Source organism: Botryllus schlosseri, chromosome 13, assembly GCF_051294905.1.
Source record: "Botryllus schlosseri isolate E-star chromosome 13, Bs_hap1, whole genome shotgun sequence".
Lineage (NCBI taxonomy): Eukaryota > Metazoa > Chordata > Ascidiacea > Stolidobranchia > Styelidae > Botryllus > Botryllus schlosseri.
Window position 1 is genome coordinate 23,727,736 of NC_137248.1, and position 288,358 is coordinate 24,016,093.

General features: G+C 39.6%; 3 protein-coding genes and 6 long non-coding RNA genes across 18 annotated transcripts; 5 read left to right on the top strand and 4 right to left on the bottom strand.

Moving 5' to 3' along the window:
* Positions 1 to 18,693: 18,693 nt before the first annotated feature.
* On the bottom strand, positions 18,694 to 20,242 carry LOC145454396 (uncharacterized). Its single transcript, XR_013920116.1, has 2 exons — positions 18,975 to 20,242; positions 18,694 to 18,918 (listed from the first exon to the last, which is right to left on the bottom strand). It is a non-coding gene; the product is annotated as an uncharacterized LOC145454396 (long non-coding RNA).
* A 17,395-nt stretch (positions 20,243 to 37,637) lies between these two features.
* LOC145453785 (uncharacterized) lies at positions 37,638 to 41,270 on the top strand. Its single transcript, XR_013919909.1, has 3 exons — positions 37,638 to 38,047; positions 38,288 to 38,438; positions 39,996 to 41,270. It is a non-coding gene; the product is annotated as an uncharacterized LOC145453785 (long non-coding RNA).
* Positions 41,271 to 77,720: 36,450 nt separating this feature from the next.
* Positions 77,721 to 78,317, top strand: LOC145453604 (uncharacterized). Its single transcript, XR_013919842.1, has 2 exons — positions 77,721 to 77,872; positions 77,937 to 78,317. It is a non-coding gene; the product is annotated as an uncharacterized LOC145453604 (long non-coding RNA).
* LOC145453601 (uncharacterized) lies at positions 78,312 to 204,064 on the bottom strand. 2 transcript variants are annotated; one of them, XM_080331567.1, is made up of 3 exons: positions 203,017 to 204,064; positions 79,806 to 80,157; positions 78,312 to 79,747 (listed from the first exon to the last, which is right to left on the bottom strand). In XM_080331567.1, the coding sequence occupies exon 1, from the start codon at positions 203,994 to 203,996 to the stop codon at positions 203,277 to 203,279; it is 720 nt and encodes a 239-aa protein (XP_080187693.1). In that variant the 5' UTR covers positions 203,997 to 204,064; the 3' UTR covers positions 78,312 to 79,747; positions 79,806 to 80,157; positions 203,017 to 203,276. The 2 variants fall into 2 exon arrangements, with proteins under 2 accessions (XP_080187693.1, XP_080187692.1); XM_080331566.1 differs by having other exon boundaries at positions 78,312 to 80,157.
* Positions 80,973 to 84,406, top strand: LOC145454672 (uncharacterized). The gene is made up of 3 exons (XR_013920201.1): positions 80,973 to 82,749; positions 83,084 to 83,163; positions 84,130 to 84,406. It is a non-coding gene; the product is annotated as an uncharacterized LOC145454672 (long non-coding RNA).
* On the bottom strand, positions 86,357 to 88,768 carry LOC145454204 (uncharacterized). Its single transcript, XM_080332216.1, has 4 exons — positions 87,954 to 88,768; positions 87,739 to 87,895; positions 87,255 to 87,420; positions 86,357 to 86,437 (listed from the first exon to the last, which is right to left on the bottom strand). Exons 1-4 carry the CDS (start codon positions 88,132 to 88,134, stop codon positions 86,357 to 86,359), a joined length of 585 nt encoding a protein of 194 aa, XP_080188342.1. The 5' UTR covers positions 88,135 to 88,768.
* On the top strand, positions 120,677 to 129,544 carry LOC145454114 (uncharacterized). Of its 3 annotated transcripts, none has more exons than XR_013920048.1 (7): positions 120,677 to 120,822; positions 122,870 to 122,925; positions 123,259 to 123,448; positions 123,510 to 123,957; positions 124,488 to 124,677; positions 125,240 to 125,335; positions 128,382 to 129,544. It is a non-coding gene; the product is annotated as an uncharacterized LOC145454114 (long non-coding RNA). The 3 variants fall into 3 exon arrangements; XR_013920046.1 differs by having other exon boundaries at positions 120,678 to 120,822; positions 123,837 to 123,957; XR_013920047.1 differs by having other exon boundaries at positions 120,689 to 120,822; positions 122,544 to 122,925; positions 123,837 to 123,957.
* Positions 182,031 to 190,214, bottom strand: LOC145453602 (uncharacterized). Of its 7 annotated transcripts, none has more exons than XM_080331571.1 (6): positions 187,840 to 188,377; positions 186,426 to 186,535; positions 185,905 to 186,084; positions 185,484 to 185,696; positions 184,156 to 184,243; positions 182,031 to 183,211 (listed from the first exon to the last, which is right to left on the bottom strand). In XM_080331571.1, the coding sequence occupies exons 4-6, from the start codon at positions 185,587 to 185,589 to the stop codon at positions 183,163 to 183,165; spliced, it is 243 nt and encodes an 80-aa protein (XP_080187697.1). In that variant the 5' UTR covers positions 185,590 to 185,696; positions 185,905 to 186,084; positions 186,426 to 186,535; positions 187,840 to 188,377; the 3' UTR covers positions 182,031 to 183,162. The 7 variants fall into 7 exon arrangements, 5 of the variants coding, with proteins under 5 accessions (XP_080187697.1, XP_080187698.1, XP_080187696.1 ...); XR_013919840.1 differs by having other exon boundaries at positions 183,160 to 183,211; positions 186,317 to 186,535; positions 187,840 to 190,214; XM_080331572.1 differs by lacking the exon at positions 187,840 to 188,377 and having other exon boundaries at positions 186,317 to 186,637.
* Positions 204,065 to 272,303: 68,239 nt separating the features above from the next.
* Positions 272,304 to 275,004, top strand: LOC145454393 (uncharacterized). Its single transcript, XR_013920112.1, has 3 exons — positions 272,304 to 272,447; positions 273,751 to 273,936; positions 274,830 to 275,004. It is a non-coding gene; the product is annotated as an uncharacterized LOC145454393 (long non-coding RNA).
* The last annotated feature ends 13,354 nt before the right edge of the window (positions 275,005 to 288,358 follow it).

Consider the following 288,358-nt stretch of genomic DNA (forward strand, 5'->3'; position numbering starts at 1 on the left):
TATTCGCACAAATCGGATTATCCAACAGATGTTTGCCGATGGCAGAATTAATGGCCTTTGATCGATCAGCATCAATCTTAAGTGGATGAGTTAAGGGTGAGCTTTTCACATCGCGTGACGCACGTGTTCTAATAAATCTGGGGACATGTTGGTTTATGCGGTCCTGCAGACGTGGGTGGGTGGGTATTTGTGATGAGTGGTGCTTAGCTGCTAAGGCTTTGTGCACCAGAACCGCGTGTCCTGCAGACGTCTTGACGTTCTTCCCACGTAGCCACAATCACAGTGACACCTAGTGAATATACTATTTAATCATACATTTCAGGATATTAGAGAGTCCATGTTATAAAAACTTGAAAAAGGAAGGATATTTAGCAAATCTTTCTTTCATGTTAATTGCATAGTGGATAATTCGAGCTGTGCCATAATTAAACAATTTAGCATGCCACCGTTAATCATATGTTTGCATATTTTTAATGGTTGTATGATAGTCATTCAACCGACAATGTGGCATATATTTTCGTATTAAATTGGTAATAATGCTGGAGTCGGAGTCGGTACGTTTAAAGACCCAGGAGTCGGAGTCGGTACGCTTTAAAGACTCTAAGTCGGAGTCGGTATATTGAAAATGTGTGGAGTTGGAGCCGGAGCCGGTGGTAAAATTTACCGACTCCACAGCCCTGAAGCATTGGGTGAGTTGCCTGAAAACTTTAGGACTTCAACATTGATTTGATAGGTGTTCTTAACCCTTGCCAAATTTGTTACATCAAAGGCAAGTTTCTAACTACGGATATGTTGTACGTAGGTTAGTCACCGTCATATATGCCACCTGAAAAGGGGATTTGGTAGCATCTGATGCTTTGATCGTGGCTGCACAGCAGACAATGATTTCCTTAGCTCTAAATCACCAACCAAAATTGAAATCGTACCAGCGGGCTGGTAAACCATCGTACATCATCCACGCCATAATTTGGTTTTCACCTAATATGCCTTCATTTTCTTGTTACAACCAAGTCATTCCATTCCTTTGTTATGCAATGTTAGGCAAGTGTAACTTAATCTGATCTTTTCGCAGGTCTAGGTGGAGGATACTGATGGAAAAGGTGGAACTGTACAAGTGTGCATTGAGTTTAGTTTCTCTCTTGAATAAAATGAAACAGCACACAAACACATCTGGTTAAGCAAGAGCATTGTTTATTGAGAAAGTCACACGGGGCATTTCCGACGTCTGGGCCAGCGATACTTGGATCACCACAAGGTCTTTTCTTCATTGCGCACACCATCCTCTGTATCGTTCTGGCCTTAGCGGATTGCAGTTTCTGAGCAAAGCCAAACACCGCGCCTTCAGTCGACCAAAATCTTTCAACCTTCATGTGTGCTTTGCTAAGTTTCTGAAAAAGCAATTGTGAATTTTAAGGGCAGCAGAAAGGAAATTTCGATTACATATTGGAAATTAGCTTAAGCCCATGCTCTGTTTGTTTCAGGGAGGGAAAAGGCTCCATGAGCCGGGGCTGAAAGGGATAGGCTGCGTCATCAGTTCTGTAGGCTAGTACGGAACGCTCTGTCTCCCGATCATGAAGTCACCCTGTAAAACTTTAATGCAGTAAATGCATGTTTGGTACAAATGTTGCTGTGGTAATTGTTTATCCACCCACTACACCAGACTTATACAAAGTACTGAAATTTCAAAATGCGGAAGTTCAACTAGAACTAGCTTTTCAAAATCTGCAATTAGAACTAGAACTACTCACTTTCAAATATCCAGAACTAGAAACTATTCACTTTTTCGAATCCACAACTAGAACTACTTAGTACTAAAACTAACTAAATGAGTAGGTTGGTGTACATGTCTGGCTACACTACAAAAAATATACAAATTTGGTCTCATTATCAGCAATTTCAGTCTTGATAAGTGAGCAGGGTTGTAAACAAGTCACAAGGCGATCCCGCACTTTAATAGTTTTGACTATGGTCAAGTCAAGTCATTTTCAATTCACCAACGAGTCCAAGTCATCGAGCAGAGCGTCAAGTTCTAGTCATGGTGTGCTATGCAATAACTGGCTTACTGACATTCCGCCATGACAAATATAGAAATATTACTAGGGCTGGGAAGAATCGAGTAACTGAGTAATTCGATTCCTAATCACTTATTACGTTTCGAGTCAAGTATCATCATGATGACGTCAAAACACAATGCACTATATGCCAAAATTCAAATATGTAGGCTACCTTTTATGCCACCACAAAGAACATAACGCCTATTGTCCGTCACATTAAAGTAACTTTGGTGTTTTTTCAACCATACCGTTTGTATTGCACTTCTTGACAGTGTTGTGGGATGATCATGACTTTGGAAATGTATTATTTCCAGCAACGTTCGTAGATTTGTATACTATGTCTCGTATGTCGCTACACGGCCAATCAAGGTTTCAAGGCTTACTCATTGGAAAATACTATCAAAACTATAATTCTCGATAGTAAATCAACTTACAGTATAATTTCAGTACTCGAAAAATAATATTTTACTACTCGAATCGAATCATTAAAATTGATATTCGATTCAGATTCGAGTAATCGAATCATCGTGCCCAATCAAGAGAAATTGAGTTCGTATAATTTGCTGGCTGCTTTTCGTTATGGTCTCGAAGCTCGTCGCAGAGTATACCAAATGTTTCTCTCACGGATTTCTAGAAATCCCTGGATTCTCTGTACAGTGTACATAGATTAGATTTACCCAAACCATTACACAATATTCACAAAGATAAACTTAAATAGCTGGTTCGTGGTACAGAACTTGAATATAGCTTTCAATACAACATCCATTGTAGCAGGATATTTATTAAACTCGAAGACTTTTCGGGTGCCTCTTTTCAAGAGTTATCGGCACACTGAAGGGATTTAAACATATTGTCTATGTGTGGATCGGCACAACATAATTTAGCCAAATGGCTTAACACCGTCATTGAGCCAGTTCGATCCTTGTATACCCACCACTGCGTTCGCGACTCGTTCACGTTTGTAGACGAATTAAAACGCGCCAAATTAAATCTGTCCAATGTATTTCTTAGCTCATTTGATGTGAAAAGTCTTTTTACTAACGTACCATTGTCGGAAACTTTCGAAAATCTGCGCAGACGCGCTTTATGATGGCACGCTTGAACCTCCGAAACTACCGCGTGAAATATTTCTTGAATTGTTGCAAACTGCTACTAGTAGCGTTGAATTCAGCTTCAATGACACGATGTTGCGTAAATGCAATGGTATTGCAATGGGTTCACCGTTGGGACCTAGTCTGGCCGATATATTCGTGGGATACCATGAAAAGAAATTGTTTGAAAACGTCGCAAAACCTCTCCTTTATTTTAGATATGTCGATGACACTTTTGTTGCCTTTAAAAATGAGCGAGAGTGTAATAATTTCTTCGAAAAATTGAATTGTCTCCATCCAGCTCTACAATTTACCGTGGAAAAGGAAGCTGATGCTGCCCTGTCCTTTTTAGACGTCTTAGTAGAGAGATCAGGACAAACGTTTTTAACGTAGGTGTACAGAAAACCTACTTTCACTGGTCATTATATTCGTTGGGATTCATTTTGCCCGAAGCGGCGTAAATTAAACCTCATTTCATCGCTCGTTAATCGCGCCTTGCGCCTCTGCTCACCAGAAAAACTGTCACACGAACTGGATGATATCCACTTGATTCTCTCCAAAAATGGCTATCCGGACCACATATTAAAATGCTCCATCTCTAGGGTGTTGAAAAAATCGGATACAGCTCTAAAATATGGCCCAGAAAAATGCCCGGCATTTTTGCACCTACCTTGGCTAGGTAACGTGTCTAGCCGTTTTGAAAAGCTTATTAAATCGGCTGTTCACCGTTGCTATTACAGCGTTAACACGCATGCATTGTACACGACGAAACCCTTGTTACCCAACTCTCGAAAAGATGTACTTCCTGCCCTTGATGCAAGTAATGTTGTTTACCAATACAAGTGCCACTGTGATAGTAGGTATGTAGGACGTACATCTCAAAGATTGTTTGAGCGTATTAAGCAGCATATCCCAAAATTGATTCGGTCAAAAACTTGCGCAAATGATCGCACGGAGCTCGCACGTCAGTGCAAATTGGCTGCAAAAACAGACTGCTATGATGATTACCAAGCATATGCTTCGTCAATTGGTCAGCATCTGAGTGAAAACCTTGCCTGTGCACAGCACTATGATGACAATATGTTCACTGTCATTGCGCGTGTCAGGTCTGTGTTTCATTTAAAAGTGTTGGAGTCTACTATTATTCAGTTGAGCAAACCTATTTTATGCAGACAAAAAGATTTCCTCTATAACCTACAAATTTCTCATTAGTGCGTGTTGTTCCGTGCGTGTAATTGTTTATTTACAAATTGTGCTGCTACTATAGTACCGTATGTCCGTATACTTCATAGTTTGTTATTGTTGCCATTGGTACAATGCGAATTTCATGGTTTGTGATTTTGATTGTTGCGTCATACTTTGCCTTTTTGGTTTTGCTTTTAAATCTGTTTAAATCCCTTTAGTGTGCCGATAACTCTTGAAAAGAGGCACACGAAAAGTCTTCGAGTTAATAAATATTATTCTACAATGGATATTGTATTGAAAGCCACTGTGATAGTAGGTATGTAGGACGTACATCTCAAAGATTGTTTGAGCGTATTAAGCAGCATATCCCAAAATTGATTCGGTCAAAAACATGCGCAAATGATCGCACGGAGCTCGCACGTCAGTGCAAATTGGCTGCAAAAACAGACTGCTATGATGATTACCAAGCATATGCTTCGTCAATCGGTCTGCATCTGAGCGAAAACCTTGCCTGTGCACAGCACTATGATGACAATATGTTCACTGTCATTGCGCGTGGTAGGTCTGTGTTTCATTTAAAAGTGTTGGAGTCTACTATTCTTCAGTTGAGCAAACCTATTTTATGCAGACAGAAAGATTTCCTCTATAGCCTACAAATTTCTCATTAGTGCGTGTTGTTCCGTGCGTGTAATTTTTTTTTTTTTTACAAATTATGCTGCTACTATAGTATAGGGTTGCCATACTTCCGGAATTTCCCGGACATGTCCGGAATTTCACTGTTCAAACTAGCGTCCGGGAGGAATTTCAAAAATATGCCAAATGTCCGGAATTTTGACGTAGGCTCATAATTTTTTTCGTAAATCAGCATAAAAACAATATTTTGGGAATATTTATGCTGACGTATGATATTTTTCTTCGCGTTGCGTGCGATTTACTATCACATCTGTTGATTTTAATATAGAGACTACCACTCGCAAAAACTGCCATAAAATATAAATAAAAACGACCTTCATTTACTGGAATAAGCCTAATTGTAATCACAATTATAGGAGAACGGAATATTCCTAGAGATCGTTAAGGCCGTTCAAATGCTTTATTCAAAGATAGTGGTTCCAAACGGGGGGGGGGGGGGGGTGTCTTTTGCCTTTATTCTGGGGTTTGCTAATATGTTGAACGTAATCAGCTTCCAAAATAGCCCGTGAGTAAGTCTAGGCAAAGGTGCTGACTTCTTTTAGGAATCAGCTCGTAAAATTTTGATCTGGGCCTCGCAACATTTTCAAATTGGAGATGGAGTCGCGACCATAAAAGATTGGAAACCACTGGATGTGGGGTGTTTATAAAGCTCCGTGGTGCACTATAAAGGCCGTATCGCATCTCCGTCGCCAGAGCATCTCGATGGTACAGGCGAAAAAGAATACCATGTCTCTCCGGCATAAGGCTGATAAACAATCTTATAGGTAGAACATGAACATTACTTAACGATGTGCAATTACGCTCCCTGTATTTTCGAACTCATCATCCTCCACCATCACTACCGCTAACTCTGATCGTGAGGGCGGAGAGTAGTAGGCTTATATATATAGTAATATATGGAACGACCAATATTATTCAAATAATTTAACGACCAGATGCATATAGAAACCAGATTCATATAGCAAGCACCCCCCGCCCTGAATGATCACCCCATAGTGTGCACTCAAACCATTGTTTATTTGGGCGGGAGGGGACTGAAAACATGTGCTTTCGGTCCCGGTTACACAACACACAGCCACATACTCCTGAACCGGACCGTGACCACGAGGGATGGTGTGAGCCTCTGAAAGGTTCAGGTTCGTGTGAACGCGAGCCTTTTTGAAAGGTTCTGTGTGAACGCGAACGTGAACCTCATCACGTCACGTGACGTAATATTGCTAATTCCAGCCCTATCTTTTAATGAAGTGATAGCCTATATTAATGTACACGATACCTAGCGATGACTCGGGCCTCATATTGCCACGATGCTGAAGTACATATTGCCGTTTTAAACGTCGCTAAATATATCAACTGAGTCAATCAAATGATATAATATTCCCATAAAATAAATATCTTCCGACGCTTTGTCGACAATTTCGACGAGGACTTGCCAGGGAATATAAGCTTACATCTTAAAAGTCTAGGACTGATCAGACAATGCATTCGGCGTCTGATTATTGCTATATTCATATTGAGTAGAGTGTAAAACAGGTTTCTATACTTGCTACTGATATTACCCCGCAAGTTATACAGCTGTAGCCAACACCTCAATCACACGTGGATTTGGTTTTAATAATACAGTAAAACTGCTATATTTTTTACATCAGAAAACGATATCAATCTCCTTTATTGGTTGGATAAGCATCATTCGCTGACTACATGTAGCGTATTTCGCTCGTGATGTTGTGTGATTGCGGGTTAATGCCACAGCAGAGAGTCACTAAATATTCACAACCGGAAAGCTGGATATTTCGATCAAGCTTTTGTAACAATTGAAGCAAATAAAATTTTTGAGATTGTCAAGGGGCGTGCTCGTTTTGTGTTGATTTTTTATTCAGCCAGCATCATGCATAGAGTTGGAATGCAATAAATTCGAATCAAAGATGTAATAATGACGTGAAAATTGTAATATATGAAAAAGGTTCACAGTGCAGAACCTACCAAGGTTCTGTTGTGAACGCGAACCTCTAAATTTCCGAGGTTCACACACAGAACGCGAACGTGAACCTCACGTTCACACCATCCCTAGTGACCACCTCTGGTCTATGAGCAAAGCTTTGCTAGTGTGACGTCATAACTCATTTTGAAATCCGCTAGTGGGAGCTAAAGAGCGTCCGGAATTGTGGTTGCGGAAATATGGTAACCCTACTATACGGCCGTAAACCAAACTTTACGCTGATTGGTCGAGAGACAGTGGCCATGGATACGACGCAGCAACGGAGGACGCTGCATTTACCTAAGCCTAGTTGGCACTACGATGTATTCCTATAGCCGCGTAGACTGCATAAAAACGACAAGATTACAGTTAAATGTTTATTACTTCATCAATAATAAAATTAGGAAAGGATATTAAATATTTAGTAATGTATACTAAAATATAATGCTGAAATACTGCTATGTTTATAAATGCAGTGTCACCAATGGCAATGAACTGGGGAAGAACAGATTTTTCCATTCATTTCCTTCCAACGCAAAGGTCAGGAAGGCTTGGGAATGCAGAGTAAGAAGGCAGGATTTCAAGCCTACTTCCACAAGCTTCATTTGCTCCTCATCGCCGACCTCACTGCAGTTGCATTGACTTAAAAAGCCCAGAAATCACAGTGAGCCGAGCTACAAGTCAGCAGCTAAAGACCCGATGAATCGCGAGCCGATGCATGAGAGAGTGGAAGGAATGTCAAAGACAAGAATAAATGCATTGATTAGTTCAAATACTGTCATGTCGTGGAGCACAAAGCCTTAAACAGGCTAAAAGCACCACTGTTGTGTACAATTATAATAATAATAATAATTTGCTACCACCACTTTGGCAAGGAAGATTTTGCTGCTAGTGCATTATAGATACACCAATACAGTCACGTCTAAAGAGAGGTGCGATTCCCAGTCGCAATCTCCGTGGTGAAGCAGAAGATATGCGCATTGCAAAGAGGCGGACCCTGAACTCCATGCCGTGTCAACTGCCTTCCTGCAATGTTGTGGATGCTGCACATGCGAATCTTACATTGTCATCTGGTGATCCTGATCTAGAATCGCCATCGTGTAGCCTTGAAATGGAATCTTCAAATCCATCACCTGAATCTTAGGGTTAGAAGCCAACGAAGTCAGTCATATGCAGATTAGCTACCTATAAGTCCACAGGACATCAGAACAGAGATGATGTGCAGAATGGTGTAAATACATAGGGCTCTTCGACTCACAAGTAGCAATTTTGGTAGGGTTTTGGACTGCTTTGAGGGGAACAAGAAAACAGGTACTCCATATGCAACATCTTATTTCAAATCATTTCAAGGACAGTACAGTATGAACAGGTATTCAATATTGTGGGGGTTATTATTGCACGAAGAAAGGCCCATTCAAGACTACTAACCATCACTCATGTGAATGTAGCAAAGATAGGTCTTGTTCTTTTTCCATATGGATATCTGGGTGCTTCACATGATAGAGTGGTTCTAGCTGAGCAGACCTCATCTTCCTTGGTGTGCTTGAGGTATCGTAACAGCACATGCGATGAGTTCATGAAATTTGAACTTGAAACATGAAATCACAGAAAAAGAGTTTTTATTTGACTGCTGCTAGATAATTACAAGTAATGGCATCAAATTCAGGCCCAAATGTGAGCCACAAATAATCCTGCCTTCTTATACTCTGCCTTACCAAGCCTTCCTGTCCTTTGCATTGGAAGAAAATGAATGGAAAGATCTGTTCTTCCCCAGTTCATTGCCATTGGTGGCACTGCATTCATAAACATAGTAGTATTTCGGCATTATATTTCAGTATATGTTATTAAATATTTTATTTCCTTTCCGAATTTTAATATTGATGAAGTAATAAGCATTTAACTGTAATCTTGTCGTTTTTATGCAGTCTACACGGCTATAGGAATACATCGTAGTGCCAACTAGGCTTAGGTAAATGCAGCGTCCTCCGTTGCTGCGTCGTATCCATGGCCACTGTCTCTCGACCAATCAGCGTAAAGTTTGGTTTACGGCCGTATAGTACCGTATGTCCGTATACTTCGTAGTTTGTTATTGTTGCCATTGATACAATGCGAATTTCATGGTCTGTGATTTTGATTGTTGCGTCATACTTTGCCTTTTTGGTTTTGCTTTTAAATGTGTTTAAATCCCTTCAGTGTGCCGATAACTCTTGAAAAGAGGCATCCGAAAAGTCTTCGAGTTTAATAAATATACTGCTACAATGGATGTTGTATTGAAAGCTAAAGATAAACTTATACAATATTCACAAAGATAAACTGACTTTGTCGCACGCAGATGTGATCGGTGGTTCTTTTCATTCCAGGACTCTATCCTCTTTGTTGGCTTTCAGTTTCTGCTCTCAGCTTCGGTTGATAATATACAAGCCAGGAACATGCTCGGGCTCTATTACTGATACAGGTATTGAGTATAGAGCCCCATACACATCGAGAAGGCATATCCGCAACATCCCATAGCTAAAAGTTGGAGCCAGCTTCTCCACATCTCACGAATATGCCTCTCCCACATCGATTTCCACAAGCATATTACAACTGGAACACCCCTCAGACATGGTTTCGTAACTATCAACACTTACGGAGAATCGCGTTCATACCGGCCATAATAGACACTTACGTGACCTTTGACACGAACCAATCAGGTTGCAGCAGGATGTAAACAAAGAACAATGCCGGGCAAGCTTACTATGAGCTCTTATGGAAAAAGGTTGAAAAATGAAGGATTTAAGCAAAATTACGCTGAATTTGGGATGACTGGTCTTAATGAATGGTAATAGCATAGCAATTTACAACGCTACGTTGTAAATTGCTATGTTGTAAATTGTTATGGTAATAGCGTAGAGCTAGTATGTAGTTGCAGCTTTTAGTCTAGGATGAACAATGAACATGAATGGTGGAAAGTACGCATCAGCGTGCTGTGTCCAAATGCATGGATTTTTGACAACTTTTCGGATTAAGCGACGATTGTTGTATACTATACTATAGGATTGTGGCAATGCATATTTTGACGATTTCATAGGCTCCAGGTCTCGAGCGAAATTTTCAAGCATATCTCATGTTCAGAAATATATGCTGCCACACATTACAATTATGGTGTATTGATTATGAAACTTGAAAGCTATGGAGACTGTATTGAATTTCTGGATTTGAGTGGAACAGCATCTTCTTCTAACACCGCGGAGAAAGCTACGAAGTATTTCATGGAGCGCTACGTACACGACTTTGGGACAAAGATTGAGGAGACAATCCACTCTGTTCTAGTGAACAGCCAATGTTATCACAACTTGTGGAAAAGTGAGATATCACACTCAATGGAAATACACGTTCTCAGAAAATCCATTATTGATTTGTCTTGCACTTCTAAGACAGTGTAAGTAAGGAAAAATACATTTTTTCAGAGACTCCTGCAATAGATATTGTAACCATGATTTATTTTCACATTAGGTTCTGATATATGCTCTCATGCATATGCATTGATTAAGACAATCCAGCACCTGAAGCTACAAGGACTACATTGACAAGCAATCTCTCGACCGTACTCGCAACCGAGCATCTCCTACCTCAAGGTAGATTTTGGTGTATCTGGTGTCTTCAGTTTTATAACATTCCACCAAACACAAATATTCCTGGAGAATCGTTCATTCAACAAATTGGGCATCTAAATGAGCTTCAATGCACACCACTGGAATATAGTATGAATAGACAATTAGACATGCACTGTTGTTACGAGTACATATTCGGTTATAAATAACCGAAAACACAACACATAACATTAATGAAATATTCCAAGAGTGTAGAGGCGTTCCTTCTGGCGACAGAGAATCGGCTTTCGTAGCTTTATGATCGTAGATTCCAGGACCTTTAAATGAAAAAGAGAACGGCCACGAGCAAGTATAGAAAATTGACTGTCGTTGTAATGATCAGCACATTCTGGATGGGATAAGAGATGCTGTCCAATAGCCGAATTACAAGCAGTAACTTGATCATAATCACGCAGTGTGTCAACAGACTGCGATGAAGGAGTTGGAGAAACATTATTTATTCTAATTTGCCGTGGGACATGCTGGCGAATTCTTTGCTGTAAGCGCTGAGACGTGCGACCTACATACCGACTGTCACATCGGCACGTGTATTCATATATTATATTGCTTTGATTTGTCGCAGGTCTACTAGTTGTTTGTTTTTGTTATTATTACGTCATACAGACAAAATAGTTCTTACATTTCGAATTTGATTCGCCCCATCACTAACGTTCGCTACTGATGAGAGTTAGTCGAAAAGCTTTTAGCGAATAAATTAACAATATGAAGTTATTGTTTCGCGTTATTCTGAAGTTCTGTACCACAAATCACTTGTTCAGATATTCACAATGGAACTGAATTTGCACAATTGCCGAATATGCTGCGTCATTCATTTATAATTTTCAATCTTGAATTAGAGTAAGCAATTAGTTCATATTTGGTTAGTTGATCCACAATGCTGCATAGTATGACACCAGACAAAATTTTATACTCTTGGATTCTTCTGATCAGCTGTTCAATATGAATACGCTGTCTCGTCATCTTTCTTGTTGTGGAACAGTCTGGCTCAGGCATTTGACGGTGTGCCAAATCATGTGCAGGAATATTTAAATCTAGATTCCATTTCTTGATTTCAGACTCAATGGTGCCATGATAGCATTTCCTGGTTCACCATAACTGAACTCCATCATTTTCTCACACATTTCGTGTCGAATCCACATATTTCACTAATATTTCGATCTGAAATTGTCCCTGGGAACAGTTCCTGCATAAAAGTAAATGCACCACAATCCATCAATCCTTTCAAAGTTGTATGTGATTTATTGACAGTCAGTATTCATTCTAGTTTTGAGAAATCATGAATGAATGCAAATGATGTATTTTTAAGAACCACATATCTACATGGCCAAATTGAAATATAATGAAGCAGTTACATATGGTTGACCCAATGGTTTAGTACTATGCTTACAGCGATACTATAAATTTGACGTCAGTAGGATAAGTCGGGCAATTCAGAAAGAATTTGATGTAGTCTAGCATAAAATTTCAGCTTCTCCGCATCTTTTGACATTGTGATGCTCCTCTGAGAACTGAACTTCACTAGCAATAATTGTCCGTCAATTTGTAATTTTCCTGGACGAGTTTCCTGTTTAGTGCTTCTACTTCCAGAAATTTGATATTCTCGTGTTTTATCCATCGACTTCCTCTTTCTGCAGCTTCATAAAAGATATCCATCAAACCTGCACAAAATATATAATATGTTTATTTTACAGAGCAACACTGCTGTGCAGGCACCTATCAAGGCGTACTCGTTCGACTCATGCAACGAATAACCTCAACCAATTTCAACTATTCATCTCATTATTAAATATATTGCTCTCAACAATTTCAATCCATTACACACCATCAAGCAACAAAACTGGAGGGGAATAAAATGAGACACACAAGTCGGTTGTGACATCAAGTGTGACTGCATTTCAGATTGGAGATTGTTTCATCTAAATTATGTCACAATTCAATATTTTCGGTACAATAATAGATATGTCATTTTATTAATAAATGAGAATTCAGATGACTACAAGGAAGTACACATGCCTTCATCCAGATTTTACATTCTTCCATGCATGTTATTGGCTCTGAGAAAGGTACAAGCGCACACCAGGAACGGTCTGGGTAGCCATCTCCAAGTTACACAGGCTATTAGCACAGTGTTTCTCCGGCATTTGTCCTGATTGATTCAATACATGAGCTAGGACAAAAAATGACGATTTCAGCTGGGAACGGATCATGTTGCCTAACATACATCATATTATTATGATCATTGAATATGCAGACAAGTGTCCAGTGTAACAGTAATTTGCTAGATAATGATGCAGACTGTAGACTACTAATAATTCCATAAATATAACGCCAAGCCCACATAATGAATACCCCATATATCCTGACTCAAGAATAATCTAATACATGCTATTCGGTACGACAATTCTATAGTATACGACTAAGGACTAAGGATAATACAGCAATAGTTGCTTCATCCGAAAAGTTGTCAGAAATCCATTCGTTTGGACATACCATGCCGATGAGTGCTTGCTACCATTCATGTTTATTGTAGGTTAGAACACTGCAAATACATACTAGCTCTACGCTATTACCATTCACCAAAGCCAGCTATTCCCAATTCAATGTAATATTGCTTAAAACCTTCATTTTTCAACCCTTTTCCATAAGCGCTCATAGTAAGCTTGCCCAATGCCCAGCCTTGTTCTTTGTTTACATCCTGCTGCAACCTGATTGGTTCGTGTCAAAGGTCACGTAAGTGTCTATTTCCCGCGAATTTACCGAAAAGACGACCTGTATGAACATAATTTCGCGGTAACTCTAAATAGGTATGAACGCACCATTTTCCCGGAACTGTTTCGGTAATTTTTTCACTATGTGAACATCGCTTGTTTCGGAACTTGTTCCCGAAAGAGTTTCTTAAATCCGGTATGAAAAGGGCCTTGAATAGACCTTTCTTCGTTCGATAACACCCACAATATTGAATCCCTGTTGCTACTGTATTGTCCTTGAAGTGATTTGAAAAGAGATGGTGGATATGGAGTACCTGCTGTCTTGGTCCCCCCAAAGCCGTCCAAAACCCTACCAAAATTGCTTCTTATTGTGAGTCGATGATCCCTATGTATTTACCCCATTCTACACATTCTCGCTGTTCTGATGTCCTGTGGGCAAGGTAGCTAATCTGCATATGACTAACGTTGTTGACTTCTACCCCTAAGATTCAGGTGATGGTTTTGAAGATGCCATTTTAGGGCTACACGATTTGAATTCTATATCAGGATCACCAGATGACAATGTAGGATTTGCATGTGCAGCATCCACAGCATTGGAGGAAGACAGTTGACACGGCATGGAGTTCAATGTCCGCCTTTTTGCAATGCGCGTATTTTCTGCTTCACCACGGAGATTGTGACTGGGAATCGCACCTCTCTTGAGACGTGATTTTCTAAACTGTATTGGTGTATCTATAATGCACTAGCAGCAAAATCTTCCTTGCAAAAGTGGTAGGAGCAAATTTTCATTTTACACAACATTGGTGCTTTTACCCTGTTTAAGGATTTGTGCTCCACGACATTACAGTATTTGAACTGACCAATGCATTTTTTTCTTGTCTTTGACATTCTTTCCACTCTCCCATGCACTCGCTCGCGATTCATCGGGTCTTTTGCTGCCGACTTGCAGCTCGGCTCACTGTGATTTCTGGGCTTTTAAAGTCACTGCAACTGCAGTGAGGTCGGCGATGAGAAGCAAAAAAAGGTTGTGGAAGTAGGCTTGAAGTCATGCCTTCCCAAGACTTCCTGTCCATTGCGTTGGAAGGAAATGAATGGAAAGATCTGTTATTCCCCAGTTCATTTGCCATTGGTGGCACTATAGAGTATGACTGGAGTGACGACTCGATTGTTCTCCCATTGTTAGCCGGCAGAATGGTCACGGTCAGATGGCTGCACCCAAAACACTATTGCTCAGTGCTTGTTTCTATGACGTTCAAGGCGATTCGTCGTGTATTTCTTGAAGTTGCGTCGGATTTAGTTGGACAGTTCAACATTTAGATAGTGGCGGCGAGTCGTTATGACTAGTGAATATTACCGTGTAACCTATGTTACATTTCTCACGAGATTTAAGTGATATTCTGGCTTTGATCCTTTACAGAGTTTGCTGCGTATATAAATATAATGACAGAAGGTATATAGAATATCTGGTTCGTGTGCATTGGCTAGTGTGAGATGAATTCATGAAAAGGACGAACGAAGAATACTACAAAGTGAACAAGAGGAAAGATCTTGAACTATATCGATATGCAGTTCACAATATCTTTGATTGAAAATATGTCCTATATTAACTGCAGAAATTCAAGTATGAATATAACAAATAACATCGCAATAGTCTTGTATTCCTGTTCGATAACCGCAGAAACTTGAGGATGACTAGAACCAGAGCCTCGTGTAATGTTAATGTTCTGCTTGATCTCGATTCTCAATAGTCAGAGCTTACTCCTTGGAAGTATGCAAAATCGCACTTGAATGGAACTCGTTGGCATTACCAAAAATACAAGAATAACCTGGAATTCGCTTGGAAAACCTCTTCTGGTCGACATTAGTAGAAAGCCAATGCACCACGTCAAGGTTTCAACCAACGCATTGGTTTCCTTTTTTAGGCAGGGAATCCCAATGTGGATAGGCAGCATTTTCCACAGTGAGAAAAAACTACCATACTAACACTACCAGAAACTACATTAGCTTCATTTGCTGCATCTTTTCTTGGTCATGGGTTCCTGGCAGACTTTTGATCACCATAGGCATAGGCGCCGACTTACGAGGTTACGAGGTGGCGCAGCCACCTCGTGACCATATTTACGAGGTGGCGGCCACCTCGTATAAAATGCTCAAACGCCCAAGTGATTTGTGACCAGTAATTAGTAATAAGGCGAATCGATGCGACCTCGTTAGAGACGTCTTCGATTTCGATACGCGCGTGTGTCAGGCGCGTAGCCACGGGGGTTTTGGGGGTCGAACTTCTCTATTTGAAACGCGAAACCCCGTCATTTTGAAATGATCATTCTAACTCTAATATTCAGTTGCAATTCAATAATTGTGTAATGAATGTTCCGCGCGGCGGATTTGCGAGAACCGTGTTGTCAATTAGTGATGATCTCCCGCTGAGATGGCCGCGAAATTAGGTCATTCATTCCCGTGCGCGTGGCAGTCGTCGCTAGCATGATTTATCGCGTCTCGATCAAACCTGGTTCCGCAGGCGTCAACAATCGCATCTGCAATAGGCCCAGTTCACACTATATCGTCACTTAACTGCGCAATCGAATCTGCATTGGTGGCTTCGGCCTGGTGTGCACGATATCATCGCTAGCCTACACAATAGCATCTGCAATAGGCCTGGAGTGAAAGATATCATTGCTGGCCTATGGCCTAACTATCGCGTCTAGGCCCTAGCATGCTTTGGCTCCTATCTCACGCTCGTTTCGAGACATCGCGGTCGAGTTTACGCTAATTAGTGATCGCTCTATGTCATATTGATTAGAAAGCGACATCGCGAAACTGAATGACATCAAATCGCTGCAAACAGACTTTAACGTGCGAAATTGATTCCCGCTAATACTTGAACGTAACGACCAGAAGATGTGTAGCGTAGCATGTCTCGAGTTCTGAAATACGACAAAGGTTTGCAATCGGTGCAATGAAGTTCGGACATTTTGATTTGCGCGCGTATTTAATTGTTCACCAGAGATCAGTGACTCGCTAATTGACAGCACTCCAGGACTCTTTGGCAAGCTTATCATACGCCTAAGATCGTTGATTCGAAGAGATTATATGATCGCCATTTACACACGTACTTGACCCCAATTGAATTGATGCTATATTGGTAAATTTGAAAAAAATCCAAATCGCCCTAATTTTTCGACTGGCTACGCGCCTAGCGTGTGCTGAGAAGCATCATCCTAGATCTCCTCTGCCGACCAGGCGCCCAAATATACGTTCTGCTTTTCTCAAATCTAAATTATGTGCACCCGTATTCGTTTACAAAACCATTCATGAGCTAGCTAGCTTCATGATAGTCTTGGTAATCGGAGCGCGAAATTGGAGGGTGTGTTGGTGTGTGCCTGCAAGTTGGAATTCATTTCTGCCCAGAATCGTTTCTCTAGCAAAGCTTTGCCAGTGACATTAATCGGGAAATGCAGCAATACAGCTTAAACACCGATATAATGAGAAAGCAATTGTCGCGACGAAAGCTACTCAGTACGGTGTCACACTCAAAACCGATTCGTGGCGATACTGATTAGATTTTACGCTTTCTCATTTGCCATCATCCATATTTTTCGTTATCTACTTGATACATTCGTACTCCGAAATTGTCGCACAAAGTCATTTTTCAGTCTTCCTTTCATTATTAACGTGATGCATCACAAGATTATGGGTGGCACAAATTCTGATTTTATTCGATTCGTTTGAACAGGGAACCTTCTACGTTCCGATAAACTTGATTGCTGGATGTACCCGTATCGAGAACAACATTATCGAATATTAAACGATTAGGCATAAGATAGACAGTGGATTTCTATTGGTATGATCGCGGCATGCGTCCGAAAGTGAAATTAATTCTAGCCCAATGGTGGCGAAGCCGCGGCCGTAGAACGAAATTTGTGCGGCCGTCAACACGTGATTCAATTAGTATGCGTTGGCGGCCGTCGACATGCAGATTAAATTTACGAATTGACCGATGTACTACCGAAATGCTTCGCGAACTTAAATCGAGAAATGCATCAATATTTTAATCATCAAACGATTGCCGCGATGCGAGTCCCGTAAACGCGAAGCAAGAAACCGCAAGAGACATATACTGATTGGCTGCGCGATTTCGCATTTGTAATCATCATTATTGTCTGCTTGAAGTATTCGAGAGTTGTCGTGTGTTACTTGTATTTCGTTAGTCACATTGGGCATTGCGCGTGAATAACATTAATGCAACTGCATATTCCGTCGGACGGCCTGGTAGCGCAGGCCGCAGTTACACTTCAAATGATCGTACCGTTTTAAGATTCTATTTAATAACTCGACTGCATGGTTTGATATTAATGAGTGCGGGGCCGATATTAAAAAGTCACGCGAATGGTTCAACTCTGTACGTACACCAGCGGCGTGCAGTAAAGTGCGTTTTCGTGCGACGATGACGTCATCGATATGGAACAATTATGACGTCACAAGACTCCGCCACCTCGTAAAAAAATAAAAGTCGGCGCCTATGACCATAGGCATATGTTGTATCAGCACCCTTCCCTCTCTTTATGGCCTTACGCTGGCATAAGGCCTTTACTGAGTAACTGACTTGGCTAATATCTGGATTCCTGCTGTAGGCTATCTCATCGAAGACCGCAGTTAAAAAGGCAATCATTAATTCAGGTTAATATTCGTGAATGATATTAATGACTGTCAACTGAAGTTATCAAAGATCCAAATGGTGCTTCCAGAACATCTTGTGTTAGGACTCTGAAAGATACTGATTCCATAACACCATTCAAAAGTTGAATTGTCAGCTTGACCATGTTCTTGGTTCATATTTGTATAGAACTCTGAACTTAGTGTTCACTTTTGGCCTTCTTGAAATTGGATGTAAATTTCACCGACTTGTTACTAGTGATAACTAGAGTGGAGCCACATATAGTCGGGGGGGTTATAATGGGACCTATGAACATGGAAGTAATTCCTGCCAAAAATCTCAACATTTGTAACAGATATGCTGGAAAATATAAGAATATTTCACTCTACTTAGAATTGCTTCGCTGGCCGGATGAAATCGTCTGGCGGGCCGTATCTTTGACACCCCTGCTTTTTTCAAGCTATCTCGCAAACATTTGGAAAATGTGGAAGACTTTTTTTGCTTCTCATGCAATGCAAACTTCGCAAAATTGTGAGAACAGATGTTATTCAAGTGTTTCATTGCCTTGTCCATGACATCCTCAACCTCATTTACGTCTGAACCAGATTGAAGTGATACAGTATGAATCAATTTGTTATAGAATGGATCACATTGAATTGCCTCAAGTACCCTGAAAAAAATTATCTTTTTCATGGGATTTGTCATTTCTTTACTGTGGATAACATATAAGCGGAGAACCATGCCATGAAACTGTTCAGACGGGCTCTTCAATCCACCGTCTTTCTTCTGCATCACTTTAATGAGGTTTCCCGATGGCGCTGCAGTTGCTAGGCAGGTGGCAATTGCTTCGTTGGCTTGCTTAGAAATGGCTCCCAAAAGCACTCCACCAATATATTCAAGTATGTCTAAAAACACGTCAAAGTTTTTCCATGGAAAGGCAAAATATAGACCATTTACTTACCAGATTCCTAGCTGTTGACTCCTCCAATCTATGTGGTTGGATGCTGTTCTTTACCGCAGACGAGAGAATCAAAAATCTTCAAAAGTAAGGCTGAAGCTGGCAATTGTGGCAAACCAAAAACTTCTTAGCTTAATGGCAGATATTAGAATAATGTTGATAAAATCCGTCAACACCATGTTTACAATATTCAGAATGGAGTTTTTCCACCAATGGAACAGCTCTGGTCATGTCTAGTTCCTCGAATGATGGGGCGCATTCAAAGTATTTTTTGCTATTTACACAAAACCTCTTTAAAACAGCAATTACAGCATCCTCAGATATATTCCAATTACTGGCGAGAACTTTATGATTTTTGTAATGTTTCTTCAAAGCTTTCACAGTAGGAAAGGATGCTTCGCATTCCTCACAAAACACACCTTTCCAGTTATTGAGTCCTTCGAAACATTCTTCAATTTCCATTTCAGTTAATCCCTCCCAGCCATCCCCAAAGGCCAAAGTGATGCGGCCGAATCAGCCATGATACCGACTCTATGCGTGACGATGTATGATCTAATTCTGGCGAAAAATATAACAGAGGCTACACGGTATTATTCACGAGTCATAACGACTCGCCACCGCTACCTAAATGTTGAACTGTCTTGAACTGTCTAACTCAATGGTCTACCGCTTAAGATAAGATACATATATATCTTACAAGCACTTGTGTATTTTCTTTTCATGTTATGTTACTTTTCGACAATACTGCACTTTGAAATGAAATCACCAAAGAGAACTAAATCCGACGCAGCTTCAAGAAATACACGACGAATCGCCTTGAACGCCATATAAACAAGCACTGAGCGATCCTGTTTTGGGTGCAGCCATCTGAACGTGACCATTCTGCCGGCTAACAATGGGAGAACAATCGAGTCGTCACTCCAGTCATACTCTATAGTGGCACTGCATTTATAAACACAGCAGTATTTCGGCATTATATATCATATATGTTACTAAATATTTTATTTCCTTTCCTAATTTTGTTATTGATGAAAAAATAAACATTTAACTGTAATCTTGTCGTTTTTATACAGTCTATACGGCTATAGGAGAATACATCGTAGTGCCAACTGGGCTTAGGTAAATGCAGCGTCCTCCGTTGCTGCGCCGTATCCATGGCCATTGTCTCTCGACCAATCAGCGTAAAGTTAGGTTTACGGCCGTATATGAGCAAAGCTTCGCTAGTGTGACGTCATAACTAATTTTGAAATCCATTAGTGGGCGCTAAAGAGTCTCCGGAATTTGGGTTGCTGAAATATGGTAACCCTAACCTACGGTATAGTTTAGAAATCTATATCGACCAGGGGTGGCCAACCTTTTTAGCTAAAGGGCCACATGCAATTGACGAACGAGTGCGCGGGCCACTGGCCGCGCCAAGCGCGTAAAATTTTCAGAGTTTATAAACGAACTAGGTCATTAATATTATTACTTGAGTATATCGCGAGTCTGCTCCATACCGCCGCTTGGCTCAGTTTGCAAGGACGGCATCTGGATAAAGCGATATCGAAGGTTTCCGCTAATATGCGACAATCATTTGGTGCCTACATTTCATCGTCGACGATCTTTCTGCGAGCGCAAACGCGAAAACACTTTCTCTCGTAATTGCCAATATAGTTAGATTCAACCGGGTACATTGGGAGCTTTTCTAATTTTCAGGAGGGGGTAGTCTACCAAGCAAGAAATCGAGTGACAATTAAACACGCGAATCGTTAAGAAAAATTTTACTACTATTTTAGTTTATTGTAATGTACGACGATTTAATAAAAGCGTGACTGGACAATGGATCTGCCAATGCGTCGGAACTGATATCTTATATTCAACATCCCAAGTGTCGCGGCCAAACTGATCAAATTTTTAGTTGGCATTGCAAGTTCACAATATGAGCAATTCATTTTCGATAATATAAAAAAATTTAGGAAATTACCTTTGGGGCCACTCACAACCTTCTCGCGGGTTGGCCACCACTTGATATAGACAGACCCATTCGATAGTTTTCAGAGCCGGTATTTGAGCCGGAGCAGTGGTAATAATGCGGTTCCGGAGCTAGAGTCGGAGCTAATTTGTGATAGAAGAAATCTCCGGAGCAGGAGCAATTCAAAATATACGGCTGCTCCAAAGCCCTGATTACAACCATGCTTGTGACGCTTGTGGGCGCAAAGCATTTTAATTTAAATGGGGAATGTGCATTCGCTCTTCTAATCTTGAGAATGTAAAGTGTTTGGAATACTTGGAAAATTGAAAACGAAAGTGTAACATTTACCACGTCTTCGCGACCCACCTGAAATAGCTTCGCGACCCACCGGTTGAGCAGCACTGCACTATAGGCGAGTGGGCGCCAGTGAGATAATGAGGAATTGAAGACTATACGGCAGTGTTTCTCAACCTTTTTACCTACGCGGATCCTTTTGAATCCCCACGGACCCCCGCAAGTTTTCGTTCAAAATTAGCTAAATTATCGCGCGACCGCCATCTGTCTCATGCAAATATCAGTTAACAGCCACAAAATGGCCTTTCTTAACAATAACGTCATATTATATGTCGAAAGTAGGTAAACTTCTATTATTTCGAGGGAAAAATTTGCAGCTGTTCTTATTGTCTTGAATATGCGCTTCTTCGATTTGATGTACCGATATCCCACATCCATAGAGATGGGTGGTGACGAATGCAACATCAGCGCTTAACGCTTCCGACAACACCTTTTTTGTGATTGCAACATTGAACAACAGAAACAGAGTTTTTAATATACATATCATGTCCAGCCTTGGTTCAAGTCTCGGCTCTACCATGTTTCAATGTGTCGGAGGTTATCTGGGCTCCTCATCGCCGATCCCGCTGTACTAACAGTGTGTTGAAAAGCCCAGAAACAGAGCAAGCCACGCTCTCATAAGGTCGGCAGCTGAGACCCGAATACGGAAGCATGCAGGAGAAAGAGTGAAAGAGTGAATGCGCTGATTGAAAGTCGTCCAACGAGGAAGCAATGCATGATGCGATGAATCTGAACCGTACTATGAAACTGAACTGTACCTATATCTGTGTCGTGACGCACAAGGCCTAAACGGCGATAAGCGTCACTGTAATGCCTATGTAATAACAATAATGATAACATGTCCACTTTGTTTAGCCTGGTCATTTAATTCTATCTAGCACCTCATCTTGAAGTTACTTTGGAATCGTGGTTATGTATATCACCAGAGAAAATGGATTTCGTATCGAGGTTTCAATCCCTTTCATTGGGACAGATTAGAATGAAAATTCATGAATTTCTATTTCAAACGACTGTTCACTAATTTGATGACACTTAAAATCCAAAATGTTTTGCAAACATTTCGAAGTCACCCTGTTTGACTTTACTATCTCCAACTTTTCCTTTTTCCACAGACCCAAACAAAACGTCTTCAAACAGCAATATGCTTGTATCAGTAGACTATTGGCAATTTGGCAAATGATGGGTTTGCACAGTATGACATTCATCACAGACGACCATTCTAATGATGTGAGGCCTGAAATTTGAGCAAGTATGAAGCGAAACTGTTTCATGCTTTCCATAATTGAAAAAATTGAAAAAAATTGGTTATCAATAATTTTACAAATTTAAAGGTCTCGCGGACCCCTGAAAATGCCCTAGGAATCCGCGGACCCCCCCCCCCCCGGTTGAGAACCACCGTTATACGCCATATTATTCTGTTCAGCTGCAACCCGTTAGGTGTGAATTATGCAGTCCTGGACCCTGTTCACGTCGACATGAACGTATGCAATTGACAACGAGGTTGGAGAGCAAATTCATTCGAGACAAAATGACCGACTTCTGTTACAATATCAACGTGAGCTTAATATTCGATCTATTCATGACCACGGAGATGATGAATAAGAAGCTTTACAGCGTAACCAGGGCTACTATATCACCTTCCAATAAATCATAGAAACTTAAGCATAAAAAAAAAACAAAGTTTGCAACTATAATACACATAGCACATATTGAGGTATATATAAATAACGGCGGTAGCACAACGTCAGAGAACAATCACTTCAGTCCTTTATAAGAAGTATATTCTATTGATTGGAGAAGCGAGTGGCGCAGTTGGTTACGCACCGCAGCAACGACACCAATGGACAGGATCGTAACTGACGCACCCCAAACCCCCCAATCGGGGGGGGGGGGCGAGCTCGAAGGGGGCCTAAAATTATTTCGTGAATTAGCATAAATTATGGAGTATTTTTTAAAAATTTATGCAGCTTTTTCAAAAAATTTCTTTATTATTGGGTACTCTTCACCCAAGAAAAAATACGCAAGATTTATAGAAATGGGCATATCGGCGTTGGCCATAACCACGCCACGACGCTCCAAAATATAAAGTTTTAGGCAACGTAACATCGACTCCCAGAGGTGTGCCAGAACGATCGGCAGCGAGAAAACCTTGGTCGAAAAGTACTGCGCTTATGCTCATACATATAAGTTTAATTGTCCATAGGTGCCTAAATGACTGGTGCCGAATGTTCCTGTCTTGGTAATCTTAACCTCACAAGACAAATACCATCCTGCACGGAAAAAGTATTTGCCAGTGAATAAATACCAATTTCAAATCGTGTGCGTGTTATAGTTTAGTACGTTTGTGCGATTCTACAATTTTTGATATTGCGGAGGTCACGAAATAACATCATGTAACGAAGTCATACCACCGGGTCCGCGCGCCCGAGCATGTTTAATTATTATTTACGGGCCTTACAGTTTCCAAGACTCCTCACTCAGCTCTACCGGTAAATCTGATTACGCGAGCAGTCAGGACGAGAAATTGATAGCAATATATATGCAATTCCCGATCTTGTTGACCGATTTTATTATGAATCATTGAAAATTTTTGCGCTTCGCGTGTGCTCACTAAATAGTGCAACTAATTCCGTGGTAAAAGCGAACAACGTGATGGAGGGGGCGGTGAGTCGATTTATCACCTTATGGGAACCCAAGACCCAAGTTTTTTTGGGTCCTGACGAAGTGCTGTTTCGTTCCTGCGTGCAGGTATACGCCCGGATATGTTTAATGTTTATTATTGAGTGGTCCTACCTTTTCAAACACACCTCACTCAGCTCTACCGGTAAATCTTAATACGTGAGCAGAGAGAGGATAAATATTGATAGCAATACATACGCAATTCTCGATCATATTGACCGATTCAACCATGAATTATACATTTTTTTCGCGCTTCGCGCGGTTAGGCGAGATAATGATACGCAGACTTAATATAGGTGATAAGTAGCGGAAATAGCGTAGATCCTGGGGGAATCTGGGGGGGGGGCGGATCCCCCCCCCAGATGTCAGGTTTATCACCCTATGGGGGGCCCAATACCAACGTTTTGGGGGGCCTGACGAAGTGCTGTTACGGCCCTACCAAGCAGAGGTGAGCGAATTTGAAATTTCTATGTCCTAATCCAATCCAAATCATAACCTTCAAATTCTAATCCTAATCCATAACTTTTTCATATTCAAGTCCATGTCCAATCCGAATCCGATTCCAACTGGAAATTCAGAAAAAAATACTAATTTATGCAATGGAGGGATTCGAAAATTTTCTTTCGCAACCAACGATTCACTTGATTCAAGATAACTTAGTAACCAAAAGTACTTTAATAACTGATCTGAATAAAGTTTGTCGCCATTCGCCACACGACATTTCAATCTCCCAGAAAATAGGTAAATCCAATCCAAATCCTAATCCGCTCGAAAAAAAATGTCTAATCCAAATCCAATCACAATCCGACAAAATTTCAGAAATCCTGTTTTTTTCAAAACCTAATCCTAATCCATGCTCATTTCTGCTACCAATGGATGCGGGTTCGAACCCCGGTTCTGACCAACTACGTGTCGGAGGTGACTCAGGGCTCCTCATCGCTGACCTCACTACTGCGGTAGTGCATTGAAAACCCGGACTGAAAGTGAGCCGTGCTACAAGTCGACAGCTGAGACCACGATGGGGGCGCAATGGCGAATGCTCGTGAGAGATACTGAAGATTGACTGGGAGAAGAGGATGAAAGACGTCCCCAAGACCACGAAAATGCAAAGACACTATGAACGTTATCACAATTCGTGTCGTGGCATAGCTTTAAAAAAGGGATAAGCGCCACTGTGTTATACCAATAACAAAAATAATAATATCCTATTTAATATGCATTGCAGAATAGTCAAGCCTGTCAAGTCCGTCCAGTTCAAAGTTCATGTAATTTTGGTACGGGTATTGAAGTTTGTATGTTATCTCAAAGAATCATGCATGGGCTACTTTTACATACAGTCTTCGGTGCGTTATATAACAAATAATCCGAATAACTTTGCTCGTTGCAGAAGTTCAACAATTCGGGGCAGGCCTGCGAGACCATAACACGTTCCCGTTTATTTGATTCGTACTGTAGCTGTTTTAAATTCTTCTCTGCCTCTTGTATCTTTACGGTCGACATAATGTTGTTTGCAAAGATGATTGATCAAAAATATTTGAATTGTTGCGGTAACGTACCCTGTGAAATGGATAATAATCATAGGTTATATCTTTTCATGTACCTCGGATGTACGACGGCATAGGCTACCTACATCAAAACAACAGAATTCTCTATCCACCATTGTCATTGCTGTATTGCTAGGGCTGGGCGGGCACAACAATTCGAGTAGGCCTACTTGTTGCCAAAACCAGTAGCAATTGTGATGATTCGGGTAGAGTAGTGAGACACCAATTTTACTAGCACTAAAATTATATGACCCTTGCCATTACAAGTTAATTGATCATTGAGAATTATGATTCTAATATCGTAGAGACGTAAACCACGCTGTGCTCGCTTTGCAACCTTTGGTCGTATCACAGCATCCAAAACACGAAACGCAAGGCTACGCATCGTGTCTTGTGTGTTGCATTTTACATTGCTAGTCTTGGACGGATGAAAATAATGATTCGGCAGATTGTGATAATGATTATATGGGAAATACATTTTTGTGCAATAGTGACTGACCTGCAGCATTGTCACAGAGCGTTATGAGATATGATGAACATTGAACAAGGACGATGTTATTATTATTATTTTTATTATTATTATTATAGGTAAAAACATTGGCATGAGTGGCGCTTATCACAACTGAAGGCTTTTTGCGCCACGGACAGAAACAAGTTAAACGCTACAGAAAGTTCATATTATACAACTGAGATAGGTACACATGTGCACATAAAAAGGTTTTACAATATTCCTCGAGTCGATCTAACATATTCAACAACATATCGCAGTACTTGTGGATCAGTCAGTAGGGACGATGTATAACCGTCGACTCAGCTTAATTCGGACACTTTGGTTCCGCTCACATGTGGCCGAATATAGCGGGAAATCAATTCTTCGCCACAAAAAGGCAGAAAAGTACTGTTATGTAGCATGTTTAATGAATCGAAGCTGCGCTATACCACAACAATTGCCACTGATCGCATAAAATCCACCAGAGTTGTACCTTTAGATTATTTGTATTGTACAGTACTGTATTTCGATACAAAACTATCCAAATATTACTATATACTACCATAGCAAAATGCTTTTAGCTAGGCAGAAACCTTTTATGTGCCGTTCTGTTTTGCCAGACGGACGCAATTGTTTAGAAGTAAAAGTAACTATAAGGCTGACACGGCCTTGCGTGAGTTCATGGTCGATTGTCAATTGATGGATCGACTTTGTTTCAACATGTTCACTTATCTTGCGTTAAAATTTACGCGAGAAAGTTTTCTGGGATCACAACGCCCCTTGTAAAAAATTAGGACGATACCCAAAAATAGGAAAAATTGAAATTTTCAAGTAACTTATTCTCCGAAACGAAAATATTCGTCGCGCGATTTAGTGCCATTAGACCTATCTGTCTTCCGAAAATTGAATGCATGAGTTATAGATAAATTAGTCTAAGGGTATTTACAATTATGCGAGTTCGTTTGGGCCGTTGGGAACTAGGGATGCTTTAGTCTAGGAGCGTCTAAGTTCACTGTAAAACTTGCACAGGCGAAACATCTAGGTATCTGCGTCGACTATTTTCGCTGAGACACGGCATGAAATATGGTATGCTACTCCGGGACGGAATCGGCAAAATACGATGACTGTCCGATTGAATACAGTTATAAACCACAAAAACAGTTACTCTAACAACGATACAAGTTGATATAATTTTATATATTTGGTTTGGTGTTGGCCGTGCCAAGCGTTGTAAGTAATGCAAGCGATTTAACTGTAAATGCCACGGTTAGAAATTTTAAATCACTATTCGGGTTTCATTGGGAGCCGGTAACCATTTTAGTCAGAAGTTATAAAGCAGATATTTAAATCAATTCAACTATAGGCCCTACTGAATAACCAATTTTTGGTCCATTATTTAAAAAAATCTGAAATGTGTGTGCATTATTTTTCCTATTCGAGGCGTGGTTTCAATGTCACCAACGTATTCTTAATGGTGACTAGAGAGTAAAATCAACACTGTCATCGCATGGTTATAATGACGTGTTCGACATTTGCTGAATTATTGACGTGAAAGCATTTCTTACTAAATATCTATACTTTTGGTTAGAAAGGTGCTGAATTATAGAAGCATTTTTTAATTTACTGCTTCGCGGGTCGGATGAAATCGTCTCTGGGAGGCCGTATGTTTGACATCCCTAAACTACAGTTTAGTTTTTTATGTAAATTGATCTTGATTTCTTGATGGGAATGTGACACATTTAAAAACTTGCTTCGTCCGTTGTGGATTTTGTAAAAAAAAGTTAAGAACATGCACGACGTTTTATGGCGTCATAATGAATGATACTCGATAGCTATACTTAATTCTGAATCGATACCCGGTAACTCGGATTTGCCCATGTAGCCCCGCTAATACCAACGCCCTTACGACAATTTCATTCAACATCTCAACAGCTGTTCCCGACGTATACACGCTTCTGGTTCGCAGCAATTTGGCCAAATGTCGTGATACGCGACGACACGTAATGCACGGCAGGTTACTCAAGGCAGTCAAAGCTCTGATGAAATACAATACATAGTACCGGAAACAACCAATGCTAGCCTCATGTGAAATTGGCGCCAACATTTCTCTATCTTCGACATGGCTAGCCAAATTGATGTCTACTGTTACTCACTTTGCAAATTGACGTTATAGGACATACATGTGCTAGCCTTCGCTACTATTGCTCCCATCCTACTAACAGTATGACAAATGATGCCACATCGCCACGCCCGTCCTATTCGATCTGAGATCGCACGTACCACCAATTACTTACGTCAAATTTCGTGGGGGCTGATCCAAAAGCGTTCTTTGATATTTTCGTTGACCTCAATTTACGGCAAACAGTCTACTTGCACTGCATCAGTCAAACACACAAACCAAACAAAGCTTCTCGCCGCCCAAATTTCAGAAAATGCGAGAAAGCCCGCAGCGTTATATTGCAGCAGACCACATCTTCCTTGAATAGGGCACAGCAATTCGAAGCGACGCGCGCGAACTAGCCAGAGTCATAAAAAGGGACATGATTGGAAATTTTCGCAAAAACAGCGGCAAAAAAAGGTAGCAAACACCAATTTTACCCGCATTTCGACAATAAAAAACTGTGAAACGTGAAGCTGAATGCAACCAATGATAGAGTCATTATCATGAAAAGGCTTTATCTAGACCAGGGGTGTCAAATTGAAATTACGTCGCGGGCGGGATTCAAACCTTCAGATCTCTCGCGGACCATACCAATCAAATCATTCCAAAATTTTACCTCAAAATCCATGCCCTTGTTTTTCTTTTGAATCCGTAGTTATGGATTATCAAGCCTATGCACACGATTGTAAATATATTGCAGGGGTGGGCAGACCTACTTCATGCGCGAGACGCATATAAAAATCTTAGGCTTAAAAGAGTCAAAACTGACTTACCCGACTTCAATCTGCTCTCTACATAATCATTATATTGCAAACGTGAAAACTTACAAATACATTGGGTGTATGTATCATTTACTATAACGATACAAATGTGGGAATATCCGAAATAAACAATATGATCAGTTCGACTCATGGAGCTTCCCAAATCTATAAATACTTGCTTCGAAACTCGAGAATATGAATTGTTACAAGAATAAAAAATTAGAATGTATTTGTGAGAAGTCGACCCTGATACGGCTGGAGCATATGGTCTCTCTAGGAAAAACAAAGAAACGTATTGGATTGCTGCTACGGATAATTTTTGCAAAAAATGGTACATTTGAAGCTACACACGAAAAAGAACCGACCACGCTTTCAAAATTACTTTTGCAACTTTGTTTTACAGCTTGCGACGGCTTGCTACATACTCAGATTCTATGTATTATGATATTTTAAGCCGTTTAGACGGATTTTATAGTGCAACTCTTGCGAATTTTCTCTATTTTTTATACCGTACCAATTTTACTGCAACTTTTATCAAATATTGCGTAAACATCTAACGGAGTGATTTGAAAACACGCGAAAAATTATTTCTAGTATGGTTATATTCTCTTTAATTTGCATAACAAATAACTATCTGATAGGTTAGCGGCATCTCACTGTTATCTATAACACACTTGCTTACAAGCGATACGATGAAATACCCCTGCCAAGTACGAACGTCGAATGTGCCCGAGCAATGTGTGAAGAGATCGATTTGTTAATTCTGTCGCAAAAATTTGAGATGGTTTCCCATTTCACGAACACCCAGGCAAGACTACCGAAAATTAGGTACAAGTGAAGTAAGGGCCGTAACAAATGACGTGGTGAAATGGGAACACTAAGTGTAAATATTGAAGTGTTGCACTATATACGTGAAAATGTTGCACGTAAACGGAAAATCAGCGGGTGGATTGAGTAGTACGACCCATATGGAACAGGTGAAAAAACGCCCTAGGATGTTAAAACGTGGATTTGCCGTATCCAGAAATTACGACTGGAGTGGGCGCTTGCGAGCAAACTTTCAAATCTAAAAATATAACATTTTGTGCAGAGGCATGCCGGCAATATTATGCGCTCGGTTAAAAGGGAAATATCATACAAGTACGTGTATCTTTGCCGTCTTAATATCGAACATACCAAGACGACGAATCAACAATGTGGGAGTTTATTCATGCAACAGGTGCCAATCACAACAGAACTGAACTAAACAGACACGCCTGGAATTGACGGTCAGATATAGTCCCCACGAGAATGTGCTTTTCACATATAGCAATGTAAATCTAAAATGGCGACATGTTTTATGGTTTAAGCAGTTCGTTTCAGGTAACCTGCACCCATGGAAATTGTTGGTGACGCAATGGCGGACTTCGGCAAAAGTATATATACCAACCACTCCGGTTTTCTTCCCGACCGAGCTAATATCATGTCAAGTGAATTTATCATTAAATCTCCGAATGCAACATCGGTGACGGGTAAGCAAGATAATTTCCATCATGTTACCACACTGGTGTATTTATCAGTCGAATGGCGACGAACGGAGAAGGGCGACTCGATGCAGGAGCTGACTACGACAACCCCTGAATCACGCGAATTTTGCACCACGAAATATACGTCAATTGATCTCAGCTTTACCGTTATCGCTAAAGAAAACCAGCTACATGACGAGCATCTCGAAAGTATCACAAATGAAGGGGAACACATACATCGTAAGAAACCTTTCATCCGTGGTGAGCAATTGCGAGTAGTTTCAAAATGTTACCGAAGCTGCCATAATTGTTGTATTATTAATGATAATGTGGATGGTGTCTCGTAAACGCAATAAACGCATTAGCGCGGAATGATTGAAAGGCATAATAGCGATTACTAGTGACGTATATGGACATTGGACATCTTAGGTCATTACTCGGAAAACGACTAGCATGAAAAGAACAACAACCCGATAGTATGATTGCTTCGAAAATGTGTTCTCGGGAACGTATTGCTAGAATAGAGCCCGTGTTTCTGTAATCCGGCTGTGTGCATGGACTTTAAATTGAACTTATGACCATATGTCTAGTTTTATAGGTAGATATCAGGCTTGATTGGACTGGCCCGGCTCAAACGATCAAGGTTTTGGTCCGGCCCGCGACGCTAAATCGAGTTTGACATTCCCGTCTATGGTTGACCGTGTACGATAGATCAGAATTAAAGGCGATAGTTACTATCGTCATTTGCGTGCGGTATAAAGCACTCCGTAATGACAAAAGTGATACAAACATCGCGCAATGAGGCTGTACGTACACGTGTGGTAATATTGAATGTTAAAATGCAAAAGTATTTGCGCACAAGCACATACTGGGTATTCAGTCAGTAAATTACCTCTACGCGTAAGATCTGTAATTTCACTAAATTCGGTTTTAACTTCCGGACGCCCGTTTACCAATTAATAAAGGCTCTTAACTTGAATTGACTATTGTGACGCGAGTCCACTTTACCTCGGCATTTTCATTCATCGGCCTGGTTAAACTATTTGTAAAAGTGTCGCACTCGTTTCTGCGGTCATGGGCTAAATTGATACATGAATGCTTGCTTGCTTGCTATAAATTGGTTGTGAGGATAATTCCCTTGGTCCACTAGTTCTTTTTGGACGCATGGCGAAACTCAGTATCACCTCGGTTAAAGTTTAAATCGTACAAGGCATATGGTGCCAGCCATCCGGCCTGGGTAACGATCCTGTATGGTCGAGTCAGTACTTGTTCTGCACAACATATTTCGATCAAAATGTAAATATTTAAATAATGATTTCCTCCATGGAAATCACCACACGGAGTGTGTAAACATATTAATTTAATACGTCATACTGTATTCGTTGAACGTGATACTGCGATTTTGCTCGGATTGTCGTTGTTGGTAAGTTTGTAACGCCACCATCGTATTCTAGAAAACGGGGCAAAAACTGACATAGTTCGCAGGTTTCGTGCAGTAGACCGGAGTAATATTTATACTGCTATGCGCCAAGTCTGTGTAGTACGGGCAATAAATCTGTGACGGCAATCGTGTCTTAACAAAGTACTGCAAAATCGAGTTTGCAGCTAATGTTCTGCCTTATGTCATTCTTATCGCGTGCGCGGCGAAAACGCTCCATCACCAAATATGGGAAACCTATGTTGTAATATTCTTTTTGTGTGTGCGGTTTTTGGGAGGGTCATAAGTGGAAGGCAGGCGCTCACGGCATGCCGTGAGAGTAGAAACATTCCGGTACTACTGAAACGTGCAATTTCTGGAAAGGAAACACCACTGGCCATCCGGATACTAATCCCTTATGTAGGAATGTAGGAGTTTTCGTGACAGTTTCCTGGGGCGCTGGGTACGATAATTGACTTCGCAAAATAGCAGAACGATTATCTTGTCATCCACCAAACCCTTTTAACGATGACGCAATTCCTTACTCTGAAGGCATATAAGCATTTGTACGTTAACTTCTTCATCAGTATGTACTTAGGTTGGAGTTAGATAACAACCTAATCGTCTTTCTTGTTAGTTATACTCAGATGAAAGCTTGGAGAAACTGAGGTTGACTTATTCACATTCATATGTGTGTATGACTGTATGTTCCTGTACTCGTCTTTATGTACTAATGTATACCATTGGTATTATGCGTATTGCCCTATCATTACAAGTAGACGTAAAATAAGGACTTGGAATGGATCAGTCTGGTCTACATATAGCCTACATAGCTACGCGACCGAGATAACTATGGGTTGAAAAATACTTACCTGTTGGAAAATTATTTTGTTTTGCGTATATATATGAGCAAAGATTTGAGGTCAGCTACATCAAATAAAAACATAGAGTGATCAGAATCGCTTCAATATCTAAGTGAGTATCGGAACTCGAGAAAGGCGAATCCTGTATCAGATGTATGGGCACTAGGCAGTCTGCACTATTGTGAAATTATCGATTGAACTTGCAAGGCTATTCTTACGTCTACGCTTTTAGCTTTCGGAATCAACAAGGTGCGTGTGCATTAGAGCCGTACACGCGATGAAGTATTTTGTATACGTCTTAATTATTGGTGATAACAGTAAGTGCTATGTTTCCTTCATAATTGGGGAAGCGGTCTTGCGAGTATAATAGTGTTGGGTGGCCTAATTGTTCTGTAATTTAGGGCTTTACCATAGTGTGCTATCGCCATTCACCTTGACCATAGTTTCTATGTGAGCCTGTTATAGGATTTGGAACTGTCCCACCATAGTATTTGAATTTAACAAATATGCAATTTGAGCATTTTACTGTGCATTATGATTGGAACAAGCTTTAAATTGGTAAACTAACTCGCAAATGGGTCGGCAGTTCATCGTATTGGGTTAATTTGTCTGCAAAATCTATTGACCTTGAGTCATGGCTTCTATTTTGGAAATTTATTTTGATTTGACTAAGAAATTGACTTGAGTCACCTCCCTAAAGAGGAGTAAACTGATTTGGCTTGAAACAAGGGTATTGATTGAATGTCGTAACACGGGCAACGAACAAGATTTGAACTTAACTGTGGAAACAGTGACTAAATTGTAACTTCAATTGTTACGTCATAAATTCCTACATGGGCATTACTTTCAATTTTTCTCGGGACGCTCAGAATTGCGTCATGGCCGGGTTTAGATCAAGACTTTCAAATACTTTGGCGAAATCAAGGTTCTAGGTTGCAAGCAAGTCGCTTCAACAAGCCTAAATTTCAGAATTGGGAAATATGTGTATATCAAGGTCTTTAATCCGATTTCTATCCAAGTAACGATGTGGCTATTAAAACTAGATCGTATATTTAAGGAAGGTGGCATCATGTGTCGTGTTACTTAGAAATCCAAATGTAATAACGGAATAATGAATAATGGTACATACGCAATTCGCATGTTTTAATTTGCAGCTAATTTACGGCTTCGGTTTGAATTTGATTTGACGCATATTGAGAGCATCCCTATACTCCCTAAAGCAGGGGTGGCCAACGGCCTACTGCCGTATTCCAGTGTTCGGTTGTGAAGTAACTGGACGCCAGATATCCCATGTTAAAAGATCCGTGCCCGATGAAGTAAGGACTAATGTGTTTGTTCGTATCGGCTTGGGCGCGCCGTGAGAAGTCATGTCATGAGTAAATACTGCGATTTATCGAATCCATATATGAATTTCGTCATTGATATTTGTAGTTGCAGATATTGCTATATAGTATTTGTCCTTTCCCGACCCCTATGGTGTGATTCATCATTGTTATCAATGAGCGCAAGTCTTCGAAAATTGGTGTCTAATACTAATGATGATGTATCTTTGGGTGGGACAATTGTTATTGATTTTACAAAAAAAAACGGCTAATTTCGCACTAATTAAATGCACAATTTTTGCATTCATTGACATTAAGAGTTTAATTTTGACAAAATTTTGCATTCAAGTATTTTAATTAGGCATTGTTCACATAAGGTTGGTCTCTGCATTTTGGGTTGGAACTAGCTGCCCTTACGAAATACCTTGGCAACAATAGAGACTAAACGTTCCACAGTAGCAGTTGTGTTGTAGCAGCAATGAGGGTCAGTGTATACTGTGGAAGCACTGATAACACACCCGTTGCTTGATACCATAGGCTATGTAAAATGCGACTCCGAGAAGTGCGCCAGAACGATCAGCAGCGAGAAAACCTTGGCCGAAAAAGACTGCCCTTGTGCTGACCGAAAACTTCGATATATATACAAACATATATGTTAAATTATCCAGTCCATGGGCGCCTGAATGGCTGGCGCCGGATGTTCCTGTCCTGGTGATTCGAGTCCCACAGCAAGAACAATGCCATATCGAGGGTACATTATTTGCCAGTAAAGAAATACCAATTTGAAATCGTGTACGTCTTTTAGTTTAGTACGTTTGGGCGATTTCAATATCTTCTGACATAGCAGTAGGAGGTCACGAAATAGCATCATTTAACGAAGTCATTATACCAACGGCTACGCCCGAAGACGTTCTATTATTATTCATAGGGCCTATCTCAGGGGTCGCCAACTCAAAACGGGTCGCGGGCCACTTTTCAAATTTCGTAGCGGCCGCGGGCCGCATAAATTCAATATCGATATAAAGTGGGCAACCACGTTTTAAAACTCTACGTCAGTACAACGCTGTTCTACCTAACATAGGCAGTGGGTATAGTGACCACAAAAAAGAAATATTTTGTTAAAGGAATAAAAATACAACAAAGGATCACTGTCATCAATTTCATTTTATTTTAAACTCCGAGCTGTGCACGATACCTAGAAACGCTTTTTGGGACTAGCGAGATACGTAACTAGCTGAAAGACCATCCCCACTTCCCAGCAAACACAAAACCGTAAAAGGATCATCCGGGATCATCTCGATTAGGTTCTGATTTTCTAAGTGTCGAGGGAATGTCTAAAATACGTAGTAGGATGGTCTTGTGGTTATATTCAATCAGAATAAATTCATACTCGGTGTTGTTCCATCTCATGCATTAGGCTTCGTTATATCCGGTAGTTAACCTAATAATGCAAATTTTCTATCTCTCGCTGGTATGACTAAAATACGTAGAAAGGATGACTTTGTCGATGCATTCAATCACGATGAATTCCTACCCGGTTTTGTTCGATCTCATGCGGTAGCTTCGTTCTATCCATTAGAAAACAATGTTCTCCCTTCGTTTTATTGCGTGAGGATGTCACCGGTGTTGTAGATTCGTGTTGTTGCTCTAAGGTCGAACAGTTTTGTTTTCTTCTGATATATATGATTTTCATCATATATATATTCGCTCTTTCGGTAATCTCGCATGTTCAACGAGTATGGCCAATAGTTTCATTCAGAGAATAACTAAATAAGTGAGATGTTGTACGTTTAGGAATATGATTATCGATGCGTGACTTCTAGAATATTTCGGCGATTCAAATTTTACGTCATCGCGCCGGACAAAGATTTGCCGCGCAATAGGTCGCAGCCAGGCATAGTTCGCTCTTTCTGTATGGTAAATGCCGTAAAGATATAGGAATTGTGACTGACAGAGGTAGCGGGTTAAAGGTATATACGCAGTAGCATATAGCTTATGGGGTATTTCGAATTTCCCGTAGTATATGACGCCTAGAGCTGTTTGACTTTCTGCAAGCAGATGTAGACAACTATAGAAAAGTTTCAGCTTTTCCAGGCTAGAATTAGAGCTAAACCGTTTTTTCCGAATTAGATTACAATTATATTGCTGGCATTTGGCTCTAATTTAGTGAAATTAGACCACTATAATTATCTAGTTGTCCAAGTCGCTTCAAACATCTGAATTACCAGTACCTATACCTACGGTATATCATAATATTTATGCTTGAATTTTCTAGGTATATAAGTCATATAGATACATACCTGTAGAACACTGATTCGTGATTTCATAAAAGTTGGTGCAAGAATGGACATTTTCAACTTGATGTTGATTAATGGAGCAAAATTTGATATTTGAGTGCAATTATACCTCGAATCCAGTGACAAGATTATTAATCGTTGAAACCAAACGCAGCTTGTTTATGTTGGCCCAGAGAATTTGGCTAGCCAGACCATATTGATAGAATATGGTCACAGTAAGATAATATTTCGGGCTAATTTACATGAACTTTCCAACATTTGATTTGATATGTCCGCTAAAACAGCTGTTATTCTGCTTTCGAATAACACCTAAATTGCTGATTTCAATGGTAACTGTGTTTGTCAAAGGCTGTAAAGGTAATTTCTTTTCCATGTTAGATGTTTCTTTGTTTGTTTGTGGTGTTCATGGTGGTGGTTCGACTACACTGTTCATTTTACACCAGGCCGGTTCTTATTATTATCATTCCGTATCTGCCCGATTGCCAGTGAACTCGGCACTTAGTGAATTCGGCCGCACAAACTCGGCACTTGGTGAATTCGGCCGTGGTAGATCTCGTAGCGGTACCGGTCACCATGATTGGTTACTGGAATGTTTGCCGGTGAACTTGGCACTTTGAGTGGCTGTCAATGCTGTACGGGGGTCAGGGCATGCGTAGATCACACAGTCACGGCGTGATTAGATCACAGATTGCGTAATCGCGGGAAATAACGCGACGCTCTTCACTTGGTGAACTCGGCCCTTGGAGGAATTGGCACTAGAACACCTTCGCATTAGAAATGCATTTAATATGAATGAACAGTATCAAAAAGGAAATTTAAACGTGTCGTGGCTCGCGGTAGATCTCGTAATCTTGGGATCCTTCAACCCTGTTATCGAGACACCCTAACCCCAGAGTGGAATCGTCTCTCCAAAGGCAAAAAATAATTTATTTTGACGTGATCATGCGAAACATTTGTTGATGAGGAACACTGGCTTGTCGTGATCGATAAACGAAGAAGCGCCGCTTGATCTTCCACAGTTTCGATCTCACATACAACGCCAAGATCCATCTTCTCAAAACTTACACGACACAGGCCCGTCACTCACGCCATCGATTCCAAGCAGACCGCGCGTGGTCGGTATATGAGCGCTGCGTTATTTCCCGCGGCTACGCAATCCGTGATCTAATCACGCCGTGACTGCGTGATCTACGGATGCCCTGACCTCCTTACAAGATTGACGAATCACTTGATAATACTATTTTTAGTTTAATAATTCATATTAATAGCTGCTAATACACTTCATTACAAAATTTCCCAAGGGCCGAATTCACCAAGTGCCGAGTTCATCGGCAACCATCTGCCCACTTATAGCACGGCCCACTCCTAGGCTTTTTAAGACATGGCTATGCGGATCAGATGGCGAGGAGGAGCCTAGATAAACGGTCAACACTTCGGTAGGAATTATGGAGTCGACGTGTCAGGCTCGAACCCGCAATTCATTGGTGTTTAGCTATAATGGAGGGTACCACTACGTTACCTCGCCATACCTTGTAAAATGGGACCGTAGCATTTGGCATTTCGTGTGGCAATTGACTTTTGTGTGGAAAATTGTGTTCGTTTTAGAACTTATCCGAAACTTTTATTCCGCCATAGATTGTATATGATAAAACGAAGCCACTCACCACAAAGGAGGATTTAAAGAAGTTAGATGACATATTGAATGAAAGCAAAAGCCTTTGCAAGAGATGTGGTATGTTGAATCTGTATTGTTATTTTCAAATGCTTGCCGATAGCAGACGGTATATATAAACGTAAGATGTGGAAGCTATCAAGGTGTTATGTTTATTATTTTTAGAAATTCAGTTAGTCAAAGTGGACGATCGTATTGCTTGGATTATATTTAGGCTTATTTTAGCATCTTTGAGATGCAACTCTGAACGTGGACGGTCATGAACAGTCAACCAATTCTGTTCCTATATTGACATATCAGACATTTGCACTCGTACCGTTGGCGGCGACAATATTGGTCAGTCAGCAAAAAGCATCATGAAGAAGGTTGCCAGTCTGGTGAAATTATAGCAGAGTCGGAAAGAATGGGAAATACGCTTTCATCAACCTCCATTTGAACAAGATCACATATAGTAAGAGACATTCATGGTATGCTGCAAATGTCACTGTGTTCTTTGTCTAGTCACCCCACTCATGTAACTATTGAGGCTTCATGCCAGGGTTGTAACCAAGTCCGAGTCCAAGTCAGCGAGCAGAGGGCCGAGTCCCGAGTTATGGTATTATGACTCGAGCCAGAGTCATTGTGTTAGCTGCTCAGTTTCCAATTTAAGTCTTGTTAAACCAACTTTTTATATATTTTTTGTGATATCGAGTGGGTCGCATTTATAATATACGAATTTTCCTTACTTTTAGCAGTTTCTGGCCGCATTTTCTTATACCAGTATCAATAGACGAAATCCCAATAGCGACTTGCTGTACTATTCTTTGAAATAATCACGAAATGTCGGTCTTGGCCGTCTGAGTCTCAAGTCATGCGCAATGAGTCGAGTCATTTCAGTACTTTGAGAAGATGACCTGAGTCAAGTCGTGTCAACAGAAAATCCTGACTCGAGTCTTACAACCCTGCTTCATGCAATGAGCATTTACTTTGAAGATAAATAGTAATTAAATAACTGGTTGGTGGTACAAAATTTTAATACTGCTTTCAAAAGTACCTTCATGATAAACGTTATTGAAACCTGAAGAACTTTTCGCGTGCCTATTAAAAAGCTACCGGCACGATAAAGGAAGCAAAACAGAGTTGAATTCAAAACCAGATGGAAAATTATGACGCATTATTGATGTCGAATTTAGAAATAACATCAATGGAGCCAGAACACAGCAACAATGCAGTGCATAACAACGGTTGCGTAAAACAGTATGACAGCGTGACACAATTCTTCAATTATTTATTATAGTGGTGCACACCGTAAATACTATTTTATTAAAATCCGAATTTTTCGATGGCAATAACTCCGCTTCCACTTGTTTGAATCGAACCAAATTTGATGAACATCGTTTCTATACATAACCTAACACTTTCATGGGGTGAACAGAAAATTTTCAAATTTTCTCTATTTATTTTTATATAATAAATAGAAACTTTCTTTTCCTGTAGCAATGCGGCTACTGGTTGGAATTGATCCAAATTTGGTGTGTAGGCTTGAATTAGGTAACCTAACAATTTTATCAAGTAGCCAGAACGATTTGAGAAAAAAAGTCATTTTTTAAGAGCCCTAATGTCCATGTCAGAAACGTTTTAGGGTAGGCCTACTCACATGTCTCGCAGCGTTCTCTACATAATTGTCAATTGCGATACAAACTGTTCGCTTGTATTGGTTAAGCCATCCAACTTCGAATTGTAAAATGTTGGGAGTCTTGATATCAAATTTTTGAAAGGTGCACTTTGAGAAGATTTCGGAATCTGTCAAATTATACAAAAAAAATTAGCAAATTCTTTGACATATTTCATTCATTTGGGACTCGATCAACGTAAAAGAATTAGTAATTATTTTATACAATATATTGTATTTGTAGTTGAAGTATAGTAATAATTCTTATGGTTACAGCACTTGTAACGATTCACGGCCATAACTGGAATAATTAGAATGATCATGCATTTTGCAACAACAGTGTTCTCAATTTTCAAGGTGCTGACCATTGGAGGAAGAATCACCCTTAAGCCGGGAATTCACGATCCGTAAACGCGGCCGACTGTTTCTCTCCTCAAGAGGAAGGAAGAGAAAAAGGGAGCAGAAATAGCAAGAGTGTGACAAGTCGCGTCCATTCGCTTTAATGCGTATGTCCATCCGCGAAGCGCGAAGTAGTAGGTGGGAAAACTGCTGGGCGTTTGGTTAGCGCTTTATAAGGTTGACTCCAGCGCTGTATTTGCTAAATGTTGCAATGAAATAGGGGTGGTGTCATTTGGTATCAATATTGACTATTAAAAGACCATTTGTTAGTGGTCATGGATTTGTTCAGCCAGTATGCAGTAATTTCTGATGTTCACTTCCCGGGCTTCTGTTCTCTAACCCCTCATGATTGTTATTCTGCTTCTAGTAAGACTGTCGATTCTAATGTTTTATCGTAACATTTGTCGGAGGATTCGCTCGCTTTTTTTACAACGTTTTGCTCTCTGCTAGGTCAATTACTGGCTGAGTATCACTACAGCCTAAGAAACTGCACTAATTCTCATTTTAATGTCTTGCTGGTTATCTTGCTGTCAATTCTAATAATTTGTTAATGTCTATACCAGTGCCGCCACTCAAATGTTTTGTTCTCTGTACACAATATTGTTAGGTCTTCAGCTTTCCAGGCAGAGTATCATTCCACTTTCTAGACTTGAGTATGTATCTCTCCAACTAGCTGCCAAATAACTGATTCATTTGGATTGCTGAATTGATCATTTTTGACAGAATGTGAAGAAATTTTAGTCAAGAATTCTTTTTGTGTTAGTGGTTGTTTTCAAAGATTGCTGAAGTAGTCATCGTTGATCTTGATAATCAAGTAGAAGTGGCGATTGAAGTCAGTTCTCTAGTCGTATAATAATAAAAAATATAATAATAAAAACTTGAAAACTTGAGTGGAAATAGTCCAGAATCAAATCCATTTTAGTAAGTATGGGTGAAAAAAAATGTAGGAGTCATTCGTTACTCGCTGCCTCTGCCATTTTCGCAGTACGAATGTCTAAGCTAATAATCGTCATTTTCATTTTATTTCTACAGGGTGTTGAAAAGAAAACGCCAGATGGATTATCATCATCAGACGATGAAACCTTCTGATCACTGACTGTTCTCATAGTTTCATTCATTGCTACTTGGCCCTACAAGTAATTTCGTTCGTTTCATTTTTTACACCGGCATTATTTACTTGCCAATTCGTTTTGAATTAAATTACCGCAAATGTGATTAATATGTAGTAGATAATGTGGTGTGTGTGTGTGTACGCAGCCGTGATCAGGTTATGCCCAGTGGTAGAAAACAGGTTATTATATCAGGATATTCTTTTAATGTAGGATCTACATTCTACTCACCATGTTTAAAGGCTGTAGCATCTGCATAATATGTACATTATTGAAGGACATGGAAAAGACATTGAATTGAGTCGACACAAAATCCCCCTTTCTACGACCTGCCGAGATCTAATATCTACTATATCGGGCTTGGCTTTCTACATCTTTGGTCTGTACTGTGTTTACTGGGTAGAGCTCCACAGATTTTTCCAAATTAGATTAGAATTAGATTTAGAGCTACACAGTTTTTCCAAATTAGATTAGAATTAGAATTAGAGCTACACAGTTTTTTCAAATTAGATTAGAATTAGAATTAGAGCTACAAAGCATTTTCCAAATTAGATTAGAATTAGAGCTACTGACTTTCGCAAAATCTTGGAAATTGAATGAAATTGTGAATGGGAAATGAATACAGCAAAATCAGTTCACATCAAATCACAGTGCGTGGCACAAAAGGTCGTCAGGCGATCAGCGCCACATATTTTTGTTTAATAAACAACAACAACAACAACAACAAAAACAACAGTACATTCCCATAACCATGAGAATGGGTAACTTCTGTACACCAAGCTTGACTCGCTTTCTACTATACCTGGGGTCACCGCAATCGCGGTCGTCGATCTGATTTAAGATTTTGGGAATATGCGAAATAAAGCATTTCGAATTGCTAAAATTGATTTCAGTTTCAAATTATTATTATTGTTGTTGTTTCAAAATAAGCAATTCGCCTGTGCCCAACAACACTATTCGACACTATCTGAAACGGCTTCGGCGATGGCAACAGCATTCCATGGAGAGACGAGTGATGTCAATAAGCATATTGCCTTCACATGCAATGGCCCAGACATCGCCAAGACAGAGACGCTTAGAAAACGATGTATAGGACGTCCCCACAAGATCAATCTTTAGGATGAGATAGTCTTTCAGATATAGTGACATGTCTGGCTAGCCCCAATATCGATTCACTAGTCGTTGGAAAGCGTTGTCGATGTCGGGTATCGTACGCAGCTCACAATCGTTCAAAATAAAATGACGTTTATGATCATGATATTTTTTGTTGTATTTGTACTACTTTAATAAAAATATTACTTCTTTTGTGGTAATCATGGACATTGCCCACGTTAGTAAGAACGGCGTTGTACTAACGTAAAGTTTTAAAAACTAGAATGTTGTTTGCAGACTACAAGCTACTCTAGCAGGCTATTAGTCGCCATAATAACTACTATGACTGCTCGGTGTATGTAAGGCGATGGCGGCTTTGCACTGAACTTCCCTGCGCGAGGGTATTCTTGTTAAGTCACTGGAATATGACTCGGACAAAGAGGAAAACAATGAATTAGATTAGAATTAAAATTCGTGCATAAGGACAATTCACAAATTAGATTAGAATTGGAGCATAGAACATTTCACAAATTAGATTAGAATTAGAATTAGCACATGGAAATATTTCACAAATTAGATTAGAATTAGATTACTGACATTTCGCTCTAATTTAGTGAAATTAGACAACTAGAATTATCTAGTTGTCCAAGTCTGGCCGTGCTGTATATCAGGTTATCAACACGTTCCACACGCCACTCCCTAGTAGCAGGATAATTAATGTCCATACTGCTTAGTTTAAATAACTTAAGTATTGATGTTTGGCTATGCTTCGTTAAACGCATTTTGACCGCTGCTTCTTGGTGATCAGTATAAGCCTATGTAGTACGTACGTACACCGGACAAAGATTTGAAATTTTGGTTTTTGGTCCGCAACGAAGCAGTAAAAATCAACAGCTGGTGATAGATGGCTGCTTGCAGTACATTATCTGTATGAAGTTGAAGGCAGAATTTTATGTTCGCTTCATCGGGCCCCGGCTTCATCTTATTCTCACATGACTAGGCTTACCATATTTTGGAAATCTAAAAGGGGGACACTTTTCCTAGGCTTGCAAAACCGGAGAAGAATTATCAAAAACCGGTGAATTTATCCCACTTTCTGATCGGTTGACTAAAAAAAAAAAGGTCTTCTCACCGCTCAGAGCTCAAAAATACCGTTTTTCTCTCCGCATTGCTAGGTGGTTGACTAAAAAAAGAAAAAAGAAAGGTCATCTTTCCGCTCAGAGCTCAAATCACCGTTTTTCACTCCGAAATACCCGCCGGCCTTAAAAAGCGGGACGTTTGGCTGACCGGTCGGGACGCCGGGACAAGACGTCAAAAAGCGGGACGTATGGTAAGCCTACACATGACTCAACTTGAAACGGGCGTCAATCGTTATTTCACAATTATTTACTCAACATTGGGAGCTGCCGCCATGGCCATGAGCTTCTATGCCATGTTAGTGTGGGTTGTAGCTAGAATCTGGACCTAAACAGCAATTCGTCCCCCAGTCAAAACGTTGGTCCTTGGCCCGATAGGGTGTTATTTTCAAGTTGAAGACTGAATTTCGTCAATATTATTGGTAATTGCATTATATTACTATTAATTTTTAATCCTCTCTCAGCCCCGATGGTCAGATTTAGGCCTACCTGTAGAGCTGGCAGCACGTAATTCATAATTATAGCGTCCGATATCTTGTTATAATTACTTTAGTTTATGTTGTTAATTCGCGACCTCTGGTCTGTTATATAATCAAAAGATATCGAAGTGGCGCAAAACCTATGATGAGACGCACACACAAATTGTCATGTATTTAATACTCTGTGGGTGCCCCGGTGGCATTTGCATTATGGGCTCAGATTGGAAGAACCGGACTATTAGTCACGTCCACCCAGCGTGGCTATTGACAATGGACACATAGCCAAAGTTTCGGCCGAGGTCTTTCTTTAGTAGCACACTTCGTGAAGTCGCATGTTGGTCGAAACTGCGTATGTCTTTTGGTGTGTCGTGGCACGGTATTGACTGGTACCTAAATCCCTATTACTATAAATTAGGGTTGCATTTAAAACAAAAATAAATTTGAAACAGACATGTTTAAAACAAGGCCCTTGTTTAAAAAAATGTTTTTTTTTAAACCACGACGTCACGAATGAATTGAAGAATTGTGACGTCCTAGTGGATTGAGATTTACAATTGAAAATGTAGGGTAAATACAGCTCTTTTGACGTAATATCCGGACTATAACTGTTGAACAGACTATTTTGAGGATTCCAATGGTCCCAAATATCGATGTACGTCGGCCAAATCGGGTGGTAATTGTCCGTAGGCTCATACAACATGTTTTTTGGAAAGTGTTAACACAATTATGATATAGTGTACCTACTTGAAAAACACAATTAAGTTTTTTTAAAGCCTTTGTTTTTAAAACACCCTTTAAAACATGTTCTAAGCAAAGTGTTTAAAAACAATCATTTGTTTTAAATGCAACCCTACTATAAATTATGTATGCTCTTTTAGGGGGAGACGTATGCATTTCAAAATCAAGCTATCCAGAATTTTCAATATCAATAAATCTCTCGAAAGGACGCTATAATTGATGTTGCTTCACGAAATACTTTTGAGTTCCCTTCGATCTCGCTCCCCACTCTGTTGGAAAATATGGAGGGCGGCGGTTTTGTGTCTGGCAAGAATGCAAATCGCTGGGTGCGATAAATCGACCTCTATAAAAATGGGCAATCGATACATTATGACGTTACAGGCAAATGACGCATCTTTTTTTAAAGCAGGTTTGTTATCTCAATAGGCCTTTTTAGCGCAATCTATATATTGTATTCCGACATAACTTCTAAGATGCAAAATGAATGTAATCGTGATTACTTTTCCAATGTAATCGTAATCGACTAGTTGCTGATTTTGCTGTAATCGTAATCGCAATCGCGTCATTTAGAAGTAATCGTAATCGCAACCGATTACATTCATGAAGTAATCACCCCATGTCTGATTCCAACACACCTCACTCGATGAGCTCTACCGGTAAATCTGATTATGTGAGCAGAGAGAGGATAAAAATTGATAGCAATATATATGCAATTCCCGATCACATTGACCGATTCAATCATGAGTTATATAAATTTTTCGCGCTACGCGCGTTTAAAGCACGCAGTCACTAGACGGGCACCCAATGTAGTTGATAAGTACCGGATAAAAGCGTAGAGCTTGGGGGTCTGGGTGGGCGAAGCCCCCCAGAAGTTAGTTTTATCACCCTATGTGGGGCCTGGTTGCGCACTGTTGTCCAAGGGCCTGCGCAGTGAGTTGGCGTGTTTACGCAGACTCGTGAAAAATTAGAGGGAACATTGGTCAGGGTATTCCAAGATTAGGGTTTGGAATATTGAAATCTTCACCCCCAACCCTAATCTTAGGATATCCTAACCCTAATATCTCCTCCCCCATTCTTAATATCCCCAACCCTAATCTTAGGAAATCCTAACCCACCCTAATATCCCCTTCCCATCCCTGATATCTGCCGACCCTAATCTTAGGATATCCCAAGCCACTCCAATATCCCCTCCCCATCTGTAATATCTCGCGACCCTAATATCCCCAAACCTAATCTTAGGATATCCTAACCTAACCCCAACCCACCCTAATATCTCCCGACCCTAATATCCCCAACCCTAATCTTAGAATATCCTTACCCTAACCCATCCTAATATCCCCCATCCCTAATATCCATCTATCCCACCCCAACGCAAAAAAACAACAATTCATTTTGACGTTTATAAATTTTTCTGTTTATGTTCATGGGGAAACATTAATTGGTGTCATGGGGATCATTTTTTCGATGTGTGGGGAATAACGAAGAAGTGCCACTATAGAGTATGACTGGAGTGACGACTCGATTGTTCTCCCATTGTTAGCCGGCAGAATGGTCACGGTCAGATGGCTGCACCCAAAACACTCTCGCTCAGTGCTTGTTTCATGGCGTTCAAGGCGATTCGTCGTGTATTTCTTGAAGTTGCGTCGGATTTAGTTGGACAGTTCAACATTTAGGTAGCGATGGTGAGTCGTTATGACTAGTGAATATTACCTTGTAACCTATGTTACATTTCTCACGAGATTTATGTGATATTCTGGCTTTGATCCTTTACAGAGTTTGCTACGTATATAAATATAATGACAGAAGGTATATAGAATATCTGGTTCGTGTGCATTGGCTAGTGTGAGATGAATTCATGGAAAGGACGACCGAAGAATACTACAAAGTGAACAAGAGGAAAGATCTTGAACTATATCGATATGCAGTTCACAGTATCTTTGATTGAAAATATGTCTCATATTAAGTGCAGACATTCAAGTATGAATATAACAAATAACATCGCAATAGTCTTGTATGCCTGTTCGATAACCGCAGAGACTTGAGGATGACTAGAACCAGAGCCTAGTGTAATGTTAATGTTCTGCTTGATCTCGATTCACAATAGTCAGAGCTTACTCCTTGGAAGTATGCAAAATCGCACTTGAATGGAACTCGTTGGCATTACCAAAGATACAAGAATAACCTGGAATTCGCTTGGAAAACCTCTTCTGGTCGACATTAGTAGAAAGCCAATGCACCACGTCAAGGTTTCGACCAACGCATAGGTTTCCTTTTTTAGGTAGGGAATCTCAATGTGGATAGGCAGCATTTTCCACAGAGAGAAAAAACGACCATACTAACACTACCAGAAACTACATTAGCTTCATTTGCTGCATCTTTTCTTGGTCATGGGTTCCTAGCAGACTTTTGATCACCATAGGCATATGCTGTATCGGCACTCTTCCCTCTCTTTATAGCCTTACGCTGGTATAAGGCATTTACTGAGTAACTGACTTGGCTAATATCTGGATTCCTGCTGTATCTCATCGAAAACCGCAGTTAAAAAGGCAATCATTAATTCAGGTTAACATTCGTGAATAATATTAATGACTGTCAACTGAAGATATCAAAGATCCAAATGCTGCTTCCAGAACATCTTGTGTTAGGTCTCTGAAAGATACTGATTCCATAACACCATTCAAAAGCCGAATTGCTAGGTTGAGCATATTCTTGGTCCATATTTGTATAAAACTCTGAATATAGTGTTCACTTTTGGCCTTCCTGAAATTGGATGTAAATTTCACCGACTTGTTACTGGTGGTAACTAGAGTGGAACCACATAGTCGGTGGTTATAATGGGACCTATGAACATGAGTATTTCCTGCCAAAAATCTCAACATTTGTAACAGATATGCTGGAAAATATAAGAATATTTCAATCTACTCGGAATTGCTTCGCGGGCCGGATGAAATCGTCTGGCGGGCTGGATGCGGCCCGTATCTTTGAAACCCCTGCTTTACATTATAGTAAACCCCACAGTGATAGCAGTAGCAATTGTCAGATTGGTAAAGAAATACCATGGCTAATACAATTTCAGCAATAACAAAAAAGCAAAGACTTTCAAAGAGCATAATGTTCATTTTTTTTTCAAGCTATCTCGCAAACATTTGGAAAATTGTGAGAACAGATGTTATTCAAGTGTTTCGTTGCCTTGTCCATGACATCCTCAACCTCATTTAGGTCTGAAACAGATTGAAGGGATACAGTATGAATCAATTTGTTATTGAATGGATCGCATTGAATTGCCTCAAGTACCCTGAAAAAATTATCTTTTTCCGGGGTTTTGCCATTTCTTTACTGTGGATAACATAAGAGCGGAGAACCATGCCATTTCTGCATCACTTTAATGAGGTTTCCCGATGGCGCTGCAGTTGTTACGCATGTGGCAATTGCTTCGTTGGCTTGCTTAGAAATGGCTTCCAAAAGCACTCCACCAATATATTCAAGTATGTCAAAGTTTTCCATGGAAAGGCAAAGTATATAGGCTATTTACTTACCAGATTCCTTGCTGATGACTCCTCCAATCTCTGTGATTGGATGCTGCTCTTTACCGCAGACGAGAGAACCAAAAATCTTCAAAAGTAATGTAAAAGTAAGAAGCTGGCAATTGCGGCAAACCCAGAAACTTGTAAGCTTGATGGCAGGATATTAGATTAATGTTGATAAAATCCGTCAACACCAAGTTTACAATATTCGGAATGGAGTTTTCCCACCAATGGAACAGCTTTGGTCATGTCTAGGGCTGGGCACAATGATTCGAGTACTCGAATCTGAATCGAGTATTAATTTTAATGATTCGAGTCGAGTAGTAAAATACGATTTTTTCGAGTACTGAAATTGTACGCTTCTCGCCACTGAAATTCAATTTATCCTCGAGAATTATAGTTTCGATACTAATTTTCACTGGTGAAGCCTTGAAACCTTGATTGGCGGTATCGTAGCATACGAAACATATGGTACGAAGCTACGAAGATTACTGGACGTGGCACATTTCTGAAGTCATGATTATCTCACAACATTGTCCCCAAGTGGAATGAAATCGGTATGGTCGAATAAATACCAAATTATCATTTATGAGACGGCTAAAAGGCACTATATTCCTTGTGGGGGCATAAACGGTACATATTTGAACTTGGAAGTATTACATTCTTTTATGACGTCATAACGAGTGATACTCGATTACTCGACTCGACTCGAAGCATATTACGTGATTCAGAATCGAATCACTCAGGTACTCGATTTTGCCCAGCCCTAGTCATGTCTAGTTCCTCGAATGATGGCGCGCATTCAAAGTATTTCGCTATTTACACAAGCCCTCTTCGAAACAGTAATTACAGCATCCTCAGATATATTCCAATTACTGGTGAGAACATGATTTTTGTAATGTTTCTTCAAAGCTTTCGCAGTAGGAAAGGATGCTTCGAATTCCTCACAAAACATACACCTTTCCAGTTATTGAGTCCTTCGAAACATTCTTCAATTTCCATTTCAGTTAGTCCCTCCCAGTCATCCCCAAAGGCTAAAGTGATGCGGACGAATCAGCCATGATACCGACTTCTATGCGTGACGAAGTATGATCTAATTCTGGCGAATAATATAACAGAGGATACACGGTATTATTCACTAGTCATTACGACTCGCCACCGCCACCTAAATGTTGAACTGTCTAACTAAATCCGACGCAGCTTCAAGAAATCCACGACGAATCGCCTTGAACGCCATAGAAACAAGCGCTGAGCGATCCTGTTTTGGGTGCAGCCATCTGACCGTGACCATTCTGCCGGCTAACAATTGGAGAACAATCGAGTCGTCACTCCAGTCATACTCTATAGTGCCACTATATGTACCGGTAATGACGATGTGGTCTGCATTCATAGCGAAAAAGGGTTGCCATATATTATGGGAAAGTGTACTATGCATTCTACAATCTGTATACACTTGTATCTCCTGCTACATATGCTCAGTTCACGGTTGACCCCATCAAAAATTGCTTATTTATTTGCTTGCCGCCTTTCATTCAAAATCTGACCCTGTGCAATAAATACAGGTCATGGATGGCGATGTGGAAGAAATTGTGCGATGTGCAATAAATTTCTCATGTCGTCAATGCATTTTCTTGAATCAGCTGATGTAGGATACCGATTGACAGTGTTTAATACAGAACGAATAGATGTGTTACAATTTGATACGATACGGCTCTTCATTAAGCGTGACTCACATGTTTATCCGATTGAAGTTAACTTTGACTCCGACCTGATAACGCACCAGTGAAATATGAAAACTTCACAAGTTGATATATTTCTTGGTATATTCGCAGCGGATGTATCGAAAGCACTTGCGTGTCCAGTGTCCACCGATATTCGAAATTACTTAGAGTGGAACCCGACTTGTCTAGCTTCTCCGGAACAGTCTGCAGAGCACGCCCAGGGATTCAAGCTGTTGAGGAAACGGTACGCCTGATGAATGTCAGAAGGTACAGTGATAGTTCTTGTAATATGTCAGTCAAACCTCTTTCAGAGTTAGAATTTATTTTTTAAGCAAAACTCTTGGCACTGAGTCAATGAGAAATGTAGCCTACTTTCGATTGGTCACATCACCACATTTATCACAAGGCTAGCAATACTCCAGGCAACGACATTTCTATGTTTACCCAACAGTGTTGTAAATCTGAAAATGATTATGACCAGGAAGCAAACTATTCAGTATTACTGTGTCCGTGTGTTGATGACGACTAACTGGAAAAATTATGGTCGCAAAAATGCCCATATCTAAACTTTCTTCAAGTCATCCTTACTGTTATGCTGTCATGCGGAGTGCTACTCAAATACTTGGCTCGACTCGAATCTTACGCTAATACTCGATTTAGAATTTGGATCTGGGTTAGGTAAGTCATATTTGGTGATATGATTTTTGATATACAATGTCCTTTCCAATTCTCTACTAGCCGACGATTACCGGTAGGCTACCCCCATGATGAGTGTTAGCTGTAAATATTCGGGATTATTTCTATATGAATATATTATTCCGTTAGGACTAGATTTTGACCAGCTCTAAATAGCCACTATGTCTATTGTACAAGGTCACATACTGTTGGCTGACAAGATGATTAAAAAAGCCAACACTATAAATTGATTTTGACGCATGCGGGCAGTAAAGGGTGAGTGCGGCATAATGCTGTATTTTCTGTGATTGTCATTCTAGTGCAGGGACCAGGGGTGACCAACCTTTTCTGCTAAAGGGCTACATACAATTGACGAACCCCTGCGCGGGCCACATGCCATGCCAAGCGCGAAATTTTTCTCAAAGTTTATAAATTGGCTAGGTGCATAATATTGTTACCTGAGCATATATTACGGGTCTGCTGTATAAAGCGAGGCACTGTTTGCAAGGACATGAATATTCGGTGCCTGGACATATTGATATCAAAAGCTTTGGCCAACATGCGTCATTCATTTTGTTCCTAATCGAGTGATAATTTTTACTTTGCATAAATCTACCACAAAATACTCTACTTTATTGTAGTACACGAGTATCTAGCAAAAATGTAGCTGACCCATGGATCTGCGAATGCGTCGGAACTGATATTTTAGTCATCAACATCCCAAGTGTTGCTGCCAAACTAATCAAATTTGTGGTTGGCCTGGCATGTTCACAATCTGGGTAATTCATTTTGCTAATATAACCAATTTCGAAAATTACCTCGCGGGCCACTCGAAACCTTCTTGCGGGTCAGATGTGGCCCGCGGGCCACGAGTTGGCCGCTCGTGTTCTAGTGCGGTTCAAGTCATTTACTCGCAATACTCAATTGTTTCATAAAATCGCTATTTTGGACAGATATTATGAAATTTCATTCAATTTTTTGCATGCGGAACAAGCCATTATTTTTATCGGAGCTCATTTCATTCAACAATCCATGCCCCGGTGACTAAGCAAGACCACGTCATGTCAAAATGCGTCTGCTATGAGTCAAAAGGCATACCTCACGAAGCTCAGCACTCTCATGTTCTTCGAACCATCATCATCATCACCAGCAGAAGTTGACAGTCATTGGTATCCCGGAAAACAACACCATGTATCCAGATCCCCAATGGGCTACTTGAGGTCATGCCAGGTGCGGTACATAAAACTATGCTCTTTTCAATATGTTTGTCAAACTAGGGCGTTTTGATGAGCATGCCTAGTAGTTAAGACCATAGGCGCCGACTTTTATTTTTTTACGAGGTGGCGAAGTGTTGTGACGTCATAATTCTTCCATATCGATGACGCCAACGTCGCACTAAAAAGCATTTTACTACATGCCGCTGGTGTACGTACGTGCAGCGTTAAACCATTCGCGTGACGTTTTAATATCGGCCCTGCAGCCTGCACTCATTAACCGTGCAGTCGAGTTGTTTAATGGAATCTTGAAACGGTACACGATCATTCGAGAGTGTAACTACGGCCAGCGCTACCTGTCCGTCCGACGGAATGCATCGAAAGAAAATCAGAATTTACGTCACTGAGAATGTGAAATTGCATCAATGTTATTCATGCGCAAAGCGCCGTGCGAGTAACGAAATACACTACGCACTAGCCTGCCAAGTCACATGACACAACTCTCGAATATTTCAAGCAGACAATAAGGATGATTACAAACGCGAAATCGCGCAGCCAATCAGCAATTGTCTCTTGCGGTTTCTTGCTTCGCGTTGACCAACCCGCACCACGGCAATTATTTGCAGATTAAAAGAGCGATTAGGGCGGCATTGGTGCATTCCCTGATTTGCGTTCGTGAAGCATTTCGGAAGTACATCGGTCAATTCGTAAATTCAATTTGCATGTCGACGGCCGCCAACACATACCAATTGAATTACGTGTTGACGGTCGCACAAATTCCCTTCCACGACCGCAGGTTGGCCACCCCTGGGTTAGAATTAATTCCACTTCCGGGTGCATGCTGCGATCTTATCAATAGAAATTCACTGTCTACCTAATGCCTAATAGTTTATTATTCGATATTGTTGTTCTCTACACGAGTACACTACATCCAGCAATCAAGCTTACCGGAATGTAGAAGGCTCCCTGTTCAAACGACTCGAACAAAATCAGAATTTGTGCCACCCAGAATCTTGTGATGCGTCAATGTCTGACAATGGCATAGCATGGCTTATTGCACCTTAATAATGAATAGAACACTGAAAAAGGACTTTGTGCGACAATCTCGGAGTACGAATGTATCAAGTAGATAACAAGAAATATGGATGATGGCTAATGAGAAAGCGTGTATTCTAATCAGTATCGCCACGAATCGGTTTTAAATCTGACACCGTAGCTTTTGTCGCAACAATTGTTCTCTCATTATATCGGTATTTAAGCTGTATTGTTGCATTTCCCGAATAATGTCACTGGCAAAGCCTTGTCAGAGAAACGAATCTGCGCAGAAATGAATTTCAATTTGCAGGCACACACCAACACAACCTCCAATTTCGCGCTCCAATTACCAAGACTATCACGTAGCTCAGGAATGGTTTTGTTAACGAATATGGGCGCACGTAATTTAGATTGCAGAGAAGCAGAACGTATATTTGGGCGGCTGATTGGGAGAGAAGATCTAGGATGGTTCTTCCCCGCACATGTTAGGCGCGTAGCCAGTCGAAAAATTAGTAGGATTTGGATTTTTTTTCAAATTTACCAATATAGCATCAATTCAATTCGGGTCAAGGACATGTGTCAATGGGGATAATACAATCTCTTCGTATTGACGATTTTAGGCGTATAGTAAGCTTGCCAAAGAGTTGGGGGGTGCTCTCAATTAGCGAGTCCCTGATCTCCGAAGAACAATTAATTACGCGCGCGTATTACGCAGTCTCGGCGACAGTTTTCGCAAATCAAAATGTCGGAATTTGATGGCACCGATTTCAAACCTTTGTCGTCTTTCACAACCCAAGCCATAATACACATCTTCTGATGGTTACGCTCAAGTATTAGCGGGAATCAATTACGCACGTTGAAGTCTGTTTGCAGAGATTCGATGTTATTCAATTTCGCGATGTTGCTTTTAATCAGTACGATATATACCAATCACTAATTAGCGTAAACTCGACCACATTGTCTCCAAACCAGCGAGATATAGGAGGAGAGGCATGCTATGCCCGGGACGCGATAGTTCGGCAGGCAATGATATCTTTCACACCAGGCCTATTGCAAATGCTAATGTGTAGGCCAGAGATGATATCGTGCACACCAGGCCGAATCCGCCAATGCAGATGCGATTGCGCAGGCAGGCGATGATATAGTAGGAACTGGGCCTGTTGCAGATGTGATTGTTGAAGCCTGCGAAACCAGGCTTGTTCAAGACGCGATAAACCAGGCTAGCGACAATTGCCACGCGCACGAAATTGAATGACATAATTTCGCGATCATCTCAGCGGGAGATCATCACAGACACTTCTTGCTAATTGACAATACGCTTCTCGCAAATCAGCCGCGGTGAACACTAATAGCACAATTATTGAATTGCAACTGATTATTAGAGTTAAAATGATCATTTCAAAATGACGGGGTTTCGTGTTTCAAATAGGGAAGTTCGTCCCCCGATACCATCGTGGCTACGCGCATTGGACCTAACGAGGTCGCATCGATTCGCCTGATTACTAATCACTAGTCACATATCACTTGGGCGTTTGAGAATTTTATACGAGGTGGCCGCCACCTCGTAACCTCGTAAGTCGGCGCCTATGTTTAGGACTATTTCCCGAGTGTTACATGTGTTAGATCCATGCTGCGTATTGTTATGAAATACTTGAAGGCTTTTGTGTTCCAGAACCTCAGATCATTAATGTGAATAGCATTGCAGCCATTGGACGTGAGATAAGCTAGAAAGACTGCTTATGGACACATGCCCGTAGGACTGGCACAATGATTAGAGTACTCTTATCTGCATGGAGTATTAATGTCGAAGATTCGAGTCGAGTAGCTAGAGATGATTTTTCCGAGTCCTGAAATTATACTCCCTTTGCCACTGGATTCTGCAATGGCGGATTCATAAAGCTGTCCGAGTAGCTAAATACTCTGAAATGCTGGAAATGCTCCTTAAGCTAGATGCCGTATCGTTGAAATATTGGCGGAATATATTGGGGTTACTGGTAAAGGTGCTAGATATTGGACATTCGATCAAACGTGTCTATTTCAAAGCGTGTTGTAAAATATCTTGCGTTCAGGTAGCGTTAAGGCCTCTGCACACTGAGCTCGCGACCCGATAAAACGAGAGAATCGCGCCTGTACCATGCAGACCGGAGTCGCCGGCAACTCGCAACATGCCGTCTGCGACAGAGTTGCGAGCGAGGTCGCATCACTTACAGAGCGTGGTCTCGATGTCACCGCTGTAGTTTACCCTGGTATTTATGTTTTACGACGACTACAATAGTTTCTTTATCGAATTAAGATTGACTTGAGGTCATTGTAGATCTTGAAGCATTGCAAGAGCACTTTTGTGCCGTCAGCTGTATTAGTAGGCATACTTTACCAAGAGTCACACCGGTACTTGAAGTCCATGAGACGGTTGATAGTTTCAGAGCGAAAATGATTGGGATATATAGCCTGTGTGTGTCTCGTTATGGAAGCGTAATGGATTTTGGTTTTATGTAACCTACCTTATGCACTGCCCGAAAAACAAGTGGTCAAAGTGTGTCGAGTTGGAATCGAAATTTCTGATACCAATAGATCTCAAGACCGTAACCTTTTAAATGATTAGGTAGCATGGTACAGATGTCAGATTCCATCAATGTTCCATTTTATCGAGCTTTTGGGTACAGTGCACACTAGTATAGTAGTACCGTACACAATAGTATATCCTAATTTGAGCGGAGAAATGAACAACAGGAAAAGAAAGATTCGTAATGTGACTTTGAAAGCTTGTTTGGCTTACAGTTTATTTGAAGACGCCTTCCCAGGTGTCAGCAGGTGTGTTATTTAGCTGCTGGATTTGTATTTTCTCTGCTGTAATTTGGTGTATGAAACTTTCTTGAGCAGATCATTTTGGACGCATGACTTATGGCAGGAAAGAGATGAGAAGTCCGAGTTTCTCTTGGCAGAAAGTCTTCTGTGTGAAAATGGGGACCCGCAACTGTGCCATAAATATTTTCGGATGTCGAGAGAAAAATTCTATAAATTATTGGATTTAATTAAGGAGGATATTTTCCATGAGGATACAAATTTTAGAAAAGCAATTGCTCCCCAAAGAAGACTGATTGTTACATTGAGGTTGGATATGAGATAAGATATAAGATTGCAATCCAATATCTCAAATCTGTTATTTGCAGGTATTTGATAACTGGTGCTACCCAACAAGACTTGTCGTTTTCTTTCCGAGTTGGTCACAGCACTGTTGGGGTGATTGTTGACGAATGCTGTAAGGCTATATGGAATAAACTCATTGCGTTAGAGCTTGCTCCGCCTACAACAGCAATGTGGCAAGAAATCGCTCGTGACTTTGACAGCATTTGGCAATTCCCCAATTGCATAGGTGCTATGGATGGGAAACACATTAGACTAAAGGCTCCCTCCAATTCCGGCAGTGAATATTATAACTATAAGGGCTATTTTTCACTCGTTCTTTTGGCTGTCTGTGATGCAAATTACCGTTTTATATTGGTTGACAAGGCCTTATCTTCATTCTTCAGTACATGCGATCGAACCAATGATGGATCTTTTCAATAAAGTCCCAAAATCGATATTTATGATTGACTTCTTGATAATCATACCGATAGATCACGATTCTTGCGTGCTGTGAAATATAGAACAACATTGGAGCACGAGCTAGTTATTAGTTATCATAAATAATCAAAAAAGCCGACCGCGATCGGCGTTGTTCGTATAGCGAATACCCACCCGAATTCAACCAATTTGTGAAGTCATAGTATCTTGGGCGTATATAATTCGTGAGTCGTGTGTACATTTACGGGACAAGCCCTCATCTTCAAAGCATGCGATCGAACCAATGATGGATCTTATCATTATAGTCCTAAAAATCGATATTTATGATACACTTCTTGATAATCATACCGACATATCGCGATTCTTGCGTGCTGTGAAATATCGAACGACATTGGAGCACGAGCTAGTTATTGGTTATAATAAATAACCAAAAAAGCCGACCGCGATCAGCGTTGTTTGTTTAGCGAATACCCACCTGAATTCAACCAATTTGTGAAGTCATAGTATCGTAGGGGCATATAATTCGTGAGTCGTGTGTACATTTACGGGACAAGCCCTCATCTTCAAGGCATGCGATCGAACCAATGATGGATCTTATCAATATAGTCCTAAAAGTCGATATTTATGATTGACTTCTTGATAATCATACCGATAGATCGCGATTCTTGCGTGCTGTGAAATATCGAACGACATTGGAGCACGAGCTAATTATTAGTTATCATAAATAATCAAAAAAGCCGACCGCGATCGGCGTTGTTTTTAGCGAATACCCACCTTAATTCAACCAATTTGTGAAGTCATAGTATCGTAGGGGTATATAATCCGTGGGTCGTGTGTACATTTAGGGGACAAGCCCTTATCTTCAAGGCATGCGATCGAACCAATGATGGATCTTATCAATATAGTCCTAAAAATCGATATTTATGATTGACTTCTTGATAATCATACCGATAGATCGCGATTCTTGCGTGCTGCGAAATATCGAACGACATTGGAGAACGAGCTAGTTATTAGCTATCATAAATAATCAAAAAAGCCGACCGCGATCGGCGTTGTTTGTATAGTGAATACCCACCTGAATTCAACCAATTTGTGAAGTCATAGTATCTTGGGTATACATATTTCGTGAGTCGTGTGAACACTTACAGGACTAGGCCTTATCTTCATTCTTCAGTACACGCAATCGAACCAATGATGGATCTTATCAATAAAGTCCTAAAAATCGATATTTAGGATTGACTTCTTGATAATCATACCGATAGATCGCGATTCTGTCGTGTTGTGAAATATCGAACGACATTGGAGCACGAACTAGTTATTAGTTATCATGAATAATCAAAAGAGCCGACCGCGATCGGCGTTGTTTTTAGCGAATACCCACCTTAATTCAACCAATTTGTGAAGTTATAGTATCTTGGGCGTATATAATTCGTGAGTCGTGTGTACATTTACGGGACAAGCCCTTATCTTCAAGGCATGCGATCGAACCAATGACGGATCTTATCATTATAGTCCTAAAAATCGATATTTATGATTGACTTCTTGATAATCATACCGACAGATTGCGATTCTTGCGTGCTTTGAAATATCGAACGACATTGGAGCACGAGCTAGTTATTAGTTATAATAAACAATCAAAAAAGCCGACCGCGATCAGCGTTGTTTGTTTATTTTTTTTTATACGGCTCTCCGTAACCGCTGCCTTTTGGCGACCCTCTCTTAATTTAGGGTTGCCTCTGGGTCAGGGTCTTGATTACACATTTTTGTTATTTTTTTAAGGTTTTGGGGTTTTCTAAATAAGGTGTTTGAGTTGTTTTCGAACTTAGATAAAACGGTTTCTTCTGTGTAGTTCACTCTATTTTTATTTCAGTGGTTATGGCGCATTGCCATGCTTGCTCTCCACTGGGGGGAGTAGGTTTGATTGTACCTTAGTGCAACCAAACACTCCAATGTTTTGAGGTTGGTGTTCTCATCATTCTTGTCTTATTTTCGTTTGCGGGTCAGAAGCTTCCTGCCGGACGCAAGCGGTTCAGAGGTTTTTTAGGCTCCTCCCCTTTCGCCCGAGGACATTTTTCTTACTTTTTTCCCCTTAATCTTGGTTGGGGTTACCAAACTTTCGTTTGTTCGTTTGGGCCCCAATTTTGGGGAGTGTTATGCTTTCTTCGTATTTTGTTGTCTTGTTTGCGTGTATTACGTTAAGCTGTCTATTTTGCCGAGTATCGTGACTGTGTGTGAGTCAGCTTCGATTCGTCTGACTCGTCTTTGGATTTTGGTGATTATCTTTTTTGTTATATTTTCATCTGCGACTTTTCTGTTTTCTATGTCTAATGCTATTTTGAAGTTTATGATTGTTTTTTTATAGATGGACAGAATCGTCCAGTCTGTTTTCCTGTTTCCAATGTTATATAGGATGTTATTTGTGTTTAGCTTCCTCCCCACGATATTCTCTATTTGGGTAAGGATCCTCCTCGTATAGTTGCATGATGTGAGGATGTGTATCGCGTCATCATCCTTTGCGTTGCAGAATTTGCATCTTAGATCTAATGCTACCCCCGTTTTGGAGTGTGTGAGGTTTCGGCTTCTTTTTTGTTACCAAATATATATGCGTTGTGTGCAGTTTTATAATTGACAATCGATTCTTCGTTTGTGATGGTTTTATGGATTCCGTATTTGGTTTGATTTATTTTGTTCCAATTTATTTCCTCCCCCCTTTCGGTTCTGATTTCTGGACGATTTTCTTTCAGGCTTTTTATGGCCTTGTATAAGGTCTTATGAGTGGCATCTTGCCAGTCTTCTTCGTCGAAATCTATCTTTTTGCTGATGTCAATGCTATCGGCCCAGTTCTTTGGGGTGGGGTATTTATGCGGTTCGCTGTTTTTGTATAATTTGTCGTTTCGTTGATTTCTTTTATTTTTGTCCCAATTTCATATATTGCATGTTGATGCCAAAATTCGGTGGGTTTTTCCAATTTTTTCAATATTAATATTTTTTCCAGTTCGCAGGCTTTATTTCTTGATTCCACGTCAGGTATGTCGTAGCCTCCTTTATCTTTCTCTGCAATAAGTGTTTTCCTTGAAATGGATTCCATTTTTTGTGGATTCCAGAGGAAGTTAAAGTACAGCTTTTCAACTCGTTTTTGCTGGTCTTTTAGCATTGGGATTACTCGGGCGTTATAGATAATTTGGCTCGCGGCAATGGAGTTCAGTATAGTTTTCTTTCCCACCCAGGACAGTTTCCTGTGTTTGTAGGCTGAAAGTACTCGCTTTATTTTCATGATTCTCATATCCCAGGTGTCGTTGATTTGGTTTTTGCCGAAATGTTGTCCGAGTATTTTAATGCTCGGCTTTATGAGTTCTTGATATTTTGCTTTCTGGTTTGGGATATTTCGTTTTGGTTTTATATGCAGTATTTCTGTTTTTTGTGCGTTGAGCTTTTGGCCCGTTGCACGTTCGCATCTTTCAAATTCCTGGAATATGAGATCTATATCTTTTTCTCGCGTTAGGTAGCAAGTGAGGTCATCCGCGTATTGTTGTATTTTTAATTCGGTGCCTCCTATCCTAAATGCCTCGATGTTCGTATTTTTTCTATTAGCCTGGCCAGGGGGTCGCTACAGATGGCGTAGAGGCTCATGCTGAGCGGGCAGCCCTGCCTTATCCCTCTTCCCAGTTTTATTTTGTTTGTAAGAGCTCCATTTACTAAGATTCTGCTGCTAGCTTCGCTGTAGATGTTTTTGATTAGTTTCGTGAAGTGGAGGGGCAGGCTATATCCCTCCAGGATCTTATGCATATACTGGTGGTTGATCTTATCAAAAGCTTTTTCCTGGTCAAGGTTGACCACAAAAAGCTCCTTGCCCCTTTCTTTCGCGTACTTTATTGCAGCGTCGGTGTTTCTTAGCACCTCTGTTATATTCCTTCCTTTTATGCCGCATTTTTGCGTTGCGTTAACGATGTTCGGAAGTATGGGTGTTAGTCTTGCTGTTAAAATTGCAGTTAGTATCTTATAGTCGCTGTTCAAAAGAGTAATAGGCCTCCAGTTTTTTAGTTCTCGAGGGCTACCTTTTTTGTAGATCATGGTGGTGATTCCGTCTGACCATGTTTTACAGATACCTCCGAAGAGGTATGCGTTGTTTAAGACTTCCTGGAGGTCACTTTTGATCAGGTTGTAGTAGGCTACGTAGAACTCCTTGGCCAGGCCATCTGGCCCGGGAGTCTTGGCGTTGTCCGTGTTTAGGAGTATGCTCTTAATTTCATCCTCCGTGATTGGAGTTTCGAGATCTTCCCGCTGGTTTGGGGTGATCTTGGTGTTTTTTAATGTGTCGAGGTATTTAGTTTGTAGTTCTGCGTTTGCGTTCGTTGATTTGCTCCACAGATCTGTGTAGAAGTTTTCCAGCGATGTTAAGATTTCTTCTTTGGTTGTGACTTCTGCACCGTTTTCATTTACTACCGAGCTAAGTATTTTGCTTTCTCTTCGTTGTTGTAATTTCTGAAAGAAATACCTCGTAGGTTTTTCATTTTCCTCCATATCTCTTATTTTATGAAGTCGGCACTGGTGCCGTAATTCTTCATCTTCAAGCCTTTTTAGTTCTTTGACGGCTTCAAGTGGGTTTTCGTCCGGGCTTTGTTCGTTCTGTATAATTCTTATCTTTTCTTGTAGTGCTTTTATTTTTTTGTCTTTTTCGAGTTTCTTTTGCCAGCTATGGTTCTTCAGCTGTTTTTTCATTTCCTTTTTAAGGAAGTCCCACCATTGGTACACATCGTTGAACAGTTGTTTCTGTTCTGTGCACCTTTGGTGGGTTATCTCGATTTTGTTATATAGTTCCTCGTCTTGTAGGTGTCTGGTATCGTTTTTCCAAATACCATGACCCCATTTGTTGATGTTTGGTCTTATGATTTGAATTTGCTGTATAAATATATGATCAGAGATGGTGTTTATTCTGTATGACGTACTCTTTGTTCTTGCTAGCAGTCGTTCTGATACATATATTCGGTCAATACGCCTTGATTGTATGGCTTTCATTATGGTGTATAGTTTTTTAGTTGGGTTTCGCCAACGCCATACGTCTCGTATTTTGTAGACTTCCACAAAGATTTTCCAAATTTTGGCGGCGGGCGTCAGTTTAAAATTATCGATGTTTTTGGAATCTAGCTTATCTGTGACGATATTGAAGTCGCCACATATAATCGCGCTCTCCGGGGTGTTGTTTTCTATATGACTGATTAGATCTTTGTAGAAGTCTGTTTGATATTTTCCGACGTCGCAAGGCTCATATATATTATATAGGGTAGCGACGTCGTTCGTTTCTTTTCCAGTTAGGCGTAGCGTCTGTGCCCTATCCTGTCGTAATATCGAGTGGTCTATGTTGTATTTTGTTTCCAATTCCTTTTTTACGAATATCGCTGTGCCTCTGTAGTAGTGTTTTTTGTTTTCTTCCGTGTCTGTCCAGTTTTGGCCTACGTTGATGTGGTTTGGAAAGTATAGTACGTCGTTTTCTTGTGCCCATTTTTTTATTTTCCTTATGTCCATCCTGTGTGTTTCTTGAACACATATTATATTCCAGTTATTTTCTTTTCTAAATAATGTTTTCATTTTGTGCCAATGTACTTGCATTCCATTGGCGTTCAAGGATATAGCGTTAATCGCAATAGGGATTGGACAGGATAGGGGGCTGGGCTATTATTTTTTGGCTTTGCTCCTTTGGTTTTTATGTTTGTCGGTTGGGCTTTGCTCATCCCTGCTTCTTTTGTTTGGTGAGCGGGTTGCCCCGAAGAATTCTGCCGCCGTAAAGGTACGGTCTTCGAATTTCTTTCTTAATATCGATGTTGATCCACTTGCTTGGTGTTTGGTGTTATCTACCTGGGATCTGGCCTCGTCTTCACTTGTTACTAGGACTAAATCCCCTTCGTTAGTGCTTTCGCTACTAATTTCTTCTTCGTCTTCCGTTCCTGGTATAATTGTCGTGTCATGGTCACTCTTTTCAGGTGTATTGTCGTTTTCGGCAATTTCCTTGAAAAGATCTAATACATCATTTTCGTCTTGGTTTTCCTCGTCTGTTTGTTGTTCGACTATGTTTAGTTCTTCATTTTCCATTCGTTCTATTGTTTCTTCATTACTTGCTCTATTTCGTATAGATTGTGTTAAGGGGGTGGCGGCGTTTTCCCCCAGTTGAGTCTGTTGTGTTTGGTGTATCACATCAGATCTCTCTCTGCTTAGTTCGGCCTTCGGCTCGTATTGCAGGAGTCTTCTTGCGCCTAGGTTGTTGTTTGTGTGTTCTTTTCTGCGGGTTCTTTTTGAGTTGTCTGTTGTATTGGTGCATCGTTTTTGTTTTTCGGGCAGTCTGTTTTTTTGTGTCCGTATTGTTTGCATATGAGACAAGCAGTTTGGTTCGGACAGTCTTTGGACCCGTGTCCTGGAAGGAGACACCTGTAGCAGGTTTGATTTGTTGTGTCTTCCTGTGGGAGGTAGATTTTACAAGGAGCCCTGCCCAAGTATACGAAGGGCGGTATTCTGCCCGGTGTGTAGTTTTCAATTGATACCTGTCTGTATCCATTTAGTATGTTCAAGCCTCGGTGGTATATCAAGGTGATTTCCTTGATCGTACCACATTGATAGCTGATGAATTTCTTCCTTATTTCTGCTTCCTCGACTTCCGTCGCTACCGCTCTGATATTTATTTTAACTGTGGGAAGTCTGGGTTGTTCAATATGTATTGTCCCTTTTTCCGTGGCAATGCCGTTGTGTGTTGTATCCAGAAAGATCTTTTTCAACCTGTCTATTGGCATCGGCTAGAAACGTTAGGTTGTAGGTGTTCCTGCCTATTTGGAACAAAGATAAGATGTTGTCCTTGTGTTCGGCGAGTGTTGGATGCGTTCTTATTGCATCTATAACCTCGCTCGCTGTTATCTCTGTTGGCGTTAGTAAGTCCAAGGATCTAGGTCTGAGGCCGTAGGTGACCCTTGGATTACTCATACCTTGCAGCGCATGTGAGTATGCCATGGCTGTCGTAGGTATATGTTAGTTTCTGCTGGTGCCAGACAGTTGCTGGCGTCTGTGCTCGTTTCTAAGTGCTTGTATTTGTAGCGATATAGTTCCTGCTGTGCTGTGTAGTTGTTGCTTTACTGCTCTGCACTAGGAAGGCCGCTATTGGTTTGCTGTTTCCCGTAGTCTGTATACTGCTACGCTGTTGTTAACTGCGTTGTTTAACGATGCTTTAGAAGCGTTCTAACGCGTTTTTAAAGGCGTTTCTACGCGCTTGTAGAACCGATACTACAGTTTCGCTTGCTGTACGAGCACCGTCTAGACCAGTGGTTCTTAACCTTTTTTCGTCCAGCGCCCCCTTTCAAAAATTATCGTGCTCCAGCGCCCCCCTCAACTTCATATTGTAAGGAATGTAATAAAGACAATGAGTAAGAGGGAGTGCCGTAACAGCACTTCGTCAACCCCCCTAAAAACGATTGCCTTGCGCACCCATAGCGTGATAAACCGAACTTCTGAGGGCTTCGCCCCCACGAACCCCATATCGTGATTTTGATGGTCAGCAAAGTTTGTGTGGCCTGGTCGCCCTAGGTACCAAAGTTTGCTATAATGCATGGTAATTGCATATTTTCTATAATGCATGGTAATTACATTTGTAAGTCGCTATAAACTTTTTATCCTCTCAGCCCACGTAATCAGACTTACCAGTAGCACTGAGTGATCTGTTGTATAGGAAAATAAGGGGCACGTAATTAATAATTAAACATATTCGGGCGTTCCCGCAGGTACAATTATTCGTTACCAGGGCCGTAACAGCACTTCGTCAGTCCCCCTCCCCAAACACGTTGGTCCTGGGCCCCCATCGGGTGATAAACCAAACTTCCGGGGGACTTCGCTCCCAGACCCCCATTTGGCTGTCCGCTATTTGCTGATAGCCTATTAGGTATCTACATTGGGTGTCCATTTACTGAGGGAGCTATGCTCGCCTAGTCGCGCGAAGTGCGAAAAATTTCACTAATTAATGATTGAATTGGTCAATATCATCGGGAATTGCATGTAAATTGAGATCAATTTTCATCCTCTCTCTGCTCACGTAAACACATTTACCGGTAGAGCAGAGTTAGGTGCAATGTTCCCTCTAAGATGCGCACGTGCGCAGTGCTGACACGGTCTCTGCGCACAGAAACTCTACGTTGCGCACAACAAATCCGGAGTTATTACCTTTTTTTAGTCGTTACGCACTGTTGTCCAAGGGTCAGCGCAGTGAGTTGTTGAGTGTGTGCAGACTCATCAAAACTTAAAGCGAACATTGTGAGGTTTCTTGGAAACTGTAGGGCCCGTTACCAATAATTAAACATATTCGGGCGGGCGAACCCGTTGGTATGACCTCGTTGCGTGATGTTATTTCGTGACCCCCTGTCTGCAATATCAAAAAATATAGAATCGCTCAACGGGGATATCGCCCAACAGGAATATCCCTGTCGCCCAATCGTACTAAACTAAAAGACGCACACGATTTCAGATTGGTATTTCTTCACTGACATATAATTTTTCCCTGCCAGATGGAATTCGTCTTCTGGGGTTCAGATTGCCAAGACAGGAACATTCGGTGTCAGTCATTTAGGCGCCCATGGACAATTAAACCTATATGTATTTTGAAGGCTATATGTAACGAAGTTTTCGGTGTTAATTTGCTCTGAATACTCATTAAGGATATGTCCTATCACCACATCATCTACTGCGAAGCCATTTTTCTCCAGCGCCCCCCATACCGCCCCCCTGAGCCCAGCGCCCCCCATATCGTCCCCTGAGCGTTTCCGCCCCCCTTCAACATCGCCAGCGCCCCCTGGGGGGCGCTGGGAGCAAGGTTAAGAACCACTGGTCTAGACGGTGTCGTAGCGCTTAAGTAATTTAGTTAGGAAAGCCAGACAGTCTCTCGACGTCTCGAACGAGACGCGCGAGAGAGGAGAAAGTAGTAGGCAGAGAGACTTGACTCAAGAGAGAGTCAAGTCTCTAACGAAAAGACTCGACGAGTCCTGACTCGAGAGAGAGAGAGTCAAGACTCGAAGAGGTAGAGAAAAGACTCACCAGAACTCGACTCACTAAGACGAGTCAAGTCCCGGGGAGGTAGAGGTTTTCTGAGTCAAAAGGTGACTCGAAGCGGATATTCGACGACGAAAAGAGGGAAAAGGAAGTAAGTACGTTAGGCCTATGCGAGTCAGAAAAAATAACTAGTTATTACGGTTAGGATAAGTCTAGACTACTGCCACAGCGGCACCGGATCTCCTTGTTGCACCTGAGATAGCCGTTAGTTCATACTTACGCGTGCTACCTTAATACAACCAAATACTCCAAGCGAATACCCACCTTAATGCAACCAATTTGTGAAGTCATAGTATCGTAGGGGTATATAATTCGTGAGTCGTGTGTACATTTGCGGGACAAGCTCTCATCTTCAAGGCATGCGATCGAACCAATGATGGATCTTATCATTATAGTCCTAAAAATCGATATTTATGATTGACTTCTTGATAATCATACCGACAGATTGCGATTCTTGCGTGCTTTGAAATATCGAACGACATTGGAGCACGAGCTAGTTATTAGTTATAATAAACAATCAAAAAAGCCGACCGCGATCGGCGTTGTTTCTAGCGAATACCCACCTTAATTCAACCAATATGTGAAGTCATAGTATCTCTGGCGTATATAATTCGTGAGTCGTGTGTACATTTACGGGACAAGCCCTTATCTTCAAGGCATGCGATCGAACCAATGACGGATCTTATCATTATAGTCCTAAAAATCGATATTTATGATTGACTTCTTGATAATCATACCGACAGATTGCGATTCTTGCGTGCTTTGAAATATCGAACGACATTGGAGCACGAGCTAGTTATTAGTTATAATAAACAATCAAAAAAGCCGACCGCGATCAGCGTTGTTTGTTTATTTTTTTTTATACGGCTCTCCGTAACCGCTGCCTTTTGGCGACCCTCTCTTAATTTAGGGTTGCCTCTGGGTCAGGGTCTTGATTACACATTTTTGTTATTTTTTTAAGGTTTTGGGGTTTTCTAAATAAGGTGTTTGAGTTGTTTTCGAACTTAGATAAAACGGTTTCTTCTGTGTAGTTCACTCTATTTTTATTTCAGTGGTTATGGCGCATTGCCATGCTTGCTCTCCACTGGGGGGAGTAGGTTTGATTGTACCTTAGTGCAACCAAACACTCCAATGTTTTGAGGTTGGTGTTCTCATCATTCTTGTCTTATTTTCGTTTGCGGGTCAGAAGCTTCCTGCCGGACGCAAGCGGTTCAGAGGTTTTTTAGGCTCCTCCCCTTTCGCCCGAGGACATTTTTCTTACTTTTTTTCCCCTTAATCTTGGTTGGGGTTACCAAACTTTCGTTTGTTCGTTTGGGCCCCAATTTTGGGGAGTGTTATGCTTTCTTCGTATTTTGTTGTCTTGTTTGCGTGTATTACGTTAAGCTGTCTATTTTGCCGAGTATCGTGACTGTGTGTGAGTCAGCTTCGATTCGTCTGACTCGTCTTTGGATTTTGGTGATTATCTTTTTTGTTATATTTTCATCTGCGACTTTTCTGTTTTCTATGTCTAATGCTATTTTGAAGTTTATGATTGTTTTTTTATAGATGGACAGAATCGTCCAGTCTGTTTTCCTGTTTCCAATGTTATATAGGATGTTATTTGTGTTTAGCTTCCTCCCCACGATATTCTCTATTTGGGTAAGGATCCTCCTCGTATAGTTGCATGATGTGAGGATGTGTATCGCGTCATCATCCTTTGCGTTGCAGAATTTGCATCTTAGATCTAATGCTACCCCCGTTTTGGAGTGTGTGAGGTTTCGGCTTCTTTTTTGTTACCAAATATATATGCGTTGTGTGCAGTTTTATAATTGACAATCGATTCTTCGTTTGTGATGGTTTTATGGATTCCGTATTTGGTTTGATTTATTTTGTTCCAATTTATTTCCTCCCCCCTTTCGGTTCTGATTTCTGGACGATTTTCTTTCAGGCTTTTTATGGCCTTGTATAAGGTCTTATGAGTGGCATCTTGCCAGTCTTCTTCGTCGAAATCTATCTTTTTGCTGATGTCAATGCTATCGGCCCAGTTCTTTGGGGTGGGGTATTTATGCGGTTCGCTGTTTTTGTATAATTTGTCGTTTCGTTGATTTCTTTTATTTTTGTCCCAATTTCATATATTGCATGTTGATGCCAAAATTCGGTGGGTTTTTCCAATTTTTTCAATATTAATATTTTTTCCAGTTCGCAGGCTTTATTTCTTGATTCCACGTCAGGTATGTCGTAGCCTCCTTTATCTTTCTCTGCAATAAGTGTTTTCCTTGAAATGGATTCCATTTTTTGTGGATTCCAGAGGAAGTTAAAGTACAGCTTTTCAACTCGTTTTTGCTGGTCTTTTAGCATTGGGATTACTCGGGCGTTATAGATAATTTGGCTCGCGGCAATGGAGTTCAGTATAGTTTTCTTTCCCACCCAGGACAGTTTCCTGTGTTTGTAGGCTGAAAGTACTCGCTTTATTTTCATGATTCTCATATCCCAGGTGTCGTTGATTTGGTTTTTGCCGAAATGTTGTCCGAGTATTTTAATGCTCGGCTTTATGAGTTCTTGATATTTTGCTTTCTGGTTTGGGATATTTCGTTTTGGTTTTATATGCAGTATTTCTGTTTTTTGTGCGTTGAGCTTTTGGCCCGTTGCACGTTCGCATCTTTCAAATTCCTGGAATATGAGATCTATATCTTTTTCTCGCGTTAGGTAGCAAGTGAGGTCATCCGCGTATTGTTGTATTTTTAATTCGGTGCCTCCTATCCTAAATGCCTCGATGTTCGTATTTTTTCTATTAGCCTGGCCAGGGGGTCGCTACAGATGGCGTAGAGGCTCATGCTGAGCGGGCAGCCCTGCCTTATCCCTCTTCCCAGTTTTATTTTGTTTGTAAGAGCTCCATTTACTAAGATTCTGCTGCTAGCTTCGCTGTAGATGTTTTTGATTAGTTTCGTGAAGTGGAGGGGCAGGCTATATCCCTCCAGGATCTTATGCATATACTGGTGGTTGATCTTATCAAAAGCTTTTTCCTGGTCAAGGTTGACCACAAAAAGCTCCTTGCCCCTTTCTTTCGCGTACTTTATTGCAGCGTCGGTGTTTCTTAGCACCTCTGTTATATTCCTTCCTTTTATGCCGCATTTTTGCGTTGCGTTAACGATGTTCGGAAGTATGGGTGTTAGTCTTGCTGTTAAAATTGCAGTTAGTATCTTATAGTCGCTGTTCAAAAGAGTAATAGGCCTCCAGTTTTTTAGTTCTCGAGGGCTACCTTTTTTGTAGATCATGGTGGTGATTCCGTCTGACCATGTTTTACAGATACCTCCGAAGAGGTATGCGTTGTTTAAGACTTCCTGGAGGTCACTTTTGATCAGGTTGTAGTAGGCTACGTAGAACTCCTTGGCCAGGCCATCTGGCCCGGGAGTCTTGGCGTTGTCCGTGTTTAGGAGTATGCTCTTAATTTCATCCTCCGTGATTGGAGTTTCGAGATCTTCCCGCTGGTTTGGGGTGATCTTGGTGTTTTTTAATGTGTCGAGGTATTTAGTTTGTAGTTCTGCGTTTGCGTTCGTTGATTTGCTCCACAGATCTGTGTAGAAGTTTTCCAGCGATGTTAAGATTTCTTCTTTGGTTGTGACTTCTGCACCGTTTTCATTTACTACCGAGCTAAGTATTTTGCTTTCTCTTCGTTGTTGTAATTTCTGAAAGAAATACCTCGTAGGTTTTTCATTTTCCTCCATATCTCTTATTTTATGAAGTCGGCACTGGTGCCGTAATTCTTCATCTTCAAGCCTTTTTAGTTCTTTGACGGCTTCAAGTGGGTTTTCGTCCGGGCTTTGTTCGTTCTGTATAATTCTTATCTTTTCTTGTAGTGCTTTTATTTTTTTGTCTTTTTCGAGTTTCTTTTGCCAGCTATGGTTCTTCAGCTGTTTTTTCATTTCCTTTTTAAGGAAGTCCCACCATTGGTACACATCGTTGAACAGTTGTTTCTGTTCTGTGCACCTTTGGTGGGTTATCTCGATTTTGTTATATAGTTCCTCGTCTTGTAGGTGTCTGGTATCGTTTTTCCAAATACCATGACCCCATTTGTTGATGTTTGGTCTTATGATTTGAATTTGCTGCATAAATATATGATCAGAGATGGTGTTTATTCTGTATGACGTACTCTTTGTTCTTGCTAGCAGTCGTTCTGATACATATATTCGGTCAATACGCCTTGATTGTATGGCTTTCATTATGGTGTATAGTTTTTTAGTTGGGTTTCGCCAACGCCATACGTCTCGTATTTTGTAGACTTCCACAAAGATTTTCCAAATTTTGGCGGCGGGCGTCAGTTTAAAATTATCGATGTTTTTGGAATCTAGCTTATCTGTGACGATATTGAAGTCGCCACATATAATCGCGCTCTCCGGGGTGTTGTTTTCTATATGACTGATTAGATCTTTGTAGAAGTCTGTTTGATATTTTCCGACGTCGCAAGGCTCATATATATTATATAGGGTAGCGACGTCGTTCGTTTCTTTTCCAGTTAGGCGTAGCGTCTGTGCCCTATCCTGTCGTAATATCGAGTGGTCTATGTTGTATTTTGTTTCCAATTCCTTTTTTACGAATATCGCTGTGCCTCTGTAGTAGTGTTTTTTGTTTTCTTCCGTGTCTGTCCAGTTTTGGCCTACGTTGATGTGGTTTGGAAAGTATAGTACGTCGTTTTCTTGTGCCCATTTTTTTATTTTCCTTATGTCCATCCTGTGTGTTTCTTGAACACATATTATATTCCAGTTATTTTCTTTTCTAAATAATGTTTTCATTTTGTGCCAATGTACTTGCATTCCATTGGCGTTCAAGGATATAGCGTTAATCGCAATAGGGATTGGACAGGATAGGGGGCTGGGCTATTATTTTTTGGCTTTGCTCCTTTGGTTTTTATGTTTGTCGGTTGGGCTTTGCTCATCCCTGCTTCTTTTGTTTGGTGAGCGGGTTGCCCCGAAGAATTCTGCCGCCGTAAAGGTACGGTCTTCGAATTTCTTTCTTAATATCGAGGTTGATCCACTTGCTTGGTGTTTGGTGTTATCTACCTGGGATCTGGCCTCGTCTTCACTTGTTACTAGGACTAAATCCCCTTCGTTAGTGCTTTCGCTACTAATTTCTTCTTCGTCTTCCGTTCCTGGTATAATTGTCGTGTCATGGTCACTCTTTTCAGGTGTATTGTCGTTTTCGGCAATTTCCTTGAAAAGATCTAATACATCATTTTCGTCTTGGTTTTCCTCGTCTGTTTGTTGTTCGACTATGTTTAGTTCTTCATTTTCCATTCGTTCTATTGTTTCTTCATTACTTGCTCTATTTCGTATAGATTGTGTTAAGGGGGTGGCGGCGTTTTCCCCCAGTTGAGTCTGTTGTGTTTGGTGTATCACATCAGATCTCTCTCTGCTTAGTTCGGCCTTCGGCTCGTATTGCAGGAGTCTTCTTGCGCCTAGGTTGTTGTTTGTGTGTTCTTTTCTGCGGGTTGTTTTTGAGTTGTCTGTTGTATTGGTGCATCGTTTTTGTTTTTCGGGCAGTCTGTTTTTTTGTGTCCGTATTGTTTGCATATGAGACAAGCAGTTTGGTTCGGACAGTCTTTGGACCCGTGTCCTGGAAGGAGACACCTGTAGCAGGTTTGATTTGTTGTGTCTTCCTGTGGGAGGTAGATTTTACAAGGAGCCCTGCCCAAGTATACGAAGGGCGGTATTCTGCCCGGTGTGTAGTTTTCAATTGATACCTGTCTGTATCCATTTAGTATGTTCAAGCCTCGGTGGTATATCAAGGTGATTTCCTTGATCGTACCACATTGATAGCTGATGAATTTCTTCCTTATTTCTGCTTCCTCGACTTCCGTCGCTACCGCTCTGATATTTATTTTAACTGTGGGAAGTCTGGGTTGTTCAATATGTATTGTCCCTTTTTCCGTGGCAATGCCGTTGTGTGTTGTATCCAGAAAGATCTTTTTCAACCTGTCTATTGGCATCGGCTAGAAACGTTAGGTTGTAGGTGTTCCTGCCTATTTGGAACAAAGATAAGATGTTGTCCTTGTGTTCGGCGAGTGTTGGATGCGTTCTTATTGCATCTATAACCTCGCTCGCTGTTATCTCTGTTGGCGTTAGTAAGTCCAAGGATCTAGGTCTGAGGCCGTAGGTGACCCTTGGATTACTCATACCTTGCAGCGCATGTGAGTATGCCATGGCTGTCGTAGGTATATGTTAGTTTCTGCTGGTGCCAGACAGTTGCTGGCGTCTGTGCTCGTTTCTAAGTGCTTGTATTTGTAGCGATATAGTTCCTGCTGTGCTGTGTAGTTGTTGCTTTACTGCTCTGCACTAGGAAGGCCGCTATTGGTTTGCTGTTTCCCGTAGTCTGTATACTGCTACGCTGTTGTTAACTGCGTTGTTTAACGATGCTTTAGAAGCGTTCTAACGCGTTTTTAAAGGCGTTTCTACGCGCTTGTAGAACCGATACTACAGTTTCGCTTGCTGTACGAGCACCGTCTAGACCAGTGGTTCTTAACCTTTTTTCGTCCAGCGCCCCCTTTCAAAAATTATCGTGCTCCAGCGCCCCCCTCAACTTCATATTGTAAGGAATGTAATAAAGACAATGAGTAAGAGGGAGTGCCGTAACAGCACTTCGTCAACCCCCCTAAAAACGATTGCCTTGCGCACCCATAGCGTGATAAACCGAACTTCTGAGGGCTTCGCCCCCACGAACCCCATATCGTGATTTTGATGGTCAGCAAAGTTTGTGTGGCCTGGTCGCCCTAGGTACCAAAGTTTGCTATAATGCATGGTAATTGCATATTTTCTATAATGCATGGTAATTACATTTATAAGTCGCTATAAACTTTTTATCCTCTCAGCCCACGTAATCAGACTTACCAGTAGCACTGAGTGATCTGTTGTATAGGAAAATAAGGGGCACGTAATTAATAATTAAACATATTCGGGCGTTCCCGCAGGTACAATTATTCGTTACCAGGGCCGTAACAGCACTTCGTCAGTCCCCCTCCCCAAACACGTTGGTCCTGGGCCCCCATCGGGTGATAAACCAAACTTCCGGGGGACTTCGCTCCCAGACCCCCATTTGGCTGTCCGCTATTTGCTGATAGCCTATTAGGTATCTACATTGGGTGTCCATTTACTGAGGGAGCTATGCTCGCCTAGTCGCGCGAAGTGCGAAAAATTTCACTAATTAATGATTGAATTGGTCAATATCATCGGGAATTGCATGTAAATTGAGATCAATTTTCATCCTCTCTCTGCTCACGTAAACACATTTACCGGTAGAGCAGAGTTAGGTGCAATGTTCCCTCTAAGATGCGCACGTGCGCAGTGCTGACACGGTCTCTGCGCACAGAAACTCTACGTTGCGCACAACAAATCCGGAGTTATTACCTTTTTTTAGTCGTTACGCACTGTTGTCCAAGGGTCAGCGCAGTGAGTTGTTGAGTGTGTGCAGACTCATCAAAACTTAAAGCGAACATTGTGAGGTTTCTTGGAAACTGTAGGGCCCGTTACCAATAATTAAACATATTCGGGCGGGCGAACCCGTTGGTATGACCTCGTTGCGTGATGTTATTTCGTGACCCCCTGTCTGCAATATCAAAAAATATAGAATCGCTCAACGGGGATATCGCCCAACAGGAATATCCCTGTCGCCCAATCGTACTAAACTAAAAGACGCACACGATTTCAGATTGGTATTTCTTCACTGACATATAATTTTTCCCTGCCAGATGGAATTCGTCTTCTGGGGTTCAGATTGCCAAGACAGGAACATTCGGTGTCAGTCATTTAGGCGCCCATGGACAATTAAACCTATATGTATTTTGAAGGCTATATGTAACGAAGTTTTCGGTGTTAATTTGCTCTGAATACTCATTAAGGATATGTCCTATCACCACATCATCTACTGCGAAGCCATTTTTCTCCAGCGCCCCCCATACCGCCCCCCTGAGCCCAGCGCCCCCCATATCGTCCCCTGAGCGTTTCCGCCCCCCTTCAACATCGCCAGCGCCCCCTGGGGGGCGCTGGGAGCAAGGTTAAGAACCACTGGTCTAGACGGTGTCGTAGCGCTTAAGTAATTTAGTTAGGAAAGCCAGACAGTCTCTCGACGTCTCGAACGAGACGCGCGAGAGAGGAGAAAGCAGTAGGCAGAGAGACTTGACTCAAGAGAGAGTCAAGTCTCTAACGAAAAGACTCGACGAGTCCTGACTCGAGAGAGAGAGAGAGTCAAGACTCGAAGAGGTAGAGAAAAGACTCACCAGAACTCGACTCACTAAGACGAGTCAAGTCCCGGGGAGGTAGAGGTTTTCTGAGTCAAAAGGTGACTCGAAGTGGATATTCGACGACGAAAAGAGGGAAAGGAAGTAAGTACGTTAGGCCTATGCGAGTCAGAAAAAATAACTAGTTATTACGGTTAGGATAAGTCTAGACTACTGCCACAGCGGCACCGGATCTCCTTGTTGCACCTGAGATAGCCGTTAGTTCATACTTACGCGTGCTACCTTAATACAACCAAATACTCCAAGCGAATACCCACCTTAATGCAACCAATTTGTGAAGTCATAGTATCGTAGGGGTATATAATTCGTGAGTCGTGTGTACATTTGCGGGACAAGCCCTCATCTTCAAGGCATGCGATCGAACCAATGATGGATCTTATCATTATAGTCCTAAAAATCGATATTTATGATTGACTTCTTGATAATCATACCGACAGATTGCGATTCTTGCGTGCTTTGAAATATCGAACGACATTGGAGCACGAGCTAGTTATTAGTAATAAACAATCAAAAAAGCCGACCGCGATCGGCGTTGTTTCTAGCGAATACCCACCTTAATTCAACCAATATGTGAAGTCATAGTATCTCTGGCGTATATAATTCGTGAGTCGTGTGTACAATTACGGGACAAGCCCTCATCTTCAAGGCATGCGATCGAACCAATGATGGATCTTATCATTATAGTCCTAAAAATCGATATTTATGATTGACTTCTTGATAATCATACCGACAGATTGCGATTCTTGCGTGCTTTGAAATATCGAACGACATTGGAGCACGAGCTAGGTATTAGTTATAATAAACAATCAAAAAAGCCGACCGCGATCGGCGTTGTTTCTAGCGAATACCCACCTTAATTCAACCAATATGTGAAGTCATAGTATCTCTGGCGTATATAATTCGTGAGTCGTGTGTACAATTACGGGACAAGCCCTCATCTTCAAGGCATGCGATCGAACCAATGATGGGCCTTATCAATATAGTCCTAAAAATCGATATTTATGATTGACTTCTTGATAATCATACCGATAGATCGCGATTCTTGCTTGCTGTGAAATATCGAATGACATTGGAGCATGAGCTAGTTATTAGTTATCATGAATAATCAAAAAAGCCGACCGTGATCGGCGTTATTTTCAACGAATACCCACCTGAATTCAACCAATTAGTGAAGTCATAGTATCTTGGGCGTATATAACTCGTGACTCGTGTGTACATTTACGGGACAAGCCCTCATCTTCAAGGCATGCGATCGAACCAATGATGGATCTTATCAATATAGTCCTAAAAATCGATATTTATGATTGACTTCTTGATAATCATACCGATAGATCGCGATTCTTGCGTGCTGTGAATTATAGAACAACATTGGAGCACGAGCTAGTTATTAGTTATCATAAATAATCAAAAAAGCCGACCGCGATCGGCGTTGTTCGTATAGCGAATACCCACCCGAATTCAACCAATTTGTGAAGTCATAGTATCTTGGGCGTATATAATTCGTGAGTCGTGTGTACATTTACGGGACAAGCCCTCATCTTCAAAGCATGCGATCGAACCAATGATGGATCTTATCAATATAGTCCTAAAAATCGATATTTATGATTGACTTCTTGATAATCATACCGACATATCGCGATTCTTGCGTGCTGTGAAATATCGAACGACATTGGAGCACGAGCTAGTTATTAGTTATAATTAGTTATAATAAATAATCAAAAAAGCCGACCGCGATCAGCGTTGTTTGTTTAGCGAATACCCACCTTAATTCAACCAATTTGTGAAGACATAGTATCGTAGGGGTATATAATTCGTGAGTCGTGTGTACACACTGTAAAAGATAAAGGTGGGTTTTTGGCTAAAATTGAGGTGGAAACGATAATTCCTTCTTTCACAAGAGGTAGGAACATGGTATACACCTCTGAAGAAGGTGAAGTACTTCTTCCCACCTCCGACAATAGATCATCCACCTCCAAAAACCCTCCTATAAAGTGATATACGATACATCACTTTATAAGGAGGGTTTTGGGAGGTGGAAGATGTATTTTCGCGCGAGATCATATAATGCATCACCTGATAATGAATCTGAATGCGAATGCATAATTGTAAAAGACCTCCATCTGTAGTTTATCATGATCACGCACGATTCAACAATGCTGAAGAGACTTTATTACACGTCCGTCCGCCGAAGCGGTCAGTAGCAAAAGCGGAAGTGAAAGCACGATGCGATGATACTACAACTGACGTAAGGAGCAGTATAGCAGTATAGTGCCTATAGCAGCAGTCTCACAAAATACCATAAAAAAGTTAAAAATCATCAACAAAACCGCAAACACGGCCATGACCGCACTACATTAGCAGAACACTAGCCCTAAACTAACATCAATGAACAAATTCCCCAAACTAAAACCCTAACAACGCCGTGCCACATCATGGGGAGAATTACCGCACCGGGAGAGACACAAGCTCCATCCCTTCCACGCGCGCTTACATCAGATCCGCCAGTGAAACAGTTATTATGAAGTGAAGCAGCCAGTCAAGTCTTCAAACTTCTCATATTGATGCAAAACTGCTTCTTCAATCGGTTCAGATAGCCAATGCCGTAATCGAATTTCCACCAATCTTTCAGCATACCGTTACTGTCCAGGAATCTTGAGAATTGCAGCCAAATGAGATGATTTGATGAGATGATTTCAGAGATGGGCGGATTTTGGGAATCTGTATCCGTCCTGATCCAACAGTCAAATAGGATTTCGGAGTCCGACAGCTGAGTAACAAAATTAGGATCCGAAAAAAATCCTGCTATTGCTTTAGTGCTATTTCACATAAATATAGCCTGCAAAACAGATATGAACATTATAATCAAAAAATTAGTATCAACAAATGCCTTACAAGGGTTTATATATATTACATTTCAAATCAATAATCTTAGGTACGGTATATATTTTGAATATAAATGCAAGTGGTAGGAACTAGGCAGAGAAACTAAGATAAAAAGACTGCGAGAACAGAGAAAGCAATATTAGTTGCTTAATGGAGAGAGTTATCATAAGTAAACCAGGCATGCCATGATGCATTGCTGATGCCAACAACAAAATTAAATATTGTGTTACTGTGACTTGGCCAAGACCACTAGGCCTCCTACCATAATACTCCTGAAGAATGATACTAAATTTTCACAAGAAGTAAGCAGTCACAGAACAGCCATGTATCAAACAAAATGGATGAATCAATCAAGATTATCACTTGATAAAGCAGCACAGCAATGAATAGGAAATATAAATATTATTATATAACCAGCATGATGATGTGCGCAATCAATCAGAGAGTACCGGTAGTTCTTCAGTTCCAGTGTGTTTCCGAAATCATAAACATGACCAATTGACCATGCCAGCATATATTCATACATTACCTCACCACACAATCATTCCAAATGACAGCAGAAATCAGAACCACCAGTTACGGTACCTCTGCAACAACACGGACACCTCGCTCTTCTGTCATCCTGACAACTGATATCAAGTGACCTAATGGCTGATGAACATGCAGTATAAGAATCAATGTCTGATGAACAACTGAATTCGAAAACAAACACTTCTGCAGCTCGCTTGCAGGAACCTGCCGTCGTCCTCGTTCAGCATTCATCATCACATCACTGCACAGAAACTTAATTATGTTGCTTACGCATTTCAAAGACGTGACTGGTATCAGCGGTTTCAACGTTGTCATATATTCCCGAAACCAGCCTGGCCTTGATCCATAGCAATGAATGCATTTAACTACGAAAATAATATCGAATAATATATACTAAATTAATGCAACGCATCAATTACTTGCGCGGCGATTCCGTGAAGTCAGCTGAGTTTCCGCGGGAACCACATTCTCAACGGACCCCGTTCAACCATCGAGTTTCATAAACACCGATTTACTTATGGTTCGACTTGCATCTTACTATCCTTTTCAGCAAATTTCTAGTCTGTACTCAATAATGATAGTTATAATATTTATTTAGTGTACTAAGTAGTTATTCGAACACAAAAAGCGAAGATTCCACTGAGCTATATAAACACTGGAGTGCGCAGCTTACCGTGACGGCGGAGAAAATTGAAAAACAGCTCTGGCTACCTACTTGCGCACTGGTGCTTATGGTGAACTACTGGGATTTTCCGTGTTTTTACGCTTTTCGAGGGGTTTTCGTCTGGAATAAGTATGTTTTATCACAAAACTAACACAGACCATATTAATGAACTATAGTATACCCTTTCTAATAGGTATGTCAGCCTGGAATGACGCCATGGATTGCATTTGCGACTTCCGTATCCCTAGATGGATCTAAAACGGCGAAGACTCGTGTGTAACTTCCAAGGGATACCGCATTGCGACGCGAATATTTCAACGATTAGCTTCTGACTACATCAAACTCAACGTGAAGCAGTCTTGAGTAGCAGTGAATCCAGTGATGTCAATCGCCTTCGGTGATGTTTGCTTGCGAGTGCAGGAACACATCAAGTTTGCTCTCGATGTCTCAAAGAAGTTATCTAAACCTAAACTGCTTCTGCCCTGTCCATGATTTTGCCATGGTTATTAAACTGTAATTGCACTATGACTATACGGTTCTATGCACCAGAAATATATCAACGAGATCATTGTGATATACGGTATTTTTATTTTAGCGATCCACATAGAAAGAGTATGGTTCAACTGGGCAATAAATAGTTTTCAACGTTGCCGGAAATATGCCAGTCTTTTGTGACACCGAAATAAAGAAGGATAATTAGTTTCTTGCTGATTGAGATGACCAAATAGGCTTGTCATTGAATACGGTACACTGTAAAACCAAAATATCAGAAACAGAACAACAAAACTAATTCATGTAATTGCTTGAGTGTCAGGAATGCTGAACACTTGCATGTAAAACAGAACTAGCCAAGAAAGAGACATGTTGATATTGATGCTACTGAAATAATTCCTGGTGGAGTTGATATAGTTGCCGATTGTCAACATTGAAATCTTTTGGGTAAAATCTGGCTTTAGGGTTGTATCGGAAGACACACTGGGTATACGAGGTTTTAAGATTTTTAAGGTAGAACTGTTAAAATATATGGAACTAGTTCTGTACAATAGTATTTTCTTTTGGCCATTTTTAGCTAGATGTATGTATGTATAATTAATAGGGCTGACCAAATTGAAACTTGACCAAATTTTGACCTAACGTATGCAAATTAGGTGTTTTCCCACATAATTTCAAAATTGTACCACTCAATCTTCATTTCCGGCTGGAACTGACTGTCCTAACGACGCAGTTTGGCCTGAAAAACCCGTTTTTGGCTTAGAAACCGGGAACTTTTTACATGAAAAAAAAACAATATTTTAACGAAATCTGGCCCTATGAAGAATTCCAGTGGTTACAATATGTATTATGGTAGAAATAATTAAAAGATGTTGTAGTACAACGAGAGATACTTCCCTACATTCTTGGGTAGAAAGTGCATGTCCTTACTAAGAAGCTTGCCAAAGACGTTTAACAGCAGCAGTTGTTGGCTGACAACACTCAAGTTGTGCGTACACTGCTGGTGACTCACAGTGTTGCTTTATTCTGACAATGTTGTCTACATCACAATTTTTCATTGTGCGCTTCTTAATGTAAGAATGATGCAATGTCCAAGAAGTCTTTCTTCAGTTAGGATATTGCGGTACGTTGACCATAACACCATGTCTACCTATTTGTTTTATTTGACCGTTTACGATTCACAATGAGCAGACAATTAGCCGTTTACAACGGTAGGCCTATAAAATAGGCTACAAGCTGTAAAATATCAAATGATAAGTACACCGACAGTGCAAAATCTACGATACAAACGAAATGCAGATGTCGAAAAAATTTTGACTTCATGAAAAATTTTGACAAATTTTGACCTAACGCTACAATTTTGACATGTAAAAAAAAACGCCCTAATAATTATACATAAATGATTTCCGTAGAAATTCCACCCCCTATTTAAGTGAGGGTCTCGAGACGATTTCATTGGGTCTGTGACAGCTTTTCGACCAAATTGCTACTAAGCACGGAAAAGTCAGGCCGCTGGTGAAAATGAAGCAAAAATCGTCAGATTATATTTTCATCTGAACAAGACACACACAGATAGGAGCATGCCGAACGACCAGTTGCAGTTTCTCAAACTGGCATCCACCTTGGCCTAGTGCTCGTCTGCTCGATGTCACAGTTCCTTTCGATGTTAGTCTCTATTCCGCGGCTCTTTCTTGCTCATTCCATTGTTTCAGAGCTCTTTCCATTCTTTGGACTTTGGAGCAGATCCTTTAATATTTTGAGGGCTTCCAATTTTCTCTCTTGATGTCTCTAATCCATTCGTTCTTTAGAGCATCATTGCTTCCAAGGGAAACTGAACACATACCATAGTAATAATCAGGTGTTCTTAAGCATTCCTTCAGCTGCAAACTAATGCATAATACAAGATTCGTCTGTTCATGTATCTGTAAATATAAAATTTTTCAAAGTGTCAAGCTGGCTTCAAGCAAAGTGTTAGATGAAAAATTTTCTCCCTTATAAATGCTAAAATTTCACAGATGAAAAGTAAGTGGATATCGCCGCTTACACTGCATTTCCTCATCCTCGCTATAACTCCTCACAAACTCGATACTGCCTTCAAACGTTTTGTACAGCCATAGGCTTATAACTTATAAGCACAGGACACCTGACCGACTGATCCCCCCCCCTCCATCGACATTATCTTGGAATCACCTGTACATGGATGTGAAAATGCATATGGATGAAAAATTTAAAAGGATCACCCAGTGATCAGTGATATTAGTTCAGAGTTGTGAATCTTACTTCTATAGCTAACTGCTGTTCTGCCATTTGAGTTATCTCCTGTTTCTATCGTGCTTCTTATTCTATTCCCAGAATTCCCGATGTTATAATCTGTAAGTTATAGTAATAAATGGTTTAGTATAAACGCAATATCAAAAGATGGACGGCTGATAACTAACAGTACCTGATTATTAGTCCGTTTTATGAAGGTACAATGCGTAAACCCATAAGCGCCCAGGTAAAATTTCCGACGACTAGGTAGCCAAGGAGACAAAATGGCTACGCTTCAATTGTCTCCGCTGGAGACAACATTGGGAATACGAGATGCGCACCGCTTGGAAGATTCTAATATCTCATGCTGACTGATCAGCCATGTCGGTTACGCTTTAATTAATACCCGTCCGAACCTCGAAGCAGACAGATCGAAGAGACCGCGTTGGCGACGCAAGTCTTCTCCTCTTGAATTTCATTATGAAGATTATTTTTATGACTTGTGCTTTTTCTTACTACACAGACAATAGTTGTACGTTTTTAAATATGAACCGCTTCTTCCTGTTAAGGAATGCGGTATGAACGCATTCTTTTCTCGCTAGCATAAACCCGTATATAGTTGCTCAACTGTTCCTGTCGTTGTCGGCTGTCTGACGATCGGCCGCCATATTGGAGAATGGAGATTACATTACGCCACGTGAAGAAATGGAAGGTGAGACGATAATGCACTAATGAATGAATTTTCATGCTTCAAACTTGCCTTTTCAAATCTACATGCTTAAGTCAGAGTGAGCTTTGTTTCAGTTCAGTTGAAATAATTGTTCAAAAATTTTAAAAGTAACTGCAATTTATGGTCATTTTCTGATATGTTAGGCTTACCATATTTTGGAAATCAAATAAGAGGACACTTTTTCAGAAATTTGCAACTAGCAAAACCGGAGTAAAATTCTGAAAAACCGGTTAATTTTTCCCACTTTGTGATCGGTTGACTAAAAAAAAAAATGGTCATCACGTCTGCTCAGAACTCAAAATAACGTTTTTACTACACATTGCTAGGTGGATGACTAAAAAATAAAATAAAAAAAAGGTCATCTTTTCGCTCAGAGCTAAATTCACCGTTTTTCACTCCGAAATAGCCGCCGGAGCTTCACTTCTGTGCTAATATGCGGCATATCACTCGCAATTTGCTCTAAATCTGCCTAAATTTTCAAAAAAGAGGACAAAATCTCAAAAAAGAGGACAAAAGGGCGTCCTCCGAGGACACTTTCAAAAAAGTCAAAAAAGAGGACAAATCCTCTTGAAAGAGGACGTATGGTAAGCCTATGATATGAAACCATGCTATATAGTAGATCCAGTAGAGAATTGGTGTACGCAGCTCAATTAGGCGACTGGCAGGCTGACTATCACTTGTAGCTGGGGCTGGGCACAATGATTCGAGTACCCAAACCTGAATCTTGAATTTAGTATTAATTCTTATGATTCGACTCGAGTAGTAAAATACGATATTTTCGAGTACCAGTACTGATATTACGCTTCTCTCCACTGAAAGTTACTTTATACCCTAGAATTATAGTTTCGATACTAATTTTCACAGTTGAAGCCTTAAACCTTGATTGGCGGTATCGTAGCATACGAAACCTATAGTACCAAAGCTACCAAGGTTACTGGACGTAGCATATCTCCGAAGTCATGATCATCCAACAGCATCGTCACCAAGTCGAATGAAATTGATGAAGTCGAAAAATACCAAAGCATTTTATATGTGATGGATAAAAGGCATTAAATTTTTGGTGGTGGCAGAAACGGTACATATTTCAACTTTGACATCTTACATTCTGTTATGACGCCATAATGAGTGATACTTGATTACTTGACCCGACTCGAAGCATATTACGTGATTCAGAGTTGAATCACTCAGGTACTCGATTTTGCCCAGCCCTACTAGTAGCATGAAAAGTTCGACTGGCTCATCAAGGCAAAGTAAAGCCTATAAATTTAAATCTGCTCATTTTTGCTGCTTCGTCTGTTAAAAAAATGATTTGAGGTTCGGTTTGACGAATTTTTCTCCTAATGAAATATTTATTCTGTTTTACTGCATATTTCAAATTTCGACTGCTTTGCTGAAAAGGGTTTCGTCTTCTGTCCCTGAAGACGAGATGAGCATGATTTTTCCTCAACGCGGAATTGATTGAAAATATGATTGATAGGATGAAGCGCAGAAGCTGACATCGATGTCCCGAAGACAAAATGATGGATTGTGATTGGTATGTTTTTCTCTTTCTGCTATTATATCTATTACTTTTGTTGTAATAAAGCTGTTGATTTTGACATAAGCATTGATCTATTCAAATATTTGTATTGAGTAGGTAATTTCCATCTATAAATTGCCCTTCAGTCTCAGGATATAGGCCTATAAAGCGTTCTTCAGTCATGTTGCAATTGCACGGCATCAATTTTCGCACTGTTTTTAATCTATACTAATCTGTCATTACGACGCGACGCGTTGACGCACTCCACTCTGCTGTATTGTAATGAGTTGATGTTGACCTGTATGTATTCAGTGATCAACTTGGACTTATAATATATTTTGTTTTACAGCATCTCAAAATCTAGACCGGATTGTTTCTATACCTACAATTTTTCATGAAGGATGTGGCAATTTCTTCCAGGTTCAACAGGTACGGAATTTTATAAATATTATAAGTACCTGTTTGCTTAAAATTTATGATGGGAAAAACTATTCCACTACTGGCACAAAATCGAGCTTCAACTGTAGTCGAGTCGTGGAGATTCGGAGACGATTTTAAATAATGAAAATTACGTTTTATATTATCAATTATTGAATTATAGTATCAATACATTTCTGTTAATGTGGTGTATTCAACCTTTTTTAGTGCGGAGCAAACCTAAAACCGGTGTTACAAGCCCATGCTCCATTTTCAGCTCGGTCCCAAAACCCGCAGCTCTAACTCTGGGTCCGTGAAGCACATCTTTATGGTGTTTGCAGACCTCTAAATTTTTTATCTAAATGGTAATATAATTTGTGATTTTCTTAGCTCGGGTAAAGCATCACTTCGGATATTTCTAGGTTATTACAGTGTAGAAGTAGTGATTTCAAATCCATGTCAAAGCTACTTCAAGTGGAAGTAGGAAATGAAGGGCTGCAAAGTACTCAAGTAGTTTCGAAAAGTGAATATCAGCAGTTATCCGAGGTTGCTACTTTAAACTCGCCAAGATGTATATTTGCAACTTGCAAAAAAAGGACTATTGACAAGAGGTGGTTGGCGGTTGCACTATTATTGAGCATGATTTGAACTAAAACTTTAGGGGTGTCTGCACGGATGCCTTGCCCTGATGTATAAGAAAAGGGGTCCACACCGACAAAAAATTGAGAGCCACTCTACTAAAGGTTACTGTTCACATTAGCTGATGACTCAAAATGGTCATCACTTCCACCTGGCCAAGTCCGCGTATACATTGGCCTATTTGCTATTTGATATCATATGTTGACTGAAAATAGGATCCGCAGTGCCCTGCTGCCGGTATATTTCATAAGCTGAATACTGAAATAACATCAATGTGTGTGTGTGTTAAGTGTATGTTTGACCTGATGCTTCTTTCACATAAAAATATATTTCTTCAAGACACCCACATCCGCGTGCCCTACAATTTGCTACGATACAACGAAGAAAGAGTGGACCGTCTGGTTTGATGTTGAAAAGGTGAAGAATATCGGGAGCTTCCATGAGGCATTTGCAGTGATGCTAGAAATTCATTGGATCTTCGAAATGCAGTTTGTGACTGTCATGTCAGTTTTTCTGGCGCGTTTGCCAGGTGTAAAAGACATCAGTACTGCAGAGTATGCCAAACTGGATCACATTCGTGACTAATTTGCAAATAAAGGCATTGGAATGAAGGTGATTTAGTGTTTTGTGAAGGCTTGAAGTGTGGTTATATGCTGTACCTCGAGGATATCCGGGTAGGATGAAGCGAAATCCGGATAAGGCAAGATGGAAAGTTGCCCACCTTGTGATGAGGTGAGGAAATAACCACCAGGTATAAAATAAGGTAGAAAATTTCCCTCCTCTTTTGAAGGTTTTTTTTGAAACACCTTAAAAGGTGGGCCCAGTTTTTAGAGTGCATTTACGGGACAAGCCCTCATCTTCAAGGCATGCGTTCGAACCAATGATGGATCTTATCAATATAGTCCTAAAAGTCGATATTTATGATTGACTTCTTGATAATCATACCGATAGATCGCGATTCTTGCGTGCTGTGAAATATCGAACGACATTGGAGCACGAGCTAATTATTAGTTATCATAAATAATCAAAAAAGCCGACCGCGATCGGCGTTGTTTTTAGCGAATACCCACCTTAATTCAACCAATTTGTGAAGTCATAGTATCTTGGGCGTATATAATTCGTGAGTCGTGTGTACATTTACGGGACAAGCCCTCATCTTCAAGGCTTGCGATCGAACCAATGATGGATCTTATCAATATAGTCCTAAAAATCGATATTTATGATTGACTTCTTGATAATCATACCTATAGATCGCGATTCTAGCGTGCTGTGAAATATCGAACGATATTGGAGCACGAGCTAGTTATTAGTTATCAAAAAAGCCGACCGCGATCGGCGTTGTTTGTAGCGAATACCCACCTTAATTCAACCAATTTGTGAAGTCATATAGTATCTTGACCGTATATAATTCGTGAGTCGCGTGTACATTTACGGGACAAGCCCTCATCTTCAAAGCATCCCAGTCAACAAAATGGGATGCGATCGCCCGGCGTATAATACGCTTTCAATGCCAAAATGATGCTTCAAAAGATACAATTTTCGCACTTCAGCCGCAGACTCCTTGACCGCTAGTAACCCTGCCGCTAGTCTCGCCGCGCTACCCGAATCGCTGTTGATTTCTAACCCTGTGTTGCAAGTCATCACAAGGTAACTCAGCATTTTCACTATCGTTTCAGTCTTATTAAAATCAACGAAAATACAAGTTGACCGACATATGACACGATCAAAGGCGAGAGATTAGCATGATCATTTGTCAGGTTAAGATCCAAAAATACAATACATATGGCGCTTAAGTACCGTAAACCGGGGTAACTTTGGACAATTTTGCTTCATATCTTAAAAATGACTTGAGTGCAGGGGAGGCAAATTTTGTGTTTTTCTGGAGTTATTGGGCAGAGATTAGAATTAACTAATTCAAAATCTTCATGGTCATAAATGAGTACCGTATTTTTGTAAATTATCCGTGTCCAAAGTTACCCCGTCCTGATAAAATTTGAGGGGGTAACTTTTGACATCACAATTTTTTAAATTGACATAAGGGTGGGCCCGTTGAGATTTCTGACATTGATTAAGACTACTTAGAGGTATCTGCTGCCAAGTTATGAATCTAGGACTCGCATGCTATCTATTTTTGGTTGTAAGAATATAATAACCATAAATTCTGATGAATTTGACCCCCCTGCCATTAATTTATCAATGTTGGGATACGGTCTCTGCGCACAAAAAATTCGAAGTAAGGACCTTTTTTCAGTCGTTACGCACCGCTGTCCAAGGGTCTGCGGCTCTGCGCACACTCGTCAAAAATTAGAGGGAGCATTGGTCAAGGTTATCGAGTAGTGGAATGATTTCACCTTTTATTGAGACTACTTGTGGTACTGTTGCCTCATGAAAGAGAATTGGACAACCGCTTTTCATCAATAACCATTCAAATGGTTTACTTCTTAGTGTCCAATGTTACCCGGTTCATGGTATACACATTGTCTGGCAGTATAGGCTAATATGCAAGGACCCAAACTAGTTACAATTTTAACCCCTATGATCAACAACAGCAGGTGAATCCGAATGGTCACCCGACATAAAACCTATGCGGAGCATCGTCCAGTCCATCAGATGTAAATTCAACAACTTTGCTGATCTCTTGAGGGATCTGGAAAATAAAACGTAAACATTAATATTATATTTTCGCTATCAATAAGCACTGATTGTCCCAATCATATCCTTTCTGGTTGTGCGTCATTTGATCATCTCACACCCGAGTATGTTACTTGATAAATGGCAACTCTAAACCATAACCCAACCTAACCTGAACTATAAGAGAGATGGTTATTGTCAAGTATACTGAGCTATTTTGTCCCGTGCTTACATGTCCACAGACCACATTTTCTGATAGCTCGCTAACTATATCCTGGATCTGTGAACACCGGTAGTGGTTTTGTGGTTACTTGGTGGTCATTGATGGCCATTTCAAGGCAAAATTTCGGAAATTACGAATTACAATATACATTAATTCATACTATTTTGAAATTAGGATCGTATACCTGGGGCAACACTATTCAATTTTCGGCGGCCTGCATCCCAATCCGGCACTCCATGTAGAACAGTTTTTATGTGCACTGAAATTTCATGCTGGGTAGCGAGCCTGAATCCGGTATGCTGCAGGACAGCTGGAAAGAACTGAAGTTCAAGCAACGAAATGGAATGAAACTGTCATACCACTCACATAAAAGATGACTCCAAAGATTTGAGCCTTGCACGGCATCTTAAATCCACCTTGACGAGAAGCACATATCCACGAATACTTCGGGGCATGCCTTTGAGTCATGAAGTACTTGAAAAATGCACGCACTGTAGCCCGAAGACTTGGTTTCACTATTTTCAGTGCGACAGCAGATGGGATCTGACATATATCAAAAAGATGCTTAGCTCATAGCGGTTTCTTCCGACTAATCAATTGTTATGCTGACCTGATTCTTCAATAGCATATACAGCTCTTCTACACTGTCTGCTTTAACAAAATCTTCCATGGAGTCGTCTTCATTGACTTTATCATGCATATGCTTCATCTGCTGGTTAATTTCATCTTTTATCTCATCAAGCGAATTCGACAGGTTTGTAAGAAACTCATAGGGCCTGTTTTAAATAAAAGAAGTATAAGTCTTTCACAGCCTACTCATTCACAACTGCGCAATCTCTAGGCCAAGCCTCCAAACCAATGCCCTTAATGACCAACACCATGATTCAGGATTGACTGGCAAAGGCTAAAAAACCTGCATTCTCTGGTGGCGACGTTGCTATCACTTCTAATAAAATATACTACTTCTACACATGAGGTAGGAATGTGCAGTTGTCCACCTAACAGTAAAATGGCCAAAATACGCCATAATTGCTCATTGACTTTCAACACAACTCAGATTTTAAAATTATCTGTGAATGATCTCATCAACTTACATCTGAACAGTTCTTTGACTTAATGTTGCATATCTATCAGCTTGATAATAACTGTCACTTGACCGGCTGAGTATTTTCGGATGAGTCGGGGTAGAATTTGCCCAATAGCCTGGTACTGGGAGCCCGTATGCAGATTTAAGGCACTGACTGTAAGTTACTTAGAAATATTGATAGGAAAATGATACAGACAACAACTGAACATCAGTATAACCAACCTGCAGAGCACATGACTTTACATCCATGGGCTTTCCATTCGTCTGTAGGTTGAGATGCAATCTTTGAAAGATCTTGCACATTTCCTTCAGGGGGCCAAAAACACAAGCTGTTGTTGCATGCCAGCCAATTTTGTGGAACTACCTCGTTGGTGCCATCATCAAACTGCACACAGTAAAACATCACTAATGATAGGAATAGTGGCTAATACTTCATTCTTTCCTGAAAATTAAAATTCACGTTGATACAAGTGAGCATTTAGCAGTGTTGGGGTCAAGTCACTACCTTCGAGTCATTTCGAGTCATTGCACATTTTGACTCGAGTCAAGTCAATCGATTTTCGAAGGTGACTAGATTCAAGTCAAGTCACTCGTTTTCTGGAGGTGACTCGAGTCAAGTCGAGTCAAGTCAAGTCACGAGTCAAGTCACAATTCAAGTCAAGTTGCCTTTTCGAAGTATGAGGCATGGTTACGCCATTGCATTTTGCTAGCATTTTGACATACAGATTGAGTGGTCATTGATTTTGAACCGATGAACGAATATAGAGTTAAATATACACGCAAGAAGGCGCAGTATCGGTCACATATACGTATAACTGCTAAACTACGTAAGTAATTGCGTAGTTTCAGTTTATAGTAACCAGCCAAAATAGAGAATTGAGAAACGAATTGATAAGATGCAATACATTAGCCATTTACGAAATGATATGATACAATTCCAGCCTGCGCCAATGGTTCAGGACTGTATAAACTATTTTCGAATTCAATTTCAATAGAACAAGAGGTTTGGTTGAGGTATAGACAGAGAACAGAAATAGACCTGTTGCTATTAAATTACCTTACTATACTAGTTTACGACAACGTAAGCTGCAAGCTTCGATCACTTCGTTTGTGGTCAATTTATTTGTGAGAGAATAATGGAGGCTCAGTTAAACGCACGATCATTGAATGATTGGTCGCTTTCGCGGGTTACACCAGCGTTTCGCGAACAATCCGAAGATATGCAAGATACAGTGATTTTTATCGAAACCGATAACTTGATCACTTGAAATTGACTCGTGAAATTTGCTCCGAGTCACGAGTCAATCCCCATTTCTGATACGCCGAGTCAAGTCAAGTCAAGTCATTTTAGCAAAGTGACTCGAGTCAAGTAAAGTCATACGAAAAAGATGACTCGAGTCTGACTCGAGTCATCCCAACACTGGCATTCAGATCTCGGATCTATGAAGCATTGTGGTTATAATATCACGATTGTTCTGAAGCAATGATCGGCACTTCACGGACAATGACAGAAACAGATAGTAGATAGATTGAGCATATCGCACGTCTCTTGACTGATTCATGCATTAATGATTACACTACCGGTACCAAATTATGTCGCAGTCATAACCATAACACGTCTAACCAAGTGTGGAAATAATTTCATCAATAGCCAATCCGGTCTTTTACTATTCTCAAGCACATAAATCGTCAACGTCCAACGATAACTTCATTCCTATTCCATTCCATCGTTATAACCTCGGAAATACAATTCGCCAGTAGCGGTAAAAAACATCCGAAGACTGCATGACATCACAATTACTCCACGCTCAAGTGCTCACAAACCTGTCAAAGCCAGACGGCACGGTAAAGTCACGTGATAATCATGCGCGGTTTGATTGGTTAATAACGCTACCACCAATCTCTTTGGCCGACGATGGGAAATAGAACAATCGATCTTTTGAATTCGAGAGCGATCAGTTTTTGTACATCAAAGGTGCCGCCTCGCTATAGTGAGAAAACGGCTGGGATCTCTTCTCCCCTTCACTATCTTCGCCTAGTTCGGCATTAAATATACACAATTTTGTTGACTGGGATGCGATCGAACCAATGATGGATCTTATCATTATAGTCCTAAAAATCGATATTTATGATTGACTTCTTGATAATCGTACCGATATATCGCGATTCTTGCGTGCTGTGAAATATCGAACGACATTGGAGCACGAGCTAGTTATTAGTTATCACAAATAATCAAAAAAGCCGACCGCGATCGGCGTTGTTTGTAGCGAATACCCACCTTAATTCAACCATTTTGTGAAGTCATATAGTATCTTGGCCGTATATAATTCGTGAGTCGCGTGTACATTTACGGGACAAGCCCTCATCTTCAAAGCATGCGATCGAACCAATGATGGATCTTATCATTATAGTCCTAAAAATCGATATTTATGATTGACTTCTTGATAATCATACCGACATATCGCGATTCTTGCGTGCTGTGAAATATCGAACGACATTGGAGCACGAGCTAATTATTAGTTATCACAAATAATCAAAAAAGCCGACTGCGATCGGCGTTGTTGGTAGCGAATACTCACCTTAACTCAACCAAATTGTGAAGTCACAGTATCTTGAGCATACGTAATTCGTGAGTCGTGTGTACATTTACAGGACAAAGCCTTATCTTCATTCTTCAGTACATGCGATCGAACCAATGATGGATCTTTTCAATAAAGTCCCAAAATCGATATTTATGATTGACTTCTTGATAATCATACCGATCGATCGCGATTCTTGCGTGCTGTGAAATATCGAACAACATTGGAGCACTAGCTAGTTATTAGTTATCATAAATAATCAAAAAAGCCGACCGCGATCGGCGTTGTTCGTATAGCGAATAACCACCCGAATTCAACCAATTTGTGAAGTCATAGTATCTTGGGCGTATACAATTCGTGAGTCGTGTGTACATTTACGGGACAAGCCCTCATCTTCAAAGCATGCGATCGAACCAATGATGGATCTTATCAATATAGTCCTAAAAATCGATATTTATGATTGACTTCTTGATAATCATACCGACATACCGGGATTCATATCGAACGACATTGGAGCACGAGCTAGGTAATAGTTAAAATAAATAATCAAAAAAGCCGACCGCGATCAGCGTTGTTTGTTTAGCGAATACCCACCTTAATTCAACCAATTTGTGAAGTCATAGTATCGTAGGGGTATATAATTCGTGAGTCGTGTGTACATTTACGGGACAAGCCCTCATCATCAAGGCATGCGATCGAACCAATGATGGATCTCATCAATATAGTCCTAAAAATCGATATTTATGAGTGACTTCTTGATAATCATACCGATAGATCGCGATTCTTGCGTGCTGTGAAATATCGAACGACATTGGAGCACGAGCTAGTTATTAGTTATCATAAATAATCAAAAAAGCCGACCGCGATCGGCGTTGTTTTTATTTTTTTTATTTTATTTTTTTTTTTTTATGCGGCTCTCCGGATACCCAGACCATCGCAGGCCCTCTCTACATCTGGTATAGGTGCCTGCTCCGGTCTGGGGGTTTTTTGGTTCTTCTTTTTTTATTTTTCATTTTGTTTTCAGTTTTCATATTTTCTAAATAAGGGGTTTTAACAGTACTTAAGCAAGTGTGACAGGTTCTTCTTTATTTTTCTCTTATTTATGTTTGTGTTTGTGTTTCCGCCTTTCCGGGCGGTAATGCCTCATTACAACCAAATACTCCAATGTCAGCTCATATACTCTATGTTGACATTGGGTGGGGGTCTTGTTTCCTCCTTATAGTTCCATTCACAGGAGAAGGTTGGTTCTTCTGTGGCACGTCTTTTTTGAGTTTTTGATCTTCATTTCCCCCCCATTTTTTGACCCTTTTTTTCACTTCGCTATTATTTTCCTATTCTATCCAGTCTTCTCTTTATTTTTTTGACTAGCTTGGTCGCCTGTTTATTGTTTTCTAGGTTTTCTAGTCGTTTTTTGATTTTTCGTAGGATTTTCTTCTCCAATCCTTCGTTTTCTATTTTTTTATTGTCAATGTCGAGGGCGATTTTCAGGTTTAATATCGTTTTTTTCATGATCGACGCAATGATCCAGTTGATTTTTTTCCTTCCGGTATTGTACAGTATCAGGTCGTTGTCTAGTTCAAGTCCTAGCGTTTTTTGGATTTTCCTTTTCAATTTTGCGATATATTTACATTCAGTGAATATATGTTTTGCACAATCATTACTCGAGTTGCAGAATTTGCAATTCAAGAGTAATTTTCTGCCATTTTTGTCTTCTGTTAAGTTCCATATTCTTCTTTTCTGTCCAAATATGTACCCATCCTGTGCTACTCGATAGTTTATGATCATTTCACTATTTGTTATCATGTTTTTCCCAAAACATTTGGTTTTGGTTATTTTTGCCATTTTTGTTTTCTTTCCGTGTTGTGTTCGGAATTCTATCTCGTTTTCTTTGAGATTTTTTATTTCTTTATACAGTTCTTTGTGGGAGCTCTCTCTCCACTCTTCTTCCTCCCATCCGATTTTTTTCGCCAAGTCTATACTTTCTATCCATCTTTTTGGTGTAGGATATTTATGTCTCTCGTTGTTGTTATAGAGACTGGGCCGTATAGCTTTTATTTTTGTTCCGACTTCATATATGGCATATTTATGCCATATTTCGGTTGGTTTTTCAAGATTTTTGAGCGTTGCGATTTTTTCGAGTTCTGTTGCTCTTATACGTGACTCTATATCTGGGATTCTGAGTCCTCCTTTCTCTCTTTCGGCGATCAGCGTTTTTCGTGCTATTGCCTCGATTTTGTGGGGATGCCATAAGAATTTGAAATATATTTTTTCGAGTTCTTTCTGATCTTCTTTACTCGGTGGTATAACTCGGGCATTGTAAAGGATTTTTGTTGTTGCCAGGGAGTTCAAGATGGCCTTTTTCCCCATCCAGGTCAGTTTTCTGTGCCTGTAGGCCATCAGGGTTCGTACTATTTTTAGTCTGTTTTCGGTCCAGGTTTCATTGTATTGGTTTTTGCCGAAGTATTGGCCCAATATTTTTATCCTTTCTTTTTTTTGATTCTCAAATTTTCCTGTTCTAGATCCTGTTCTCGAATTGATGTGCAATATTTCTGTTTTTTCTGGATTTAATTTTTGCCCGGTTGCCCGTTCATATTTTTGGAATTCTTCGAATACGGCATCGATATCCTCCTCTCTCCCAAGGTAGCACGTGATATCATCGGCGTATTGTTGTATTTTAATACTTTCGCTGCCGATTTTGAAGGGTCTTATTTTTTCGTTTTTCGTTATTTTTCTGGCCAGGGGGTCACAGCTGATGGCATATAGACACATGCTCAGTGGACACCCCTGCCTTATTCCCCTTTTGATGTTAATGGGGTCTGTCAGGGCGCCATTTACTAGGATTCTGCTTTTTGCGGAGTTGTATATGTTTTTTATCAGTTGGACGAAGGGTTTGGGAAGTCTGTAGTTTTCGAGTATACTGTAGAGATACTTGTGGTTAATCGTGTCGAAAGCTTTCTCCTGGTCCAAGTTTACAATAAGTAGTTCTCGTTTTCTTTCAGTTGCGTGTTCGAGTGTTGCCTGTGTATTTCTTAGTATATCTGTAATATGTCGTCCGCGAATAGCGCATTTTTGTGTTCCGAGAATTAAGTTGGGGAGTATGGGTTTTAGTCTGGCCGCCAAAATGCTGGTTAGTATTTTATAATCTGTGTTTAATAAAGTTATTGGCCTCCAATTTTTTAAAAGTTTTGGCTCTCCTTTTTTGTAGATTACAGTAGTTGTGCCCTCCATCCAGGTTTGACACAAGCCTCCAAAGCAGTAGGCGTTGTTAATTACTTCTAGTAGGTCCTTCTTGAGAATTGACCAGTAGGTTTGGTAAAATTCTTTGGAGAGCCCATCAGACCCTGGGGTCTTTCCACTTTCCATTTTATTTAGGATCGTTTTGATCTCAGTCTCGTCTATTTGCGTTTCGAGGTCTTGTCGTTCTTGTTCAGTTGCCTCTATGTCCGCAATTTCTGAAGCATATTCTTCTTGGAGGCGGGGATTCTCGCTGGGAGATTTCCCCCATAGGTTGTTGTAGAATTCATGAACCTCTTGGATGATTTCTTCTTTGGTTGTAAGTTCTTTGCCCCGTTGGTTTTGAACTGCTGCGATCATTTTGCTTTGCTTTCGCTGGGCGATTTTTGTGAAGAAATATCTCGTTGGTTTTTCATTCTCCTCTATGTCTCTCATTTTATAAAGCATGCATCTATGCCTCAGTTTGTCATTCTCGATCTTTTTGAGTTCCTTTATCTGTTTTATGGCTTCGTCTGCCATAGTTACATTGTTTTGTATTCGATTTATATTTCCTCTGAGGATGTTGATCTTTCTTCTTTCCTCTATGTGTTTATTTTTCTCAAACTCTTGTATCTGTTTGGTTAGTTCTTTCTTTAAGTAGTCCCACCATTGGTATACGTTTTCAAAGCTATGTTTCTTCTTCGCGCATTTTTGATGGGTTATTTTTATTTTTTTGTACAAGGTTTCTTCAGGGTAGAGTCTAATATCATTTTTCCATAGTGGTCTTCCCCATGCGATATTTAGTGGTTCGACTACTTGTGTCTTCTGCATGAATATATGGTCAGCTACGTTGTTGAGTTTGTATTCGCTTCTTTTTACCCGCGGGAGTAGGTTTTCCGAAGCGTAGGTTCGATCTACTCTTCGGGATTGATGCGCTTTCATTACTGTATATAGTTTTTTATTTGGGTTTCGCCAACGCCATATGTCTCTGATCTTATTTGTTTCTATGAAAGTCTTCCATATTTTAGCAGCAGGCACAAGTTTGAAGTTGTCGATGTTCTTGGAGTCTTTCTTATCCGTGACAATATTAAAGTCGCCACAGATAATCGCGCTCTCAGGGGTGTTATTTCCTATATGGCTTGTTAATTCTCGATAGAAGTCGGTTTGGTATTTTCCGACATCGCTGGGTCCATACACATTGTATAGGGTAGCGATGTCGGTTGTTTCTTTGTCGGTTAGTCGTAGTGTCTGTATCCTGTCCTGTCTTACTATCTGGTGTTTTATGTGATATTTATTTTGTAAGTCCTTTCTGGCGAATATCCCGGTGCCTCTGTAGTAGTGTTTTTTGTTTTCGTCTTGATCCGTCCAATTTTGTCCTACAGTGATGTGGTTTGGGAAATAAAGTAAGTCATTCTGTTGTGCCCATTTTTCTATTTTCTCTGTATCTGCTCTGTGCGTTTCTTGGACACAAATAATATTCCAATTCTTTTCGCATCTGAGTAGATTTTTCATTTTGACCCAATGTGTTCCTATTCCATTGGCATTTAGGGATATGATGTTCAGCGCCATTAGGATTAGACAGGACGGGGGGCTGGGCTACTTTTTCAATTCGATGTCTGCTTTCAATAATTTTCTTCTTGCAGAGCTTTCGTTTTGTGTCGTAGGGCTACGGTCGCTTTGTTGTCGTTTGTTTGGCGAGGGTGCGTTAAAGAATTCGTGTTCGGTGAAGTTTCTTCTTTCCCAATTCCTTGTTATGGTCGCCGTTTGGCCCGATCGGCTTTTTATTGTTTTCGTGTTTTTTTTTGTTTTGTCCTTTTCTGCGCCTTGTTGTTTCTCTTCGTCGCTTGTAATTATTTGTAGCTCCTCATCTGTTGTGTTATTTTCTTCATTTTCGCTGTTACATTCTGTTTCCTCTCCAGGTCTTATTGTTGTATCTAGTTCTGAGTTCTCCGGTGTAGGCGGGGTCTTGTCTGCTAGGTTAAAGAAGTCATGTTGTTCTTCTTGTAGCTCTTCTTTTTCTTCGGCAGAGTCCTCGGCCTCAGAGTTCTCAATTATGTTTTGGCTATCTATAGGTGGTTGGCTCTGTGTTTGTTGTTGTTGTTCATTTTCGCGCTGTGTTTGTTCTTCCTCTGTGTTTGTGTTGGAGAGCTGCATTTCATTCTCTGGACTTCTGTTTTTTGGACATTGGTCTCTTTTATGGCCGTATTCTTTGCAGAGTAGACAGGCCGTTTCATTTGGACAGTCCGTTGCGGTATGCCCTGTTCTCAAACATCTGTAGCATCTGTTTATCTCTTCGGCTGCAGGTAGGTAGATCTTGCAGGGCGCTCTGCCTAGATACAGGAAGGGTGGTATTTTCCCAGGCACGTATCTATCGATGGTTACCTGTCTGTATCCATTGTGTATTTGGGTTCCCCTGTGGTAGATGTGTTTGATTGTTCTTATTGTACCGCATCCAAGCCTGTTGATTGTTTGCTCTATTTCTTCGTTGTCTACTTCTGTTGGCACAGCCCTTATGTTGATTTGCACCGCTGGTAATTGTGGTTTGTGAAGGTGCAATGTGCCGTTGGCTGTTGCTATGCCTTCTTCGGTAGCTTTAAGGAAGGTTTCTAACAGGCTTTCTACAGGGGATTCTGTATGGAAGGTGAGGTTGAAGGTTGATCTTCCTATTTGGAAGATGGATTCTATTGTATCCTTTCGTTCTTTCAAGAGTGGATGTTTGGTTATTGCATCGATGATGTCTACTGCATTGCTTTCTGGAGGTACGGCTATATCCAGGGATCGCGGCCTGTAGCCATATGTTATTCTGTTCCTGTTTTGGTTTAGTAATGCACTTGCGTACGCCATCTGTGTACTGCAAAGTTGCTGTTGCTTGAGAGCAAGCCTACAGACTGCGTTCTTTTTAATTCGAAGCTGTACTGTCGCTTAATAGAGCGTTTTTAAAGGCGTTTTCTGCGCGCTTTGTAGACCGATACTGTGGTTTCGGTTTGGCTGACGGTGTTGTAGCGCGTTCGTAATCAAGTAAGATTAGTTGGCCAGACAGTCTCTCGGCTTCTCAGACGAGAAGCGCGAGAGAGGAGAAAGGTAAAGTAGAGACTTGACTCGAGAGAGAGTCAGGTCTCTAAAGAAAAGACTCGACAAGTCCTGACTCGAGAGAGAGAGTCAAGACTTGAAGAGAAAAGACTCACCAAGACTCGACCCACGAAGAGGAGTCGAGTCCTGGGGAGGTAGAGCTGAAGAGTCTGAAGTAGACTCGAATTTTTTTTTTTTTTTTTACGGCTCTCCGTATCCGCCGGCCTTTGGCAACCCTCTCTTTTATTTAGGGTTGTCTCCAGCTCGGGGTCTTTGTGTTGTTTTTTGTTTTTTATAATATATTTTTTTTAAGTTTTTATATTATAAACAGTCAGGCACATCCAAATAACATACGTGTTAAAAGGTAAACGAGAGGTATGCTAACGGAAGTGAAATTAGAGATAAGTGTGATTGCTTATTTGCTCGTTGACAGTTCTTCAATTTTCTCAAGTATTCTTCTTGTTTCATCAGTGCTTGGAATGTTTTGAAGTCTTCTTTTGATTCTTTGCAGTAGTGTGTTTTCTAATCTTTCATTTCCTATTTTTCTGTTCTCGATATCAAGGTTTACCTTGACGTTGATGATGGTTTTTTTGTAAATTGATATCATCGTCCAATCCAAATGCTTTGTTCCATGGTTGTGTAGCGCCGCGTCCTTCGTTAGCCTCCTCTTGAGTAGTTGGTCCAGGTAAGAGATCAATTCCTTTGTAAAGCTACACTCTAGTAGGACGTGTTGCACGTTGTCGTTTTTCGCGTCACAGAATTTGCAATTCAGGATGAACATTTTACCATTTTTGTCTCTAATCATATTTCTTTTGCGTTTTTTTTCACCAAATAGATAGCTTTGGTGTGCCGTTTTATAATTTAAAATTTTTTCTTCGTTTGTTATAGTGTTTCTCCCCATGCATTTCGTTTTCAGGACTCGCTCCCACTTAATCTCTTCTCCGCTCTCTACTATTATACTTGTCTTGTTTTCTTTCAAGTTTTTTATCGCTTTGTAAGTGGAGGTGTGGGTTGCGGTCTCCCAGTCCTCATTCTTCCAATTTAGTTTGCCGACCAGATCTAATGTGTCGGTCCAAATTTTTGGAGTGGGATACTTGTGAGGCTCTGAGTTATTGTATAGGGCGGGGTTGATGTTTTTGATTTTTGTGCCAATTTCGAAGATTGCATGTTGGTGCCAAAATTCTGTTGGTTCCGTTATTCTTTTTAGTTCTATTATTTTTTCCATCCGTTATTCTTTTTAGTTCTATTATTTTTTCCATTTGACATGTTTTTATGCGAGATTCCAGGTCTGGCATAGCCAGGCCTCCGTTCTCTCTCTCTGCTATTAAGGTCTTCCTGGCGATCTTTTCTATTGTTTCTGGATGCCAGATGAAGTTAAAGTATATCTTTTCGATTTCGCGTTGTTCTTCTTTAGGTACTGGGACCACGCGGGCGTTGTATATAGTCTGGGTAGCTATGAGGCTGTCTAGGATGGTTTTTTTCCCCATCCAGGTCAGTTGGCGATGACTGTATGCGTACGCAGTTTTTCTCATTTTTGAGATTCTTTCATTCCAAGTGTCTTTTATTTGATTTTTTCCGAATATCTGTCCAAGTATCTTGATTTGTGTTTTTTTCAGATGTTCGTATTTAGTTTTTCGCATTCTGTTGTCTTGCTTTTGGTTTATGTGTAAGATTTCCGTTTTATCTGCGTTCAGTTTTTGTCCGGTGGCCCTTTCGTATCTGTCAAATTCTTCAAAGATATACGTTAGATCTTCTTCTTTGTTTGCTAGGCAGGTGATATCGTCTGCGTATTGCTGCAGTTTTATTTCCATCCTGCCTATATTGAAGCCTTTAAACCTCTTATCTCTTGCGATCTTTCTTGCAAGCGGGTCGCAGCAGATAGCATAAAGGATCATGCTAAGCGGGCATCCTTGTCTGATGCCTCGCTCTAATTTGATCGGTTTCGTTAAAGCGCCGTTGACTATGATGCTGCTTTTCGCTGTCTCGTAGATGTTTCTGATTAAGCGAGTAAAATGCTGCGGTAGGTGATAATTTTCAAGGATTTTATACAGGTATTGATGGTGCACTAGGTCGAAGGCTTTTTGTTGATCTAGGTTTACCAAAAGGAGTTCTCTTTTCTTTTCTTTGGCGAATTCTGTTGCGGCGTGAATGTTTCGGAGTACGTCTGTTATTTTTCTGTTTTTTATCGCGCATTTCTGTGTATTATATATCAAGTTTGGAATTATTGGGTTAAGCCTTCTTGCTAGTATGCCCGTCATGATCTTGTAGTCTGTATTCAACAACGTGATCGGGCGCCAGTTCTTCAGTTGTTGGGGTTTACCTTTTTTGAAGATTATTGTTGTTAATCCTTTTTTCCAACTATCGCAGAGACCTCCCAGGAGGTACGAGTTGTTGAAGAGTTCTTGGAGATCTTTCCTCAAGATCTCCCAGTATCGTATATAAAACTCCTTTGATAGGCCGTCAGCCCCTGGTGTTTTATCGTTATCCATCTTTTCTAAGATAGCTTTTATTTCATTTTCTTCGATCTGGCTATCGAGGTCTATCTTTTCCTCTTCTGTTATTCGATGTTGTTTAATCTCATCTATATATTCTTGCTGGAGTTTCGAATTTTCCTGTTCGGATTTGCTCCACAAGTTAGTGTACAAATGTTCTACCTCGCGGAGTATATCCTTTTTTTCTGTTAATTCAGCCCCGGTATTAGTTTCTATTTCTTTTAGAATTTTGCTTTCTCTTCTTGTTTTGAGCATTTGGAAGAAAAACTTCGTCGGCTTCTCATTTTCCTCCATATCACGCAGTTTATGTAGTCGACATTGGTATCTAAAATGATCGTCTTCTATTTTCTTCAGCTCTTTGATCTCTTTGTATGCACTCTTTGAGTCGTTGTTCTTATTTTGTATTTTTTGTATCTTTTCTTGAAGCATTTCGGCTTTGCTTCTTTCGGCTTTTTGTTTGTTCGAGCCGTATTTCTGCAGGTGTAGTTTGGCGCATTTCTTGAAATAATCCCACCATTCATAAATGCTTTGGAAAAGGTACTTGTGTCCTGTACATCGTTCGTGTATCTCCTGGATCTGTTCGTATAGTACCTCATCCTTGAAGTGTCTGGTGTCATTCTTCCACATTGCTTTCCCCCATTTGACGTTTTCGGATTTGTTAATTTTAATCCTCGGGTAGAGGATGTGGTCAGCCAAAGTGTTCAATTTGTATGTACACATCTTGATGTTTATCATAAAGCGGTTCGATGTGTAAACACGGTCTATTCTTCTTGCTTGTTTTGTTTGCATTTTAGTGTATAATCTTTTCTTTGGATTTCTCCATCGCCAGGCGTCTCTGATTTTGTGTGTCTTTATGAATTGTTTCCAGATTCTGGCTGCCGGTGTGATTCGGAAGTTTTCAGAATTTCTCGAATCTATGCTTTCTGTTATTATATTAAAGTCGCCGCATATCACAGCGTTGTCTGGATCTTTGCCAATTTCTTGTGTGAATGTTCGAAATATTTCGGTTTGGTATCTGCCTACATGTGGAGGTCCGTAAAAGTTCCATACTCTAATGTTTTCCGGTGATTTGCTGTGTTTTGTTATTAGATTTATTGACTGTATTCTGTCTTCTTTTAAGGTCGATTCTTCCATGTCGTATTGTTGTTCTAGTTCTTTTTTGATAAGTATTGCTGTTCCTTTGTAGTATAGTAGTTTTTTTTTCTTCTTTGTCGATCCATGGTTCTTTCTCGTCTAGGTGGTTCGGGTAGTAGAGTATGTTGTTTTTACTTGCCCATCTTGCTATTTTGCTTTTGTTTCCTCTGTGGGTTTCTTGTAGGCAGGCTACAGCCCATGTATTGTCTGTCTTTAGAAAGGTCTTCAAGTTGTGCCATCGTTTTTCTATACCGTTAATGTTTATCGAAATTATGTTAAGAGCCATGGCGATGGTAGGGGAGTGGTGGGATTATTGCGATGAACTACTTATTAGGTTTTTTCGTCGCCTTTCCTTCGAGATTGGGGCTTCGTTCATGCCTAGTCCTTTTGTTAGGACTTCGTGCTGCTCCGTGCTGTTTTCTTATCGGGGAGCACATCAAGTTTACCATTTCTCTTTCATTTAGGAGTGGCGGTTTTTCGAATAGGTTGCGCAGTTTGCGGGTCGAAAGGCTACTTGGTTTTTGTTCTTGTGCAGCTTTCGTCTCACAGTTTCGGCTTTCCTCTGTCCGACTGTGTTCTTCTTCTACGGTCTGTAAGCTGTCTACGCTACTTTCGTCGCTATTGCTATCTTGTTCCAATATTGTGATGTTTGCGCTGTCTTCGCTGTCGCTTGTTTCTTCAATTATTGCGCTGTCTTCGCTGACGCTTGTTTCTTCCAGTTATTGTTTGAGTGTTTGCGCTATTCTCTTCTCTATGTAGGATTTCGTTCGTGTTCGAGGCCTCTTCTAGGGGCCTTTGTTCTCGTACTTGTGTTGCAGGGTTTTGTATTGCACTTTGTATTGCACGAGTTTCTTCTCGCGTTTCTCGTGCCTGTGGGCCGACATGTACAGATGTTCTATGTTCCGGCTCCGTATCTCTGCTTTTCTGTGTTGTTTGTTGTTCTGGGTTATTGTTATCTGTTTGCATTTCTTGTTCGTCTGCTACCTCGTTTGATTGAATTGCTACGTTCGCGTTTTGCGGGCAATTTTCCTTTCTATGACCGTACTGTTTACACGTGAAACAAGCTGCTTCGTTAGGGCAGTTCTTTGCCTCGTGACCGGTCAGGAGACATTTGAAGCATATGTTTATCCCTTCATCAGGTGGAAAGAATATTTTACACGGCGCCTTTCCTAAATACACGAAAGGCGGTATCTTCCCTGGTTGGTAGTTTTCGATATATACTTCTCTATATCCGTTGTGCAGTTTTGTGCCCTTGTGGTTTATCATCCTGATTTCTTGGATTTCTCCACAGTTGTATCTTTCAAATTTTAGTCTGATCTCATTTTCTTCTACTTCGGTAGGGACTGCTCTTATGTTTATTCTGACCACAGGTGTCCTGGGTTTCTCAAGGCGGAAGATTCCTTTCTCTGTGTGAATTCCTTCTTTTGTTTCATCAAGGAAGAGTTCTTTCAATTCATTTACTGGTGCTTCGTTGTGAAACGATAGGTTGAAGGTGTCTCTACCGATTTGATATATTGAGTGTACATGTCCTCTATACTTTCCTAGCTCTTCGTGTTGGAGAATTGCATCTATCACATCTGCTGAAGTTGAGCTTTCTGTTGCAATGATATCTAAAGACCTTGGTCTGCTTCCGTAGATAAGTCTCTGCTGTGGTAGTTTCGATAGCGCACTGGCGTATGCCATTGTTTTTGGTATACCGAAGCAGCTATTTGCAGCGTTTCTATTGTAGTTTAAAAGCGCCGCTGTAAGTCGGTAAGTGCAGCCGTAAGCTCGAGCGGAAGTCGCGTTTCTACAGGCGAGACACAGGTATCGAAAGGCTGTCTAAGGAAGCGAGAATAGGAAGGCTTACAAGATGGTACTTCAGTGTCGATAAGAGTGAAGTTGGAAAGATAGGTTAGTACAAGTGAAGTCGGAGAGGAAGGTTACTACTGGTGAAGAAGGTGGAAGGAGAGTCTAGTCCAGTGGTTCCCAACGTGGGCGATATCGCCCCCCAGGGGGCGATTTGGCGGTCTAGGGGGGCGAAAATTACGAAGGGGGCGATAGGGGGGCGAAAACGGATGAAGGGGGCGATAGGGGGCGAAAGCCACGAAGGGGGCGATGGCGCGTTCAAACGGATATATTGGAGTCGGGACCGTAACTACCGCATCCCAAACCCCCCAATTAGGGGTGGGGGCCTGAACTCGAGGGAGGCCAAAAATTATTTCGTGAATTAATATGAATTATAAAGTAATCTTTTACAAATTCATGCAACTTTTTCAGAAATTTTTCGCTCTGCGCGCGATTTAATAATATCATATATTTTGATTTTGGGGTACCCGTCACCCAACAAAATACGCATGATTTATGGAAATTGGAGACTTCGGCGTCGGCCATTCCTGCGACACGACGCACCAAGACATACGAAGTTAGAGGCCATGTAACATGCGACTCCGAGAAGTGGGCCAGAACGATTAGCAGCGAGAAGGCCTTGGCCGAAAAGGAATGCCCTTGTGCTGACCGAAAACTTCGATATATATATACATATATGTTTAATTGTCCATATGCGCCTCAATGGCTGGCGTCGAACGTTCCTGTCCTAGCGACTTTAACCCTACAGGACAAATGCCATGCCGCAAGGAAAAAATTATTTGCCAGTACAGAAATACTAATTTGAAATCATGTGCGTCTTTTAGTTTGGTACGTTTTGACGATTTCCATATCTTCTGACATAACAGATATAGGAGGTCACGAAATAGCATCATGTAACGAAGTCAATATAACAGCGATTCCGCCAGAAGATGTTTAATTATTATTTAGGGGTCCTACCTTTTCCAGCACACCACACTCAGCTCTACCGGTAAATCTGATTACGCGGACAGAAAGAGGTTAAAAAATTGATAGCAATATATCTGCAATTACCGACCATATTGACCGATTCAAACATGAATTATATAAATTTTTCGCGCTTCGCGCGTTTAGGCGAAATACGGTGCCTAACCAAACAGTACATGAAATGGGGTATAGCTGATATGTAGCGACAAAAGACCCACTGGCTGAAGGGGGTGTGGGGCTTGGTTTATCACCCTATGGGGCCAAAGACCAACGTTTAAGGGGCTGACGAAGTGCTGTTTTTAGTTTCCCAATATTTGGGGGGCGATGATCGGTGTGGAGCTTCTAAAGGGGGCGATGAGTCGAAAAAGGTTGGGAACCACTGGTCTAGTCGATGGTGAGAAGAAAGACGGGCGAGAGAGCCGACTACGGAGGAGAGACTTGAAAACGAGAGGAATCGAAGTCCGTTGGCAAGTGAGGAGAGAGTGAGCGAAGTAGTTCAGTAGACTAATCCTGAAGAACGCCTTTTTGATCATGGTTCACTGCCTCGTCAGGTAAGTAGACTCGAAGAGGAAATCCGAACGTTGACGAAAAGAGTGAAGAAGGAAGTGAGTAGCCTAGTTAATTCTAGGTTAAGACTAGTGTTTACGGTGACTATCTATGCCCCAGCGGCTCCGGTTTGTTCCTCGTATCTGAAAATAGCCGTTATATACTCACGCGTCCTTAATACAACCAAATACTCCAATATCGAACGACATTGGAGCACGAGCTAGTTATTAGTTATCACAAATAATCAAAAAAGCCGACTGCGATCGGCGTTGTTCGTATAGCGAATAATCACCCGAATTCAACCAATTTGTGAAGTCATAGTATCTCTGGCGTATATAATTCGTGAGTCATGTTTACAATTACGGGACAAGCCCTCATCTTCAAGGCATGCGATCGAACCAATGATGGGTCTTATCAATATAGTACTAAAAATCGATATTTATGATTGACTTCTTGATAATCATACCGATAGATCGCGATTCTTGCTTGCTGTGATATATCGAACGACATTGGATCACGAGCTAGTTATTAGTTATCATGAATAATCAAAAAAACCCGACCGTGATCGGCGTTGTTTTTAGCGAATACAAACCTGAATTCAACCAATTTGTGAAGTCATAGTATCTTGGGCGTATATAACTCGTGACTCGTGTGTACATTTACGGGACAAGCCCTCATCTTCAAGGCATGCGATCGAACCACTGATGGATCTTATCAACATAGTCCTATAAATCGATATTTATGATTGACTTCTTGATAATCATACCGATAGATCGCGATTCTTTCGTGCTGTGAAATATCGAACAACATTGGAGCACGAGCTAATTATTAGTTATCACAAATAATCAATTAAGCCGACCGACCGATCAGCGTTGTTTGTTTAGCGAATACCCACCTTAATTCAACCAATTTGTGAAGTCATAGTATCGTAGGGGTATATAATTCATGAGTCGTGTGTACATTTACGGGACAAGCCCTCATCTCCAAGGCATGCAATGATGGATCTTATCAATATAGTCCTAAAAATCGATATTTATGATTGACTTCTTGATAATCATACCGATAGATCGCGATTCTAGCGTGCTGTGAAATATCGAATGACATTGGAGCACGAGCTAGTTATTAGTTATCACAAATAATCAAAAAAGCCGACCGCGATCGGCGTTGTTGGTAGCAAATACCCACCTTAATTCAACCAATTTGTGAAGTCACAATATCTTGAGCATACGTAATTCGTGAGTCGTGTGTACATTTACAAGACAAGGCCTTATCTTCATTCTTCAGTACATGCGATCGAACCAATGATGGATCTTATCCATAAAGTCCCAAAATCGATATTTATGATTGACTTCTTGATAATCATACGGATAGATCGCGATTCTTGCGTGCTGTGAAATATCGAACAACATTGGAGCACGAGCTAGTTATTAGTTATCATAAATAATCAAGAAAGCCGACCGCGATCGGCGTTGTTCGTATAGCGAATACCCACCCGAATTCAACCAATTTGTGAAGTCATGGTATCTTGGGCGTATATAATTCGTGAGTCGTTTGTACATTTACGGGACAAGCCCTCATCTTCAAAGCATGCGATCGAACCAATGATGGATCTTATCATTATAGTCCTAAAAATCGATATTCATGATTGACTTCTTGATAATCATACCGACATATCGCGATTCTTGCGTGCTGTGAAATATCGAACGATATTGGAGCGCGAGCTAGTTATTAGTTATCAAAAAAGCCGACCGCGATCGGCGTTGTTTGTAGCGAATACCCACCTTAATTCAACCAATTTGTGAAGTCATATAGTATCTTGGCCGTATATAATTCGTGAGTCGCGTGTACATTTACGGGACAAGCCCTCATCTTCAAAGCATGCGATCGAACCAATGATGGATCTTATCATTATAGTCCTAAAAATCGATATTTATGATTGACTTCTTGATAATCATACCGACATATCGCGATTCTTGCGTGCTGTGAAATATCGAACGACATTGGAGCACGAGCTAGATATTAGTTATCACAAATAATCAAAAAAGCCGACTGCGATCGGCGTTGTTGGTAGCGAATACCCACCTTAATTCAACCAATTTGTGAAGTCACAGTATCTTGAGCATACGTACGTAATTCGTGAGTCGTGTGTACATTTACAGGACAAGGCCTTATCTTCATTCTTCAGTACATGCGATCGAACCAATGATGGATCTTTTCAATAAAGTCCCAAAATCGATATTTATGATTGACTTCTTGATAATCATACCGATCGATCGCGATTCTTGCGTGCTGTGAAATATCGAACAACATTGGAGCACTAGCTAGTTATTAGTTATCATAAATAATCAAAAAAGCCGACCGCGATCGGCGTTGTTCGTATAGCGAATAACCACCCGAATTCAACCAATTTGTGAAGTCATAGTATCTTGGGCGTATATAATTCGTGAGTCGTGTGTACATTTACGGGACAAGCCCTCATCTTCAAAGCATGCGATCGAACCAATGATGGATCTTATCAATATAGTCCTAAAAATCGATATTTATGATTGACTTCTTGATAATCATACCGACATACCGGGATTCATATCGAACGACATTGGAGCACGAGCTAGGTATTAGTTAAAATAAATAATCAAAAAAGCCGACCGCGATCAGCGTTGTTTGTTTAGCGAATACCCACCTTAATTCAACCAATTTGTGAAGTCATAGTATCGTAGGGGTACATAATTCGTGAGTCGTGTGTACATTTACGGGACAAGCCCTCATCTTCAAGGCATGCGATCGAACCAATGATGGATCTTATCAATATAGTCCTAAAATCGATATTTATGAGTGACTTCTTGATAATCATACCGATAGATCGCGATTCTTGCGTGCTGTGAAATATCGAACGACATTGGAGCACGAGCTAGTTATTAGTTATCATAAATAATCAAAAAAAGCCGACCGCGATCGGCGTTGTTTTTTAGCGAATACCCACCTTAATTCAACCAATTTGTGAAGTCATAGTATCTTAGTTATGCATAATTCGTGAGTCGTGTGTACATTTACAGGACAAGCCCTCATCTTCAAAGCATGCGATGGAACCAATGATGGATCTCATCATTATAGTCCTAAAAATCGATATTTATGATTGACTTCTTGATAATCATACCCACATACCGGGATTCTTGCGTGCTGTGAAATATCGAACGACAGTGGAGCACGAGCTAGTTAATAGTTATCATGAATAATCAAAAAAATCGACCGCGATCGGCGTTGTTTGTTGCGAATACCCACCTTAATTCAACCAATTTGTGAAGTCATAGTATCTTGGGTATACATAATTCGTGAGTCGTGTGTACATTTACTGGACAAACCCTCATCTTCAAGGCATGCGATCGAACCAATGATGGAACTTATCAATATAGTCCTAAAAATCGATATTTATGATCGACTTCTTGATAATCATACCGATAGATCGCGATTCTTGCGTGCTGTGAAATATCGAACGACATTGGAGTACGGAGCTAGTTATTTGTTATCATAAATAATCAAAAAATCCGACCGCGATCGGCGTTGTTGGTAGCGAATACCCACCTTAATTCAACCAATTTGTGATTTCATAGAATCTTGGGCGTATGTAATTCGTGAGTCGTGTGTACATTTACGGGACAAGCCCTCATCTTCAAGGCATGCGATCGAACCAATGATGGATCTTATCAATATAGTCCTAAAAATCGATATTTATGATTGACTTCTTGATAATCATACCGATAGATCGCGATTCTAGCGTGCTGTGAAATATCGAACGACATTGGAGCACGAGCTAGTTATTAGTTATCACAAATAATCAAAAAAGCCGACCGCGATCGGCGTTGTTGGTAGCAAATACCCACCTTAATTCAACCAATTTGTGAAGTCACAGTATCTTGAGCATACGTGATTCGTGAGTCGTGTGTACATTTACAGGACAAGGCCTTATCTTCATTCTTCAGTACATGCGATCGAACCAATGATGGATCTTTTCCATAAAGTCCCAAAATCGATATTTATGATTGACTTCTTGATAATCATACGGATAGATCGCGATTCTTGCGTGCTGTGAAATATCGAACAACATTGGAGCACGAGCTAGTTATTAGTTATCATAAATAATCAAGAAAGCCGACCGCGATCGGCGTTGTTCGTATAGCGAATACCCACCCGAATTCAACCAATTTGTGAAGTCATGGTATCTTGGGCGTATATAATTCGTGAGTCGTTTGTACATTTACGGGACAAGCCCTCATCTTCATAGCATGCGATCGAACCAATGATGGATCTTATCATTATAGTCCTAAAAATCGATATTTATGATTGACTTCTTGATAATCATACCGACATATCGAGATTCTTGCGTGCTGTGAAATATCGAACGACATTGGAGCACGAGCTAGATATTAGTTATCACAAATAATCAAAAAAGCCGACTGCGATCGGCGTTGTTGGTAGCGAATACCCACCTTAATTCAACCAATTTGTGAAGTCACAGTATCTTGAGCATACGTACGTAATTCGTGAGTCGTGTGTACATTTACAGGACAAGGCCTTATCTTCATTCTTCAGTACATGCGATCGAACCAATGATGGATCTTTTCCATAAAGTCCCAAAATCGATATTTATGATTGACTTCTTGATAATCATACGGATAGATCGCGATTCTTGCGTGCTGTGAAATATCGAACAACATTGGAGCACGAGCTAGTTATTAGTTATCATAAATAATCAAGAAAGCCGACCGCGATCGGCGTTGTTCGTATAGCGAATACCCACCCGAATTCAACCAATTTGTGAAGTCATGGTATCTTGGGCGTATATAATTCGTGAGTCGTTTGTACATTTACGGGACAAGCCCTCATCTTCATAGCATGCGATCGAACCAATGATGGATCTTATCATTATAGTCCTAAAAATCGATATTTATGATTGACTTCTTGATAATCATACCGACATATCGAGATTCTTGCGTGCTGTGAAATATCGAACGACATTGGAGCACGAGCTAGATATTAGTTATCACAAATAATCAAAAAAGCCGACTGCGATCGGCGTTGTTGGTAGCGAACACCCACCTTAATTCAACCAATTTGTGAAGTCACAGTATCTTGAGCATACGTACGTAATTCGTGAGTCGTGTGTACATTTACAGGACAAGGCCTTATCTTCATTCTTCAGTACATGCGATCGAACCAATGATGGATCTTTTCAATAAAGTCCCAAAATCGATATTTATGATTGACTTCTTGATAATCATACCGATCGATCGCGATTCTTGCGTGCTGTGAAATATCGAACAACATTGGAGCACTAGCTAGTTATTAGTTATCATAAATAATCAAAAAAGCCGACCGCGATCGGCGTTGTTCGTATAGCGAATAACCACCCGAATTCAACCAATTTGTGAAGTCATAGTATCTTGGGCGTATATAATTCGTGAGTCGTGTGTACATTTACGGGACAAGCCCTCATCTTCAAAGCATGCGATCGAACCAATGATGGATCTTATCAATATAGTCCTAAAAATCGATATTTATGATTGACTTCTTGATAATCATACCGACATACCGGGATTCATATCGAACGACATTGGAGCACGAGCTAGGTATTAGTTAAAATAAATAATCAAAAAAGCCGACCGCGATCGGCGTTGTTTTTAGCGAATACCCACCTTAATTCAACCAATTTGTGAAGTCATAGTATCTTAGTTATGCATAATTCGTGAGTCGTGTGTACATTTACAGGACAAGCCGTCATCTTCAAAGCATGCGATGGAACCAATGATGGATCTCATCATTATAGTCCTAAAAATCGATATTTATGATTGACTTCTTGATAATCATACCGACATACCGGGATTCTTGCGTGCTGTGAAATATCGAACGACAGTGGAGCACGAGCTAGTTAATAGTTATCATGAATAATCAAAAAAATCGACCGCGATCGGCGTTGTTTGTTGCGAATACCCACCCTAATTCAACCAATTTGTGAAGTCATGGTATCTTGGGTATACATAATTCGTGAGTCGTGTGTACATTTACTGGACAAACCCTCATCTTCAAGGCATGCGATCGAACCAATGATGGAACTTATCAATATAGTCCTAAAAATCGATATTTATGATTGACTTCTTGATAATCATACCGATAGATCGCGATTCTTGCGTGCTGTGAAATATCGAACGACATTGGAGTACGGAGCTAGTTATTTGTTATCATAAATAATCAAAAAATCCGACCGCGATCGGCGTTGTTGGTAGCGAGTACCCACCTTAATTCAACCAATTTGTGATTTCATAGAATCTTGGGCGTATGTAATTCGTGAGTCGTGTGTACATTTACGGGACAAGCCCTCATCTTCAAGGCATGCGATCGAACCAATGATGGATCTTATCAATATAGTCCTAAAAATCGATATTTGTGATTGACTTCTTGATAATCATACCGATAGATCGCGATTCTAGCGTGCTGTGAAATATCGAACGACATTGGAGCACGAGCTAGTTATTAGTTATCACAAATAATCAAAAAAGCCGACCGCGATCGGCGTTGTTGGTAGCAAATACCCACCTTAATTCAACCAATTTGTGAAGTCACAGTATCTTGAGCATACGTAATTCGTGAGTCGTGTGTACATTTACAGGACAAGGCCTTATCTTCATTCTTCAGTACATGCGATCGAACCAATGATGGATCTTTTCCATAAAGTCCCAAAATCGATATTTATGATTGACTTCTTGATAATCATACGGATAGATCGCGATTCTTGCGTGCTGTGAAATATCGAACAACATTGGAGCACGAGCTAGTTATTAGTTATCATAAATAATCAAGAAAGCCGACCGCGATCGGCGTTGTTCGTATAGCGAATACCCACCCGAATTCAACCAATTTGTGAAGTCATGGTATCTTGGGCGTATATAATTCGTGAGTCGTTTGTACATTTACGGGACAAGCCCTCATCTTCAAGGCATGCGATCGAACCAATGATGGATCTTATCAATATAGTCCTAAAAATCGATATTTATGAGTGACTTCTTGATGATCATACCGATAGATCGCGATTCTTGCGTGCTGTGAAATATCGAACGACATTGGAGCACGAGCTAGTTATTAGTTATCACAAATAATCAATTAAGCCGACCGCGATCGGCGTTGTTGGTAGCGAATACCCACCTTAATTCAACCAATTTGTGAAGTCATAGTATCTCTGGCGGATATAATTCGTGAGTCATGTTTACAATTACGGGACAAGCCCTCATCTTCAAGGCATGCGATCGAACCAATGATGGGTCTTATCAATATAGTACTAAAAATCGATATTTATGATTGACTTCTTGATAATCATACCGATAGATCGCGATTCTTGCTTGCTGTGATATATCGAACGACATTGGATCACGAGCTAGTTATTAGTTATCATGAATAATCAAAAAAACCCGACCGTGATCGGCGTTGTTTTTAGCGAATACAAACCTGAATTCAACCAATTTGTGAAGTCATAGTATCTTGGGCGTATATAACTCGTGACTCGTGTGTACATTTACGGGACAAGCCCTCATCTTCAAGGCATGCGATCGAACCACTGATGGATCTTATCAATATAGTCCTATAAATCGATATTTATGATTGACTTCTTGATGATCATACCGATAGATCGCGATTCTTTCGTGCTGTGAAATATCGAACAACATTGGAGCACGAGCTAATTATTAGTTATCATAAATAATCAATTAAGCCGACCGCGATCGGCGTTTTTGGTAGCGAATACCCACCTTAATTCAACCAAGTTGTGAAGTCTTAGTGTCTTGGGCGCATATAATTCGTGAGTCGTGTGTACATTTACGGGATAAGCCCTCATCTTCAAGGCATGCGACCGAACCAATGATGGATCTTATCAATATAGTCCTAAAAATCGATATTTATGATTGACTTCTTGATAATCATACCGATAGATCGCGATTCTAGCGTGCTGTGAAATATCGAACGACATTGGAGCACGGAGCTAGTTATTTGTTATCGTAAATAATCAAAAAATCCGACCGCGATCGGCGTTGTTTGTAGCGAATACCCACCTTAGTTCAAACAATTTGTGAAGTCATAGTATCTTGGGTACACATAATTCGTGAGTCGTGTGTACATTTACATGACTAGGCCTTATCTTCATTCTTCAGTACATGCGATCGAACCAATGATGGATCTTATTAATAAAGTCCTAAAATCGATATTTATGATTGACTTCTTAATAATCATACCGATAGATCGCGATTCTTGCGTGCTGTGAAATATCGAACAACATTGGAGCACGAGCTAGTTATTAGTTATCATAAATAATCAAAAAAGCCGACCGCGGTCGGCGTTGTTTGTAGCGAGTACCCACCTTAATTCAACCAATTTGTGATTTCATAGAATCTTGGGCGTATATAATTCGTGAGTCGTGTGTACATTTACGGGACAAGCCCTCATCTTCAAAGCATGCGATCGAACCAATGATGGATCTTATCAATATAGTCCTAAAAATCGATATTTATGATTGACTTCTTGATAATCATACCGATAGATCGCGATTCTAGCGTGCTGTGAAATATCGAACGACATTGGAGCACGAGCTAGTTATTAGTTATCACAAATAATCAAAAAGGCCGACCGCGATCGGCGTTGTTGGTAGCGAATACCCACCTTAATTCAACCAATTTGTGAAGTCACAGTATCTTGAGCATACGTAATTCGTGAGTCGTGTGCACATTTACAGGACAAGGCCTTATCTTCATTCTTCAGTACATGCGATCGAACCAATGATGGATCTTTTCAATAAAGTCCCAAAATCGATATTCATGATTGACTTCTTGATAGTCATACGGATAGATCGCGATTCTTGCGTGCTGTGAAATATCGAACAACATTGGAGCACGAGCTAGTTATTAGTTATCATAAATAATCAAAAAAGCCGACCGCGATCGGCGTTGTTCGTATAACGAATATCCACCCGAATTCAACCAGTTTGTGAAGTCATGGTATCTTGGGCCTATATAATTCGTGAGTCGTTTGTACATTTACGGGGCAAGCCCTCATCTTCAAAGCATGCGATCGAACCAATGATGGATCTTATCATTATAGTCCTAAAAATCGATATTTATGATTGACTTCTTGATAATCATACCGACATATCGCGATTCTTGCGTGCTGTGAAATAACGAACGATATTGGAGCCCGAGCTAGTTATTAGTTATCAAAAAGCCGACCGCGATCGGCGTTGTTAGTAGCGAATACCCACCTTAATTCAACCAATTTGTGAAGTCATATAGTGTCTTGGCCGTATATAATTCGTGAGTCGCGTGTACATTTACGGGACAAGCCCTCATCTTCAAAGCATGCGATCGAACCAATGATGGATCTTATCATTATAGTCCTAAAAATCGATATTTATGATTGACTTCTTGATAATCATACCGACATATCGCGATTCTTGCGTGCTGTGAAATATCGAACGACATTGGAGCACGAGCTAGTTATTAGTTATAATAAGTAATCAATAAAGCCGACCGCGATCAGCGTTGTTTGTTTAGCGAATACCCACCTTAATTCAACCAATTTGTGAAGTCATAGTATCGTAGGGGTATATAATTCGTGAGTCGTGTGTACATTTACGGGACAAGCCCTCATCTTCAAGGCATGCGATCGAACCAATGATGGGTCTTATCAATATAGTCCAAAAAAATCGATATTTATGATTGACTTCTTGATAATCGTACCGATAGATCGCGATTCTTGCGTGCTGTAAAATATCGAACGACATTGGTGCACGAGCTAGTTATTGGTTATCATAAATAATCAAAAAAGCCGACCGCGATCGGCGTTGTTGGTAGCGAATACCCACCTTAATTCAACCAATTTGTGAAATCATAGTATCTATGGCACACATAATTCGTGAGTCGTGTGTACATTTATAGGACAAGGCCTTATCTTCATTCTTCAGTACATGCGATCGAACCAATGATGGATCTTATCAATAAAGTCCTAACAGCGATATCTATGATTGACTTTTTGATAATCATACCGATAGATCGGTATTCTTGCGTGCTGTGAAATATCGAACGATATTGGAGCACGAGCTAGTTATTAGTTATCAAAAAAGCCGACCGCGATCGGCGTTGTTTGTAGCGAATACCCACCTTAATTCAACCAATTTGTGAAGTCATAGTATCTTGGACGTATATAATTCGTGAGTCGCGTGTACATCTACGGGACAAGCCCTCATCTTCAAGGCATGCGATCGAACCAATGATGGATCTTATCAATATAGTCCTAAAAATCGATATTTATGATTGACTTCATGATAATCATACCGATAGATCGCGATTCTTGCGTGATGTGAAATATTGAACGATATTGGAGCACGAGCTAGTTATTAGTTATCAAAAAAGCCGACCGCGATCGGCGTTGTTTGTAGCGAATACCCACCTTAATTCAACCAATTTGTGAAGTCATAGTATCCTGGGTACACATAATTCGTGAGTCGTGTGTACATTTACATGACTAGGCCTTATCTTCATTCTTCAGTACATGCGATCGAAGCAATGATGGATCTTATCAATAAAGTCCTAAAATCGATATTTATGATTGACTTCTTGATAATCATACCGATAGATCGCGATTCTTGCGTGCTGCGAAATATCGAACGACATCGGAGCACGAGCTAATTATTAGTTATCATGAATAATCAAAAAAGCCGACCGCGATCGGCGTTGTTTGTAGCGCATACCTACCTTAATTCAACCAATTTGTGATTTCATAGAATCTTGGGCGTATATAATTCGTGAGTCGTGTGTACATTTAAGGGACAAACCCCCATCTTCAAAGCATGCGATCGATCCAATGATGGATCTTATCAATATAGTCCTAAAAATCGATATTTATGATTGACTTCTTGATAATCATACCGATAGATCGCGATTCTAGCGTGCTGTGAAATATCGAACGACATTGGAGCACGAGCTAGTTATTAGTTATCACAAATAATCAAAAAAGCCGACCGCGATCGGCGTTGTTGGTAGCGAATACCCACCTTAATTCAACCAATTTGTGAAGTCACAGTATCTTGAGCATACGTAATTCGTGAGTCGTGTGTACATTTACAGGACAAGGCCTTATCTTCATTCTTCAGTACATGCGATCGAACCAATGATGGATCTTTTCAATAAAGTCCCAAAATCGATATTTATGATTGACTTCTTGATAATCATACCGATAGATCGCGATTCTTGCGTGCTGTGAAATATCGAACGACATTGGAGCACGGAGCTAGTTATTAGTTATCATAAATGATAAGAAAAGCCGACCGCGATCGGCGTTGTTTGTAGCGAATACCCACCTTTATTCAACCAATTTGTGAAGTCATAGTATCTTGGGCGTATAAAATTCGTGAGTCGTGTGTACATTTACGGGACAAGCCCTCATCTTCAAGGCATGCGATCGAACCAATGATGGATCTTATCAATATAGTCCTAAAAATCGATATTTATGATTGACTTCTTGATAATCATACCGATAGATCACGATTCTTGCGTGCTGTGAAATATCGAACGACATTGGAGCACGAGCTAGTTATTAGTTATCATGAATAATCAAAAAATTCGACCGCGATCGGCATTGTTTGTAGCGGACACCCACCTTAATTCAACAAATTTGTGAAGTCATAGTACCTTGAGTATACATAATTCGTGAGTCGTGTGTACATTTACGGGACAAGCCCTCATCTTCAAGGCATGCGATCGAACGAATGATATATCTTATCGAGATAGTCCTAAAAATCGAAATTTATGATTGACTTCTTGATAATCATACCGATAAATCGCGATTCTTGCGTGCTTTGAAATATCGAACGACATTGGAGCACGGAGCTAGTTATTAGTTATCATAAATAATCAAGAAGCTGACCGCGATCGGTGTTGTTTGTAGCGAATACCCACCTTAGATCAATCAATTCGTGAAGTCATAGTATCTTGGGCGTATATATTTCGTGAGTCGTGTGTACATTTACATGACAAACCCTGATCTTCAAGGCATGCGATCGAACCAATGATGGATCTTATCAATATAGTCCTAAAAATCGATATTTATTATTGAATTCTTGATAATCATACCGATAGATCGCGATTCTTGCGTGCTGTGGAATATCGAACGACATTGGTGCACGAGCTAGTTATTAGTTATCATAACTAATCAAAAAAGCCAACCGCGATCGGCGTTGTTGGTAGCGAATACCCACCTTAATTCAACCAATTTGTGAAGTCATAGTATCGTAGGGGTATATAATTCGTGAGTCGTGTGTACATTTACCGGACAAACCCTCATCTTCAAGGCATGCGATCCTACCAATGATTGATCTTATCAATATAGTCCTAAAAATCGAAATTTATGATTGACTTCTTGATAATCATACCGATAGATCGCGATTCTTGCGTGCTGTGAAATATCGAACGACATTGGAGCACGAGCTAGTTATTAGTTATCATAAATAATCAAGAAAGCCGACCGCGATCGGCCTTGTTGGTAGCGAATATCCACCTTAAGTCAACCAATTTGTGAAGTCATAGTATCTTAGTTATATATAATTCGTGAGTCGTGTGTACATTTACAGGACAAGGCCTTATCTTCATTCTTCAAGGCATGTGATCGAACCAATGATGGATCTTATCAATATAGTACTAAAAATCGATATTTATGATTGACTTCTGGATAATCATACCGATAGATCGCAATTCTTGCGTGCTGTGGAATATCGAACGACATTGGAGCACGGAGCTAGTTATTAGTTATCATAAATGATAAGAAAAGCCGACCGCGATCGGCGTTATTTGTAGCGAATACCCACCTTAATTCAACCAATTTGTGAAGTCATAGTATCTTGGGTGTATATAATTCGTGAGTCGTGTGTACATTTACGGGACAAGCCCTCATCTTCAAGGCATGCGATCGAACCAATGATGGATCTTATCAATACAGTCCTAAAAATCGATATTTATGATTGACTTCTTGATAATCATACCGATAGATCGCGATTCTTGCGTGCTGTGAAATATCGAACGACATTGGAGCACGAGCTAGTTATTAGTTATCATGAATAATCAAAAAAGTCGACCGCGATCGGCGTCGTTTGTAGCAAATACCCACCTTAATTCAACCAATTTGTGAAGTCATGGTATCTTGGGTATACATAATTCGTGAGTCGTGTGTACATTTTCGGGATAAGCTCTCATCTTCAAGGCATGCGATCGAACCAATGATGGATCTTATCAATATAGTCCTAAAAATCGGTATTGATTATTGACTTCTATATAATCATACCGATGGATCGCGATTCTTGCGTGCTGTGAAATATCGAACGACATTGGAGCACGAGCTATATATTAGTTATCATAAATAATCAAGAAAGCCGACCGCGATCGGCGTTGTTGGTAGCGAATACCCACCTTAATGCAACCAATTTGTGAAGTCATAGTATCTTAGTTATACATAATTCGTGAGTCGTGTGTACATTTACAGGACAAGGTCTTATCTTCATTCTTCAAGGCATGCGATCGAACCAATGATGGATCTTATCAATATAGTCCTAAAAATCGATATTTATTATTGACTTCTTTATAATCATACCGATAGATCGCGATTCTTGCGTGCTGTGAAATATCGAACGACATTGGAGCACGAGCTAGTTATTAGTTATCATAAATTATCATGAAAGCCGACCGCGATCGGCCTTGTTGGTAGCGAATACCCACCTCAATTCAACCAATTTGTGAAGTCATAGTATCTTAGTTATACATAATTCGTGAGTCGTGTGTACATTTACAGGACAAGGCCTTATCTTCATTCTTCAAGGCATGTGATCGAACCAATGATGGATCTTATCAATATAGTCCTAAAAATCGGTATTGATTATTGACTTCTATATAATCAAACCGATACATCGCGATTCTTGCGTGCTGTGAAATATCGAACGACATTGGAGCACGAGCTAGTTATTAGTTATCATAAATAATCAAGAAAGCCGACCGCGATCGGGGTTGTTGGTAGCGAATACCCACCTTAATTCAACCAATTTGTGAAGTCATAGTATCTTAGTTATACATAATTCGTGAGTCGTGTGTACATTTACAGGACAAGGCCTTATCTTCATTCTTCAAGGCATGCGATCGAACCAATTATGGATCTTATCAATATTTTCCTAAAAAGCGATATTTATGATTGACTTCTTGATAATCATACCGATAGATTGCGATTCTTGCGTGCTGTGAAATATCGAACGACATTGGAGCACGAGCTAGTTATTTGTTATCATGAATAATCAAAAAAGTCGACCGAAATCGGCGTTGTTTGTAGCGAATACCCACCTTAATTCAACAAATTTGTGAAGTCATAGTACCTTGGGTATACATAATTCGTGAGTCATGTGCACATTTACGGGACAAGCCCTCATCTTCAAGGCATGCGATCGAACGAATGATATATCTTATCGATATAGTCCTAAAAATCGAAATTTATGATTGACTTCTTGACAATCATACCGATAAATCGCGATTCTTGCGTGCTTTGAAATATTGAACGACATTGGAGCACGGAGCTAGTTATTAGTTATCATAAATAATCAAGAAGCTGACCGCGATCGGCGTTGTTTGTAGCGAATACCCACCTTAGATCAACCAATTCGTGAAGTCATAGTATCTATGGCACACATAATTCGTGAGTCGTGTGTACATTTATAGGACAAGGCCTTATCTTCATTCTTCAGTACATGCGATCGAACCAATGATGGATCTTATCAATAAAGTCCTAACAGCGATATCTATGATTGACTTCTTGATAATCATACCGATAGATCGGTATTCTTGCGTGCTGTGAAATATCGAACGATATTGGAGCACGAGCTAGTTATTAGTTATCAAAAAAGCCGACCGCGATCGGCGTTGTTTGTAGCGAATACCCACCTTAATTCAACCAATTTGTGAAGTCATAGTATCTTGGACGTATATAATTCGTGAGTCGCGTGTACATCTACGGGACAAGCCCTCATCTTCAAGGCATGCGATCGAACCAATGATGGATCTTATCAATATAGTCCTAAAAATCGATATTTATGATTGACTTCATGATAATCATACCGATAGATCGCGATTCTTGCGTGATGTGAAATATTGAACGATATTGGAGCACGAGCTAGTTATTAGTTATCAAAAAAGCCGACCGCGATCGGCGTTGTTTGTAGCGAATACCCACCTTAATTCAACCAATTTGTGAAGTCATAGTATCCTGGGTACACATAATTCGTGAGTCGTGTGTACATTTACATGACTAGGCCTTATCTTCATTCTTCAGTACATGCGATCGAAGCAATGATGGATCTTATCAATAAAGTCCTAAAATCGATATTTATGATTGACTTCTTGATAATCATACCGATAGATCGCGATTCTTGCGTGCTGCGAAATATCGAACGACATCGGAGCACGAGCTAATTATTAGTTATCATGAATAATCAAAAAAGCCGACCGCGATCGGCGTTGTTTGTAGCGCATACCTACCTTAATTCAACCAATTTGTGATTTCATAGAATCTTGGGCGTATATAATTCGTGAGTCGTGTGTACATTTAAGGGACAAACCCCCATCTTCAAAGCATGCGATCGAACCAATGATGGATCTTATCAATATAGTCCTAAAAATCGATATTTATGATTGACTTCTTGATAATCATACCGATAGATCGCGATTCTAGCGTGCTGTGAAATATCGAACGACATTGGAGCACGAGCTAGTTATTAGTTATCACAAATAATCAAAAAAGCCGACCGCGATCGGCGTTGTTGGTAGCGAATACCCACCTTAATTCAACCAATTTGTGAAGTCACAGTATCTTGAGCATACGTAATTCGTGAGTCGTGTGTACATTTACAGGACAAGGCCTTATCTTCATTCTTCAGTACATGCGATCGAACCAATGATGGATCTTTTCAATAAAGTCCCAAAATCGATATTTATGATTGACTTCTTGATAATCATACCGATAGATCGCGATTCTTGCGTGCTGTGAAATATCGAACGACATTGGAGCACGGAGCTAGTTATTAGTTATCATAAATGATAAGAAAAGCCGACCGCGATCGGCGTTGTTTGTAGCGAATACCCACCTTAATTCAACCAATTTGTGAAGTCATAGTATCTTGGGCGTATAAAATTCGTGAGTCGTGTGTACATTTACGGGACAAGCCCTCATCTTCAAGGCATGCGATCGAACCAATGATGGATCTTATCAATATAGTCCTAAAAATCGATATTTATGATTGACTTCTTGATAATCATACCGATAGATCACGATTCTTGCGTGCTGTGAAATATCGAACGACATTGGAGCACGAGCTAGTTATTAGTTATCATGAATAATCAAAAAATTCGACCGCGATCGGCATTGTTTGTAGCGAACACCCACCTTAATTCGACAAATTTGTGAAGTCATAGTACCTTGGGTATACATAATTCGTGAGTCGTGTGTACATTTACGGGACAAGCCCTCATCTTCAAGGCATGCGATCGAACGAATGATATATCTTATCGATATAGTCCTAAAAATCGAAATTTATGATTGACTTCTTGATAATCATACCGATAAATCGCGATTCTTGCGTGCTTTGAAATATCGAACGACATTGGAGCACGGAGCTAGTTATTACACTGTAAATCCGCAAGGTCGTATTGAACACTTCATAACACTTTTTTCTGCGTACAGACACACTTTTTGGGCATATAAACGCATTGGGCCATTATAGTCGCAACGCTTCTGCGTATTTCTCCGTTTACTTGTAACACTTTGCCACTGCGGCTTATTTTCAAGAAAATTTATACTTGATAATGTATCATCAATTTCGCATTGATAAACCATCGGTACGCTTGGAGATCACATTAAATCATGTTATATGTAAAATAATATTACTCACTTGACCCAGCACTAAGTTTAAGGGTAATATTTCATTGAAATATACATATTCCCCCGTGACGCAGAGGGGTCACCACCTTCGTTACGGTACAGCGCGCTCGATTTCAGTTTGGATTTGAATTAGTGGTTCGTCAGGCTTCAGGCAGAGAGTAGGGTACACGATAAAACTTGGCGAAATGGATATATTGAAGCAGTTTCTACTACCTGATGGCGTAAAGGATCGTAACATCCATGTACTGTAAGGTATGGAAATGCGGTAAATGTTATTGAATATATGTAATGTGAGAATAGTCATAAAATGAACTCGTTTTGACATTGCAGTAAGGTCGTTTGTTTTAGATGTTTTAGTAGGCTACTGATATCGCTCATTCATATGAATGTTCTTTAGATGTTTTGTAGTATATGATTCGTCTGATCTTATTGCTGGATGATCGAGCTTCGAATCTGATAATATATCATGCTGCGACCAGGTCCAGTACTACGGTACTGATGGGAAGCTGCTATAGAAGTAACTTTTTTGACATAAGGATAAAGGGATGTTCTCTTTATCCACACTGAAATATCCCTATGTAGGCGATATTGTGGTCCATTGTGGACAAGTACTGCAACATCAGCAATTGAATGCCGGTATGACAGTCATGCAATGGTTTTCATTGTTTTTCAACTGCAACACATTATACACTGTCCTGTTTATTCTAAGTGGTAAGGTGTTAACTAAAGCGATTTTTTTGACATGTCAAAGTAAGGTCAAAATTTTGTCAAAATTGTACCGTTAGGTCAAAAATTGCCAAAATTCTTTACAAAATCAAAATTTTGTTGGCAACTTGCATTTCGTTTGTATCATAGATGATTGCACTATAGAATGTAAACGTGGAATGGCAGCGACCGATTTTGCAGCTTCATTCCGCTTCACTGAAGCTTTACTCAGACTTATTTTACGGCAGCTACTGTAGGATTTATGACAATCCAAAAGTTGTCTTCCAGAGCTCAGAATTTACTGAATCTGGTCTTGATCGAAAGCTACTGTCGCACGGATTCCGAAAATATCAATCAAAATAGGGTCAGGCTCCGCACTTAGATGACAAATCACCCTCAACATCTAAAATTTGCATTGTCCAGAACAATCGGATGAACGCACAACAATGACCATAACAATGACCCATTGCGGCTCTTCGATTGTTCGGACAATGCCGATAATTCAGACTTGAAGGGCGAATTCTAAGCGGTTCAGTGCCTGATCATATTTTCATTTACATTTCCTGAGTCAGTGTGACAGTAGCTTTCGATCAATACCAGATTCAGGTAATTCTACGCTCTGGAAGACGACTTTTGGATTGCCATAAATCCTACAGTAGCTGCCGTAAAATAAGTCTGAGTAAAGCTTCAGCGAAGCGGAACGAGGCTGCAAAATCGGTCGCTGCCATTCCACGTTTACATTCTATAATTGCACTGTCGGTGAACTTATCATTTTACAATTTACATCTTGTAGCCCACTTTATAGTCCCACCGTTGTAGACGGACCATCGTCTGGTCATTGTGAATCATAAATTGTCAAATGAAACAAATACTCAACATAGCCTATTGCACTATCCTAACTGAAGCAAGACTGCGTGGGCATTGGTTTTTCTATTAGAAACCGTATGATGAAAAATTGCGATGTAGACAACTTTGTCATAATGAGAGAAAGAGTGCAGTGGATGCACAACTTCAGTGTTGCCGGCCAACAACTGCAGCTGGTGAACGTTCTTTCTTAATTCTTGCCACGCTACTTAGTTAGGACAGACACTTTCTACCCGAAAATGTAGGAAAGTATCTTTCGTTGTACTACAACAAATTTTTAATTATTTCTACCATAATACGAGATGTAACTAATACTAGAATTATTCATGAGTCGAGATTTCGATAAAATAAGTTCTTTTTCATGTAAAAATTTGTCAATTTTCATGCTAAAAGAGTTTTTTCAGGTCAAATTACTTCGGAAGAACAGACAGCCCCAGTCAGAAATTAGGATAAGTTCCGGTAATACAATTCTAACACTATGTGAGAAACACCTAAGTACATGGGGTCAAAATTAAGTTTTTCATCATCAAAATATGTGTGAATTTGAATTTTTTACTCAAAATCTTACCTTTTTAGGTCCAAAAAATCGCCCCAATAATAGCACAGCCAAACAAACAATCTTTTCAACAAACCATGGATCACAAGGGGTAGTATTTGTTTTGCCCAATCCCCCATTTGACTTTTCTGAGTTTATTGAGATACGGTAACTGAACTAAACTCTATTTTGCAGGTAGTATGTATTGAACTTGGCACCTTTTTGATATGCATTTGCTGTATGGAATACTGGTAAGCATCACGGTGTTTTGTAAAGTGAACTAGTATATCCTTAGAGAATGAATTTGATTATGTTGCAATCGGTTATCTTTGTGATAAAGATTTTTATGAACTTTGCTGATAAAATTTCACAGAAATTGTTAACAATTCAGGAAGTATACTAACTGTGCCAGAGTAAAATTGGTGGTAACGTCATGTGCAACTTTCTATTCCATTAAAGACACCCTTCTGTCACGTACAACTTATTGCAGAAAAAAATAACTGTATCCAGTATGATATCTGCGTGATTACTGAGCAGTTCATTTGTATTGCGAATTTTCGCAAGAAATATTTTCTTTCCGATAGTCTTGGATTGATCCTCAAATTCGTCCAACTGATGTCTACTCTTTAAAAAGAGCCCCCTGGGTCTACCGTACCTGCGCTATCAGACAATGTTGACAGTGACGTGAGGAGTCGTTCGTAACGGGTTTTGTGCCAGCACAGTCATCTTATGCGATGCAGACCTTCTCAAGAACCCATGGATACATGTGATTATGTAAGCCTATTTATTCAATTTTTATATCACCATTGATTATGTAATTTGCTGGTTTTTGCAGTCCTACTTTTCTCACGAACTATCTCGCAGAGTAGCTTACGGACTATTCAATATGAGCTGAAAAAGGCTTCATCTGTGTACACTGTACAGTGTACAGTGAACTGTATACTCTGAACACTGAAAAGGGATGTAGTTGAAAGTAATGAGCTCGTGTAACTTGTACTTTAACTATTGCTTACTGAACTATAATGGACTAGGTCAGTGGTTCTCAACCTGGGGGGTTGAGCACCTCTCCTGCGCTTCTGTAACCTATTACCTGTGTGAAATATTTATATTTACTTGTGCATAAAATTTACAATTTTCCTTTGGTATTTATTGTATTTTCTAGGAGCAGCAATTGGATTTGACCAGTACAGAAAAAGAGCCGCCATGGCATGCCACGAATCAGAGACTCATCAAGCCTGGGTTGCGACCGATGGAAAGAATATGAAAAATGCCCCAAAGTGCAGGTAGTATGTATTGCAAATGGCACTTTTTTGAAAAAGATTTGTTGTTTGAAATACTGCTAAGCATCGCCATGTTGCGTAAGTAAACTGATATATCCTTAGATAATGAATTTGATTCAGCTGCATTCGGTTATTTTTATGAATGTTTGCTGGTAAAATTTCACTAAAAGGATTAACAATCCAGGAAAGTATGGTACTCGGGCTGGAGTAAAATTGGTGTTGGTCACATGCAACTTTCCATTACAATAATTAATTGTTCTATGAAAGACACCCTTTTGTCACATACAATACATCCAGTCTGATATCTGCGTAAGTAAATACTGAATGCTGGTAATGTCTTATTTTGTGATAATATTGTTAATGTACAACGTTCTTTCGAGTTCTCCACTAGTTGCTGACGATTATACTATATATTAATATATTATATACTATTCAATTTTATATTGAAGTTTTGTACCTCGAAGAAGCTGTTCGAATATTGAATAGTTCCCTTGTATTGCAAATTTTTAAAACAAGTATTTTCTTTTCAACAGTCTTAGATTGATCCTCAAATTCATCCAACTGATGTCGACTCTTTTAAAAGAACCCTGGTTTCACCGTGCCTCTGCTAACAGACAATGTTGATAGTGACGTGAGCAGTCATCTGAACAGATTTTGTACCGGTGCAGTCATCTTTTGTGATACATACTTTTGCCTCAAGAACCCATGGAAACATGTGATTATGTAAGTCTATTTATTCATTTCATATATCACCATTGATTATGTAATGTGCCGGTTTTTGCAGTCCCAATTTTCTCAAAAAACTATCTATATATGCTATATTAGCTGAAGAGAGGCTTGATCTGTGTATATTGAACAGAGGTGTTGTTGAATGTGAAGAGCTGGTGTAACTTGTATTTAAACTACCGCTTACTGAACTATACTTGGAACATCAAATGGAGATCATTTCCCATGTCGTGCTAATTCCAATTAATTTTGTTAGTTAAATTTTATCAGGAATGAAGGATTTTGAAAGATTGAGAACAGTTACAATTACCGCAATGAAGGAAAAGTATTCAACACCTTCGATAAGATGTCACAAAGTTTTCGTACTAAAGACAATCAATGTGTCCTTTGTCTGGTATATTTTCTCGTCTCAATTCGAAGCACCTATAAAATCTTGGAATCAAAGTTATATGTAAAGCCTACCGTATGTCAATTATAATAATGGAAAACCGAACCCATAGGGATAACAATTCTACTACATTTATTGTCGGATCTTGTTTGCAATCAATTACATTTTCAGCGAAACGAGGTTGATGAAGTCAACTGTCATCTCAAAGCCAAATTGAGAGACAAACGAATATAATCCAAGACCCAAGCGCATGTCTTATTGAAACAGGTACCGTAATCTTTCTTTTTTGTGGACCATACAAATTTACATAGACCTGCGACGTTCTGCTATAACTGTCATTTTGAGTTACAGTTCTGCATTCTCACTGTTGCCTGTGCGTCTGAATGTCAATGTAAATGTCAAAATGGCCGAATTGAAAAAAAACGCAGACCTGATTCAAGATGTTTTTATTAGTCGTTATGCTAATTTTAGTCCTTCTTCCTGTCCAACTCTACAACAAACGATAGGCCTAGATTGTTCTTAAAGTGAATCAGTTACAGCAATTCAGCTATATAATTCATATATACCTCATAACTGTATGTTTTGTTGAAGATGATGATTTTCATATCACTTGAGACATTGTTAAACTGTTTTATATATTATACATATTGTACAAGCTGCTGTACTCATCTTTGGAATATTCTAGAACAGTGGTTCTCAACTTTTTTGGCTTCGCGGACCCCTTTTGACCGTCACGGACCCTCGCGGACCCCCTCAAGTTTTAGTTCAAATTTGGCTCAATTGAGGTGCAACCGTCGTCTGTCTTGTGCAAATATGAACTGTAGGCTTGTGATAAACAGCAACAGAATGACTTTCTTGAAAATAACATTTTACTATTGATATAGAAATTAGGTTGACTTCTGTCATTTCAAATCTTATTTTCCAGCTGTATTTTTTGAAGTACGTGGTCGTGCGTTGAAAACCTGCGACTTCGATATGATATGAACGATGAGTGCCGAAAATCCATTTCTATAAAGATAGATGGAAGCTAATGCAATAATAACGCTAGGGTTACCATATATACGTCCTTATTTTTCGAGTTTTTGAAAATGTTCTCCGAGGACGCCTAAATGTCCTCATTTTTGGCAATTCATCCTCTTTTACAGCTTTTACATCTAAGATTATAGATATAGTCGAGTGAAGATGGGAATTTGTGGGAATTTATGGTCATAGCAGGCGACGACGTTTTTTAGTCAACACCACTTATTTTGAGAAAGTAGTGACCAATCAATTTTTTCAGCAAATATGACGAAATCGGCTGATTTCAGTTTTCATCGACTAACTTTTCTGAATTGGTAAAAGTGTCGTCCTTTCCCTATTCCAAAATATGGTAATGGTAAATAGTATAATGATGTAAGTCATGAGGTTTTAGCAGTTGTGGTGCGAACCTGCCTTATGATTTCTAAAATAAAATTTAAAAATTAAAATTAGGTCATCAATCATGTTGAAAATTTAGTGGTCTCGCGGACCCCCTGAAATTGCTTCGCGGACCCCTAGGGGTCCGCGGACCCCCGGTTGAGAACCACTGTTCTAGAACTTTGATAGTCAACCTCGAGTCTTCCAGTAAGAGTGATGATGACTCATTTTGAAAGTGTTCCGGTTTCTGGTGTATCTTGGAGTTGATCATATAATAACTCTTGTATATTGGTCTCAAAACTGACTCCACCATGTGCAGTGTCTTGGGCCGCTGGCTGTATGAACAGGTCACTGCAATACACTCTGCTATGTCTGTGAATTGAACTGTCATTGCCTAGTAAAAGTACAGATTCAGAATTTCATCATGTTCGACTTACAGCAGATTGTGGTTTATCATATCATATGTACAAGTAATTGAAGTAATGTTAACAAAAAAAAGATCCAAGACTGTTGTTGCTTGCAAGAAGTTGCACAGTGGTGAAACTTTTCTAGGTGGTGATGGTTTTCCTTCTGGTAGACAGATAAAGAGAGTTGTTTGATCACAACTAAAGTGATCAAAGTTGAGCATACCCTCAGTGACTTGTCTTTTAGTTGGGCGTATTCCAGAAGGAAAACCATCAACACCTTGAAAAGTTTCTCCAATATGCAACTTCTTGCAAGCAACAACAGTCGTGGATCTTTTTTTGTTAACATTACTTCAATAACTTGTACATATGATAAACCCCAATCTGCAGTAAGTCGAGCATGATGAAATTCTGAATCTGTACTTTTACTAGACAATGACAGTTCAATTCACAGACATAGCAGAGTGTATTACCGTGACCTGTTCATACAGCCAGCGGCCTGAACCACTGCACATGGTGGAGTCAGGTTTGAAACCAACATACAAGAGTTATTATATGATCAACTCCAAGATACACCAGAAACCGGAACACTTTCAAAATGAGTTATCATCACTCTTACTGGAAGACTCGAGGTTGACTATCAAAGTTCTAGAATATTCCAAAGATGAGTACAGCAGCTTGTACAATATGTATAATATATAAAACAGTTTAACAATGTCTCAAGTGACATGAAAATCATCATCCTCAACAAAACATACAGTTATGAGGTATATGTGAATTATATAGCTGAATTGCTGTAACTGATTCACTTTTGAAACAATCCAGGCCTATCGTTTGTTGTAGTGTTGAACAGGAAGATACCCGTTCCGCCAAGTTCATGACATAAAGGTTTGTGATGATGTACTATGATGAAAGTTCAATCATTCTCTCTTCCTCATCATAATTGTGCTACGTTCATATAGAAATTAATTGATAGATCCCGCCGACCATGATTTTGTTGTTAAAGCAGCAATGTAGCAAATTGTAACATGCAAATTGGCATTGCAAACTTGGTAAAACTAACCAACATTTTTAATGGCGCTATAAAAATCAATAATTTGCTTATAACTTTTTTTCTGTACATTTTCAAGACAAAGTTCTATGGCAGTGAGATAGAAACATGGTGCTTCCGCAGCTTTTAAGCCCAAAACTAGCTTTCTAGCATAAGCGGTTATTGAGATATGGCAAAATCAGCTATTTTCGGCTCGTTCGGTGAAATTGCACGGCCACTAGAGGGTGCAAAAACCTGAAATTATGATAGAAGTGATTCATTTGAGATTTGGGACCAAATATCAAAGGCACTTTTTGAAATACAAATTTTTCTTTTTTTCACTCCACCTTATTTTACATGTATCCGAACGCCTTTCCTAAGCTTGTGTAACCTGCGTGTGTGAAATCTTTATATTTATTTCTGCATAAAATTTAGAATTTTCATTGACATATTCAAAACTTTGGAATTTATTCACATTTTCAAGGAGCACAACTTGAAATCGACCAGTAGAAAAGAAATAAACGCCATGGCACGCCACGAATCAGAGATTGACCGAGCCTGGATTGCAACTGATGGCAAGAATATAAAACTGCTTCAGTGAAAATGGAGTATTCAGAAACATTCTTGACGTTTTGAGCTGCTACGCATTGGATTGTCATACCCTAAAGGAGTGGTTGTCAAACAGGAGAAAGCATTTGAAGCGACGTGAAGCCGCTGTAAACTAAAATCTTTTTCGCACATGCATGCATGGCAGCTTGTAGTTATTTCTCTGTGTATGGTCAGAATTTAATATTTGAATATTCTCTCATCAACAACCATTACCGTCACTGCCATCCAACTATCCGTTGGGATTTCTAGCGTTCTGGTTGCTTTTTTAAATTTTATTATACGACAACAAGGAGTGTGTGAAATGTTTTGCTATCATATGGGAGCGTGTCCAAAAATTTTTAAGAATCACTGCCCTAATGACTTCCATATTTCATATTTTGCAGCAGACTGGTAAATAACAACAAAATCTTTTCTGTAAATCTGCAAAATTTGTATGGACTCAAAGAAACGATTTCTTTGTTATTTAAACAAAAGTGATTGGCATTAAGCTGATATAAATACTACTAATGCAAGCCCTACGATATTTTTAGCAGGCCCAATTTCATTAAGAGTGAAAAAATACTTATGGTTGTTTATCGTGGTAGTGGTATTGATACTGATACATTCATTGTTTGTTTGTTTACAATAAAATTAGAAATTTACAAGCCGTAATTTGAACAGTTTTAAATAAGTTGTAATGATTTGTGTTGATCATGTTTTCCGCTATCGGGCGTAACCAATGAATTTGATTCCATGCCCCTGTCACGAAAGTTCAGGATACTAAATGATATTTTTTTATCACTATCCCTAATTCCCTATGCATTCATTTTCATCATTGAGCGATTTGCATGATATTTGTAGTAAGTTTGCTCTTAAGCATTTGTGATGTTCGTAATTTCATCGACTCTTCCGGGAACGGTTTCAACTGCTGATCTGAATTTATGAAACCCTGTCACAGCAGCTATTGGAAATTTCAATGTTTGCACGTATTTAATCACCCAGGTTGGGTATTATAAGCGTCATTTATTCATGAATCAATAAAATCTGATTTTACTTTGAGCCCTGCGTTCCGGTGACTAGTCAACCAGCCACTTTGAGACTGAACACTTTTTAGGTAAACACCTTGAATTTGAACACTTCGCAACACTTCTAGGCGTTCAATTTTTGGATCACGTTTCGTGTTCAATTTTCCGGGTTGAGCAACACTTCAGAATTTACAGTGTAGTTATCATAAATAATCAAGAAGCTGACCGCGATCGGTGTTGTTTGTAGCGAATACCCACCTTAGATCAACCAATTCGTGAAGTCATAGTATCTTGGGCGTATATATTTCGTGAGTCGTGTGTACATTTACATGACAAACCCTGATCTTCAAGGCATGCGATCGAACCAATGATGGATCTTATCAATATAGTCCTAAAAATCGATATTTATTATTGACTTCTTGATAATCATACCGATAGATCGCGATTCTTGCGTGCTGTGGAATATCGAACGACATTGGAGCACGAGCTAGTTATTAGTTATCATAACTAATCAAAAAAGCCAACCGCGATCGGCGTTGTTGGTAGCGAATACCCACCTTAATTCAACCAATTTGTGAAGTCATAGTATCGTAGGGGTATATAATTCGTGAGTCGTGTGTACATTTACCGGACAAACCCTCATCTTCAAGGCATGCGATCCTACCAATGATGGATCTTATCAATATAGTCCTAAAAATCGAAATTTATGATTGACTTCTTGATAATCATACCGATAGATCGCGATTCTTGCGTGCTGTGAAATATCGAACGACATTGGAGCACGAGCTAGTTATTAGTTATCATAAATAATCAAGAAAGCCGACCGCGATCGGCCTTGTTGGTAGCGAATATCCACCTTAAGTCAACCAATTTGTGAAGTCATAGTATCTTAGTTATATATAATTCGTGAGTCGTGTGTACATTTACAGGACAAGGCCTTATCTTCATTCTTCAAGGCATGTGATCGAACCAATGATGGATCTTATCAATATAGTACTAAAAATCGATATTTATGATTGACTTCTGGATAATCATACCGATAGATCGCAATTCTTGCGTGCTGTGAAATATCGAACGACATTGGAGCACGGAGCTAGTTATTAGTTATCATAAATGATAAGAAAAGCCGACCGCGATCGGCGTTGTTTGTAGCGAATACCCACCTTAATTCAACCAATTTGTGAAGTCATAGTATCTTGGGTGTATATAATTCGTGAGTCGTGTGTACATTTACGGGACAAGCCCTCATCTTCAAGGCATGCGATCGAACCAATGATGGATCTTATCAATACAGTCCTAAAAATCGATATTTATGATTGACTTCTTGATAATCATACCGATAGATCGCGATTCTTGCGTGCTGTGAAATATCGAACGACATTGGAGCACGAGCTAGTTATTAGTTATCATGAATAATCAAAAAAGTCGACCGCGATCGGCGTCGTTTGTAGCAAATACCCACCTTAATGCAACCAATTTGTGAAGTCATAGTATCTTAGTTATACATAATTCGTGAGTCGTGTGTACATTTACAGGACAAGGCCTTATCTTCATTCTTCAAGGCATGCGATCGAACCAATGATGGATCTTATCAATATAGTCCTAAAAATCGATATTTATTATTGACTTCTTTATAATCATACCGATAGATCGCGATTCTTGCGTGCTGTGAAATATCGAACGACATTGGAGCACGAGCTAGTTATTAGTTATCATAAATTATCATGAAAGCCGACCGCGATCGGCCTTGTTGGTAGCGAATACCCACCTCAATTCAACCAATTTGTGAAGTCATAGTATCTTAGTTATACATAATTCGTGAGTCGTGTGTACATTTACAGGACAAGGCCTTATCTTCATTCTTCAAGGCATGTGATCGAACCAATGATGGATCTTATCAATATAGTCCTAAAAATCGGTATTGATTATTGACTTCTATATAATCAAACCGATACATCGCGATTCTTGCGTGCTGTGAAATATCGAACGACATTGGAGCACGAGCTAGTTATTAGTTATCATAAATAATCAAGAAAGCCGACCGCGATCGGGGTTGTTGGTAGCGAATACCCACCTTAATTCAACCAATTTGTGAAGTCATAGTATCTTAGTTATACATAATTCGTGAGTCGTGTGTACATTTACAGGACAAGGCCTTATCTTCATTCTTCAAGGCATGCGATCGAACCAATTATGGATCTTATCAATATTTTCCTAAAAAGCGATATTTATGATTGACTTCTTGATAATCATACCGATAGATTGCGATTCTTGCGTGCTGTGAAATATCGAACGACATTGGAGCACGAGCTAGTTATTTGTTATCATGAATAATCAAAAAAGTCGACCGAAATCGGCGTTGTTTGTAGCGAATACCCACCTTAATTCAACAAATTTGTGAAGTCATAGTACCTTGGGTATACATAATTCGTGAGTCGTGTGCACATTTACGGGACAAGCCCTCATCTTCAAGGCATGCGATCGAACGAATGATATATCTTATCGATATAGTCCTAAAAATCGAAATTTATGATTGACTTCTTGATAATCATACCGATAAATCGCGATTCTTGCGTGCTTTGAAATATCGAACGACATTGGAGCACGGAGCTAGTTATTAGTTATCATAAATAATCAAGAAGCTGACCGCGATCGGCGTTGTTTGTAGCGAATACCCACCTTAGATCAACCAATTCGTGAAGTCATAGTATCTTGGGCGTATATATTTCGTGAGTCGTGTGTACATTTACATGACAAACCCTGATCTTCAATGCATGCGATCGAACCAATGATGGATCTTATCAATATAGTCCTAAAAATCGATATTTATTATTGACTTCTGGATAATCATACCGATAGATCGCAATTCTTGCGTGCTGTGAAATATCGAACGACATTGGAGCACGGAGCTAGTTATTAGTTATCATAAATGATAAGAAAAGCCGACCGCGATCGGCGTTGTTTGTAGCGAATACCCACCTTAATTCAACCAATTTGTGAAGTCATAGTATCTTGGGCGTATAAAATTCGTGAGTCGTGTGTACATTTACGGGACAAGCCCTCATCTTCAAGGCATGCGATCGAACCAATGATGGATCTTATCAATATAGTCCTAAAAATCGATATTTATGATTGACTTCTTGATAATCATACCGATAGATCGCGATTCTTGCGTGCTGTGAAATATCGAACGACATTGGAGCACGAGCTAGTTATAAGTTATCATGAATAATCAAAAAATTCGACCGCGATCGGCGTTGTTTGTAGCAAATACCCACCTTAATTCAACCAATTTTTGAAGTCATAGTATCTTGGGTATACATAATTCGTGAGTCGTGTGTACATTTACGGGACAAGCCCTCATCTTCAAGGCATGCGATCGAACCAATGATGGATCTTATCAATATAGTCCTAAAAATCGGTATTGATTATTGACTTCTATATAATCATACCGACACATCGCGATTCTTGCGTGCTGTGAAATATCGAACGACATTGGAGCACGAGCTATATATTAGTTATCATAAATAAACAAGAAAGCCGACCGCGATCGGCGTTGTTAGTAGCAAATACCCACCTTGATGCAACCAATTTGTGAAGTCATAGTATCTTAGTTATACATAATTCGTGAGTCGTGTGTACATTTACAGGACAAGGCCTTATCTTCATTCTTCAAGGCATGCGATCGAACCAATGATGGATCTTATCAATATAGTCCTAAAAATCGATATTTATTATTGACTTCTTTATAATCATACCGATAGATCGCGATTCTTGCGTGCTGTGAAATATCGAACGACATTGGAGCACGAGCTAGTTATTAGTTATCATAAATTATCATGAAAGCCGACCGCGATCGGCCTTGTTGGTAGCGAATACCCACCTCAATTCAACCAATTTGTGAAGTCATAGTATCTTAGTTATACATAATTCGTGAGTCGTGTGTACATTTACAGGACAAGGCCTTATCTTCATTCTTCAAGGCATGTGATCGAACCAATGATGGATCTTATCAATATAGTCCTAAAAATCGGTATTGATTATTGACTTCTATATAATCAAACCGATACATCGCGATTCTTGCGTGCTGTGAAATATCGAACGACATTGGAGCACGAGCTAGTTATTAGTTATCATAAATAATCAAGAAAGCCGACCGCGATCGGGGTTGTTGGTAGCGAATACCCACCTTAATTCAACCAATTTGTGAAGTCATAGTATCTTAGTTATACATAATTCGTGAGTCGTGTGTACATTTACAGGACAAGGCCTTATCTTCATTCTTCAAGGCATGCGATCGAACCAATTATGGATCTTATCAATATTTTCCTAAAAAGCGATATTTATGATTGACTTCTTGATAATCATACCGATAGATTGCGATTCTTGCGTGCTGTGAAATATCGAACGACATTGGAGCACGAGCTAGTTATTTGTTATCATGAATAATCAAAAAAGTCGACCGAAATCGGCGTTGTTTGTAGCGAATACCCACCTTAATTCAACAAATTTGTGAAGTCATAGTACCTTGGGTATACATAATTCGTGAGTCGTGTGCACATTTACGGGACAAGCCCTCATCTTCAAGGCATGCGATCGAACGAATGATATATCTTATCGATATAGTCCTAAAAATCGAAATTTATGATTGACTTCTTGATAATCATACCGATAAATCGCGATTCTTGCGTGCTTTGAAATATCGAACGACATTGGAGCACGGAGCTAGTTATTAGTTATCATAAATAATCAAGAAGCTGACCGCGATCGGCGTTGTTTGTAGCGAATACCCACCTTAGATCAACCAATTCGTGAAGTCATAGTATCTTGGGCGTATAAAATTCGTGAGTCGTGTGTACATTTACGGGACAAGCCCTCATCTTCAAGGCATGCGATCGAACCAATGATGGATCTTATCAATATAGTCCTAAAAATCGATATTTATGATTGACTTCTTGATAATCATACCGATAGATCGCGATTCTTGCGTGCTGTGAAATATCGAACGACATTGGAGCACGAGCTAGTTATAAGTTATCATGAATAATCAAAAAATTCGACCGCGATCGGCGTTGTTTGTAGCAAATACCCACCTTAATTCAACCAATTTTTGAAGTCATAGTATCTTGGGTATACATAATTCGTGAGTCGTGTGTACATTTACGGGACAAGCCCTCATCTTCAAGGCATGCGATCGAACCAATGATGGATCTTATCAATATAGTCCTGAAAATCGGTATTGATTATTGACTTCTATATAATCATACCGACACATCGCGATTCTTGCGTGCTGTGAAATATCGAACGACATTGGAGCACGAGCTCTATATTAGTTATCATAAATAAACAAGAAAGCCGACCGCGATCGGCGTTGTTGGTAGCAAATACCCACCTTAATGCAACCAATTTGTGAAGTCATAGTATCTTAGTTATACATAATTCGTGAGTCGTGTGTACATTTACAGGACAAGGCCTTATCTTCATTCTTCAAGGCATGCGATCGAACCAATGATGGATCTTATCAATATAGTCCTAAAAATCGATATTTATTATTGACTTCTTTATAATCATACCGATAGATCGCGATTCTTGCATGCTGTGAAATATCGAACGACATTGGAGCACGAGCTAGTTATTAGTTATCATAAATTATCATGAAAGCCGACCGCGATCGGCCTTGTTGGTAGCGAATACCCACCTCAATTCAACCAATTTGTGAAGTCATAGTATCTTAGTTATACATAATTCGTGAGTCGTGTGTACATTTACAGGACAAGGCCTTATCTTCATTCTTCAAGGCATGTGATCGAACCAATGATGGATCTTATCAATATAGTCCTAAAAATCGGTATTGATTATTGACTTCTATATAATCAAACCGATACATCGCGATTCTTGCGTGCTGTGAAATATCGAACGACATTGGAGCACGAGCTAGTTATTAGTTATCATAAATAATCAAGAAAGCCGACCGCGATCGGGGTTGTTGGTAGCGAATACCCACCTTAATTCAACCAATTTGTGAAGTCATAGTATCTTAGTTATACATAATTCGTGAGTCGTGTGTACATTTACAGGACAAGGCCTTATCTTCATTCTTCAAGGCATGCGATCGAACCAATTATGGATCTTATCAATATTTTCCTAAAAAGCGATATTTATGATTGACTTCTTGATAATCATACCGATAGATCGCGATTCTTGCGTGCTGTGAAATATCGAACGACATTGGAGCACGAGCTAGTTATTTGTTATCATGAATAATCAAAAAAGTCGACCGAAATCGGCGTTGTTTGTAGCGAATACCCACCTTAATTCAACAAATTTGTGAAGTCATAGTACCTTGGGTATACATAATTCGTGAGTCGTGTGCACATTTACGGGACAAGCCCTCATCTTCAAGGCATGCGATCGAACGAATGATATATCTTATCGATATAGTCCTAAAAATCGAAATTTATGATTGACTTCTTGATAATCATACCGATAAATCGCGATTCTTGCGTGCTTTGAAATATCGAACGACATTGGAGCACGTAGCTAGTTATTAGTTATCATAAATAATCAAGAAGCTGACCGCGATCGGCGTTGTTTGTAGCGAATACCCACCTTAGATCAACCAATTCGTGAAGTCATAGTATCTTGGGCGTATATATTTCGTGAGTCGTGTGTACATTTACATGACAAACCCTGATCTTCAAGGCATGCGATCGAACCAATGATGGATCTTATCAATATAGTCCTAAAAATCGATATTTATTATTGACTTCTGGATAATCATACCGATAGATCGCAATTCTTGCGTGCTGTGAAATATCGAACGACATTGGAGTACGGAGCTAGTTATTAGTTATCATAAATGATAAGAAAAGCCGACCGCGATCGGCGTTGTTTGTAGCGAATACCCACCTTAATTCAACCAATTTGTGAAGTCATAGTATCTTGGGCGTATAAAATTCGTGAGTCGTGTGTACATTTACGGGACAAGCCCTCATCTTCAAGGCATGCGATCGAACCAATGATGGATCTTATCAATATAGTCCTAAAAATCGATATTTATGATTGACTTCTTGATAATCATACCGATAGATCGCGATTCTTGCGTGCTGTGAAATATCGAACGACATTGGAGCACGATCTAGTTATTAGTTATCATGAATAATCAAAAAATTCGACCGCGATCGGCGTTGTTTGTAGCAAATACCCACCTTAATTCAACCAATTTGTGAAGTCATAGTATCTTGGGTATACATAATTCGTGAGTCATGTGTACATTTACGGGACAAGCCCTCATCTTCAAGGCATGCGATCGAACCAATGATGGATCTTATCAATATAGTCCTAAAAATCGGTATTGATTATTGACTTCTATATAATCATACCGATACATCGCGATTCTTGCGTGCTGTGAAATATCGAACGACATTAGAACGAGCTATATATTAGTTATCATAAATAATCAAGAAAGCCGACCGCGATCGGCGTTGTTTGTAGCGAATACCCACCTTAATTCAACCAATTTGTGAAGTCATAGTATCTTGGGCGTATAAAATTCGTGAGTCGTGTGTACATTTACGGGACAAGCCCTCATCTTCAAGGCATGCGATCGAACCAATGATGGATCTTATCAATATAGTCCTAAAAATCGATATTTATGATTGACTTCTTGATAATCATACCGATAGATCGCGATTCTTGCGTGCTGTGAAATATCGAACGACATTGGAGCACGATCTAGTTATTAGTTATCATGAATAATCAAAAAATTCGACCGCGATCGGCGTTGTTAACATTTTCAGTGTCCGCTACATCTCGGCATACATGACCTACTGTAGGCTATGCACGGGCGAGATGAGGGTGAGTTCGCGGGTTTCTTTTTCTATTTTTCTTCATGATTTATATTCTCTCTTGATGCTGTCTAGGATATCTTCCAGGTGATCTTGTCCCTGGAGTCTTGTTCTTGTTTCCAGTCTTTGTAGTACTGATCTTTCAATCCACTTGTAGCCCAATTTTCTTCCTTCAAACTTCGTCTTGTTTCTAGCCATCCATGTTGCTTGTTTATACATTGTGGTTATTTTCATGAGTGCCGCCTCTTGGGTATCTGTGATATTTCCCTCTGTATGCATGTCGATGATCATTTGGATCTCGGCTGGCTGAGTTCTCTGATTTGTCACCTTGCTCCAAGCACTTACTAATTTCCGTACGACTCTGGCTGTTTGCTCGCATTTCAAGAAGAGGTGGGTGTGCGTTTCGGTGTGACCCGAGCACAATTCGCATTCCATTTTGTTTGTTACTCCCGCTGTTTGCAATCTGCCATTTGTTGGTAGCATCTGGTTGGCTACCATCCAATTCAGGTCTCTCTGCCTTAACGTAAGGGTTGGGTGATGTATGTTATCCCAGTTGGGCCCTTTCATTTCTTCTATGTCCCTGGAGTGTTTCCTTTCTATTACTTCAGTGTAGCGTTTTTTATTGTCCATCGTTTTGATTTGTGCTTTGTCTATGCCCATTTCTGTCATTGTTTTGTTAATTTCCCTCCAGTGTGTCTGTGGTTTCAAGGTGTGTGGTCTGGTGTTTGGTGTTCTATGCGACTGATATCTTTTCAGGGTGAATGCTAGTTGATAGTCGATCCTCCTTTCCCATTCGTCATTTATGCTCTCTTGGGCTTTCCTCAGGTATTCGACTGCCGGCTTTATAAAGATCATATCCGTTATTGTGGGTATGTCGATTAGCTGTCTTCCTCCCAGTTCCTGTCTCTGGATTATTTTGTCGTAATCCGCTCTTCCGTTTTTGGGGAGGATCAGGTTGGTGAGCATTCGTCTTAAGTCGCCTCTTGTTTTGCTGGGCATTTTTGTTATGGCTGCGGGATATATGAACAGTGGTAGTATGTTGGTCGCTACCAGGCTGATTTTCTGCTGTCTTTCGGAATGCATGTTTTTGATCTCATATATTATCTTTTTCGTCTTTTTCATTGGTTCTTCCCAGTGTTTTCCTTTCTCTGGGGTTTCCCTTTCTATCCTGTGTCCGAGAATTATCATCTCTTCTACCCATTGGATGTTGGTGTGGGTGGGTTTTTTTTCACTTGTTTGGAAGTTGATTCCCTTGCTCTTTTCTTTGTTTATTTTTAAGGCGCTTGCTTCACCGAACTTTTCTATGATTTCAATCGCCTCATTTGCATCTTCCTGTCTCGCCAGCGTTATGTTTACATCGTCCGCGTATGACGGTGCAGTGATCGTTTTTCTCATTCCAGGTAGTTTGTAGCCTGTGAGTTTATGGTCTAACATTTGTAGCAGGGATTCTGTCGCTATCGTAAACAAATACATCGAGATGGGGTCTCCTTGTTTTATTCCCCTTTTTATCTTTATTTTCTTCCCCACTCTTCCCCCTATCGAGATTTTCGCTTCTCCGAGCTCATATACTTTTTCAAAGAAGCTACAGAAGTTTCTCCCTAGGCCAGCTCTTTCCATTGTTTTTTTTAGGAATTTATGGTCTATGGAATCATAGGCTTTCTTGAAGTCTATTGAGAGTATCGATCCTTTTCCCTTCTCTCTCATTTCGGAAGTTATCTCTCTTATGAGGAGGTTAAGTTGCCCTATGGTTTTGGGCGGATTTACGTGCTGGTTCTCATGGGTTATATCTGGTAGCTCTTTCTTTAGTCGGTTGGTCAAGATTTTGGTGAGGATTTTGAAGTCGGTGTTGAGGAGACTCACGGGTCTGTAGTTTCGGATTTCTTTCTTGTCACCCTTTTTGTATATTATTTTGAGTACTGCTCTTGCTAGGTTCGGGCTGATGCTCTGTGCCTCGTACATTTCGTTGAGGGTTTCGAGCATTTCCTCAGCGATCGTGTCAATGTTGATCATATACAGTTCTGCGCTCAACCCGTCTTCCCCCGGGGTTCTGTTTTTTTTCTGTTGGAGGACTGCTAGCCTGAGTTCGTCCATCTCGATCTTTTTGTCTATTTGCTGGCGTTGTTTTTCTGTAAGGGCCCTATTTTGGTAGCAGAGGTATTCTTCTGCTGTCGTTTCATTCGTTTCTTGCCTGCTATAGAGGTCCTCATAGAATTTCTCTATGAGTTCTCTTATTTCTTTTGGGTCTGTGGTGGTGTGCCCTGTAGGGGAGTTCAGCTCATGTATTGACGCCATTTCTCTCCTTTTCTGGAGGGCCTTACAGAGTGTGTATTTGTTGTTGCCTAGCAGTGAGTGTTTTTCTATCTTTGCCTCTTTTTTAAGCTTCTGCAGTTGATCCTCTTTCATCTTCCAGAGGATCTTCTTTTCTTTTCTGTAAGCTATGCTGGAGTGGTTGTGTTTTATGATGTTTTCCCTTTCCCTCAGCAGTTTTTCTTGTTGTTTCTTTATCAGCTCTCTTTTTTCAGCTGTGGCTTTCTTTGTATGTTTTATCACAAGCTGTTTTATTCTCATCTTCATGGCTTCCCACCATTCTACCCTGGTGGGGTATATGGTGGGGTAGAGTGTTTTCCACCTATCCCATTTCTTTTGTAGTTCGTTCGCAAACTCGTCTGTGTGATAGATTTGTACATTGTTTTTCCAAATCGTTCTATCTTTTTGTGTGGTTTTCCTCATGGATATCGTTGCCATTACCGCATCGTGGTCGGATAATATGCAAGGGATGTGTTTGCAAGAGGTTGTTGTTATTTCTCTTGATACATAGATTCTGTCTAATCTCGATTTCCCACTGTTGTAGGAGTGGGTGAATTCCTTCTTATTTCCATTAGATTCTCTGAAGGTATCCTTAACATTTATTGTTTTGATTATTGATCTGAAGAATCTCGATTCTCTTTCCCTGTGTGGGTTGGATGGTTGTATGTCATTTTTATGGTCTTCGACGGCATTGAAGTCACCCCCTATCACTTTTAATTTCGCCTTAGCTACCCTTGTGGCCAGGTGTCTTATCTGGTTTTTCTTTTTGGCTTTATTGTTATGTCCGTAGTAGTTTACTATGTCTAAGGAAGTTTCACCGAATTTTATACCGACCTTGATAAGTCTTCCTTCAGTGTCCATTTCCTGATCGAGAATTTTCGTCGAGGTCCTTCTGGGGATCATCAGTATTGCTGTTCCAGCCGTTCTGCTGTCCACCGAGTTCCAGACTGATTTTCCTTTCCATTCTCGTTTCCATGTTTCCTCTGTGAGGAGGGTTGAATGCGTTTCTTGCACTAGGGCTATGTCGGCCCCAGTTTGCTTAATAAACTCGAACAGTAATTTCCTTTTGGTTTCGTCGCCCATTCCGTTGGCGTTTATTGATAAGATTTTGATTTTTTCATGGCCCTCCATTTTGCTTTTTTTTTGGGTTGGGTTGGGATTTTCAATTTACATTTCTTTTTGGCATCTGCCACATTCGGGGTTTTGGCTCTCTTGAATGCAAAGTAGGTTCCCGCAACAGGACGCGATTGCGCATTCCCTTTCGCAGGCGTTGCATTTTAGCGATATTTTGTTCTTAAGTTGAGCCTCCGTGTATGTATATACATAGTCATCGTTGCAGCACGCTAGGGCAGTGTAGTGCTTTGTCTTGCAGTTCAGGCATCTGCTCGTTTCTCCATACTGCGTAAAGTGCACCGGTTTCTGGCATTCTATGCATTCGGTCATTGCCACGCCTTCTGTTGAAAAACTGAAATTTCTCTTCGGGTTCTTCGCCCCACTTTCAGAGTCTGTGCTCTTCCTCGGTCGTTTTTTTTCGTTTGTCTCTTCAGGCAAGCTTGTCGCATCATCCGAGAGGCGGAGGTCTTCCGAGAGTTGGAATGGATCTGTTCCAGTACTCTCCGAGTCTTGGCTTTCTCCACTGGTTTCTGTGGTTTCAGATCTGGTCAGGACGTCATCTAGCCTTTTCACTATCCTTTTTGCCTCCAAGTGGCGTCTTGCGACATTCTCTGTTTCGCGGGTGATTCCCCGCTGTTCGGGACCTCTCTCGTTTTGTGGGTGGTTTCCGGAGGGTGGTACATCGTTATTTTGTTCTTCTTCATGAATCTGGGGCGTCATCGGAGTGTGTTTCTCTCCTTTCCCCTCTTTTATTTCCTGGGATTTCTCTATCCCTCGTCTTGGCTGTTCGCTATTTTCTTTTCCCGTAGTTTTTTGGGTTGTTTGATGTAGCCCCTTCTCCTTCATATCTTCCCTCTTGTCTGTGGTCTTTCTAACGATTTGATCCATTTTCCTCGGGTTCTCCTTACAGAACCTCTGTAAGTGACCCGGCTCGCCGCAATAGCCGCATGTCTGTATCTGTCCTCTGTGTTTTACGGCAATCTTGGCGCCGTCAATCCAAATGTAGCTTTTTATGGGCCTCTCGTCAAGGCTTTTCTTTGGCATGAGTAGGGACCTTACCCCAGTTTTCACTCCCCTCTTGTCTCTTTGGTCAATCATATTTCTAATTTCTCCATGGTTGTTGCGGAAGTACTCAATTATCCTTTCTTGTCTTAACGTTATCGGTACCCAGCTGAGGTAAACGGCTACATTTTCCGAGACGTAAAGCCAATGTGCTGGGAAGCCCCCACCATTCTTTTTCAGTTCAACTATTTTTCTGTCTGTTAGAACTGCGACTTTCCTTTCCGTGAATGTCAGGTCGACCTGGCCGTTCGGATATTGTACTATCCCTTCTATTTCCTCTTTTTTCAGTCCAATACTGTCGAATAAATCCCAAAGTTCCTCCCTAGGTATAGGTCGGTTCATTTTAATTCCCAAGTCGCATGAGCGATCGATCGGTTCGGTATTTCCAGCCGCTATGGCATATGAAGTCGGGGCTTCGCCCGTTCGAGTATAGTCCATATCGATATATCCGTCGGGCAACGCCCTGCGCTTTTCGCGCGTAAATCTGCCTCTCGCTAACTCTCTCGCAGCTTTCCCGCCAATTCCTGACAACGTAACTCTCTACCGGCAATTACAGCAAAAGAATGACTTTCAGCACCGTAAAATTACAGTAAGGTATCACTTTCAGCAACGAATGATAGATCGATACCGATAGATCGCTATTTTTGCGTGCTGTGAAATATCGAACGACATTGGAGCACGGAGCTAGTTATTAGTTATCATAAATGATAAGAAAAGCCGACCACGATCGGCGTTGTTTGTAGCGAATACCCACCTTAATTCAACCAATTTGTGAAGTCATAGTATCTTGGGCGTAAATTATTCGTGAGTCGTGTGTACATTTACGGGACAAACCCTCATCTTCAAGGCATGCGATCGAATTAATGATGGATCTTATCAATATCGTCCTAAAAATCGATATTTATGATTGACTTCTTGATAATCATACCGATAGATCGCGATTCTTGCGTGCTGTGAAATATCGAACGACATTGGAGCACGAGCTAGTTATTAGTTATCATAAATAATCATATAAGCCGACCGCGATCGGCCTTATTGGTAGCGAATACCCACCTTAATTCAACCAATTTGTGAAGTCATAGTATCTTAGTTATACATAATTCGTGAGACGTGTGTACATTTACAGGACAAGGCCTTATCTTCATTCTTCAAGGCATGTGATCGAACCAATGATGGATCTTATCAATATAGTCCTAAAAATCGATATTTATGATTGACTTCTTGATAATCATACCGATAGATCGCGATTCTTGCGTGCTGTGAAATATCGAACGACATTGGAGCACGGAGCTAGTTATTAGTTATCATAAATGATAAGAAAAGCCGACCGCGATCGGCGTTGTTTGTAGCGAATTCCCACCTTAATTCAACCAATTTGTGAAGTCATAGTATCTTGGGCGTATATAATTCGCGAGTCGTGTGTACATTTACGGGACAAACCATCATCTTCAAGGCATGCGATCGAACCAATGATTGATCTTATCAATATAGTCCTAAAAATCGATATTTATGATTGACTTCTTGATAATCATACCGATAAATCGCGATTCTTGCGTGCTGTGAAATATCGAACGACATTGGAGCACGGAGCTAGTTATTAGTTATCATAAATGATAAGAAAAGCCGACCGCGATCGGCGTTGTTTGTAGCGAATACCCACCTTAATTCAACCAATTTGTGAAGTCATAGTATCTTGGGCGTATATAATTCGCGAGTCGTGTGTACATTTACGGGACAAACCATCATCTTCAAGGCATGCGATCGAACCAATGATTGATCTTATCAATATAGTCCTAAAAATCGATATTTATGATTGACTTCTTGATAATCATACCGATAGATCGCGATTCTTGCGTGCTGTGAAATATCGAACGGCATTGGAGCACGAGCTAGTTATTTGTTATCATGAATAATCAAAAAAGTCGACCGAAATCGGCGTTGTTTGTAGCGAATACCCACCTTAATTCAACAAATTTGTGAAGTCATAGTACCTTGGGTATACATAATTCGTGAGTCATGTGCACATTTACGGGACAAGCCCTCATCTTCAAGGCATGCGATCGAACGAATGATATATCTTATCGATATAGTCCTAAAAATCGAAATTTATGATTGACTTCTTGATAATCATACCGATAAATCGCGATTCTTGCGTGCTTTGAAATATCGAACGACATTGGAGCACGGAGCTAGTTATTAGTTATCATAAATAATCAAGAAGCTGACCGCGATCGGCGTTGTTTGTAGCGAATACCCACCTTAGATCAACCAATTCGTGAAGTCATAGTATCTTGGGCGTATATATTTCGTGAGTCGTGTGTACATTTACATGACAAACCCTGATCTTCAAGGCATGCGATCGAACCAATGATGGATCTTATCAATATAGTCCTAAAAATCGATATTTATTATTGACTTCTGGATAATCATACCGATAGATCGCAATTCTTGCGTGCTGTGAAATATCGAACGACATTGGAGCACGGAGCTAGTTATTAGTTATCATAAATGATAAGAAAAGCCGACCGCGATCGGCGTTGTTTGTAGCGAATACCCACCTTAATTCAACCAATTTGTGAAGTCATAGTATCTTGGGCGTATAAAATTCGTGAGTCGTGTGTACATTTACGGGACAAGCCCTCATCTTCAAGGCATGCGATCGAACACATGATGGATCTTATCAATATAGTCCTAAAAATCGATATTTATGATTGACTTCTTGATAATCATACCGATAGATCGCGATTCTTGCGTGCTGTGAAATATCGAACGACATTGGAGCACGGAGCTAGTTATTAGTTATCATAAATGATAAGAAAAGCCGACCGCGATCGGCGTTGTTTGTAGCGAATACCCACCTTAATTCAACCAATTTTTGAAGTCATAGTATCTTGGGTATACATAATTCGTGAGTCGTGTGTACATTTACGGGACAAGCCCTCATCTTCAAGGCATGCGATCGAACCAATGATGGATCTTATCAATATAGTCCTAAAAATCGGTATTGATTATTGACTTCTATATAATCATACCGATACATCGCGATTCTTGCGTGCTGTGAAATATCGAACGACATTGGAGCACGAGCTATATATTAGTTATCATAAATAAACAAGAAAGCCGACCGCGATCGGCGTTGTTGGTAGCGAATACCCACCTTAATGCAACCAATTTGTGAAGTCATAGTATCTTAGTTATACATAATTCGTGAGTCGTGTGTACATTCACAGGACAAGGCCTTATCTTCATTCTTCAAGGCATGCGATCGAACCAATGATGGATCTTATCAATATAGTCCTAAAAATCGATATTTATTATTGACTTCTTTATAATCATACCGATAGATCGCGATTCTTGCGTACTGTGAAATATCGAACGACATTGGAGCACGAGCTAGTTATTAGTTATCATAAATTATCATGAAAGCCGACCGCGATCGGCCTTGTTGGTAGCGAATACCCACCTCAATTCAACCAATTTGTGAAGTCATAGTATCTTAGTTATACATAATTCGTGAGTCGTGTGTACATTTACAGGACAAGGCCTTATCTTCATTCTTCAAGGCATGTGATCGAACCAATGATGGATCTTATCAATATAGTCCTAAAAATCGGTATTGATTATTGACTTCTATATAATCAAACCGATACATCGCGATTCTTGCGTGCTGTGAAATATCGAACGACATTGGAGCACGAGCTAGTTATTAGTTATCATAAATAATCAAGAAAGCCGACCGCGATCGGGGTTGTTGGTAGCGAATATCCACCTTAAGTCAACCAATTTGTGAAGTCATAGTATCTTAGTTATATATAATTCGTGAGTCGTGTGTACATTTACAGGACAAGGCCTTATCTTCATTCTTCAAGGCATGTGATCGAACCAATGATGGATCTTATCAATATAGTACTAAAAATCGATATTTATGATTGACTTCTGGATAATCATACCGATAGATCGCAATTCTTGCGTGCTGTGAAATATCGAACGACATTGGAGCACGGAGCTAGTTATTAGTTATCATAAATGATAAGAAAAGCCGACCGCGATCGGCGTTGTTTGTAGCGAATACCCACCTTAATTCAACCAATTTGTGAAGTCATAGTATCTTGGGTGTATATAATTCGTGAGTCGTGTGTACATTTACGGGACAAGCCCTCATCTTCAAGGCATGCGATCGAACCAATGATGGATCTTATCAATACAGTCCTAAAAATCGATATTTATGATTGACTTCTTGATAATCATACCGATAGATCGCGATTCTTGCGTGCTGTGAAATATCGAACGACATTGGAGCACGAGCTAGTTATTAGTTATCATAAATAATCAAGAAAGCCGACCGCGATCGGGGTTGTTGGTAGCGAATACCCACCTTAATTCAACCAATTTGTGAAGTCATAGTATCTTAGTTATACATAATTCGTGAGTCGTGTGTACATTTACAGGACAAGGCCTTATCTTCATTCTTCAAGGCATGCGATCGAACCAATTATGGATCTTATCAATATTTTCCTAAAAAGCGATATTTATGATTGACTTCTTGATAATCATACCGATAGATTGCGATTCTTGCGTGCTGTGAAATATCGAACGACATTGGAGCACGAGCTAGTTATTTGTTATCATGAATAATCAAAAAAGTCGACCGAAATCGGCGTTGTTTGTAGCGAATACCCACCTTAATTCAACAAATTTGTGAAGTCATAGTACCTTGGGTATACATAATTCGTGAGTCATGTGCACATTTACGGGACAAGCCCTCATCTTCGAGGCATGCGATCGAACGAATGATATATCTTATCGATATAGTCCTAAAAATCGAAATTTATGATTGACTTCTTGATAATCATACCGATAAATCGCGATTCTTGCGTGCTTTGAAATATCGAACGACATTGGAGCACGGAGCTAGTTATTAGTTATCATAAATAATCAAGAAGCTGACCGCGATCGGCGTTGTTTGTAGCGAATACCCACCTTAATTCAACCAATTTGTGAAGTCATAGTATCTTGGACGTATATAATTCGTGAGTCGCGTGTACATCTACGGGACAAGCCCTCATCTTCAAGGCATGCGATCGAACCAATGATGGATCTTATCAATATAGTCCTAAAAATCGATATTTATGATTGACTTCATGATAATCATACCGATAGATCGCGATTCTTGCGTGCTGTGAAATATCGAACGATATTGGAGCACGGGCTAGTTATTAGTTATCAAAAAAGCCGACCGTGATCGGCGTTGTTTGTAGTGAATACCCACCTTAATTCAACCAAGTTGTGAAGTCATAGTGTCTTGGGCACACATAATTCGTGAGTCGTGTGTACATTTATAGGACAAGGCCTTTTCTTCATTCTTCAGTACATGCGATCGAACCAATGATGGATCTTATCAATAAAGTCCTAACAGCGATATCTACGATTGACTTCTTGATAATCATACCGATAGATCGCTATTCTTGCGTGCGGTGAAATATCGAACGATATTGGAGCACGAGCTAGTTATTAGTTATCAAAAAAGCCGACCGTGATCGGCGTTGTTTGTAGCGAATACCCACCTTAATTCAACCAATTTGTGAAGTCATAGTATCTTGGACGTATATAATTCGTGAGTCGCGTGTACATCTACAGGACAAGCCCTCATCTTCAAGGCATGCGATCGAACCAATGATGGATCTTATCAATATAGTCCTAAAAATCGCTATTTATGATTGACTTCATGATAATCATACCGATAGATCGCGATTCTTGCGTGCTGTGAAATATCGAACGATATTGGAGCACGAGCTAGTTATTAGTTATCAAAAAAGCCGACCGCGATCGGCGTTGTTTGTAGCGAATACCCACCTTAATTCAACCAATTTGTGAAGTCATAGTATCTTGGACGTATATAATTCGTGAGTCGCGTGTACATCTACGGGACAAGCCCTCATCTTCAAGGCATGCGATCGAACCAATGATGGATCTTATCAATATAGTCCTAAAAATCGATATTTATGATTGACTTCATGATAATCATACCGATAGATCGCGATTCTTGCGTGCTGTGAAATATCGAACGACATTGGAGCACGGGCTAGTTATTAGTTATCAAAAAAGCCGACCGTGATCGGCGTTGTTTGTAGCGAATACCCACCTTAATTCAACCAATTTGTGAAGTCATAGTATCCTGGGTACACATAATTCGTGAGTCGTGTGTACATTTACATGACTAGGCCTTATCTTCATTCTTCAGTACATGCGATCGAAGCAATGATGGATCATATCAATAAAGTCCTAAAATCGATATTTATGATTGACTTCTTGATAATCATACCGATAGATCGCGATTCTTGCGTGCTGCGAAATATCGAACGACATCGGAGCACGAGCTAATTATTAGTTATCATAAATAATCAAAAAAGCCGACCGCGATCGGCGTTGTTTGTAGCGAATACCTACCTTAATTCAACCAATTTGTGATTTCATAGAATCTTGGGCGTATATAATTCGTGAGTCGTGTGTACATTTAAGGGACAAACCCTCATCTTCAAAGCATGCGATCGAACCAATGATGGATCTTATCAATATAGTCCTAAAAATCGATATTTATGATTGACTTCTTGATAATCATACCGATAGATCGCGATTCTAGCGTGCTGTGAAATATCGAACGACATTGGAGCACGAGCTAGTTATTAGTTATCACAAATAATCAAGAAAGCCGACCGCGATCGGCGTTGTTCGTATAGCGAATACCCACCCGAATTCAACCAATTTGTGAAGTCATGGTATCTTGGGCGTATATAATTCGTGAGTCGTTTGTACATTTACGGGACAAGCCCTCATCTTCAAAGCATGCGATCGAACCAATGATGGATCTTATCATTATAGTCCTAAACATCGATATTCATGATTGACTTCTTGATAATCATACCGACATATCGCGATTCTTGCGTGCTGTGAAATATCGAACGATATTGGAGCGCGAGCTAGTTATTAGTTATCAAAAAAGCCGACCGCGATCGGCGTTGTTTGTAGCGAATACCCACCTTAATTCAACCATTTTGTGAAGTCATATAGTATCTTGGCCGTATATAATTCGTGAGTCGCGTGTACATTTACGGGACAAGCCCTCATCTTCAAAGCATGCGATCGAACCAATGATGGATCTTATCATTATAGTCCTAAAAATCGATATTTATGATTGACTTCTTGATAATCATACCGACATATCGCGATTCTTGCGTGCTGTGAAATATCGAACGACATTGGAGCACGAGCTAATTATTAGTTATCACAAATAATCAAAAAAGCCGACTGCGATCGGCGTTGTTGGTAGCGAATACTCACCTTAACTCAACCAAATTGTGAAGTCACAGTATCTTGAGCATACGTAATTCGTGAGTCGTGTGTACATTTACAGGACAAAGCCTTATCTTTATTCTTCAGTACATGCGATCGAACCAATGATGGATCTTTTCAATAAAGTCCCAAAATCGATATTTATGATTGACTTCTTGATAATCATACCGATCGATCGCGATTCTTGCGTGCTGTGAAATATCGAACAACATTGGAGCACTAGCTAGTTATTAGTTATCATAAATAATCAAAAAAGCCGACCGCGATCGGCGTTGTTCGTACAGCGAATAACCACCCGAATTCAACCAATTTGTGAAGTCATAGTATCTTGGGCGTATACAATTCGTGAGTCGTGTGTACATTTACGGGACAAGCCCTCATCTTCAAAGCATGCGATCGAACCAATGATGGGTCTTATCAATATAGTCCAAAAAAATCGATATTTATGATTGACTTCTTGATAATCGTACCGATAGATCGCGATTCTTGCGTGCTGTAAAATATCGAACGACATTGGTGCACGAGCTAGTTATTGGTTATCATAAATAATCAAAAAAGCCGACCGCGATCGGCGTTGTTGGTAGCGAATACCCACCTTAATTCAACCAATTTGTGAAATCATAGTATCTATGGCACACATAATTCGTGAGTCGTGTGTACATTTATAGGACAAGGCCTTATCTTCATTCTTCAGTACATGCGATCGAACCAATGATGGATCTTATCAATAAAGTCCTAACAGCGATATCTATGATTGACTTCTTGATAATCATACCGATAGATCGGTATTCTTGCGTGCTGTGAAATATCGAACGAAATTGGAGCACGAGCTAGTTATTAGTTATCAAAAAAGCCGACCGCGATCGGCGTTGTTTGTAGCGAATACCCACCTTAATTCAACCAATTTGTGAAGTCATAGTATCTTGGACGTATATAATTCGTGAGTCGCGTGTACATCTACGGGACAAGCCCTCATCTTCAAGGCATGCGATCGAACCAATGATGGATCTTATCAATATAGTCCTAAAAATCGATATTTATGATTGACTTCATGATAATCATACCGATAGATCGCGATTCTTGCGTGATGTGAAATATTGAACGATATTGGAGCACGAGCTAGTTATTAGTTATCAAAAAAGCCGACCGCGATCGGCGTTGTTTGTAGCGAATACCCACCTTAATTCAACCAATTTGTGAAGTCATAGTATCCTGGGTACACATAATTCGTGAGTCGTGTGTACATTTACATGACTAGGCCTTATCTTCATTCTTCAGTACATGCGATCGAAGCAATGATGGATCTTATCAATAAAGTCCTAAAATCGATATTTATGATTGACTTCTTGATAATCATACCGATAGATCGCGATTCTTGCGTGCTGCGAAATATCGAACGACATCGGAGCACGAGCTAATTATTAGTTATCATGAATAATCAAAAAAGCCGACCGCGATCGGCGTTGTTTGTAGCGCATACCTACCTTAATTCAACCAATTTGTGATTTCATAGAATCTTGGGCGTATATAATTCGTGAGTCGTGTGTACATTTAAGGGACAAACCCCCATCTTCAAAGCATGCGATCGATCCAATGATGGATCTTATCAATATAGTCCTAAAAATCGATATTTATGATTGACTTCTTGATAATCATACCGATAGATCGCGATTCTAGCGTGCTGTGAAATATCGAACGACATTGGAGCACGAGCTAGTTATTAGTTATCACAAATAATCAAAAAAGCCGACCGCGATCGGCGTTGTTGGTAGCGAATACCCACCTTAATTCAACCAATTTGTGAAGTCACAGTATCTTGAGCATACGTAATTCGTGAGTCGTGTGTACATTTACAGGACAAGGCCTTATCTTCATTCTTCAGTACATGCGATCGAACCAATGATGGATCTTTTCAATAAAGTCCCAAAATCGATATTTATGATTGACTTCTTGATAATCATACCGATAGATCGCGATTCTTGCGTGCTGTGAAATATCGAACGACATTGGAGCACGGAGCTAGTTATTAGTTATCATAAATGATAAGAAAAGCCGACCGCGATCGGCGTTGTTTGTAGCGAATACCCACCTTAATTCAACCAATTTGTGAAGTCATAGTATCTTGGGCGTATAAAATTCGTGAGTCGTGTGTACATTTACGGGACAAGCCCTCATCTTCAAGGCATGCGATCGAACCAATGATGGATCTTATCAATATAGTCCTAAAAATCGATATTTATGATTGACTTCTTGATAATCATACCGATAGATCACGATTCTTGCGTGCTGTGAAATATCGAACGACATTGGAGCACGAGCTAGTTATTAGTTATCATGAATAATCAAAAAATTCGACCGCGATCGGCATTGTTTGTAGCGAACACCCACCTTAATTCAACAAATTTGTGAAGTCATAGTACCTTGAGTATACATAATTCGTGAGTCGTGTGTACATTTACGGGACAAGCCCTCATCTTCAAGGCATGCGATCGAACGAATGATATATCTTATCGATATAGTCCTAAAAATCGAAATTTATGATTGACTTCTTGATAATCATACCGATAAATCGCGATTCTTGCGTGCTTTGAAATATCGAACGACATTGGAGCACGGAGCTAGTTATTAGTTATCATAAATAATCAAGAAGCTGACCGCGATCGGTGTTGTTTGTAGCGAATACCCACCTTAGATCAACCAATTCGTGAAGTCATAGTATCTTGGGCGTATATATTTCGTGAGTCGTGTGTACATTTACATGACAAACCCTGATCTTCAAGGCATGCGATCGAACCAATGATGGATCTTATCAATATAGTCCTAAAAATCGATATTTATTATTGAATTCTTGATAATCATACCGATAGATCGCGATTCTTGCGTGCTGTGGAATATCGAACGACATTGGTGCACGAGCTAGTTATTAGTTATCATAACTAATCAAAAAAGCCAACCGCGATCGGCGTTGTTGGTAGCGAATACCCACCTTAATTCAACCAATTTGTGAAGTCATAGTATCGTAGGGGTATATAATTCGTGAGTCGTGTGTACATTTACCGGACAAACCCTCATCTTCAAGGCATGCGATCCTACCAATGATGGATCTTATCAATATAGTCCTAAAAATCGAAATTTATGATTGACTTCTTGATAATCATACCGATAGATCGCGATTCTTGCGTGCTGTGAAATATCGAACGACATTGGAGCACGAGCTAGTTATTAGTTATCATAAATAATCAAGAAAGCCGACCGCGATCGGCCTTGTTGGTAGCGAATATCCACCTTAAGTCAACCAATTTGTGAAGTCATAGTATCTTAGTTATATATAATTCGTGAGTCGTGTGTACATTTACAGGACAAGGCCTTATCTTCATTCTTCAAGGCATGTGATCGAACCAATGATGGATCTTATCAATATAGTACTGAAAATCGATATTTATGATTGACTTCTGGATAATCATACCGATAGATCGCAATTCTTGCGTGCTGTGAAATATCGAACGACATTGGAGCACGGAGCTAGTTATTAGTTATCATAAATGATAAGAAAAGCCGACCGCGATCGGCGTTGTTTGTAGCGAATACCCACCTTAATTCAACCAATTTGTGAAGTCATAGTATCTTGGGTGTATATAATTCGTGAGTCGTGTGTACATTTACGGGACAAGCCCTCATCTTCAAGGCATGCGATCGAATCAATGATGGATCTTATCAATACAGTCCAAAAAATCGATATTTATGATTGACTTCTTGATAATCATACCGATAGATCGCGATTCTTGCGTGCTGTGAAATATCGAACGACATTGGAGCACGAGCTAGTTATTAGTTATCATGAATAATCAAAAAAGTCGACCGCGATCGGCGTCGTTTGTAGCAAATACCCACCTTAATTCAACCAATTTGTGAAGTCATGGTATCTTGGGTATACATAATTCGTGAGTCGTGTGTACATTTTCGGGATAAGCTCTCATCTTCAAGGCATGCGATCGAACCAATGATGGATCTTATCAATATAGTCCTAAAAATCGGTATTGATTATTGACTTCTATATAATCATACCGATAGATCGCGATTCTTGCGTGCTGTGAAATATCGAACGACATTGGAGCACGAGCTATATATTAGTTATCATAAATAATCAAGAAAGCCGACCGCGATCGGCGTTGTTGGTAGCGAATACCCACCTTAATGCAACCAATTTGTGAAGTCATAGTATCTTAGTTATACATAATTCGTGAGTCGTGTGTACATTTACAGGACAAGGCCTTATCTTCATTCTTCAAGGCATGCGATCGAACCAATGATGGATCTTATCAATATAGTCCTAAAAATCGATATTTATTATTGACTTCTTTATAATCATACCGATAGATCGCGATTCTTGCGTGCTGTGAAATATCGAACGACATTGGAGCACGAGCTAGTTATTAGTTATCATAAATTATCATGAAAGCCGACCGCGATCGGCCTTGTTGGTAGCGAATACCCACCTCAATTCATCCAATTTGTGAAGTCATAGTATCTTAGTTATACATAATTCGTGAGTCGTGTGTACATTTACAGGACAAGGCCTTATCTTCATTCTTCAAGGCATGTGATCGAACCAATGATGGATCTTATCAATATAGTCCTAAAAATCGGTATTGATTATTGACTTCTATATAATCAAACCGATACATCGCGATTCTTGCGTGCTGTGAAATATCGAACGACATTGGAGCACGAGCTAGTTATTAGTTATCATAAATAATCAAGAAAGCCGACCGCGATCGGGGTTGTTGGTAGCGAATACCCACCTTAATTCAACCAATTTGTGAAGTCATAGTATCTTAGTTATACATAATTCGTGAGTCGTGTGTACATTTACAGGACAAGGCCTTATCTTCATTCTTCAAGGCATGCGATCGAACCAATTATGGATCTTATCAATATTTTCCTAAAAAGCGATATTTATGATTGACTTCTTGATAATCATACCGATAGATTGCGATTCTTGCGTGCTGTGAAATATCGAACGACATTGGAGCACGAGCTAGTTATTTGTTATCATGAATAATCAAAAAAGTCGACCGAAATCGGCGTTGTTTGTAGCGAATACCCACCTTAATTCAACAAATTTGTGAAGTCATAGTACCTTGGGTATACATAATTCGTGAGTCATGTGCACATTTACGGGACAAGCCCTCATCTTCAAGGCATGCGATCGAACGAATGATATATCTTATCGATATAGTCCTAAAAATCGAAATTTATGATTGACTTCTTGATAATCATACCGATAAATCGCGATTCTTGCGTGCTTTGAAATATCGAACGACATTGGAGCACGGAGCTAGTTATTAGTTATCATAAATAATCAAGAAGCTGACCGCGATCGGCGTTGTTTGTAGCGAATACCCACCTTAGATCAACCAATTCGTGAAGTCATAGTATCTATGGCACACATAATTCGTGAGTCGTGTGTACATTTATAGGACAAGGCCTTATCTTCATTCTTCAGTACATGCGATCGAACCAATGATGGATCTTATCAATAAAGTCCTAACAGCGATATCTATGATTGACTTCTTGATAATCATACCGATAGATCGGTATTCTTGCGTGCTGTGAAATATCGAACGATATTGGAGCACGAGCTAGTTATTAGTTATCAAAAAAGCCGACCGCGATCGGCGTTGTTTGTAGCGAATACCCACCTTAATTCAACCAATTTGTGAAGTCATAGTATCTTGGACGTATATAATTCGTGAGTCGCGTGTACATCTACGGGACAAGCCCTCATCTTCAAGGCATGCGATCGAACCAATGATGGATCTTATCAATATAGTCCTAAAAATCGATATTTATGATTGACTTCATGATAATCATACCGATAGATCGCGATTCTTGCGTGATGTGAAATATTGAACGATATTGGAGCACGAGCTAGTTATTAGTTATCAAAAAAGCCGACCGCGATCGGCGTTGTTTGTAGCGAATACCCACCTTAATTCAACCAATTTGTGAAGTCATAGTATCCTGGGTACACATAATTCGTGAGTCGTGTGTACATTTACATGACTAGGCCTTATCTTCATTCTTCAGTACATGCGATCGAAGCAATGATGGATCTTATCAATAAAGTCCTAAAATCGATATTTATGATTGACTTCTTGATAATCATACCGATAGATCGCGATTCTTGCGTGCTGCGAAATATCGAACGACATCGGAGCACGAGCTAATTATTAGTTATCATGAATAATCAAAAAAGCCGACCGCGATCGGCGTTGTTTGTAGCGCATACCTACCTTAATTCAACCAATTTGTGATTTCATAGAATCTTGGGCGTATATAATTCGTGAGTCGTGTGTACATTTAAGGGACAAACCCCCATCTTCAAAGCATGCGATCGAACCAATGATGGATCTTATCAATATAGTCCTAAAAATCGATATTTATGATTGACTTCTTGATAATCATACCGATAGATCGCGATTCTAGCGTGCTGTGAAATATCGAACGACATTGGAGCACGAGCTAGTTATTAGTTATCACAAATAATCAAAAAAAGCCGACCGCGATCGGCGTTGTTGGTAGCGAATACCCACCTTAATTCAACCAATTTGTGAAGTCACAGTATCTTGAGCATACGTAATTCGTGAGTCGTGTGTACATTTACAGGACAAGGCCTTATCTTCATTCTTCAGTACATGCGATCGAACCAATGATGGATCTTTTCAATAAAGTCCCAAAATCGATATTTATGATTGACTTCTTGATAATCATACCGATAGATCGCGATTCTTGCGTGCTGTGAAATATCGAACGACATTGGAGCACGGAGCTAGTTATTAGTTATCATAAATGATAAGAAAAGCCGACCGCGATCGGCGTTGTTTGTAGCGAATACCCACCTTAATTCAACCAATTTGTGAAGTCATAGTATCTTGGGCGTATAAAATTCGTGAGTCGTGTGTACATTTACGGGACAAGCCCTCATCTTCAAGGCATGCGATCGAACCAATGATGGATCTTATCAATATAGTCCTAAAAATCGATATTTATGATTGACTTCTTGATAATCATACCGATAGATCACGATTCTTGCGTGCTGTGAAATATCGAACGACATTGGAGCACGAGCTAGTTATTAGTTATCATGAATAATCAAAAAATTCGACCGCGATCGGCATTGTTTGTAGCGAACACCCACCTTAATTCGACAAATTTGTGAAGTCATAGTACCTTGGGTATACATAATTCGTGAGTCGTGTGTACATTTACGGGACAAGCCCTCATCTTCAAGGCATGCGATCGAACGAATGATATATCTTATCGATATAGTCCTAAAAATCGAAATTTATGATTGACTTCTTGATAATCATACCGATAAATCGCGATTCTTGCGTGCTTTGAAATATCGAACGACATTGGAGCACGGAGCTAGTTATTAGTTATCATAAATAATCAAGAAGCTGACCGCGATCGGTGTTGTTTGTAGCGAATACCCACCTTAGATCAACCAATTCGTGAAGTCATAGTATCTTGGGCGTATATATTTCGTGAGTCGTGTGTACATTTACATGACAAACCCTGATCTTCAAGGCATGCGATCGAACCAATGATGGATCTTATCAATATAGTCCTAAAAATCGATATTTATTATTGACTTCTTGATAATCATACCGATAGATCGCGATTCTTGCGTGCTGTGGAATATCGAACGACATTGGTGCACGAGCTAGTTATTAGTTATCATAACTAATCAAAAAAGCCAACCGCGATCGGCGTTGTTGGTAGCGAATACCCACCTTAATTCAACCAATTTGTGAAGTCATAGTATCTTAGTTATATATAATTCGTGAGTCGTGTGTACATTTACAGGACAAGGCCTTATCTTCATTCTTCAAGGCATGTGATCGAACCAATGATGGATCTTATCAATATAGTACTAAAAATCGATATTTATGATTGACTTCTGGATAATCATACCGATAGATCGCAATTCTTGCGTGCTGTGAAATATCGAACGACATTGGAGCACGGAGCTAGTTATTAGTTATCATAAATGATAAGAAAAGCCGACCGCGATCGGCGTTGTTTGTAGCGAATACCCACCTTAATTCAACCAATTTGTGAAGTCATAGTATCTTGGGTGTATATAATTCGTGAGTCGTGTGTACATTTACGGGACAAGCCCTCATCTTCAAGGCATGCGATCGAACCAATGATGGATCTTATCAATACAGTCCTAAAAATCGATATTTATGATTGACTTCTTGATAATCATACCGATAGATCGCGATTCTTGCGTGCTGTGAAATATCGAACGACATTGGAGCACGAGCTAGTTATTAGTTATCATGAATAATCAAAAAAGTCGACCGCGATCGGCGTCGTTTGTAGCAAATACCCACCTTAATGCAACCAATTTGTGAAGTCATAGTATCTTAGTTATACATAATTCGTGAGTCGTGTGTACATTTACAGGGCAAGGCCTTATCTTCATTCTTCAAGGCATGCGATCGAACCAATGATGGATCTTATCAATATAGTCCTAAAAATCGATATTTATTATTGACTTCTTTATAATCATACCGATAGATCGCGATTCTTGCGTGCTGTGAAATATCGAACGACATTGGAGCACGAGCTAGTTATTAGTTATCATAAATTATCATGAAAGCCGACCGCGATCGGCCTCGTTGGTAGCGAATACCCACCTCAATTCAACCAATTTGTGAAGTCATAGTATCTTAGTTATACATAATTCGTGAGTCGTGTGTACATTTACAGGACAAGGCCTTATCTTCATTCTTCAAGGCATGTGATCGAACCAATGATGGATCTTATCAATATAGTCCTAAAAATCGGTATTGATTATTGACTTCTATATAATCAAACCGATACATCGCGATTCTTGCGTGCTGTGAAATATCGAACGACATTGGAGCACGAGCTAGTTATTAGTTATCATAAATAATCAAGAAAGCCGACCGCGATCGGGGTTGTTGGTAGCGAATACCCACCTTAATTCAACCAATTTGTGAAGTCATAGTATCTTAGTTATACATAATTCGTGAGTCGTGTGTACATTTACAGGACAAGGCCTTATCTTCATTCTTCAAGGCATGCGATCGAACCAATTATGGATCTTATCAATATTTTCCTAAAAAGCGATATTTATGATTGACTTCTTGATAATCATACCGATAGATTGCGATTCTTGCGTGCTGTGAAATATCGAACGACATTGGAGCACGAGCTAGTTATTTGTTATCATGAATAATCAAAAAAGTCGACCGAAATCGGCGTTGTTTGTAGCGAATACCCACCTTAATTCAACAAATTTGTGAAGTCATAGTACCTTGGGTATACATAATTCGTGAGTCATGTGCACATTTACGGGACAAGCCCTCATCTTCAAGGCATGCGATCGAACGAATGATATATCTTATTGATATAGTCCTAAAAATCGAAATTTATGATTGACTTCTTGATAATCATACCGATAAATCGCGATTCTTGCGTGCTTTGAAATATCGAACGACATTGGAGCACGGAGCTAGTTATTAGTTATCATAAATAATCAAGAAGCTGACCGCGATCGGCGTTGTTTGTAGCGAATACCCACCTTAGATCAACCAATTCGTGAAGTCATAGTATCTTGGGCGTATATATTTCGTGAGTCGTGTGTACATTTACATGACAAACCCTGATCTTCAAGGCATGCGATCGAACCAATGATGGATCTTATCAATATAGTCCTAAAAATCGATATTTATTATTGACTTCTGGATAATCATACCGATAGATCGCAATTCTTGCGTGCTGTGAAATATCGAACGACATTGGAGCACGGAGCTAGTTATTAGTTATCATAAATGAAAGCCGACCGCGATCGGCGTTGTTTGTAGCGAATATCCACCTTAATTCAACCAATTTGTGAAGTCATAGTATCTTGGGCGTATAAAATTCGTGAGTCGTGTGTACATTTACGGGACAAGCCCTCATCTTCAAGGCATGCGATCGAACACATGATGGATCTTATCAATATAGTCCTAAAAATCGATATTTATGATTGACTTCTTGATAATCATACCGATAGATCGCGATTCTTGCGTGCTGTGAAATATCGAACGACATTGGAGCACGAGCTAGTTATAAGTTATCATGAATAATCAAAAAATTCGACCGCGATCGGCGTTGTTTGTAGCAAATACCCACCTTAATTCAACCAATTTTTGAAGTCATAGTATCTTGGGTATACATAATTCGTGAGTCGTGTGTACATTTACGGGACAAGCCCTCATCTTCAAGGCATGCGATCGAACCAATGATGGATCTTATCAATATAGTCCTAAAAATCGGTATTGATTATTGACTTCTATATAATCATACCGATACATCGCGATTCTTGCGTGCTGTGAAATATCGAACGACATTGGAGCACGAGCTATATATTAGTTATCATAAATAAACAAGAAAGCCGACCGCGATCGGCGTTGTTGGTAGCGAATACCCACCTTAATGCAACCAATTTGTGAAGTCATAGTATCTTAGTTATACATAATTCGTGAGTCGTGTGTACATTCACAGGACAAGGCCTTATCTTCATTCTTCAAGGCATGCGATCGAACCAATGATGGATCTTATCAATATAGTCCTAAAAATCGATATTTATTATTGACTTCTTTATAATCATACCGATAGATCGCGATTCTTGCGTGCTGTGAAATATCGAACGACATTGGAGCACGAGCTAGTTATTAGTTATCATAAATTATCATGAAAGCCGACCGCGATCGGCCTTGTTGGTAGCGAATACCCACCTCAATTCAACCAATTTGTGAAGTCATAGTATCTTAGTTATACATAATTCGTGAGTCGTGTGTACATTTACAGGACAAGGCCTTATCTTCATTCTTCAAGGCATGTGATCGAACCAATGATGGATCTTATCAATATAGTCCTAAAAATCGGTATTGATTATTGACTTCTATATGATCAAACCGATACATCGCGATTCTTGCGTGCTGTGAAATATCGAACGACATTGGAGCACGAGCTAGTTATTAGTTATCATAAATAATCAAGAAAGCCGACCGCGATCGGGGTTGTTGGTAGCGAATACCCACCTTAATTCAACCAATTTGTGAAGTCATAGTATCTTAGTTATACATAATTCGTGAGTCGTGTGTACATTTACAGGACAAGGCCTTATCTTCATTCTTCAAGGCATGCGATCGAACCAATTATGGATCTTATCAATATTTTCCTAAAAAGCGATATTTATGATTGACTTCTTGATAATCATACCGATAGATTGCGATTCTTGCGTGCTGTGAAATATCGAACGACATTGGAGCACGAGCTAGTTATTTGTTATCATGAATAATCAAAAAAGTCGACCGAAATCGGCGTTGTTTGTAGCGAATACCCACCTTAATTCAACAAATTTGTGAAGTCATAGTACCTTGGGTATACATAATTCGTGAGTCGTGTGCACATTTACGGGACAAGCCCTCATCTTCAAGGCATGCGATCGAACGAATGATATATCTTATCGATATAGTCCTAAAAATCGAAATTTATGATTGACTTCTTGATAATCATACCGATAAATCGCGATTCTTGCGTGCTTTGAAATATCGAACGACATTGGAGCACGGAGCTAGTTATTAGTTATCATAAATAATCAAGAAGCTGACCGCGATCGGCGTTGTTTGTAGCGAATACCCACCTTAGATCAACCAATTCGTGAAGTCATAGTATCTTGGGCGTATAAAATTCGTGAGTCGTGTGTACATTTACGGGACAAGCCCTCATCTTCAAGGCATGCGATCGAACCAATGATGGATCTTATCAATATAGTCCTAAAAATCGATATTTATGATTGACTTCTTGATAATCATACCGATAGATCGCGATTCTTGCGTGCTGTGAAATATCGAACGACATTGGAGCACGAGCTAGTTATAAGTTATCATAAATGATAAGAAAAGCCGACCGCGATCGGCGTTGTTTGTAGCGAATACCCACCTTAATTCAACCAATTTGTGAAGTCATAGTATCTTGGGCGTATAAAATTCGTGAGTCGTGTGTACATTTACGGGACAAGCCCTCATCTTCAAGGCATGCGATCGAACCAATGATGGATCTTATCAATATAGTCCTAAAAATCGATATTTATGATTGACTTCTTGATAATCATACCGATAGATCGCGATTCTTGCGTGCTGTGAAATATCGAACGACATTGGAGCACGAGCTAGTTATAAGTTATCATGAATAATCAAAAAATTCGACCGCGATCGGCGTTGTTTGTAGCAAATACCCACCTTAATTCAACCAATTTTTGAAGTCATAGTATCTTGGGTATACATAATTCGTGAGTCGTGTGTACATTTACGGGACAAGCCCTCATCTTCAAGGCATGCGATCGAACCAATGATGGATCTTATCAATATAGTCCTAAAAATCGGTATTGATTATTGACTTCTATATAATCATACCGACACATCGCGATTCTTGCGTGCTGTGAAATATCGAACGACATTGGAGCACGAGCTATATATTAGTTATCATAAATAAACAAGAAAGCCGACCGCGATCGGCGTTGTTAGTAGCAAATACCCACCTTAATGCAACCAATTTGTGAAGTCATAGTATCTTAGTTATACATAATTCGTGAGTCGTGTGTACATTTACAGGACAAGGCCTTATCTTCATTCTTCAAGGCATGCGATCGAACCAATGATGGATCTTATCAATATAGTCCTAAAAATCGATATTTATTATTGACTTCTTTATAATCATACCGATAGATCGCGATTCTTGCGTGCTGTGAAATATCGAACGACATTGGAGCACGAGCTAGTTATTAGTTATCATAAATTATCATGAAAGCCGACCGCGATCGGCCTTGTTGGTAGCGAATACCCACCTCAATTCAACCAATTTGTGAAGTCATAGTATCTTAGTTATACATAATTCGTGAGTCGTGTGTACATTTACAGGACAAGGCCTTATCTTCATTCTTCAAGGCATGTGATCGAACCAATGATGGATCTTATCAATATAGTCCTAAAAATCGGTATTGATTATTGACTTCTATATAATCAAACCGATACATCGCGATTCTTGCGTGCTGTGAAATATCGAACGACATTGGAGCACGAGCTAGTTATTAGTTATCATAAATAATCAAGAAAGCCGACCGCGATCGGGGTTGTTGGTAGCGAATACCCACCTTAATTCAACCAATTTGTGAAGTCATAGTATCTTAGTTATACATAATTCGTGAGTCGTGTGTACATTTACAGGACAAGGCCTTATCTTCATTCTTCAAGGCATGCGATCGAACCAATTATGGATCTTATCAATATTTTCCTAAAAAGCGATATTTATGATTGACTTCTTGATAATCATACCGATAGATTGCGATTCTTGCGTGCTGTGAAATATCGAACGACATTGGAGCACGAGCTAGTTATTTGTTATCATGAATAATCAAAAAAGTCGACCGAAATCGGCGTTGTTTGTAGCGAATACCCACCTTAATTCAACAAATTTGTGAAGTCATAGTACCTTGGGTATACATAATTCGTGAGTCATGTGCACATTTACGGGACAAGCCCTCATCTTCAAGGCATGCGATCGAACGAATGATATATCTTATTGATATAGTCCTAAAAATCGAAATTTATGATTGACTTCTTGATAATCATACCGATAAATCGCGATTCTTGCGTGCTTTGAAATATCGAACGACATTGGAGCACGGAGCTAGTTATTAGTTATCATAAATAATCAAGAAGCTGACCGCGATCGGCGTTGTTTGTAGCGAATACCCACCTTAAATCAACCAATTCGTGAAGTCATAGTATCTTGGGCGTATATATTTCGTGAGTCGTGTGTACATTTACATGACAAACCCTGATCTTCAAGGCATGCGATCGAACCAATGATGGATCTTATCAATATAGTCCTAAAAATCGATATTTATTATTGACTTCTGGATAATCATACCGATAGATCGCAATTCTTGCGTGCTGTGAAATATCGAACGACATTGGAGCACGGAGCTAGTTATTAGTTATCATAAATGATAAGAAAAGCCGACCGCGATCGGCGTTGTTTGTAGCGAATACCCACCTTAACTCAACCAATTTGTGAAGTCATAGTATCTTGGGCGTATAAAATTCGTGAGTCGTGTGTACATTTACGGGACAAGCCCTCATCTTCAAGGCATGCGATCGAACACATGATGGATCTTATCAATATAGTCCTAAAAATCGATATTTATGATTGACTTCTTGATAATCATACCGATAGATCGCGATTCTTGCGTGCTGTGAAATATCGAACGACATTGGAGCACGAGCTAGTTATAAGTTATCATGAATAATCAAAAAATTCGACCGCGATCGGCGTTGTTTGTAGCAAATACCCACCTTAATTCAACCAATTTTTGAAGTCATAGTATCTTGGGTATACATAATTCGTGAGTCGTGTGTACATTTACGGGACAAGCCCTCATCTTCAAGGCATGCGATCGAACCAATGATGGATCTTATCAATATAGTCCTAAAAATCGGTATTGATTATTGACTTCTATATAATCATACCGATACATCGCGATTCTTGCGTGCTGTGAAATATCGAACGACATTGGAGCACGAGCTATATATTAGTTATCATAAATAAACAAGAAAGCCGACCGCGATCGGCGTTGTTGGTAGCGAATACCCACCTTAATGCAACCAATTTGTGAAGTCATAGTATCTTAGTTATACATAATTCGTGAGTCGTGTGTACATTCACAGGACAAGGCCTTATCTTCATTCTTCAAGGCATGCGATCGAACCAATGATGGATCTTATCAATATAGTCCTAAAAATCGATATTTATTATTGACTTCTTTATAATCATACCGATAGATCGCGATTCTTGCGTGCTGTGAAATATCGAACGACATTGGAGCACGAGCTAGTTATTAGTTATCATAAATTATCATGAAAGCCGACCGCGATCGGCCTTGTTGGTAGCGAATACCCACCTCAATTCAACCAATTTGTGAAGTCATAGTATCTTAGTTATACATAATTCGTGAGTCGTGTGTACATTTACAGGACAAGGCCTTATCTTCATTCTTCAAGGCATGTGATCGAACCAATGATGGATCTTATCAATATAGTCCTAAAAATCGGTATTGATTATTGACTTCTATATAATCAAACCGATACATCGCGATTCTTGCGTGCTGTGAAATATCGAACGACATTGGAGCACGAGCTAGTTATTAGTTATCATAAATAATCAAGAAAGCCGACCGCGATCGGGGTTGTTGGTAGCGAATACCCACCTTAATTCAACCAATTTGTGAAGTCATAGTATCTTAGTTATACATAATTCGTGAGTCGTGTGTACATTTACAGGACAAGGCCTTATCTTCATTCTTCAAGGCATGCGATCGAACCAATTATGGATCTTATCAATATTTTCCTAAAAAGCGATATTTATGATTGACTTCTTGATAATCATACCGATAGATTGCGATTCTTGCGTGCTGTGAAATATCGAACGACATTGGAGCACGAGCTAGTTATTTGTTATCATGAATAATCAAAAAAGTCGACCGAAATCGGCGTTGTTTGTAGCGAATACCCACCTTAATTCAACAAATTTGTGAAGTCATAGTACCTTGGGTATACATAATTCGTGAGTCATGTGCACATTTACGGGACAAGCCCTCATCTTCAAGGCATGCGATCGAACGAATGATATATCTTATTGATATAGTCCTAAAAATCGAAATTTATGATTGACTTCTTGATAATCATACCGATAAATCGCGATTCTTGCGTGCTTTGAAATATCGAACGACATTGGAGCACGGAGCTAGTTATTAGTTATCATAAGTAATCAAGAAGCTGACCGCGATCGGCGTTGTTTGTAGCGAATACCCACCTTAGATCAACCAATTCGTGAAGTCATAGTATCTTGGGCGTATATATTTCGTGAGTCGTGTGTACATTTACATGACAAACCCTGATCTTCAAGGCATGCGATCGAACCAATGATGGATCTTATCAATATAGTCCTAAAAATCGATATTTATTATTGACTTCTGGATAATCATACCGATAGATCGCAATTCTTGCGTGCTGTGAAATATCGAACGACATTGGAGCACGGAGCTAGTTATTAGTTATCATAAATGATAAGAAAAGCCGACCGCGATCGGCGTTGTTTGTAGCGAATACCCACCTTAATTCAACCAATTTGTGAAGTCATAGTATCTTGGGCGTATAAAATTCGTGAGTCGTGTGTACATTTACGGGACAAGCCCTCATCTTCAAGGCATGCGATCGAACACATGATGGATCTTATCAATATAGTCCTAAAAATCGATATTTATGATTGACTTCTTGATAATCATACCGATAGATCGCGATTCTTGCGTGCTGTGAAATATCGAACGACATTGGAGCACGAGCTAGTTATAAGTTATCATGAATAATCAAAAAATTCGACCGCGATCGGCGTTGTTTGTAGCAAATACCCACCTTAATTCAACCAATTTTTGAAGTCATAGTATCTTGGGTATACATAATTCGTGAGTCGTGTGTACATTTACGGGACAAGCCCTCATCTTCAAGGCATGCGATCGAACCAATGATGGATCTTATCAATATAGTCCTAAAAATCGGTATTGATTATTGACTTCTATATAATCATACCGATACATCGCGATTCTTGCGTGCTGTGAAATATCGAACGACATTGGAGCACGAGCTATATATTAGTTATCATAAATAAACAAGAAAGCCGACCGCGATCGGCGTTGTTGGTAGCGAATACCCACCTTAATGCAACCAATTTGTGAAGTCATAGTATCTTAGTTATACATAATTCGTGAGTCGTGTGTACATTCACAGGACAAGGCCTTATCTTCATTCTTCAAGGCATGCGATCGAACCAATGATGGATCTTATCAATATAGTCCTAAAAATCGATATTTATTATTGACTTCTTTATAATCATACCGATAGATCGCGATTCTTGCGTGCTGTGAAATATCGAACGACATTGGAGCACGAGCTAGTTATTAGTTATCATAAATTATCATGAAAGCCGACCGCGATCGGCCTTGTTGGTAGCGAATACCCACCTCAATTCAACCAATTTGTGAAGTCATAGTATCTTAGTTATACATAATTCGTGAGTCGTGTGTACATTTACAGGACAAGGCCTTATCTTCATTCTTCAAGGCATGTGATCGAACCAATGATGGATCTTATCAATATAGTCCTAAAAATCGGTATTGATTATTGACTTCTATATAATCAAACCGATACATCGCGATTCTTGCGTGCTGTGAAATATCGAACGACATTGGAGCACGAGCTAGTTATTAGTTATCATAAATAATCAAGAAAGCCGACCGCGATCGGGGTTGTTGGTAGCGAATACCCACCTTAATTCAACCAATTTGTGAAGTCATAGTATCTTAGTTATACATAATTCGTGAGTCGTGTGTACATTTACAGGACAAGGCCTTATCTTCATTCTTCAAGGCATGCGATCGAACCAATTATGGATCTTATCAATATTTTCCTAAAAAGCGATATTTATGATTGACTTCTTGATAATCATACCGATAGATTGCGATTCTTGCGTGCTGTGAAATATCGAACGACATTGGAGCACGAGCTAGTTATTTGTTATCATGAATAATCAAAAAAGTCGACCGAAATCGGCGTTGTTTGTAGCGAATACCCACCTTAATTCAACAAATTTGTGAAGTCATAGTACCTTGGGTATACATAATTCGTGAGTCGTGTGCACATTTACGGGACAAGCCCTCATCTTCAAGGCATGCGATCGAACGAATGATATATCTTATCGATATAGTCCTAAAAATCGAAATTTATGATTGACTTCTTGATAATCATACCGATAAATCGCGATTCTTGCGTGCTTTGAAATATCGAACGACATTGGAGCACGGAGCTAGTTATTAGTTATCATAAATAATCAAGAAGCTGACCGCGATCGGCGTTGTTTGTAGCGAATACCCACCTTAGATCAACCAATTCGTGAAGTCATAGTATCTTGGGCGTATATATTTCGTGAGTCGTGTGTACATTTACATGACAAACCCTGATCTTCAATGCATGCGATCGAACCAATGATGGATCTTATCAATATAGTCCTAAAGATCGATATTTATTATTGACTTCTGGATAATCATACCGATAGATCGCAATTCTTGCGTGCTGTGAAATATCGAACGACATTGGAGCACGGAGCTAGTTATTAGTTATCATAAATGATAAGAAAAGCCGACCGCGATCGGCGTTGTTTGTAGCGAATACCCACCTTAATTCAACCAATTTGTGAAGTCATAGTATCTTGGGCGTATAAAATTCGTGAGTCGTGTGTACATTTACGGGACAAGCCCTCATCTTCAAGGCATGCGATCGAACCAATGATGGATCTTATCAATATAGTCCTAAAAATCGATATTTATGATTGACTTCTTGATAATCATACCGATAGATCGCGATTCTTGCGTGCTGTGAAATATCGAACGACATTGGAGCACGAGCTAGTTATAAGTTATCATGAATAATCAAAAAATTCGACCGCGATCGGCGTTGTTTGTAGCAAATACCCACCTTAATTCAACCAATTTTTGAAGTCATAGTATCTTGGGTATACATAATTCGTGAGTTGTGTGTACATTTACGGGACAAGCCCTCATCTTCAAGGCATGCGATCGAACCAATGATGGATCTTATCAATATAGTCCTGAAAATCGGTATTGATTATTGACTTCTATATAATCATACCGACACATCGCGATTCTTGCGTGCTGTGAAATATCGAACGACATTGGAGCACGAGCTCTATATTAGTTATCATAAATAAACAAGAAAGCCGACCGCGATCGGCGTTGTTGGTAGCAAATACCCACCTTAATGCAACCAATTTGTGAAGTCATAGTATCTTAGTTATACATAATTCGTGAGTCGTGTGTACATTTACAGGACAAGGCCTTATCTTCATTCTTCAAGGCATGCGATCGAACCAATGATGGATCTTATCAATATAGTCCTAAAAATCGATATTTATTATTGACTTCTTTATAATCATACCGATAGATCGCGATTCTTGCGTGCTGTGAAATATCGAACGACATTGGAGCACGAGCTAGTTATTAGTTATCATAAATTATCATGAAAGCCGACCGCGATCGGCCTTGTTGGTAGCGAATACCCACCTCAATTCAACCAATTTGTGAAGTCATAGTATCTTAGTTATACATAATTCGTGAGTCGTGTGTACATTTACAGGACAAGGCCTTATCTTCATTCTTCAAGGCATGTGATCGAACCAATGATGGATCTTATCAATATAGTCCTAAAAATCGGTATTGATTATTGACTTCAATATAATCAAACCGATACATCGCGATTCTTGCGTGCTGTGAAATATCGAACGACATTGGAGCACGAGCTAGTTATTAGTTATCATAAATAATCAAGAAAGCCGACCGCGATCGGGGTTGTTGGTAGCGAATACCCACCTTAATTCAACCAATTTGTGAAGTCATAGTATCTTAGTTATACATAATTCGTGAGTCGTGTGTACATTTACAGGACAAGGCCTTATCTTCATTCTTCAAGGCATGCGATCGAACCAATTATGGATCTTATCAATATTTTCCTAAAAAGCGATATTTATGATTGACTTCTTGATAATCATACCGATAGATCGCGATTCTTGCGTGCTGTGAAATATCGAACGACATTGGAGCACGAGCTAGTTATTTGTTATCATGAATAATCAAAAAAGTCGACCGAAATCGGCGTTGTTTGTAGCGAATACCCACCTTAATTCAACAAATTTGTGAAGTCATAGCACCTTGGGTATACATAATTCGTGAGTCGTGTGCACATTTACGGGACAAGCCCTCATCTTCAAGGCATGCGATCGAACGAATGATATATCTTATCGATATAGTCCTAAAAATCGAAATTTATGATTGACTTCTTGATAATCATACCGATAAATCGCGATTCTTGCGTGCTTTGAAATATCGAACGACATTGGAGCACGTAGCTAGTTATTAGTTATCATAAATAATCAAGAAGCTGACCGCGATCGGCGTTGTTTGTAGCGAATACCCACCTTAGATCAACCAATTCGTGAAGTCATAGTATCTTGGGCGTATATATTTCGTGAGTCGTGTGTACATTTACATGACAAACCCTGATCTTCAAGGCATGCGATCGAACCAATGATGGATCTTATCAATATAGTCCTAAAAATCGATATTTATTATTGACTTCTGGATAATCATACCGATAGATCGCAATTCTTGCGTGCTGTGAAATATCGAACGACATTGGAGCACGGAGCTAGTTATTAGTTATCATAAATGATAAGAAAAGCCGACCGCGATCGGCGTTGTTTGTAGCGAATACCCACCTTAATTCAACCAATTTGTGAAGTCATAGTATCTTGGGCGTATAAAATTCGTGAGTCGTGTGTACATTTACGGGACAAGCCCTCATCTTCAAGGCATGCGATCGAACCAATGATGGATCTTATCAATATAGTCCTAAAAATCGATATTTATGATTGACTTCTTGATAATCATACCGATAGATCGCGATTCTTGCGTGCTGTGAAATATCGAACGACATTGGAGCACGATCTAGTTATTAGTTATCATGAATAATCAAAAAATTCGACCGCGATCGGCGTTGTTTGTAGCAAATACCCACCTTAATTCAACCAATTTGTGAAGTCATAGTATCTTGGGTATACATAATTCGTGAGTCGTGTGTACATTTACGGGACAAGCCCTCATCTTCAAGGCATGCGATCGAACCAATGATGGATCTAATCAATATAGTCCTAAAAATCGGTATTGATTATTGACTTCTATATAATCATACCGATACATCGCGATTCTTGCGTGCTGTGAAATATCGAACGACATTAGAACGAGCTATATATTAGTTATCATAAATAATCAAGAAAGCCGACCACGATCGGCGTTGTTTGTAGCGAATACCCACCTTAATTCAACCAATTTGTGAAGTCATAGTATCTTGGGCGTATAAAATTCGTGAGTCGTGTGTACATTTACGGGACAAGCCCTCATCTTCAAGGCATGCGATCGAACCAATGATGGATCTTATCAATATAGTCCTAAAAATCGATATTTATGATTGACTTCTTGATAATCATACCGATAGATCGCGATTCTTGCGTGCTGTGAAATATCGAACGACATTGGAGCACGATCTAGTTATTAGTTATCATGAATAATCAAAAAATTCGACCGCGATCGGCGTTGTTTGTAGCAAATACCCACCTTAATTCAACCAATTTGTGAAGTCATAGTATCTTGGGCGTATAAAATTCGTGAGTCGTGTGTACATTTACGGGACAAGCCCTCATCTTCAAGGCATGCGATCGAACCAATGATGGATCTTATCAACATAGTCCTAAAAATCGGTATTGATTATTGACTTCTATATAATCATACCGATACATCGCGATTCTTGCGTGCTGTGAAATATCGAACGACATTGGAGCACGAGCTAGTTATTAGTTTTCATAAATAATCAAGAAAGCCGACCGCGATCGGGGTTGTTGGTAGCGAATACCCACCTTAATTCAACCAATTTGTGAAGTCATAGTATCTTAGTTATACATAATTCGTGAGTCGTGTGTACATTTACAGGACAAGGCCTTATCTTCATTCTTCAAGGCATGCGATCGAACCAATGATTGATCTTATCAATATAGTCCTAAAAATCGATATTTATGATTGACTTCTTGATAATCATACCGATAGATCGTGATTCTTGCGTGCTGTGAAATATCGAACGACATTGGAGCACGGAGCTAGTTATTAGTTATCATAAATGATAAGAAAAGCCGACCGCGATCGGCGTTGTTTGTAGCGAATACCCACCTTAATTCAACCAATTTGTGAAGTCATAGTATCTTGGGCGTATATAATTCGCGAGTCGTGTGTACATTTACGGGACAAACCATCATCTTCAAGGCATGCGATCGAACCAATGATTGATCTTATCAATATAATCCTAAAAATCGATATTTATGATTGACTTCTTGATAATCATACCGATAGATCGCGATTATTGCGTGCTGTAAAATATCGAACGACATTGGAGCACAGAGCTAGTTATTAGTTATCATAAATGATAAGAAAAGCCGACCGCGATCGGCGTTGTTTGTAGCGAATACCCACCTTAATTCAACCAATTTGTGAAGTCATAGTATCTTGGGCGTATATAATTCGTGAGTCGTGTGTACATTTACGGGACAAACCCTCATCTTCAAGGCATGCGATCGAACCAATGATGGATCTTATCAATATAGTCCTAAAAATCGATATTTATGATTGACTTCTTGATAATCATACCGATAGATCGTGATTCTTGCGTGCTGTGAAATATCGAACGACATTGGAGCACGAGCTAGTTATTAGTTATCATAAATAATCAAGAAAACCGACCGCGATCGGCCTTATTGGTAGCGAATACCCACCTTAATTCAACCAATTTGTGAAGTCATAGTATCTTAGTTATACATAATTCGTGAGTCGTGTGTACATTTACAGGACAAGGCCTTATCTTCATTCTTCAAGGCATGTGATCGAACAAATGATGGATCTTATCAATATAGTCCTAAAAATCGATATTTATGATTGACTTCTGGATAATCATACCGATAGATCGCTATTTTTGCGTGCTGTGAAATATCGAACGACATTGGAGCACGGAGCTAGTTATTAGTTATCATAAATGATAAGAAAAGCCGACCACGATCGGCGTTGTTTGTAGCGAATACCAACCTTAATTCAACCAATTTTTGAAGTCATAGTATCTTGGGTATACATAATTCGTGAGTCGTGTGTACATTTACGGGACAAGCCCTCATCTTCAAGGCATGCGATCGAACCAATGATGGATCTTATCAATATAGTCCTAAAAATCGGTATTGATTATTGACTTCTATATAATCATACCGATACATCGCGATTCTTGCGTGCTGTGAAATATCGAACGACATTGGAGCACGAGCTATATATTAGTTATCATAAATAAACAAGAAAGCCGACCGCGATCGGCGTTGTTGGTAGCGAATACCCACCTTAATGCAACCAATTTGTGAAGTCATAGTATCTTAGTTATACATAATTCGTGAGTCGTGTGTACATTCACAGGACAAGGCCTTATCTTCATTCTTCAAGGCATGCGATCGAACCAATGATGGATCTTATCAATATAGTCCTAAAAATCGATATTTATTATTGACTTCTTTATAATCATACCGATAGATCGCGATTCTTGCGTGCTGTGAAATATCGAACGACATTGGAGCACGAGCTAGTTATTAGTTATCATAAATTATCATGAAAGCCGACCGCGATCGGCCTTGTTGGTAGCGAATACCCACCTCAATTCAACCAATTTGTGAAGTCATAGTATCTTAGTTATACATAATTCGTGAGTCGTGTGTACATTTACAGGACAAGGCCTTATCTTCATTCTTCAAGGCATGTGATCGAACCAATGATGGATCTTATCAATATAGTCCTAAAAATCGGTATTGATTATTGACTTCTATATAATCAAACCGATACATCGCGATTCTTGCGTGCTGTGACATATCGAACGACATTGGAGCACGAGCTAGTTATTAGTTATCATAAATAATCAAGAAAGCCGACCGCGATCGGGGTTGTTGGTAGCGAATACCCACCTTAATTCAACCAATTTGTGAAGTCATAGTATCTTAGTTATACATAATTCGTGAGTCGTGTGTACATTTACAGGACAAGGCCTTATCTTCATTCTTCAAGGCATGCGATCGAACCAATTATGGATCTTATCAATATTTTCCTAAAAAGCGATATTTATGATTGACTTCTTGATAATCATACCGATAGATTGCGATTCTTGCGTGCTGTGAAATATCGAACGACATTGGAGCACGAGCTAGTTATTTGTTATCATGAATAATCAAAAAAGTCGACCGAAATCGGCGTTGTTTGTAGCGAATACCCACCTTAATTCAACAAATTTGTGAAGTCATAGTACCTTGGGTATACATAATTCGTGAGTCGTGTGCACATTTACGGGACAAGCCCTCATCTTCAAGGCATGCGATCGAACGAATGATATATCTTATCGATATAGTCCTAAAAATCGAAATTTATGATTGACTTCTTGATAATCATACCGATAAATCGCGATTCTTGCGTGCTTTGAAATATCGAACGACATTGGAGCACGGAGCTAGTTATTAGTTATCATAAATAATCAAGAAGCTGACCGCGATCGGCGTTGTTTGTAGCGAATACCCACCTTAGATCAACCAATTCGTGAAGTCATAGTATCTTGGGCGTATATATTTCGTGAGTCGTGTGTACATTTACATGACAAACCCTGATCTTCAATGCATGCGATCGAACCAATGATGGATCTTATCAATATAGTCCTAAAGATCGATATTTATTATTGACTTCTGGATAATCATACCGATAGATCGCAATTCTTGCGTGCTGTGAAATATCGAACGACATTGGAGCACGGAGCTAGTTATTAGTTATCATAAATGATAAGAAAAGCCGACCGCGATCGGCGTTGTTTGTAGCGAATACCCACCTTAATTCAACCAATTTGTGAAGTCATAGTATCTTGGGCGTATAAAATTCGTGAGTCGTGTGTACATTTACGGGACAAGCCCTCATCTTCAAGGCATGCGATCGAACCAATGATGGATCTTATCAATATAGTCCTAAAAATCGATATTTATGATTGACTTCTTGATAATCATACCGATAGATCGCGATTCTTGCGTGCTGTGAAATATCGAACGACATTGGAGCACGAGCTAGTTATAAGTTATCATGAATAATCAAAAAATTCGACCGCGATCGGCGTTGTTTGTAGCAAATACCCACCTTAATTCAACCAATTTTTGAAGTCATAGTATCTTGGGTATACATAATTCGTGAGTCGTGTGTACATTTACGGGACAAGCCCTCATCTTCAAGGCATGCGATCGAACCAATGATGGATCTTATCAATATAGTCCTGAAAATCGGTATTGATTATTGACTTCTATATAATCATACCGACACATCGCGATTCTTGCGTGCTGTGAAATATCGAACGACATTGGAGCACGAGCTCTATATTAGTTATCATAAATAAACAAGAAAGCCGACCGCGATCGGCGTTGTTGGTAGCAAATACCCACCTTAATGCAACCAATTTGTGAAGTCATAGTATCTTAGTTATACATAATTCGTGAGTCGTGTGTACATTTACAGGACAAGGCCTTATCTTCATTCTTCAAGGCATGCGATCGAACCAATGATGGATCTTATCAATATAGTCCTAAAAATCGATATTTATTATTGACTTCTTTATAATCATACCGATAGATCGCGATTCTTGCGTGCTGTGAAATATCGAACGACATTGGAGCACGAGCTAGTTATTAGTTATCATAAATTATCATGAAAGCCGACCGCGATCGGCCTTGTTGGTAGCGAATACCCACCTCAATTCAACCAATTTGTGAAGTCATAGTATCTTAGTTATACATAATTCGTGAGTCGTGTGTACATTTACAGGACAAGGCCTTATCTTCATTCTTCAAGGCATGTGATCGAACCAATGATGGATCTTATCAATATAGTCCTAAAAATCGGTATTGATTATTGACTTCAATATAATCAAACCGATACATCGCGATTCTTGCGTGCTGTGAAATATCGAACGACATTGGAGCACGAGCTAGTTATTAGTTATCATAAATAATCAAGAAAGCCGACCGCGATCGGGGTTGTTGGTAGCGAATACCCACCTTAATTCAACCAATTTGTGAAGTCATAGTATCTTAGTTATACATAATTCGTGAGTCGTGTGTACATTTACAGGACAAGGCCTTATCTTCATTCTTCAAGGCATGCGATCGAACCAATTATGGATCTTATCAATATTTTCCTAAAAAGCGATATTTATGATTGACTTCTTGATAATCATACCGATAGATCGCGATTCTTGCGTGCTGTGAAATATCGAACGACATTGGAGCACGAGCTAGTTATTTGTTATCATGAATAATCAAAAAAGTCGACCGAAATCGGCGTTGTTTGTAGCGAATACCCACCTTAATTCAACAAATTTGTGAAGTCATAGCACCTTGGGTATACATAATTCGTGAGTCGTGTGCACATTTACGGGACAAGCCCTCATCTTCAAGGCATGCGATCGAACGAATGATATATCTTATCGATATAGTCCTAAAAATCGAAATTTATGATTGACTTCTTGATAATCATACCGATAAATCGCGATTCTTGCGTGCTTTGAAATATCGAACGACATTGGAGCACGTAGCTAGTTATTAGTTATCATAAATAATCAAGAAGCTGACCGCGATCGGCGTTGTTTGTAGCGAATACCCACCTTAGATCAACCAATTCGTGAAGTCATAGTATCTTGGGCGTATATATTTCGTGAGTCGTGTGTACATTTACATGACAAACCCTGATCTTCAAGGCATGCGATCGAACCAATGATGGATCTTATCAATATAGTCCTAAAAATCGATATTTATTATTGACTTCTGGATAATCATACCGATAGATCGCAATTCTTGCGTGCTGTGAAATATCGAACGACATTGGAGCACGGAGCTAGTTATTAGTTATCATAAATGATAAGAAAAGCCGACCGCGATCGGCGTTGTTTGTAGCGAATACCCACCTTAATTCAACCAATTTGTGAAGTCATAGTATCTTGGGCGTATAAAATTCGTGAGTCGTGTGTACATTTACGGGACAAGCCCTCATCTTCAAGGCATGCGATCGAACCAATGATGGATCTTATCAATATAGTCCTAAAAATCGATATTTATGATTGACTTCTTGATAATCATACCGATAGATCGCGATTCTTGCGTGCTGTGAAATATCTAACGACATTGGAGCACGATCTAGTTATTAGTTATCATGAATAATCAAAAAATTCGACCGCGATCGGCGTTGTTTGTAGCAAATACCCACCTTAATTCAACCAATTTGTGAAGTCATAGTATCTTGGGCGTATATAATTCGCGAGTCGTGTGTACATTTACGGGACAAACCATCATCTTCAAGGCATGCGATCGAACCAATGATTGATCTTATCAATATAATCCTAAAAATCGATATTTATGATTGACTTCTTGATAATCATACCGATAGATCGCGATTATTGCGTGCTGTAAAATATCGAACGACATTGGAGCACAGAGCTAGTTATTAGTTATCATAAATGATAAGAAAAGCCGACCGCGATCGGCGTTGTTTGTAGCGAATACCCACCTTAATTCAACCAATTTGTGAAGTCATAGTATCTTGGGCGTATATAATTCGTGAGTCGTGTGTACATTTACGGGACAAACCCTCATCTTCAAGGCATGCGATCGAACCAATGATGGATCTTATCAATATAGTCCTAAAAATCGATATTTATGATTGACTTCTTGATAATCATACCGATAGATCGTGATTCTTGCGTGCTGTGAAATATCGAACGACATTGGAGCACGAGCTAGTTATTAGTTATCATAAATAATCAAGAAAACCGACCGCGATCGGCCTTATTGGTAGCGAATACCCACCTTAATTCAACCAATTTGTGAAGTCATAGTATCTTAGTTATACATAATTCGTGAGTCGTGTGTACATTTACAGGACAAGGCCTTATCTTCATTCTTCAAGGCATGTGATCGAACAAATGATGGATCTTATCAATATAGTCCTAAAAATCGATATTTATGATTGACTTCTTGATAATCATACCGATAGATCGCGATTCTTGCGTGCTGTGAAATATTGCACGACATTGGAGCACGAGCTAGTTATTAGTTATCATAAATAATAAAAAAAAGCCGACCGCGATCGGCGTTGTTTTTAGCGAATACCCACCTTAATTCAACCAATTTGTGAAGTCATAGTATCTCTGGCGTATATAATTCGTGAGTCGTGTGTACAATTACGGGACAAGCCATCATCTTCAAGGCATGCGATCGAACCAATGATGGGTGTTATCAATATAGTCCTAAAAATCGATATTTATGATTGACTACTTGATAATCATACCGATAGATCGCGATTCTTGAGTGCTGTGAAATATCGAACAACATTGGAGCACGAGCTAGTTATTAGTTATCATAAATAATCAAAAAAGCCGACCGCGATCGGCGTTGTTCGTATAGCGAAAACCCACCCGAATTCAACCAATTTGTGAAGTCATAGTATCTTGGGCGTATATAATTCGTGAGTCGTGTGTACATTTACAGAACAAGCCCTCATCTTCAAGGCATGCGATCGAACCAATGATGGATCTTATCAATATAGTCCTAAAAATCTATATTAATGATTGACTTCTTGATAATCATACCGATAGATCGCGATTCTTGCGTGCTGTGAAATATCGAACGACATTGGAACACGAGCTAGTTATTAGTTATCAAAAAAGCCGACCGCGATCGGCGTTCTTTGTAACGAATACCCAACTTAATTCAACCAAGTTGTGAAGTCATAGTATCTTGGGCGCATATAATTCGTGAGTCGTGAGTACATTTAGGGGAAGAGCCATCATCTTCCAGGCATGCGATCGAACCAATGATGGATCTTATCAATATAGTCCTGAAAATCGATATTTATGATTGACTTCTTGATAATCATACCTATAGATCGCGATTTTTGCGTGCTGTGAAATATCGAACGACATTGGAGCACGGAGCTAGTTATTAGTTATCATAAATAATAAAAAAGCCGACCGCGATCGGCGTTGTTTGTCGCAAATACTCACCTTAATTCAACCAATTTGTGAAGTCATAGTATCTTGGGTGTACATAATTCGTGAGTCGTGTGTACATTTACAGGACAAGGCCTTATCTTCATTCTTCGGTACATGCGATCGAAACAATGATGGATCTTATCAATAAAGTCCTAAAATCGATATTTATGATTGACTTCTTGATAATCATACCCTTAGATCGCGATTCTTGCGTGCTGTGAAATATCGCTCGACATTGGAGCACGAGCTAATTATTAGTTATCATTATTAATTAAAAAAACAGACCGCAGTCGGCGTTGTTTGTCGAGAATACCCACCTTAATTCAACCAATTTGTGAAGTCATAGAATCTTGTGCGTATATAATTCGTGAGTCGTGTGTACATTTACGGGACAAGCCCTCATCTTCAAGGCATGCGATCGAACCACTGATGGATCTTATCAATATAGTACTAAAAATCGATATTTATGATTGACTTCTTGATAATCATACCTATAGATCGCGATTCTTGCGTGCTGTGAAATATCGAACGACATTGGAGCACGGAGCTAGTTATTAGTTATCAAAAATAATAAAAATGCCGACCGCGATCGGCGTTGTTTGTTGCAAATACTCACCTTAATTCAACCAATTTGTGAAGTCATAGTATCTTGGGTATACATAATTCGAGAGTCGTGTGTACATTTAATGGACAAGGCCTTATCTTCATTCTTCTGTACATGCGATCGAAACAATGATGGATCTTATCAATAAAGTCCTAAAATCGATATTTATGATTGACTTCTTGATAATCATACCTATAGATCGCGATTCTTGCGTGCTGTGAAATATCGCACGACATTGGAGCACGAGCTAATTATTAGTTATCATTATTAATCAAAAAAACCGACCGCGATCGGCGTTGTTTGTCGAGAATACCCACCTTAATTCAACCAATTTGTGAAGTCATAGTATCTTGGGTATACATAATTCGTGAGTCGTGTGTACATTTATAGGACAAGGCCTTATCTTCATTCTTCAGTGCATGCGATCAAGCCAATGATGGATCTTATCAATCAAGTCCTAACATCGATATCCATGATTGACTTCTTGATTATCATACCGATAGATCGCTATTCTTGCGTGCTGTGAAATATCGAAAGACATTGGAGCACGAGCTAGTTATTAGTTATCAAAAAAGCCGACCGCGATCGGCGTTGTTTGTAACGAATACCCAACTTAATTCAACCAAGTTGTGAAGTCATAGTATCTTGGGCGCATATAATTCGTGAGTCGTGAGTACATTTAGGGGACAAGCCATCATCTTCCAGGCATGCGATCGAACCAATGATGGATCTAATCAATATAGTCCTGGAAATCGATATTTATGATTGACTTCTTGATAATCATACCTATAGATCGCGATTCTTGCGTGCTGTGAAATATCGAACGACATTGGAGCACGGAGCTAGTTATTAGTTATCATAAATAATAAAAAAGCCGACCGCGATCGGCGTTGTTTGTCGCAAATACTCACCTTAATTCAACCAATTTGTGAAGTCATAGTATCTTGGGTGTACAGAATTCGTGAGTCGTGTGTACATTTACAGGACAAGGCTTTATCTTCATTATTCGGTACATGCGATCGAAACAATGATGGATCTTATCAATAAAGTCCTAAAATCGATATTTATGATTGACTTCTTGATAATCATACCCATAGATCGCGATTCTTGCGTGCTGTGAAATATCGCACGACATTGGAGCACGAGCTAATTATTAGTTATCATTATTAATTAAAAAAAACAGACCGCGATCGGCGTTGTTTGTCGTGAATACCCACCTTAATTCAACCAATTTGTGAAGTCATTGAATCTTGTGCGTATATAATTCGTGAGTCGTGTGTACATTTACGGGACCAGCCCTCATCTTCAAGGCATGCGATCGAACCACTGATGGATCTTATCAATATAGTACTAAAAATCGATATTTATGATTGACTTCTTGATAATCATACCTATAGATCGCGATTCTTGCGTGCTGTGAAATATCGAACGACATTGGAGCACGGAGCTAGTTATTAGTTATCATAAATAATAAAAAAGCCGACCGCGATCGGCGTTGTTTGTCGCAAATACTCACCTTAATTCAACCAATTTGTGAAGTCATAGTATCTTGGGTATACATAATTCGTGAGTCGTGTGTACATTTACAGGACAAGGCCTTATCTTCATTCTTCGGTACATGCGATCGAAACAATGATGGATCTTATCAATAAAGTCCTAAAATCGATATTTATGATTGACTTCTTGATAATCATACCTATAGATCGCGATTCTTGCGTGCTGTGAAATATCGCACGACATTGGAGCACGAGCTAATTATTAGTTATCATTATTAATAAAAAAAACCGACCGCGATCGGCGTTGTTTGTCGAGAATACCCACCTTAATTCAACCAATTTGTGAAGTCATAGAATCTCTGGCGTATATAATTCGTGAGTCGTGTGTACAATTACGGGACAAGCCATCATCTTCAAGGCATGCGATCGAATCAATGATGGGTCTTATCAATATAGTCCTAAAAATCGATATTTATGATTGACTACTTGATAATCATACCGATAGATCGCGATTCTTGCGTGCTGTGAAATATTGCACGACATTGGAGCACGAGCTAGTTATTAGTTATCATAAATAATAAAAAAAGCCGACCGCGATCGGCGTTGTTTTTAGCGAATACCCACCTTAATTCAACCAATTTGTGAAGTCATAGTATCTCTGGCGTATATAATTCGTGAGTCGTGTGTACAATTACGGGACAAGCCATCATCTTCAAGGCATGCGATCGAACCAATGATGGGTCTTATCAATATAGTCCTAAAAATCGATATTTATGATTGACTACTTGATAATCATACTGATAGATCGCGATTCTTGAGTGCTGTGAAATATCGAATAACATTGGAGCACGAGCTAGTTATTAGTTATCATAAATAATCAAAAAAGCCGACCGCGATCGGCGTTGTTCGTATAGCGAAAACCCACCCGAATTCAACCAATTTGTGAAGTCATAGTATCTTGGGCGTATATAATTCGTGAGTCGTGTGTACATTTACAGAACAAGCCCTCATCTTCAAGGCATGCGATCGAACCAATGATGGATCTTATCAATATAGTCCTAAAAATCTATATTAATGATTGACTTCTTGATAATCATACCGATAGATCGCGATTCCTGCATGCTGTGAAATATCGAACTACATTGGAGCACGAGCTAGTTATTAGTTATCACGAGTAATCAAAAAAGCCGACTGCGATCGGCGTTGTTTGTTGTGAATACTCACCGTAATTCAACCAATTTGTGAAGTCATAGTATCTTCACTGTAAAAAATAAAGGTGTCCATAGACATGTTTACACCTGGTACCTCTTAATACATGTCCATCATGTAAAACCATACGACAGGTTTGGTTCCACCTGTTGCCTAACATGTTTCTGCCCGTCATGTAATCTCGAAAACACGTCTGACCTGAGACTTCAATTGACCTTTCACCTTGGACCGACTGGCACAAAATCTGTAGCCAGGATATGAATTAAAACAAGCAATTCAGTGTTGGATCAAATGATGGTATATTGAGAACAAATGCATCAAAACAAGAAAAATTCCGAAATGGCGAGAGTTTCGGATAATACGTAATGAAATAAGAATTACTATAACGGCTAAAAATATTGACATGTCATGGCGCAATTAATTTACTACTTACAGCCACAGTGTAAGTCGAAGAGTACCGAACGTTAAGAAGTTTTGGAACTTATGCAATGAAAGAAAAGTTATATACAACAATGGCTAAAAATATTGGCCCGTCATCAATGATTTAATTTACTACAAAAAGCCACAGTGTGAGCCGCAGAGTGCCTAACGTTAAGAAGTTTTGGAACTTATGCAATGAATGAAGAATTATTACAACAACGGCTAAAAATATTGGCCCGTCATCAATGAATTAATTTACTACAAAAAGCCACAGTGTAAGCCGCAGAGTGCCTAACGTTAAGAAGTTTTGAAACTTATGCAATGAATGAAGAATTATTACAACAACGGCTAAAAACATTGGCCCGTCATCAATGAATTAATTTACTACAAAAAGCCACAGTGTAAGCCGCAGAGTGCCTAACGTTAAGAAGTTTTGAAACTTATGCAATGAATGAAGAATTATTACAACAACGGCTAAAAACATTGGCCCGTCATCAATGAATTAATTTACTACAAAAAGCCACAGAGCAGGCCGCAGAGTACCTAACGTTAAGAAGTTTTGAAACTTATGCAATGAAAGAAAAATTCTTACAACAACGGCTAAAAATATTGGCCCCTCATAAATTAATTAATTTACTACAAAAAGCCACAGTGTAAGCCGCAGAGAGCCTAACGTTAAGAAGTTTTGGAATTTATACAATGAGAGAAGAATTGTTACAACAACAGCTAAAAATATTGACCCGTCATCAATGAATTAATTTACTACAAAAAGCCACAGTGTAAGCCGCCTTGTACCTAATGTTTTGAAGTTTTGGACATATGTAATGAAACCAGAATTATAATAACGGCTAAAATCATTGACCCATCCTCAATAAATTAATCAAATTAAATTACAATGAACAGCCACAGTCAGCCACACCTAACGTTAGAAAGTTTCGAAACGTATGTAATGAAACAAGAATTAATATACCGGCTTGAAACATTGACCGGTCCTCGATTAATCAAGTTATTACAAATTGTCACAGTGAAAGGCGCCGAGTACCTAATGCAATGACACAAGAATTATAACGGCTAAAAATGTTGACCTGTCCTTGGTGAATTATTCAAATTAATTTAGGCTACTACGAACAGCCAAAGTCTACCTAACGTTAGAAAGTTTCGAGACAGCCGCAGTGTACTTAACGTTCGGAAGTTTCGAAGGAGAGTTCGTGACGACGGACCATCAATTAGAGGCTGATGGAGCGAACAGCCAGTATATTGCCAGTATTATGGCCATAGCATGATGGAAGCTTCTGACCCCTTTGATAACTTTGCCATAGAAGAGAACTTTCCATTCATTCAGGATCGTATTGTACTTGATCGTCGGATATAATTCTTTGGCTCCTGATAAATAAAAATGATATTAGCTTAGTACTATCGATGTGGTCTGAGATTAAGAATTGAGTTGAGTATGAGGCCTAATAATAGGGTTACCATGCGTCCTCTTTCAATAGGATTTGTCCGCTTTCTTGACTTTTTTAAAAGTGTCCTCGGAGGACGCCCTTTTGTCCTCTTTTTTGAGATTTTGTCCTCTTTTTTGAAAATTTAGGTCACATTTAGAGCGAAATGCGAGTGATATGCCGTAAATTAGCACAGAAGTGACTCTATGGCGGGTATTTCGGAGTGAAAAACGGTGATTAGAGCTCTGAGCGAAAAGTTGACCTTTTTAAAAATTTTCCAGTCAACCGGTCACAAAGTGGGCAAAATTCACCGATTTTTGAGAATTCTTCTCCGGTTTTGCAAGTCTCAAATTTCTGAAAAAGTGTCCTCTTTTTAGATTTCCAAAATATGGTAAGCCTACCTAATAAGTCATTACCGCGTGAGTCAGGGTCATGCAAAGAGGTAAGAAAACGATCGTACGTGATGGTGCTTTCAAGGATATCGAGCGAGCATAATGGTACCCAGAGTGGAATGATTTTAGCATCAGTCGTAACACTGCAACTTTTTAAGTGAAATAGGAGGGGCCAATATTGGTTTCACATCATCTTCTTTGATTGGACGCCATAGACTAGTGACAATTTCACCATAGTGTCCTACAGTAGCATGGACATGGGAAAATCTCGTTACTCACTGATATTGGATTACATCATTCTTTCGATTTACAGTGACCTGTCGAGATACCAATTTTTATCAAATACAGTGTTAATACAGCAATACAGTGTTAATAGTGCCATAAATTGCCTTTTTTGTATGATGTGAATGATGTAGCCTGATGGCAGTTAGCCATGCGATTTGCTTGTGTCCACAACACAGTGACATAATGCTTTCACATACACCAAACAACTTACTTTGTCAACAAACAGGAAGCTGCCATAGTTGTCATTGAAGAATTGAAGATCGTTGGGATCCCGACCATCCACCCCAGTTTTTGACGACCTGAACGAGAAATGTCAGAAATCAACTCAATGTATGTTTTGACGCGACTGCGACGTCGTAAAGTAAATCAGCGACTTTGAAACCTTGCGCGGGCCCCTCTAATGGTGATAAAGATTTTCAGTCATCTGACAGGAGGTAACACGGTTGGGCAAGGGTGAAAACATGACATATATTACTACGCAGCAAATTCGATGACAATTATGTTACGACAAGCAAGTGTGCAGTCATGTCCTGCAAGAAGTTGCAGGTCGTCTTTGTATACCTCTGGGCTCATTTGACAAGGAATATTCCAAGCTTGGACATAAAAATATCAAGGTTGCGGCGAGGCTGCGTACATCGCGTTGTGCAAAGGTTTCCCCGCTGACAATATTTCTGCGAGTACTAATAAATATTATAATCAATTTCTAGAATCGCCTTGCAGGCCGAGGGTTGGTCGCCTTTATATCTAAGGAAGAAATGTCTACGTTTGGAAGTATGTGCGATTAAAAAATTCAAGAAAACTACAATCTGCCCAAAAAGAACAATGTATGTTAATTTAAAAAGTATCTTTAGGTCACTGACGAGTTTTATACATTTTGAAAACTGACTACACTTTTTGCTAACCCATGGTAATAATTAGGGCCATTCAAAGCCATATTTCGTTCTATGCATCAGCAAGTCGTGAAATCAATTTCAACGCAAAACCGTATCCCTTCGAGCTATATTAAAGCTATGAAGTCACATTTTCCTGATTAGGTCATAAAGCTCAAAATTTACATTAAGAAGCGATTGGACAAAAACGAGGTTCAACAAATAATGGAGCTGCAAATACAAGACATTTCACCAGCGCTTTATGCACCCCTGCAGAAGTGGCAACCCACATCAGCGTTTGTGGAGCTCTCACTTTCCTTACCAAAGTCATTTTACGTCCGAATCGTAACTTCAAAGACTTTAACATTTCACACTGCTACTGTACTGCAACAGTGATTTAGAATAAAAAATGGACGTGTATAACTGTTGTTGCATAGGTTTTACTCTTTAGTTCCGTCAGTGCCGATATTTGCATGTAAAACTACACCATTTTCACATAAATTCATATTTTCCAAAAAATAAAGTCATATTATTGATTTTCTAAGGTCATATAAAATTGGCCCTAGTTATAATATATATGTAATTTGTTGTGTCATGAAAAATGATTGCGCATGCCACAAATGCCGAGGGATTGTGCCGTCAGTGACTTGATCATAACACTGCTTTATACCTACGGTACCCAATGCGCATCGATCAAGATCGGGTAAATCTCCAGCAGACTGTGTTGACATCCCATTCAGAATGGCCTCGCGACGCGATTCGAATGTTCTTTTCATCCTATCCAGAATCGTTTCCTTGTGAGGTATTCTCCACTTGCCTCTTATTGCGTTTTGATGTATTTCGATGCTGCCCTCGTCGTCTGTGGAGAGTATACATGTTGACTCTGTAGGACAAAATAGATCCTAATCAAAACATGACCGGTTATCGGTGCAAGGTGCTACTTCTTGCCAATGTTCCTTCTAAGCTGCTCGCATGCGCACAGACACGAGGAAAATTAGACGTAACATTGTCTGTTGGCGTTATCAGTATCATATCAAAATATTCATATTGAGGATATCTAGATCAAGAAAGCAAGATACTAAAATGCTCACATTGTATGTTGTGACTCGAGAATTCTTGCAGCGTTGACTAGATTTTTCCACAAGCTGCTGAGATTTCCGTTTGCCGCAGCGTCCATGCTTCTGCTATTCCAAGTTTAAGATGAGAACTTCTTTTTCATGGTGTCTTCTCCATTCCCTCAACTTGTTGCAGAGCTTGTCTTTCCATGATCCCTGCAATGTGGCATAGTTGAAGTAAGGTTTGGATTAAGTTTGTACAAACTTCTGAGATGTGTGTCACCAACATTGAAAAATTGGAATGTAATGCCGCCCCTGCTGTATGATATTACACATTGATAATAATCGTCAATAATTGGTGCATGCATTGCATACGTTGTAGGACTAGCATATTGCATGAACGTGGTAAGGGGATTATCAGTGACTTGATCCCAACACTGCTTTATACCTGCCCAATGCGCATCGATCAACATCGGCTAAATCTCGAACAGACTTTGTGTTGATATCCCATTCAAAATGGCCTCATGACACGATTCAAATGTTCTTTTCATCCTAACCTGAATCTTTTCTTGTCACGTAGTCTTTTCGCCCACTTGACACTTATTGCTTTCTGCTGTACCTCGATGCTGCGCTCGTCTTCTGGAGAATATACCGATGCAGGTTGACTCTGTAATAAATATCTTCATTAAAGCCCAGCGAATTATCAGCTTGCCGGTAATAGCGAGTCAATTTATTGCAGAAAGAGCAAAAGTTTTTTTAGGACTAACTATTTCGTAAGAACAGACAGTTCCAACCAGAAATGAAGATAAGCAGTAGCCTAAAATTCTAAGGTAATGGGTGAAAACAGGCAATTTACATATACGAGATCACAATTTCATCAAAATTAAGATTTATAGGGTTAAAAATGTCAAAATTGTCAGAATGTCCGATTTTATCGGTCAAAATCTTCGGTTTTTAGATAAAAATAAAATCACCCTAGGAGAACATCACATATTCGTTGAAGAAGTTCATATCAACATATTCCAACATATTCTATTCGGGAAACAAAAAAGTACTAACCTATGGTAGATTAGTAATCTATATAGACCAGGAATGGCCAACCTTTTCGGCTGAAGGGCCACATGCAATTGACGAGCGAGTTCGCGGTCCACTAGCCACGCCAAGCGAATAAAATTTTCGAAATTTATAAATAAACAAGGTCAATAATATTATTACTCGAGTATTGCGGGTCTATTGTATACCGCCCGCTAGACTCAGTTTGCAAGGACACGACTATTTGGCGTCTGGCCACATCGATATCGCCATTTCACCATTGACGATCTTTATGCGAGCGCAAACGCGAAAAGACTTTCTCCCGTAATTGCGAAAACAGTTAGACTCAATCGGATAAAATAGGCGTTTTTTTCGTTTTCAGTAGGGGGTAGGCTACCAAGCAAGAAATTGTGCGAAAATTAAACACGCAAAGCGTGAAGAAAAATTTCGCTGCTATTTTACTTTATTATAATGTACGACGACTTACTGAAAAGGTGACTGGACCCTGGATCTGCCAATGCGTCGGAACTGATATTTTAGTCATCAACATCCCAAGTGTCGCAGCCAGAATTGTAATTTTTTGTTGGCATTGCAAGTTCACAATCTGAGCAATTCATTTTCGATAATATAATAGGAAATTAGCTCACGGGTCACGCAAAACCCTCTCGCTGGCCATATTTGGCCCACGGGTTGGCCACCCCTGATATAGACAGGCCAATGCGATAATTTCAGAGCCGGAGCAGCAGCTAGAGCAGGAGCAGTTTAAATTTGCGGCTGCTCTAAAGCCCTGCATAACACGGCGTTATTTTGGCTAAAAATCTATATTCGTTTCTATTACGGATATCGAACAAGACAAGATAATTTTAGTACAGTATGATTACCATGATCATCGCTTTACGACGATAATTCTGTTGACATGCATAGAATATAATTACTCACTTCCATCGTCAAACCAGTCATATTGTCCCATATCTTTGGCAGACAATTCATAAAAATCGCCGTTCAATTCAAGCGACTTGTCGTAATATTCCGTAGTGAATTTTCTGTCCAAGATGGTACTACGAACTGCACATCTCACAACATCATAAATCTCAGATAGGTGATCAACTGTGATCACCTTTCTAATATTACCATGGATGATCAGCATTTTCATATTTAATAGCACAAGAGTAATAAATCGCTAACCAGTCTGATGAATCTGAAAAATAGAACGTCATGTTCAAAATTACGCAATTTTAATTACCGGTACTTTTCTCTATCGGCATATAGTTCACTATTAAACTTTGAAACATATTCTATGATGCAGTCTAATGTAGCCATCTCACCATCAATGTTCCCTCTAAGCTGCGCACATGCACAAATGCGCAGTGCTAACACGGTCTCTGCGCACAAAAAATCCGATATGATGACCTTTTTTTAGTCTTTACGCAGTGTTGTCCAAGGGTCTGCGCAGTGACTTCGTGAGTGTGCGCAGACTCGTCAAAAATTAGAGGGAACATTGCTCACCATACATTAATTTACCAATACAGTATACCGGTAAATTAGAGAGTCTCTGGTAAAATATTTCACCAGGTTGTAAAACACAAAGGAAACCGGTTTACGTCATAGCCTCACAGGAATAACAGTGTAAATATCGCCCAAAGCCTGACTTGAGGATACCACAAATGTGACAGTGCCCGTCAAAATCTTCATAGAAAAATATTGTACCATCTTGATCCTGATTGACAACATGAATTCTTTTTTGCCGTATTTGTCACATAATTTTACAGAGCAAACTTGTCCCTCCATATCTTGCATTTGACGAAATGCAACATATTGGCATGGTATACACATCTTCCTAATATATCAACCGGCTCAACTTTCTTAGGTTCATGATTTACATAGTTAAGCTAAGACATTCCCCAACATGATATACTGTAATCGACTGGTTACCGTATGCACTCTGAAGCTATATATGGTAAGTGCTAAACGATATGCTGCCTCCACACGCCACACGTTACCGTACTGCAGTTAAATGCAGCACACCAACTATGCACACCCCGTAGGCGCGCATATGAATCGGAAACACTTTCCCCGATGAAAACTGATGTGAAATGCATGCTCTACTAACTGGACAAATACGATCAATAACCGTCAGCCGGTAATAAACTCTACACTCAGTTCGCCAACTTTTCTGGCCGCGTAGAGATCGCCGATGGAAGTGGCTTCCCGGCACTGAAAGTTTTTCAAACCAATCGTAACGCATACGGCAATCACGTGAGCAGTGAAGTAGAACTTCCGTTTTTTTAACCAATCACGTCGGATCGTGAAATAGTGTGAGTGGTGAACTGGAATTTTACCGTCGTTCTGCAACCAATCACGACGGATACTGAAATCGAGGACCGTGAACTAAAATTTCCTGTTTTCCAACCACGGATTCGGAAATAGTGTGAGCTGTGAACTGAAATTATACCTCAGTATTTCAACCAATCAAGACCAATACTCAAATGTCTTTTTTTTATAGATAACTAACCTACGCATAGATTCGCACCACCCATCATCACCCTTGCTCGCCGTGAGGAATTGACTACTGAAGTGCTCAGCAATCTGAACGCAGCATGATCGGTTATCAATAGCTGAAGACCCGAACCCTCAAAAGATGATCTTATTTGAAAGCTACCGTCACGCTGATTCTGAAAATAATACATTAAAATTTCATTAGGACAATGGAACTAACCCGAATTAGCCTTCAAAATCTGAAAATCGGCATCGTGCAGCGATGCAGCACAATCACCATAACAACGGCCTTTGCGTTGTTGCGATTGTTCAGAACAATGCCGATTTGCAGACTTTTGGGGTGCATTTCGAGGGGGTTCCATTGCCCCGATAAGATTTTAATGTATATTTTCGGAATCAATGCGACAGTAGCTTATAAATAAGCTCAACTTTTTTTAATTTGAGTGCTCGGATCGTCAGCGATAGGATTAGCAATTATCTTGCGTTCCAATTGGTGCAATACAATTCGAATCTGGTCCCACTGTATCAATATTGCGCAGAATCCGCGTCCCTGAAACTATTTCCGTGTCCGCCTGGTGCTCATCATAGTTATCTTTGGTTTTTATATATTCAACCAATATATTTGGTAGTTGCATGGTCTTAACATAGAATGTAAAAAACATGTTGCGTTTCAGTTTTGAACTTGATTAATGGGAAAACACGTCGCGTTTTCGGTTTTAAACGTGTTTATTTCAAAAACACGTCGGCGTTTTCCGTCGTTTAACGTGTTATTGGAAAAAACATGCAAAAAACACGTTGAATACACGGTTTATTTTTTACAGTGTTGGGCGTATATAATTCGTGAGTCGTGTGTACATTTACAGAATGAGGCCTTTTATTCATTCTGCAAGGCATACGATCGAACCAATGATAGATCTTATCAATATAGACCTAAAAATCGATATTTATGATTGACTTCTTGATAATCATACCGATAGATCGCGATTCTTGCGTGCTGTAATATATCGAACGACATTGGAGCACCAGCTAATTATTAGTTATCATGAGTGATCAAAAAATCCGACGCGATCAGCATTGTTTGTAGCGAATTCCCACCTTAATTCAACCAATTTGTGAAGTCATAGTATCTTGGGCGTATATAATTCGTGGGTCGTGTATACGTTTACGGGACAAGCCCTCATCTTCAAGGCATGCGATCGAACCAACGATGTATCTTATCAATATAGTGCTAAAAATCGAAATTTTTGACTGACTTCTTGATAATCATACCGATTGATCGCGATTCCTGCGTGATGTGAAATATCGAACGACATTGGAGCACGAGCTAGTTATTAGTTATCATGAGTAATCAAAAAAGCCGACGGCGATCGGCGTTGTTTGTTGCGAATACCCACCGTAGTTCAACCAATTTGTGAAGTCACAGTATCTTGGGCGTATATAATTCGTGGGTCGTGTGTACATTTACGGGACAAGCCCTCATCTTCAAGGCATGCGATCGAACCAACGATGTATCTTATCAATACAGTGCTAAAAATCGAAATTTATGACTGACTTCTTGATAATCATACCGATTGATCGCGATTCCTGCGTGATGTGAAATATCGAACTACATTGGAGCGCGAGCTAGTTCTTAGTTATCATGAGTAATCAAAAAATCCGACGTGATCAGCATTGTTTGTAGCGATTTCCCACCTTAATTCAACCAATTTGTGAAGTCATAGTATCTTGGGCGTATATAATTCGTGAGTCGTGTGTACATTTTATGGGACAAGCCCTCATCTTCAAGGCATGCTATCGAACCAATGATGGATCTTATCAATATAGTCCTAAAAATCGATATTTATGATTGACTTCTTGATAATCATACCGATAGATCGCGATTCTTGCGTGGTGTAATATTTCGAACGACATTGGAGCACGAGCTAGTTATTAGTTATCATGAATAATCAAAAAAGCCGACCGCGATCGGCGTTGTTTGTAGCAAATACCCACCGTAGTTCAACCAATTTGTGAAGTCATAGTATCCTGGGCGTATATAATTCGTGAGTCGTGTATACATCTACAGGACAAGCCCTCATCTTCAAGGCATGCGATCGAACCAACGATGTATCTTATCAATATAGTGCTAAAAATCGAAATTTATGACTGACTTCTTGATAATCATACCGATTGATCGCGATTCCTGCGTGATGTGAAATATCGAACGACATTGGAGCACGGAGCTAGTTATTAGTTATCATAAATAATAAAAAAATTCGACCGCGATCAGCGTTGTTTGTAGCGAATACCCACCTTAATTCAACCAATTTGTGAGGTCATAGTATCTTAGATATACATAATTCGTGAGTCGTGTGTACATTTACAGGATGAGGCCTTTTTTTCATTCTTCAAGACATACGATCGAACCAATGATGGATCTTATCAATATAGACCTAAAAATCGATATTTATGATTGACTCCTTGATAATCATACCGATTGATCGCGATTCCTGCGTGATGTGAAATATCGAACGACATTGAAGCACGAGCTAGTTATTAGTTATCATAAATAATTAAAAAAGTCGACCGCGATCGGCGTTGTTGGTAGCGAATACCCACCTTAATTCAACCAATTTGTGAAGTCATAGTATCTTAGATATACATATTTCGTGAGTCGTGTGTACATTTACAGGATGAGGCCTTTATTTCATTCTTCAAGGCATACGATCGAACCAATGATAGATCTTATCAATATAGACCTAAAAATCGATATTTATGATTGACTTCTTGATAATCATACCGATAGATCGCGATTCTTGCGTGCTGTGAAATATCGAACGACATTGGAGCACGGAGCTAGTTATTAGTTATCATAAATAATCAAAAAAGTCGACCGCGATCGGCGTTGTTGGTAGCGAATACCCACCTTAATTCAACCAATTTGTGAAGTCATAGTATCTTAGATATACATAATTCGTGAGTCGTGTGTACATTTACGGGACAAACCCTCATCTTCAAGGCATGCGATCGAATCAACGATAGATCTTATAAATATATTCCTGAAAATCAAAATTTATGATTGACTTCATGATAATCATACCGATAGATCGCGATTCTTGCGTGCTGTGAAATATTGAACGACATTGGAGCACGAGCTAGTTATTAGTTATCATGAATAAACAAAAAAGCCGACCGCGATCGGCGTTGTTTGTTGCGAATGCCCACCGTAACTCAACCAATTTGTGAAGTCATAGTATATTGGGGGTATATAATTCGTGAGTCGTGTGTACATTTACGGGACAAACCCTCATCTTCAAGGCATGCGATCGAATCAACGATAGATCTTATAAATATATTCCTGAAAATCAAAATTTATGATTGACTTCATGATAATCATACCGATAGATCGCGATTCTTGCGTGCTGTGAAATATCGAACGACATTGGAGCACGAGCTAGTTATTAGTTATCATGAATAAACAAAAAAGCCGACCGCGATCGGCGTTGTTTGTTGCGATTACTCACCTTAATTCAACCAATTTGTGAAGTCACAGTATCTTGGGCGTATATAATTCGTGGGTCGTGTGTACATTTACGGGACAAGCCCTCATCTTCAAGGCATGCGATCGAACCAACGATGGATCTTATCAATATAGTCCTAAAAATCGAAATTTATGATTGACTTCTTGATAATCATACCGATAGATCGCGATTCTTGCGTGCTGTAATATATCGAACGACATTGAAGCACGAGCTAGTTATTAGTTATCATGAATAATCAAAAAAGCCGACCGCGATCGGCGTTGTTTGTAGCGAATACCCACCGTAGTTCAACCAATTTCTGAAGTCATAGTATCCTGGGCGGATATAATTCGTGAGTGGTGTGTACATTTACGGGATAAGCCCTCATCTTCAAGGCATGCGATCGAACCAACGATGTATCTTATCAATATAGTGCTAAAAATCGAAATTTATTACTGACTTCTTGATAATCATACCGATTGATCGCGATTCCTGCGTGATGTGAAATATCGAACGACATTGGAGCACGAGCTAGTTATTAGTTATCATGAATAATCAAAAAATCCGACGTGATCAGCATTGTTTGTAGCGATTTCCCACCTTAATTCAATCAATTTGTGAAGTCATAGTATCTTGGGCGTATATAATTCGTGAGTCGTGTGTACATTTTATGGGACAAGCCCTCATCTTCAAGGCATGCTATCGAACCAATGATGGATCTTATCAATATAGTCCTGAAAATCGATATTTATGATTGACTTCTTGATAATCATACCGATAGATCGCGATTCTTGCGTGCTGTAATATATCGAACGACATTGAAGCACGAGCCAGTTATTAGTTATCATGAATAATCAAAAAAGCCGACCGCGATCGGCGTTGTTTGTAGCGAATACCCACCGTAGTTCAACCAATTTGTAAAGTCATAGTATCCTGGGCGTATATAATTCGTGAGTCGTGTGTACATTTACGGGACAAGCCCCCATCTTCAAGGCATGCGATCGAACCAACGTTGGATCTTATCAATATAGTCCTAAAAATCGAAATTTATGACTGACTTCTTGATAATCATACCGATAGATCGCGATTCCAGCGTGCTGTGAACTATCGAACTACATTGGAGCACGAGCTAGTTATTAGTTATCACGAGTAATCAAAAAAGCCGACGGCGATCGGCGTTGTTTGTTGCGAATGCCCACCGTAATTCAACCAATTTGTGAAGTCATAGTATATTGGGGGTATATAATTCGTGAGTCGTGTGTACATTTTCGGGACAAACCCTCATCTTCAAGGCATGCGATCGAACCAACGATAGATCTTATAAATATATTCCTGAAAATCAAAATTTATGATTGACTTCATGATAATCATACCGATAGATCGCGATTCTTGCGTGCTGTGAAATATCGAACGACATTGGAGCACGAGCTAGTTATTAGTTATCATGAATAAACAAAAAAGCCGACCGCGATCGGCGTTGTTTGTTGCGATTACTCACCTTAATTCAACCAATTTGTGAAGTCACAGTATCTTGGGCGTATATAATTCGTGGGTCGTGTGTACATTTACGGGACAAGCCCTCATCTTCAAGGCATGCGATCGAACCAACGATGGATCTTATCAATATAGTCCTAAAAATCGAAATTTATGATTGACTTCTTGATAATCATACCGATAGATCGCGATTCCTGCACGCTGTGAAATATCGAACTACATTGGAGCACGAGCTAGTTATTAGTTATCATGAGTAATCAAAAAATCCGACGTGATCAGCATTGTTTGTAGCGATTTCCCACCCTAATTCAACCAATTTGTGAAGTCATAGTATCTTGGGCGTATATAATTCGTGAGTCGTGTGTACATTTTATGGGACAAGCCCTCATCTTCAAGGCATGCTATCGAACCAATGATGGATCTTATCAATATAGTCCTGAAAATCGATATTTATGATTGACTTCTTGATAATCATACCGATAGATCGCGATTCTTGCGTGCTGTAAAATATCGAACGACATTGAAGCACGAGCTAGTTATTAGTTATCATGAATAATCAAAAAAGCCGACCGCGATCGGCGTTGTTTGTAGCGAATACCCACCGTAGTTCAACCAATTTGTAAAGTCATAGTATCCTGGGCGTATATAATTCGTGAGTCGTGTGTACATTTACGGGACAAGCCCCCATCTTCAAGGCATGCGATCGAACCAACGTTGGATCTTATCAATATAGTCCTAAAAATCGAAATTTATGACTGACTTCTTGATAATCATACCGATAGATCGCGATTCCAGCGTGCTGTGAAATATCGAACGACATTGGAGCACGAGCTAGTTATTAGTTTTCATAAATAATAAAAAAATTCGACCGCGATCAGCGTTGTTTGTAGCGAATACCCACCTTAATTCAACCAATTTGTGAAGTCATAGTATCTTAGATATACATAATTCGTGAGTCGTGTGTACATTTACAGGATGAGGCCTTTTTTTCATTCTTCAAGACATACGATCGAACCAATGATGGATCTTATCAATATAGACCTAAAAATCGATATTTATGATTGACTCCTTGATAATCATACCGATAGATCGCGATTCCTGCGCGCTGTGAAATATCGAACGACATTGGAGCACGGAGCTAGTTATTAGTTATCATAAATAATCAAAAAAGTCGACCGCGATCGGCGTTGTTTGTAGCGAATACCCACCTTAATTCAACCAATTTGTGAAGTCATAGTATCTTAGATATACATAATTCGTGAGTCGTGTGTACATTTACAGGATGAGGCCTTTTTTCATTCTTCAAGACATACGATCGAACCAATGATAGATCTTATCAATATAGACCTAAAAATCGATATTTATGATTGACTTCTTGATAATCATACCGATAGATCGCGATTCTTGCGTGGTGTATTATTTCGAACGACATTGGAGCACGAGCTAGTTATTAGTTATCATGAATAATCAAAAAAGCCGACCGCGATCGGCGTTGTTTGTAGCAAATACCCACCGTAGTTCAACCAATTTGTGAAGTCATAGTATCCTGGGCGTATATAATTCGTGAGTCGTGCATACATTTTATGGGACAAGCCCTCATCTTCAACGCATGCTATCGAACCAATGATGGATCTTATCAATATAGTCCTGAAAATCGATATTTATGATTGACTTCTTTATAATCATACCGATAGATCGCGATTCTTGCGTGCTGTAATATATCGAACGACATTGAAGCACGAGCTAGTTATTAGTTATCATGAATAATCAAAAAAGCCGACCGCGATCGGCGTTGTTTGTAGCGAATACCCACCGTAGTTCACCCAATTTGTAAAGTCATAGTATCCTGGGCGTATATAATTCGTGAGTCGTGTGTACATTTACGGGACAAGCCCCCATCTTCAAGGCATGCGATCGAACCAACGTAGGATCTTATCAATATAGTCCTAAAAATCGAAATTTATGACTGACTTCTTGATAATCATACCGATAGATCGCGATTCCAGCGTGCTGTGAACTATCGAACTACATTGGAGCACGAGCTAGTTATTAGTTATCACGAGTAATCAAAAAAGCCGACGGCGATCGGCGTTGTTTGTTGCGAATACCCACCGTAATTCAACCAATTTGTGAAGTCATAGTATATTGGGGGTATATAATTCGTGAGTCGTGTGTACATTTACGGGACAAACCCTCATCTTCAAGGCATGCGATCGAACCAACGATAGATCTTATAAATATATTCCTAAAAATCAAAATTTATGATTGACTTCATGATAATCATACCGATAGATCGCGATTCTTACGTGCTGTGAAATATCGAACGACATTGGAGCACGAGCTAGTTATTAGTTATCATGAATAAACAAAAAAGCCGACCGCGATCGGCGTTGTTTGTTGCGATTACTCACCTTAATTCAACCAATTTGTGAAGTCACAGTATCTTGGGCGTATATAATTCGTGGTTCGTGTGTACATTTACGGGACAAGCCCTCATCTTCAAGGCATGCGATCGAACCAACGATGGATCTTATCAATATTGTCCTAAAAATCGAAATTTATGATTGACTTCTTGATAATCATACCGATAGATCGCGATTCCTGCACGCTGTGAAATATCGAACTACATTGGAGCACGAGCTAGTTATTAGTTATCATGAGTAATCGAAAAATCCGACGTGATCAGCATTGTTTGTAGCGATTTCCCACCTTAATTCAACCAATTTGTGAGGTCATAGTATCTTGGGCGTATATAATTCGTGAGTCGTGTGTACATTTTATGGGACAAGCCCTCATCTTCAAGGCATGCTATAGAACCAATGATGGATCTTATCAATATAGTCCTGAAAATCGATATTTATGATTGACTTCTTGATAATCATACCGATAGATCGCGATTCTTGCGTGTTGTAATATATCGAACGACATTGAAGCACGAGCTAGTTATTAGTTATCATGAATAATCAAAAAAGCCGACCGCGATCGGCGTTGTTTGTAGCGAATACCCACCGTAGTTCAACCAATTTGTAAAGTCATAGTATCCTGGGCGTATATAATTCGTGAGTCGTGTGTACATTTACGGGACAAGCCCCCATCTTCAAGGCATGCGATCGAACCAACGTTGGATCTTATCAATATATTCCTAAAAATCGAAATTTATTACTGAATTCTTGATAATCATACCGATAGATCGCGATTCCAGCGTGCTGTGAAATATCGAACGACATTGGAGCACGAGCTAGTTATTAGTTTTCATAAATAATCAAAAAATTCGACCGCGATCAGCGTTGTTTGTAGCGAATACCCACCTTAATTCAACCAATTTGTGAAGTCATAGTATCTTAGATATACATAATTCGTGAGTCGTGTGTACATTTACAGGATGAGGCCTTTTTTTCATTCTTCAAGACATACGATCGAACCAATGATGGATCTTATCAATATAGACCTAAAAATCGATATTTATGATTGACTCCTTGATAATCATACCGATAGATCGCGATTCCTGCGCGCTGTGAAATATCGAACGACATTGGAGCACGGAGCTAGTTATTAGTTATCATAAATAATCAAAAAAGTCGACCGCGATCGGCGTTGTTTGTAGCGAATACCCACCTTAATTCAACCAATTTGTGAAGTCATAGTATCTTAGATATACATAATTCGTGAGTCGTGTGTACATTTACAGGATGAGGCCATTTTTCATTCTTCAAGACATACGATCGAACCAATGATAGATCTTATCAATATAGACCTAAAAATCGATATTTATGATTGACTTCTTGATAATCATACCGATAGATCGCGATTCTTGCGTGGTGTAATATTTCGAACGACATTGGAGCACGAGCTAGTAATTAGTTATCATGAATAATCAAAAAAGCCGACCGCGATCGGCGTTGTTTGTAGCAAATACCCACCGTAGTTCAACCAATTTGTGAAGTCATAGTATCCTGGGCGTATATAATTCGTGAGTCGTGTATACATCTACAGGACAAGCCCTCATCTTCAAGGCATGCGATCGAACCAACGTTGTATCTTATCAATATAGTGCTAAAAATCGAAATTTATGACTGACTTCTTGATAATCATACCGATTGATCGCGATTCCTGCGTGACGTGAAATATCGAACGACATTGAAACACGAGCTAGTTATTAGTTATCATAAATAATCAAAAAAGTCGACCGCGATCGGCGTTGTTGGTAGCGAATACCCACCTTAATTCAACCAATTTGTGAAGTCATAGTATCTTAGATATACATATTTCGTGAGTCGTGTGTACATTTACAGGATGAGGCCTTTTTTTCATTCTTCAAGGCATACGATCGAACCAATGATAGATCTTATCAATATAGACCTCAAAATCGATATTTATGATTGACTTCTTGATAATCAAACCGATAGATCGCGATTCTTGCGTTCTGTAATATATCGAACGACATTGGAGCACGGAGCTAGTTATTAGTTATCATGAATAATCAAAAAAGCCGACCGCGATCGGCGTTGTTTGTGGCAAATACCCACCGTAGTTCAACCAATTTGTGAAGTCATAGTATCCTGGGCGTATATAATTCGTGAGTCGTGTATACATTTACGGGACAAGCCCTCATATTCATGGCATGCGATCAAACCAATGATGGATCTTATCAATATAGTCCTAAAAATCGATATTTATGATTGACTTCTTGATAATCATACCGATAGATCGCGATTCTTGCGTGCTGTAATATATCGAACGACATTGGAGCACGAGCTAGTTATTAGTTATCATGAATAATCAAAAAAGCCGACCGCGATCGGCGTTGTTGGTAGCGAATACCCTCCTTAATTCAACCAATTTGTGAAGTCATAGTATCTTAGTTATACATATTTCGTGAGTCGTGTGTACATTTACAGGATGAGGCCTTTTTTTCATTCTTCATGGCATACGATCGAACCAATGATAGATCTTATCGATATAGACCTAAAAATCGATATTTATGATTGACTTCTTGATAATCATACCGATAGATCGCGATTCTTGCGTGCTGTGAAAAATCGAACGACATTGGAGCACGGAGCTACTTATTAGTTATCATAAATTATCAAAAAAGTCGACCGCGATCGGCGTTGTTTGTAGCAAATACCCACCTTAATTCAACCAATTTGAGAAGTCATAGTATCTTGGGTATACATAATTCGTGAGTCGTGTGTACATTTGCGGGACAAGCCCTCATCTTCAAGGCATGCGATCGAACCAACGTTGGATCTTATCAATATAGTGCTAAAAATCGGTATTTATGACTGACTTTTTGATAATCATACCGATAGATCGCGATTCTTGCGTGCTGTAATATATCGAACGACATTGGAGCACGAGCTAGTTATTAGTTATCATGAATAATAAAAAAAAAAGCCGACCGCGATTGGCGTTGTTTGTTGCGATTACCCACCTCAATTCAACCAATTTGTGAAGTCAGAGTATCTTTGGCGTATATAATTCGTGAGTCGTATGTACATTTTATGGGACAAGCCCTCATCTTCAAGGCATGCTATCGAACCAATGATGGATCTTATCAATATAGTCCTGGAAATCGATATTTATGATTGACGTCTTGATAATCATACCGATAGATCGCGATTCTTGCGTGCTGTAATATATCGAACGACATTGAAGCACGAGCTAGTTATTAGTTATCATGAATAATCAAAAAAGCCGACCGCGATCGGCGTTGTTTGTAGCGAATACCCACCGTAGTTCAACCAATTTGTGAAGTCATAGTATCCTGGGCGGATATAATTCGTGAGTGGTGTGTACATTTACGGGATAAGCCCCCATCTTCAAGGCATGCTATCGAACCAATGATGGATCTTATCAATATAGTCCTGGAAATCGAAATTTATGACTGACTTCTTGATAATCATACCGATAGATCGCAATTCCAGCGTGCTGTGAAATATCGAACGACATTGGAGCACGAGCTAGTTATTAGTTATCATAAATAATCAAAAAAGTCGACCACGATCAGCGTTGTTTGTAGCGAATACCCACCTTAATTCAACCAATTTGTGAAGTCATAGTATCTTAGATATACATAATTCGTGAGTTGTGTGTACATTTTCAGGATGAGGCCTTTTTTTCATTCTTCAAGACATACGATCGAACCAATGATAGATCGTATCAATATAGACCTAAAAATCGATATTTATGATTGACTTCTTGATAATCATACCGATAGATCGCGATTCTTGCGTGCTGTGAAATATCGAACGACATTGGAGCACGAGCTAGTTATTAGTTATCATGAATAATCAAATAAGCCGACCGCGATTGGCGTTGTTTGTAGCAAATATCCACCTTAAGTCAACCAATTTGTTAAGTCATAGTATCTTGGGCGTATATAATTCGTGAGTCGTGTGTACATATACGGGACAAGCCCTCATCTTCAAGGCATGCGATCGAACCAACGATGGATCTTATCAATATATTCCTAAAAATCGAAATTTATGACTGACTTCTTGATAATCATACCGATAGATCGCGATTCCTGCATGCTGTGAAATATCGAACTACATTGGAGCACGAGCTAGTTATTAGTTATCATGAGTAATCAAAAAATCCGACGCGATCAGCATTGTTTGTAGCGAATACCCACCTTAATTCAACCAAGTTGTGAAGTCATAGTGTCTTGGGCGCATATAATTCGTGAGTCGTGAGTACATTTAGGGGACAAGCCCTCATCTTCAAGGCATGCGATCGAACCTATGATGGCTGTTATCAATATAGTCCTAAAAATCGATATTTATGATTGACTTCTTGATAATCATACCGATAGATCGCGATTCTTGCGTGCTGTAATATATCGAACGACATTGAAGCACGAGCTAGTTATTAGTTATCATGAATAATCAAATAAGCCGACCGCGATCGGCGTTGTTTGTAGCGAATACCCACCGTAGTTCAACCAATTTGTGAAGTCATAGTATCCTGGGCGTATATAATTCGTGAGTCGTGTGTACATTTACGGGACAAGCCCCCATCTTCAAGGCATGCGATCGAACCAACTATGGATCTTATCAATATATTCCTAAAAATCGAAATTTATGACTGACTTCTTGATAACCATACCGATAGATCGCGATTCTTGCGTGCTGTGAAATATCGAACGACATTGGAGCACGGAGCTAGTTATTAGTTATCATAAATAATCAAAAAAGTCTACCGCGATCGGCGTTGTTTGCAGCGAATACCCACCTTAATTCAACCAATTTGTGAAGTCATAGTATCTCAGATATACATAATTCGTGAGTCGTGTGTACATTTACAGGATGAGGCCTTTTTTTCATTCTTCAAGGCATACGATCGAACCAATGATAGATCTTATCAATATAGACCTAAAAATCGATATTTATGATTGACTTCTTGATAATCATACCGATAGATCGCGATTCTTGCGTGCTGTAATATATCGAACGACAATGGAGCACGAGCTAGTTATTAGTTATCATGAATAATCAAAAAAGCCGACCGCGATCGGCGTTGTTTGTAGCGAATACCCACCGTAGTTCAACCAATTTGTGAAGTCATAGTATCCTGGGCGTATATAATTGGTGAGTCGTGTGTACATTTACGGGACAAGCCCCCATCTTCAAGGCATGCGATAGAACCAACGATGGATCTTATCAATATAGTCCTAAAAATCGAAATTTATGACTGACTTCTTGATAATCATACCGATAGATCGCGATTCCAGCGTGCTGTGAAATATCGAACGACATTGGAGCACGAGCTAGTTATTAGTTATCACGAATAATCAAAAAAGTCGACCGCGATCGGCGTTGTTTGTAGCGAATACCCACCTTAATTCAACCAATTTGTGAAGTCATAGTATCTTGGGTATACATAATTCGTGAGTCGTGTGTACATTTACGGGACAAGCCCTCATATTCAAGGCATGCGATCGACCAACGTTGGATCTTATCAATATAGTGCTAAAAATCGAAATTTATGATTGACTTCTTGATAATCATACCGATAGATCGCGATTCTTGCGTGCTGAGAAATATATCGAACGACATTGGAACACGGAACTAGTTATTAGTTATCATAAATATTCAAAAAAGTCGACCGAGATCGGCGTTGTTTTTAGCGAATACCCACCGTAGTTCAACCAATTTGTGAAGTCATAGTATCTTAAATATACATAATTCGTGAGTCGTGTGTACATTTACAGGATGAGGCCTTTTTTTCATTCTTCAAGGCATGCGATCGAACCAATGATTTGATCTTATCAATATAGACCTAAAAATCGATATTTATGACTGACTTCCTGATAATCATACCGATAGATCGCGATTCCAGCCTGCTGTGAAATATCGAACGACATTGGAGCACGAGCTAGTTATTAGTTATCATAAATATTCAAAAAAGTCGACCGCGATCAATGTTGTTTGTAGCGTGTGTGTGTTTTTGCGGCTCTCCGGATAACCAGACCATTGTCGGCCCCTCTCTCAAGACATAGGGACCGCCTCCGGTCTGGGGTTTTATAATATGTTACTTTCAAACCAAGGTAATTGCGTTGAAATTAATTTAACTATTTCCTTCTCTCTTTTTATTTACAGTGGTTGCTCAAGATTTTGCATACCTTAAAGCAACCAAATACTCCAATATCTCTGGTGGTTAAAGGGAGGCAGTATTTCCGTTTGCGTTGCAATCACTGACCCACCGTCGCGAGTGGTTGGGGGGATTTTGCATGACTCCTCCCTCCTCCCCTGAAGGGATTTTTTTCCGTTTCTTTTTTTTAGATGGTGTTTGGATTGACCAAACTTTAGTTTGAACCCAAATTACCAAAGTAATTTACTTTTCTTCTTATTTTTTCTCAGTCTTTGTTGCGTGTATTAGGCTTCATGTTATGCCTAATTTTTCTGCCAGATCTTTTATCTCCACGTCCGGTTCGTCTAGTATTTTTATTCTTTGCAGGAGCGTGCCACACGTTTTTTTGACGATTTCCGTCACTACATTTTGTATATTTTTAGGTTTTTTATCCCCGTATTCCAGCTCTATTCGGTTTTGAATTATTTTTTGCTTGTAAATGGCCAAAATGACTTTTGTTTGTTTTTTCCTTTTTTCGGTTTCTTTTCCATTAATTACGTGGTCTTCCGTTATTTGTACTTTATTTCCTTTTTCGTCTCGAATGTATGTTCCAAGTTTTTCCAGTATTTCCTGGGCAACGGGGCATTCATACACAATATGTTTCGCGGTTTCTTCCGTGTGGCCGCATCGCTGGCACTGGGTTTTTAGTCTTTTTCCATTTTTGTCGTTGAGAATATTTTTGGAAATTCTTTTCGCCCCAAACAGATAACCTTCATGGGCTACTCGGAATCCCGTTACTCTCTCTTTATTATTAATAATCTGTTCAACACTTCCGGTTTGAAAGTGGATATTACCCCACTCGGTGTTTGAGGGGGGGGTCGAGCCCGTATATTCATTTTCAAAATTTGCCTTTATGGCCTGGTAAAGTTTTTTCTGTGTGGCCTCTTTCAGTTGTTCCTGAGACCATTTTAGATTCTCTACCGTTTCCGTAATTTTCCTCCATTCTTGTGGGAGCTCGGTCATATGGGGCATATTGTTGGTAAATAATGCCGCGTTCCATTTTTTTATGGTTGGTCCTAAGCGGTATAAGGCGAAGAAATGCCAGAATTCAGTGGGTTTTTCTAGCCCTGCCAATATTTTTGCCTGTTCGGCTTTATTGGCTTTGATTTTCGAGCTGACATGCGGTATTGCCATGCCTCCCTGAATTTTTTGGCGAATTAGCTTTTTTCTCGCTATTATTTCTATACCCTCCGGATGCCATACGAAATCAAAAAATAATCTTGTTAAGATATTTATTGTTTCCGTGGACGGAGTGTTGGTTATGGCTTGATTCATAATTTTTGGTACTATGACGGTATTCAGTACTAGCTGTTTGCCGTACCATGTTAAATTTCTTTTCCTGAAGTTGTGTAGTTTTACCCGTACTGCCTGTGTTGTTTTTGTCCAATTTTGGGCCTGTTGATTCTCTCCAAAATATTGTCCTAATATTTTGATTTTTGGTTTGATTTGGTTTTGGAGATTCCCCAGCATGTATGCGTCTTTCGGGCTGTTTATGGCGTATAGCTCCGTTTTTCTTTCGTTAAGTTCTTGTCCGGTAGCTATTTTCAAGAGATTAAATTCGTCGCGGATATGCTGGACTGACTCGAAGTCTCTCGTTGTAGTTGTGACATCATCAGCATACTGTTGAATTTTTGTCTCGTGTTTCCCGATTTTTATACCATGGATGTTTGGATTTGATCTTATTCTCTCGGCTATTGGCTCTGCTGCAATCGTGTACAGGTACGTGCTTAGGGGGCACCCCTGCCTAAGGCCTCGTTTGACTGTGATGATTTCTGTACTGGCACCGTTTATGAATATTGTGTTTGTCGAATTTTGGTATATTGTTTTTATCAGGTGTGTAATTTTATTTCCAAGATTGAATTTTGCCATTGTTTCAAATAAGAACTGATGCGATACTAAATCGAATGCTTTCCTTTGATCAAAATTCGCCATGACCATTGATGTTTTTTTGGTTTCGGCGTAGTCCTTTATGGCCTGTACGTTTCGCAATACGTCCGCCATCTGCCTACCTGGGATCGCTGATTTTTGGCTTTCGCCGATGATACATCCTATGCTGTCGCGAATTCTATTCGCTAAGATTTTTGACAAGATCTTGTAGTCGGTATTGGTTAAAGAAATCGGACGCCAGTTTTCCAACTCTTCTGGGTTGCCTTTTTTGTATAGTAACTTTACCGCCGAGTCTCCCCATGATTTACATATTTTCGCGAATTGTATGGCGTTGTTGTACAGTTGCCATAGGTCGCTTTTTATTATCTTGTAAAAGGTCTTGTAAAATTCGGCCGAGATCCCATCTGGGCCGGGCGTTTTGTTGTTAGACTGTTCTCTTACTGCCTGTTTTATTTCCTGGTCTGTAATGAGAGTGTCTTGGAGTTCTTTCTGCTCTTTTGTGAGGCTCTTGTTTATGGAGTCAGTAAGTTTTTTCCTTGCTTCGCCTGGCCCATTGTGGATCTGTCCCCACAATTTGTTATAAAATTTCCAGGTAGTATTTAGTATTTCATGTTTTGTTTCCGTTCTTTTTCCGTCTTCTTGGATGATCGTATCAATGACTTTTTGGGACTTCCTATTTTCTAATTCTATGTAAAATTGGTGGGACGGCTTTTCTTCTTGTTCCATGTGTTCCTTGTAATGTCTTTTCATAAGAAAATCCAGTCTTTCCTTTTCTAGCTGCTTTAGGTTTTTGATTAGATTTTTCATCTCATCTGGTGTTGTGTTTGGGTCGTCAAGTCTATTCTGCCAGCTCTCTTTTAGTTCGTTACGTTTTGCTTGCTGTTCTCTGCCGTAACGTATAGATACTGCTTTGATTTCCACTTTCCACGCATCCCACCATGTCTGTAAACTATCGTATTTCGGTTTTTTGAAGGAATGTTCCAGGTATGAGTTCTCAATTATTGTTTTGAACTCTTGGTTTTCGTAATGTGAACTATTATTGATCCATAGCCCTCTGTCCCATTTTAGGTGTTTTTTGTGTTTTATCGTGATCTTCAGGAAGTTGTTGTGATCTGCGATCGCGTTTATTTTGTAATCGCATTTCCTGGTGTTGGCACAGAGATCTTTCGTTAGATAGATACGATCTATCCTTCGGGAATTGAACAGGTTTGTTACTGTGTATACTCTTTTTTCGGGCTCTCGCCATCTGAATATATCAGTAAGATCTTTATTTTGTATGAAATATTTCCACCTGGCCGCTGCTGCGGTTAGTTTAAAGTCTTCGGTGTTTTCCACGTCCTTTTTGGATACGACCATATTGAAATCACCCGCTACTATGGTCGATTCTTGTTGGTCTCGCATCTCGTGTATCGCCTTGTCGTAAAATTCGTTTTGCGCTTTCGCGTTAGACGGTGGCGCGTAGATATTATATATTGTGACTGCATGGTCTTGCTCTTTTGTTTTTATAACAACGCTGTGCAGTCTATTCGGCACGTTGATTTGGTGTTCTACTACCATATCTTGTAGCCATTCTTTCTTGATTAGAATAAGAGTGCCTTGATAGTACCGTTTCGTGGCCTTGTCATGCCACGGATCCCCTTGGTCGAGGCAATTTGCGAAGAATTCAAATCTGTTTTTGTCAGCCCAATTGCATAGGCTAGTTTTTCCAATTTTATGTGTTTCCTGGATACAATATACATCTGCGTTTTCTGTTTTTACAAATTGTTCAAATGTTTTCCAATGTCTATTTAACCCGTTCACGTTTATTGTTATGATAGACGTGGGTGGAGTTATTTTTTGGGTGAAGGTGAAGGCGCCTGAGGAATGTTTTTGTTTTGCCTCGCCAAGTTAGTGGCTGACTTTCTTGGCACAGTTGGCTTTTTACGGTCCATTCTAATTTCCGGACTTTCCTCGCTCGGCCTTTTGATGGGTGAGGCCGGTATGTTGTTTCTGAAGGAGTACTCTGACATGGTTTCCGGGACGCTCGGGAGTTTGTTTCGTAAAGGTGCTCTTTGTTCTGGTGTTGCCGTATGCGTATTAGAGAACGTGGTCCACACGGAAGTCTGCGACGAGTAAGTCGTCGTGTGCTTTGGTGTCATTTGTACTGCTTCGTTCGTTCCTTCTGCCTGTGTGTTTTCATTGTTTTGTACCTCTGATACAACTGCTAATTCCTCTATCTCTACAAGATTTTCTTCCACAGTATCGTCGCTATCTGTTTTTTCCTCTTCGCTAATGACGAGGTCGCCTTCTAAAGACGATTCGTTGTTCGCGATTGCCTGATTAGTTTCCTGCGCTGTTGGGTACTCTTGTTTGAGTACAGGGCATTCTTGCCGTCTGTGACCTGGCGTTTTGCACTCCATGCAGACAACATCACCTTGACAGTTTCTGGCCGTATGTCCAGACTGCAAGCAGTTGTAGCATTGTGGTGCGTATTCGCCAGGTGGGCGATAGATTTTACACCAAAGTTTTCTTATTTTTATTACCGGCGGCAATTTTCCTCTCTTATAATTTTTTATCATTACCCTCCTGTACCCGTTATGAATTCGGGTGCCTCTGTGGTTGACACGAATCATATTGATGACCGTGCCGCAGTCGTGTCTGTGAAGTTCATCCGTTACCTCCTTGTCTGTTGCTTCAGTTGGTACAGCTCTAATGTTAATACTCTCGTACGGCGTTGTAGCCTCTGCTATTTCGATTGTTCCGCCTTCTGTTTTAATGCCTTCTTGCCATGCAAGTAGCAGTTCCTCTTTTATGTTTTTTGTCCGTGCATTGTCTTTTATTGTTACATTGTAAGTGATAGGGCCTATCTGATAGATAGACTCTATATGTTCCTTTAGGTGTTCGGTGCTTTCGCAATTCGCAATTGCATTGAACACTTCCTGTGTGCTTAAAGTGTCTGGTACGGTGGCGTCAAAAGACCGTGGCCTACCGTCCAAATCCATGTATTGTTTGTAACCTGGCTAGGCGGTAGCAATAGCGTTGTTAGATTCTCTCTATACTGGCTGTAGAGGCGCGCTGTTTCTAGTTTCTGCGTGCTACGCAGGATCCGATACTGCGGTGTCGCTCAACTAAATAGTCGTACGATTACCGTCTAGACGGTGTCGTAGCGTGTTCGTAATTAAACCAAAGGTTAAGCAGCCAGACAGTCTCTCGACGTCTCAAGCGAGAGGCGCGAGGGTGAAGAGAAAAGTAGAGACTTGACTCAAGAGAGAGTCAAGTCTCTAAAGAAAAGACTCGACGAGTCTTGACTCAAGAGAGAGAGTCAAGACTCGAAGAGAATAGACTCACCAAGACTCGACCCACGAAGAGGAGTCGAGTCCCGGAAAGGAAGAGGTTTTGAGTCTGAAGGAGGCTCGAAGTAGGAAATCCGGCGACGATGAAGAGAAGGAAATAGAAGAAGAAAATTAACCTAACTGAAAAGTTTAAACTACGTAACTTAATTAATATGTACGGTAGGTAACTACAACGGCCACAGCGGCTCAAACCGAAGATCTTTTACCTGAAAAAGCCGTTAGTAATGTGAACTCACCTTATCACAATCAATATGTTGTTTGTAGCGAATACCCACCTTAATTCAACCAATTTGTGAAGTCATAGTATCTTAGATATACATAATTCCAGAGTCGTGTGTACGGTTACAGGACAAGGCCTTATCTTCATTCTTCAAGACATGCGATCGAGCCAATGATGGATCTCATCAATATAGTCCCAAAAATCGACATTTATGATTGAATTCTTCATAATCATAGCGATTGATCGCGATTCTTGCGTGCTGTAAAATATCGAACGACATTGGAGCACGAGCTTGATATTAGTTATCATAAATATTCAAAAAAGCCGACTGCGATCGGCGTTGTTTGTAGCGAATACCCACCTTAATTCAACCAATTCGTGAAGTCATAGTATCTTGGGCGTATATACTTCATGAGTCGTGTGTACATTTACGGGACAAGCCCTCATCTTCATGTCATGCGATCAAACCAATGATGGATCTTAACAATATAGTCCTAAAAATCGAAATTTATGACTGACTTCTTGATAATCATACCGATAGATCGCGATTCCTGCATGCTGTGAAATATCGAACTACATTGGAGCACGAGCTAGGTATTAGTTATCATGAGTAATCAAAAAAGCCGACGGCGATCGGCGTTGTTTGTTGCGAATACCCACCGTAATTCAACCAATTTGTGAAGTCATAGTATATTGGGGGTATATAATTCGTGAGTCGTGTGTACATTTACGGGACTAACCCTCATCTTCAAGGCATGCGATCGAACCAACGATAGATCTTATAAATATATTCCTAAAAATCAAAATTTATGATTGACTTCATGATAATCATACCGATAGATCGCGATTCTTGCGTGCTGTGAAATATCGAACGACATTGGAGCACGAGCTAGTTATTAGTTATCATGAATAATCAAAAAAGCCGACCGCGATCGGCGTTGTTTGTAGCAAATACCCACCGTAGTTCAACCAATTTGTGAAGTCATAGTATCCTGGTCGTATATAATTCGTGAGTCGTGTATACATTTACGGGACAAGCCCCCATCTTCAAGGCATGCGATCGAACCAACGATGGATCTTATCAATATAGTGCTAAAAATCGAAATTTAAGACTGACTTCTTGATAATCATACCGATAGATCGCGATTCCTGCATGCTGTGAAATATCGAACTACATTGGAGCACGAGCTAGTTATTAGTTATCATGAGTAATCAAAAAATCCGACGCGATCAGCATTGTTTGTAGCGAATACCCACCTTAATTCAACCAAGTTGTGAAGTCATAGTGTCTTGGGCGCATATAATTCGTGAGTCGTGAGTACATTTAGGGGACAAGCCCTCATCTTCAAGGCATGCGATCGAACCTATGATGGCTGTTATCAATATAGTCCTAAAAATCGATATTTATGATTGACTTCTTGATAATCATACCGATAGATCGCGATTCTTGCGTGCTGTAATATATCGAACGACATTGAAGCACGAGCTAGTTATTAGTTATCATGAATAATCAAATAAGCCGACCGCGATCGGCGTTGTTTGTAGCGAATACCCACCGTAGTTCAACCAATTTGTGAAGTCATAGTATCCTGGGCGTATATAATTCGTGAGTCGTGTGTACATTTACGGGACAAGCCCCCATCTTCAAGGCATGCGATCGAACCAACTATGGATCTTATCAATATATTCCTAAAAATCGAAATTTATGACTGACTTCTTGATAACCATACCGATAGATCGCGATTCTTGCGTGCTGTAATATATCGAACGACATTGGAGCACGAGCTAGTTATTAGTTATCATGAATAATCAAAAAAGCCGACCGCGATCGGCGTTGTTGGCAGCGAATACCCACCTTAATTCATCCAATTTGTGAAGTCATAGTATCTTAGATATACATAATTCGTGAGTCGTGTGTACATTTACAGGATGAGGCCTTTTTTTCATTCTTCAAGGCATACGATCGAACCAATGATAGATCTTATCAATATAGACCTAAAAATCGATATATTTATGATTGACTTCTTGATAATCATACCGATAGATCGCGATTCTTGCGTGCTGTGAAATATCGAACGACATTGGAGCACGGAGCTAGTTATTAGTTATCATAAATAATCAAAAAAGTCTACCGCGATCGGCGTTGTTTGAAGCGAATACCCACCTTAATTCAACCAATTTGTGAAGTCATAGTATCTCAGATATACATAATTCGTGAGTCGTGTGTACATTTACAGGATGAGGCCTTTTTTTCATTCTTCAAGGCATACGATCGAACCAATGATAGATCTTATCAATATAGACCTAAAAATCGATATTTATGATTGACTTCTTGATAATCATACCGATAGATCGCGATTCTTGCGTGCTGTAATATATCGAACGACAATGGAGCACGAGCTAGTTATTAGTTATCATGAATAATCAAAAAAGCCGACCGCGATCGGCGTTGTTTGTAGCGAATACCCACCGTAGTTCAACCAATTTGTGAAGTCATAGTATCCTGGGCGTATATAATTGGTGAGTCGTGTGTACATTTACGGGACAAGCCCCCATCTTCAAGGCATGCGATAGAACCAACGTTGGATCTTATCAATATAGTCCTAAAAATCGAAATTTATGATTGACTTCTTGATAATCATACCGATAGATCGCGATTCCAGCGTGCTGTGAAATATCGAACGACATTGGAGCACGAGCTAGTTATTAGTTATCATAAATAATCAAAAAAGTCGACCGCGATCAGCGTTGTTTGTAGCGAATACCCACCTTAAGTCAACCAATTTGTGAAGTCATAGTATCTTGGGTATACATAATTCGTGAGTCGTGTGTACATTTACGGGACAAGCCCTCATCTTCAAGGCATGCGATCAAACCAACGTTGGATCTTATCAATATAGTCCTAAAAATCGAAATTTATGATTGACTTCTTGATAATTATACCGATAGATCGCGATTCCTGCGTGCTGTGAAATATCGAACGACATTGGAGCACGGAGCTAGTTATTAGTTATCACGAATAATCAAAAAAGTCGACCGCGATCGGCGTTGTTTGTAGCGAATACCCACCTTAATTCAACCAATTTGTGAAGTCATAGTATCTTGGGTATACATAATTCGTGAGTCGTGAGTACATTTACGGGACAAGCCCTCATATTCAAGGCATGCGATCGACCAACGTTGGATCTTATCAATATAGTCCTAAAAATCGAAATTTATGATTGACTTCTTGATAATCATACCGATAGATCGCGATTCTTGCGTGCTGAGAAATATATCGAACGACATTGGAACACGGAACTAGTTATTAGTTATCATAAATATTCAAAAAAGTCGACCGAGATCGGCGTTGTTTTTAACGAATACCCACCGTAGTTCAACCAATTTGTGAAGTCATAGTATCTTAAATATACATAATTCGTGAGTCGTGTGTACATTTACAGGATGAGGCCTTTTTTTCATTCTTCAATGCATGCGATCGAACCAATGATTTGATCTTATCAATATAGACCTAAAAATCGATATTTATGACTGACTTCCTGATAATCATACCGATAGATCGCGATTCCAGCCTGCTGTGAAATATCGAACGACATTGGAGCACGAGCTAGTTATTAGTTATCATAAATATTCAAAAAAGTCGACCGCGATCAATGTTGTTTGTAGCGAATACCCACCTTAATTCAACCAATTTGTGAAGTCATAGTATCTTAGATATACATAATTCCAGAGTCGTGTGTACGGTTACAGGACAAGGCCTTATCTTCATTCTTCAAGACATGCGATCGAGCCAATGATGGATCTCATCAATATAGTCCCAAAAATCGACATTTATGATTGAATTCTTAATAATCATAGCGATTGATCGCGATTCTTGCGTGCTGTAAAATATCGAACGACATTGGAGCACGAGCTTGATATTAGTTATCATTAATATTCAAAAAAGCCGACTGCGATCGGCGTTGTTTGTAGCGAATACCCACCTTAATTCAACCAATTCGTGAAGTCATAGTATCTTGGGCGTATATAATTCATGAGTCGTGTGTACATTTACGGGACAAGCCCTCATCTTCATGTCATGCGATCAAACCAATGATGGATCTTAACAATATAGTCCTAAAAATCGATATTTATGATTGACTTCTTGATAATCATACCGATAGATCGCGATTCTTGCGTGCTGTAATATATCGAACGACATTGGAGCACGAGCTAGTTATTAGTTATCATGAATAATCAAAAAAGCCGACCGCGATCGGCGTTGTTTGTAGTGACTACCCACCGTAGTTCAACCAATTTGTGAAGTCATAGTATCCTGGGCGTATATAATTCGTGAGTCGTGTGTACATTTACGGGACAAGTCCCCATCTTCAAGGTATGCGATCGAACCAACGATGGATCTTATCAATAAAGTCCTAAAAATCGAAATTTATGACTGACTTCTTGATAATCATACCGATAGATCGCGATTCCAGCGTGCTGTGAAATATCGAACGACATTGGAGCACGAGCTAGTTATTAGTTATCATAAATATTCAAAAAAGTCGACCGCGATCAGCGTTGTTTGTAGCGAATACCCACCTTAATTCAACCAATTTGTGAAGTCATAGTATCTTAGATATACATAATTCGTGAGTCGTGTGTACATTTACAGGATGAGGCCTTTTTTTCATTCTTCAAGACATACGATCGAACCAATGATAGATCTTATCAATATAGACATAAAAATCGATATTTATGATTGACTTCTTGATAATCATACCGATAGATCGCGATTCTTGCGTGCTGTGAAATATCGAACGACATTGGAGCACGGAGCTAGTTATTAGTTATCATAAATATTCAAAAAAGTCGACCGCGATCGGCGTTGTTTGTAGCGAATACCCACCTTAATTCAACCAATTTGTGAAGTCATAGTATCTTGGGTATACATAATTCGTGAGTCGTGTGTACATTTACGGGACAAGCCCTCATATTCAAGGCATGCGATCGACCAACGTTGGATCTAATCAATATAGTCCTAAAAATCGAAATTTATGATTGACTTCTTGATAATTATACCGATAGATCGCGATTCCTGCGTGCTGTGAAATATCGAACGACATTGGAGCACGGAGCTAGTTATTAGTTATCACGAATAATCAAAAAAGTCGACTGCGATCGGCGTTGTTTGTAGCGAATACCCACCTTAATTCAACCAATTTGTGAAGTCATAGTATCTTGGGTATACATAATTCGTGAGTCGTGAGTACATTTACGGGACAAGCCCTCATATTCAAGGCATGCGATCGACCAACGTTGGATCTTATCAATATAGTCCTAAAAATCGAAATTTATGATTGACTTCTTGATAATCATACCGATAGATCGCGATTCTTGCGTGCTGAGAAATATATCGAACGACATTGGAACACGGAACTAGTTATTAGTTATCATAAATATTCAAAAAAGTCGACCGAGATCGGCGTTGTTTTTAGCGAATACCCACCGTAGTTCAACCAATTTGTGAAGTCATAGTATCTTAAATATACATAATTCGTGAGTCGTGTGTACATGTACAGGATGAGGCCTTTTTTTCATTCTTCAATGCATGCGATCGAACCAATGATTTGATCTTATCAATATAGACCTAAAAATCGATATTTATGACTGACTTCCTGATAATCATACCGATAGATCGCGATTCCAGCCTGCTGTGAAATATCGAACGACATTGGAGCACGAGCTAGTTATTAGTTATCATAAATATTCAAAAAAGTCGACCGCGATCAATGTTGTTTGTAGCGAATACCCACCTTAATTCAACCAATTTGTGAAGTCATAGTATCTTAGATATACATAATTCCAGAGTCGTGTGTACGGTTACAGGACAAGGCCTTATCTTCATTCTTCAAGACATGCGATCGAGCCAATGATGGATCTCATCAATATAGTCCCAAAAATCGACATTTATGATTGAATTCTTAATAATCATAGCGATTGATCGCGATTCTTGCGTGCTGTAAAATATCGAACGACATTGGAGCACGAGCTTGATATTAGTTATCATAAATATTCAAAAAGCCGACTGCGATCGGCGTTGTTTGTAGCGAATACCCACCTTAATTCAACCAATTCGTGAAGTCATAGTATCTTGGGCGTATATAATTCATGAGTCGTGTGTACATTTACGGGACAAGCCCTCATCTTCATGTCATGCGATCAAACCAATGATGGATCTTAACAATATAGTCCTAAAAATCGATATTTATGATTGACTTCTTGATAATCATACCGATAGATCGCGATTCTTGCGTGCTGTAATATATCGAACGACATTGGAGCACGAGCTAGTTATTAGTTATCATGAATAATCAAAAAAGCCGACCGCGATCGGCGTTGTTTGTAGTGACTACCCACCGTAGTTCAACCAATTTGTGAAGTCATAGTATCCTGGGCGTATATAATTCGTGAGTCGTGTGTACATTTACGGGACAAGTCCCCATCTTCAAGGTATGCGATCGAACCAACGATGGATCTTATCAATAAAGTCCTAAAAATCGAAATTTATGACTGACTTCTTGATAATCATACCGATAGATCGCGATTCCAGCGTGCTGTGAAATATCGAACGACATTGGAGCACGAGCTAGTTATTAGTTATCATAAATATTCAAAAAAGTCGACCGCGATCAGCGTTGTTTGTAGCGAATACCCACCTTAATTCAACCAATTTGTGAAGTCATAGTATCTTAGATATACATAATTCGTGAGTCGTGTGTACATTTACAGGATGAGGCCTTTTTTTCATTCTTCAAGACATACGATCGAACCAATGATAGATCTTATCAATATAGACATAAAAATCGATATTTATGATTGACTTCTTGATAATCATACCGATAGATCGCGATTCTTGCGTGCTGTGAAATATCGAACGACATTGGAGCACGGAGCTAGTTATTAGTTATCATAAATATTCAAAAAAGTCGACCGCGATCGGCGTTGTTTGTAGCGAATACCCACCTTAATTCAACCAATTTGTGAAGTCATAGTATCTTGGGTATACATAATTCGTGAGTCGTGTGTACATTTACGGGACAAGCCCTCATATTCAAGGCATGCGATCGACCAACGTTGGATCTTATCAATATAGTCCTAAAAATCGATATTTATGATTAAGTTCTAGATAATCACACCGATAGATCGCGATTCTTGCGTGCTGTGAAATATCGAACGACATTGGAGCACGAGCTATAGTCATTAGTTATCATAAATAATCGATTAGGCCGACCGCGATCGCCGTTGTTTGTAGCGAATACCCACCTTAATTCAACCAATCTGTGAAGTCATGGTATCTTGGGTATACATAATCTGTGAATCGTGTGTACATTTACAGGACATATCCTTATTTTCGTTCTTCAGTACAGACGATCGAACCAATGATGGATCTTATCATTAAAGTCCTAAAATCGATATTTACGATTGACTTCTTGATAATCATACCGATAGATCGCGATTCTTGCGTGCTGTGAAATATCGTACGACATTGGAGAACGAGCTCGTTATTAGTTGTCATGAGTAATCAAAAAAGCCGACCGCGATCGGCGTTGTTTGTAGCGAATACCCACCTTAATTCAACCAATTTGTGAAGTCATAGTATCTTAGATATACATAATTCGTGAGTCGTGTGTACATTTACAGGATGAGGCCTTTTTTTCATTCTTCAAGACATACGATCGAACCAATGATAGATCTTATCAATATAGACATAAAAATCGATATTTATGATTGACTTCTTGATAAATATACCGATAGATCGCGATTCCTGCGTGCTGTGAAATATCGAACGACATTGGAGCACGAGCTAGTTATTAGTTATCATGAATAATCAAAAAAGTCGACCGCGATCGGCGTTGTTTGTAGCGAATACCCACCGTAGTTCAACCAATTTGTGAAGTCATGGTATCGTAGGGGTATATAATTCGTGAGTCGTGTGTACATTTACGGGACAAGCCCTCATCTTCAAGGCATGCGATCAAACCAATGATGGATCTTATCAATATAGTCCTAAAAATCGATATTTATGATTGACTTTTTGATAATCATACCGATAGATCGCGATTCTTGCGTGCTGTGAAATATCGAACGATATTGGAGCACGAGCTAGTTATTAGTTATCAAAGAAGCCGACCGCGATCGGCGTTGTTTGTAGCGAATACCTACCTTAATTCAACCAAGTTGTGAAGTCATAGTGTCTTGGGCGCATATAATTCGTGAGTCGTGAGTACATTTAGGGGACAAGCCCTCATCTTCAAGGCATGCGATCGAACCAATGATATATCTTATCGATATAGTCCTAAAAATCGAAATTGATGATTGACTTCTTGATAATCATACCGATAGATCGCGATTTTTGCGTACTGTGAAATATCGAACAACATTGGAGCACGAGCTAATGATTAGTTATCACAAATAATCAAAACAGCCGACCGCGACCGGCGTTGTTGGTAGCGAATACCCACCTTAATTCAACCAATTTGTGAAGTCACAGTATCTTGAGCATACGTAATTCGTGAGTCGTGTGTACATTTACAGGACAAGGCCTTATCTTCATTCTTCAGTACATGCGATCGAACCAATTATGGATCTTTTCAATAAAGTCCCAAAATCGATATTTATGATTGACTTCTTGATAATCATACCGATAGATCGCGATTCTTGCGTGCTGTGAAATATCGAACGATATTGGAGCACGAGCTAGTTATTAGTTATCAAAAAAGCCGACCGCGATCGGCGTTGTTTGTAGCGAATACCCACCTTAATTCAACCAAGTTGTGAAGTCATAGTGTCTTGGGCGCATATAATTCGTGAGTCGTGAGTACATTTAGGGGACAAGCCCTCATCTTCAAGGCATGCGATCGAACCAATGATGGCAGTTATCAATATAGTCCTAAAAATCGATATTTATGATTGACTTCTTGATAATCATACCGATAGATCGCGATTCTTGCTTGCTGTGATATATCGAACAACATTGGAGCAAGAACTAATTATTAGTTATCACAAATAATCAAAAAAGCCGACCGCGATCGGCGTTGTTTGTAGCGAATACCCACCTTAATTCAACCAATTTGTGAAGTCATAGTATCTTGGGCGTATATAATTCGTGATTCGCGTGTACATTTACGGGACAAGCCCTCATCTTCAAGGCATGCGATCGAACCAATGATGGATCTTATCAATATAGTCCTAAAAATCGATATTTATGATTGACTTTTTGATAATCATACCGATAGATCGCGATTCTTGCGTGCTGTGAAATATCAAACGACATTGGAGCACGAGCTAGTTATTGGTTATCATGAATAATCAAAAAAGTCGACCGCGATCGGCGTTGTTTGTAGCGAATACCCACCGTAGTTCAACCAATTTGTGAAGTCATGGTATCGTAGGGGTATATAATTCGTGAGTCGTGTGTACATTTACGGGACAAGCCCTCATCTTCAAGGCATGCGATCAAACCAATGATGGATCTTATCAATATAGTCCTAAAAATCGATATTTATGATTGACTTTTTGATAATCATACCGATAGATCGCGATTCTTGCGTGCTGTGAAATATCGAACGATATTGGAGCACGAGCTAGTTATTAGTTATCAAAGAAGCCGACCGCGATCGGCGTTGTTTGTAGCGAATACCTACCTTAATTCAACCAAGTTGTGAAGTAATAGTGTCTTGGGCGCATATAATTCGTGAGTCGTGAGTACATTTAGGGGACAAGCCCTCATCTTCAAGGCATGCGATCGAACCAATGATATATCTTATCGATATAGTCCTAAAAATCGAAATTGATGATTGACTTCTTGATAATCATACCGATAGATCGCGATTTTTGCGTACTGTGAAATATCGAACAACATTGGAGCACGAGCTAATTATTAGTTATCACAAATAATCAAAACAGCCGACCGCGACCGGCGTTGTTGGTAGCGAATACCCACCTTAATTCAACCAATTTGTGAAGTCACAGTATCTTGAGCATACGTAATTCGTGAGTCGTGTGTACATTTACAGGACAAGGCCTTATCTTCATTCTTCAGTACATGCGATCGAACCAATTATGGATCTTTTCAATAAAGTCCCAAAATCGATATTTATGATTGACTTCTTGATAATCATACCGATAGATCGCGATTCTTGCGTGCTGTGAAATATCGAACGATATTGGAGTACGAGCTAGTTATTAGTTATCAAAAAAGCCGACCGCGATCGGCGTTGTTTGTAGCGAATACCCACCTTAATTCAACCAAGTTGTGAAGTCATAGTGTCTTGGGCGCATATAATTCGTGAGTCGTGAGTACATTTAGGGGACAAGCCCTCATCTTCAAGGCATGCGATCGAACCTATGATGGCTGTTACCAATATAGTCCTAAAAATCGATATTTATGATTGACTTCTTGATAATCATACCGATAGATCGCGATTCTTGCTTGCTGTGATATATCGAACAACATTGGAGCAAGAACTAATTATTAGTTATCACAAATAATCAAAAAAGCCGACCGCGATCGGCGTTGTTTGTAGCGAATACCCACCTTAATTCAACCAATTTGTGAAGTCATAGTATCTTGGGCGTATATAATTCGTGAGTCGCGTGTACATTTACGGGACAAGCCCTCATCTTCAAGGCATGCGATCGAACCAATGATGGATCTTATCAATATAGTCCTAAAAATCGATATTTATGATTGACTTTTTGATAATCATACCGATAGATCGCGATTCTTGCGTGCTGTGAAATATCAAACGACATTGGAGCACGAGCTAGTTATTAGTTATCATAAATATTCAAAAAAGTCGACCGCGATCGGCGTTGTTTGTAGCGAATACCCACCTTAATTCAACCAAATTGTGAAGTCATAGTATCTTAGATATACATAATTCGTGAGTCGTGTGTACATTTACAGGATGAGGCCTTTTTTTCATTCTTCAAGACACACGATCGAACCAATGATAGATCTTATCAATATAGACCTAAAAATCGATGTTTATGATTGACTTCTTGATAATCATACCGATAGATCGCGATTCTTGCGTGCTGTGAAATATCGAACAACATTGGAGCACGGAGCTAGTTATTAGTTATCATGAATAATCAAAAAAGCCGACCGCGATCGGCGATGTTTGTAGCAAATACCCACGGTAGTTCAACCAATTTGTGAAGTCATAGTATCTTGGGGGTGTATGAATCCTGAGTCGTGTGTACATTTACGGGACAAGCCCGCATCTTCAAGGCATGCGATCGAACCAATGATATATCTTATCAATATAGTCCTAAAAATCGATATTTATGATTGACTTCTAGATAACCATACCTATAGATCGCGATTCTTGCGTGCTGTGAAATATTGAACGACATTGGAGCACGAAATAGTTATTAGCTATCATAAATATTCAGAAAAGCCGACTGCGATCGGCGTTGTTTGTTGCGAATACCCACCTTAATTCAACCAATTTGTTAAGTCATAGTATCTTGGGCGTATATAATTCGTGAGTCGTGTGTACATTTACGGGACAAGCCCTCATCTTCATGGCATGCGATCAAACCAATGATGGATCTTATCAATATAGTCCTAAAAATCGATATTTATGATTGACTTCTAGATAACCATACCTATAGATCGCGATTCTTGCGTGCTGTGAAATATTGAACGACAATGGAGCACGAAATAGTTATTAGTTATCATAAATATTCAGAAAAGCCGACTGCGATCGGCGTTGTTTGTTGCGAATACCCACCTTAATTCAACCAGTATGTTAAGTCATAGTATCTTGGGCGTATATAATTCGTGAGTCGTGTGTACATTTACGGGACAAGCCCTCATCTTCATGGCATGCGATCAAACCAATGATGGATCTTATCAATATAGTCCTAAAAATCGATATTTATGATTGACCTCTTGATAATCATACCGATAGATCGCGATTCTTGCGTGCTGTAATATATCGAACGACATTGGAGCATGAGCTAGTTATTAGTTATCATGAATAATCAAAAAAGCCGACCGCGATCAGCATTGTTTGTAGCGAATACCCACCGTAGTTCAACTAAATTGTGTAGTCATAGTATCCTGGGCGTATATAATTCGTGAGTCGTGTGTACATTTACGGGACAAGCTCCTATCTTCAAGGCATGCGATCGAACCAACGATGGATCTTATCAATATAGTCCTAAAAATCGATATTTAGTATTGACTTCTTGATAATCATACCGATAGATCGCGATTCCAGCGTGCTGTGAAATATCGAACGACATTGGAGCACGAGCTAGTTATTAGTTATCATAAATATTCAAAAAAGTCGACCGCGATCAGCGTTGTTTGTAGCGAATACCCACCTTAATTCAACCAATTTGTGAAGTCATAGTATCTTAGATATACATAATTCGTGAGTCGTGTGTACATTTACAGGATGAGGCCTTTTTTTCATTCTTCAAGACATACGATCGAACCAATGATAGATCTTATCAATATAGACCTAAAAATCGATATTTAGTATTGAATTCTTGATAATCATACCGATAGATCGCGATTCTTGCGTGCTGTGAAATATCGAACGACATTGAAGCACGGAGCTAGTTATTAGTTATCATAAATAATGAAAAAAGTCATCGGCGTTGATTGTAGCGAATACCCACCTTAATTCAACCAATTTGTGAAGTCATAGTATCTTGGGTATACATAATTCGTGAGTCGTGTGTACATTTACGGGACAAGCCCTCATCTTCAAGGCATGCGATCGAACCAACGTTGGATCTTATCAATATAGTCCTAAAAATCGAAATTTATGATTGACTTCTTGATAATCATACCGATAGATCGCGATTCTTGCGTGCTGTGAAATATCGAACGACATTGTAGCACGGAGCTAGTTATTAGTTATCATAAATATTCAAAAAAGTCGACCGAGATCGGCGTTGTTTGTAGCGAATACCCACCGTAGTTCAACCAATTTGTGAAGTCATAGTATCTTAGATATACATAATTCATGAGTCGTGTGTACATTTACAGGATGAGGCCTTTTTTTCATTCTTCAAGGCATGCGATCAAACCAATGATTTGATCGTATCAATATAGACCTAAAAATCGATATTTATGACTGACTTCTTGATAATCATACCGATAGATCGCGATTCCAGCGTGCTGTGAAATATCGAACGACATTGGAGCACGAGCTATAGTCATTATTTATCATAAATAATCGATTAGGCCGACCGCGATCGGCGTTGTTTGTAGCGAATACCCACCTTAATTCAACCAATTTGTGAAGTCATAGTATCTTGGTCGTATCTAATTCGTGAGTCGTGTGTACATTTACGGGACGAGCCCTCATCTTCAAGTCATGCGATCGAACCAATGATGGATCTTATCAATATAGTCCTAAAAATCGATATTTATGATTAAGTTCTAGATAATCACACCGATAGATCACGATTCTTGCGTGCTGTGAAATATCGAACGACATTGGAGCACGAGCTAGTTATTAGTAATCATAAATAATCGAAAAAGCCGACCGCGATCGCCGTTGTTTGTAGCGAATACCCACCTTATTTCAACAATTTGTGAAGTCATGGTATCTTGGGTATACATAATCTGTGAATCGTGTGTACATTTACAGGACATATCCTTATTTTCGTTCTTCAGTACAGACGATCGAACCAATGATGGATCTTATCATTAAAGTCCTAAAATCGATATTTACGATTGACTTCTTGATAATCATACCGATAGATCGCGATTCTTGCGTGCTGTGAAATATCGTACGACATTGGAGAACGAGCTCGTTATTAGTTGTCATGAGTAATCAAAAAAGCCGACCGCGATCGGCGTTGTTTGTAGCGAATACCCACCTTATTTCAACAATTTGTGAAGTCATGGTATCTTGGGTATACATAATCCGTGAGTCGTGTGTAAATTTACGCGACAAGCCCTCATCTTCAAGGCATGCGATCGAACCAATGATGGATCTTATCAATAAAGTCCTAAAATCGATATATATGATTGACTTCTTGATAATCATACCGATAGATCGCGATTCTTGCGTGCTGTGAAATATCGAACGACATTTGAGCACGAGCTAGTTATTAGTAATCATAAATAATCAAAAAAGCCGACCGCGATCGGCGTTGTATTTAGCGAATACCCACTTTAATTCAACCAAATTGTCAAGTCATACTATCTTCGGTATACATAATTCGTGAGTCGTCTGTACATTTACAGGACATGGCCTTATCTTCATTATTCAGTACAGGCGATCGAACCAATGATGAATCTTATCATTAAAGTCCTAAAATCGATATTTATGATTGACTTCTTGATAATCATACCGATATATCACGATACTTGCATGCTGTGAAATATCGTACGACATTGGAGAACGAGCTCAATATTAGTTCTCATGAGTAATCAAAAAAGCCGACCGCGATCGGCGTTGTTTGTGGCGAATACCCACCTTAATTCAACTAATTTGTGAAGTCATAGTATCTCTGGCGTATATAATTCGTGAGTCGTGTGTACATTTACGGGACAAACCCTCATCTTCAAGGCATGCGATCGAACCAATCATGGGTCTTATCAATAAAGTCCTAAAAATCGATATTTATGATTGACTTCTTGATAATCATACCGATAGATCGCGATTCTAGCGTGCTGTGAAATATCGAACGATATTGGAGCACGAGCTAGTTATTAGTTATCAAAAAAGCCGACCGCGATCGGCGTTGTTTGTAGCGAATAACCACCTTAATTCAACCAAGTTGTGAAGTCATAGTGTCTTGGGCGCATATAATTCGTGAGTCGTGAGTACATTTAGGGGACAAGCCCTCATCTTCAAGGCATGCGATCGAACCAATGATGGATGTTATCAATATAGTCCTAAAAATCGATATTTATGATTGACTTCTTGATAATCATACCGATAGATCGCGATTCTTGCTTGCTGTGATATATCGAACAACATTGGAGCACGAACTAATTATTAATTATCACAAATAATCAAAAAATCCGACCGCGATCGGCGTTGTTTGTAGCGAATACCCACCTTAATTCAACCAATTTGTGAAGTCACAGTATCTTGAGCATACGTAATTCGTCAGTCGTGTGTACATTTACAGGACAAGGCCTTATCTTCATTCTTCAGTACATGCGATCGAACCAATGATGGATCCTTTCAATAAAGTCCCAAAATCGATATTTATGATTGACTTCTTGATAATCATGCCGATAGATCGTGATTCTCGCATGCTGTGAGATATCGAACGACATTGGAGCACGAGCTAGTTATTAGTTATCATGAATAATCAAAAAATTCGACCGCGATCGGCGTTGTTTGTAGCGAATACCCACCTTAATTCAACCAATTTGTGAAGTCATAGTATCTTGGACGTATATAATTCGTGAGTCGTGTGTACATTTACGGGACAAACCCTCATCTTCAAGGCATGCGATCGAACCAATCATGGGTCTTATCAATAAAGTCCTAAAAATCGATATTTATGATTGACTTCTTGATAATCATACCGATAGATCGCGATTCTAGCGTGCTGTGAAATATCGAACGACATTGGAGCACCAGCTATAGTTAGTTGTTATCATAAATAATCAAAAAAGCCGACCGCGAACGGCGTTGTTGGTAGCGAATAACCACCTGAATTCAACCAATTTGTGAAGTTATAGTATCTTGGGTATACATAATTCGTGAGTCGTGTGTACATTTACAGGACTAGGCCTTATCTTCATTCTTCAGTACAAGTGATCGAACCAATGATGGATCTTATCAATAAAGTCCTAAAAATCGATATTTATGATTGACTTCTTGATAATCATACCGATAGATCGTGATTCTCGCATGCTGTGAGATATCGAACGACATTGGAGCACGAGCTAGTTATTAGTTATCATGAATAATCAAAAAAGTCGACCGCGATCGGCGTTGTTTGTAGCGAATACCCACCTTAATTCAACCAATTTGTGAAGTCATAGTATCTTGGACGTATATAATTCGTGAGTCGTGTGTACATTTACGGGACAAACCCTCATCTTCAAGGCATGCGATCGAACCAATGATGGATCTTATCAATAAAGTCCTAAAATCGAAATTTATGATTGACTTCTTGATAATCATACCGATGGATCGCGATTCTTGCGTGCTGTGAAATATCGAACGATAGTGGAGCACGAGCTAGTTAATAGTTATCATGAATAATCAAAAAAGTCGACCGCGATCGTCGTTGTTTGTAGCGAATACCCACCTTAATTCATCCAATTTGTGAAGTTATAGTATCTTGGGCGTATATAATTCGTGAGTCGCGTGTACATTTACGGGACAAGCCCTCATCTTCAAGGCATGCGATCGAACCAATCATGGATCTTATCAATATAGTCCTAAAAGTCGATATTTATGATTGACTTCCTGATAATCATACCGATAGATCGCGATTATTGCGTGCTGTGAAATATCGAAAGACATTGGAGCACGGAGCAAGTTATTTGTTATCATAAATAATCAAAAAATCCGACCGCGATCGGCGTTGTTTGTAGCGAATACCCACCTTAATTCAACCAATTTGTGAAGTCAAAGTATCTTGGGTATACATAATTCGTGAGTCGTGAGTACATTTACGGGACAAGCCCTCATCTTCAAGGCATGCGATCGAACCAATGATGGGTCTTATCAATATAGTCCTAAAAATCGATATTTATGACTGACTTCTTGATAATCATACCGATAGATCGCGATTTTTGCGTGCTGTGAAATATCGAACGACATTGGGGCACGGAGATAGTTATTAGTTATCATAAATAATCAAAAAAGCTGACCGCGATCGGCGTTGTTCGTATAGCTAATACCCACCTGAATTCAACCAATTTGTGAAGTCATAGTATCGTACACTGTAAAAAATAAACATGGATTTTATCATGAAAAGGACATGACTTCCTCTTTCTCATGTTATTTCCATGAAAACACCCACATGGTTTTGAAATCTCATGTTCACATGAGAAAAACTTCCATGTGGAGACATGATAAGGCATCCATGTCTATGGTTATTAAGTATAAGAGTATATGTACCATATAGGCTCAGTGATATCATGATATCAGTGATATCATCATAATTACCATCATCATCGTAACTGAGAGAGAGAGAGAGGTGAGGGGTGATAACGAGAGAGAGAGAAAGGAGACCGGTGAGAGAGAGAGAGAGAGAGAGAGAGGGTGATTGCTAACGTTGAGCGTGATAGCGGCAGATATCAGTCTTTAGTCTCACCTGATCATAAAACCTACCGATCAAGAAGCCGGACGTTTTACCATTCCACTATTTCGCTACTACAGTCGACTGATAAGTAAACATCGTTACATCCTAACATCCTCTCCGTATTTATAATTCGTATATACAAGTACGGTTTTTTCATGGAAAGCTGATATATGTATTTTGGATCATTTGACACAACACCCATAGCTATGGTTAAAAGATGGTTTTTCAAAGGATCCAAGAAAGTGGTTATCACTTATCACCTGCAATTATATGATATTATAGGGAAAGGGTATATTTTCTTGATTTCTGCCAGAATAACAGAGGTCGATTTGATTTGAGTAAAGGGCACTATAGCTTAAAGATATTTTAATTTGTCTCTTTGGAATCACTAGATTATAGGACAACCGTTTACCCTGATTTTAGTCGGCTTAGCGGTAAACCGTGCTGGGTATTCAAGTGTGACGGCAGGAGTTCTTGAAAGTCGACAAAAGAGCGCGCTTTTCATGAATTTCGCGGGCTCGGTTATGATTGGCTGACTTTTCACGACTGACTGACGAAGAAGAAGGGTCGTGATGAATAAACTCGATGTTAGACGGACGCCAACTGTGGAATAATACATCGGAAGATGTACGCAATTGAGAACACGACCTTCGAACGTTACAGTTCAATTTTAGTGTCGTTTTAGGTCGTAGACGTCTCGATAGGATTTTGTTTTTTTGTGATTCTGACTATTTCGGTGTGCGCATATGCGCGTTAGATACCGCCCTTTTTCTCAGAAAAGTGTGTTGAGGTGAACGGTTTAACGTCAACTGGCGGTCATGGACTGGGTTTGTCCAGTTAGGGGATGTATTTCTCATAAGTTTTCGTCGCGGAAAATCTTGCTAAACCATGTACGCATTGGTCATCGTTGGTGCAACTCGTTCAGCTGCAGTATGGCGCCGTGTTGTGGACGTGCTTCGCCGCTTACCTTTAGTACTTACCAAAGCTTCAGGATGCATCTCTACCGTAGTCACGGCCAACCAGCAGTGTCGAATTCAGGTTCTGAATTAGCTTTGCATGCCGATTCCACCCTACAGCAGTCGATCAGTGTATCGGAAACTCATTTGCAGCCAGAGATTGAACAAGGCAATGACAGACTACCGGTACCTGATACACAGAACTTTAATGATGTGTTTTTTCGGTTCGCTCTGCAATGTCGGGAGAAATATCTGTTACCAATTTCAGTATCTCGCGACATTTTATTCGGCGTTGTGGAACTTTTAGATTCGTATAAAAATGCCATTGACGGTGAAGATGTCGATCGTTTGCCAGATCTGGCGCTAATGATGAACCAGACACAAAGTGAATACCAATTTAGGAAGTGTTTGACAAACATTGGACTGGTTGAGCCTGTTCAACTATTCTGTCGAGGAGGTGAAGACCAGCCATATCAATATATTCCCATATTGAGTACTATTGTAAAATACTTGTCACACAGGGATGTTATTGAAAGTGTCGATAAGAATATGTCTTCAGCTGCTGATGGATTGCTTCACAACTTCTGCGATGGTGATTTGTTTAAAAATAATCGATTTTTTAATGGTGATCAAAGTTTACTGCGCGTTCATTTATATGTAGATGATGTTGAAGTTTGCAATGCGTTAGGGAGTTCTAGAACGATACACAAGCTCACTTGCTTTTATTTTGTATTGGGCAATGTTGAGGTGAAGTTTCTGTCCAATTTAAGGAATATTCATCCTGTGGTGATTGTAAAAACCTCAACTGTGAAAGAAATGGGTTATCATGCAATACTTCAGCCACTGATTCAAGATTTGAGAAAGCTAGAAACATCTGGCATTGATGTAACTCTTTGGAATGGTGTAACGAGGCATTTCAATGGTAGTCTAGTGACCATTACTGCTGATAATTTAGCAAGTCATGATATTGCTGGGTTTCGTCGCTCATTCAGTAGTGGTCGTATATGTTGATTCTGCATGTGCCATTATTCTGAATTAACCACAAAATTTTCCGAAAGTATGTTTGTATTGCGTTGTTCATCCAACCATGAGCTGCATGTACGAGATGTATCAATGAACCCCCTCTCTTGAACGGGCGTATGGAGTGAGAATTGGCAATCCGTTTTCAGATCTTTTGTCGTTCGATATGATTTATTGTATGGTTCCCGACTGTATGCACGATCTGTTAGTGGGGGTCATGATTGTTACAATTGACTATATCATAACGAAATTGATCCTTAGAATTCCTGAAATGACAAAATCAGCATTTATGGAACTCGTTCAGCAATTTCCATATGGCAAGCATGAAATCAGGAATAAGCCTCAATACAGGGGTAAAGTTTCCTCATTGACAGCAACCCAGTGCTGGTGTTTTTTTAATCATCTGAGCCTCATGATAGGTATGAGTATCAATGAAGGTGATGAAGTGTGGGAATTGTATTTACTCTTGTCTAAAATATGTGACATTGTATTTGCCAAACGTGTTTCGACTCAGATGGTACATTCACTAGACGTGCTAGTCGTCGATTTTTATCGTGCGGTGCTAGAGATAGCACCAGAAATCATCAAGCCGAAATTTCATTACTTGTTACACTATGCAAGGCTGATAAAATTGTATGGTCCAATTAATCATTTATGGAGTTTACGCTTTGAGAGCTATCACCAGATCGTTAAAAAAATATGTCGAATTTCTGGAAACTTCAAAAACATAACGCATACAGTGGCGACTCGTCTGCAGTATAGAAAATGTTATGAAATGGCTTCGCTCAACTGTTTGCATGATCAACCCAGGGATATTGAGCCAGTAAACTTATTATGGGAAAATGTACCATACTACTATGTTGCTTTTCTTGGAATACGAGATGTGAATGGACAAGTTTGTGCATCAAAATTATACGACAATGGCTATGAAACGTATGAAACAGAAGCTGTTTATGTCATAAATGAGGACAACAATGGGCCTGTATTTTGCCGTGTTGAATATATTCTGCATTTCAATGGAGAGTGGCACATATGTGGTAAAGTAATGAAGTCAAACTTTGTCCCACATTTACACTGCTATAGTGTGGCGGAAACAGGTGCTGTTCATGTTTTTAGACCTGGGAACATATTTTACCAAAGGCCCTTTGATGTACACAATGTTGGTGAAGCGCAGTACATCAGGCTGCGTCACCAAATATGTTTTTGATTTGAAGATTGACATTGTATGCTTGTTATGCAGTATGTTCAGATTTGAAAAATTCTCAGGAAACTTCGTTCGCGTAATTCTAAATGAAGGTTTAGTGTATAAAATCACTTTATAAGCGATTTCGGTCATCTTCATCTTGATCTTGAGTCCTATAAAGGCCATATGCATTTCCATTTTGCTCATTTGGATTACCGCGAACAATTATTTATGACAATTTTTTAAATCTGAACAACCCTATTGTGCAGCATTGTCATCGTGAAATTTTGATCTTTTGTGACTTTATATTTGAAAAAAAATGTATTTCACAGATACATACTACAGTTATTTGTGATACTACTCTAGTGATATTGAAAATGAAGCTGCTGGTTTCTTATGGAGATCACAAACGAGTGATCACAGTGGAACACAGATTTCAGATTAATGAAACTGTGAGAACTATATTTCATAGTAATATTGGGGGCAGGTCATTCAAGTTGCAATATTATGACGAGGCGTTTGCCTCGTATGTCGATCTTTATGATCTCTCGGCCATTCAAGATAAAGGACAAATGCGGCTGATCTTGACAGACACTGGAAGTAAGTAATTATAACTATAACTATAACTATAGATAACTAGTTAAGGTATCTATAAAAACTGTGTACACTGCCTACCATTCCTACACACAAATATTGCCGGCAATGGCCGTGCCAACTATGTCCTAGGTCAGTGGTTCTCAACCTTTTTGACCTTGCGGCACACTTTGAAATTGAAAAATAGTTCGCGGCACACTAGCACAGTGGTAATGAACTCTTCTGGCTTACGGCACAGGCTAACTACCAGAATGCGTATAGCAGCAACTATAGTCTTACAGAGGTGGTCACTGACGAAGTAGTTCTACCTGTTCGGAGCACTCAAGTAGGCTTTTCTCTGCTTGAGTTTTCTTTTATCTCTACGGACATCTCACAAATACGTCTACGAATGGTAACTATACGGTCGCCTCGACATCCTTATATCTGTTCACTGCATCGGATTGTGCATCGCGTGCCTTGGTCGGGTAGAATAAATAGAAAAACCAACAATGACACACTCAAAATTTGTATTTTTGTTATACTTCGACATAGTTTACCACATCTGCTCGCGGCACACCTGAGCAGTCCAATTGGCACACTAGTGTGCCGCGGCACACCGGTTGAGAACCACTGTCCTAGGTAATGGCTTCACTATTTAATTACACGATTACCATTTCATAATCGGGACTCTTCTATACTTTTACAGAGGAAACAGCTTGCAAAGTCAACAATGCCTCTGATGTTGAACAGAGTGGATTCGATGTAAGGGATTCTGGTTGCAACCCAACTATAGCTTCACAAAGAGAAGATAATGAAGCTGAAATAAATACTGACATGCCTGCTGATGAAAGTGTTAGTGCCAGCTGTAGTTCTTCACTACCTGAGATGCCTGAAAAAGAATTTGAGCGTCACGGTATATTGACTTGTCCGAGGAATTTATATTGTTTTCCTCATTAATCATATTGTCTTCAGATGAAGGTATATCGAACAGCACCTTGTCCCTCTCTCATTCACAAGAAGCTGCTTGCTCAAGCGGCTTTCGGGATCAGTACCAATCATTGACATGGCCAGCAGATGGCTATCGGTTTTCTTTACCCAAGGCCATGGGTCGGCAACCTTTTGGTAGTCACGGGCCAAATTTCGAGTGTACAACTTTTTCGCGGGCCGGATTTTTTCATAATGCTATATTTTATTTTCACGTCGGTATATTATCCTACATTGCTACAATCTCAACCATACCAATAACAAAACACATTTATTTACACTTAAACAACGCAGAATAAATGTGACCATTGACTCAGCTTGCTTTATGAAAGGTTTTCAACTTCTGCTATCAAGTCATATGAAGCAAGAATCAGACAACATTTTAAAGGGGCGTCCGAAATAGTGATCTTAGCTTGCTCTTCGAGAATTTCATTGTTGAAAACTATTGTTTACATGCGTACGTGCTACCAAAAATCGATTCAATTTCTTTTGCATTGTTGATCAAGCTGGGATAAAGACCAATTTCAAGAACGTACTCTATGTAAAGTCATGCAGCGATATGCTCTTTGTATGAAATTTGTCATTCAATTCAACTAGATAGATAGATAGATAGTCTTTTATTCGTCACATCAATAAATATAGAAGTATACGAAACAAATATTGCGGAATAGACTGGGAGACGACGAGGGGCCGTTAGGCCTTCAGAGTCAGTCGCCACCCGTTTGGAGTGTTTGATGCATATATAAATAATTACGTGAAACATATATATATGAAATCACACACATATACGTAGAGTCAACATCCAGTAAATATATGACTAACGACACGATCTTAAGCTTTAATAAAGGTGTAAGAAAGGATAACATTAGAACAAGCATTGCATAAAAGAAAAGAAAAATCAACAGTACGTTTGGAGTAGACAATTTTTATATTTTTTTTTAAACTGCCATGGCGGTAGTGGTATCAGCTCTGCAGGGAGATCATTCCAAGTTTTCGCACCGACAAAATGTAAACTATTGCGGGATGAAGATCGGGACAGGAGAGGCAGCGTATTTCAAAGCGGCCCATTAAAAATTTTCAGGCAATGTTATTGGCGTCCACATTAAATGGAGTACTGAATATAGTCGGAAATTATTTTGTAGAGAAGGAATTTAAGAAAAGCGGGTGAATATTCAGTAATTAAATTTCGCATCACCGTTACAAATTGAATGTTGGTACTAGGTTTTCTGTCCTCCAGTATAGGAACGTGAGCATAATTTCTTTATATTGTTGGCATTCCCAGGGTCGCAGATTTGTTTCGAATGCGCCTCAACATTTCATGTGTTCAGCTGTTTTCCCCGAAGTTGCAAATTCAAGAAAGCAAGATTAGATAAACATTTTCGATTACAAGATTATGAGTCGGCGATATTTATATTTTCGACGAGAGTTGCTATTTCATTTCTCAGTTCGTACACTCGTGCCAAGCATAGCTGCTCGACTTAATGCGCTAACATAGCAGGACATCGCCTCTGCTTGTAATATTATCTGGCGTAAATGTTGGTGATTCAGTTTGTGAGACCAAATCATATAAACCGTTTTCATCATTGTGGCCAAAACACTATTCCGGTTTGTTGTCTTGGCGCACAATGCCTTCTGGTGAATTTAGCTATAAATAACTAACCTACGGAGGCTAGTTATCTACAATTAAGCAGTGTAAGTTTGAGATTTAATCATTGCGTCTGAGATGCTCCAAACGTTTTTGGCGGGGGGCATAGCGTATAGTGGTGACGATAAGCGCCTACCAATCTGGCGGCCCGGCTCGATTCCCGTCGGATGTTTATCTGGGCCCATCTTCCCCTCCGTCGCCGTTCTTACGGCGACAAAAAAGCTCAGAAAAATACCCGAGAGAAGAAAGAAAGCACCCACTAGGAATGGAAAGAACTAGTAGAAAGGGCCGCGGCTTCAATAAGATCAACATCGAAAAGAACTGTGACATCGGGCACTCTAGGTGGATGTTAGAGTAAAGGGTCGCTACTGATGCGTGTCGTTCGACATCCTCCTATCTGTTCATGACATCGCATAGCACATTTTGTATGACTTGTTCAGATGAAAAAATATAACTCAACAATTGATTGATTGATTGATTGATTCCAGCAAGCAGAGGAGAGACACCTTTATTGTCACACCCAATCAGAGTGACAAACCCTTTAAAAAGTATGGTACACCTTCGGTTGCGAGATACACCCGATTGATAAGTACTGATGTAGTCTACTCTACAGACAATCTCCATCTCCTACTTTAACCATCCTTCGTTTTACGGCGTGACAATAGACTATGCCATAGGCTACTTATATCGCAGCAATGCCGCATTTTTTCCAAGCAGTGCTGCATTGCAGATTGAAACTAATTATGAAACGGCGGGCCGTATTCTTGTGAAAACTAATTATGATGTCGCGGGCCGGGCGATTTCGCTTGGCGGGCCGGATCCGGCCCGCGGGCCGTAGGTTGCCGACCCTTGCCCAAGGCCATTGAACAAGAGTTGAAGCAATTTGGTGAGATACTGCAAGTTCCTGGGAGATTGAAAAAGGACATCGTAAATCACCTGTTTTGCGATTTAAGGAATTACACAGGGTAAGGAACCGTACTGATGCAAAATGAACATTATGTTGATATCAGGAATATGTTCCAAGGTTGTATCCAACAACATACGAATACAATAGCTCACTGTCTGCATTGATTACAAAATATCCTGTACTGAAAGATCGATTGCTGTTCGAAGGACGTGAAAGATATGTGAGTCACTTGACTCTGACTCTGAGCTGTTGAAACAATTCTTCAACTTTTTCGCGTTACAGGGATCATGGAAAGAAAAGCTTCACTCCAAGTTCAGAGAATGGCGTAGGGGTCTTGACAAAGATCCCATCGTTAATCAGAAAAAGCAAAAGCATGGGCGCCGCGGTGAACGAAGATCTCGTGAGGTTGTTTTGGAAGACTCGAGCACAAGGTGCAAAACTCCTCGAATCTCAACATGCAATGTAAGCGTTTTCTAATCCTGAATGGTTCATTTCGCTAAGTGGTTCTATACCAGGGGCGGGCAACATACGGCCCGCGAAGGGATTTTGTCAGACCCGCGGACTTTTTTCTATCTTACGTAACTGCCGACATGTAGGTAGCACAGCACACTTCTGGGCTTGTAAGACACTGCTTATGCCAGTCGTTGCCAACTGAAAACGGGTCTCGGGCTACTTTTCAAAATTTGTAGAGGAAGCGGGACGCATGAATTCAATATCGCGATTAATTAGGTCACACCGTTGAACAACGACGCTATCTCGTCACGTACTGAACCCGAATGAAACGATATCGTGGTAAATTTGGGGTACTGGACTTATCGAACACCTTGAAATCCTAATTAAGGATTCCACTGTGTGTTGATTGATCGGAGAGACAATGATATTCTCAAATCCACACTGTCTTCATCATTATCGGCGAGAAATGGATTTGAAGTGTCATTGCTGTGGTTAAAATACATTCACTAAATACGACTTATTCCTTGTATACGTGGATAAATGGGTGAATAATGTATCGATTCAGCAATCCGGCCCGCCATGTACCTAATTTTTCTATATCCGGCCCGCCGACTGGAGAAGTTGCCGGCCCCTGTTCTATACCATATGTTTGCTACCATGATTGTATGTCATGCACAGCATATCGATATATGTTCAGTAAATTGAGAGATAATTCTGTAATCTTCTAACAACAAAAAAAAACTGTCTTAAAGATTCAACACGTCTACCCTCCCGAGGATGAAATTAGCGTAATCGAGCACCAAAAAGAGATGAGAGCGGAGTGGAATAAGAGGGTGCCGGATAAAGTGACTCTGCATGATCGGATGAGGAGAACTTTTAAATCGCGTCGTGACAGCGTCGTAAATGGGATGTCCACAAGAAAGCTGATAGAGACGTATCCACTTTTAACCAATGCTGACTGGGTAAGTATAGCGCAGTGGTTTCAAACACAGCATTGCTTTACCAAGTCAACCTGTGGCTTTGCAACAAACCCTCATTTTCATTTTCCAAAATGCTAGGATATCACAGAACGAAGTATGTATATTGATAAAATAATTTACAATACTTTTGACATATTCAATCACAAGCCCAGCTCGTCTCGTGTTTAAATTTCTACTCTGAAAGTGAAATTGTATAGATGATAAATAAACGATTATTATGTAATCCGGCCTGCTAAGTACTTCATTCTCCATATCATGACCGCCAAACAGTGAAGTTGCCCGCCCTTGCTGTAGACCAACTTCATTACTTAGATATGTAAATCTGTCACGATGTTCAGATATTGGAAGAAATGAAATTATTTTTCCTGAAAGAAGCCTATTCTGATGGTGACTTGACTGCAAAGATTTTAGAAAAAACATGGAGCTCTGCACTCTGTCTCCTGCAACCTCAAAAAATTCCAATAGATATACAAAAAATTATGGGTAAGTAACAGGCTTTTACAAATTTCGCTAATTGACGGTCGATATCTGTTTAGTAGTTCTAGTTTTGAAAAATAATTAGTTTTAGATCCAGATTTCGGAAAGCGAGTATACTTCTAGTTCCAGCTTCACAGTTGTGCACTTGAAAAATAATAGGTTTTAAATAACTGACAAACACGAGTCATCGCGAGGGTGGGGTTAAGTCAAGTAAGAGTGATTCCACAGATCTAGTTCGATCAGGGGTGGGCAATTATTTTTCTCCACTGGCCACATGAGTAATAGAAAATACGTTGGCAGGCGGAGCCAAGCGTGATAGTTTTATTTATACATTTAAAGCAGTGAATTACATTGTTAATGAATATTGTTGCGTGGGCCTTGGAGAATGAATACTGAGTACTGTACTGCGTGTTTTGAATTCCAAGAAACGGGCACGCTGGCCGCAAAGAATAGCTGACTCCACTTTGCCCAGGTCTGAGTTGGATGTATTATAGTTCGTTAACTTCGAATTTTTAACGGTCATTACTTCTTGGTAGAATATATTAAAATGGGTATTTCAGCTTAACTGTCTGGTGCGTAAGGCAATGTAATTTTCATATTTTTTGGCACGCCTATATTTGCAGTTCAAACTACATAAACAGTAACTGCATTCATTCAATTTTAAACATATTTTTATTCTACGAGTGTTACACTTGAGCTGATTTCTGGCACTTCGCATTCAGGCAATCAGAAATTGGGCTGGATGGTCGGCATCCCCACCATTTTCAATGAACGCTTCGACAGCTTCCTGATTGTGGATAAGGTGAGTTGTCGGTTCCATACTATTACCGAGAATACCATTACGGAGAATGGACATTACCGAGAACGGACATTACCAAGAATGGACGATTCCAAGAACGGAAACCACAGAGAATGGACACCACCGAGAATGGCCAATGCCAAGAATCTTGCTTACTGTAACTGACGTTGTCGGGAAATTTATACCTGAGAATCGATACCGAATGTGACAACGCCGTGATGCACACACACGACCCGCTCATATGCATAACATGCCTGCATTGCATATATTGCATTCTAGGTAATGTCCATTCTCGGCGGCGTCCACTCCCGGCAATGTCCATTCTCAGCGGGTTTGCTCAATATTACTACAGTACAATACTACAATAATAATGATACTCAATGCAGGTTCAAGTGCTTGTGCCCAGCCCTATTGACCATAAGTTCCTGATTTTAAAATGTTGTTAATACTAGTTCTAGTAGCGAATTCCAAAAAGTCAATAGTTCTATAGGGGCTGATGGGATGCATGGAATTGTTTTTTCACCACCAGTCTCAAGAAGAACTACATGTTGGATGTCACGTTCTCTCTTAATTGCCAATATAGTCAATTAGGTGGATAATATAATTAAGTATTTTGTTGGTCTTGGAAGTTACAGTAAATTACCTGAGTAATGTATTATCTGACATTATAACTAGTTTCAAGAATTATCTCGCAACAAGTGGATAATCGTAACATCAAATAGTATAGTGTTATATGGGTAAAGGAACTATAGAAATGAAACACTGTGCATAATTTATGTATACTGTGATGAATTCAACTTTGAACCGCCTTGAAAACTATTGAACTTAATTCTATCAACTTGTGTGCCTTGAACAATGCATGGATAGTAATGACATTGATATTCATTATAGGATCCGAAGAATGTCTACCCTACTATGAAGTACGACAGTTTTCAACAAAAGTGGACAATCCAGTTTGATGGGGAGTCTGTCGAAGGTGTAAGAAGTTTTCATCACGCATTGGCGACAATGATGGCGACGTATTGGACCTTCAACATTAAGTTTGCGCCATCGTCAGCTGGATCATTAAACTTTGTTGCAGCTTTTCTGGCGCAAATTCCTGACGCCAAATATACCCCTGGTGTGCGCACCAAAGTCAGCTCAATTGTGGATTGAAGACAATGATTTTAGGGCTCTAATTTAATAATAATTTAAGTTTGTTTGTTTGGTTCATTTCTCCTTTATTTGTTAAAGATTTTAGCTGTCTTGCCACAGTGGGCATTTAGCAATAATTGTTGTTTATGCATCATTTCGTTCACTGTTGATTTAGTTCACTGTTAATATACATTGCTTTTTTGACCTGGCTCTCAATTGCTATCGAACCACAGATTATGGGTGCATTGGTTGAGGTGAAAGGTCAATTTGAATCATTATTAGGACATGGGTAGGAACATGGATGTCAACAGGTATTCATGGATGTCAACAAGTTATCATGGGCATTTTCCATGCCAACATGACCCAGGTGTGACCAGGTCCAGACTATGGGTACACCCATGAATATTTTTAACAGTGTAGGGGTATATAATTCGTGAGTCATGTGTACATTTACGGGACAAGCCCTCATCTTCAAGGCATGCGATCGAACCAATGATGGATCTTATCAATATAGTCCTAAAAATCGATATTTATGATTGACTTCTTGATAATCATACCGACAGATTGCGATTCTTGCGTGCTGTGAAATATCGAACGACATTGGAGCACGAGCTAGTTATTAGTTATAATAAACCATCAAAAAAGCCAACCGCGATCAGCGTTGTTTGTTTAGCGAATACCCACCTTAATTCAACTAATTTGTGAAGTCATAGTACCTCTGGCGTATATAATTCGTGAGTCGTGTGTACAATTACGGGACAAGCCCTCATCTTCAAGGCATGCGATCGAACCAATGATGGGTCTTATCAATATAGTCCTAAAAATCGATATTTATGATTGACTTCTTGATAATCATACCGATAGATCGCGATTCTTGCTTGCTGTGATATATCGAACGACATTGGAGCACGAGCTAGTTATTAGTTATCATGAATAATCAAAAAAGCCGACCGTGATCGTCGTTGTTTTTAGCGAATACCCACCTGAATTCAACCAATTTGTGAAGTCATACTATCTTGGGCGTATATAACTCGTGACTCGTGTGTACATTTACGGGACAAGCCCTCATCTTCAAGGCATGCGATCGAACCAATGATAGATCTTATCAATATAGTCCTAAAAATCGATATTTATGATTGACTTCTTGATAATCATACCGATAGATCGAGATTCTTTCGTGCTGTGAAATATCGAACAACATTGGAGCACGAGCTAATTATTAGTTATCACAAATAATCAAAAAAGCCGACCGCGATCGGCGTTGTTGGTAGCGAATACCCACCTTAATTCAACCAATTTGTGAAGTCACAGTATCTTGAGCATACGTAATTCGTCAGTCGTGTGTACATTTACAGGACAAGGCCTTATCTTCATTCTTCAGTACATGCGATCGAACCAATGATGGATCCTTTCAATAAAGTCCCAAAATCGATATTTATGATTGACTTCTTGATAATCATGCCGATAGATCGTGATTCTCGCATGCTGTGAGATATCGAACGACATTGGAGCACGAGCTAGTTATTAGTTATCATGAATAATCAAAAAATTCGACCGCGATCGGCGTTGTTTGTAGCGAATACCCACCTTAATTCAACCAATTTGTGAAGTCATAGTATCTTGGACGTATATAATTCGTGAGTCGTGTGTACATTTACGGGACAAACCCTCATCTTCAAGGCATGCGATCGAACCAATCATGGGTCTTATCAATAAAGTCCTAAAAATCGATATTTATGATTGACTTCTTGATAATCATACCGATAGATCGCGATTCTAGCGTGCTGTGAAATATCGAACGACATTGGAGCACCAGCTATAGTTAGTTGTTATCATAAATAATCAAAAAAGCCGACCGCGAACGGCGTTGTTGGTAGCGAATAACCACCTGAATTCAACCAATTTGTGAAGTTATAGTATCTTGGGTATACATAATTCGTGAGTCGTGTGTACATTTACAGGACTAGGCCTTATCTTCATTCTTCAGTACAAGTGATCGAACCAATGATGGATCTTATCAATAAAGTCCTAAAAATCGATATTTATGATTGACTTCTTGATAATCATACCGATAGATCGTGATTCTCGCATGCTGTGAGATATCGAACGACATTGGAGCACGAGCTAGTTATTAGTTATCATGAATAATCAAAAAAGTCGACCGCGATCGGCGTTGTTTGTAGCGAATACCCACCTTAATTCAACCAATTTGTGAAGTCATAGTATCTTGGACGTATATAATTCGTGAGTCGTGTGTACATTTACGGGACAAACCCTCATCTTCAAGGCATGCGATCGAACCAATGATGGATCTTATCAATAAAGTCCTAAAATCGAAATTTATGATTGACTTCTTGATAATCATACCGATGGATCGCGATTCTTGCGTGCTGTGAAATATCGAACGATAGTGGAGCACGAGCTAGTTAATAGTTATCATGAATAATCAAAAAAGTCGACCGCGATCGTCGTTGTTTGTAGCGAATACCCACCTTAATTCATCCAATTTGTGAAGTTATAGTATCTTGGGCGTATATAATTCGTGAGTCGCGTGTACATTTACGGGACAAGCCCTCATCTTCAAGGCATGCGATCGAACCAATCATGGATCTTATCAATATAGTCCTAAAAGTCGATATTTATGATTGACTTCCTGATAATCATACCGATAGATCGCGATTATTGCGTGCTGTGAAATATCGAAAGACATTGGAGCACGGAGCAAGTTATTTGTTATCATAAATAATCAAAAAATCCGACCGCGATCGGCGTTGTTTGTAGCGAATACCCACCTTAATTCAACCAATTTGTGAAGTCAAAGTATCTTGGGTATACATAATTCGTGAGTCGTGAGTACATTTACGGGACAAGCCCTCATCTTCAAGGCATGCGATCGAACCAATGATGGGTCTTATCAATATAGTCCTAAAAATCGATATTTATGACTGACTTCTTGATAATCATACCGATAGATCGCGATTTTTGCGTGCTGTGAAATATCGAACGACATTGGGGCACGGAGATAGTTATTAGTTATCATAAATAATCAAAAAAGCTGACCGCGATCGGCGTTGTTCGTATAGCTAATACCCACCTGAATTCAACCAATTTGTGAAGTCATAGTATCGTACACTGTAAAAAATAAACATGGATTTTATCATGAAAAGGACATGACTTCCTCTTTCTCATGTTATTTCCATGAAAACACCCACATGGTTTTGAAATCTCATGTTCACATGAGAAAAACTTCCATGTGGAGACATGATAAGGCATCCATGTCTATGGTTATTAAGTATAAGAGTATATGTACCATATAGGCTCAGTGATATCATGATATCAGTGATATCATCATAATTACCATCATCATCGTAACTGAGAGAGAGAGAGAGGTGAGGGGTGATAACGAGAGAGAGAGAAAGGAGACCGGTGAGAGAGAGAGAGAGAGAGAGAGAGGGTGATTGCTAACGTTGAGCGTGATAGCGGCAGATATCAGTCTTTAGTCTCACCTGATCATAAAACCTACCGATCAAGAAGCCGGACGTTTTACCATTCCACTATTTCGCTACTACAGTCGACTGATAAGTAAACATCGTTACATCCTAACATCCTCTCCGTATTTATAATTCGTATATACAAGTACGGTTTTTTCATGGAAAGCTGATATATGTATTTTGGATCATTTGACACAACACCCATAGCTATGGTTAAAAGATGGTTTTTCAAAGGATCCAAGAAAGTGGTTATCACTTATCACCTGCAATTATATGATATTATAGGGAAAGGGTATATTTTCTTGATTTCTGCCAGAATAACAGAGGTCGATTTGATTTGAGTAAAGGGCACTATAGCTTAAAGATATTTTAATTTGTCTCTTTGGAATCACTAGATTATAGGACAACCGTTTACCCTGATTTTAGTCGGCTTAGCGGTAAACCGTGCTGGGTATTCAAGTGTGACGGCAGGAGTTCTTGAAAGTCGACAAAAGAGCGCGCTTTTCATGAATTTCGCGGGCTCGGTTATGATTGGCTGACTTTTCACGACTGACTGACGAAGAAGAAGGGTCGTGATGAATAAACTCGATGTTAGACGGACGCCAACTGTGGAATAATACATCGGAAGATGTACGCAATTGAGAACACGACCTTCGAACGTTACAGTTCAATTTTAGTGTCGTTTTAGGTCGTAGACGTCTCGATAGGATTTTGTTTTTTTGTGATTCTGACTATTTCGGTGTGCGCATATGCGCGTTAGATACCGCCCTTTTTCTCAGAAAAGTGTGTTGAGGTGAACGGTTTAACGTCAACTGGCGGTCATGGACTGGGTTTGTCCAGTTAGGGGATGTATTTCTCATAAGTTTTCGTCGCGGAAAATCTTGCTAAACCATGTACGCATTGGTCATCGTTGGTGCAACTCGTTCAGCTGCAGTATGGCGCCGTGTTGTGGACGTGCTTCGCCGCTTACCTTTAGTACTTACCAAAGCTTCAGGATGCATCTCTACCGTAGTCACGGCCAACCAGCAGTGTCGAATTCAGGTTCTGAATTAGCTTTGCATGCCGATTCCACCCTACAGCAGTCGATCAGTGTATCGGAAACTCATTTGCAGCCAGAGATTGAACAAGGCAATGACAGACTACCGGTACCTGATACACAGAACTTTAATGATGTGTTTTTTCGGTTCGCTCTGCAATGTCGGGAGAAATATCTGTTACCAATTTCAGTATCTCGCGACATTTTATTCGGCGTTGTGGAACTTTTAGATTCGTATAAAAATGCCATTGACGGTGAAGATGTCGATCGTTTGCCAGATCTGGCGCTAATGATGAACCAGACACAAAGTGAATACCAATTTAGGAAGTGTTTGACAAACATTGGACTGGTTGAGCCTGTTCAACTATTCTGTCGAGGAGGTGAAGACCAGCCATATCAATATATTCCCATATTGAGTACTATTGTAAAATACTTGTCACACAGGGATGTTATTGAAAGTGTCGATAAGAATATGTCTTCAGCTGCTGATGGATTGCTTCACAACTTCTGCGATGGTGATTTGTTTAAAAATAATCGATTTTTTAATGGTGATCAAAGTTTACTGCGCGTTCATTTATATGTAGATGATGTTGAAGTTTGCAATGCGTTAGGGAGTTCTAGAACGATACACAAGCTCACTTGCTTTTATTTTGTATTGGGCAATGTTGAGGTGAAGTTTCTGTCCAATTTAAGGAATATTCATCCTGTGGTGATTGTAAAAACCTCAACTGTGAAAGAAATGGGTTATCATGCAATACTTCAGCCACTGATTCAAGATTTGAGAAAGCTAGAAACATCTGGCATTGATGTAACTCTTTGGAATGGTGTAACGAGGCATTTCAATGGTAGTCTAGTGACCATTACTGCTGATAATTTAGCAAGTCATGATATTGCTGGGTTTCGTCGCTCATTCAGTAGTGGTCGTATATGTTGATTCTGCATGTGCCATTATTCTGAATTAACCACAAAATTTTCCGAAAGTATGTTTGTATTGCGTTGTTCATCCAACCATGAGCTGCATGTACGAGATGTATCAATGAACCCCCTCTCTTGAACGGGCGTATGGAGTGAGAATTGGCAATCCGTTTTCAGATCTTTTGTCGTTCGATATGATTTATTGTATGGTTCCCGACTGTATGCACGATCTGTTAGTGGGGGTCATGATTGTTACAATTGACTATATCATAACGAAATTGATCCTTAGAATTCCTGAAATGACAAAATCAGCATTTATGGAACTCGTTCAGCAATTTCCATATGGCAAGCATGAAATCAGGAATAAGCCTCAATACAGGGGTAAAGTTTCCTCATTGACAGCAACCCAGTGCTGGTGTTTTTTTAATCATCTGAGCCTCATGATAGGTATGAGTATCAATGAAGGTGATGAAGTGTGGGAATTGTATTTACTCTTGTCTAAAATATGTGACATTGTATTTGCCAAACGTGTTTCGACTCAGATGGTACATTCACTAGACGTGCTAGTCGTCGATTTTTATCGTGCGGTGCTAGAGATAGCACCAGAAATCATCAAGCCGAAATTTCATTACTTGTTACACTATGCAAGGCTGATAAAATTGTATGGTCCAATTAATCATTTATGGAGTTTACGCTTTGAGAGCTATCACCAGATCGTTAAAAAAATATGTCGAATTTCTGGAAACTTCAAAAACATAACGCATACAGTGGCGACTCGTCTGCAGTATAGAAAATGTTATGAAATGGCTTCGCTCAACTGTTTGCATGATCAACCCAGGGATATTGAGCCAGTAAACTTATTATGGGAAAATGTACCATACTACTATGTTGCTTTTCTTGGAATACGAGATGTGAATGGACAAGTTTGTGCATCAAAATTATACGACAATGGCTATGAAACGTATGAAACAGAAGCTGTTTATGTCATAAATGAGGACAACAATGGGCCTGTATTTTGCCGTGTTGAATATATTCTGCATTTCAATGGAGAGTGGCACATATGTGGTAAAGTAATGAAGTCAAACTTTGTCCCACATTTACACTGCTATAGTGTGGTGGAAACAGGTGCTGTTCATGTTTTTAGACCTGGGAACATATTTTACCAAAGGCCCTTTGATGTACACAATGTTGGTGAAGCGCAGTACATCAGGCTGCGTCACCAAATATGTTTTTGATTTGAAGATTGACATTGTATGCTTGTTATGCAGTATGTTCAGATTTGAAAAATTCTCAGGAAACTTCGTTCGCGTAATTCTAAATGAAGGTTTAGTGTATAAAATCACTTTATAAGCGATTTCGGTCATCTTCATCTTGATCTTGAGTCCTATAAAGGCCATATGCATTTCCATTTTGCTCATTTGGATTACCGCGAACAATTATTTATGACAATTTTTTAAATCTGAACAACCCTATTGTGCAGCATTGTCATCGTGAAATTTTGATCTTTTGTGACTTTATATTTGAAAAAAAATGTATTTCACAGATACATACTACAGTTATTTGTGATACTACTCTAGTGATATTGAAAATGAAGCTGCTGGTTTCTTATGGAGATCACAAACGAGTGATCACAGTGGAACACAGATTTCAGATTAATGAAACTGTGAGAACTATATTTCATAGTAATATTGGGGGCAGGTCATTCAAGTTGCAATATTATGACGAGGCGTTTGCCTCGTATGTCGATCTTTATGATCTCTCGGCCATTCAAGATAAAGGACAAATGCGGCTGATCTTGACAGACACTGGAAGTAAGTAATTATAACTATAACTATAACTATAGATAACTAGTTAAGGTATCTATAAAAACTGTGTACACTGCCTACCATTCCTACACACAAATATTGCCGGCAATGGCCGTGCCAACTATGTCCTAGGTCAGTGGTTCTCAACCTTTTTGACCTTGCGGCACACTTTGAAATTGAAAAATAGTTCGCGGCACACTAGCACAGTGGTAATGAACTCTTCTGGCTTACGGCACAGGCTAACTACCAGAATGCGTATAGCAGCAACTATAGTCTTACAGAGGTGGTCACTGACGAAGTAGTTCTACCTGTTCGGAGCACTCAAGTAGGCTTTTCTCTGCTTGAGTTTTCTTTTATCTCTACGGACATCTCACAAATACGTCTACGAATGGTAACTATACGGTCGCCTCGACATCCTTATATCTGTTCACTGCATCGGATTGTGCATCGCGTGCCTTGGTCGGGTAGAATAAATAGAAAAACCAACAATGACACACTCAAAATTTGTATTTTTGTTATACTTCGACATAGTTTACCACATCTGCTCGCGGCACACCTGAGCAGTCCAATTGGCACACTAGTGTGCCGCGGCACACCGGTTGAGAACCACTGTCCTAGGTAATGGCTTCACTATTTAATTACACGATTACCATTTCATAATCGGGACTCTTCTATACTTTTACAGAGGAAACAGCTTGCAAAGTCAACAATGCCTCTGATGTTGAACAGAGTGGATTCGATGTAAGGGATTCTGGTTGCAACCCAACTATAGCTTCACAAAGAGAAGATAATGAAGCTGAAATAAATACTGACATGCCTGCTGATGAAAGTGTTAGTGCCAGCTGTAGTTCTTCACTACCTGAGATGCCTGAAAAAGAATTTGAGCGTCACGGTATATTGACTTGTCCGAGGAATTTATATTGTTTTCCTCATTAATCATATTGTCTTCAGATGAAGGTATATCGAACAGCACCTTGTCCCTCTCTCATTCACAAGAAGCTGCTTGCTCAAGCGGCTTTCGGGATCAGTACCAATCATTGACATGGCCAGCAGATGGCTATCGGTTTTCTTTACCCAAGGCCATGGGTCGGCAACCTTTTGGTAGTCACGGGCCAAATTTCGAGTGTACAACTTTTTCGCGGGCCGGATTTTTTCATAATGCTATATTTTATTTTCACGTCGGTATATTATCCTACATTGCTACAATCTCAACCATACCAATAACAAAACACATTTATTTACACTTAAACAACGCAGAATAAATGTGACCATTGACTCAGCTTGCTTTATGAAAGGTTTTCAACTTCTGCTATCAAGTCATATGAAGCAAGAATCAGACAACATTTTAAAGGGGCGTCCGAAATAGTGATCTTAGCTTGCTCTTCGAGAATTTCATTGTTGAAAACTATTGTTTACATGCGTACGTGCTACCAAAAATCGATTCAATTTCTTTTGCATTGTTGATCAAGCTGGGATAAAGACCAATTTCAAGAACGTACTCTATGTAAAGTCATGCAGCGATATGCTCTTTGTATGAAATTTGTCATTCAATTCAACTAGATAGATAGATAGATAGTCTTTTATTCGTCACATCAATAAATATAGAAGTATACGAAACAAATATTGCGGAATAGACTGGGAGACGACGAGGGGCCGTTAGGCCTTCAGAGTCAGTCGCCACCCGTTTGGAGTGTTTGATGCATATATAAATAATTACGTGAAACATATATATATGAAATCACACACATATACGTAGAGTCAACATCCAGTAAATATATGACTAACGACACGATCTTAAGCTTTAATAAAGGTGTAAGAAAGGATAACATTAGAACAAGCATTGCATAAAAGAAAAGAAAAATCAACAGTACGTTTGGAGTAGACAATTTTTATATTTTTTTTTAAACTGCCATGGCGGTAGTGGTATCAGCTCTGCAGGGAGATCATTCCAAGTTTTCGCACCGACAAAATGTAAACTATTGCGGGATGAAGATCGGGACAGGAGAGGCAGCGTATTTCAAAGCGGCCCATTAAAAATTTTCAGGCAATGTTATTGGCGTCCACATTAAATGGAGTACTGAATATAGTCGGAAATTATTTTGTAGAGAAGGAATTTAAGAAAAGCGGGTGAATATTCAGTAATTAAATTTCGCATCACCGTTACAAATTGAATGTTGGTACTAGGTTTTCTGTCCTCCAGTATAGGAACGTGAGCATAATTTCTTTATATTGTTGGCATTCCCAGGGTCGCAGATTTGTTTCGAATGCGCCTCAACATTTCATGTGTTCAGCTGTTTTCCCCGAAGTTGCAAATTCAAGAAAGCAAGATTAGATAAACATTTTCGATTACAAGATTATGAGTCGGCGATATTTATATTTTCGACGAGAGTTGCTATTTCATTTCTCAGTTCGTACACTCGTGCCAAGCATAGCTGCTCGACTTAATGCGCTAACATAGCAGGACATCGCCTCTGCTTGTAATATTATCTGGCGTAAATGTTGGTGATTCAGTTTGTGAGACCAAATCATATAAACCGTTTTCATCATTGTGGCCAAAACACTATTCCGGTTTGTTGTCTTGGCGCACAATGCCTTCTGGTGAATTTAGCTATAAATAACTAACCTACGGAGGCTAGTTATCTACAATTAAGCAGTGTAAGTTTGAGATTTAATCATTGCGTCTGAGATGCTCCAAACGTTTTTGGCGGGGGGCATAGCGTATAGTGGTGACGATAAGCGCCTACCAATCTGGCGGCCCGGCTCGATTCCCGTCGGATGTTTATCTGGGCCCATCTTCCCCTCCGTCGCCGTTCTTACGGCGACAAAAAAGCTCAGAAAAATACCCGAGAGAAGAAAGAAAGCACCCACTAGGAATGGAAAGAACTAGTAGAAAGGGCCGCGGCTTCAATAAGATCAACATCGAAAAGAACTGTGACATCGGGCACTCTAGGTGGATGTTAGAGTAAAGGGTCGCTACTGATGCGTGTCGTTCGACATCCTCCTATCTGTTCATGACATCGCATAGCACATTTTGTATGACTTGTTCAGATGAAAAAATATAACTCAACAATTGATTGATTGATTGATTGATTCCAGCAAGCAGAGGAGAGACACCTTTATTGTCACACCCAATCAGAGTGACAAACCCTTTAAAAAGTATGGTACACCTTCGGTTGCGAGATACACCCGATTGATAAGTACTGATGTAGTCTACTCTACAGACAATCTCCATCTCCTACTTTAACCATCCTTCGTTTTACGGCGTGACAATAGACTATGCCATAGGCTACTTATATCGCAGCAATGCCGCATTTTTTCCAAGCAGTGCTGCATTGCAGATTGAAACTAATTATGAAACGGCGGGCCGTATTCTTGTGAAAACTAATTATGATGTCGCGGGCCGGGCGATTTCGCTTGGCGGGCCGGATCCGGCCCGCGGGCCGTAGGTTGCCGACCCTTGCCCAAGGCCATTGAACAAGAGTTGAAGCAATTTGGTGAGATACTGCAAGTTCCTGGGAGATTGAAAAAGGACATCGTAAATCACCTGTTTTGCGATTTAAGGAATTACACAGGGTAAGGAACCGTACTGATGCAAAATGAACATTATGTTGATATCAGGAATATGTTCCAAGGTTGTATCCAACAACATACGAATACAATAGCTCACTGTCTGCATTGATTACAAAATATCCTGTACTGAAAGATCGATTGCTGTTCGAAGGACGTGAAAGATATGTGAGTCACTTGACTCTGACTCTGAGCTGTTGAAACAATTCTTCAACTTTTTCGCGTTACAGGGATCATGGAAAGAAAAGCTTCACTCCAAGTTCAGAGAATGGCGTAGGGGTCTTGACAAAGATCCCATCGTTAATCAGAAAAAGCAAAAGCATGGGCGCCGCGGTGAACGAAGATCTCGTGAGGTTGTTTTGGAAGACTCGAGCACAAGGTGCAAAACTCCTCGAATCTCAACATGCAATGTAAGCGTTTTCTAATCCTGAATGGTTCATTTCGCTAAGTGGTTCTATACCAGGGGCGGGCAACATACGGCCCGCGAAGGGATTTTGTCAGACCCGCGGACTTTTTTCTATCTTACGTAACTGCCGACATGTAGGTAGCACAGCACACTTCTGGGCTTGTAAGACACTGCTTATGCCAGTCGTTGCCAACTGAAAACGGGTCTCGGGCTACTTTTCAAAATTTGTAGAGGAAGCGGGACGCATGAATTCAATATCGCGATTAATTAGGTCACACCGTTGAACAACGACGCTATCTCGTCACGTACTGAACCCGAATGAAACGATATCGTGGTAAATTTGGGGTACTGGACTTATCGAACACCTTGAAATCCTAATTAAGGATTCCACTGTGTGTTGATTGATCGGAGAGACAATGATATTCTCAAATCCACACTGTCTTCATCATTATCGGCGAGAAATGGATTTGAAGTGTCATTGCTGTGGTTAAAATACATTCACTAAATACGACTTATTCCTTGTATACGTGGATAAATGGGTGAATAATGTATCGATTCAGCAATCCGGCCCGCCATGTACCTAATTTTTCTATATCCGGCCCGCCGACTGGAGAAGTTGCCGGCCCCTGTTCTATACCATATGTTTGCTACCATGATTGTATGTCATGCACAGCATATCGATATATGTTCAGTAAATTGAGAGATAATTCTGTAATCTTCTAACAACAAAAAAAAACTGTCTTAAAGATTCAACACGTCTACCCTCCCGAGGATGAAATTAGCGTAATCGAGCACCAAAAAGAGATGAGAGCGGAGTGGAATAAGAGGGTGCCGGATAAAGTGACTCTGCATGATCGGATGAGGAGAACTTTTAAATCGCGTCGTGACAGCGTCGTAAATGGGATGTCCACAAGAAAGCTGATAGAGACGTATCCACTTTTAACCAATGCTGACTGGGTAAGTATAGCGCAGTGGTTTCAAACACAGCATTGCTTTACCAAGTCAACCTGTGGCTTTGCAACAAACCCTCATTTTCATTTTCCAAAATGCTAGGATATCACAGAACGAAGTATGTATATTGATAAAATAATTTACAATACTTTTGACATATTCAATCACAAGCCCAGCTCGTCTCGTGTTTAAATTTCTACTCTGAAAGTGAAATTGTATAGATGATAAATAAACGATTATTATGTAATCCGGCCTGCTAAGTACTTCATTCTCCATATCATGACCGCCAAACAGTGAAGTTGCCCGCCCTTGCTGTAGACCAACTTCATTACTTAGATATGTAAATCTGTCACGATGTTCAGATATTGGAAGAAATGAAATTATTTTTCCTGAAAGAAGCCTATTCTGATGGTGACTTGACTGCAAAGATTTTAGAAAAAACATGGAGCTCTGCACTCTGTCTCCTGCAACCTCAAAAAATTCCAATAGATATACAAAAAATTATGGGTAAGTAACAGGCTTTTACAAATTTCGCTAATTGACGGTCGATATCTGTTTAGTAGTTCTAGTTTTGAAAAATAATTAGTTTTAGATCCAGATTTCGGAAAGCGAGTATACTTCTAGTTCCAGCTTCACAGTTGTGCACTTGAAAAATAATAGGTTTTAAATAACTGACAAACACGAGTCATCGCGAGGGTGGGGTTAAGTCAAGTAAGAGTGATTCCACAGATCTAGTTCGATCAGGGGTGGGCAATTATTTTTCTCCACTGGCCACATGAGTAATAGAAAATACGTTGGCAGGCGGAGCCAAGCGTGATAGTTTTATTTATACATTTAAAGCAGTGAATTACATTGTTAATGAATATTGTTGCGTGGGCCTTGGAGAATGAATACTGAGTACTGTACTGCGTGTTTTGAATTCCAAGAAACGGGCACGCTGGCCGCAAAGAATAGCTGACTCCACTTTGCCCAGGTCTGAGTTGGATGTATTATAGTTCGTTAACTTCGAATTTTTAACGGTCATTACTTCTTGGTAGAATATATTAAAATGGATATTTCAGCTTAACTGTCTGGTGCGTAAGGCAATGTAATTTTCATATTTTTTGGCACGCCTATATTTGCAGTTCAAACTACATAAACAGTAACTGCATTCATTCAATTTTAAACATATTTTTATTCTACGAGTGTTACACTTGAGCTGATTTCTGGCACTTCGCATTCAGGCAATCAGAAATTGGGCTGGATGGTCGGCATCCCCACCATTTTCAATGAACGCTTCGACAGCTTCCTGATTGTGGATAAGGTGAGTTGTCGGTTCCATACTATTACCGAGAATACCATTACGGAGAATGGACATTACCGAGAACGGACATTACCAAGAATGGACGATTCCAAGAACGGAAACCACAGAGAATGGACACCACCGAGAATGGCCAATGCCAAGAATCTTGCTTACTGTAACTGACGTTGTCGGGAAATTTATACCTGAGAATCGATACCGAATGTGACAACGCCGTGATGCACACACACGACCCGCTCATATGCATAACATGCCTGCATTGCATATATTGCATTCTAGGTAATGTCCATTCTCGGCGGCGTCCACTCCCGGCAATGTCCATTCTCAGCGGGTTTGCTCAATATTACTACAGTACAATACTACAATAATAATGATACTCAATGCAGGTTCAAGTGCTTGTGCCCAGCCCTATTGACCATAAGTTCCTGATTTTAAAATGTTGTTAATACTAGTTCTAGTAGCGAATTCCAAAAAGTCAATAGTTCTATAGGGGCTGATGGGATGCATGGAATTGTTTTTTCACCACCAGTCTCAAGAAGAACTACATGTTGGATGTCACGTTCTCTCTTAATTGCCAATATAGTCAATTAGGTGGATAATATAATTAAGTATTTTGTTGGTCTTGGAAGTTACAGTAAATTACCTGAGTAATGTATTATCTGACATTATAACTAGTTTCAAGAATTATCTCGCAACAAGTGGATAATCGTAACATCAAATAGTATAGTGTTATATGGGTAAAGGAACTATAGAAATGAAACACTGTGCATAATTTATGTATACTGTGATGAATTCAACTTTGAACCGCCTTGAAAACTATTGAACTTAATTCTATCAACTTGTGTGCCTTGAACAATGCATGGATAGTAATGACATTGATATTCATTATAGGATCCGAAGAATGTCTACCCTACTATGAAGTACGACAGTTTTCAACAAAAGTGGACAATCCAGTTTGATGGGGAGTCTGTCGAAGGTGTAAGAAGTTTTCATCACGCATTGGCGACAATGATGGCGACGTATTGGACCTTCAACATTAAGTTTGCGCCATCGTCAGCTGGATCATTAAACTTTGTTGCAGCTTTTCTGGCGCAAATTCCTGACGCCAAATATACCCCTGGTGTGCGCACCAAAGTCAGCTCAATTGTGGATTGAAGACAATGATTTTAGGGCTCTAATTTAATAATAATTTAAGTTTGTTTGTTTGGTTCATTTCTCCTTTATTTGTTAAAGATTTTAGCTGTCTTGCCACAGTGGGCATTTAGCAATAATTGTTGTTTATGCATCATTTCGTTCACTGTTGATTTAGTTCACTGTTAATATACATTGCTTTTTTGACCTGGCTCTCAATTGCTATCGAACCACAGATTATGGGTGCATTGGTTGAGGTGAAAGGTCAATTTGAATCATTATTAGGACATGGGTAGGAACATGGATGTCAACAGGTATTCATGGATGTCAACAAGTTATCATGGGCATTTTCCATGCCAACATGACCCAGGTGTGACCAGGTCCAGACTATGGGTACACCCATGAATATTTTTAACAGTGTAGGGGTATATAATTCGTGAGTCATGTGTACATTTACGGGACAAGCCCTCATCTTCAAGGCATGCGATCGAACCAATGATGGATCTTATCAATATAGTCCTAAAAATCGATATTTATGATTGACTTCTTGATAATCATACCGACAGATTGCGATTCTTGCGTGCTGTGAAATATCGAACGACATTGGAGCACGAGCTAGTTATTAGTTATAATAAACCATCAAAAAAGCCAACCGCGATCAGCGTTGTTTGTTTAGCGAATACCCACCTTAATTCAACTAATTTGTGAAGTCATAGTACCTCTGGCGTATATAATTCGTGAGTCGTGTGTACAATTACGGGACAAGCCCTCATCTTCAAGGCATGCGATCGAACCAATGATGGGTCTTATCAATATAGTCCTAAAAATCGATATTTATGATTGACTTCTTGATAATCATACCGATAGATCGCGATTCTTGCTTGCTGTGATATATCGAACGACATTGGAGCACGAGCTAGTTATTAGTTATCATGAATAATCAAAAAAGCCGACCGTGATCGTCGTTGTTTTTAGCGAATACCCACCTGAATTCAACCAATTTGTGAAGTCATACTATCTTGGGCGTATATAACTCGTGACTCGTGTGTACATTTACGGGACAAGCCCTCATCTTCAAGGCATGCGATCGAACCAATGATAGATCTTATCAATATAGTCCTAAAAATGGATATTTATGATTGACTTCTTGATAATCATACCGATAGATCGAGATTCTTTCGTGCTGTGAAATATCGAACAACATTGGAGCACGAGCTAATTATTAGTTATCACAAATAATCAAAAAAGCCGACCGCGATCGGCGTTGTTGGTAGCGAATACCCACCTTAATTCAACCAATTTGTCAAGTCACGGTATCTTGAGCATACGTAATTCGCGGGTCGTGTGCATTTAAAGGACAAGGCCTTATCTTCATTCTTCAGTACATGCGATCGAACCAATTATGGATCTTTTCAATAAAGTCCCAAAATCGATATTTATGATTGACTTCTTAATAATCATACCGATAGATCGCGATTCTTGCGTGCTGTGAAATATCGAACGATATTGGAGCACGAGCTAGTTATTAGTTATCAAAAAAGCCGACCGCGATCGGCGTTGTTTGTAGCGAATACCCACCTTAATTCAACCAAGTTGTGAAGTCATAGTGTCTTGGGCGCATATAATTCGTGAGTCGTGAGTACATTTAGGGGACAAGCCCTCATCTTCAAGGCATGCGATCGAACCAATGATGGATGTTATCAATATAGTCCTAAAAATCGATATTTATGATTGACTTCTTGATAATCATACCGATAGATCGCGATTCTTGCTTGCTGTGATATATCGAACAACATTGGAGCACGAACTAATTATTAGTTATCACAAATATTCAAAAAAGCCGACCGCGATCGGCGTTGTTTGTAGCGAATACCCACCTTAATTCGAACAATTTGTGAAGTCATAGTATCTTTGGCGTATATAATTCGTGAGTCGCGTGTACATTTACGGGACAAGCCCTCATCTTCAAGGCATGCGATCGAACCAATGATGGATCTTATCAATATAGTCCTAAAAATCGATATTTATGATTGACTTCTTGATAATCATACCGATAGATCGCGATTCTTGCGTGCTGTGAAATATCAAACGACATTGGAGCACGGAGCTAGTTATTTGTTATCATAAACAATCAAAAAATCCGACCGCGATCGGCGTTGTTTGTAGCGAATACCCACCTTAATTCAACCAATTTGTGAAGTCACAGTATCTTGAGCATACGTAATTCGTCAGCCGTGTGTACATTTACAGGACAAGGCCTTATCTTCATTCTTCAGTACATGCGATCGAACCAATGATGGATCCTTTCAATAAAGTCCCAAAATCGATATTTATGATTGACTTCTTGATAATCATGCCGATAGATCGCAATTCTTGCGTGCTGTGAAATATCGAACAACATTGGAGCACGAGCTAGTTATTAGTTATCATAAATAATCAAAAAAGCCGACCACGATCGGCGTTATTTGTAGCGAATACCCTCGTTAATTTAACCAATCTGTGAAGTCATAGAATCTTGGGTATACATAATTCGTGAGTCGTGTGTACATTTACAGGACTAGGCCTTATCTTCATTCTTCAGTACAAACTATCGCACCAATGATGGATCTTATCAATAAAGTCCTAAAAATCGATATTTATGATTGACTTCTTGATAATCATACCGATAGATCGCGATTCTAGCGTGCTGTGAAATATCGAACGACATTGGAGCACCAGCTATAGTTAGTTGTTATCATAAATAATCAAAAAAGCCGACCGCGATCGGCGTTGTTGGTAGCGAATAACCACCTGAATTCAACCAATTTGTGAAGTTATAGTATCTTGGGTATACATAATTCGTGAGTCGTGTGTACATTCACAGGACTAGGCCTTATCTTCATTCTTCAGTACAAGTGATCGAACCAATGATGGATCTTATCAATAAAGTCCTAAAAATCGATATTTATGATTGACTTCTTGATAATCATACCGATAGATCGTGATTCTTGCATGCTGTGAGATATCGAACGACATTGGAGCACGAGCTAGTTATTAGTTATCATGAATAATAAAAAAGTCGACCGCGATTGGCGTTGTTTGTAGCGAATACCCACCTTAATTCAACCAATTTGTGAAGTCATAGTATCTTGGGCGTATATAATTCGTGAGTCGCGTGTACATTTACGGGACAAGCCCTCATCTTCAAGGCATGCGATCGAACCAATGATGGGTCTTATCAATATAGTCCTAAAAATCGATATTTATGATTGACTTCTTGATAATCATACCGACAGATTGCGATTCTTGCGTGCTGTGAAATATCGAACGACATTGGAGCACCAGCTATAGTTAGTTGTCATCATAAATAATCAAAAAAGCCGACCGCGATCGGCGTTGTTGGTAGCGAATAACCACCTGAATTCAACCAATTTGTGAAGTTATAGTATCTTGGGTATACATAATTCGTGAGTCGTGTGTACATTTACGGGACAAGCCCTCATCTTCAAGGCATGCGATCGAACCAATGATGGGTCTTATCAATATAGTCCTAAAAATCGATATTTATGATTGACTTCTTGATAATCATACCGATAGATCGTGATTCTCGCATGCTGTGAGATATCGAACGACATTGGAGCACGAGCTAGTTATTAGTTATCATGAATAATCAAAAAAGTCGACCGCAATCGGCGTTGTTTGTAGCGAATACCCACCTTAATTCAACCAATTTGTGAAGTCATAGTATCTTGGACGTATATAATTCGTGAGTCGTGTGTACATTTACGGGACAAACCCTCATCTTCAAGGCATGCGATCGAACCAATGATGGATCTTATCAATAAAGTCCTAAAATCGAAATTTATGATTGACTTCTTGATAATCATACCGATGGATCGCGATTCTTGCGTGCTGTGAAATATCGAACGATAGTGGAGCACGAGCTAGTTAATAGTTATCATGAATAATCAAAAAAGTCGACCGCGATCGGCGTTGTTTGTAGCGAATACCCACCTTAATTCATCCAATTTGTGAAGTTATAGTATCTTGGGCGTATATAATTCGTGAGTCGCGTGTACATTTACGGGACAAGCCCTCATCTTCAAGGCATGCGATCGAACCAATCATGGATCTTATCAATATAGTCCTAAAAGTCGATATTTATGATTGACTTCTTGATAATCATACCGATAGATCGCGATTATTGCGTGCTGTGAAATATCGAAAGACATTGGAGCACGGAGCAAGTTATTTGTTATCATAAATAATCAAAAAATCCGACCGCGATCGGCGTTGTTTGTAGCGAATACCCACCTTAATTCAACCAATTTGTGGAGTCAAAGTATCTTGGGTATACATAATTCGTGAGTCGTGAGTACATTTACGGGACAAGCCCTCATCTTCAAGGCATGCGATCGAACCAATGATGGGTCTTATCAATATAGTCCTAAAAATCGATATTTATGACTGACTTCTTGATAATCATACCGATAGATCGCGATTTTTGCGTGCTGTGAAATATCGAACGACATTGGGGCACGGAGATAGTTATTAGTTATCATAAATAATCAAAAAAGCTGACCGCGATCGGCGTTGTTTGTTTAGCGAATACCCACCCTAATTAAACTAATTTGTGAAGTCATAGTACCTCTGGCGTATATAATTCGTGAGTCGTGTGTACAATTACGGGACAAGCCCTCATCTTCAAGGCATGCGATCGAACCAATGATGGGTCTTATCAATATAGTCCTAAAAATCGATATTTATGATTGACTTCTTGATAATCATACCGATAGATCGCGATTCTTGCTTGCTGTGATATATCGAACGACATTGGAGCACGAGCTAGTTATTACTTATCATGAATAATCAAAAAAGCCGACCGTGATCGTCGTTGTTTTTAGCGAATACCCACCTGAATTCAACCAATTTGTGAAGTCATACTATCTTGGGCGTATATAACTCGTGACTCGTGTGTACATTTACGGGACAAGCCCTCATCTTCAAGGCATGCGATCGAACCAATGATAGATCTTATCAATATAGTCCTAAAAATCGATATTTATGATGGACTTCTTGATAATCATACCGATAGATCGAGATTCTTTCGTGCTGTGAAATATCGAACAACATTGGAGCACGAGCTAATTATTAGTTATCACAAATAATCAAAAAAGCCGACCGCGATCGGCGTTGTTGGTAGCGAATACCCACCTTAATTCAACCAATTTGTCAAGTCACGGTATCTTGAGCATACGTAATTCGCGGGTCGTGTGCATTTAAAGGACAAGGCCTTATCTTCATTCTTCAGTACATGCGATCGAACCAATTATGGATCTTTTCAATAAAGTCCCAAAATCGATATTTATGATTGACTTCTTGATAATCATACCGATAGATCGCGATTCTTGCGTGCTGTGAAATATCGAACGATATTGGAGCACGAGCTAGTTATTTAGTTATCAAAAAAGCCGACCGCGATCGGCGTTGTTTGTAGCGAATACCCACCTTAATTCAACCAAGTTGTGGAGTCATAGTGTCTTGGGCGCATATAATTCGTGAGTCGTGAGTACATTTAGGGGACAAGCCCTCATCTTCAAGGCATGCGATCGAACCAATGATGGATGTTATCAATATAGTCCTAAAAATCGATATTCATGATTGACTTCTTGATAATCATACCGATAGATCGCGATTCTTGCTTGCTGTGATATATCGAACAACATTGGAGCACGAACTAATTATTAGTTATCACAAAAAATCAAAAAAGCCGACCGCGATCGGCGTTGTTTGTAGCGAATACCCACCTTAATTCGAACAATTTGTGAAGTCATAGTATCTTGGGCGTATATAATTCGTGAGTCGCGTGTACATTTACGGGACAAGCCCTCATCTTTAAGGCATGCGATCGTACCAACGATGGATCTTATCAATACAGTCCTAAAAATCGATATTTATGATTGACTTCTTGATAATCATACCGATAGATCGCGATTCTTGCGTGCTGTGAAATATCAAACGACATTGGAGCACGAGCTAGTTATTAGTTATCATGAATAATCAAAAAATCCGACCGCGATCGGCGTTGTTTGTAGCGAATACCCACCTTAATTCAACCAATTTGTGAAGTCATAGTATCTTGGGTATACATAATTCGTGAGTCGTGAGTACATTTACGGGACAAGCCCTCATCTTCAAGGCATGCGATCGAACCAATGATGGGTCTTATCAATATAGTCCTAAAAATCGATATTTATGACTGACTTCTTGATAATCATACCGATAGATCGCGATTCTTGCGTGCTGTGAAATATCAAACGACATTGGAGCACGAGCTAGTTATTAGTTATCATGAATAATCAAAAAATCCGACCGCGATCGGCGTTGTTTGTAGCGAATACCCACCTTAATTCGAACAATTTGTGAAGTCATAGTATCTTGGGCGTATATAATTCGTGAGTCGCGTGTACATTTACGGGACAAGCCCTCATCTTCAAGGCATGCGATCGAACCAATGATGGATCTTATCAATATAGTCCTAAAAATCGATATTTATGATTGACTTCTTGATAATCATACCGATAGATCGCGATTCTTGCGTGCTGTGAAATATCAAACGACATTGGAGCACGGAGCTAGTTATTTGTTATCATAAACAATCAAAAAATCCGACCGCGATCGGCGTTGTTTGTAGCGAATACCCACCTTAATTCAACCAATTTGTGAAGTCACAGTATCTTGAGCATACGTAATTCGTCAGCCGTGTGTACATTTACAGGACAAGGCCTTATCTTCATTCTTCAGTACATGCGATCGAACCAATGATGGATCCTTTCAATAAAGTCCCAAAATCGATATTTATGATTGACTTCTTGATAATCATGCCGATAGATCGCAATTCTTGCGTGCTGTGAAATATCGAACAACATTGGAGCACGAGCTAGTTATTAGTTATCATAAATAATCAAAAAAGCCGACCACGATCGGCGTTATTTGTAGCGAATACCCACGTTAATTTAACCAATCTGTGAAGTCATAGAATCTTGGGTATACATAATTCGTGAGTCGTGTGTACATTTACAGGACTAGGCCTTATCTTCATTCTTCAGTACAAACTATCGCACCAATGATGGATCTTATCAATAAAGTCCTAAAAATCGATATTTATGATTGACTTCTTGATAATCATACCGATAGATCGCGATTCTAGCGTGCTGTGAAATATCGAACGACATTGGAGCACCAGCTATAGTTAGTTGTTATCATAAATAATCAAAAAAGCCGACCGCGATCGGCGTTGTTGGTAGCGAATAACCCCCTGAATTCAACCAATTTGTGAAGTTATAGTATCTTGGGTATACATAATTCGTGAGTCGTGTGTACATTCACAGGACTAGGCCTTATCTTCATTCTTCAGTACAAGTGATCGAACCAATGATGGATCTTATCAATAAAGTCCTAAAAATCGATATTTATGATTGACTTCTTGATAATCATACCGATAGATCGTGATTCTTGCATGCTGTGAGATATCGAACGACATTGGAGCACGAGCTAGTTATTAGTTATCATGAATAATAAAAACGTCGACCGCGATTGGCGTTGTTTGTAGCGAATACCCACCTTAATTCAACCAATTTGTGAAGTCATAGTATCTTGGACGTATATAATTCGTGAGTCGTGTGTACATTTACGGGACAAACCCTCATCTTCAAGGCATGCGATCGAACCAAAGATGGATCTTATCAATAAAGTCCTAAAATCGAAATTTATGATTGACTTCTTGATAATCATACCGATGGATCGCGATTCTTGCGTGCTGTGAAATATTGAACGATAGTGGAGCACGAGCTAGTTAATAGTTATCATGAATAATCAAAAAAGTCGACCGCGATCGGCGTTGTTTGTAGCGAATACCCACCTTAATTCATCCAATATGTGAAGTTATAGTATCTTGGGCGTATATAATTCGTGAGTCGCGTGTACATTTACGGGACAAGCCCTCATCTTCAAGGCATGCGATCGAACCAATGATGGATCTTATCAATATAGTCCTAAATGTCGATATTTATGATTGACTTCTTGATAATCATACCGATAGATCGCGATTCTTGCGTGCTGTGAAATATCGAAAGACATTGGAGCACGGTGCAAGTTATTTGTTATCATAAATAATCAAAAAATCCGACCGCGATCGGCGTTGTTTGTAGCGAATACCCACCTTAATTCAACCAATTTGTGAAGTCATAGTATCTTGGGTATACATAATTCGTGAGTCGTGAGTACATTTACGGGACAAGCCCTCATCTTCAAGCCATGCGATCGAACCAATGATGGGTCTTATCAATATAGTCCTAAAAATCGATATTTATGATTGACTTCTTGATAATCATACCGACAGATTGCGATTCTTGCGTGCTGTGAAATATCGAACGACATTGGAGCACCAGCTATAGTTAGTTGTTATCATAAATAATCAAAAAAGCCGACCGCGATCGGCGTTGTTGGTAGCGAATAACCACCTGAATTCAACCAATTTGTGAAGTTATAGTATCTTGGGTATACATAATTCGTGAGTCGTGTGTACATTTACGGGACAAGCCCTCATCTTCAAGGCATGCGATCGAACCAATGATGGGTCTTATCAATATAGTCCTAAAAATCGATATTTATGATTGACTTCTTGATAATCATACCGATAGATCGTGATTCTCGCATGCTGTGAGATATCGAACGACATTGGAGCACGAGCTAGTTATTAGTTATCATGAATAATCAAAAAAGTCGACCGCAATCGGCGTTGTTTGTAGCGAATACCCACCTTAATTCAACCAATTTGTGAAGTCATAGTATCTTGGACGTATATAATTCGTGAGTCGTGTGTACATTTACGGGACAAACCCTCATCTTCAAGGCATGCGATCGAACCAATGATGGATCTTATCAATAAAGTCCTAAAATCGAAATTTATGATTGACTTCTTGATAATCATACCGATGGATCGCGATTCTTGCGTGCTGTGAAATATCGAACGATAGTGGAGCACGAGCTAGTTAATAGTTATCATGAATAATCAAAAAAGTCGACCGCGATCGGCGTTGTTTGTAGCGAATACCCACCTTAATTCATCCAATTTGTGAAGTTATAGTATCTTGGGCGTATATAATTCGTGAGTCGCGTGTACATTTTCGGGACAAGCCCTCATCTTCAAGGCATGCGATCGAACCAATCATGGATCTTATCAATATAGTCCTAAAAGTCGATATTTATGATTGACTTCTTGATAATCATACCGATAGATCGCGATTATTGCGTGCTGTGAAATATCGAAAGACATTGGAGCACGGAGCAAGTTATTTGTTATCATAAATAATCAAAAAATCCGACCGCGATCGGCGTTGTTTGTAGCGAATACCCACCTTAATTCAACCAATTTGTGGAGTCAAAGTATCTTGGGTATACATAATTCGTGAGTCGTGAGTACATTTACGGGACAAGCCCTCATCTTCAAGGCATGCGATCGAACCAATGATGGGTCTTATCAATATAGTCCTAAAAATCGATATTTATGACTGACTTCTTGATAATCATACCGATAGATCGCGATTTTTGCGTGCTGTGAAATATCGAACGACATTGGGGCACGGAGATAGTTATTAGTTATCATAAATAATCAAAAAAGCTGACCGCGATCGGCGTTGTTTGTTTAGCGAATACCCACCTTAATTAAACTAATTTGTGAAGTCATAGTACCTCTGGCGTATATAATTCGTGAGTCGTGTGTACAATTACGGGACAAGCCCTCATCTTCAAGGCATGCGATCGAACCAATGATGGGTCTTATCAATATAGTCCTAAAAATCGATATTTATGATTGACTTCTTGATAATCATACCGATAGATCGCGATTCTTGCTTGCTGTGATATATCGAACGACATTGGAGCACGAGCTAGTTATTACTTATCATGAATAATCAAAAAAGCCGACCGTGATCGTCGTTGTTTTTAGCGAATACCCACCTGAATTCAACCAATTTGTGAAGTCATACTATCTTGGGCGTATATAACTCGTGACTCGTGTGTACATTTACGGGACAAGCCCTCATCTTCAAGGCATGCGATCGAACCAATGATAGATCTTATCAATATAGTCCTAAAAATCGATATTTATGATGGACTTCTTGATAATCATACCGACAGATCGAGATTCTTTCGTGCTGTGAAATATCGAACAACATTGGAGCACGAGCTAATTATTAGTTATCACAAATAATCAAAAAAGCCGACCGCGATCGGCGTTGTTGGTAGCGAATACCCACCTTAATTCAACCAATTTGTCAAGTCACGGTATCTTGAGCATACGTAATTCGCGGGTCGTGTGCATTTAAAGGACAAGGCCTTATCTTCATTCTTCAGTACATGCGATCGAACCAATTATGGATCTTTTCAATAAAGTCCCAAAATCGATATTTATGATTGACTTCTTGATAATCATACCGATAGATCGCGATTCTTGCGTGCTGTGAAATATCGAACGATATTGGAGCACGAGCTAGTTATTAGTTATCAAAAAAGCCGACCGCGATCGGCGTTGTTTGTAGCGAATACCCACCTTAATTCAACCAAGTTGTGGAGTCATAGTGTCTTGGGCGCATATAATTCGTGAGTCGTGAGTACATTTAGGGGACAAGCCCTCATCTTCAAGGCATGCGATCGAACCAATGATGGATGTTATCAATATAGTCCTAAAAATCGATATTCATGATTGACTTCTTGATAATCATACCGATAGATCGCGATTCTTGCTTGCTGTGATATATCGAACAACATTGGAGCACGAACTAATTATTAGTTATCACAAAAAATCAAAAAAGCCGACCGCGATCGGCGTTGTTTGTAGCGAATACCCACCTTAATTCGAACAATTTGTGAAGTCATAGTATCTTGGGCGTATATAATTCGTGAGTCGCGTGTACATTTACGGGACAAGCCCTCATCTTCAAGGCATGCGATCGAACCAATGATGGATCTTATCAATACAGTCCTAAAAATCGATATTTATGATTGACTTCTTGATAATCATACCGATAGATCGCGATTCTTGCGTGCTGTGAAATATCAAACGACATTGGAGCACGAGCTAGTTATTAGTTATCATGAATAATCAAAAAATCCGACCGCGATCGGCGTTGTTTGTAGCGAATACCCACCTTAATTCAACCAATTTGTGAAGTCATAGTATCTTGGGTATACATAATTCGTGAGTCGTGAGTACATTTACGGGACAAGCCCTCATCTTCAAGGCATGCGATCGAACCAATGATGGGTCTTATCAATATAGTCCTAAAAATCGATATTTATGACTGACTTCTTGATAATCATACCGATAGATCGCGATTTTTGCGTGCTGTGAAATATCGAACGACATTGGGGCACGGAGATAGTTATTAGTTATCATAAATAATCAAAAAAGCTGACCGCGATCGGCGTTGTTCGTATAGCTAATACCCACCTGAATTCAACCAATTTGTGAAGTCATAGTATCGTAGGGGTATATAATTCGTGAGTCGTGTGTACATTTACGGGACAAGCCCTCATCTTCAAGGCATGCGATCGAACCAATGATGGATCTTATCAATATAGTCCTAAAAATCGATATTTATGATTGACTTCTTGATAATCATACCGACAGATTGCGATTCTTGCGTGCTGTGAAATATCGAACGACATTGGAGCACGAGCTAGTTATTAGTTATAATAAACAATCAAAAAAGCCAACCGCGATCAGCGTTGTTTGTTTAGCGAATACCCACCTTAATTCAACTAATTTGTGAAGTCATAGTACCTCTGGCGTATATAATTCGTGAGTCGTGTGTACAATTACGGGACAAGCCCTCATCTTCAAGGCATGCGATCGAACCAATGATGGGTCTTATCAATATAGTCCTAAAAATCGATATTTATGATTGACTTCTTGATAATCATACCGATAGATCGCGATTCTTGCTTGCTGTGATATATCGAACGACATTGGAGCACGAGCTAGTTATTAGTTATCATGAATAATCAAAAAAGCCGACCGTGATCGTCGTTGTTTTTAGCGAATACCCACCTGAATTCAACCAATTTGTGAAGTCATACTATCTTGGGCGTATATAACTCGTGACTCGTGTGTACATTTACGGGACAAGCCCTCATCTTCAAGGCATGCGATCGAACCAATGATAGATCTTATCAATATAGTCCTAAAAATCGATATTTATGATTGACTTCTTGATAATCATACCGACAGATTGCGATTCTTGCGTGCTGTGAAATATCGAACAACATTGGAGCACGAGCTAGTTATTAGTTATCATAAATAATCAAAAAAGCCGACCGCGATCGGCGTTATTTGTAGCGAATACCCACGTTAATTTAACCAATCTGTGAAGTCATAGAATCTTGGGTATACATAATTCGTGAGTCGTGTGTACATTTACAGGACTAGGTCTTATCTTCATTCTTCAGTACAAACTATCGCACCAATGATGGATCTTATCAATAAAGTCCTAAAAATCGATATTTATGATTGACTTCTTGATAATCATACCGATAGATCGCGATTCTAGCGTGCTGTGAAATAACGAACGACATTGGAGCACCAGCTATAGTTAGTTGTTATCATAAATAATCAAAAAAGCCGACCGCGATCGGCGTTGTTGGTAGCGAATAACCACCTGAATTCAACCAATTTGTGAAGTTATAGTATCTTGGGTATACATAATTCGTGAGTCGTGTGTACATTCACAGGACTAGGCCTTATCTTCATTCTTCGGTACAAGTGATCGAACCAATGATGGATCTTATCAATAAAGTCCTAAAAATCGATATTTATGATTGACTTCTTGATAATCATACCGATAGATCGCGATTCTAGCGTGCTGTGAAATAACGAACGACATTGGAGCACCAGCTATAGTTAGTTGTTATCATAAATAATCAAAAAAGCCGACCGCGATCGGCGTTGTTGGTAGCGAATACCCACCTTAATTCAACTAATTTGTGAAGTCATAGTACCTCTGGCGTATATAATTCGTGAGTCGTGTGTACAATTACGGGACAAGCCCTCATCTTCAAGGCATGCGATCGAACCAATGATGGGTCTTATCAATATAGTCCTAAAAATCGATATTTATGATTGACTTCTTGATAATCATACCGATAGATCGCGATTCTTGCTTGCTGTGATATATCGAACGACATTGGAGCACGAGCTAGTTATTAGTTATCATGAATAATCAAAAAAGCCGACCGTGATCGTCGTTGTTTTTAGCGAATACCCACCTGAATTCAACCAATTTGTGAAGTCATACTATCTTGGGCGTATATAACTCGTGACTCGTGTGTACATTTACAGGACAAGCCCTCATCTTCAAGGCATGCGATCGAACCAATGATAGATCTTATCAATATAGTCCTAAAAATCGATATTTATGATTGACTTCTTGATAATCATACCGACAGATTGCGATTCTTGCGTGCTGTGAAATATCGAACAACATTGGAGCACGAGCTAGTTATTAGTTATCATAAATAATCAAAAAAGCCGACCGCGATCGGCGTTATTTGTAGCGAATACCCACGTTAATTTAACCAATCTGTGAAGTCATAGAATCTTGGGTATACATAATTCGTGAGTCGTGTGTACATTTACAGGACTAGGTCTTATCTTCATTCTTCAGTACAAACTATCGCACCAATGATGGATCTTATCAATAAAGTCCTAAAAATCGATATTTATGATTGACTTCTTGATAATCATACCGATAGATCGCGATTCTAGCGTGCTGTGAAATAACGAACGACATTGGAGCACCAGCTATAGTTAGTTGTTATCATAAATAATCAAAAAAGCCGACCGCGATCGGCGTTGTTGGTAGCGAATAACCACCTGAATTCAACCAATTTGTGAAGTTATAGTATCTTGGGTATACATAATTCGTGAGTCGTGTGTACATTCACAGGACTAGGCCTTATCTTCATTCTTCGGTACAAGTGATCGAACCAATGATGGATCTTATCAATAAAGTCCTAAAAATCGATATTTATGATTGACTTCTTGATAATCATACCGATAGATCGTGATTCTTGCATGCTGTGAGATATCGAACGACATTGGAGCACGAGCTAGTTATTAGTTATCATGAATAATCAAAAAAGTCGACCGCGATCGGCGTTGTTTGTAGCGTATACCCACCTTAATTCAACCAATTTGTGAAGTCATAGTATCTTGGACGTATATAATTCGTGAGTCGTGTGTACATTTACGGGACAAACCCTCATCTTCAAGGCATGCGATCGAACCAATGATGGATCTTATCAGTAAAGTCCTAAAATCGAAATTTATGATTGACTTCTTGATAATCATACCGATGGATCGTGATTCTTGCGTGCTGTGAAATATTGAACGATAGTGGAGCACGAGCTAGTTAATAGTTATCATGAATAATCAAAAAAGTCGACCGCGATCGGCGTTGTTCGTAGCGAATACCCACCTTAATTCAACCAATTTGTGAAGTCATAGTATCTTGGGTATACATAATTCGTGAGTCGTGAGTACATTTACGGGACAAGCCCTCATCTTCAAGGCATGCGATCGAACCAATGATGGGTCTTATCAATATAGTCCTAAAAATCGATATTTATGATTGACTTCTTGATAATCATACCGACAGATTGCGATTCTTGCGTGCTGTGAAATATCGAACGACATTGGGGCACGGAGCTAGTTATTAGTTATCATAAATAATCAAAAAAGCCGACCGCGATCGGCGTTGTTCGTATAGCGAATACCCACCTGAATTCAACCAATTTGTGAAGTCATAGTATCGTAGGGGTATATAATTCGTGAGTCGTGTGTACATTTACGGGACAAGCCCTCATCTTCAAGGCATGCGATCGAACCAATGATGGATCTTATCAATATAGTCCTAAAAATCGATATTTATGATTGACTTCTTGATAATCATACCGACAGATTGCGATTCTTGCGTGCTGTGAAATATCGAACGACATTGGAGCACGAGCTAGTTATTAGTTATAATAAACAATCAAAAAAGCCAACCGCGATCAGCGTTGTTTGTTTAGCGAATACCCACCTTAATTCAACTAATTTGTGAAGTCATAGTATCTCTGGCGTATATAATTCGTGAGTCGTGTGTACAATTACGGGACAAGCCCTCATCTTCAAGGCATGCGATCGAACCAATGATCGATCTTATCAATATAGTCCTAAAAATCGATATTTATGATTGACTTCTTGATAATCAAACCGATAGATCGCGATTCTTGCTTGCTGTGATATATCGAACGACATTGGAGCACGAGCTAGTTATTAGTTATCATGAATAATCAAAAAAGCCGACCGTGATCGTCGTTGTTTTTAGCGAATACCCATCTGAATTCAACCAATTTGTGAAGTCATACTATCTTGGGCGTATATAACTCGTGACTCGTGTGTACATTTACGGGACAAGCCCTCATCTTCAAGGCATGCGATCGAACCAATGATGGATCTTATCAATATAGTCCTAAAAATCGATATTTATGATTGACTTCTTGATAATCATACCGATAGATCGAGATTCTTTCGTGCTGTGAAATATCGAACAACATTGGAGCACGAGCTAATTATTAGTTATCACAAATAATCAAAAAAGCCGACCGCGATCGGCGTTGTTGGTAGCGAATACCCATCTTAATTCAACCAATTTGTGAAGTCACAGTATCTTGAGCATACGTAATTCGTGAGTCGTGTGTACATTTACAGGACAAGGCCTAATCTCCATTCTTCAGTACATGCGATCGAACCAATTATGGATCTTTTCAATAAAGTCCCAAAATCGATATTTATGATTGACTTCTTGATAATCATACCGATAGATCGCGATTCTTGCGTGCTGTGAAATATCGAACGATATTGGAGCACGAGCTAGTTATTAGTTATCAAAAAAGCCGACCGCGATCGGCGTTGTTTGTAGCGAATACCCACCTGAATTCAACCAAGTTGTGAAGTCATAGTGTCTTGGGCGCATATAATTCGTGAGTCGTGAGTACATTTAGGGGACAAGCCCTCATCTTCAAGGCATGCGATCGAACCAATGATGGATGTTATCAACATAGTCCTAAAAATCGATATTTATGATTGACTTCTTGATAATCATACCAATAGATCGCGATTCTTGCTTGCTGTGATATATCGAACAACATTGGAGCACGAACTAATTATTAGTTATCACAAATAATCAAAAAAGCCGACCGCGATCGGCGTTGTTTGTAGCGAATACCCACCTTAATTCGAACAATTTGTGAAGTCATAGTATCTTGGGCGTATATAATTCGTGAGTCGCGTGTACATTTACGGGACAAGCCCTCATCTTCAAGGCATGCGATCGAACCAATGATGGATCTTATCAATATAGTCCTAAAAATCGATATTTATGATTGACTTCTTGATAATCATACCGATAGATCGCGATTCTTGCGTGCTGTGAAATATCAAACGACATTGAAGCACGGAGCTAGTTATTTGTTATCATAAATAATCAAAAAATCCGACCGCGATCGGCGTTGTTTGTAGCGAATACCCACCTTAATGCAACCAATTTGTGAAGTCACAGTATCTTGAGCATACGTAATTCGTCAGTCGTGTGTACATTTACAGGACAAGGCCTTATCTTCATTCTTCAGTACATGCGATCGAACCAATGATGGATCCTTTCAATAAAGTCCCAAAATCGATATTTATGATTGACTTCTTGATAATCATGCCGATAGATCGCGATTCTTGCGTGCTGTGAAATATCGAACAACATTGGAGCACGAGCTAGTTATTAGTTATCATAAATAATCAAAAAAGCCGACCGCGATCGGCGTTATTTGTAGCGAATACCCACGTTAATTTAACCAATCTGTGAAGTCATAGAATCTTGGGCATACATAATTCGTGAGTCGTGTGTACATTTACAGGACTAGGCCTTATCTTCATTCTTCAGTACAAACTATCGCACCAATGATGGATCTTATCAATAAAGTCCTAAAAATCGATATTTATGATTGACTTCTTGATAATCATACCGATAGATCGCGATTCTAGCGTGCTGTGAAATATCGAACGACATTGGAGCACCAGCTATAGTTAGTTGTTATCATAAATATTCAAAAAAGCCGACCGCGATCGGCGTTGTTGGTAGCGAATAACCACCTGAATTCAACCAATTTGTGAAGTTATAGTATCTTGGGTATACATAATTCGTGAGTCGTGTGTACATTTACAGGACTAGGCCTTATCTTGATTCTTCAGTACAAGTGATCGAACCATTGATGGATCTTATCAATAAAGTCCTAAAAATCGATATTTATGATTGACTTCTTGATAATCATACCGATAGATCGCGATTCTTGCATGCTGTGAGATATCGAACGACATTGGAGCACGAGCTAGTTAATAGTTATCATGAATAATCAAAAAAGTCGACCGCGATTGGCGTTGTTTGTAGCGAATACCCACCTTAATTCATCCAATTTGTGAAGTTATAGTATCTTGGGCGTATATAATTCGTGAGTCGCGTGTACATTTACGGGACAAGCCCTCATCTTCAAGGCATGCGATCGAACCAATGATGGATCTTATCAATATAGTCCTAAATGTCGATATTTATGATTGACTTCTTGATAATCATACCGATAGATCGCGATTCTTGCGTGCTGTGAAATATCGAAAGACATTGGAGCACGGAGCATGTTATTTGTTATCATAAATAATCAAAAAATCCGACCGCGATCGGCGTTGTTTGTAGCGAATACCCACCTTAATTCAACCAATTTGTGAAGTCATAGTATCTTGGGTATACATAATTCGTGAGTCGTGAGTACATTTACGGGACAAGCCCTCATCTTCAAGGCATGCGATCGAACCAATGATGGGTCTTATCATTATAGTCCTAAAAATCGATATTTATGATTGACTTCTTGATAATCATACCGACAGATTGCGATTCTTGCGTGCTGTGAAATATCGAACGACATTGGGGCACGGAGCTAGTTATTAGTTATCATAAATAATCAAAAAAGCCGACCGCGATCGGCGTTGTTCGTATAGCGAATACCCATCTTAATTCAACTAATTTGTGAAGTCATAGTCCCAGCAAACACAAAACCGTAAAAGGATCATCCGGGATCATCTCGATTAGGTTCTGATTTTCTAAGTGTCGAGGGAATGTCTAAAATACGTAGTAGGATGGTCTTGTGGTTATATTCAATCAGAATAAATTCATACTCGGTTTTGTTCCATCTCATGCATTAGGCTTCGTTATATCCGGTAGTTAACCTAATAATGCAAATTTTCTATCTCTCGCGGGTACGACTAAAATACGTAGAAAGGATGACTTTTTCGGTACATTCAATAACGATGAATTCTATCCGGTTTTGTTCGATCTCATGCGGTAGCTTCGTTCTATCCATTAGAAAACAATGTTCTCCCTTCGTTTTATTGCGTGAGGATGTCACCGGTGTTGTATATTCGTGTTGTTGCTCTAAGGTCGAATAGTTTTGTTTTCCTCTGATATATATGATCTTCATTATATATATATTCGCTCTTTCGGTAATCTCGCATGTTCAACGAGTATGGTTAATAGTTTTATTCAGAGAATAACTAAATAAGTGATATGTTGTACGTTTAGGAATATGATTATCGATGCGTGACTTCTAGAATATTTCGGCGATTCAAATTTTACGTCATCGCGCCATACAAAGATTTGAAGCGCAACAGGTCGCAGCCAGGCATAGTTCGTTCTTTCTGTATGGTAAATGCCGTAAATATATAGGAATTGTGACTGACTGAGGTAGCGGGTTAAAGGTATATATGCAGTAGCATATAGCTTATGGGGTATTTCGAATTGCCTGTAGTATATGACGCCTAGAGCTGTTTGACTTTCTGCAAAACAGGTGTAGACAACTATAGAAAAGTTTCAGCTTTTCCAGGTTAGAATTAGAGCTAAACCGTTTTTCCGAATTAGATTACAATTATATTGCTGGCATTTCGCTCTAATTTAGTGAAATTAGACCACTATAATTCGCTTCAAACATCTGAATTACCGGTACCTATACCTACGGTATATCATAATATTTATGCTTGAATTTTCTAGGTATATAAGTCATATAGATACATTCCTGTAGAACACTGATTCATGATTTTATAAAAGTTGGTGCAAGAATGGACATTTTCAACTTGATGTTGATTAATGGAGCAAAATTTGATATTTAAGTGCAATTATACCTCGAATCCAGTAACAAGATTATTAATCGTTGAAACCAAACGCAGCTTGATTATGTTGGCCCAGAGAATTTGGCTAGCCAGACCATATTGATGGAATATGGTCACAGTAAGATAATATTTTGGGCTATTTTACATGAACTTTCCAACATTTGATTTGATATGTCCACTAAAACAGTTGTTATTCTGCTTTCGAATAAGACCTTAATTGCTGGTTTCAATGGTAACTGTGTTTGTCAAAGGCTGCAAAGGTAATTTCTTTTCCTTGTTAGATGTTTATTTGTTTGTTTGTGGTGTTCATGGTGGTGGTTCGACTACACTGGTCATTTTACACCAGGCCGGTTCTTATTATTATTATTCCGTATCTGCCCGATTACCAGTGAACTCGGCACTTAGTGAATTCGGCCGCACAAACTCGGCACTTGGTGAATTCGGCCGTGGTAGATCTCGTAGCGGTACCGGTCACCATGATTGGTTACTGGAATGTTTGCCGGTGAACTTGGCACTTTGAGTGGTTGTCAATGCTGTACGGCGGTCAGGGCATGCGTAGATCACACAGTCACGGCGTGATTAGATCACAGATTGCGTAATTGCGGGAAATAACGCGACGCTCTTCACTTGGTGAACTCGGCCCTTGGAGGAATTGGCACTAGAACACCTTCGCATTAGGAATGCATTAAGTATGAATGAACAGTATCAAAAAGGAAATTTAAACGTGTCGTGGCTCGTGGTAGATCTCGTAATCTTGGGATCCTTCAACCGTGTTATCGAGACACCCTAATCCCAGAGTGGAATCGTCTCTCCAAAGGCGAAAAATAATTTATTTTGACGTGATCATGCGAAACATTTGTTGATGAGGAACACTGGCTTGTCGTGATCGATAAACGAAGAAGCGCCGCTTGATGTTCCACAGTGTTGATCTCACATACAACGCCAAGATCCATCTTCTCAAAACTTACACGACACAGGCCCGTGACTCACGCCATCGATTCCAAGCAGATCGCGCGTGGTCGGTATATGAGCGCTGTGTTATTTCCCGTGGCTACGCAATCCGTGATCTAATCACGCCGTGACTGCGCGATCTACGGATGCCCTGACCTCCTTACAAGATTGACGAATCACTTGATAATACTATTATTAGTTTGATAATTCATATTAATAGCTGTAAATACACTTCATTTCAAAATTTCCCGAGGGCCGAATTCACCAAGTGCCGAGTTTGTGCGGCCGAATTCATCAAGTGCCGGGTGCATCGGCAACCATCTGCCCACTTACAGCACGGCCCACTCCTAGGCTTTTTAAGACATGGCTATGCGAATCAGATGGCGAGGAGGAGCCTAGATAAACGGCCAACACTTCGGTAGGAATTATGGAGTCGACGTGTCACGCTCGAACCCGCAATTCATTGGTGTTTAGCTATAATGGAACGTACCACTACGTTTCCTCGCCATACCTTGTAAAATGAGACCGTAGCATTTGGCATTTCGTGTGGCAATTGACTTTTGTGTGGAAAATTGTGTTCGTTTCAGAACTTATCCGAAACTTTTATTCCGTCATAGATTGTATATGATAAAACAATATCGGAATTGATCCTAGAATTCCAAAGCAACTCACCACAAAGGAGGATTTAAAGAAGTTTGATGGAAAATTGAATGAAAGCAAAAGCCTTTGCAAGAGATGTGGTATGTTGAATCTGTTTTGGTATTTTTAAATAGGCCTACTTTGTTGTGCCGATAGCAGACAGTATATATAAACGTAAGATGTGGAAGCTATCAAGGTGTTTTTAGAAATTCAGTCAGTCAAAGTGGACGATCGTATTGCTTGGATTATATTTAGGCTTATTTTAGCATCTTTGAGATGCAACTCTAAACGTGGACGGTCATGAACAGTAGGGCTCTTCAAAAATGACTTTTTTTCTCAAATCGTACTGGCTACTTGATAAAATTGTTAGGTTACCTAATTTAAGCCTACAAACAAAATATGGTTCAAATCCAGCCAGTATCCGCTTTGCTACAAGAGAAGAAAGTTCCTATTTATTATATAAAAATGAATAATAAAAAATTTGAAGATTTTCTGTTAACCCCATGAAAGTGTTAGGCTGTCTATAGAAACGATGCTCACCAAATTTGTTTCAATTCCAACCAGTGGAAGCGGAGTTATTGCTGTCGAAAAATTTGGATTTTAATAAAATAGTACTTACGGTGAGCACAACTTTAATAAGTAAACAAAGAATCGGTCACCGTAAATACTATTTTATTGAAATCCAAATTTTTCGACGGCAATATCTCCGCTTCCACTGGTTGGAATTGAACCAAATTTGGTGAGCATCGTTTCTATAGACAGCCTAACACTTTCATGGGGTGAACAGAAAATTCTCAAATTTTTATTACCTATTTATTTTTATATAATAAATAGAAACTCTCTTCTCCTGTAGCAAAGCGGTTACTGGCTGGAATTGAACCAAATTTTGTGTTTAGGCTTAAATTAGGTAACCTAACAATTTTATCAAGTAGCCAGAACGATTTGTGAAAAAAAGTCATATTTTAAGAGCCCTAATGTCCATGTCAGAGAAACGTTTTAGGGTAGGCCTACTCATGTCTCGCAGCGTTCTCTACATAATTGTCAATTGCGATACAAACTGTTGGCTTGTATTGGTAAAGCCATCCAACTTCGAATTGTAAAATGTTGGGAGTCTTGATATCAAATTTTTGAAAGGTGCACTTTGAGAAGATTTCGGAATCTGTCAAATTATACAAAAATTTAGCAAATTCTTTGACATATTTCATCTATTTGGGACTCGATCAACGTAAAAGAATTGGTAATCATTTTATACAATATAGGCTATTGTATTTGTAGTTGAAGTATAGTAATAATTCTTATGGTTACCGCACTTGTAACGATTCACGGCCATAACTGGAATAATTAGAATGATGTAACTTTCAAATTGTCATGCATTTTGCAACAACATTGTTCTCAATTTTCAAGGTGCTGACCATTCGAGGAAGAATCACCCACCGGGAATTCACGATCCGTAAACGCGGCCGACTGTTTCTCTCCTCAAGCGGAAGCGACAGAGAAGAGGAACGAAGAGAAAAAAGGAGCAGAAATAGCAAGAGTGTGACAAGTCGCGTCCGTTCGCTTTAATGCGTATTTCCATCCGCGAAGTAGTAGGTGGGAAAACTAATGGGCGTTTGGTTAGGGCTTATATAAGGTTGACTCCAGCGCTGTATTTGCTAAATGTTGCTATGAAATAGGTGTGGTGTCATTTGGTATCAATATTGACTATTGAAAGACCATTTGTTAGTGGTCATGGATTTGTTCGGCCAGTATGCAGTAATTTCTGATGGTCACTTCCCGGGCTTCTGTTCTCTAACCCCTCATGATTGTTATTCTGCTTCTAGTAAGACTGTCGATTCTAATGTTTTATCGTATCATTTGTCGGAGGTTTCGCTCGCTTTATTTACAACGTTTTGCTCTCTGCTAGGTCAATTACTGGCTGAGTATCACTACAGCCTAAGAAACTGCACTAATTCTCATTTTAATGTCTTGCTGGTTATCTTGCTGTCAATTCTAATAATTTATTAATGTCTATACCAGTGCCGCCACTCAAATGTTTTGTTCTCTGTACACAATATTGTTAGGTCTTCAGCTTTCCAGGCAGAGTATCATTCCACTTTCTAGACTTGAGTATATATCTCTCCAACTAGCTGCCAAATAACTGATTCATTTGGATTGTTGAATTGATCATTTTGGACAGAATGTGAAGAAATTTTAGTCAAGAATTCTTTTTGTGTTAGTGGCTGTTTTCAAAGAGTGCTGAAGTAGTCATCGTTGATCTTGATAATCAAGTAGAAGTGACGATTGAAGTCAGTTCTCTAGTCATATAATATTAAAAAATATAATAATAAAACTTGAAAACTTGAGTGGAAATAGTTCAGAATCGAATCCATTTTAGTAAGTATGGGCGAAAAAAATGTAGGAGTCATTCGTTAGTCGCTACCTCTGCCATTTTCGCAGTACGAATGTCTTAGCTATTAATCATCATTTTCATTTTATTTCTGCAGGGTGTTGAAAAAAAAAGGCCGCATGCTGGTTATTTAACTGGCTCATCAGAAGATGAAACCTGATGATAAGGACTGTTTTCACTTTCTTTCTAAAGACATTCGTTCGTTTGTTCGTTTTATTTTTTACAACGGCATTATTGCCAATTCGTTTGAAATTAAATTATCACAAATGTGATTAATATGTAGTAAATAATGTGGTGTGTGTACGCAGCCGTGATCAGGTTAAGCCCATAGTGGTAGAAAACAGGTTATTATATCAGGATCTTCTTCTTCTAACGTAGGATCTACATTCTACTCACCATGTTTAAAGGCTGTAGCATCTGCATAATATTTACATTATTGAAGGACATGGAAAAGACGTTGAATTGAGTCGACACAAAATCCCCCTTTCTACGACCTGCCGAGATCTAATATCTACTATATCGGCTCGGCTTTTCTACATCTTTGGTCTGTACTGTGTTTGCTGGGAGTATCTCTGGCGTATATAATTCGTGAGTCGTGTGTACAATTACGGGACAAGCCCTCATCTTCAAGGCATGCGATCGAACCAATGATCGGTCTTATCAATATAGTCCTAAAAATCGATATTTATGATTGACTTCTTGATAATCATACCGATAGATCGCGTTTCTTGCTTGCTGTGATATATCGAACGACATTGGAGCACGAGCTAGTTATTAGTTATCATGAATAATCAAAAAAGCCGACCGTGATCGTCGTTGTTTTTAGCGAATACCCACCTGAATTCAACCAATTTGTGAAGTCATACTATCTTGGGCGTATATAACTCGTGACTCGTGTGTACATTTACGGGACAAGCCCTCATCTTCAAGGCATGCGATCGAACCAATGATGGATCTTATCAATATAGTCCTAAAAATCGATATTTATGATTGACTTCTTGATAATCATACCGATAGATCGAGATTCTTTCGTGCTGTGAAATATCGAACAACATTGGAGCACGAGCTAATTATTAGTTATCACAAATAATCAAAAAAGCCGACCGCGATCGGCGTTGTTGGTAGCGAATACCCATCTTAATTCAACCAATTTGTGAAGTCACAGTATCTTGAGCATACGTAATTCGTGAGTCGTGTGTACATTTACAGGACAAGGCCTTATCTTCATTCTTCAGTACATGCGATCGAACCAATTATGGATCTTTTCAATAAAGTCCCAAAATCGATATTTATGATTGACTTCTTGATAATCATACCGATAGATCGCGATTCTTGCGTGCTGTGAAATATCGAACGATATTGGAGCACGAGCTAGTTATTAGTTATCAAAAAAGCCGACCGCGATCGGCGTTGTTTGTAGCGAATACCCACCTGAATTCAACCAAGTTGTGAAGTCATAGTGTCTTGGGCGCATATATTTCGTGAGTCGTGAGTACATTTAGGGGACAAGCCCTCATCTTCAAGGCATGCGATCGAACCAATGATGGATGTTATCAACATAGTCCTAAAAATCGATATTTATGATTGACTTCTTGATAATCATACCGATAGATCGCGATTCTTGCTTGCTGTGATATATCGAACAACATTGGAGCACGAACTAATTATTAGTTATCACAAATAATCAAAAAAGCCGACCGCGATCGGCGTTGTTTGTAGCGAATACCCACCTTAATTCGAACAATAAGTGAAGTCATAGTATCTTGGGCGTATATAATTCGTGAGTCGCGTGTACATTTACGGGACAAGCCCTCATCTTCAAGGCATGCGATCGAACCAATGATGGATCTTATCAATATAGTCCTAAAAATCGATATTTATGATTGACTTCTTGATAATCATACCGATAGATCGCGATTCTTGCGTGCTGTAAAATATCAAACGACATTGGAGCACGGAGCTAGTTATTTGTTATCATAAATAATCAAAAAATCCGACCGCGATCGGCGTTGTTCGTAGCGAATACCCACCTTAATTCAACCAATTTGTGAAGTCATAGTATCTTGGGTATACATAATTCGTGAGTCGTGAGTACATTTACGGGACAAGCCCTCATCTTCAAGGCATGCGATCGAACCAATGATGGGTCTTATCATTATAGTCCTAAAAATCGATATTTATGATTGACTTCTTGATAATCATACCGACAGATTGCGATTCTTGCGTGCTGTGAAATATCGAACGACATTGGGGCACGGAGCTAGTTATTAGTTATCATAAATAATCAAAAAAGCCGACCGCGATCGGCGTTGTTCGTATAGCGAATACCCACCTTAATTCCACTAATTTGTGAAGTCATAGTATCTCTGGCGTATATAATTCGTGAGTCGTGTGTACAATTACGGGACAAGCCCTCATCTTCAAGGCATGCGATCGAACCAATGATCGGTCTTATCAATATAGTCCTAAAAATCGATATTTATGATTGACTTCTTGATAATCATACCGATAGGTCGCGATTCTTGCTTGCTGTGATATATCGAACGACATTGGAGCACGAGCTAGTTATTAGTTATCATGAATAATCAAAAAAGCCGACCGTGATCGTCGTTGTTTTTAGCGAATACCCACCTGAATTCAACCAATTTGTGAAGTCATACTATCTTGGGCGTATATAACTCGTGACTCGTGTGTACATTTACGGGACAAGCCCTCATCTTCAAGGCATGCGATCGAACCAATGATGGATCTTATCAATATAGTCCTAAAAATCGATATTTATGATTGACTTCTTGATAATCATACCGATAGATCGAGATACTTTCGTGCTGTGAAATATCGAACAACATTGGAGCACGAGCTAATTATTAGTTATCACAAATAATCAAAAAAGCCGACCGCGATCGGCGTTGTTGGTAGCGAATACCCATCTTAATTCAACCAATTTGTGAAGTCACAGTATCTTGAGCATACGTAATTCGTGAGTCGTGTGTACATTTACAGGACAAGGCCTTATCTTCATTCTTCAGTACATGCGATCGAACCAATTATGGATCTTTTCAATAAAGTCCCAAAATCGATATTTATGATTGACTTCTTGATAATCATACCGATAGATCGCGATTCTTGCGTGCTGTGAAATATCGAACGATATTGGAGCACGAGCTAGTTATTAGTTATCAAAAAAGCCGACCGCGATCGGCGTTGTTTGTAGCGAATACCCACCTGAATTCAACCAAGTTGTGAAGTCATAGTGTCTTGGGCGCATATATTTCGTGAGTCGTGAGTACATTTAGGGGACAAGCCCTCATCTTCAAGGCATGCGATCGAACCAATGATGGATGTTATCAACATAGTCCTAAAAATCGATATTTATGATTGACTTCTTGATAATCATACCGATAGATCGCGATTCTTGCTTGCTGTGATATATCGAACAACATTGGAGCACGAACTAATTATTAGTTATCACAAATAATCAAAAAAGCCGACCGCGATCGGCGTTGTTTGTAGCGAATACCCACCTTAATTCGAACAATAAGTGAAGTCATAGTATCTTGGGCGTATATAATTCGTGAGTCGCGTGTACATTTACGGGACAAGCCCTCATCTTCAAGGCATGCGATCGAACCAATGATGGATCTTATCAATATAGTCCTAAAAATCGATATTTATGATTGACTTCTTGATAATCATACCGATAGATCGCGATTCTTGCGTTCTGTAAAATATCAAACGACATTGGAGCACGGAGCTAGTTATTTGTTATCATAAATAATCAAAAAATCCGACCGCGATCGGCGTTGTTTGTAGCGAATACACACCTTAATGCAAACAATTTGTGAAGTCACAGTATCTTGAGCATACGTAATTCGTCAGTCGTGTGTACATTTACAGGACAAGGCCTTATCTTCATTCTTCAGTACATGCGATCGAACCAATGATGGATCATTTCAATAAAGTCCCAAAATCGATATTTATGATTGACTTCTTGATAATCATACCGATAGATCGCGATTCTGGCTTGCTGTGATGTATCGAACGACATTGGAGCACGAGCTAGTTATTAGTTATCATGAACAATCAAAAAGCCGACCGTGATCGTCGTTGTTTTTAGCGAATAACCACCTGAATTCAACCAATTTGTGAAGTCATACTATCTTGGGCGTATATAACTCGTGACTCGTGTGTACATTTACGGGACAAGCCCTCATCTTCAAGGCATGCGATCGAACCAATGATGGATCTTATCAATATAGTCCTAAAAATCGATATTTATGATTGACTTCTTGATAATCATACCGATAGATCGCGATTCTTTCGTGCTGTGAAATATCGAACAACATTGGAGCACGAGCTAATTATTAGTTATCACAAATAATCAAAAAAGCCGACCGCGATCAGCGTTGTTTGTTTAGCGAATACCCACCTTAATTCAACCAATTTGTGAAGTCATAGTATCTCTGGCGTATATAATTCGTGAGTCTTGTGTACAATTACGGGACAAGCCCTCATCTTCAAGGCATGCGATCGAACCAATGATGGGTCTTATCCATATAGTCCTAAAAATCGATATTTATGATTGACTTCTTGATAATCATACCGATAGATCGCGATTCTTGCGTGCTGTGAAATATCGAACGATATTGGAGCACGAGCTAGTTATTAGTTATCAAAAAAGCCGACCGCGATCGGCGTTGTTTGTAGCGAATACCCACCTGAATTCAACCAAGTTGTGAAGTCATAGTGTCTTGGGAGCATATAATTCGTGAGTCGTGAGTACATTTAGGGGACAAGCCCTCATCTTCAAGGCATGCGATCGAACCAATGATTGATGTTATCAACATAGTCCTAAAAATCGATATTTATGATTGACTTCTTGATAATCATACCGATAGATCGCGATTCTTGCTTGCTGTGATATATCGAACAACATTGGAGCACGAACTAATTATTAGTTATCACAAATAATCAAAAAAGCCGACCGCGATCGGCGTTGTTTGTAGCGAATACCCACCTTAATTCGAACAATTTGTGAAGTCAGAGTATCTTGGGCGTATATAATTCGTGAGTCGCGTGTACATTTACGGGACAAGCCCTCATCTTCAAGGCATGCGATCGAACCAATGATGGATCTTATCAATATAGTCCTAAAAATCGATATTTATGATTGACTTCTTGATAATCATACCGATAGATCGCGATTCTTGCATGCTGTGCAATATCAAACGACATTGGAGCACGGAGCTAGTTATTTGTTATCATAAATAATCAAAAAATCCGACCGCGATCGGCGTTGTTTGTAGCGAATACCCACCTTAATGCAACCAATTTGTGAAGTCACAGTATCTTGAGCATACGTAATTCGTCAGTCGTGTGTACATTTACAGGACAAGGCCTTATCTTCATTCTTCAGTACATGCGATCGAACCAATGATGGATCCTTTCAATAAAGTCCCAAAATCGATATTTATGATTGACTTCTTGATATTCATGCCGATAGATTGCGATTCTTGCGTGCTGTGAAATATCGAACAACATTGGAGTACGAGCTAGTTATTAGTTATCACAAATAATCAAAAAAGCCGACCGCGATCGGCGTTATTTGTAGCGAATACCCACGTTAATTTAACCAATCTGTGAAGTCATAGAGTCTTGGGTATACATAATTCGTGAGTCGTGTGTACATTTACAGGACTAGGCCTTATCTTCATTCTTCAGTACAAACTATCGCACCAATGATGGATCTTATCAATAAAGTCCTAAAAATCGATATTTATGATTGACTTCTTGATAATCATACCGATAGATCGCGATTCTAGCGTGCTGTGAAATATCGAACGACATTGGAGCACCAGCTATAGTTAGTTGTTATCATAAATAATCAAAAAAGCCGACCGCGATCGGCGTTGTTGGTAGCGAATAACCACCTGAATTCAACCAATTTGTGAAGTTATAGTATCTTGGGTATACATAATTCGTGAGTCGTGTGTACATTTACAGGACTAGGCCTTATCTTCATTCTTCAGTACAAGTGATCGAACCAATGATGGATCTTATCAATAAAGTCCTAAAAATCGATATTTATGATTGACTTCTTGATAATCATACCGATAGATCGCGATTCTTGCTTGCTGTGATATATCGAACAACATTGGAGCACGAACTAATTATTAGTTATCACAAATAATCAAAAAAGCCGACCGCGATCGGCGTTGTTTGTAGCGAATACCCACCTTAATTCGAACAATTTGTGAAGTCATAGTATCTTGGGCGTATATAATTCGTGAGTCGCGTGTACATTTACGGGACAAGCCCTCATCTTCAAGGCATGCGATCGAACCAATGATGGATCTTATCAATATAGTCCTAAAAATCGATATTTATGATTGACTTCTTGATAATCATACCGATAGATCGCGATTATTGCGTGCTGTGAAATATCAAACGACATTGGAGCACGGAGCTAGTTATTTGTTATCATAAATAATCAAAAAATCCGACCGCGATCGGCGTTGTTTGTAGCGAATACCCACCTTAATTCAACCACTTTGTGAAGTCATAGTATCTCTGGCGTATATAATTCGTGAGTCGTGTGTAGAATTACGGGACAAGCCCTCATCTTCAAGGCATGCGATCGAACCAATGATGGATCTTATCAATATAGTCCTAAAAATCGATATTTATGATTGACTTCTTGATAATCATACCGATAGATCGCGATTATTGCGTGCTGTGAAATATCAAACGACATTGGAGCACGGAGCTAGTTATTTGTTATCATAAATAATCAAAAAAGCCGACCGCGATCGGCGTTGTTGGTAGCGAATAACCACCTGAATTCAACCAATTTGTGAAGTTATAGTATCTTGGGTATACATAATTCGTGAGTCGTGTGTACATTTACAGGACTAGGCCTTATCTTCATTCTTCAGTACAAGTGATCGAACCAATGATGGATCTTATCAATATAGTCCTAAAAATCGATATTTATGATTGACTTCTTGATAATCATACCGATAGATCGCGATTCTGGCTTGCTGTGATATATCGAACGACATTGGAGCACGAGCTAGTTATTAGTTATCATGAACAATCAAAAAAGCCGACCGTGATCGTCGTTGTTTTTAGCGAATACCCACCTGAATTCAACCAATTTGTGAAGTCATACTATCTTGGGCGTATATAACTCGTGACTCGTGTGTACATTTACGGGACAAGCCCTCATCTTCAAGGCATGCGATCGAACCAATGATGGATCTTATCAATATAGTCCTAAAAATCGATATTTATGATTGACTTCTTGATAATCATACCGATAGATCGCGATTCTTTCGTGCTGTGAAATATCGAACAACATTGGAGCACGAGCTAATTATTAGTTATCACAAATAATCAAAAAAGCCGACCGCGATCGGCGTTGTTGGTAGCGAATACCCATCTTAATTCAACCAATTTGTGAAGTCACAGTATCTTGAGCATACGTAATTCGTGAGTCGTGTGTACATTTACAGGACAAGGCCTTATCTTCATTCTTCAGTACATGCGATCGAACCAATTATGGATCTTTTCAATAAAGTCCCAAAATCGATATTTATGATTGACTTCTTGATAATCATACCGATAGATCGCGATTCTTGCGTGCTGTGAAATATCGAACGATATTGGAGCACGAGCTAGTTATTAGTTATCAAAAAAGCCGACCGCGATCGGCGTTGTTTGTAGCGAATACCCACCTGAATTCAACCAAGTTGTGAAGTCATAGTGTCTTGGGCGCATATATTTCGTGAGTCGTGAGTACATTTAGGGGACAAGCCCTCATCTTCAAGGCATGCGATCGAACCAATGATGGATGTTATCAACATAGTCCTAAAAATCGATATTTATGATTGACTTCTTGATAATCATACCGATAGATCGCGATTCTTGCTTGCTGTGATATATCGAACAACATTGGAGCACGAACTAATTATTAGTTATCACAAATAATCAAAAAAGCCGACCGCGATCGGCGTTGTTTGTAGCGAATACCCACCTTAATTCGAACAATAAGTGAAGTCATAGTATCTTGGGCGTATATAATTCGTGAGTCGCGTGTACATTTACGGGACAAGCCCTCATCTTCAAGGCATGCGATCGAACCAATGATGGATCTTATCAATATAGTCCTAAAAATCGATATTTATGATTGACTTCTTGATAATCATACCGATAGATCGCGATTCTTGCGTGCTGTAAAATATCAAACGACATTGGAGCACGGAGCTAGTTATTTGTTATCATAAATAATCAAAAAATCCGACCGCGATCGGCGTTGTTTGTAGCGAATACCCACCTTAATTCAACCAATTTGTGAAGTCATAGTATCTTGGGTATACATAATTCGTGAGTCGTGAGTACATTTACGGGACAAGCCCTCATCTTCAAGGCATGCGATCGAACCAATGATGGGTCTTATCATTATAGTCCTAAAAATCGATATTTATGATTGACTTCTTGATAATCATACCGACAGATTGCGATTCTTGCGTGCTGTGAAATATCGAACGACATTGGGGCACGGAGCTAGTTATTAGTTATCATAAATAATCAAAAAAGCCGACCGCGATCGGCGTTGTTCGTATAGCGAATACCCACCTTAATTCAACTAATTTGTGAAGTCATAGTATCTCTGGCGTATATAATTCGTGAGTCGTGTGTACAATTACGGGACAAGCCCTCATCTTCAAGGCATGCGATCGAACCAATGATCGGTCTTATCAATATAGTCCTAAAAATCGATATTTATGATTGACTTCTTGATAATCATACCGATAGATCGCGATTCTTGCTTGCTGTGATATATCGAACGACATTGGAGCACGAGCTAGTTATTAGTTATCATGAATAATCAGAAAAGCCGACCGTGATCGTCGTTGTTTTTAGCGAATACCCACCTGAATTCAACCAATTTGTGAAGTCATACTATCTTGGGCGTATATAACTCGTGACTCGTGTGTACATTTACGGGACAAGCCCTCATCTTCAAGGCATGCGATCGAACCAATGATGGATCTTATCAATATAGTCCTAAAAATCGATATTTATGATTGACTTCTTGATAATCATACCGATAGATCGAGATTCTTTCGTGCTGTGAAATATCGAACAACATTGGAGCACGAGCTAATTATTAGTTATCACAAATAATCAAAAAAGCCGACCGCGATCGGCGTTGTTGGTAGCGAATACCCATCTTAATTCAACCAATTTGTGAAGTCACAGTATCTTGAGCATACGTAATTCTTGAGTCGTGTGTACATTTACAGGACAAGGCCTTATCTTCATTCTTCAGTACATGCGATCGAACCAATTATGGATCTTTTCAATAAAGTCCCAAAATCGATATTTATGATTGACTTCTTGATAATCATACCGATAGATCGCGATTCTTGCGTGCTGTGAAATATCGAACGATATTGGAGCACGAGCTAGTTATTAGTTATCAAAAAAGCCGACCGCGATCGGCGTTGTTTGTAGCGAATACCCACCTGAATTCAACCAAGTTGTGAAGTCATAGTGTCTTGGGCGCATATATTTCGTGAGTCGTGAGTACATTTAGGGGACAAGCCCTCATCTTAAAGGCATGCGATCGAACCAATGATGGATGTTATCAACATAGTCCTAAAAATCGATATTTATGATTGACTTCTTGATAATCATACCGATAGATCGCGATTCTTGCTTGCTGTGATATATCGAACAACATTTGAGCACGAACTAATTATTAGTTATCACAAATAATCAAAAAAGCCGACCGCGATCGGCGTTGTTTGTAGCGAATACCCACCTTAATTCGAACAATTTGTGAAGTCATAGTATCTTGGGCGTATATAATTCGTGAGTCGCGTGTACATTTACGGGACAAGCCCTCATCTTCAAGGCATGCGATCGAACCAATGATGGATCTTATCAATATAGTCCTAAAAATCGATATTTATGATTGACTTCTTGATAATCATACCGATAGATCGCGATTATTGCGTGCTGTGAAATATCAAACGACATTGGAGCACGGAGCTAGTTATTTGTTATCATAAATAATCAAAAATTCCGACCGCGATCGGCGTTGTTTGTAGCGAATACCCACCTTAATTCAACCACTTTGTGAAGTCATAGTATCTCTGGCGTATATAATTCGTGAGTCGTGTGTAGAATTACGGGACAAGCCCTCATCTTCAAGGCATGCGATCGAACCAATGATGGGTCTTATCAATATAGTCCTAAAAATCGATATTTATGATTGACTTCTTGATAATCATACCGATAGATCGCGATTCTGGCTTGCTGTGATATATCGAACGACATTGGAGCACGAGCTAGTTATTAGTTATCATGAACAATCAAAAAAGCCGACCGTGATCGTCGTTGTTTTTAGCGAATACCCACCTGAATTCAACCAATTTGTGAAGTCATACTATCTTGGGCGTATATAACTCGTGACTCGTGTGTACATTTACGGGACAAGCCCTCATCTTCAAGGCATGCGATCGAACCAATGATGGATCTTATCAATATAGTCCTAAAAATCGATATTTATGATTGACTTCTTGATAATCATACCGATAGATCGCGATTCTTTCGTGCTGTGAAATATCGAACAACATTGGAGCACGAGCTAATTATTAGTTATCACAAATAATCAAAAAAGCCGACCGCGATCAGCGTTGTTTGTTTAGCGAATACCCACCTTAATTCAACCAATTTGTGAAGTCATAGTATCTCTGGCGTATATAATTCGTGAGTCGTGTGTACAATTACGGGACAAGCCCTCATCTTCAAGGCATGCGATCGAACCAATGATGGGTCTTATCCATATAGTCCTAAAAATCGATATTTATGATTGACTTCTTGATAATCATACCGATAGATCGCGATTCTTGCTTGCTTTGATATATCGAACGACATTGGAGCACTAGCTAGTTACTAGTTATCATGAATAATCAAAAAAGCCGACCGCGATCAGCGTTGTTTGTTTAGCGAATACCCACCTTAATTCAACCAATTTGTGAAGTCATAGTATCTCTGGCGTATATAATTCGTGAGTCGTGTGTACAATTACGGGACAAGCCCTCATCTTCAAGGCATGCGATCGAACCAATGATGGGTCTTATCAATATAGTCCTAAAAATCGATATTTATGATTGACTTCTTGATAATCATACCGATAGATCGCGATTCTTGCTTGCTGTGATATATCGAACGACATTGGAGCACGGGCTAGTTATTAGTTATCATAAATAATCAAAAAAGCCGACCACGATCGGCGTTGTTGGTAGCGAATACCCACCTTAATTCAACCAATTTGTGACGTCATAGTATCTTGGGCGTATATAATTCGTAAGTCGTGTGTACATTTACTGGACAAGCCCTCATCTTCAAGGCAAGCTATCGAACCAATGATGGATCTTATCAATAAAGTCCTAAAATTCGATATTTATGATTGACTTCTTGATAATCATACCGATAGATCGCGATTCTTGCTTGCTGTGATATATCGAACAACATTGGAGCACGAACTAATTATTAGTTATCACAAATAATCAAAAAAGCCGACCGCGATCGGCGTTGTTTGTAGCGAATACCCACCTTAATTCGAACAATTTGTGAAGTCATAGTATCTTGGGCGCATATAATTCGTGAGTCGTGAGTACATTTAGGGGACAAGCCCTCATCTTCAAGGCATGCGATCGAACCAATGATGGATGTTATCAACATAGTCCTAAAAATCGATATTTATGATTGACTTCTTGATAATCATACCGATAGATCGCGATTCTTGCTTGCTGTGATATATCGAACAACATTGGAGCACGAACTAATTATTAGTTATCACAAATAATCAAAAAAGCCGACCGCGATCGGCGTTGTTTGTAGCGAATACCCACCTTAATTCGAACAATTTGTGAAGTCATAGTATCTTGGGCGTATATAATTCGTGAGTCGCGTGTACATTTACGGGACAAGCCCTCATCTTCAAGGCATGCGATCGAACCAATGATGGATCTTATCAATATAGTCCTAAAAATCGATATTTATGATTGACTTCTTGATAATCATACCGATAGATCGCGATTCTTGCGTGCTGTGAAATATCAAACGACATTGGAGCACGGAGCTAGTTATTTGTTATCATAAATAATCAAAAAATCCGACCGCGATCGGCGTTGTTTGTAGCGAATACCAACCTTAATTCAACCAATGTGTGAAGTCATGGTATCTTAGGTATACATAATTCGTGAGTCGTGTGTACATTTACAGGACCAGGCCTTATATTCATTCTTCAGTACATGCGATCGAACCAATGATGGATCTTATCAATGAAGTCCTAAAATCGATATTTATGATTGACTTCTTGATAATCATACCGACAGATCGCGATTCTTGCGTGCTGTGAAATATCGAACGATATTGGAGCACGAGCTAGTTATTAATTATCATAAATAATCAAAAAAGCCGACCACGATCGGCGTTGTTGGTAGCGAATACCCACCTTAATTCAACCAATTTGTGACGTCATAGTATCTTGGGCGTATATAATTCGTAAGTCGTGTGTACATTTACTGGACAAGCCCTCATCTTCAAGGCAAGCTATCGAACCAATGAGGGATCTTATCAATAAAGTCCTAAAATTCGATATTTATGATTGACTTCTTGATAATCATATCGATAGATCGCGATTCTTGCGTGCTGTGAAATATCGAACGATATTGGAGCACGAGCTAGTTATTAATTATCATAAATAATCAAAAAAGACGACCACGATCGGCGTTGTTGGTAGCGAATACCCACCTTAATTCAACCATTTTGTGAAGTCATAGTATCTTGGGCGTATATAATTCGTGAGTCGTGTGTACATTTACTGGACAAGCCCTCATCTTCAAGGCATGCTATCGAACCAATGATGGATCTTATCAATAAAGTCCTAAAATACGATATTTATAATTGACTTCTTGATAATCAAATCGATAGATCGCGATTCTTGCGTTCTCTGAAATATCGAACGACATTGGAGCACGAGCTAGTTATTAGTTATCAGAAATAATCAAAAAAGCCGACCGCGATCGGCGTTGTTTGTATAGCGAATACCGAACTTAATTCAACCAATTTTTGAAGTCATAGTATCTTGGGCATACATAATTCTGGAGTCGTGTGTACATTTACAGTACAAGGCCTTATCTTCATTCTTCTGTACATGCGATCGAACCCATGATGGATCTTATCAATAAAGCCCTAAAATCGATATTTATGATTGACTTCTTGATAATCATACCGATAGATCGAGATTCTTGAGTGCTGCGAAATATCGAACGACATTGGAGCAGGAGCTAGTTATTAGTTATCATAAATATTCAAAAAAGCCAACCGCGATCAGCGTTGTTTGTATATCGAATACCCCCCTGAATTCCGCCAATTTGTGATGTCATAGAATCTTAGGCGTATATAATTCGTAAGTCGTGTGTACATTTACAGGACCAGGCCTTATATTCATTCTTCAGTACATGCGATCGAACCAATGATGGATCTTATCAATAAAGTCCTAAAATCGATATTTATGATTGACTTCTTGATAATCATACCGATCGA

What these genes read in the sequence shown, in the direction of transcription:
- LOC145454204 (XM_080332216.1), bottom strand. Translation starts at nt 88,134, where the DNA reads ATGTTTTACTGTGTGCAGTTTGATGATGGCACCAACGAGGTAGTTCCA. An exon ending in TAAAGTCATGTGCTCTGCAG is followed by an intron (nt 87,896 to 87,953) that starts GTTGGTTATACT and finishes AATATTTCTAAG; the next exon opens with TAACTTACAGTCAGTGCCTT. An exon ending in AGTCAAAGAACTGTTCAGAT is followed by an intron (nt 87,421 to 87,738) that starts GTAAGTTGATGA and finishes TATTTAAAACAG; the next exon opens with GCCCTATGAGTTTCTTACAA.
- LOC145453602 (XM_080331568.1), bottom strand. Translation starts at nt 187,890, where the DNA reads ATGAATTGTCTGCCAAAGATATGGGACAATATGACTGGTTTGACGATG. An exon ending in TGACTGGTTTGACGATGGAA is followed by an intron (nt 186,536 to 187,839) that starts GTGAGTAATTAT and finishes TATTTATTACAG; the next exon opens with AGTCAACCTGCATCGGTATA. An exon ending in CGTGACAAGAAAAGATTCAG is followed by an intron (nt 184,244 to 186,425) that starts GTTAGGATGAAA and finishes TTTCTCGTTCAG; the next exon opens with GTCGTCAAAAACTGGGGTGG.
- LOC145453601 (XM_080331567.1), bottom strand. Translation starts at nt 203,996, where the DNA reads ATGCCCCATATGACCGAGCTCCCACAAGAATGGAGGAAAATTACGGAA.